The sequence below is a fragment of the Mobula birostris genome, chromosome 2, assembly GCF_030028105.1.
Source record: "Mobula birostris isolate sMobBir1 chromosome 2, sMobBir1.hap1, whole genome shotgun sequence".
NCBI classification, from domain to species: Eukaryota; Metazoa; Chordata; class Chondrichthyes; order Myliobatiformes; family Myliobatidae; genus Mobula; species Mobula birostris.
Genome location: NC_092371.1, coordinates 222,479,594 through 222,743,490, shown reverse-complemented (window position 1 = coordinate 222,743,490; position 263,897 = coordinate 222,479,594). Strand labels below are relative to the sequence as shown.

The following is a 263,897-nucleotide window of genomic DNA, read 5'->3' as shown; positions in this document are numbered from 1 at the left end:
TATATGTCACCAAATACTAATATTTTAGATTTAGATTAGATTATGAAAACACTCAGTCCTCCTTTACTTCATTTAGAAATGCATACATGCATTAAGAAATGATACAATGTTTCTCCGGAGTGAAATCACAGAAAACAAGACAGACCAAAGACTAACACTGGCAGAACCACATAATTATAACATATAGTTACAGCAGTGCAAAGCAATACCATAATTTGATAAAGAACAGACCATAGGCACAGTAAAAAAAAATCTCAAAGTCCTGAGTCGATCGACTCCCGAGTCCCCGATAGCAGGCGGCCAAAGGGAGAAACTCCCTGCCCTAAACCTTCAGGCACCGTCAACTTGCTGATACCTTGGAAGCAGCCGAACCCAGCCAACCCTAAGTCCATCCGTCCAAAAACTCCGAGCTTCCGAGCAGCCTCTCCGATACAGCCTCTCGAGCGCCATCCGCTGCCGAGCACCTTCGACCTCTCCCCTGCTGCTGAAACATGCAAAGCCGAGGATTTCGAGGCCTTCAGCTCTAGAGATTCCGGTTACCACACAGTAGCAGCGGTAGCAAAGCAAACATTTCAGAAGTTTTCCAGATGTTCCGCTGTGCTCTCACGTCTGTCTCCATAAAATCAGGATTGTGCACGCTCCCCTACTTGACAAATAACAGATATTCATCACCGAAGTGACCACGTGTGCTGTCGTCGCGCCGCCATCTTCTCCCCCCTCCGGGGAGGATTTCTTGCAGGCATTCACAGTGGAACAAAGAAGTACAATAGAATCAATGAAAATCTACACACAAAGACTCATGTGCAAAGGAAGACAAACTGTGCAAATATAAACAAACAAATAAATAAATAAAACTGAGAAGGTGAGTTGTAGAGTCCTTGAAAGTGAGTCCATAGGTTGAGTTCAGTGTTGTGGTGAGTGAAGTTATCCATGCCAATTCAGGAGCCTGATGGTTAAAAGTTAATAACTGTCCCTGAACCTGATGGTGTGGGACCTAAGGCTCTCATACCTTTTTCCCAATGGTAGCAGCGAGAAGAGAGCATGGCCAGGATCGTGGGGGTCCTTGATGATGCTGTCTCGTGGCAGTGCTTTTGCTGCCTTCTCATTGGTCAGTGTCCCAATCAATTGACTAAAAATCATTTTTGATACACATGAGCATATTGTGCTTTAGTAATGGATCGACAGGGTTGATCAACACCTCATATACCGTCTGGGTAGTCTCCAGCCCCTTGGTATGAACATTGAATCCTCCAACTTCCAGTAGTCCCCTCCCCCTCCCTTCCCCCATCTAAGTTTCACTCTGCCCCCTCCCCCAGCTGCCTCCCTCATGGTTCCGCCTCCTTCTACTACACATTGTGTTTTCCCCTATTCTTTCTTCACTTTTCCTGCCTATCACCTCCCTGCCTCCCCTCCCCCACCCCTTTATCTTTCCCCTTACTGGTTTTTCACCTGACACCTACCCGCCTTCTCTTTCCCACCCTCCCCCCACCTTCTTTACAGGGCCTCTGCCCCTTCCCTCTACACTCCTGACGAAGGGTTCCAGCCCAAAACGTCGACTGATCATTTTCACGGATGCTGTCCGACCTGCTGAGTTCCTCCAGCATGTTGTGAGTGTTGCTTTGACCCCAGCATCTGCAGAGTATTTTGTGTTGATGATGGTGTATATTATTAAACCAGGCATTTGACTAGAGAGGGAAAAATGTTTATTAACACACCTGGATAGTACTTTATAAAAGCAGTTTGCTGGGAGATGGTCACAGGAAAGATTACAATTTATTTATTTATTTATTTAGACAAAGCATAGAATAGTGCCTTCCGGCCCTTCGAGCTGTGCCATCCAGCAATCCCTCAATTTATTCCTAGCCTGATCGCAGAGCAACTTACAATGGTCAATTAACCTACCAACTTTGAACTGTGGGAGGAATTCAGAGCACCCAGAGGAAACCCACGCAATCATGGAGAGAACATACAAACTCCTTACAGTCAGCAGCAGGGATTGAACTTGTATTGCTTGTATTGTAAAGTGTTGTGCTAACCACTACGCTTCCGTACCACCCAAGTTATTGTAGTTAGTGATCCAAAACTGTAAAATCTAAGAATTAAAGCAACCTATTTAAAGACAATAATGCCAGACAGAGTTGCTACAATGACCTGGCTCTTTAAACCCATTGCATTTCCCCCACTTACAGCTGTTAATTTTTTATTACCTCTATACTTGATTTATTTTCAATTGTTTAGTTAACTCATTGCTTCTTTTCTAACGGAGCATTCTACCTTGGAATTTTTCCAAAAAACATTGTCTTTAAAGTGGTTAATTCCTTGACACTGTTGTTTAATGCCAGGGAGAATATTAACTTTGGTATAACTTGTGTATAAAACAAAAAAAAGTATTGTTTAGTAGCAAGCAATAAAAAGATATCTAGTAATTAAAATGATGCTGTGAACCTTATCACTGGAACTGAACTGGAAAAAATAATTTATTCCTTAATTTGCTACCTTATGATTTAATTTAAATCAATGTTTATATGTTCAGTATCATAACCACATTAAATCAATCACAATTTAACCCCTGAATATATTGCTTAATGTGACAGTCGACATACCTGTAAAGTTATGTCGACAGCAGAGACTCACGTGTCCAAGAGCAAACCACCAGAATGTCACAGAAGTCTGCCAAGTAAAGCAATTACAAGATTTACGCATGAACAAATACAAGCATGAACAACAAGCAGTACAGCTGAATTTATTGCATTTCATACTATCAGTTTAATCAGAGTCATCAGAAGCCTGGAATATTAAAGATACTGTTTACACTAACATTGGTGCACCTCTATGTCTTTATGCTAAATAGCTAACATGACACAGTTTCAGCTGTTTATTTAATAAATCAAAAATAGAAAAAAAGCAAGGAAAAAAGGAAAGGAATAGGAAATTAAATAGTCCAAGGAAAACAAATTTCCACACCAGGTGACTCATCCACATTTGCAAGTAGTGTGAGAACAATGCAACCGTGTGGTTTAAAATTATGTTAAAATTTTGTCTGCAATTGAATTACACAAGAATCTATGTATATGTGTTGGATTAGGTCTTAATGCCAGATAGAGAGAAGGTGTGTGAATGATGTGAGTGATTTTCTATCTTGGCTGGTTCACTAGTCAACACACACAAAGTGCTGGAGGAACTCAGCAGGCCAGGCAGCATCTATGGGAAAAAGTACAACCGCTGGCCCAAAACTTCGACTGTACTTCTTTCCACAGATGCTGCCTGGCCCGTTGAGTTCCTCCAGCATTTTGTGTGTGTTGCTTGGATCTCCAGCATCTGCAGATTTTCTCTTGCTTGGATCTTAGACTGCTTATTTTGCATTGAATCCAGTGGCATACCACAATGTTCTGGCTATGAGCCTCCTTTGCCACATTAGACATCAGTAGATTTCTTCCTCCTAAAGCTGGAGAGGCTTATTCATTCTCCAGCAGTTTATCAGGCAATGTTTCACTAAAGTGAAGCACAACTGGCCTTGAGCATTCTGACTACACAATAAAACCTCACCTTTCTTTGATCAATTTCCTCCGGGTTCTATCCTTTGATTGGTCCTTTAATTACTCTGAGATTTTGCCACCTGGAATTCCAACATAATTGCTGCTGCAGACTGGAAGTCAAACCCAGGCGTAGGACTATGATTAGATGATTGTGTTAAATGACACAAACCAATTCAGTAATGAGTTTTCCAGATTTCCCACCTAGAGTTGTAATCAGTATCCTGAATATGCTTCTCTGGAACAATATCAGTATAAAAGATCAAAATCAGTTAAAGATCTATAATTTAGTAAAACTATTTTACAAGCATAAAATGCTGGAAATCCAGAGCAACACACACAAAATGCTGAGGGAACTCAGCAGGTCAAGCAGCATCTATGGAAAGGAATAAACAGTCGATGTTTCGGGCCAAGACCATTCATCATTAACCACTTTACTGCAGATTATATAGAAATGTCATAGATAGCTGTTAATACAAGACAATGCAGAAACATCAGATTTGACGGTTCAACAACTGGGTCTCATCAGAATTTCTATCTTCCCTGATAAATTCTGAAAATACCACACTGTGATATTATAAAAGTAGGTTGATCCTGGGAATGATGATGGACATATCTGAGTTCATTTTAAATATCTACAATAGTTTAATTATCAAATTTGTTTCAGTATGAATTCTGGAATTTTAGTCAGAGTCACAAGAAATTGTGAAGAAGACTTTGAGAGGAGACGAAGAACACAAAAGGGGAGAGAGAATTGTCAGGAGCCATTAAATCTAAGGACATACAAGTTAATGCAGCAGATCCATTTAACAGTGGCAGAGCCAACTGGTAACATAAGGGAGCTTCAGGATAAATTATCAGAGGGAATCAATATGACTTAGACAGGAAGCTGACACAGAAGGATATGACATTGTCTTTGAAAATTGTGAATTCAACTTACTGTGTGATAATGAAGTTTTTTAAAACTTAAGAAAGTATGAACCCTTGGGTGGAGAGGAATGGAATATGCTACCTTGAATTCTATGTGCAGTTTGGTGTAGTACCAAAAATAACTATGGGCCACCTGCTACGGTTATGGCTCACCATACAGAATCACAACCCACAGTTAGCCCAGGCCAATTCTTACCAAATACAGATGTGGAAAATCTATGTTTCTGACCTGAAACAGCTCAGAAACTGATGTAGCCTGAGCAATGGCAGGGCCTGCTACACTGAGGACACCCTTACTGAACTTACCCCCCTCCCCACCCACCAACCTCCAACACCCCCAAATGAAAGCCTTGTCAAATCCATACCCCAGCCTAGATTTTAGATGTTTCTGAAAATCATAAATTTAATAGACTCTGCAGGTGCAGACGGCCTTGAGGAACACACATAGTACTGGAGAACTCAGCAGGTGAGGCAACATTATTGGAGAGGAATTACTGTCGGCATTTCGGCCCAAGACCTTTCATCACAACAGGAGAGGGGAAGAAGTACAATCGGACAGGTGATAGGTGAAACCAGGTGAGGTGGAAGGTGTAGATGGGAGAGGGGGTGATGAAGTAAATCTTTCTGAAATTCAGATGTGTGTGTAAGTTATTAACTGGTAATACTGTGAAGCATTTAAAAATTAACAAAAAAATAAGGCTAGCCAAAATCTCTGGACCAGCACATAAGTATCATCATAAAAAAGACAGCACAGTGCATCTACTTTCTTAGAAATTTGTGTAGATTCGGCATGTCACCAAAATCTTTGAGAAACGTCCACAGATGCACAGTGGAGAATACCCCAACTGGTTAAATCACAGCCTAGTGTGGAAACATAAGAACATATTCTTATGTTTTTCTGTTTTGTAGCCTTTTCTGTTCCTGGGAAACAGTGGCATTTTAGGTAATTCTGGTAAATGATCATAAGTATATTTTTTTCAGCATCCTGGGGTGCATCCCATCAGGACCAGAGTATTTGTCTACATTTACTGTCCAGTTCATCAAAGGCAAAGCCCTAGCCACAAGAAAGCAGAATTCATCATCGCAGACCCCCACCATCCAGCCATGCCCTCTTCTCTCTGCTGCCATCTGACAGGAGGTACTGAAGCCTTAGCTCCCATACCACCAGGTTCAGAAACAGTTATTACCCTACAGCCACTTGACAACCATGGATAATTTCATTCACCACTTCTCTGAACTGATTGTACCATCTCCAGACTCACTGTCAAAAGACTCATTACCAACTCACGCTCTCAATTTTATTCTTATTTGCAGTTTGTCTTCTTTTGCCCATTGGTTGTTTGTCAGTTTTTGTCTATGTATAGGTTTTCATTAAATTCTATTGTATTTCTTTTTTTTCTGTGAATCCCTGCAAAGAATGAATTCCACGATAATGTATATGTACTTCTATAATAAACTTACATTGAACTTTGAAACATTTGTGGTAATAAGAAGCTCTTAAATCAAACTGAAATAGTTTTTAAGAGGAACTTAGTTTATATTTTGTTTCAATTCGGTAGCCTTACAATCATCAATTAATTTGTTCTTTTAATGTAATATTTTTTACTGCGACACAGCACAGAATAGGCCCTTATGCCGCCCAGCAAACTCCCAATCTAAGGTATAGACTCTTTGCTATATGGGAAGATAATTCATAAATTGAAGGTGCAAAGGAATTTAGAAGCGCTCATTCAGAATTCTCTTTGGGTTCACTTGCGGGTTGAGTTGGCATAAGGAGGCCAAAAGTAATATTACATGCATTTCAAGAGAAGTAAAATGTGAAAGAAAAGATGTACTGCTGAGTCTTATAAGACATTGGTCAGGCTGTATATTGAATACTGTAAGCAAGTTTGGGTCCTGTATCTAACGAAAGATGTGCTGGTCCTGGAGAGGATCCAGGGAAGAATTCCACAAATGATCCTAGGAATGAAAGACTTAACAAATGAGGAGTGTTTGGTGGCTCTGGGGCTATACCTAGTGGAGTTCAGAAGGATGATAGGGGAATCTCACTGAAAATACCAAATACTGAAAGGTTTGCATGTGGAGAAGATGCTTCCATTAATAGAAGGGTTTAGGATCCAAGGGTACAGCATCAGAATAAAGGAGGTGTCCCTTTAGGACTGAGATGAAGAGGAGTATTTTCAGATAGAGGGTGGTAAGTCTGAGGAATTCATTGCTATGGAGGACTGTAGAGGCCAGGTGATTGGATGTATGGTATTTAAGGCAGGGATTGACAGGTTCTCGACTGGTAACTGGGTCAAGGGCTATGTGGAGAGGGTGAGAGAATGGGGATGAGAGGAAAAAAATCAGCCATGATTGAATATTGTAGCAGCCCTGGTTGACTGAATATCCAAATTCTGCTCCTATATGTTAAGGTTGCATGGTCTTACAAAGGCATTTACATCACGGTAGCATGATGCTTAGCATAACGCTTTACAGTATCAGTGATCAGGATTAATTTCTCTCTGCTGTCTGTAAGGAGTTTGTACATTCTCCCCGTGACCACGTGGGTTTCCTCTGGGTTCCCTGGTTTCCTCCCACATTCCAAAGATGTACCGGTTGGTAGGTTAATTTGTCGTTGTAAATTGTCCTGTGATTAGGCTAGAGTTAAATCGGGGATTGCTGGCCTGGAAGGGCCTATACCACACTGTATCTCAATAAATAAATGAAAATAAATAAATAAATTACTATCTACAAGTAGCCTTTGTGATTTTAATGAAGAATTAAATCTTATCCTTTTCATTGTAATATTTGATATTTACTTAATTATTGTACATTCATGTCTTTGTGCTCATGCATGTCTGTCAGATTAGCAGTTGACCTGCGTGGGCAATGTTTTTGTTTCTGTATGAAACAATTCTGTACTACAAATGACCTTTATACAATTTCTTGTAAGCCCTTAGGTGTATCAAAACTAGAGTTTTATCATCAATTAAAATATACAGTTTATAATGTTTTATGCAACATTGAATAGTATGGAACAGTGTGAAAGGGAAAGTAAGGTGATTTTTTTTCCTTAAAAACAACTTAAATTTAAAGGCTTAAAAAACTATAACAATAATTAAACCATATAATTTGTTTGAATACACCAAGACAAGATATCACCTGAGGAGCAATCAAAAGCCATTTGCATGTCTCTGCTTACTTACATAGTGCTTAAACTCTCGAGATTAAAAATATGCTCTGCTACACTGCTGAGTTCAGATACAGCACTGCGCTAACACAACATGAGTTCATATGACATTCAGCACAAGCACTACTGAGATCAGAGAACACACAGCACAATCATGTCAGATTTCAAGCAAGCTAAATACAAATACCCCCGAGGTTTTCAATACATAGCACTATCGCTCCAGAATGCAGAGAAGAACCCTGCCAGTACCGGTGAGTGCGATAAGGCATGGTATTAGCACTGACAAGTGCAGACAAATTACAACCTTGAATTTGATTTAACTATCCCAAAGGCTTGCAAAATTCTCAGCCTTGTTTTGTGTGCTTCATCATGGCGTTCCTCTGCAGCACAGATGGTCGTAAGATGTGACTCCAGTTATGATACTGATGTCTAGCAATTGTGTTAATGTGTTCTAGTGATGTCAAAACAATGTTGTGAGTAACCAATACACAATTTCTGGAAGTTCAATAAAAATTGCAATCTTCAATGACAAAATTCCCAGAAAAATGTTGTATATCTCTGTGCAACTCTGAGTTGTGTCCGTTTACAGAATTCAATTATCACAAAATTTCTAGTATCCTCCTATGCAGCTGAAATATCTGCATCAGCCTTTAACGGTGTACATGCACATAACAGGTAGCACTTCTCCATATACTGGGGATTGCTACAGCTTTGAAATGGAGTCTGTTTTATGCTGTATGATTCTGTATATATGGCTGTCTTTTTCCATTCTCTATGACCAATATGTTCCTGAGAGAATGAAAGATAAGGATGGCAAAATTTGGGAACCTTGGATAACAAAATTATTGTAAATTTAGTCAAAATCATAAAGGCTTAAGAGCTGAAGCTAGACTAGGCTCCTGAGCAAAATAAAGGAATCAGGTAATAATTAAGGAATTAAAAACGTTAAAAGGGATCATGAGATGTCCTTGGGAAGTAGGATTATGGAGAATCCCAAGTCGTTTTATAAATATTTTAGGAGTATGAGGGTAGCAAGGACAATCAAGAACATAGCTGGAGCCAGAGTAATGAGTGAGGTTGTTAATGAAGTATTCACCAAGGAGTAGCACATGGAAATGGAAAGAATAGAGAGAGAGAAGTTGAGATTCCAGGACAGGGGTGGCAGACTTATGGCACGCGTGCCCAAGATAGCTCACGCAAAAAAATTGCCAACACACGGCATGCAGTGCTGCCACCCAAAATAAGAGATACATAATGATTATCTTTACTGCAAATGAAGTGGCAAATGATTTTTACAAACTAAGAGCAGTGAGATGTCTTCACAGGAAACATCTTGTGGCAGCTTGGTATTAACCAGACGGTTGCAAGACGATACATTTTGAAATCCACACATAGCTAGTGTACGCATCAGTATTTAGATGGTCAACAGTTACAATAATAATACTAATAGAAATTAAGTTTGTTGTGTTCTTTATATGTACCGTGGGTACTAAGAACAAACCATATTCTAGAAGAACATAACTAGAACTTTTATTTACAATAGCAAACAGCAACCACGTCTAACATACAAGCTTCTCCATCATTCCGTCTGTTCTGCGCATGCTCCGAGCTCTGTCCAATCACATTCTTACACGTGACACGTGATATCACATCTTCCTTTCCTTAAAAAGAAAAACAATTAGCAACATTAATCAAAACAAATCTGCATCAGATAACCAAAACCCTGAAGTTGGCTCTTTCTTAAGGTCTTTGCGATTTCTTCTTAACACTGCTCCTTCTGTTTGGAGCATGTATGATCTGGGTTGTACCTCTTCAAGTACTGTAGCTTTCCTAATTCCTTCCACTTCCATTTGTAACGAAATACGAATCTTCGTTTCTTCATCTAATTCATCCATTAACTGTGTAATCTCTTTTTTATGCTGAGATTTCATCATTTCAATAAAACTTCTCAATTCCTTCACTTGTGCTTTAACTTCTTCAATTGGATCCTGATTCTTGTCACTCTTTGGCTTCAGATCAGTATTGTACTGTACCGGCAAGTTTGGTTTTGGTGGCAATGCTTTGTCAGATGCTGGTAACAAAGGGATGGGTCTGGGAGCTTTCTTTATGACTTCTTTTACTTTTGCAGCATTGGAATCAAATTCTGTTCTCTCTTGCTCTTACATCAAGTCACTGTATTCTGAGTCTGTGTCACTATCCAGGACTAATACTCTTTTCCCCAAATTCAGTCTCTCACAGGCAGATGAACCAAGTATTGACTGTACATTTTTTGACACCACCACAAATGAAATCGTGTGCACCATATTTTTGTGTGATACCCTTGCCACGCATGTTCCTTTAACTGGAATGTCTGCACCTGAATACCCAGTCACTTTTATATTTGTTTGATGTAACTTTGATCTTGGTTTTAATGCATTAAAGTCAGATTCTGCAAGAACATTCACTTGTGCTCCAGTATCCAATTTAAACAGAATATTGTTTTGGTTCACTTGCAATGGCATAGTCTCTTCATTCTTACTTTGTTTATTTTCACAAAGCACATCTACATAAAATTCCTCACGTTCATTTTCAAGCACTGCATTTACTCATTTTACTTTCTTTCTACTTCTGCAACAGCGTGAAAAATGATTACTCTTACCACAGTTGTTGCATAGTTTCCGATACGCTGCACACATTTTAGGTCGGTGCTGCCGCCCACAGTGATCACCAAGTTTTTTTCTTTCGAATGACGTCTTGCTCTCTGTCAGTTTCGTAGTCACTTCATTATTTTTTCTAACATGTTTGCAGTTATTCATAGTCATAGTCATACTTTATTGATCCCAGCGGAAATTAGTTTTCGTTGCAGTTGCACAATTAATAATTAAATAGTAATAAAACCATAAATAATTAAATAGTAATATGTAAATTATGCCAGGAAATAAGTCCAGGACCAGCCTATTGGCTCAGGGTGTCTGACCCTCCAAGGGAGGAGTTGTAAAGTTTGATGGCCACAGGCGGGAATGACTTCTTATGACACTCTGTGTTGCATCTTGGTGGAATGAGTCTCTGGCTGAATGTACTCCTGTACCCAACCAGTACATTATGTAGTGGATGGGAGACATTGTCCAAGATGGCACGCAACTTGGACAGCATCCTCTTTTCAGACACCACCGTCAGAAAGTCCAGTTCCATCCCCACAACATCACTGGCCTTACGAATGAGTTTGTTGATTCTGTTGGTGTCTGCTACCCTCAGCCTGCTGCCCCAGCACACAACAACAAACATGATTGCACTGGCCACCACAGACTCGTAAAACATCCTCAGCATCATCCAACAGATGTTAAAGGACCTCAGTCTCCTCAGGAAATAGAGATGGCTCTGACCCTTCTTGTAGACAGCCTCAGTGTTCTTTGACCGGTCCAGTTTATTGTCAATTTGTATCCCCAGGTATTTGTAATCCTCCACCATGTCCACACTGACCCCCTGGATGGAAACAGGGGTCACCAGTGCCTTAGCTCTCCTCAGGTCTACCACCATCTCCTTAGTCTTTTTCACATTAAGCTGCAGATAATTCTGCTCACACCATGTGACAAAGTTTCCTACCGTAGCCCAGTACTCCACCTCATCTCCCTTGCTGATGCATCCAACTATGGCAGAGTCATCAGAAAACTTCTGAAGATGACAAGACTCTGTGCAGTAGTTGAAGTCCGAGGTGTAAATGTTGAAGAGAAAGGGAGACAAGACAGTCCCCTGTGGAGCCCCAGTGCTGCTGATCACTCTGTCAGACACACAGTGTTGCAAGCACACGTACTGTGGTCTGCCAGTCAGGTAATCAAGAATCCATGACACCAGGAAAGCATCAACCTGCATCGCTGTCAGCTTCTCCCCCAGCAGAGTAGGGCGGATGGTGTTGAACGCACTGGAGAAATCAAAAAACATGACCCTCACAGTGCTCACTGGCTTGTCCAGGTGGGCGTAGACACGGTTCAGCAGGAAGATGATGGCATCCTCAACTCCTAGTCGGGGCTGGTAGGCGAACTGGAGGGGATCTAAGTGTGGCCTAACCATAGGCCGGAGCAGCTCCAGATCAAGTCTCTCCAGGGTCTTAATGATGTGGGAGGTGTGGCGTCTTCGGCACAAGGATGAGGCAGGATGTTTTCCGCAGCACAGGAACCCTCCAGAGCCTCAGGCTCAGGTTGAAGACATGGCGAAGTATTCCACATAGCTGACGGGCACAGGCTTTGAGCACAGTGTGCACACTGCAGTTCTCAATAAAAAGCTCTTTAGCCTGCGACTTTACGGTTTCCGAAGCTTTGCAGAGAATCAAAGCTTTTTTCCAAATTTACATCTGGTTCTCTTAAGAGTCTTTCTCTCAGAGCATTATCCAGAATGCCACAAACAATTCTGTCTTTAACGAGAGAGTCCGTCAGCTCTGCAAACTTGCACATTTTACTGTGGTTTCTCAATTCCGTAACAAATTGATCAATTGTTTGATCAGCTTTCTGCTTGCATGTAAAGAATTTATACCATTCATACATCACATTGCGCTTCGGTATACAAACTACTTCTAACTTGTCGATTATCACTTTTAGATTCAAATTATCTCCATTCTCAAAAGTAAAATGCTTATCTACCTCAATTGCGTCATCCTCAATCACGTGGAGTAGAATTGCCGCTTTTGTTTTTTTCCGTTTTATCGTCTGCTCCGATCGCCGATAAATAAATTTCAAATCCCTGTTTGAATTTTTTCCAGTTTTCAGCTACATTTCCAGTCAGCTGAAGCGACGATGGGAGTTGCAAACTTCCATTCTTAAAGCATTTAGTAAACAATGAAAAAGTTCGCACTCTTTTTTTTCCGATTATCTTCGCTTCTCCCGTGTTAGCAAAACGAATTATTCTTCCAGACCGACTTCTGACACCATGTCATGTTCTTTATATGTACTGTGGATTACTAAGAACAAACCATATTCTGGAAGAACACAACTAGAATTTTTATTTACAACAGCAAACAGCAACCACGTCTAACATACAAGCTTCTCGATCATTCCGTCCGTTCTGCACATGCTCCGAGCTCTGTTCAACCATGTTCTTACACGTGACACATGATATCACCACAAAGTTATTTTTGAATTATCTTTTTAAAAAATGAATATTAATATTTTTAAACAGGTTTTCTAAAATGCTTCATTCATTTCAGTCTGTCTCTTTTATTAATAGTAGAACAATGAATACACGCAAATAAGCAAAGGTCCATAATTATTGTAAATAATTTAATGATCAGTGATAAACTCTGCTCAAAACTAGCATGGCACATGAGAGTATTTTTAGAAGATTATCACCAATATGGGGACATGCTCTCAAAGAAGTCTGCCACCGCTGTCCTAGGACATTTCAATACTATATTGGTATACTAGTGGCATATTGCTATTGGTGATGGATTATTATTGTCACATGTAGAGCCAATGCAGCTTGGATATAGGCATTTCTGCCAATCAAATCAATGCCAACCAAGTGCACACCCAGTTAATCCCAATTTGCTCAGATCAGCCCATATCCCTTCAAGACCCACCCCTGCACATACGTATTTGTGCTGTACTATTCTGTGTTCTATTGTTCTATGAATCTATCATCTCACCCAGCTCCATGATTTACATATACTTGTTTTTTCAAGTGCAGTCTTCAACCCATGAAAACTTCCACTTATTATCACAGCTGATTCTAGTCCCTATAAGTTGTTTGGAAAGTTCTAAAAAACTCCAGTGTGTTCATCTTATTTTTGCATTTCTGAGATATCTCTGACATATTTGCTGAGGAATTTTGGGGGCAAATTCCTTACAAAGACGGTGGTCAAAATTTGCCTTCTTAGCTGCAAAAGTAAACACAGTTTACTTCCTAAAGCAACTTCAGTGTTTCAAAGGGAATTATGATGAAGAATGAGTTATTCTGAGTGGTTCATATGGAGAAAAATAACAGCACACAGTTGTTGGGGTAAATGGCCTGCTTCTTTCTCTCACTCTGTGCTGGAACATCGTGTGTGTTTTATTATTGTAATTTTGTGTTTTGGAGTCATGTGACAGCCATTCAGATTGTCCTTAATGGATAAGATCAAAGAGATTTATCCAGAAACTGTAAAGATGAGATGAATAAGTTGGAGGTTTTTTTTGGAACTTCCCAACCAATTTGTATGTCACTTTGGAACTAATAGTCAAAAAATCCTTTGTTCTTCTGACCTGAAATGTTCTCCAGAAATTATCCAGCAAATGGCTCAGACCCTTTCAAACACAAAACAACTGGCAGTAGGCCAATTTTAAAAGCTTTTTCAGAAAATTAATCAGGCAAGCAAATTGCAATACAATTCCTGGCCCTATAGAAGTAAGAAAAATCACTTAGGTAAGGGACAGAAACTGTTTTAAACTTTTACTTAGTTAACAGTATTTTCAGTAATATAAGACCATAAGACCAAGGAGCAGAAGTCGGCCATTCGGCCCATCAAGTCTGCTCTGCCATTTTATCATGAGCTGATCCATTTTCCCACTTAGTCCCATTCCCCTGCCTTCTCACCATAACCTTTGATGCCCTGGCTACTCAGGTACCTGTCAATCTCTGCCTTAAATACACCCAGTGACTTGGCCTCCACTGGTGCCCGTGGCAACAAATTCCATAGATTCACCACTCTCTGACTAAAAAAATTTCTTTGCATTTCTGTTCTGAATGGGCGCCCTTCAATCCTTAAGTCATGCCCTCTCGTACTAGACTCCCCCGTCATGGGAAACAACTTTGCCACAACCACTCTGTCCATGCCTTTCAACATTCGAAATGTTTCTATGAGGTCTCCCCTCGTTCTTCTAAACTCCAAGGAATACAGTCCAAGAGCAGACAAATGTTCCTCACATGTTAACCCTCTCATTCCCGGAATCATTCTAGTGAATCTTCTCTGTACCCTCTCCAACGTCAGCATGTCCTTTCTTAAATAAGGAGACCAAAACTGCTCACAGTACTCCAAGTGAGGTCTCACCAGTGCCTTATAGAGCCTCAACATCACATCCCTGCTCCTATACTCTATTCCTCTAGAAATGAATGCCAACATTGCATTCGCCTTCTTCACTACTGACTCAACCTGGAGGTTAACTTTAAGGGTATCCTGTACGAGGACTCCCAAGTCCCATTGCATCTCTGAACTTTGAATTCTTTCCTCATTTAAATAATAGTTTGCCCATTTATTTTTTCTGCCAAAGTGCATAACCATACACTTTCCAACATTGTACTTCATTTGCCACTTCTCTGCCCATTCTTCCAATCTATCTAAGTCTCTCTGCAGACTCTCCGTTTCCTCAGCACTACCGGCCCCTCCACCTATCTTTGTATCGTCAGCAAACTTAGTCACAAAGCCATCTATTCCATAATCCAAATCGTTGATGTACAATGTAAAAAGAAGCGGCCCCAATACGGACCCCTGTGGAACACCACTGGTAACCGCGGCAGCCAACCAGAATAGGATCCCTTTATTCCCACTCTCTGTTTCCTGCCAATCAGCCAATGCTCTATCCACGTATGTAACTTTCCCGTAATTCCATGGGCTCTTATCTTGTTAAGTAGCCTCATGTGTGGCACCTTGTCAAAGGCCTTCTGAAAATCTAAATATACAACATCCACTGCATCTCCCTTGTCTAGCCTACTGGTAATTTCCTCAAAAATATGATCTACTTAAACATTATTCATAACCTTCTAACCCTGTTTAACTGCTCTGAATCGTGTTGAAATCCATATTTAGTAACGGGGTATCACTATCTCTGATAAAATGTTAAAAGTAAATGACATGGATGAAATTGTAAAAATTCCAATCACAAGGGGTAAAGTATCAAAGGCAAAAGATCATGAGGCAAAAAGTGGACAAATCACAGAGCCCCAATGACTTGCACCATGTGGTTTTAAACAACATGGCTGCAGAGATAGTGGACACATTTTTAGAAAATTTTCAGAACTCTCTAAATTCAGGAATGGTAACAGAAGATTGCAAAACAGCCACTGTGACTCCCTTGTTCAGAAAAAAAAAGACAGAAGGCAGGGAGCTATAGGCGAGTTAGTTTAACATCTGTTGTTGACAAGATGCTCGAATTGATCATCAAAGAGGAATTAACTAAGCATTTAGAAATGCTTAATATAATCAGAATTAGTCAGTATAATTTCATGAAAGGGAATTTGATAGGGTGATTTTAAGGGAGATTATATTATTAAAATTTACAAAAGAAAGAGCTAATAGAGGGGAACTTCATGATACTGTATGGAGTATTTAGATTTCCAAAAGGGATTTGACAAGGTGTCAGATACAAGGTGGAGCATCAATTAAGAGCCCAAGGTACTGGAGGACGTGTTGGCATTGAATAAAAACATAGAAAACATGGAATAACTGCATCTTCTTTAAGCTGGAGGGGCCTAATTAGTGGAATATCCCAGAGATCAGTTCTTAGCCCTCAGTTGTTTACAATTTACATTAATGACCCTGAAGAGGGAACAAAATGTAAGGTTTCCAAGTTTGCTGTTGATACAAAAATTAGTGGAAGTGTGTGTTGTGATGAGGACATTGTGATTTTATATTCCTAGACAGGATATAGATAGAGTGATTGGCCGGGTGAAAACTTGGAAAACGGAGTTTTGATATGGAAAAGTATAATCCACCTTCTGATTGATCTTACTGAAGAAAATGACCTCTTCCTAAGGTCAACATACAGAAAGTGCTGGAGGAACTCAGCAGGCCAGGCAGCATCTGTGGAAGAGTACAGTTGACATTTCGGACCAAGACCCTTCATCAGGATTGGAGAAAAAATGATGAGGAGTGAGATTTCGAAGGTGGGGGAGGAAAGGAAGAAACACAAGGTGATAGGTGAAACAGGGGAGGGAGCAGTGAAGTAGAGAGCTGGGAAGTTACTTCAGTAAGAGGAATCAGAAGATGGATTATTATCAAAGCAGAGACAGGCCGCAAGTGAGTGAAGTTCAGGGGGATTTAGGTGTTGTGTATGAACCGCAACAAGTCCAGCAAGCAGTTAAGAAGGCAAATGGCATGTTGGCTTTTACTGCAGAGGGACTGGAGTTTCAGAATAGAGAGCTTTTGTTACAGTTATATATTTCACTGTTTTGTTTATTCCCCTCATCTAAAATGGGATATAGGAGCAATGGAAGCTGTCCAAAGGAGATTCCCTGGTGTAATTCCTGGGATAAGAGAGTTGTATTATTAAGATAAGCCATATAACTGAGTAGCCTAGAAGAATGAGGGGTGACCTTATTCAAAGAAATAAGATCCTAAGGAGTCTTGACAAGATAGATGTTAAACTGCTTCCAGTCATGGGAGAGTCATAACCAATTCAGAATAATGCAGGGGGGAGGTGGAGATCATTGAAAACTATCGAATATTGAAAGGCCTCAATCGAGTGGTTGTGGAGAGGATGTTTCCTGTGGTGGGGGAGACCAGAGAACCCAGCCTCAGAATAGAGGGCCCTCCACTTAGAACAGAGTTGAGGAGGAATTTCTTTAGCCAGAGGTGGTGGATCTGCGGAATATGTTGTGGAGGCCAAGTCACTGGGTATACTTAAGGCAGAGGTTGATAGATTCTTGATTAGTTAAGGCATGAGTGGATATGGGGAGAAAAAAGGAGATTTGGGCTGAGGGGGGAAATGAATCAGCCGTGATGAAATGGCAGAGCAGACTTGATGGGCCAAAGGGCCTAATTCTGCTCCTATATCTCAAGGTCTTATGATCTATAGTTGCAAAATAAGAACCTGTCATTTAAGTGCTGCAGAGTGATCAGCAGCACTGGGGCTCCACATGGGACTGTCTTGTCTCCCTTTCTCTTCACCATTTACACCTCGGACTTCAACTACTGCACAGAGTCTTGTCACCTTCAGAAGTTTTCTGATGACTCTGCCATAGTTGGATGCATCAGCAAGGGAGATGAGGCTGAGTACAGGGCCACGGTAGGAAACTTTGTCACATTGTGTGAGCAGAATTATCTGCAGCTTAATGTGAAAAAGACTAAGGAGCTGGTGGTAGACCTGAGGAGAGCTAAGGTACCGGTGACCCCTGTTTCCATCCAGGGGGTCAGTGTGGACATGGTGGAGGATTACAAATACCTGGGGATACGAATTGACAATAAACTGGACCGGTCAAAAAACACTGAGGCTGTCTACAAGAAGGGTCAGAGCCGTCTCTATTTCCTGAGGAGACTGAGGTCCTTTAACATCTGCCGGACGATGCTGAGGATGTTCTACAAGTCTGTGGTGGCCAGTGCTATCATGTTTGCTGTTGTGTGCTGGGGCAGCAGGCTGAGGGTAGCAGACACCAACAGGATCAACAAACTCATTCGTAAGGCCAGTGATGTTGTGGGGATGGAACTGGACTCTTTGACGGCGGTGTCTGAAAAGAGGATGCTGTCCAAGTTGCATGCCATCTTGGACAATGTCTCCCATCCACTACATAATGTACTGGGTGGGCACAGGAGTACATTCAGCCAGAGACTCATTCCACCGAGATGCAGCACAGAGCGTCATAGGAAGTCATTCCTGCCTGTGGCCATCAAACTTTACAACTCCTCCCTTGGAGGGTCAGACACCCTGAGCCAATAGGTTGGTCTTGGAATTATTTCCTGGCATAATTTACATATTAATATTTAAATATTTATGGTCCTATTAATATTTAATTATTTATGGTGCAACTGTAATGAAAACCAATTTCCCCCTGCCACCCCCCCGGATCAATAAAGTATGACTATGACTATGACTATGACTAAAACTGAGGGAAGTAGAAATGTCTTGTAGAAGGTAGTCTCTGGTATTCCCTGCTCCTGAGGATGGTGGAGGCCAGATCATTAGTCATAGGGTCTTAGAGCATGGAAACAGGCCCTTCAAACCAATTAGTCCATATCGCCCGCAGCATCCTCCCTGCTAATCCCAGTTACCTGCTTCAGCCCAGAACTCTCTGAGCACTTCCTCTCCATGTACCAATCCAAAGTTCAAGGTAAATTTATGATTAAAGAATATACGTCATCATATATAATTCTGAGATTCAATTTTTTACGGGCATACTCAGTAAATCTAAGATCCATGATAGAATCAATAAAAGACCGCAGCCAACAGGGTGGACAAACAGCCAATGTGCAAAAGATAGCAAACATGCATAAAAAGGGAAAATAAGTAATAAATAAATAAATAAATAAGCAAGCAAGCAATAAATATCAAGAACATGAGATGAAAAGTCCTTGAAAGTGAGTCCATAGCTTTTTAGAAACAGTTCAGTAACTGGCAAGTGAAGTGAAATGAGGTGAAGCTATCCCCAGCGGTTCAATAGCCTGATAGCTGATGTATAATAACTGCTCCTGAACCTGGTAGTGTGAGTCCTGAGGCTCCTGTACCTTCTTCCTGATGGCAGCAATGAAAAGAGAGCATGACCTGGGTGATAGGGGTCCCTGATGATGGATGCTGCTTTCCTGTGACAGCACTCTGTGTAGAAGTGCTAAATAGAGGGAGGGCTTTATCCCTGATAGTCTGGGCCTTATCCTACTTTCTGTAGGATTTTTAGTTCAAGGGCATTGATATTTCCATACCAGGCTGTGAGCAACCAGTCAATGTACAGTACTATAACAGTTTGTCAAAGTAGATGTAATGCTGACTCTTCACAAACTTCTAAGGAAATAGTGGCAGTGCCGTGCTTTCATTGTAATTGCACTTACATGCTGGACTTAGGACAGATTCACTGAAATGATACACTGAGGAACTTAAAGTTGATCACCCTCGCCAACTTTGATTTCCCCCAATGAGGACTGGCTCATGGTCCTCCGGTTTCCTCCTCCTGAAGTCAATAATCAGCTTCATGATCTTGCTGACATTGAGTGAGAGGCTGTTGTTGTGGCAACACTCAGTCAGATTTTCAAATTCTTTCTTATATGCTGATTTGTCACAACATTTGATTCAGCTAATGACAGTGGAGTCATCAGCAAACTTAAATATGGCATTGCAGCTGTGCTTAGTATAAAGTATAAAGTATAAAGTAATTTATAAAGTATAAAGTAATTTATAAAGTCACAAGTATAAAGCAATTAGAGCAAGGGGATAAGCCCCTTGTAGTGCACCAGTGCTGATGGAGATTTTGGAGAAGATGTTGTGGCCAATCCATACTGACTGGGGTCTGCAAGTGAGGGAATCAAGGATCCAATTGCACAAGGAGGTGTTGAGGCCAAAATCCTGAAGCTTGTTGATAAGTTTTGATGGAATGATGGTGCTGTGTATTTAATATATCAGTAATATTTGAGTAATATCGTAACTATATTGTTGGAGTAAGTATTCTTTGCTTGTTTAAAGAATTCATTATAGGTATATGTATGAAATATGTCATGATGCTACCATGTCATATGTGTGTGCCTAGCTTAAAGTGAAAATGAACGTACACAAGTTATCTCCTGGCTCTGTGTTTTTATTTCCATTAGTTTTATGTTTCAGAGTTACAAAGCACAACAGATTTTATTGACTGTCAAGCTGTAGTCAATAAAGAGCACCCTGATGTATGCATTCTTGCTCTCCAGATGTTCCAGGGGGTTGAGTGAAAAGCCAATGAAATGGCACCAGTAGTGGACCTGTTGTGCCGGTAGGCAAATTGGAGTGGATCCAAGTGACTTCTCAAGAAGGAGTTGATGTGTTTCATTACCAATCTCTCAAAACACTTCATCACAGTGGAAGTAAGTGGTACTGGATGACAGTCATTGTGGCAGGTTACCATATTCTTCTTAGGCACTGGTACGACTGAGGCATGCTTGAAGCAGGTGGGTGGCTCAGACTGCCAAAATGAGAGGTTAAAGATATCAATGAACTTCCTCTTAAATGTTTCAATTACACCTGCCTTGACCACTTTCTTTAGCAGCTCATTCCAGATAATCATTACCCTCTGTGTAAAAACGTTATCTCTTAGGTATCTTTTAAACTTCCCCTCTCTTGTTTTGTAGCTGTGCCTTTTGGACTTTCCAAACCAAGAAAAAAGGCAATGACACTTCATCCTATCCATAACCCTGTGTTTCTGTGATATCATACTGGAGGAACATTGTATCATTTCTTAATGCATGCATTTCTAAATGACAATAAACGAGGACTGAGTGTCCTCATAATCTAAAAAAAAACCCTCATGATTTTATAACGTTCTATAAGGTCACTCTCCTCAAAAGCTCTAAGGAAAAAGATCTGATGTGGCCAGCCTCTCCCTGTAACTCAGGCTCTCTAGTCTAGGCAGTTTCCTCACAAATCTCTTCTGCATCCTCTCCAGCTTGGCAATGTCTTTCCTATAAAATGGTGAGCAGATCTGTACACAATACTCCTGGTGCAGAATCACCAACAACTTATAAAACTACAACCTAATGTCCTTGCTCCTAAACTTGATGCACTGACTGATGGCCAGCACACTAAATACCTTCTTCACCACCATCTACATGCGAGGCCACTTTCAGTGAACTGTGCACTTTACTCGCATATCCCTTAGTTCTTCCTCATTCATCAGTGTTCTGCCATTCACTGTAAAGGTCCTACCATGGTTTGAATGTCCAAATTGCATCACTTCAGTCTAAGTTGAAATCCATTTAGTATTTTTCACCCCATCTCCCTACCTGATGGAGATCTCTTTGCAATTCATTATAACCTACTTCACTACTGAGAGGACCCCTGATTTAATCTCATCAAGAAACTTACTAATCGTGCCATTGATATTGACATCCAAATCAATTACATAAGTAATGAATAACAGACATACCAATAGTGACCCCTGGGGCATCCCACTCGTTACAGACCTCCTGTTGGAGAATCAACCGTCAACCATCACTCTCTGCTTTCTACCATTGATCCAATTGTGAATGCACCATGCTAGTTCCAGCTGGATTCCATGTAACCCAACTTTCCTGATCAACCTGCTATGAAGGACAATGGCCATTCAGAAACCATCCACTGTCTTACCTTCATCTATCCCTTCAGTTACCTCTTTGAAAAACTCCAAAAGATTCATCAGAAATTACCTCCCATGCACAAAATTATGCTATTACTGATTAAGCCATGCCTATCCAAGTCATAGTAGATCTTGTCCCTCAGAATTCCCTCGAGTAACTTCCCTACAAGTTAAGTCAGGCTCATTGGCCTGTAGCTCACGGACCTGTCCTTGCCACCCTTCATGAACAACGGAACATTAGCCACCTTTCAGTTTTCTGGAACTTCACCTGTGGCTAATGACAAAACAAATATCTCTAAAAGGGGCTCCATGATTTCTTCCCTAATCTTCCATGAGGTCGGGCGGTGCATGTGGTCAGGCCCTGGAGTTTTACCACCTTAGATACACTTGCTCAGATATATTAAGGTGGACATAGATAATTATTTAAAAGATCAAGGAATTATGGGTTATGAGGAACAGGCACAGAAGAGGAGTTGAGGGCAGTATAGATCAACCATGATCATATTGAATGGTGGGGCAGAGTGGCCTAATTCTACTTCTATTTTCTTGTGTCCTTGTGACTGTAAGGTTTGCGTATCTAGACAGCTAGGATGCAACATCCATGGTCAACCCTGACCAATGCAGGCCTCTGAACATATAATTATCAAGGATCTCTTAAAAGTATCACTTCCCAAGTATTCCATGTCGTTGCATGTTCCGCATTTTAATCATTCTCTGGAGAAGTTTACCTGAAATACTTACAGAATTGATTATCTTTATGCTTTCAGGTTGTGATGTTTACATATTAACCTATTAAATTGTTCATAATTTTAAATTCTTTTACTGGTTTGGCTTTACTCAGACTGTTCAGCCTTTTGCAATAGCTGCCACGTTTTAATTACAACGTGTCCCTATTAAAAAGGTGGACCAAATGTGCACCTCTTGTTCCATGATGAGGCCCATTTGAAGTAAGTAAAACCCACCTTAGATTCCTCCACAACTCAATTTGTTCCATATATCACTGTTGAACTGGTTCCAATATCTCTGATTAACAGAATGATTCCTTGCTGATGTACTTATAGATAAGGCAGTTTGGCCCTGCAAAAATTTTCAGATATAAATTTGTTGAGGAACTTATCATTCCTTTTCAAAAGTGATATTCCTTCATCATGGGGAACTCCGCCTGCTGCCTAATGCAGTGACACACATTTTGTGTGGCTGCGTTTAATTCTTCCTTTCCCCCAGTTTAAACTCTGAATTTTTAACTTTTATTTGTCGGACCTTAGAGGGGAATAGTTGTTATTATGTCACAATCTTTAAGAAGTGGAAAGCAGCTCTCTGAATCCAGCAATGGAAAGGGAAAAAACCTCGAAAGAAAAATCAGAGGATATGCCTGTTTGGGCTGAGCGTTTAGAACATGCATTGATGGCTCTCGACAAGAAAATAGATAACAACACTTCTGAGATGAAGTTGTTTCGACAGAGTTTTCAATTTGTAGAGCAAAGTATTATTTCCTTGAATTCTGAACTTAAACAGTCGAAGCGTCAGATGGCGGATATTTCAGCCCGCTTGGAACAGTCTCAACGCAAGATTATTGATCTGGAAGCAAGATCTTGTTGGAATAATATTCCAATTGTTGGACTGAAGGAAGGATATGAGAGTGAGGATTTATTGGACTATTTTGCTAATTTGTTTCAATCTCTGTTTCTGGATATTTTACCTCAGCCTCCCGATATTGAAAGAGCGCATAGAATTTTCACTTCGAAATCTCAAGATCCGATATTCCTTCATCATTATATTATCAAAACCCTAACACCAACAGGACTGGCCACATTACCACAAGGTTTGAACAAGGATGGAGAGATGCACCAGGAAGTTGGCTGTAATCATAACAAGATATTGGGTAGATTAGGTTTATTCCCACTGCAATGTAGGAGATCATGGGGTGACCTTTGTAGAGGTGTATGAGATTATAAGTAGTCAGAATTCTTTTTCCCAGGGCAGGGGAGTCTGGAAGTAGGAGACACCTTCTGAGGGGTAAGATTCTCACACAGAGAGCAAATATCTAGGCCAAGCTGCCATAGAAAATAGTGAACACAAAAATAATAATGACACTAAAAAGTAATTTAGACAGGTACTTACATAGGAAAAGCATTGAGGATTAGAGGTCTAACATAGGCAAATGGGATTACTCTAGTTTTCTCTACTTCAAGCACTTAAAGTGAGACAAAGACAAGATTACTATTGGTATTTTATATCTATTAGAATCATTGAAGTGAACCAAGGCCTTAATACTGTATTGTATATACCATAGAAGATCCCGATGTGAAGCTAACAGAGGGACATAGTTGAAATTCTTCGAGATTCTGTGCTGGGATAACTAATCTTAGCTAAGTTGGCCCAAATCTATAACATTTGCATTCAGCAAACTTCCCATTGGTTGATTCATATCATGAGTACTGCCCACAGACATATGATATGTCTTTAAGTATGGTTGGTAGCTGAGGATAAGATTACTGTATGCTCAAATGCTTCTAAGGTTCGTATATGGCCCAAGTGCAGAGTGAGAGAGACTGAAGTGAGTCGATAGTTCACAGACTTTAATGCAAACTGTGTTAAAGGGAAAAGAAAACAGTAAACGCTAGGCCAAACAGGGCTGTTAACTAAGATTCTCAAATGGAAAATGAAGCCTACACTGTGGCTGAAAATAACAACTAAATATTAAACGAATACCGCTAGTCTTCAGAGTCAGTTGTCTCAATAGTCTACTTTCCCAGACAAGGCCGAATGCAAACAGGAAGCGAAGCGTTGCTGTGCTGTATTCAAGTCTTGGCAAGCACTACGATGACAAGTATGGAGTTAAATACTATCACTATGAAATAATAATTAGCTGACGTGCATATTCACAAGCACAATTGCCATATCTATTGTGCTGCTGAATCCATGGTTGTGACAAAGGCTCACATTTTGAAAGACACAAAATGGCTGCCAGCCTCTATGTTAGAGGATCCCAACAGGTGCCAGTGTTTTCAGGAAAGAACATTAGACATGTATCATCCTTCATTTCCTTAGAAATCACCAAAGTATTTTACAGTCATGGAAGTATTCTTCAAAATACAATTTCTGTTGTAAAACAGACAGAGCCTTAAGTTTACATTTCCATCCTGGAAAACAGAATGTCTGACAGATGAGCATTCTCTCACTACTGCACTGGAGTTTCAATCAGGAGTTTTGTGCTTAAGTCACTGGTGTGCAATTCAAAATGTCAGCCTTTCAACTTAGTTTCAAGAGTTCATTCAAGTAATATAAAGCTGAAGCTAATACAAGGATTGCAACAGGAGAACAATATGGATCTATTTGTGTATGTGTGGGGTGAGGAAAAATTAGCAAGAGGAGCTGGACTGAAGTCAAATAATATTACACAATATAAGACCATAAAACCATAAGATAGAGGAGCAGAAGTAGGCCATTCGGCCCATTGAGTCTGCTCCGCCATTCAATCATGGGCTGATCCAATTCTTCCAGTCATCCCCACTCCCCTGCTTTCACCCCATACCCTTTGATGCCCTGGCTGATCAAGAACCTATCTATCTCTGCCTTAAATACACCCAATGACTTGGCCTCCACAGCCGCTCATGGCAACAAATTCCACAGATTTACCACCCTCTGACTAAAGTAATTTCTCTCCATCTCAATTCTAAAAGGATGTCCTTCAGTCCTGAAGTCATGCCCTCTTGTCCTAGAATCCCCTCCCATGGGAAATAACTTTGCCATTTCTAATCTGTTTAGGCCTTTTAACATTTGGAATGTTTCTATGAGGTCCCCCCTCATTCTCCTGAATTCCAGGGAATACAGACCCAAGAGCTGCCAGACATTCCTCATACGGTAACCCTTTCATTCCTGGAAAATGCTTCTTGCATTTACACCTCCACCCGCTAACTCCACCACTACTTTATTGTTTCCCTTCAGTCATCTTATATACAGCATAGTGTCACTTTATAGCCATACAATCAATCCATGGATATAAGTTATCTTATGTATTTACATTTATTGTGCATTTTTCAGTATTATTCTTGTGTTCTTTATCAGTTGCATTTTTCTTGTGCTGCATCATATTCGGAGTAATAATTATTTCATTCTCCTTATACTTGTTTACAGGAAATGACAAAGCGATTTTGAATCTTGAATCTTGCATTATCTTAGCCATTCTGACAAAATGCAATTGGTTCTGCAAAATACATTAACAAAAACATTTCTATTGACAGGAATATTCTGATTAATGACTGGAATAAGAGATATCATATAGATACCATAGTCATTTGTAATATTATTCACATTAGTCCTACAGAATTTATTTTGAACAGAATTTAAAATTGATAGGTATTTGATAACTGATGTTATCAAGTTGATAGATATTAAGTACGTGAAAATCTCAGTCATCATGTGAAATAGATGAAACTTAATGCTTAACTTATGAAATGATGCCACTTAACTCCATATGAATTAGCCCATTCATCTATGCATGATAATTACAAAGAACATAATTTAATAATACATATTTCATTTTGCAATTAATATTTGCATTTCATTCACTTTTCTTCCTGTTCCCCCTTCCTTATTCTCACTAAACTGAGATCTACATGATCTCAGAGAGGCTGGTTATTGTGTAATATAATTCACAACCACTGACATTGAATTGGGATTCACTTTAAGAGGCTGGTCTGATTTGAAGATGTAATAACATAAAATACTCTGCCCATGCTTTGTGTTCAGTTTTATGGAGTTCAATAAATGAGTTGTCATAGTTTTTTCTTCAACATAAAATGCCTCACATTGTTTTAATTGTGAAAACCTACATTGGTGACCCCAAGGCTCTAGAACGATTCCAGAGTTATTGAACATGTCAGTCCACGCAGTCACTTTGAAACTGCCAGAGTTTTGGGAACATAATGCCGTCTCTCAGATTGTACAAGCTGAGGCCCAATTTGGGCTGTGAGAAATCACCATAGACTATGCCTAATTTTATTATGTGGTAGCGAAACTTGGAAACTCCATGGCTGTGAGAGTGGTGAGTCTACTAGAACATAAACACGAGGAATTCTGCAGATGCTGGAAATTCAAGCAACACACATCAAAGTTGCTAGTCTACTAGAACAGCCACCTGAACATGATAAATACTGATTGCTGAAAACTCACCTTTTACAGAATTTTGGACTATCGGAGCCTGAGCACGCCAAAGAGTTGCTCTCCTTGCTCAGCCTCGGCGATGCTAAGCCTTCAGAGCTAATGGACCACATGCTGTTTTTCCTGGGAAATCACCATCCTTGTTTTATTTTTAAAGAAGTCTTCATGCAGCAAATACCTGATCAAGTTTGCATAGCCCTCGCTAATGCACCCATGAAGGACTATAGAGAGCTTGCTAAAATGGCTGATAGTCTGCACTCAGCCAGGCAGTGATGCATCATTCCTGCTCCTTTCTCTACCTCAATAAGCCAGGTCAGCAAGGCCTCCAACATAATGATGCCCACTCCTGCGAAGCAGATGACACCTGGCCTGTGCTTTTACCATGCTCACTTTGGTACAAACTCTAGGAAGTGCCGACCACCTTGCAGCTTCGACAGTGCCAGCGCCTCGGGACCTCAGAGGTCTGTGAACACCATGGATTGCAGCTGCCAGGGACATCTACTATTCATTACGGACACCTTTTCAGGGTGATGCTTCCTGTGTGACATGGGAGTAGACAGCATCACCCATTGATGAGAAGGTAAAGAGCGACAAAACCTCGCTGGAATCTGCCAGTGGCAGCAGGGTCCAGACTTAAGGGGACCCTGAGTGACACTCTGCTTTAGTGGGCAATGCTGCACATGGGATTTCATCCTGGCTTAAGTGGCTAGACCTCTGCTTGGTGCAGATTTCTTGTGGGCCCAAGCACTACTATTCAACCTCAAAAACTGCCGGCTTGTGGATGTCAAAGACTTTGGGTTGTTACCCTGATCCCCCAGTAAGTTCCCCACAATGACTCCATCAAGCACATGTACCAACGCATCTGTGTTCACTTGACTGCTGAGTGAATTCCCAAACCTCACCAAGCCCACACTCTCCACTATAGTCACAAAACGTGGGGTTGAGCACCACATTTCCACAGTGTAGACTGGACCCTGAAAAGCTGGCAACTGCAAAGGCTGAGTTTGACAACATGCAAAGACTTAGCATTGTATACCGGTCAAATAGCCCCTGGGCTTTGCCCTTCCATACTGTCCCTCAGTCCGATGGTGGTTGCCGCCCATGTGGTGATGACTGACATCTTGATGAAACCACCATCCCCAATCGTTACCCCGTCCCACACAGCCAAGACTTTGCGGCACGTTCAGTCAGAAAGTTAATTTTTTCCAAAGTCAATCTAGTTAGGGGCCTTTGTGCTTGAAGGACATTCCCAAAACGGCTGTGATAACCCCACTTGGCCTCTTTGAGTTCTGCACATGCCACTTGGTCTGAAAATGCAGCACAGGATTTCCAATGGCTGATGAACTCTTGTAGTAAAAGACTTAGATTTTCTTTTTGTTTACCTGGATGACATACTTGTCACCAGTGCATTCAAATCTGCACACATATCTCATCTCCACACACTTTTTGAGCACTTAAGCCAATACAGGTTGATTATTAACACTGCTAAACGCCTGTTTGGGTTGGCAACCATTGACTTTCTTGGCCATTGCATCGCCACAGAAGCTGCGAAACCCCTCCCATCACAAGGAGCTGCTATTATGGATTTCCCACTGCCCTGCACTACAAAAAAACTACAGGAGTTTTTAGGTATGGTAAACTTCTATCACAGCTTCATTCTGCAAGCTGCTTCTCCCCCTGTATTGTGTGCTTAAAGGCAATACCCATAAACACGGGCTTGACTGGTCAGCTGACATGACCAGGGCATTTGATGATAATAAACAAGCTCTTTCCAACGTGACCCTACTGATGTACCCACTCCCCAACACACCCATAACCATCATTACTAACACTTCAGACTGAGCTCTGGGTGCTAGGCATGCATGCTGCGATACCGTTTCCCGGGTGGTAGCAGCTGGAACAGTTTGTGGTTGGGGTGAATTGGGTCCCCAATAATTCTTCGGGCCCTTTTAACATACCTGTCTTTGTAAATGTCCTGAATAGTGGGAAGTTCACATCTACAGATGCACTTGGCTGAATGCACCACTCTCTGCAAAGTCCTGCGATTGAGGGAAGTACAGTTCCCATACCAGGCGTGATGCAGCCAGTCAGGATGCTCTCAATTTTGCCCCTATAGTAAATTCTTAGAATTTGGGGGCCCATACCAAACTTCTTCAACTGTCTGAAGTGAAAGAGGCACTGCTGTGCCTTTTTCACCACACAGCCAGTATGTACAGACCACCATCATTGGTGATGTTTATGTCAAGGAATTTAAAGCTGTTCACCTTCTCAAACCCAGATCCATTTATGTCAATAGGGGCTAGCCTGTCTCCATTCCTCCTCTAGTCCACAACCAGCTCCTTAGTTTTTATTATTTACTATTACCTTCGAGAAGGAGATACAGGAGCCCAAAGACCCACACTGCATGTTTTAAAAATGGCTTCTTATCCTCTACCATCAGCTTTCTGAACAGTCCATGAACCATGAACACTACCTTGTTATTCATCATTTGCACTATTTACCCCTAGTTATTTTGCAAATTTTATGTATTGCTCTGTACTGTTGCAACAAAACAACATATTTCATGGTACATGCCCGATTCTCATTCTGAGGTCCACCATCTCTCTGGCTCTACACCAATCTCTGGAGCATCTGGACAGTAAGCAGCAAATGTTAGAGTATTGTATATTTACTACAGCTCTGCCTTCAATACTGTAATTCCAATAAAACTCACTTACAATTTCTTAGACCATGAACTCAAAACCTCTATTTGCATCAAGACCCTTGACTTCCTGACTAACAGACCATTATCAATAAGGATAGGCAGCAATGCCTCCACCAGGATTATCCTCGACACCGGTGCCCCACAAGGTTGTATCCTCAGCTCCCTTCCCTATACATTATATCGGAGTGGCGAACCTTTTTGAGAGTTTTTGCTCAAGTTGGCAATTATGATTACGATTACCACAACATGCTGGGATCATAGGGATGCTATACCGATGAGCACTGCACCTCCATCTCTCATGGTTGATGGGTTACAGCAAAGCTTTCTCTGGTCCACTGTGCAATGTTGTCTATCCATTTCTTCCGCTGTCTGCCCCTTCTTCTTTTCCCTTGCACCGTTCCCTAAAGAATAGCCTTTGAGAAACACACATCAAAGTTGCTTGAATTTCCAGCATCTGCAGAATTCCTTGTGAATAGCCTCTGAGAGTCCACTTGATCTTGTTATATGGCCATACCATCTCAGTTGCCCCTTCTTTAATGTAGACAGTAGATCTTTGTAATGTCTCAAGTGCTGGGTGATTGTTCTCTGTACTTCATTGTTTGAGATAAGGTCTGCATAAGATATGCCAAGGAGCCTTCTGAAGCATCTCATTTCTACTGCCTGGATATTCTTTTGCAGTTCAGCTGGCAAAGTCCATGATTCGATGCATATAAGAAAAGAAAGAGTACAAGTACATGCAGGAGTTTCAACTTGGATCTGAGAGCGATGTGACTGTCTCTCCAGATTGGTTTTAGTTTAGCAAGCATTGCTGATGTTTGGGCTGTCCTTGCAAGGATTTCAGGGTTTGATCCTTCTTGGTTGATGATGGCGCCAAGATACTCGAACTCTTTGACAGTCTCTAGTTTTTGTCTACTGACTGTGATCTTTATTGTGACCGGCTCCTCACTGTTTCTCATCTGCTTCATTTTCTCTCTGCTGATCTCCATGCCATATCTGGTAGATGTATTGTCCAGACAGTTCACAAGGTAGGCCAGTTTATTCTCATTTCCTGCCAGCCCATCAATGTCATCAGTGAAACTTGAGATTGGTTATGATCTGACCTCCGATGCCGACTGTGCCGATATGGTCTTCCAGGGCATCTGTTATTATTTGCTCCAGGAAAATATTGAACAGTATGGGTGAAAGGGGGCAGCCTTGTCAGACTCCAACTGATGTGTGGAACCACTCTCTAACTGTGCCTTGAACAAGTACCGCACTGCTCGCTTTGATGTAGAGTTGCTTGATGGTTTGGGTTAGTTTCTGGCCCATGTTATCTCTCTTCATTGGCAATAACCTTCTCAAAAATTCTCTCGCATGCAATAGTAATTTTAAGCAGTAATTATCATTGAAAAGTAAATTAGTTACAATAATTATGGAACTTCTTATAGAAAAAAGGTGGGTCCCCTTGCTTAACTGTATTCATTATTTTATAACGAATAAAGTATAACAGAGACAAATTGAAATAAATGAAATAACAATATTTCTAAATGGTATTATTATTGTAAACATTTTACTATCTAAATATTTTGAGGACTGAAAGGATTTCAAAACATATCATCCAACATCACATGCTCTTGCAACCATCTAGCTGGCATCAATCCAGCATGAGACATTTCCTGTGTAAATAGCTCACTACTCTTAGTTTCAAAAAATTCATTTGTTGCTTCATTTTTTTTTATGGGTGGGGATTTAAGGAATCAAGGAGCAGCACTGCATGCTGCATGCCAACAAAAACGTGCCATAGGTTCGCCTCCTCTGCACCGTACAATCATGACTGCATGGCCAAATTCTGCTCTAACTCCCATCTGCAACTTTGCAGATAACATCACAGTAGTAGGCTAAATCACAGATCATGATGAATTGGAGTACAGGAAAGATATTGAGGGCTTAGTGTTATGGTGTCATAACAACAACCTTTCCAACAACAAATAAGGTTGTCATGGTGCTATGGTGGTGAGAGTTGAGAGTTTCAAGTTCCTGGGAGTGCACATTACCAACAGCTCTTCATGGTTCAACCATGTAGACAACATAGCTAAAAAAGCACACCAGCACATCTACTTCCTCAGGAGGCTAAAGAAAGTTGGCCTGTTTTCTTTGACACTGAACAGTTTTTATTGTTGAATCATAGAAAGCATCCTCTCTGGACACCCCACAGTTTGGTATGGCAATTGCTTTCTGAGACCATAAAAATCTACAGAGAGTTGTGGACACAGCTCAACACACTTGGAAACAGCTTCCCCACTATGGATTCTGTCTATATTGCTAGCTGCCTTAATAAAACAGCCAGCATAATCCAAAGTAACACACACAAAATGCCAGAGGAACTCAGCAGGTCAGGCAGCATCTTTGGAAATGAATAAACAGCCAATGTATCAGGCCAAGGCCTTTCTTCAGGACTGGAAAGGAAGGGGGAAGACACCAAAATAAAAAGGTGATGCGAGGGAAGGAGAATAGCTAGAATGTTAGAGGTGAAGACAGATGGGTAGGAGAGGTAAAGGAAGGAATCTGATGGGAGAGAGAGTGGGCCATAGGAGAAAGGGAAGGAGGAGGGGACCCAGAGGGAGGTGATAGGCAGCTAGGAAGAGGTAAGAGGCCAGAGTGGGGAATAGAAGAGAGGAGAGGTAGTTTAACTCTTAAGTTAAACAAAAATTAATGAATTCTCACATTTTTATTATTTATACTACAGCAGTTCAGATTGATCCCATCCCACCAAATTGAAATATTACCCTGTGCATTACACTAGATGCCAGCTTTATCAGAAAATTTTAAGCTTACAATTATACAACAGTATTTTTGAGAATTGAAAACCTGCTCCTTAACAAATTAACAAGCTAATTGGTCTTTATTTGGTTTGCCTTTCTTGGGGATTGTTGGTATTTCATTCGATTGTTGTCTATGAGAAACATCCTCCTTCCCATTCCCCGGCCCCCCCCCCCCCACGCCCACATTTTTATTCTGGCATCTTCCCCCTTCCTTTCCAGTCTTGGTGATGGGCCTCGGCCAGAAACGCTGATTTCCATAGATGCTGCCTGATTTCCTCCAGCGCATTGTATGTGTTTCTCTGGATTTCCAGCAACTGCAAAATCTTTTGTGTTTTTGTGTTCAATGATGTTCAAGTACACTGTACACCTATCCACCCTCTAAACGTGTTGCCAGTTATCGCTCCGGTTATTGATATTCCTAAATGTCCTGCCATTTTCTGTATACTTTCCTCTTACATTTGTCTTCCCAAAATGTAACACCTCATACCTGCCTGGACTGATATCCATCTGCTATTTCTTCACCCAAATTTCCAACTGATCTATATCCTATCGTAACTCTGTAAATGCTATTAATTATCTCTCCTGCAAGCTTTGTCTGAACTAATTTCTGAAATGTTTACCTGTATTTTCAGCTCTTTCTTGTCACTAAGCATTTGAACACAGGTTCTGCTGTATCACCTCCATGATTTGATTGATTATCTGATCATGAGTATCCAGCCAATCCCTTTACCTTCTTGATAGCTTACCAACCTCAAAAAAATGCTGTAGATCTGCAACATCCCTCAGGCTTTGCATTTTTCACCTCATGACTTTGGCTCGATCTTCTTCAGAGCACCTCTGATGATCAGATGATCTATGAAGAACAGTTTCTGCATTTTAAGCTTTTGCCCATTCATCTTTAGCTGCTTCTCCTTATGTCTTCTCATCAGAGAGTGTGGTTTTCAGTCATAGTCTAACTCTGTTGTTTCCACTGCTCCATCTTTTCCAGAGAGCAATAAGCCATCACTGAAAATGTTTGTTCCACTCAGGTCTTGGGCAACATCCCCTACTGTTTTCATGGGATAGTGGCTTATTTCCAGAGCTTCATAAAGATCTCTCGGGTCTGGACAGACTCTCAATACACATAAACTGTATCCTGGGGAATGAATATCTACTGAGATTATAACTACTGTCTCCAGTTTCAAGTTTTTCCTTCAAAGTCAATAGAATACACATTGCTTGTAGTATTACCAGCTCCTTCCACTCAAATGGAACCAGACAGTATTTGCATTCTAATTTCCCTGTTTTGTAAAGAACATCTGTATATTCAGTTTAGAGTTGTGCAATGCTTGGGATGAAGTAACTTTCATGGTCATGTTACTGTGCACCATTATCAGTTCCATCTGCTGTGCTGTAATACTCTAACAGAGAGGTGTGCCATCTTTGTTGGAATCTACATAATTTCTTTCTTGCTTCTCTGAATTTACCATTCTCAGGGACCATCTCTCAACCAGTGTGATATTTTTCATTAAGACAAGAGATTCTGCAGATGCTGGAATTCCAAAGCAACACATACAAATGCTGGAGAAACTCAGCAGGCCAGGTAGCATCCCACGGAGGCTGCTTGACCTGCTGAATTCCTCCAGCATTTTGTATGTTTTGATATTGTTCACTGATGGCACCTCATTGATTGAATAAATCTGGCGACTGATGGCTTGCTTTGGGAGGACACCATAGATACTTCTATTTAAGATGGAAAATTTCTGAATGAAAAGTAAAAAACTACAGATGCTGGAAATTTAAAACAAAAATGAAGAATGCTGGTAAAACTCAGTGACTTGCAATTTTAACTCCGCTTTTCTTTCAGTGGCTGCCTGGCCTGCTGAATATTTCCAGGATATTTTGCTCTCCTAGCTGCTTTTGCATCAAAATCTTGGCGTAGGTAAATCTAATGAACACTACTTCCACATAAGTGTCCTCATTTGGTAATGCGGCCATCGGTTTCAAAAGGTACTTAGAATCGGACCTGGTCTCTATCCCTGCACAGCTCATCCCATGTACCTCATAGATTTTCAATTTGTAAAAATAATCTTCTAATCTGCACCCAGGATACTCTTTCCTACAAGGCAGTAAGTCCAACTTGCCCGTAGCAACCTGGGTTCAATCCTAGTGCTGCCTGTACAGAGTTCTTCGTGTGATTTTGTGGGTTTTCTCCTATATTGCAATGGCATGTAGAATTTGTAAGTTAATTCAAAGTCAAAGTCTGTCCCGAGCCTTTGTGGCCCATCAGGCCGGTGCTTATGCCGGTTTCTGTGGCGTGAAGCGACTGAGAGTACGAGACTCCCCACCGCCCCCCCCCCCCCCCAGATAGGACGCCAGTCTATCGCGAGGTTAACCCCCAGCATTTGCCAGTACCCATTTTCAGTGCTCTGGGTGGACTGGAGCAGTGTGTGGTTAAGTGCCTTGTTCAAAGACGCAACACGCTGCCTTGGCTGAGACTCGAACCCACGACCTTCAGATTGTAAGCCCAACGCCCTAACCACTTGGCCACGCGTCACACTCGTAAGTTAACTGGCCACAGTAAATCATCTTCACTTTTATCTCTCACTTTATGGCGTATTGATGTATTTAAAAAAGTTGATTTGCTTTAATCAAATGCACTAAAATAGGTATGCTCATGGCCTGAAGTTGATGAACTGTGAACACCACAGCTGTATTCAATGTCCTTTTGCGATATCACACTGAAACAATACTTTGCACAAGCAGCACACATCAAAGTTGCTGGTGAACGCAGCAGGCCAGGCAGCATCTCTAGGAAGAGGTACAGTCGACGTTTCAGGCCGAGACCCTTTGTCAGGACAAAGGGTCTCAGCCTGAAACATCGACTGTACCTCTTCCTAGAGATGCTGCCTGGCCTGCTGCGTTCACCAGCAACCTTGATGTGTGTTGCTTGAATTTCCAGCATCTGCAGTATTCCTGTTGTTTGCACAAGCAGGTTCAGCAGCATTTTGTGAAGATGATATGGGCCACTGACTGACTACAAAGGGGTGGCCTAATGACAGTTGTGAAATTGTCTGATATCAATCCTAGTATCACAATCATTAATTTATAAATAGGCATATCTATCTGAGGAATAATATACACTCAGTGCACACTTTATTAGGTATACCTATACACATGCTCGTTAATGCAAATATGTGATCAGCTAATTATGTGGCAGCAATTCAATGCACAAAAGCATGCAGACATGATCAAGAAGTTCGGTTGTTGGTCAGACCGAACATCAGAATTGGGAGGAAATGTGATCTAAGTGATTTTGACTGTGGAATGATTGTTGGTGCCAGCTGCAGTGGTCTGAGAATCTCCGAAACTGCTGATCTCCTAGGATTTTCGCATACAACAGTATCGAGAGTTTACAGAATAGGGAAAATCTGTAGATGCTGGAAATCCAAGCAACACACATAAAATGCTGGAGGAACGCAGCAGGTCAGGCAACAACTATGGAAAAGAGTAAATAAACAATGCTGTCTGACCTGCTGAGTTCCTCCAGCATTTTGTGTGCGTTGTGAGAGTTTACAAAGAATGGTGCGAAAAACAAACAAAAAAACATCCAGTGAGCAGCAGCTCTGTGGGTGAAAATGCAGTATTAATGAGTGAGGTCAGAGGAGAATGACCAGCCTGGTTCAAACTGACAGGAAGGTGACACATTAACTCAAATTACCATGTATTACAACAGTAGTGTGCAAAAGAGCACCTCTGAATGCACAACACATTGAACTTTAAAGTGGATGGGCTACAACAGCAGAAGACCTTGAACATATATTCCGTGGCCACTTTATCAGTTACTGAAGGTACCTAATAAAGTGATCATTGTGTATATGTGCGACGATTCAGAAGTTAAATTTTATGTGCTCAGCACAAAACAAAATTTCACCATTGTTACTGCTAAGTAATCTGGAAATTATGTGCTCAGGGTAAGGAGGAACGCTACATATTATTGACAAGTATGTTGTAAACAGTAGTTAGAACTTTATTGTCATTGCTGAGGACAAGATTGCAGTGCCACTCAAATCAGAGCAAAACAGCCTACCGGCAATACAATTACTAAATCACAATGACTAAATTTAAAATAACATCTGAGTTATTTAGAGTGACATCTAAGTTACAACTGAATTAAAAACAAACAGCTCTAAAATAGGGCTTTGCTCAGTAGCATGACAGCCTTGCGGAAAAAAGCTGTTTTTCAGACTGAATGTCTGGGCAGAGAAGTTTCCGTATCTCTTGCCGGATGGTAGGAGAATGGTAGGGTATTTACTGTGATGCACTAATGTCCGTTGCTGCTGGTCTTCGGATGTGTAATTGTTGCATAACTTAGTCCATTTTACCTTACTAATTCCATGGCATTTACAGAAAGATCACATTTCAAACCATGCCCAAAGTACAGCAAGTGCGAGCTACCACTAAGATAGTAAAGAAATGGTCTCCAGCGACCATCGAGGCCTTGCAGAGCTGCTTTGAGGTTACTGACTGGAATGTGTTTTGTGAACCATATGGGAAAGACATTAACAGACATACTGATTGCATCAGTGGCTACATCAACTTCTGTGTGGACACTGTAATTCCATCAAGGACTGTTTGGTGCTTCCCTAACCACAAACTATGGGTCACCAGTGACATGAAGGCTCTTCTAAACACAAAAAGAGAGCCTTTTGATCAGGAGACAGGGAGGATTTGAATCATGTGCAGAGGAACTAAAGGAAAAGATCAAGGTGGCTAAAGAGAAACGCAGGAGAGAGCCGGAGAACAAGCTTGGGGAGAGTAGTACACAGGAGGTGTGGAGAGGCATGAAGAACATCACTGGCTTCAATCAGTCTAGCTGTAGAGCCTCGGAATGCAGCCGTAAATAGCTAATGAGTTAAACCAATTCTTCAATAAGTTTGACAATTGCCCTCCTGTTCAGTCTCTACATTCAAAAGAATGCCAAGCCACTACCAAACATATCTTCACCTTCTTCAGCATTCTGAAGAAACTGTTGACTCTGTGATTCTCTTGTTTAATTTTCCCTCCCTAAACTTTGACTCCCCTCATGGAATCTTCCTGTACTACTGTAGATTTAATGGTTACCATTTTCCTCCTCCCTTACCATACCTTTGGCCCCAAGGTTATACCCCGGCAGAAATTTACTTGTACTTTATCCATTTTGGAATAGTTCACGAAGTAGCCACTTTCATATCAGGAAAACTAAATGCAGATTGGTTGCAGAGTATCTCTGTTTGATTCCCGAAGGTGATTCTCAGCTTCCAGTTATCTACCACTTTAATTGATTCAACACCAAACTCTCTAACTTTGGCCTCTTACACTCTTACCAGATAGCTCAAAGTTCAAAGTACAGCATCTTATCTTCCAAATAGGTTATACCAAGCCTTTTTGATGAAACAATCAGTTCAATGATTTCAGATAATCAGCTATTCCAGCCTTGTGCCTCAAATTTCCAGTCTTTGCTTTCTCTCCCAGTTTCAGGCTATTTCAATTTTCGTTCATTTCCTCCAATATATACCTCCCGAGACATAACTTTTGCTTTTTATTCAGCATCATCTTTCAGCTGGCTCCATTTCACTTGAGATTCTCCTGTCCACCCTATTAACTTCTGTTATTTCAGTTCCTTTTACTGTAACATAAACATTTTAATCTCTGATTTTTCCTAGCTCTGATGAAGGGTCATCAGCCTAAAACATTACCCCTGTTTCTCTTTGCAAAATTTGTCTGACTTGTTGACCATCTCACTTGTAATTAAGAATTTTCATTTAAATACACAATGTTCTTTTTTAACTCGTTTAAAGCACGGTTCTCTGCAAGTTACATTTTCCCTCTGGAAAAATATGCAATTAAATATTCACAGATTGTTTCAAAAACCCTAAGAAAGCTGAACACCAGAGTGCCACAGAGAAAAGGAAATTGTTTTTTGGTGCCCACTGTAGATGCTCTTTGTTTTGAATTTGTATCTGAATTTATCCTTTCCAATTAAATAACATTGCAAATGTTTGTTTTTCGCACCATTCTCTGTAAACTCTCACAACACACACAAGATCAAAATGTTTTTAAAAGCACAGATATCAGGTAACAGGTTTTTTCTAATTAAAAGTTTATATCCATGAAACAAAGCAACTCGGATATAAAATTTAACAGCTTTCTCTCCTGGTGGGCTGGTAGCATTAAAATGGCAGTTACCTGTGATACTTGTTAAATTAGTCTGTTCATCCTCTATGTCACTGATTACCATGTTTCTCAACAGAAAGCAGCCCTCCTGCTTAAATATGGGATTTTTTTCCCAAAACTTTTCACAGTATCCCTAACCTATTATTTTTTCTGTTCAAAATAGAATACAAATGCTTTGATTATTAAAAATAAAATTAATCTCATATGTGCAGCTTTTGAATTTGAAGCCAAAATTCAAACAGATTTCCTTTCTAACAGGCCGATCGGTATATAGAATTATCTGCCAGATGAATTGTGGATACATCTAAGCTAAATGTATTGAAAAAGCGGCGGTACACGGCCAATATAGAAGGAAATAAGAAGTAGGAATTAGCAAAATTCATAGTTAAATCCAAGGATTAAGGAGTGGAAATTGAAGTAATTTCTGTTTGTCCTTGGGTTTAGCTGCACTTTGGAGTATATTCTGCTGAAAAAAGAAAGGGGGCTTGTAAGAACCTCTGTTAATTAACAAACACAAGAAAATCTGCAGATGCTGTAAATCCAAAGCAACACACTGGACCTAAGAAAAGTCTTGGCCCAAAATGTCAACTGTTTACTCTTTTCGATAGATGCTGCTTGACCTGCTGAGTTCCTCCAGCATTTTGTGTATGTTCCCTCTGTTAATTAAATCTGAAATGTCTCTGAAAACCATTGTGGAACATTTGATGAAGTACTGTAAAATTAATTTGATTGAGGCAAATCTTGCAATACTAAAGGAAGGACGAGATGAGGATAGGACTAATTGCTATGGTCAAGGAAGATGAGCAGAGACATTCATTAAATTAACACCTCTGGTGCAAAGACTTAGGGAAATGATTGAATAAACAAAATATATCTGTTTTGCTTGATCCTGTATGTACATCAGAAACATATAAATGGGGGAAACTGTGCTTGAGCAGAACAGAGTCAAGAGACTTTCTTGTTGTTCTCCTGATTGATCAGTATTGCACAATAAAACTTTTCTCTACTATTCCAGATTCTTGATTTTATTTCTCCTCTACAGAGTCAGGAGTAATGAACTTAGAAACGCCAGAAGGCATACGACATTCTTGACTTTCCTAATTCATTGATTAAAATGAATAACCAGAGTGATGCAGTAAAAGACTACATATTTAAAGAGCAGAAATTATTATATTTTCTAGTTTATAAATTAATCATCTTGAAAAATTTATTTTAACTGCAATTATGGACTTTTATTTTATGCTTCAAAAGGGATAAGGCTGCGTGTATGTGTGTGTGTGTGTGATGAAGGCCCGTCACCAACCATGGACAGCACATGGCGCACTCGGTAAAACACTCATCCCCAGCAGTAATGGTGACTGGGTCTGAACCGGAGCTGCTGCTGGAGCTGTCTCATACAGAGGCAGCAGCAACCTGCATAGGTGTGCTGATGGTGGAGGGTACCATCTTTAATTGGATAATTGAGGTAATTAGCTTTTGGTTGGTCTAGGGGGAGGGGCTTAGCATAAGCCTCGGGTTACGAAGGCTTTGGGGTTAGTTTTCTTTTGTGTTTAGTCTGAGGGTGGCTATATATATATATACATATATATATATAGTTTTTTTCCCCAGTTTTTGTCTTGTTTTGAGGTAAATAAAAGCACTTCAATTTATTTTTGCGACTCAAACCATCTGGTTATTTTTCTTAAACAATTGACCCACAGTTTTTTGAGACAGTGTGTCTGTACAACATTCAGGCAGAAGTAACAGGTCTCAGGGTACTCTTTTTGAAGATTGGGAAGGGTATTGATAATAGAAAAATCAATATTTAGTTGTTTGGTCAACTTCACATATCATCATAACATTGGTGACTGTGAGAGTTTGCTGTCCACTGATTGAATTCTGTATTCCCTATATTAAATGGCATTCTTTTTCTCTACTTAATGTTGATTTTTGTAGGATGTCTAGATCTAGGGATCACGGTCTTAAAGTAGGTTATTAATGATGCCAATGAGAAGAAATTTCTATTCTCAGAGGGCGGTTAATCTTTGACAATTTCCACTCAAAAGGGCTGAGCTGCTGAATACATTCAGCACAGAAATCAACAGCTATTCAAGCATTAAGTGAATCAAGATTTATGGTGGTTTATGCAAGAAAGTGTTGCTGGGTTAAAGATGAACCCTGGTCTTGTTGAATGGTGAAATTACATTGAGGTGCTGAAGAGCTCACTCCTACTTCTACTTCCAATGTGCTTAAGGACATAATAAGACTCTTGTCGACCTGTATTCACTTCCTCACATTCCAAAGTCATACAGTTAGGGTTGGTGAGTTGGTGCCGGAAGCATGCACTTGTGGGCTGCCCAGCTCAATCCTTGCTGATTTGATTTGACTTGACTGAAATAACACATTTCATTGTCTGTCTGTCTGTCCGTATCTTGTTTTACGGCGGTTGGCATCCAGCTTAATGGTGCATTACCGCCACCCTCTGCTCCGGAATGTGCACTAGACATACATTCTAAATTCCTTCACCCAATCGTGTGCGCGTGCGCGCGCACACACACACACACACACACACACACACACACACACACACACACACACACACATATATACAAACCTACACTTCACCCTCCCATCTTTGACCATCCTAGTATCCTATTCTATAAAAAACCCCTGTACCCCTTAAAAACGCTAAAAATACCCGGACGTGCTCTCTCACCCATGCCCAGCAACCTTTTTAATGTGAATTCCTGCATCCCCAACTCCCTTAATTTATTTCTCATCATCTCTCTCTGTATCACATTTCATTGTACATTATGTTTCATAGTCATACTTTATTGATCCCGGGGGAAATTCGTTTTTGTTACAGTTGCACGAAAACCAATTTCCCCCGGGATCAATAAAGTGACAAATAAAGCTAATCTTTCTTTCTTTAACACACTACTTTTGTTTCATAAAAATGCAGAATAGTACAGCACAGAATAAGCACTGCAAGCCTGAGAGAACAATTACAGTGATCCTAATTCAGCTCCACATTTTAGCCATATTCCAACAATGATATTTTTCCTTTACATATTTATCCCATTCGGTTTGAAGACTATTACTGATTCTGCATACACAGCTTTGCAAATTCTCATGTTAATATTTCCATCATGTTGTCTATGTTTCCTCTGCCAATCGCTTGAAACCTATGCCCTCTGATTATCACTTCTATCACCAAAAGCAGCTTTTCATCTCTCAATCCAAATATAGTCTTCCTAATTTTAAACCACGGGACTGTTCACTTACATTGCTCAGATGATTTTCACATGATCTTGTCTATATCTAGCTCCCAAGTCCACATCACTGTACTTTAAGTTTAACTGCCTTCTGAAGTAGTCTACCATTGCACTCCAACATTAAAGTGCAGTACGAATAATGGATATAGCAATTACTGTACCACTATTACAGCACCAGTGACCTGAGTTCAGTTCTGCTGCTGTCTGGAAGGAGTTTGTACATTCTCCCTGTGACCAGGTGTCCAGGTGTCCTGGTTTCCTCCCACAGTCCAAAGAATATACAGCTTAGTAGGTTAATTGGTCACATAGGCGTAACTGGGCGGTGCAAGCTTTTTGGGCCAGAACAGCCTGTTACTGTGCTGTATCTCTAAATAAACAAATACATAAACAGACACATCAGGACAAGTAGCCATTAGTGACTACCATTATGGATTCAGACACAAAAGCCATTAAGTATAAAGCGGCAATGTCTAAAATGGGAAAGCTGTCCTAGAGGTTCATCATACATCATGACTCAAAAAATTATACCTGTCAGCAAATATTGCGCAGTTAAAAGGTCTGCTTCACCAACAGGAAAAATCTAACAGAAGTGATGGTCCAGTTAATAAGCAAAGGACTGATTTTGTGTAAGTTGTTAACATTGACACTACATCTCAAAGTCTTGTGTCATCAGGTAGACTAGAACATTTTACACTGTTTTCTATCCGTTGTATCTGACTACACTGAGCTATATGGAAGCTGTAATCGGGAGTTAGAAATTATTTCATTCTCACAGTAGGTCTTCTGAGGAAAATCTCATTCACCTCTTCCAGACTTATACAAGTTCTTATACTTTTTGAACACAAAGACGACAATAAACAATGGTTATAATTACAGGCTTTGAACATTTGAATATAGACAGGTGTCATGGTGTACACTTGCAGGACTGGACTGAAGTGCAGAAGAATGGCAAACTCTCTCTGACATGGTGGTCACTGGCATAGCTCAACCCAGGAGCGGCAGACAGCAGGCTAATGACTCAATCCAGGAACAGGCAAGTCCTCATAAAGAGAGGGAAGCAAGAGGCTAGGCATTGGAATACCGACAGAGCCTTAGAGATACAACTGAGCAAGACAAATCATTCTCCATAACACTGTAGTCCTCCTCTAAAGAGCTAACCTTCAAATAATCTAGGGGTGGAAAGAATGCGGGAAACACATGCCAGTCATAATTAACTTGACAAGATTAAATCAAAAGCACAAGGGCTTAACGGCTCTAGTTAAGATAACAGTTAGTAAATACAAGTGTTCAAGAAACCTGGAAGATCAACATTCTACGGCAAGCCGCAGAGCCCACGGGGCTCATGACAGACAGGTAACTTTGCAGAATTACAGTACTGTGCAAAATGTCTTAGGCACATATATAGACCTAGGATGCTTAAGATTTTTGCACAGTACTGTACTAATTTTATGAATTGCGTTGAACTGTTTCTGCAAAAAGAAACAAATTTTATGACATATGTGAATGAAGATAAACCTGATTCTGATATGGGTCTCTATTGTGGACCGAGAGTGGGAAGTGGGCAGGGAGAGGGGAATCGTTGTTAGGAAAAGGGGAAGGGAGTGGAAAGCACCAGAGAGATGTAGGGATATTCTGTAATAGCCAATAAACCAATTGCTTGGAATCATGACCTTGCCTGGTGTCTCGGGGCTGGGTGAGTCTGCACCTCCACCACCCCCGCTGGCACTCCTGTGCTACCCCCCCCACACAGTGCTCCACCCTCGCCGTTCCCAACATCTTCTGATCCTGCCCGATTGACAAACTCACTCTCTGTTCTATGATGACAAATACAGTACTGTGCAAAAGTCTCAGGCATCCTAGCTATATGTATAAGTGCTTAAGACCAACTCAGTGTGATTTTATGCTGCTGTAGTCCATCCACTTCAAGGATTGATGTACTGTGTGTTCAGAAATGTTCTTTTTTTTTATACCACTGTTGTAATACATGGTAATTTGAGTTATGGTTATCTTCCTGTCATCTTGAACCAGTCTGGACATTGCTCCTGCCAGATTTACAAACTCATTCTCCGCTCCATGCTGACAAATACAGTACTGTGCAAAAGTCTTAGGCACCCTAGCTATACATATGTACCTAAGACTTTTTTGCACAGTACTATACATATTTAGAATGGTGGCACATCCCAACTAATGAAACCCCTTCAACCCCTTCAAGAGCTTCTCAGCATGGACTCCAGGCACCAAAAGATATCCCTCTTTGGTTACAGTGCTGAGGGAAATACATACAAGTAGCCAGAATATTGTGACCAAACGGACCTGTCCTGAACTGCATATTAAGTGACAGGGATACGCTTTCAACAATACAGGAGATGACTACTGAATGCCTTCCATGATCTCATCTTCAGGTTTTCAACAGCCACCAATCAACATGAACATTCATCTATTATCTTTCTCTGCGTAGCTTCAATGGTACAGAATCAGAATGTCCAACACCCAATGATAATAGCCTTCATGTATCAGTTGAAGTTAAATTGTGAACAGGTTTTATTTCCTTAAGACTGTTTCTCATTTTTATTAAATATCTGCTGTCCGTGATTTCTTAACTCCAGAATAATCCCTAGCACCACCTGCTGTCTGCCCTCAGCTGCATCACTGCCTGGTATGGGAACTGTACTTCCCTCAACAGCAGGACTCTGCAGAGAGTGGTGCAGACAGCCCAGCATATCTACAGATGTGAACTTCCCACTATTCAGGACATTTACAGACAGGTGTGCAAAAAGGGCCCGAAGGATCATTGGGGACCCGAGTTACTCCAACCACAAACTGTTCCAGCTGCTACCATCTGGGAAATGGTACCACAGCATAAAGGCCAGGACCAACAGGCTCCGGGACAGCTTCTTCCACCAGGCCATCAGACTGATGAATTCATGTTGATACAGTTGTATTTCTATGTTATATTGACTGCCCTGTTGTACATACTATTTATTATAAATGACTATAAATTGCACATTGCACATTTAGACGGAGACGTAATGTAAAGATTTTTACTCCTCGTGTATATGAAGGATGTAAGTGATAAAGTCAATTCAATTCATTTCTGGGAAGAGCATTAGGAGCACAGGATGAATCCAGGCAGGGGAATTTATTGTCCATCGCTAAGAGTTCCAGTTGCACTACCACTGAGCAGGTTGGCTGATTCCTGATGTCGTAACTCCTGGACTGATCTGTGGTGGGCACTATAGCATAAAGGTGAGGGGTAAACCTATTTAACCTTGCCATCATCGACTTACCTGCTGCAACCACATCTACATATGACAGCATTTGGAGATATGACTGCAAAACACATGGGAATCATACAAAGGCAAAACAAGGAACTGCAGTCAATTTCCTTTCCTTATATTAACAAGATTGATTTTATAAGTTGGTAGTTAGATAATCACCATTCCTAAGACTAGCAAATTTTAAACTCCCGATGATTTAGTAAGTTAATTTAAAATTCTTACCTATCCTGGTGCAATATTTATCTCCAAGACTTTAGTCTTACACTTTTCTCATTCATTTAATCATGCCTGGTTCCACACCTAACTATAGATTACTTCTTGTTTTCTCCTTGCACCATCTTTCCTAGTTGGATTACCATTTCAGATCATGTAACCAACATCAGAATCAAAAAATGGTTCTGATGTTAGTCGTGTGATCTGAAATTTTAATCCAATTACTCTCTGTAGATGCTGTTTGACTCACAAAGTGTTTCCAATAATTTTACTTTTACTTGTAGAGCTCCATTATTTATAGCAAGTACTTTTCTATTTCTGTGGAGATTTTTTTGTAATAAAGTAAAAGAGGTGAACTAAAGTTTTGTATCAAGCTAGGGAAGTATAAGCATATAATGTAAGCCAACATTACAATTTTGGGGGAATATCATACTACCACAAGTACTGACTTTCAGATGGGGTGTTAAACTTTGGCAATTTGTTCTACACTCAGTGGCTACTTTATTAGGTACAGGACTGGAACCTGGTGTGGTACTCTGCTACTGTATCATTTGCATTTCAAAGTTTGATGTGTGGTGCATTCAGAGATACTCTTTTACACAAGGAAGTTATAATGCTTGGTAATTTGATTTATTATCACCTTCCTGTCAGCTTGAACCAGTCTGGCCTTTCTCCTCTGACCTCTCTCACTAATAAGGCAGCTAATTCACAGAATTGCCTTTCATTGGGTGTGCCTTTGTTTTTTTGCACCATTTTCTGTAAATTCTAAAGATTGTTGAGTGTTAAATTCCCCAGAGATCAGCAGTTTCTGAGATACTCAAACGGCCCTGTCGAGCACCAAAAAAATCATCCCGCGCTCAAAGTCACTTAGATCACATTTCTTCCCCATTCTGATGTTTGGTCTGAACAACTGAACCTCTTGACCATGACTGCATGTTTTTATGCATTGAGTTGGTGCCACATGATTGGCCGATTAAATATCTATATTAATGAGCAGGTCTACAGGTGTACCTAATAAAGTGGTTATTGAGTGTATGCCCCTTCAACCTGTGTGTGGAAAAGTTGTTCCTCAGGTCCCTTTTAAGCTTTGCCTCTTTCACTTTAAATTTATGCCCTTTAGTTTTGAACTCCACAACCTGGGGAAAGACTGTGGCTATTTAACACACTTCCGCTCACCATGATTTTATAAACCTCCATAAGTTCATTCCTCAGCCTTCTATGTTCCAGACAAAATAATCCTAGCCTATGCAGCTACTCTATGTTTCAACCCACCCCTCCTACCACCATTCCAGTAAAATCTTCGTAAATCTTTTTCGTATCGTTTTGAAATGAATGACACCCTTTGTAAAGTAGGGTGATCAGAACCACAAATGTGGACTTACTGATGACTTGTCCAGCTGTAATTATAACATCCCACTCCTGCAGTCAAAACCCTGGCCAATGACGGCAAGCTTGCTAAATGCTGTTTTCACCACTCTGTCTAACCCTGTCACCACTTTCAAGGAACTTGCTATGTTTTGTAACTCCAACATAAAACTAATTGAAAGAAAAACATGGGGGAGTTGGGAGAACGTGTAAGCTTTGTTTTTACTTTAAGCGAGGCACATAATGACATATACCATTCATGTAATTTTACATATAACCTGCAATGAATTATGTGAACAGCAAAGAATGCTTAATCAAATATATCTACAATATTACTCAAATATTACTGAAATATTAAATACACAATACTCCTGCCTGCTTAGCTATAAACTTCAAGTCAATATAGAATGCATCTCAGCTACATACATAGTATACAACAACTATCTAGATACCCACAGCATAGTAAATTTTAAATTGCCCCATTCAGGCCTAATGTCTTTATCACTGTGGAGGATTTTTTACTCTTGTGGATATCCAAGACATCTTCAAGGAGTGGTGCTTTAGGAAGGTGGTATCATCATTAAGGACTTCACCACTCAGGACATGCCTACATGCCTTGTTCTCATTGTTACCATTAGGAAGGAGGTACTGAAGCCTGAAGGCACACACTCAGTGATTCAGGAACAGATTCTTCCCGTCTGTCAACCAATTTCTAAATGGACATTGAACCCATGAACACTACCTCACTACTTTTTTTCTTGCACTTCTTATTTTAACTTAACTATTTAATAGATTTTATATTTACTGTAATTCAGTTTTTTCCCTCTATATTTATCATATATTTCATTATACTGCTGCTGTCCGGGAAGGGAAGGAAAGAGCTCAGATAGTAGAGAGAACTCCTGTGGCCACCCCCCTCAGTAATTGTCATCTCATTTTGAATGCTGTTGAGGGGGGTGACCTGACAGAGGACGACCACAGTGATCAGGTCACTGGCACTGAGCCTGGTTCCATGGTGCAGAAGGAAGAGAAGAAGATGAGGAATTTGGTAGGCATAGGGGATTCCATAGGGAGGGGAACACACAGGAGGTTCTGTCCGCCTGATATAGATACCCGCATGGTGTGTTGCCTCCCAAGTGCCAGACTACGGGATGTCTCAGATCGGGTGCAGAGTATTCTGAAGGGAGAGGATGGACAGTCAGAAGTCTTGGTACATGTTGGTACCAATGATATAGGCAGAAAAAGGGAGGAGGTCCTGAAGAGAGAATTCAGAGAATTGGGCAGGAAGCTGAAAAGCAGGACCTCCAGGGTAGTAATCTCTGGAATGCTGTCTGGGCCAAGTACTAATGAGCGCAAGAATAGCATGATCAGGCATATTAATGCGTGGATGAGAGACTGGTGTAGGGGCCAGGGTTTTGGGTCCCTGGATCATTAGGGCATCTTCTGGGGGAGGTACAACCTGTACAAAAAGGACGGGTTACACCTGAACCCAAAGGCATCTAATATCCTAGCAGGCAGATTTAATAGAGCTATTAGGGAGGGTTTAAACTAGGACAAGCTGGCATGACTTCAGGATTGAAGGATGTCCATTTAGAACAGAGATACGGAGAAATTACTTTAGTCAGTGGGTGATAAATCTGTGGAATTTGTTGCCACAGCCGGCTGTGGAGGCCAAGTCATTGGGTGTATTTAAGGCAGAAATAGATCCTTCAGCCTCCATGTGATCTAGTTCAATGGCTACTTTACCACGGATGGTATAAGGAACTGGACAGGCTTTGTAAAACTTTGGTGTGGTATTTTCATTTAACACTTTATTACCCTTGATATGTTTGAGTTTTCCAAAGCCATCCTCGAACACAGCTGTGGCATCACCTAGTACCTTCCTTTGTTCGCCTTCAGTTGACTCTCTTGCAGGGGATGTGACATGATGGATCTCCAATCAAGTTGTAGATATCTCAACCAATCATATTGCCACAATGCTGGCCCTCCTGTTTTACCACTTGCAATCCCAAAGTGGCTTGTTGGTTGCTATATTTCACGGTTATGAATGTCATTTCCAGAAGTTATCTTTTTTCTAGTGTAAGTCCTTAGCTCGATAGCGACAGGCTTCAGCTCAGTATCTTTGAAATGCCATTCAAACTCGTTTTGTGGAGTGACTGAAACAGCTGAGCCAACATCCAATTCCATTTTAATTAATTTGCCATTTATTCAGGTGTAAGCCATACTCCTTGTCTATTGTTAGTTTTCACATTGTGAAACCCAATGTTACTCAGTCCTCTGCCACTCAAGATACAGATGACACAAATATTGGTAGAATTGTAGACAGTAAGGAAAGTTATTAAACAATGCAACAGAATATACTGTACAATTTACAGATATAGGCAGAAAAATGACATACAGAATTTTAATCTGAGCAAGTGTAAATGTCAAATGTAAAGGAAAAAGATGCATTTAATGGCAAGGCTATTAACAGCATTGATCCTGGGGTGAAAGAACATAGCTCCCTAAAAGTGGCTCCACAACTAGGTAAGGTGGTAAAGGCAGTGTGCAGTGTGCTTGCCTTCATTGATCAGGCAATGAGTATGACTAAGAAAGCCATGATGCAGTTAGGCTGCACTTGAAGCAGTGTGTGCAGTTCTGGTCACCCCATCATAGAAAGGCTGTGGAGAAAGCTTACAGGAAAGGTTTACCAAGATGCTGCCTGGATTAGACAGAACGAGCTTTTCACTCTACAAAAAAAAGTTATCTGGCCATTGTAACTTATGGGAAATTGGATCCATGAGCCAATACTCACTAGGGAACAGTGGTTAAGAGCTTTAAAATCCTTGGCATTAACAGTGAGCTACTGTACCCCTACCCATGCCTTACAAATATTTAAATAGACTATTTTAACTGGCTTTTGTGGAAGAGAAATCTAAAGACACATAACTGAAAAAAAATGCTTCATCTGTTTTCATCGATAGGCTGAATGGCCTACTTCTGCACCTATATCTTATGTTTTAAAGGATAATTCAATAATTTTCAGCAATGACTCCAATTTCTGAAGCATCCTCTCTACGTCCACTCTAAAGAATACTCAGGACTTTTTGTATTTCAAATCAAATCCTCCCTCCATCTTTCAGAATCAGAATGGAGTTTACTATCACTGACATTATGTTGGTAACTGTGTTGTTCTGTGGCAGCAATGCAACGCAATATACAAAATATGTAACAGGAAAATAAATAAATAAATAAACAAACAAACAAACAAACAGTGCAAAAAAAAAAGGAGCAAAATAGTGAGGTAGTGCTCATGGTTTCATGGACCACTCTGAAATATGATGGCAGAGGAGAAGAAGCTATTCCTAAAACATTGAGTGTGTACCTTCAGGCTTCTGTACCTCCTCCCTGATGGAAGTAATGAGAAGAGGGCCTGTTGTGGACGGAGCGGCTCCTTCGTGATGGATGCTATCTTTTGAAGATTTCCTTGACGGTGGGGAGTCTAGTGCCCCATGATGGGGTTGACTTAGTCTACAACTCCTGCAGCTTTTTCCAGAACTTTCTTGTAAATTCTTTTCCAACAATCTCCACAGACACAAACTTAGTATTTCCAACCTCTCCTTATGAGACAACCAGCACATTCGAGGTAGTGGTCTAGAAAACCTATAAACTTTCTTCAGCACATTGCAACATGGATGGACGACCACCTCAATAACTTTTCCCTGCTCTATCCCATATACCTTGATTTACTTGATATTCAGAAATCTATCGGTAGCCATTTTTAATGAAATCAAGTGACATAAGCAACTCTGTGGCCTACTGGGATAGAGAAATTCAAAATTAGTATCTTTGTGCAAGGAACAGAATGCAAAGGGGCTTCAAGAGTTTATTTACCACAATCAAGGAACTAATTGTGAACTTCAGGAAGGGGAAGTAGGGAGAATATTTATCAGCCGTCAGAATTTAAAATTATAAGAGATATTGGATAACAGATGTTATCATGCTGATAGAGCTCATTAAATACATCAAAAGCTCACTGAGTCTTTGTGTGAGACAGATGAAACTTAAAGCTTTAATTAAATTATTCCACTTAACTGCAAATGAATCAGCCATTCATCCACTGCATGATAATTACAAATAACAGTATTTAATAACATTAATTGCAAAATTAAATTAGTATTTGCATACAATTCGAATTTCCTTCTGTTCCCTCAACCTCATCCCCAGTAAACTGAGACTGTCATGGTGATGTGCTTCGAGAGGCTGGCTATGGCACACATCAACTTCAGCCTCGCAGACAACTCGACCCACTGCAATTCGTCTACCACAAAACAACAATCCTTCTCCTCCTCATTGAGGTCAGTCATGAAAAGATATACCAGCTGGTTGGGTGGTGACCTTGCACCCAATGTCAGTGAGATGAAAGAACTGACTGCGGACTTAACAAAGGGTAAGACAAGGAAACACAAACCGATCCTCGTAGAGGGATTAGAAATGGAGAGAGTAAGCAATTTCAAGTTCCTGGGTGTCAAGATCTTTGAGGACCTAACCTGGTCCCAACATATCGAAGTAGCTATATCAAGGCAAGAGAGCAGTTATATTTCATTAGGAGTTTAAAGAGATTTAGTTTGTCAACTAAAACACTAGAAGACTTTTATAGAAGTAGCGTGGAGAGCATTCTGACAGGCTGCATCACTGTTTGGTATGGGCAGGGGGGTGGGGGGGACTACTGCACAGGGCATGACTTCAGGATTGAAGGACGTCCATTTAGAACTGAGGTGCTCCAATATCTTATGGACTGAAAGAAGCTATAGAAAGTCATAAAATTAGTCAGCTGTATCTTGGGAAGTAGCCTCCATAGTACCCATGACATCTTCAAGGAGCAGTGCCTCAGAAAGGTGACTCCCATTATTAAGGACCCTCATCACCCAGGCATGCCCTCTTCTCATTGTTACCGTCAGGAAGGAGGTACAGGAGCCTGAAGGCACACACTCAGCGATTCAGGAGCAGCTCTTCCCCTCTGCCATACAATCCCTAAATGGACATTGAACCCAAGAACACTAACTCACATCTATCCAATATACAATTACAGTAATTTATTTACTTATTTTCTTTCTATATTATCATGTATTGCATTGAACTGCTGCTGCTAAATTAACAAATTTCACAACACATGCTGTTGATAATAAACCTGATTCTGAAAAGTGAGAACAGTTTCAAGTTGCTGGGCATCAACATCACAGAGGCGCTATCAAGTTCCTGGGTCCAGCACATTCATACAATCATGAGGAAGGCAGATCAGCAGCTATACTTTATTAGGAGTTTCAAGAGATTTGGTATGTTTCCAAAGACTCTAGCAAATTTCTATAGATGTACGTGAGAGTTTTCTGGCTAGTTGCATCACTGCCTGGCGTGGAGGCTCCAATGTACAGGGTCACAAGAGGCCGCAGAAGGTTGTCGACTCAGCCAATTCCATCACAAGCACAACCAATGAGAACATCTTTGAGAGCATCCATCAGGAAGGGCTCTCACCATCGGAGACGTGCCCTCCTGTCACTGCCATCAGGGAGGAGGTACAGGAGCCTGAAGACCAGCCTCTTCTCTGCTGTTCAATTTCTAAATGGTCCATGAACACGACCTTATTATTCCTTCTTTTTGTATTTATTTTGAAATTTATAGCATTTAAAAAAAATCTCTTTGCACTGTACCGTCACTGCTAAACAAAAATTTTCACACTGTATAATTCAGTGATAATAAACCTGTTAACCTAATAAAATTGTTGACGAGCTAGGTGAGTGGATAGAAAAAAATAAAGTGTGGGGAAAATACAGGTCGTCCACTGCTGCTATCATACAGTAGATAAAGCAGGGTCTCCTACATCTTAATACTGTATGCAATTACTCCTCGTGATGAGGAACCAGCATTAAGGATAGCATGGTGTCCCTCCGTGGGGTGCCCAATGCAAATGCAATGAACCATCTCCAAACTTCCCTCTTGTCCTCCCCGAAGCACCTCTTGTCCAGCGGAGGTACAGTCCGTCACCTCAGCAGGTATCGCGGCAATGGACTGAAAGCAAGCCCTGAAACATGAGGACGAGTCATTTGCCCCTTTCCTTACTTTGCAGCACGATCGCTCGGGGCGACACCACTGGCTCTGGCCCACTGAAACTGGAAACTGGAAAGTGGAGGAGGACAGCGGTACTCGAGCACAAAACGTTGCCCCCCACGACAGTCTTCTCACGTCAGATTGGAGCATGCGCCAATCCCTGCGAGCCACCGTACCCTCCCGCCGGCTGTGCCAGCGGGACCCCGAATGCAGGCCCACTGCTTGAGTTGGAGGTGCCAGGCCCGGAGAACTTAACCGGGATCGAGCCGCGCAACCCCGGAGGGGTAAACGAGGCCGCAGAACGTCCCTACCCCTCAATGCCCGCACGGTTCCACTTAACCCGGCTGTTTGCAAAATGCCAGAGGGAGGACCTGGACACCAGCAGAACATTGAGGCGCCTTTCCGATCTGTTGTCGCTACGGGAGACCGGGAGGAGGTGGCCGAGTTATACATGCTGCGTTGCCTTCGTAACTCACAGCCGCAGGAGTTTGCACCTGACTTTAGGGCGCGAGCGTTCCGCAATAAATTTGGCAGATTTACAAGGTGAAAGGTCAGCGCACTTGAAACCCTCAGCCTGGATACCTTGCAGTCTATTTGTGGGGCAACGGGGTTTCAAATGTTTTGGTGAAAGCTCAGATTCTCGTGTTGCATTATCGCAACCTGTCACAAGAAGAGACTCACTCAGTAAATGCAAATCCCGGAATCATTTGCAAAATATCTATATTTCTAATCATTTAAACTTTTTAAAACGCCATTCTGTTTTACTTCAAGAAGAGTTTGTAGCAACTGTGTTAAAACCGCGCGAAACAAACAGGAGTATTGCAGCAGAATCCGCTGGGAGCATGGAGACATCGAAAGGAAAGACTCTGGATGAAGATCATTGCAGCATGAGCATGGAGTGCGACCAGCAAAGTATTGAAGAAGTTCAGTCAGTGTTTACACCTGACTCTGACTTAGTCTCTGCAGAAGATTCGTCAGCGAACATACACCGGTTATTTTCGGATATAAATACCGCTGAACTTCTGGGAAATGGTGAGAATAGCACGAAGTATATTTCTTGAAATACCTATCCTTGGCTGTTACTGATTTGGAAGTTTTCTAATCTTAATCTTTTATAATCACGTGCATAAAGGCACTAAAATAGGATTGTAAAATAACTGGTGAGATTTTCTGCACTTTAAAGCACAGACTGTATGTTAGCCAACATTTAATATACTAAGTATCAGATTATTTTCTGAGCTTGTTGCATATGAGTCAGAGGTTGTACAAGGTAAAATAGATCTAATGTATGTCAAGAACAAATGACTCTAGATTTGAATCTGCAATTTCTGACTGAAATAGTGGTATTGTTCGTTTTAAATTATTTTGTAATTATTTTTATATTAAAAGTCGTATATAATGACGTAATTTCCTCCCTACAATTTTATTTCAGTTACTTTATCTGCAAATGTTTACTATTGAAAATTCCCATGTAAATATTTTGATAACTGTCTCCAGTGTGAAACATTTCACTCTTCCACAGTTGAAACCAGTCTATAATCCAACCTGCCTTCTGAAAAATGTCTGTGACTTCAATAACTTTTAAAATTATGGAATTAATATTTATAACATCAGTTACAATAAGATAAAATCTGTTGATTGTACCATTTTAATGTGTGCATTAAATTTTTGCTTAAAGATCTCAGGCTCATTGTTTTTGTCCAGAACAATGATGCCAAGTACCTGTAAACAATTGCTGCATGAGTATGGAGTGCTGCCAGTGAAGTATTGAAGAAGTTCAGTCAGTGTTAACATCTGATTCTGACTTAGTCTCTGCAGAAGTATGCAATAATTTAAAAATAACTGTAAAATAAAGAAAGGGGATGAGTTAATATCAGCAGAAAGAAACAGTTCAGCTTTCATCAACCTGAAATGGTAACTCCATCTCCATCAACATATGGTGCCTGAGTATTTCCATCATATTATTTTTGTTTCTGAGGTTGAGTGTGAAACAGGTGAAAATGCAGCAAATGTAGAAAGTTGTGAGATTTGCATCTCACTAGGAGTATTCTAATGTAGACTAAAGAGAAAAGTTGCAGAAATACACAGTTCCTTGGGCATAAATTGGAAATATTTAGTAGTGAAATGTAGCAAATGGCTAGGAAGGTAAAAAGCCTCTTGGCCTTTATTGGAAGAGGGTTGGAGTTTAGAGATAGATAAGCATTGCTACAATTTCATTAATTAAGTAATACTGAGTTAAAGAGACTGAGGTAATGCTTATTAAACAACAGAATCAGTGCACTATAAACAGGGCAACCGAGATCAAATTTTAGAAATTAGAAATACTGCATGGAATAGCCCCTTCCAGCCCTTTGAGCCATGCCACCCAGCAATCCCCGATTTAACCCTGGCCTAATCACAGGGCCATTTACAGTGACTACCAACTGGCACGTCCTTGAACTGTGACCGGAGGAAACCCAGCTGCCATGTGCAGTTAGGGGAAAATAAAATATACACAGTAGGGGTGGAACTGATGACTGGAAAGTAGACTAACTCTTTAGGGTTCCTGTCATTGTTAACATCACAGTGGCTGCCATCCTCTTGATTCAGTTTAGCACACACTTTCTTAGTATTTGCTTGCATGATGGACAGTGAAGGAGAGAGGGCCTAACAGCATCCTGACACGTGCCACAACCAGCTGCTCCTCTGACAAGTAATTCGAGCAGCCCAGCAAAGCGGAATCTGCTCTCCATTAAAAGCAACACATATCCTACCTTGCTCATCAGTACCCACTTTCCCAGAGCTCATTTTGGGTTCTACCAAACGGAATGGGGAAGAAGTTATTCTGTTAAGTTGATGATAGCTCGTGCGAAAGAAAGTGATTGTCACTGTTGGAGACAAATCATCTTAGTCATTGGACATCGATGCAGGAATTCTTCAAAGTATTTTAGTTGTTTTGTTAATACCCTTGCCAGCATTAACTCAGATTGGGGGAGTTCTCTAATAATTGGAGTGTAACAGCAAAACAACTTTAAGGAAGGTGTTGATAAATAGAGAATAGAGTTCATTTCACACAAGTTACCTTTTCATTATGAGAATATGTTTATTATAACTGTCTTATACAACATGAACTTTGTTGATTTGTGGCAGCAGTATAGTCCTTCCTTCCTTCCTTCCTTGCTCCCTTAACTCCTGGTGGAGTCGTTGGGGCACCGTCATGACAAGCTTTGCACCAGTCTCTTCCATCTGTTGCGGTTGTGTGCCAGAGCCTGGGTCACCGCAAATGTTTTCCCTGTCCATTCTTTAATGTTGTCCGTCCATCTTTTCCTCTGTCTACCTCTCCCAAGATGTTGCAATAGCACCTCATTTCAAAAGCCTGTATCTTCCTCTGTAGCTCTGCTGTGAGGGTCCATGTCTCACATGCGTACAGGAAGATGGAGACTACCAATGCACGCAGGAGTCTGATCTTGTACTTCATGGTGATGTTGCTGTCCCTCCATATTGTCTTGAGCTTGGATGGTGCAGTCATTATCTGTGCGGTTCTTGCCAGGACTTCTGGTCTTGATCCTTCATCATTGATGATTACCCCCAGGTATTTGAACTGCTGCACTGTCTTAAGTTTCTGACCATGGACTGAGATGTCTGTTGTGATGGTACCGTTGGCATTTGCCGTGAGCTTGGTTTACTTGGCACTTATTTCCATTCCAAACTTTGTGGAGGCTCTGTCAAGATGGCTGACCGGGTTAGCCAGTTTGTTCTCTTTTCCTGCAAGTCCATCAATGTCATCAGCACATCTTAGGTTTGTGATGTTCCTCCCTCCGATGCTGACTCTGCCCACATGATCTTCAAGGGCAACACTCATGATTCGTTCCAGAAAGACGTTGAAGAGAGTGGGGGAGAGGAGGCAGCCCTGACGGACTCCTACAGAGGTATGGAACCACTCCCCGATGGGGCCTTGAGCGAGTACTGTACTGGTTGCCTTGGCGTAAAGCTGATGGATTGTATGAATCAGCTTCTGCCCTATGTTGAATTTTTTCATGCCAGACTCTGTAAAATGCCTTCTTGAAGTCTATGAAGATGTGGTAGAACTCTCTCTGGTGCTGAAGGTGTTTCTCAGAGGCTGAAAATCTGCTCAGTGGTGCTTCTGCCCTTATGGAAGCCTGCTTGTTCCTTGGCAATGACGTCTTCTGCCTGAGGCCTCAGTCTGTTCAAGATGATTCTGAACATTACCTTGCTTACATGGCTGATGAAACTGATGGTACGGTAATTCTGGCAAAGTTGGAGATTGCCTTTCTTGGGAAGCACAGTGATCAGCGACTGAGGCCAAGGTGTCGGCCATTCACCTGTCTGCCAGATCTTATTGCAGATGGTGGTAAGCATGTCTATCGTGGCCTCTCCTCCATGCTTCAGCAGGGATGATGTCAACTCCTGCTGACTTCCCGCACTTCAGTGATTGTATTGCGGCTTCAACTTCTTCACGCGTGATTGGATAGTCATCCTCATTGGAAGATTCTTGCACAGTAGTATAGTGCAAAGACATAAAATTACTATAAGTTACTAAATAAATAGTGCAAAAAAAAGGAATAATGAGGTAGTGTTCATAGGTTCATTGTCCATTCAGAAATCTGATCGTAGAGAAGAAAAAACTGTTTCTGTATCATTGAGTGTGTGCCTTCAGGCTTCTGTACCTCCTTCTTGATAGTAACAATGAGAAGAGGGCATGTCCTGGGTGATAGGGCTCCTTAATGATGGATGCCACCTTTTTGAAGCATCGCTCCTTGAAGATGTCCTGGATACTACAGAGGCTAGTGCCCACGATAGAGCTGACTAAGTTTACAACTCTCTGCAGCTGATTTCGATCTTATGCAGTAGCCGTCCCATACCAGACAGTGATGCAACTAGTTAGAATGCTGTCCACCAGTAGGAATTAGAAAAGGACATTGCCTCATCTCATTAGTAAGCATATGTGAATTTTACCACTTCCAGGTTTCCCTGGCTTGGAAAATTAGCTTTATAAAGGTTAGCTTTATGTGTCACCTGTACTTTGAAACATACAATGTTTGCGTCAACAGCCAACACAGTCCAGGCATGTGCTGGGGACAGCCTGCAAGTGTCGCTATGCTTCTGACACCAACGTAGCATACCCACAATTTACCAACCAATAGGTCCTTGGAACGTGGGAGGAAACCAGAGCACCCTGAGGAAACTCATGGGGTCACGGGACAGCAGCGGGAATTGAACCTGGGTTGTTGGCAGTGCAAAGTGCTATGCTAACTGCTATTTCACTGTGCCATATCAGAAATTATTCTGATTTTGGGTCAAAACCTTGTACCTTGCTACCTAAAATATATAGTGGTGGATCTACAGTGGAATGCAAAAGTTTGGGCACCCCTGGTCAAAATTTCTGTTACTGTGAGTAGCTAAGCGAGTAAAAGTTGACCTGATTTCCAAAAGACATAAAGTTAAAGATGACACATTTCTTTAATATTTTAAGCAAGATTACTTTTTTATTTCCATGTTTTACAGTTTCAAAATAACAAAAAAGGAAAAGGGCCCAAAGCAAAAGTTTGGGCACCCTGCATGGTCAGTACTTAGTAACACCCCCTTTGGCAGGTATCACAGTTTGCGAATGCTTTCTGTAGCCAGCTAAGAGTCTTTCAATTCTTGTTTGGGGAATTTTCGCCCATTCTTCCTTGCAAAAGGCTTCTAATTCTGTGAGATTCTTGGGCATTCTTGCATGCACTGCTCTTTTGAGGTCTATCCACAGATTTTTGATGATGTTTAGGTCGGGGGACTGTGAGGGCCATGGCAAAACCTTCAGCTTGCGCCTCTTGAGGTAGTCCATTGTGGATTTTGAGGTGTGTTTAGGATCATTATCCTGTTGTAGAAGCCATCCTCTTTTCATCTTCAGCTTTTTTACAGATGGTGTGATGTTTGCTTCCAGAATTTGCTGGTATTTAATTGAATTCATTATTCCCTCTACCAGTGAAGTGTTCCCTGTGCTACTGGCTGCAACACAAGCCCAAAGCATGATCGATCCACCCCTATGCTTAACAGTTGGAGAGGTGTTCTTTTCATGAAGTTCTGCACGCTTTTTTCTCCAAACATACCTTTGCTCATTGCAACCAAAAAGTTCTATTTTAACTTCAACAGTCCACAGGACTTGTTTCCAAAATGCATCAGGCTTGTTTAGACATTCCTTTGCAAACTTCTGACGCTGAATTTTGTGGTGAGGACGCAGGAAAGGTTTCCTTTTGATGACTCTTCCATGGAGGTCATATTTGTGCAGGTGTCGCTGCACAATAGAACAATGCACCACCACTCCAATGTCTGCTAAATCTTCCTGAAGGTCTTTTGCAGTCAAACGGGGGTTTTGATTTGCCTTTTTAGCAATCCTACAAGCAGTTCTCTTGGAAAGTTTTCTTGGTCTTCCAGACCTGAACTTCACCTCCACCGTTCCTGTTAATGCCATTTCTTAATCACATTACGAACTGAGGAAACAGCTACCTGAAAACGCTTTGCTATCTTCTTATAGCCTTGTCCTGCTTTGTGGGCATCATTTATTTTAATTTTCAGAGTGCTAGGCAGCTGCTTAGAGGAGCCCATGGCTGCTGATTGTTGGGACAAGGTTTGAGGAGTCAGGGTATTTATAAAGCTTTGAAATTTGCATCACCTGGCCTTTCCTAACGATGTCTGTGAACAAGCCATAGCCCTAACAAGCTAATTAAGGTCGGAGACCTTGGTAAAAGTTAACTGAGAGCTCAAATCTCTTGGGGTGCCTAAACTTTTGCATGGTGCTCCTTTCCTTTTTTTCCACTCTAAAATTTTACAAAACAGGAATAATACACTAATCTTGCTTAAAATGTTGAAAAGAATGTTTAATCTTTAACTTTATGACTTTTGGAGATCAGTTCATCTTCTACTCACTTAACTATTCACAGTAACAGAAATTTTGACCAGGGTGCCCAAACTTTTGCATGCCACTGTACATACAGAGCTGCAAGTAAGTTCAAAGTATGCATGCCTTGAGATTCATCTTGCAGGCAGCCACAAAACAAACTTCATGAAAAACTCCACACCACAAAGACATCAAACATCCAGTGTAAGAAAAGAGAACAAATTGTGCAAACGATAAAAAAGTAAACAAATAATACACTGAACATGAACGGTAGAGTCCCTGAACATGAATTCACAGCCACGGAGCCTGTTCAATGCTGTAGCTGATCCAGGAACCCAATGGCTGCCAGCACCCCTCAACCACAGAGTCAGTTCTGAGCTGAAGTGAATGCCAATGGCTGCAGACTCAGTGCTGAGGTGAGTAATGTGTCACAGAGTGGTGAGCTGGACATCAGTTCATCCTTCACGTTTGGCCTCGATGCCTTAATCTTTTTAATTGGGCTAGGTGCTTAAACTGGCTAAATGTTGGTTTGCTTTTTGCTTTTGAGCCCACGCCCCACCGTGTTGATCCAGCCCGAAGTTTGAATTTGCCCCAGAGTCCGCTCCAGCAATGCCCGCTGTGGCCATACCTGCATTTTTGAGAGTCCAGTTTCGTACTGATGATTTGAAACACCAGGTTATACAAATGGTTCAAAGACACACCTCCCAAAGGGAAATTACAGGCTGTGGATTGCAGTGATGGTAATGGAGGAAAAGTATGTTTAGTAGAATTATTAGCAGTTTTGTTAACTATCTGCAAAATGTTGCTGTGACTAGCCAGCACCATCTTGGCTCGTTTATCAGCATTTTCACAGGGGGAATTAGGAATAGGCAATAAATGCTGGTATTGCCAGTGATGCTTCCTTTGGTACAACATTAAAACTGTGTTCATATATGAAGCTTCTCTCTCATATCTTCTTATGGCAGGGTAGGAGACCATTTGGCCTATACCTGCTCTCAGAGCACACACATTCCCCGTTTATCTTCTTGCAATCTAACCTCTCTCACGTTTGCAGATAGCATGTAATTAGGAGGTGTTATTGATAGTGAAGACTTGATTGGTTGTCTCTTGTATGCGATGATGACGGTTAGATTTGTGCAGTTCTGTTGAGTGTTGGTAGGTGGCTGATGAGTCCAACAAAGACGTCCGCAATAGGGACGTGAAAACTGCTGGATATGGAAATGGAGCCGCTATTATTGCTTTCCTTCTTTTTCCGGCAGTAATTCGTACTGCTTGGCGTCAGTCCACTGGGTTGTTGTGAGTGGTTCGAACCAAGGATCGGTCTTGTGCACTCCGCTCTAGCATTTTGAGGTGCCTTATATGTACAGTCCAGGTTTCGCAGCCATTCAGGAGACTGCTGAGGACAACAGCTTCGTACACCTTTAGTTTTGTGGACAGACAGATTTTGTGCTGGTTCAACACACACGATCACATTCGACCAAATCTCTGGCCGGCCTTGCAAATCCTGGCACTGATTTCTCCGTCTAGTGAGCCATCACTACAAATGACACCGCTGAGGTACTTAAATTCTTACATTGTTCTCAGTCTTGATCCCTCGATAGTGATAGAGGGGCTGGTAGCAGCTGGCCCAGGAGCAGGTTGAAATAGGACTTCGGCAAATTTGTTGACAATTAGCTGAAGGTCAGACTCACTGTTGTAGAGTCAGACCGTTGGCATGGAGGGCTTCTCGTTTAAGAGCAGACAGGAGATTTTGTGGACGTGAGAAGGACACCCACATGGTTTGTTGCCTCCCAGGTGTCAGGGTCTGGGATGTCTCTGACCAGGTGCATGACATCCTGGTACGAGAGGGAAAGCAACCAGAAGTCGTGATACATGTTGGCACCAACAACATAGGCAGGAAGAGGGATGAGGCCCTGAAGTGTGAGTTTCGGGAACTAGGCAGAAGGCTGAAGAACAGGACCTCAAGGGTGGCGTTCTCAGGATTGCTACCAGTGCTATGTGATAGTGATGGTAAGAATTGGAGGAGATGGCAATTGAATGCGTGGCTGAGGAGGTGGCGCAGGGGGCAGGGTTTCAGATTTTTGGATCATTGGGATCTCTTCTGGGAAAGATGGGACCTGTACAGATTGGATAGATTGCACCTGAACTCAAGGGGGAGCAATATCCTTGCAGGTAGGTTTGCTAGCATTGTTCGGGAGGGTTTAAACTAATTTGCAAGGGGGATGGGACTCGGAGTGATAGAGCAGTGGAAGAAGTGCATGGAGTAAAGCCAGATCTAACATATAGAGAGGCTTTGAGGAAAGAGAAGCAGAATAAAGAGTGTAAAGGTAGTAAGGTGGAAGGGCTAAAGTGCGTGTACTTCAATACAAGAAGCATCGGGATCTGAGAGCTTGGATACATACATGGAATTATGATGTAGTGGCCATTACAGAGACTTGGCTGGCACCAGGGCAGGAATGGTTTCTCAATATTCCTGGATTTTAGTGCTTTAAAAGGGATAGAGAGGGGGGAAAAGGGGAGGAGGGGTGGCATTATAGGTCAGGGATACTATTACAGCTACAGAAAGGGTGGGTAATGTAGCAGGATCCTCTTTTGAGTCAGTATGGGTGGAAGTTAGGAACAGGAAGGGAGCAGTCACTCTATTGGGAGTATTCTATAGGCCACCTGGTAGCAACAGAGATACCGAGGAGCAGATTGGGAGGCAGATTTTGGAAAGGTGCAAAAATAACAGGGTTGTTATCATGGGTGACTTTAACTTCCCTAATATTGATGGGCACCTGATTAGTTCCAACGGTTTAGACGGGGCAGAGTTTGTTAAGTGTGTCCAGGACGGATTCCTGTCACGGTTTGTTGACAGGCTGACTAGGGGGAATGCCATACTAGATCTAGTACTAGGCAATGAACCGGGTCAGGTCAGAGATCCCTCAGTGGGTGAGCATCTGGGGAACATTGACCACTACTCCTTGGCCTTTAGCATTATCATGGAATAGGATAGGACAGGAAAATTTTTAATTGGGGAAGGGCAAATTATGAGGCTATAAGGCTAGAAATTGCGAGTGTGAATTAGGATGATGTTTTTGCAGGGAAATGTACTATGAACATGCGGTCGATGTTTAGGAATCTCTTGCAGGGTGTTAGGGATAAATTTGTCCCAGTGAGGAAGATAAAGAATGGTAGGGTGAAGGAACCATGGGTGACAAGTGAGGTGGAAAATCTAGTCAGGTGGAAGAAGGCAGCATACATGAGGTTTAGGAAGCAAGGATCAGATGGGTCTATTGAGGAATATAGGGAAGCAAGAAAGGAGCTTAAGAAGGGGCTGAGGAGAGCAAGAAGGGGGCATGAGAAGGCCTTGGCGAGTAGGGAAAGGGGAAACCCCAAGGCATTCTTTAATTATGTGAAGAACAAAAGGATGACAGGAGTGAAGGTAGGACTGAGTAGAGATAAAGGTGGAAAGATGTGCCTGGAGGCTGTGGAAGTGAGCGAGGCCCTCAATGAATTCTTCTCTTCGGTATTCACCAATGAGAGGGAACTTGATGACGTTGAGGACAATATGAATGAGGTTGATGTTCTGGAGCATGTTGATATTAAGGGAGAGTAGGTGTTGGAGTTGTTAAAATACATTAGGACGGATAAGTCCCCAGGGCCTGACGGAATATTCCCCAGGCTGCTCCACGAGGTGAGCGGGATGAGATTGCTGAGCCTCTGGCTAGGATCTTATTGTCTTCATTGTCCACGGGAATGGTACCAGAGGATTGGAGGGAGGCGAATGTTGTCCCCTTGTTCAAAAAAGGTAGTAAGGATAGCCCGGGTAATTATAGACCAGTGAGCCTTACGACTGTGGTGGGAAAGCTGTTGGACAAGATTCTTAGTGACAGGATCAATGGGCATTTCGAGAATCATGGTCTGATCAGGGACCTTCAGCATGGCTTTGTGAAGGGCAGATCGTGTCTTAACAAGCCTGATAGAGTTCTTTGAGGGGGTGACCAGGCATATAGATGTGGGTAGTGCAGTGGATGTGATCTACATGGATTTTAATAAGGCATTTGACAAGGTTCCACATGGTAGGCTTATTCAGAAGGTCAGAAGGCATGGGATCCAGGGAAGTTTGGCCAGGTGGATTCAGAATTGGCTTGCCTGCAGAAAGCAAAGGGTCGTGGTGTAGGGAGTACATTTGGATTGGAGGGTTGTGACCAGTGGTGTCCCACAAAGATCTGTTCTGGGACCTCTACTTTTCGTGATTTTTATTAACGACCTGGATGTGGGGGCAGAAGGGTGGGTTGGCAAGTCTGCAAACGACACAAAGGTTGGTGGTGTTGTGGATAGTGTAGAGGATTGTCGAAGATTGCAAAGAGACATTGGTAAGGTGCAGAAGTGGGCTGAGAAGTGACAGATGGAGTTCAACCCGGAGAAGTGTGAGGTGGTACACTTTGGAAGGACAAACGCCAAGGCAGAGTACAAAGTAAATGGTAGGATACTTGGAAGTGTTTAGCACACACTTTCTTAGTATCTGCTTGCATGATGGACAGTGAATGAAAGAGGGCCTAACAGCATCCTGACACGTGCCACAACCAGCTGCTCCTCTGACAAGTAATTCGAGCAGCCCAGCAAAGCGGAATGTGCTCTCCATTAAAAGCAACACATATCCTACCTTGCTCATCAGTACCCCACTTTCCCAGAGCTCATTTTGGGTTCTACCAAACGGAATGGGGAAGAAGTTATTTTGTTAAGTTGATGATAGCTCGTGCGAAAGAAAGTGATTGTCACTGTTGGAGACAAATCATCTTAGTCACTGGACATCGTTGCAGGAATTGAGGGGTAATTTTTTCACACAGAGGGCGGTGAGTATATAAACGGGCTGCCAGAGTAATTGGTGGAGGCAGGTACAATAGTACCATTTAAGAAGCACTTGGATCGGTACATGGAGGTGCAAGTCTTGAAGAGATGAGGGTCGATCCTGGGATCTAACCATGTTAGTGCCATGATTGGCCTGACTGTGTCAATCAGTTATCTCCAGACTCGTGTACTATCCACCACCTCCAGGCTCAATTAATAGCCAACGAACCTATCAGTCTGCATGACATTGAGGTGTGGAAGGAAACTTATGCATTCACTGGGAGTCTCTACAAGGACAACACTTGAGGGCAGGATGAGGATCAAACCTGGGTCACTGGGACTGTGCAACAACAGTTCTCCCTCTGCACCACTGTGCTGCACCTGATGCAGTTTGTTGGAGAGAGAAAAACATGGGTGTATATTAAGCCTGGACATCCATTGCATCAGTCATTGGTTTTCAATGGTGAGGATAGTAGCATGCTATCTGAATTAAGGAAAGGGAGTGTGAATGGACAGGGGCAATGTCTCTTTAATCTAAATTGGGAAAAAAGTGTTGTATTTTCAGAGAGCCAAATTACATTGCAAAGCTGGCCAGTTATTTACAAGAGAACGATATAGACAAATGCATCAATAGTTATTTCTATTTATGTCCAAACTTTGACATACCAATTTTTTTCCAAGGTGCTTCAGAGGATTATTATCAAAAAGGTGACATGATACTATGTATGATTTCAGGGGAAGCTAATAAAAATATGTTAGAAGTTATGTCCTGAAAAAAAAATTGATCAAGGGGTTTTGGGAGAGAGTTCCAGAGGATAGGGCCCAGGTAGCTTAAGGAATGGAGTGACAATCCTCAAAATACCACAGCTGGGGAATACTGGATAGTGTTGACTATTATATTTGTGTCTGTGAGAGTTTACTGTAGACACATTAGTTGTGTTTTTTTGAACTTGGCTATAGGGCTGGAGCAGGTTATGTAGAGAGGGAAGTATGAAGTGGTGAATCCAAAACAGAAGATGCCAGAAGCATTCAGCAGACCTGGCAGTATCTGTGGAGAGAGAAACAGTTAACATTTAAGCCTTTGGATATCAGTCCTATAAGTTAACCACTGTGTTGCATTATCCTAATGAATTAAACCATCCGCATGAAAGTTACCACTGGTGCTCTGTATGACTGAGGTGTACGCCTGGCTCATTTTTTATGCATTTCACCAAAGACAGCGGCTATATTCCGTTAGGAATTTGAGGACATTTGGTATATCACCAAAGAGACTCTCAAATTTCTACAGATGTACCATGAGAACATTCTAACTGGCTGCATCACCGTCTGGTGGTGGTGGTGGTGGGGAGGGGCACGACGACTGGACAAGATCAACTTAAGCTGCAGAGACTTGTAATCTTAGTCAGCTCCATCATGGGCTCCAGCCTCCCTATTACCCAGGACGTTTTCAAGGAGAGATGCCTCAAAAAAGCGGCATGCAACATCACCCAGGACATGCCTTGTTCTCATTGCTACCTATCAGGGAGGAGGTATAGGAGCCTGAGGGCAGACCGTCAATGATCCTGGAATAGCTCCTTCCCCCCTGCCATCAGTTTTCTGAGTGGAGACTGAACCAATGAATGCTACCTCACTACTTCCTTTAAGTTTAAAATTTTGCACTAGTAGCTTAACTACTTAATATACATATACAATAGAAAAGTTTTTCTTCTCTATTATTATGTATTGCATTGTACTGCTGCCACAAAGACAACAAATTTCATGACATACGCCAGTGATATTAAACCTGATTTTGATTCTGAGTATTTCTGATTGTTCAGAGTGTTTCTATCTAACCTATTCCATTGTTATTGGAACATTTCCATCACTGGTGTCTGAGAAATTGAATTATTATACCAATATTTTCTTGGCTTGCCTTGATTAATATTAGCTCGTCCAAAGTTCTGCTGATTGTGTCTTATCCTGCTCATCCAGTAGCTCAGTACCCTACCAGAGAAAGCGTTTACAATTCTCATTAACAAGTGAAAAACAAAGGATTACATTGTTGGTACATTAATTAGGAATTGATTTAAACTCTGCAGATGCATTTGCTACAGCTAGCCAGTAATCAAGGGAGCTTGATAAATACAAGAAAAGCTGCTAGAAGGAATTAGCTCAGTGAGATTTTTTTTCTCACTGGAAGGCTCCTACTCTGCCATATGGCAAAAGCAAGACACGGGATGTGCCGGGAATATTTTTCTTCCTGGAGGGCTTCAGTGTGTTGCATGGAATGCTCAAACCCAAAGAGTGTGAATTTGGTCTTCTGCTGATTAGCATGTTGACCACAATAGAGGTTTACTGAGCTGAATGGTGTTAGGAAAGAGTATGTGCAAACGAAAATTGCCCGAAGTTTTGAGTACTGCAGCTATTGTGTTGTTTTGTAAGAAAGATTCTGAGCTGAAATAAAGATATTACACATACACAATTCAGCTGGAGCATCGTATGATATAGGAGCAGAATTTGGCCTTTTGGCCCATCGAGTCTGCTCCATCATTTCATTATGGCTGACCCATTTTCCCTCTCAGTCCCAATCTCCTGCCTTCTCCTCATATTGCTTCATGCACTAACCAATCAAGAATCTATCAACCTCTACCTTAAATATATATAAAGACTTGGCTTCCACAGCTGCCTGTGGCAAAGAGTTCCACAGATTGACCAGTCTCTGGGTAAAGAAATTTCTCCTCATTGCCGTTCTAAGAGGACACCCCTCTATTCTGAGGCTGTGTCTTCGGATCACAATAAGTAGGGAATCAAACAGAATATCTGCTATTAATAATATTGCTGTTTGTGGAGTTTCTGCATCACAAAAGTGACTGAAAAAGTGCTAAATTATTTTATTGAATGTAAGACACTTTGGAATTGAAATCATACATGTAAGTTCTTCATTTCTTTTTTTCTATTAGGCTGAGAGGATTAGCCAGTTTGTGGTAGAATCACTCTGAAGTATACAATCTTCTATGTCACATTTTGGCCTCCAGTCAGGTATAGCTGCTAGTCATGCATTGCACACAGGAGGCGAGTAATCGTTCGTTTCCTGGAAGAAATATGCTTCTCTGTATGAAGGTTTTTTCTTTAATCCTATATTTCCATTAAATTGTAGCAAACACAAACTACTGGTGTTCACACAATGTTTAATAGCTGTACATGACCTAGCAAATAAAAACACCGAGGGGATCCAAACAAATGCTCATGTAAATATAATCTGGTTAAATGATTATTAGTAAGCAGTCCCATCTGTACATCTGTCACATTTTATCAGTCAGGGTTTTATACCAAAACAAAGAGATGACTATATGAATCATTGTTAAAAAGGTTCATCCATTCAAGACAAAGGGAAATTTCAATCAGTATGCTCTATGCTTTTCGAAATGACCGATAGAGAGTTTAAAATAGTCCCTTGAGTAAGAGGCATTTGGCACAGGTCAAAATACCTTGGTTAGTAATGAAAGGACTCGTCTTGGTTCAGCACATACTAATGGGTGGAAGGGCCTGGTTCTGTACTGTAAAGTTAAAAATATGCTCTTTAAATACTATCATATTGCAATGATTTTCCACAGTTCAAATACATGCATAATAACTTTGTTTTTACCTTTGCTCCAGTACATTTCGCTAAATTTCAAAGAAAGAAGCACTGCAGTGCAGATTTGTGTAAACTCCATGCATTATTCAAGCACAATATTTAAAAGTTTTGACTCGTAGAGAAAAAAAATCACTTCTTCTCTAAGAAGAACACTCAAATTGCATTCCAGAAACCCAATTTGGGAGGCAGATTTTGGAAAGGTGCAAAAATAACAGGGTTGTTATCATGGGTGACTTCAACTTCCCTAATATTGATTGGCACCTGATTAGTTTCAAGGGTTTAGATGGGGCAGAATTTGTTAAGTGTGTCCAGGATGGACTCCTGTCACAGAATGTGGACAGGCCGACCAGGGGGAATGCCATACTAGATCTAGTACTAGGTAATGAACCGGGTCAGATCACAGATCTCTCAGTGGGTGAGCATCTGGGGGACAGTGACCACCGTTCCCTGGCCTTTAGCATTATCATGGAAAAGGATAGAATCGGAGAGGACAGGAAAATTTTTAATTCGGGAAGGGCAAATTATGAGGCTGTAAGGCTAGAACTTGCGGGTGTGAATTGGGATGGTGTTTTTGCAGGGAAATGTACTATGGACATGTGGTCGATGTTTAGAGATCTCTTGCAGGATGTAAGGGATAAATTTGTCCTGGTGAGGAAGATAAAGAATGGTAGGGTGAAGGAACCATGGGTGACAAGTGAGGTGGAAAATCTAGTCAGGTGGAAGAAGGCAGCATACATGAGGTTTAGGAAGCAAGGATCAGATGGGTCTATTGAGGAATGTAGGGAAGCAAGAAAGGAGCTTAAGAGGGGGCTGAGAAGAGCAAGAAGGGGCATGAGAAGGCCTTGGTGAGTAGAGTAAAGGAAAACTCCAAGGCATTCTTCAGTTATGTGAAGGAAAAAAGGATGACAAGAGTGAAGGTAGGACCGATTAGAGATAAAGGTGGAAAGATGTGCCTGGAGGCTGTGGAAGTGAGCGAGGTCCTCAATGAATACTTCTCTTCGGTATTCACCAATGAGAGGGAACTTGATGATGGTGAGGACAATATGAGTGAGGTTGATGTTCTGGAGCATGTTGATATTAAGGGAGAGGAGGTGTTGGAGTCGTTAAAATACATTAGGACAGATAAGTCCCCAGGGCATGACGGAATATTCCCCAGGCTGCTCCACGAGGTGAGAGAAGAGATTGCTGAGCCTCTGGCTAGGATCTTTATGTCCTCGTTGTCCACGGGAATGGTACTGGAGGATTGGAGGGAGGCGAATGTTGTTCCCTTGTTCAAAAAAGGTAGTAGGGGTAGTAGGGATAGTCCGGGTAATTATAGACCAGTGAGCCTTACATCTGTGGTGGGAAAGCTGTTGGAAAAGATTCTTAGAGATAAGATCTATAGGCATTTAGAGAATCATGGTCTGATCAGGGACAGTCAGCATGGCTTTGTGAAGGGCAGATCCTGTCTAACAAGCCTGATAGAGTTCTTTGAGGAGGTGACCAGGCATATAGATGAGGGTAGTGGAGTGGATATGATCTATATGGATTTTAGTAAGGCATTTGACAAGGTTCCACATGGTAGGCTTATTCAGAAAGTTAGAAGGCATGAGATCCAGGGAAGTTTGGCCAGGTGGATTCAGAATTGGCTTGCCTGCAGAAGGCAGAGGGTGGTGGTGGAGGGAGTACATTCAAATTGGAGGATTGTGACTAGTGGTTTCCCACAAGGATCTGTTCTGGGACCTCTACTTTTCGTGATTTTTATTAACGACCTGGATGTGGGGGTAGAAGGGTGGGTTGGCAAGTTTGCAGACGACACAAAGGTTGGTGGTGTTGTAGATAGTATAGAGGATTGTCAAAGATTGCAGAGAGATATTGATAGGATGCAGAAGTGGGCTGAGAAGTGGCAGATGGAGTTCAACCTGGAGAAGTGTGAGGTGGTACACTTTGGAAGGACGAACTCCAAGGCAGAGTACAAAATAAATGGCAGGATACTTGATAGTGTGGAGGAGCAGAGGGATCTCGGGGTACATGTCCACAAATCCCTGAAAATTGCCTCACAGGTGGATAGGGTAGTTAAGAAAGCTTATGGGGTGTTAGCTTTCATAAGTCGAGGGATAGAGTTTAAGAGTCGCGATGTAATGATGCAGCTCTATAAAACTCTGGTTAGGCCACACTTGGAGTACTGTGTCCAGTTCTGGTCACATCACTATAGGAAGGATGTGGAAGCATTGGAAAGGGTACAGAGGAGATTTACCAGGATGCTGCCTGGTTTAGAAAGTATGCGTTATGATCAGAAATTAAGGGAGCTAGGGCTTTACTCTTTGGAGAGAAGGAGAATGAGTGGAGACATGACAGAGGTATACAAGATAATAAGAGGAATAGATAGAGTGGATAGCCAGTGCCTCTTCCCCAGGGAACCACTGCTCAATACAAGAGGACATGGCTTTAAGGTAAGGGGTGGGAAGTTCAAGGGGAATATTAGAGGAAGGTTTTTCATTCAGAGAGTGGTTGGTGCGTGGAATGCACTGCCTGAGTCAGTGGTGGAGGCAGATACACTAGTTTAAGAGACTACTAGACAGGTATATGGAGGAATCTAAGGTGGGGGCTTATATGGGAGGCAGGGTTTGAGGGTCGGCACAACATTGTGGGCCGAAGGGTCTGTACTGTGCTGTAGTATTCTATGTTCTATGTTCAATTAGTAGCAACCATTGAGTTTATTATACGTAATGGTTTGGGTTGGCAGGATGCAATTTTATCATATAAACACTAATTTCAATTTCACTTCAAACACAACTTGCGGTGAGAAACTACTTCCAGTCTTGGTGAACAGAATTCATAATTAATCAATGATAAAATTAACACTTTTAAACAAAGCATATGGCTGAGGATGTTGTATCTGTACTTTAACATTTTGGTGTTTATGATAGTAATGCTGCTGCAAAATGAGCATAATGATTTAAGCCTATAGATTTATGCAAATTTGCTTTAATCTTCATGCAAAGCTTTAATTTTTTTTTACAAAATTGAAAACTTAAATTATTAAATATTTAGATGCCTAAACTAAACAGATTGATTTTAGCTGCAAAAATGATCAAAACATAAAACTTAAATTATGCTGAGCTGGAGATCATTTCTGGAAAATGATTTTTGTCATAGTTTTGTCAGTAGAATATACAAACGTATATGCTGCAAATCAGTCCAGATGGATTTTTAACACATTCACAAGATTTAGTTGTTTTTCTGGTTTAGTTTAGTTTTGTGCCAGCATTGGAGGAAGCAAATCTATTATATTTATGGTTTGGAGTGTGTAATTCTGTAACCAATAGGAACGTAGATAAAATGTGTCCATTTCCAATAAGCAATGAACTGTATTTTTATTGTGCCTCCTCAAATTTGGCAAGTCTCAAAGCATTCAACAGTGATATAATACTTTACTACAGGCAAACTTGGCTACCAGTTTATAGTTACTGATAAAACAGGAATAAGGCAGATAACTTTTTTTCAGTGATTTAGATTCAGGGATAAGTGCTGGTTTTGACATTGGGAAAACATACAGTTATCTTCTATTTCACAAGGCTTCGGTCACTGATGGTGTACCTGGCAGGGCACTGAAAACCTGTACTGACCAACTAGCGAGAGTGCTCAAGGACATCTTCAACCTGCTGATGTCAGAGGTTCCCACCTGCTTCAAAAGAGCATCAAATAGGTGCCCAGGAAGAGCAGGGTGATCTGCTTCAATGACTATGACCTGGTAGCACTCACATCTACTGTGATGAAGGTTCTGAGAGATTGATCATGATTAAAATCAACTCTTGCCTGAGCGAGGACCTGGACCCGCTGCAATATGTCTACCGCCACAACAAATCTACAGTGGACAGTCTCACTATTTCTCCAGGTAGCTTTGGAGCACCTGGACATAAGCAACATCTACAAAACAGCAGCTGTTTATTGATTCTACTCATCATTCAACACCATCTTACCTTCAGTATTTATCAACAAGCTTCAAAATCTGTGCCTCTGTACCTCTCTCCGCAACTGGATTCTTGGACTTCCTCATCAGGAGAAGATAATCGGTGAAGATTGGTAATAACATCACGTCACTGACAATCGTACCTCAGTGATGTGTGCTTAGCCCACAGCTCTACCGCCTCTACACTCACGACAGTGTGGCTAGGCACAGTTCAAATGTCATCATGTAAATTCAGCAGTGACACCGCTGTCATTGGCAGAATCTTGGATGGCAATGAGGAGGTGTACTGGAGCAAGAGAGATCACACAAAACGCTAGGAGAACTCAGCAGGTTAGGCAGTATCTTTAGAAAAGAGTAAATAGTTGAGGTTTCGAGAAGAGACCCTTCATTAGGACAGGGTCTCGGCCCAAAACATCAACTGTTTACTCTGTCCCATTGATGCTGCCTGACCTGCTGAGTTCCTCCAGCACTTTGTGTGTGTTGCTTTGGATTTTCAGCACCTGCAGATTGCAAGACAGATCAGTGGTTCAGGTGTTTGAATGGCATTTCAACTACAACCTTGCACTCAACATCAGCAAGACATTAAAGGAATTGATGATGGACTGCAGGAAGAGGAAGTCAGGAAAACATACACCAATCCTCACTGAGGGTTTAGCATTGGACAAGGTGTGCATTTTCAAGTTCCTGGGCACTAACATCTCAGAGAATCTATCCTGGGCCCACCATATTGATGCAATCATGAAGAAGGCATGCCTGTGGCTAAAATTCATTAGGAGTTTAAGGAGATTTGGTATGAATAACAACTTTCTACAGACGTACAGTGGAGAGCTTTCTGACTGTTTATAGCACTGTCTGGTTTGGAGGCTCCAATGGGTAAGATTGCAATAGGCGGCAGAGGTTGTAAACTCAGCCAGCTTCGTCATGGGCATAGGTATTCAAGGACATCTCAGATTTTGAGGATTTTGAGGAAATCTTTCTAAGATGGTGCCTCAAAACAGGGGCATCCCTCATTAAGGACACTCACAACCAGGACATGCCATCTTCTCATTACTGCCATCAGGGAGGAGGTATGGTAGCCCGAGCACTGACACTCCATGTTCTAGGAAGAGCTCCTTCCCCTCGGCCATCAAATTTCTGAACGGTCCATGAACAATATTCCTCTTTTGCACTATTTATTTGTTTAGTGCACGTTATACTAATTTTTTTTGACTTGCACTGTATTGTTGCCATAAAACAACAAATTTCTTTTTTTTTAAATTTTATTTTTATTTGGATAAGGAATTCACAAATATCATGTACTTTTTTCACACATATAACCTTTTCCATCTTTTTATATGTATAAAACTATAATTATTTATACATTCTTCAGTACACATTGAGATGATATAAAAGGACATTAGACACTTAAATAGATAATTATGTACAGTGGTAATTCTAATCTATTAGGCTAAGTAATGGTATTAGTTGTTAAGAAAAATAGTAATAATAGTTTCTACTGGTCCAAAATGTTGTATGTAAGCCTATGTAACAACCATTGTAGGTATTTATATCTTAATTTGTTCATGCTTGCTCCTGCCCCCAGACATAATTATCCAATCCCTATATACTTATTTACTTAATTTTATCATTTTTTATCCCTTTTCCAAATCTTTCCCTTTACTTGTGTTAATTCTCTATTTTCCAAAAGAAAACAAAAAAAAAGACATTTAGACTAGGGGTGCTTACGTTAGCAATATTACTGTGTTGATGAGAAGAGCAGTATAAATCATTAGGAGAGTCATCTAAAGTCTGCTCGCATTGGGGTTATATATTCAATCCATTTATTCCAGATTTGATAAAATTTTTCTTTTTGAATTCTCAGGGAGTAAGTCAACTTTTCCATTTTAAATATTTCCAAGATAATTTTGTGCCAATCTTCTAATGTAGGTGGTATTGGATTTAGCCACTTTCTAGTGATTGATTTCTTACTTGCCGCTAAGAGGGCCTGCAGCAACTTTATATCTTCCTTCTGTTCAAGAAACAATACATGCCCCAAATAGAGCGTCTCAAAGTTCAGAGGTATCTGGGACCTAAGTACCTTAACTAATGTTCTATGAATACCTTCCCAATATAGACTTAATTTAGGGCAATCCCAGAAAATATGAAAATGATTTGCCTCCTTGGAGCCGCACCTTCTCCAACATGTCATGTTTGTATCTTTATATTTTTCCTGATATGGGGTCTTGAAGTATCTTATAATGTTTTTCCAACAATGTTCTCTCCAAGTCAAAGAATTAGTCGAGGACCATTGAAAGCTGCAGATTTTCCCCCAAGCCTCCTCTGGAAGTACCAACCCCGCTTCTTTCTCCCACTTCTCTTTAATATACAGTGTGTTTACATTTTTAGCATGGGAGAGTGCATTATTTAATCGAGAAACTGATTTACTAGGTATTGAACTGCAAGCTGAATTCAGAATCTTGGAAAATTCTAATTCTACTGTTGATAGGTCTGTATATTTACAACTCTGGTTAACATAGTTTCGTACTTGAAGGTACCTAAAAAAAGTCATTGTGTTCTAGGCCATGTTTGTCCTGCAGGATTTGGAAACTTTGTAATACTCTTTTATCTATAAATGAGAGGTAGGTTGTAAGACCTTTCTTTATCCATAGCTCAAATCTTTTATCTCCTCTGTTGGGAAGGAATTCGGTATCATATGCACACCATCTGAAGAGTTTTAACATGTTATTAATTCCACATGAATTAACCACCTTCTGCCATACTTTTAATGTAAGATTTATCCAACTGTTTTTAAATTTTTCCAACTGGGCCATCAATCCTTTGTCAGCTATTGAGGCCTGTAGAAGAAAACTGTCAACTAATCCAAATTCTATTTCCTTCCATCTAGCCTTATATTCCCTATTACACCAATATAACAGAGGGGTTATCTGTGAGGCATAAAAATAATTTCTCAGGCAAGGAAGAACCATACCTCCTCCTTCCTTCCCTAACTGTAAGGTGTTATATCGAATTCTAGGTTTCTTTCCTTGCCAAATGAAGCGGGAAATCCATTTGTCCCATTCCCTGAATTGATTATCATCCACCTCCACCGGTAAAGTATGGAAAAGATACAATAACCGAGGAAGAATATTCATTTTTATAGTATTTATCCTTGAATTTAAACTTAAAAAGGGGATAAGATTCCATCTATGCATATCTGCTTTTATCTCTGAGATTAATGGAAAACAACAAATTTCATGGCATATGTTAGTGATAATAAATCTGATTCTGGTTCTCTTATTTCAATAATGTCATGACAACAGTGGGAGTTGGGCTTCAAAACAGAGACATTTTGCAATTGACTATTTCCTAAATGGAGAGAAATCTCAAAAGTCTGAAGTGTAAAACTAGTAGAGTGGATAGGGGAGAACCAGTGGATGTGGTATATTTGGATTTTCAAAAGGCTTTTGACAAGGTCCCACACAGGAGATTAGTGTGCAAACTTAAAGCACACGGTATTGGGAGTAAGGTATTGATGTGGATAGAGAATTGGTTAGCAGACAGGAAGCAAAGAGTGGGAATAAACGGGACCTTTTCAGAATGGCAGGCAGTGACTAGTGGGGTACCGCAAGGCTCAGTGCTGGGACCCCAGTTGTTTACAATATATATTAATGACTTGGATGAGGGAATTAAATGCAGCATCTCCAAGTTTGCGGATGACACGAAGCTGAGCGGCAGTGTTAGCTGTGAGGAGGATGCTAAGAGGATGCAGGGTGACTTGGATAGGTTGGGTGAGTGGGCAAATTCATGGCAGATGCAATTTAATGTGGATAAATGTGAAGTTATCCACTTTGGTGGCAAAAATAGGAAAACAGATTATTATCTGAATGGTGGCCGATTAGGAAAAGGGGAGGTGCAACGAGACCTGGGTGTCATTATACACCAGTCATTGAAAGTGGGCATGCAAGTACAGCAGGCGGTGAAAAAGGCGAATGGTATGCTGGCATTTATAGCGAGAGGATTCGAGTACAGGAGCAGGGAGGTACTACTGCAGTTGTACAAGGCCTTGTTGAGACCACACCTGGAGTATTGTGTGCAGTTTTGGTCCCCTAATCTGACGAAAGACATCCTTGCCATAGAGGGAGTACAAAGAAGGTTCACCAGATTGATTCCTGGGATGGCAGGACTTTCATATGAAGAAAGACTGGATGAACTAGGCTTGTACTCGTTGGAATTTAGAAGATTGAAGGGGGATCTGATTGAAACGTATAAAATCCTAAAGGGATTGGACAGGCTAGATGCAGGAAGATTGTTCCCAATGTTGGGGAAGTCCAGAACAAGGGGTCACGGTTTGAGGATAAAGGCGAAGCCTTTTAGGACTGAGATTAGGAAAAACTTCTTTACACAGAGAGTGGTGAATCTGTGGAATTCTCTGCCACAGGAAACAGTTGAGGCCAGTTCATTGGCTATATTTAAGAGGGAGTTAGATATGGCCCTTGTGGCTAGGGGGATCAGAGGGTATGGAGGGAAGACTGATGCAGGGTTCTGAGTTGGATGATCAGCCATGATCATAATAAATGGCGGTGCAGGCTCGAAGGGCCGAATGGCCTACTCCTGCACCTATTTTCTATGTTTCTATGTTTCTAAAAGGATTTGGGAGTCCTTGTGCAGAATTTCCTGAAGGTTAATTTGCAGGTTGAATTGGTGGTGAGGAAGGCAAATGCAATGTTAGTGGACTAGAATATAAAAGCAAGGATGTAATGTTGAGGCTTTTATAAGGCACTGGTAAAGCCTCACTTGGAGTATTGTAAGCAGTTTTGGGTCCCTTATCTTAGAAAGGATGTGCCGATATTGGAGAGGATTCAAAGGTGCTGAGAGGGAAATGGATCAGCCATGATGAAATGGTAGAGCAGACTCGATGTGCCAAATGGCCTAATTCTACATAAGACCATAAGATATGGGAGCAGAATTAGGCCATTTGGCCCATTGAGTCTGCTTCGCCATTTCATCATGGCTGATCCATTTTTCCTCTCTGCCTCAATCTCCTGCCTCCCCCTGTATCCCTTATGCTTTGACCAATCAAGAATCTATCAACCTCTGCTTTAAATATGCATAAAGACTTGGCCTCTACAGCTGTCTGTGGCAACAAATTCCCCAGATTCACCGCTTTCTGACTAAAGAAATTCCTCCATCTCTATTCTAAAAGGACGCCTCTCTATTCTGAAGCTGTGGCTTCTGGTGTTAGACTCTCCCACCACAGGAAACACCTTCTTCTATAAAGGCCTTTCACCATTTGATACATTTTACTAAGATCACCACTCATTCCTCTACATTACAGCGAAAACAGGCCCAGAGCCATCATACGCTGTTCATATGACAGGCCATTTAATTTTCATAAACCTCCTTTGAACCCTCTCCAGTTTCAGCACATCTTTTCTAAGATAAGGGGCCCAAAACTGCTCCCAATACACCAAGTAAGGCCTCACCAATGCTTTATAAAGTCTCAACATTGCATCCTTGCTTTTATATTCTAGTCCACAGGTATTTCTATTTTCTCTCCATTTAGAAAATAGTCAACCCTATCCTTTTTCCTACCGAAGTGCATGACCATACACTTCCCGACACTTCAATGATTCATGCTGTATACCAGCTGCCCGTTCTCCTAATCTGTCTAAAGTCCTTCTGTAGCCTTTCTACTTCCTTAAAACTACCTACCCCTCCACCTGTCTTCTTATCATCTGCAAACTTTGCAAACATGCCATCAATTCCATCATCCAAATCATTGACGTATAATGTAAGAAGAATTGGTTCCAACACAGACCCCTGTGGAACACCACTAGTCACTGGCAGCCAAACAGAAAAGGCTCCTGTTATTCCCACTCTTTGCCTCCTGCCAGTCAGCCACTGCTTTATCCATGCCAGAAATATCTTTTATGGTCTTATTGCCTATGACAATTGTACTGAAAACAGGAATGTAAGCAATGTAAAGCATGAATCATTGAAATACTCTTTACAAAATAAGCAGATGTTATCTGTGATGTGTGATCTGTAAAAAATACTCTTTTCAGAATTGGTACTTTTGAATTCACTTCAGCGTGACTAAGTAAATACACAATATAGAGCAGTTCCACCATTTTACTGTCCTCATTGAATTTACAACAATTATGACATAAATATTGATGTTAGAATGACAGCAAGATGATCCACATTTAAACTGACTGAAGAAAATGCTTTCAGTAATTCGCTGATCCTCCACAGAGTGCTTTATTTACCAGCCTTCTGCAGTTTAGTTCTTAGGATAGAATAACCCGACTAGAATTTCAGGTACTTGAACTTCTTGGAGGGGATAGTCTGATGAGGTGATAACTTAGGAATCAGGAAGAAGTGATAACTTTGCTGGGGTTACAGTATGGATCTCCCAATAGTTAGTAAGAATTAGAGGAATAGATATGTAAGTAAATCACAGAAAAGTATAATAGCAGTAAGTTAATGTCGAGAGGAATTTTAACTTTCCCAATATAGACTGGGATTGCTTTAATGTAAGAAACTTGGATGTCGAATTTGTTAAGTACAAGGGAGTTTTATGAGACAAAATATAGCGTCCTACTAGATTTAGTGCAATGTTCAGCCTTTTCTTAAGAACTGAAACTGAACAGCTGGTGGAAGTGGGGGAACACTACGGTGATAGTTTTAAGCTAGTTATGAAAAGGGGTAGGTTTAATCCTGAAGTCAAAGTCCTAAATTGTGTAAAGGTTGACTTCAATAGCTTAAGAGAGGGCCTGGTGAAAATTGACTGAGAGGAGATGTTTGTAAATAAAACAATATCTGATGTGGGAGACTTTTAAAAGAGAGAGTTTGTAGGAGTTTGGGGTCAGTATGTTCCAATAAGGATAAAAGGCAAAGATGTTATGATTACAGAACCTTTGATGACAAAAGATATTGAAGAAACAAAAAGGAAATTTAATACATGTATAGGCAACTGAATTGAATGAATCTCATAGAAGGTGTCGGAAAGAAATGAATTAGGAGGGCAAAAAGGGGCCATGAAATATCCTTGACAAGTAAGAATTAGAATTCCAGAACATTTCTGTAAATCCCAAACTGTCAGGCTGATCAACACCTCCACCCGTTAATCTACCCCATCACACCCCTAAACAGCACAACTTTGCCATGTCCTGTCAGAGTCACCTTTTATACTGTCACTTTATGTATATACAATACATAAGCTAACTTATGTATTTATGTATACTTATTGTGCTCTTTCTGCTTACGTGGCTTTTCTTATGCTCCTTCAGATCTGGAGTAACAATCATTTTGCTCTCCTTTACACTTGTATACTGAAGAATATCAATAAGCAGTCTTGAATCTTGAAATAGATCAGAAACAAAAAGGTAATCAAGGATAGAGCAGGTTCCCTTATGGACTAAAGGTATGGACTGAGAGCGCTAAGCGTAAAAGAGAGGGGGGCTTGCTGTTCTGGTTAACAACGGATGGTGCAATCCTGGTCATATTACGATCGAGGAACGTGGTTGTAGTCCAGATATTGAACTTTTTGCTGTTGGACTCCGGCCATATTCCACCAAAATACAACACTGGGTGTCATGGGAGGTTGTTCCTGCCTGTGGCCATCGAACTTTGCAGCTCCTCCCATGGAGGGTCAGACACCCTGAGTCAATAGGCTGGTCCTGGACTTATTTCCATTCGGCATAGTTTGCATATTGTTGTTTGATTGTTTGTGGTTTTTGTATTGCTATATTTATGCTCTATTCTTGGTTGGTGCAGCTGTAACGAAACCCAATTTCCCTCGGGATCAATAAAGTATATCTATCTATTTAGGTATGGAGATAGATGATGTGGGCGAGGTCCTACATGAATGGTTCTCATTTGTATTCACCAGGGATAATAACTTGGAAGATATTGAGCTCAGGGAGGGGTATGTCGATGACCTGGTGCATGTCACTATAATATGGAATAGGTGTTGGATATTATGGAATTCATAAAGATTGATAAATCTGTAGGAAAGATTGTATGTGTGTTTTTTTTCCCCCCTAGAGCAAAGGAAACTGAGGGATAATCTGAGAATGGTGTATAAAGAGGTGGGCCACTCCTAGTCTGGCCTCTACCCTTTGACCTGTTTGGCATGGGTGACCTTACAAGCCCCAACTCCATCCAACATAGCTCTCTGGGTCATGAGGTACACAAGGTTCCAAACCATGATAAGGTTGTAGGCTTCTTGAGGACACCTTTGTACAAAGGGTACCTCAATACCATGATAGGGGCTTATAAACAGAGGGCATAGGTTTAAGGTGATAAAAAGGATCATTGAACAGGATTTGAGGAAATTTTTTTTTTACAGAGATTGAATACATTTCTGAGACACTTAAGTAGGTAAATACAGAAGGTTACAGACAAATGGAATTAGAACAGATAGTCATAAAGGTTAGCATGGTAGGCAGAAGGGCCTGTTTCTGGATGAATCACCTCATCATATCACTTCACAACTACCTGGTTTATATATGAACCCAAGGACTCGCACAGCTACCTGGACTATATAAACCCACGGACTCTCACAGCTACTTGGATTATACCTCTTCCCACCCTGTTACTTGTAAAAATGCTATCCCTTCTCTCAATTTCTCCGTCTGCACTTCATCTGCTCTCAGGATGAGGCTTTTCATTTCAGAACGAAGGAGTTGTCCTCCTCCTTCAAAGAAAGGGGCTTCCCTTCCTCCACCATCAACGCTGCCCTCAACCACATTTCTTCCATTTCATACATGTGTGCTGTCACCCCATCCTCCCACCACCCTACCAGGGATAGGGTTCCTCTTGTCCTCACCTACCATCCCAGCAGCCTCCACGTCCAACGCATAATTCTCCACAACTTCTGCCATCTCCCATAGGATCCTGCCACCAAGCGCATCTTTCCCTCCTCCCCACTTTTGCTTTCTGCAGGGATCGCTCCCTACACGACTCCCTTATACATTTGTCCCTCCCCACTAATCTCCCTCCTTGCAAGCGGAACAAGTGCTACACCTGCCCCTACACCTCTTCCCTCACTACCATTCAGGGCCCCAAACAGACCTTCCACCTGTGAGTCTGTTGGGGTCATATATTGTGTCTGGTGCTCCCAGTGTGGCCGCCTGTATATCGGTGAGACCTGACATAGATTGGGAGACTGCTTTGCTGAGCACCTACGCTCTGTCCGCCAGAAGAAGTGGGATCTTCCAGTGGCCACCTATTTTAATTTCTCTTCCCATTTCCATTCCCATTGGGATATGTGTATCCATGTCCTCCTCTATTGTCGAGGCCTCACTCAGGTTGGAGGGACAACAACTTATATTCCGGCTGAGTAGCCTCCAAATTGATGGCATGGACTTCAATTTCTTGAACCTCTAGTAATGGCTACCCCCCTCCCTCACCATTCCCCATCCCCTTTTTCCTCCCTCACCTTATCTCTCTTTGCCTGCCCATTGTCTCCCTCTGGTGCACCTCCCTCCTTCTCTTTCTTCCATGGTGTTCTGTCCTCTCCTATTAGATTCCCCCTTCTCCAGCCCTATATCTCTTTCACCAATCAACATCCCAGCTCTTCACTTCACCATTCCCCCACCTGGTTTCACCTATCACCGTGTGTTTCTCCCTCTCCTTCTCCTTCTCCTCCCCCCCACCTTTTAACTCTACTCCTCATCTTTTGTTCTCCAGTCCTGCTGAAGGGTCTCGGCCCGAAACGTCATCTGTACTCTTTACCATCAATACTGCCTGGTCTGTCAAGTTCCTCCAGCATTTTCTGTGTGTTGCTTGGATTTCCAGCGTCTGCAAATTTTCTCTTATTCATTATAATCGATTAGCTTTCTGGGTGACAATATCTTTTCACTCTTTTCCAGCTACTCATTCAATCAGACTGATTACTGAAATAATCTCACTAAATAATATCTATCTCAAATTATTTTTATTGTTCTTTTTTTTGTACAGATGTCCCTGATGGGACACAAACAGCAGATGATAAAAGGAAGAGGCCAAAGGTAAAAAAGAGGAAGAAAAATAAATCGGCTGAAGAGAAAGAAGTCAACAGTCTTCTGGCTGAACTCCCATTTCCAAATGCAGAGATACGGGAAGAATATGGTTGTAAGTTTTGAGCTTAGTATTTATCTGTATTCTGCATTGAAGGGACACATTAGGGTAGACAGTTGAACTCAGTTGCTTGCATAATATGGTGGATACTCTACATTTGAAATTCAGTGCATCAATGTCTGTCTATATTTTCACAAATAGGTGGATACTCTACGTTTAAAATTCAGTGCATCAATGCACTTCTCACAAAATCCCCGCCTTTGTCTGTCTATATTTTCACAAATAGCTTGGAGAAAAATTATAGTTTTTCAGCAACAGTATGTCATTTATGTCTTTTTTATGTGTTATTAATTTATAATTGGTTGCTTTGAGGCAAACACGCAAGTTGATCTGAATTTGCATTAAGTAGGACATATGGCTGGAGCACATATCATTCAGCTTCTTCCTCATGTTTGTAGAGCTGCCTCTAAAATGCATTTATGCATTCTTGAAGAAATTGATGTGCATAGACATGAAATATTATTTAGAAGTCATTATCTAATCCAAAATGAGGTTACATATATTAAAAAAAACAGATAGAAGTTCTGGAAATAGACTTTAAGTACATCATCAATTAAAGTAAATTCTTACGCATTCAGTACTTTGGATCTGATCTCATTACTGCATGCCGCTCCAGTTAATTAGTTACACAAATGCTTGTTTTATATTCCAGAGCTGCTTCAAGTAATTGCACATTAAGCCAGCCTTTGAAGCTTCCATTATTCTGAATCTGGACCTTTTCCATTTGGGGTGGATTCAGCTCACTGGTGAGCAATGTGCCAAAATTAATTTGTACATATGTGATTGTTCAGAGTCACATGCACAACCTATGATTTCTAGTTGTGGACATTTTGACTGCAGAAGAAATCTAGACTGGCCACAGAAATAAAACTTCATTAATCCGTCTCTGGAAGCTCCATCCAATAATTGTAATGAAGGAATGGAATCCTTTTGTTTTGTACAGATCTCTACTGAATATGTTGCTTTTTGTTAGTGGAAGATCATGAATAGCGTTAAACAAATGCAAGTTATATTTTTATTAGCCCAGAGGACAGATAGCATAGAGGTGTAGCATTTAGTTCTAGGGTCTCAAGTTCAATCCTAACTTCAGGTGCAGTCAAAGTGGATTTTGCACATTATCCCTTTCAATGTGTTCATTCCTACTGACTGCTCTGGTTTTCTCCCACATTCCGAAACCAATTAATTGACCATCATAAATTGTCCCTTAGTGACAACTGCAAAATAATCAAAAGGGAGGAGGGGGTCGATGAGTGGGGAATAAAATGTAGGGCTGTAGAGAAATAAGAGGAGAATAATTGTGACTTATGGGATTGCTCACTTGGAAGGATTAACCTCAAGCTTTTGTAAATTATGCGATCTTAGACAAGTAAACAAGCACTCTGAATCACTTATGCCATTGTTTACACTAACTTCTAGTCATATTTTGTCAATGTGCTGAATAAAATGGGATAGAATGCAAATGTGAATCAAACTCTCAGGCGGAATTCTTCAATTACTTCTTTCACTTTTAGTCACATTAATCTGTTTTGGTACTGTTAGCTGAGTGAGGAATGTTGGTTTGGAAAACAGGAGTGTTGCTCTACTTATCAACGTTCATGTCAACCTGTGGGAAACTAATGTCTGTTTTGAAAAAATAGATTTGCTAATAATACCCATTTAGTTCTCTAGTGTTCAAAACATGTTCCTCTGTTGACATACAAGGTGTGTATACTCTCAGTGGACACTTTATTAGGTACACCTATTAATCTGTTCTTTCATGCATATATCTTATCAGCTAATCACATGGCAGCAGCTCAATGCATAAGAGCATGCAGACATGGTCAAGAGATTCAGTTTTATTATGACCAAACTTAAGAAGGCAGGAAAAATGTGGTTTACAGTTGCAAGAAAAAGTTTGTGAACCCTTTGCAATTATCTGATTTTCTGCATTTATTACTCATAAGATGTGACCCGCTACCACAGCCACGTCTCCTTCCTGGGAACGTGTCTCCACCGCCATCTGTTACCGCAGAGATTCCTGCTCCGGTTCCAGGCCTCCCAGTTCAGGCCCAGCGAGGATCCCAGGTACCTCCGCTTCATTGACCGCTGCTCCTGCCAGATTCTCCGCACCACGCTCGCTGCCATGCGGAGATACCTACGGGCCCTGTCTCTCTCTCTGCCACCACTCTGGGCCATGCTCTCCACCGTCTGCCATGGACCTCTCCTACACTTCATTCTCCGCCAGATTCACGCCTCCAACTGCCGTTTCTTCTCCTTCCTCGCGTCCAAGAAGAACCACAAACTCGCCCACCTGGAACCCATGACGGCGACCGGCTCCAGCCCGGACCCCGAACCCCTCGGACCTCGACTTCTCAGGCCTTCGGCAGGCTGAAGACCCATCCGCCTCTGACTCTGACCCCGACTGGAACCACCGCCTCCCGGGCATGGGCAGCAGCCCCCGGCGGGCCATGGACTCACTCGCCTCCGACTCCGACCTCAGTTCTGGGGCCCTGCAGGCTACAGGCTCCGCCACCCCCAGCTCTGGATCCAGCTCGGACTGAGGTCCCGACCCTCTCCAGACCAGGACCGCTCTTACTGCCGCTGGGTCCTACCGCCCGTCTGATTCTCCCACTACCCTCTTTCCTTCCTGCGACTCCCAACCTTCCCTCTACCCCTCATTGCCATTTCTCTGATCCCTTGTCCTCCCCTAACCCCACTCTCTCTGAATATCCCAACACCCCTGTCCCTCCTGAGACCTCCCACTCTTCACCCTCCTCTGACCCAAGCCCTAACCCTTGCCGTGTCTTCACCATCCCCTCTGACTTTCCCCTCTCTGAGGTAGAACGTTCTGTCTTTAGCAAGGGCCTCTCTTTTGTCCCCCTCCGTCCACACCTCAGTGAGTTCCGTGCCCGCCATGATGCTGAACTCTTCTTCTGTTGCCTACGTCGCCGAGCCTAATTCTTTGGCAAGGATTCCCCTCCTCCTACTGATGACCCCTTCTCCTGTCTTCAACCCTCCTCCTCCTCCTGGACACCCCGCCTGGACCTTCTACCTGCAGTCAATCTTTTCATCTCCAACTGTCGCCAAGACATCAACCATCTCAACTTCACCACTCCTCTCTCCTGTTCCAACCTCACACCCTCTGAACGCACTGCCCTCCACTCTCTCCGCACTAAACCCAACCTCACCATCAAACCCGCTGACAAAGGTGGTGCCGTAGTAGTCTGGCGGATGGACCTCTACCTCACTGAGGCCAAACGACAGCTCTCTGACACCTCCTCTTACTTACCCCTGGAACAGGACCCCACCAAAAAACATCAAACCATTGTCTCCTGTACCATCACCACCCTTATCAACTCCGGAGACCTTCCATCCTCAGCCGCTGAACTCATAATTCCCACACCCCGTACCGCTCGGTTTTACCTCCTCCCCAAGAGCCACAAGCCTGACTGTCCCGGTAGACCCATAGTTTCTGCCTGCTCCTGTCCCACCGAACTTGTATCTGCCTACTTGGACTCCATTTTGTCACCCATAGTTCAGTCCCTCCCCACCTACATCTGGGATACATCGCATGCCCTCCACCTCTTCTGATAAAGTTTAAGAGAATGGGGGAATTCTCAAGATTCCTGTAAACAATGGATTCAGTACTGACTATGCCTGTGACTGCAGTGTGTTTGAATAATGTCTTACTCCTGCTTTCTTTGGAGCAAGATAAGGATTAAAGTTCGCCCAGATCCACATTAGATGTCTCTGGGCATTTCATACCTTTTGATTTTGACAAAAAGCAGTACCTGATGGAAATTAGACAGAACATTCCTTTCTGAATTAAAGCACAAATTCGACAGATGTTCTTATCTTTGTCATTAAGTTGTGGCTCCAGCAAACCAGGTAGGACATTCCTTTCTTTAATTAAGGTGGCTGGAGTGTCTAACAAATTGATTGTACTTTTGCATCAATAGTCCATTGACTCGGCCGGAATAGTTATCAAACTGATTGTTCTCTGTGTCAATAGTCCATTGATTTGACCGGAATGGTTATCAAACTGATTATTCTTTTGTATCGGTGGCCACATAACTTCTGACAATTCTGACATTGGGCAGTGAACTTGTAGAACCGCTGGGGAGATGAGAAAGGGTCTCTCCCTGATGTCGGGTCCAAGTTCACTCGCCGGCTGAGCTCGAAGAAATAAATGGGTGAAAAGATAAGTAACGATCTTTTTGTGCTGTCGTTATTTGATCCAGCAAAGTTACGTTTACACTTCAATAACTTCCAGCTCCCCGGTCCCGACCGCTTCATTTTCACTATGGATGTCCAATCCTTATACACCTCCATTCCCCATCAAGAAGGTCTCAAAGCCCTCTGCTACTTTCTGGATAATAGACCTCACCAGTTCCCCACCACCACTACCCTCCTCCGGTTGGCGGAACTGGTACTCACACTTAATAACTTCTCCTTTGGCTCTTCCCACTTTCTTCAGACTAAGGGTGTAGCTATGGGCACTCGCATGGGCCCCAGCTATGCCTGCCTCTTCGTTGGTTATGTGGAACAGTCTGTACTCCAAACCTATTCTGGTACTGCTCCCCAACTTTTCCTTCGGTACATTGATGACTACATTGGTGCTGCTTCCTGCACCCATGCTGAGCTCGTCAATTTCATTGACTTTACTTCAAACTTCCACCCAGCCCTCAAATTCACTTGGTCTATCTCGGACACTTCTCTCCCCTTTCTCGATCTCTCGGTCTCCATCTCTGGAGACAGACTGTCCACTGACATCTTCTACAAGCCCACTGACTCTTCATAACTACCTCGACTATACCTCTTCCCACCCCACCACATGCCAAAATGCCATTCCATATTCCCAGCTCCTCCGTCTCTGCCGCATCTGCTCCGAGGATGAGGTTTTCCATTCCAGAACATCTCAAATGTCCTCTTTCTTTAAGGATTGTGGTTTCCCTTCTGCTGTCATCAATGATGCCCTCACCCGCATCTCCTCCATTTCCCACACTTCGGCCCTCACCCCATCCTCCCACCACCACAACAGAGTCAGAGTTCCCCTTGTCCTTACCTACCACCCCACCAGCCTCTGGATCCAGCACATTATCCTCTGCAACTTCCGCCACCTTCAACAGGACCCCACCACTAAACACATCTTGCCCTCTCCACCCCTCTCCGCTTTCCGCAGGGATCAGTCCCTCCGCGACTCCCTGGTTCACACGCCCCTCCCCACAGATCTCCCACCCGGCACTTATCCCTGTAAGCGTAAGTGCTACACCTGTCCCTACACCTCCTCTCTTGCCACCATTCAGGGCCCCAAACAGTCCTTCCAGTCCTTCACTTGTGAGTCTGTTGGGGTCATCTATTGTGGGCCATATCCACTACTTTTTGTAGGATTTTCTGTTCAAGGACATTCGTGTTTGAGACGTCATGCCGTATCTTTGCAAACTCCTAAGGAAGTAGAGGTGCTGTTGTGCTTTCTTCATAATTGCACTTAAGTGCTGGGCCCAGGACAGGTCCTCTGAAATGATAACACCAAGGAATTTAAGGTTGCTGACCGTCTGGTCCCACCACCTGAAGTCAATAATCAGATCCTTGGTCTTGCTGGCGTTGAGTGAGAGATTGTTGCTCTGACCACTTAGCCAGATTTGCAATCTCCCTTCTATACGCTGATTCGTCACTATCTTTAATTGGGCTTGTGACTGTGGTGTTATCAGCAAACATCAATATGGCATAAGACCACAAAGACATAGGAGCAGAATTAGGCTATTCAGCCCATCGATTCTGCTCTGCTATTCCATCATGACTGATCCCGGATCCCACTCAACCCCATACAGCTGCCTTCCCACCATATCCTTTGTTGCCCTGACCGATCAGGAAATGATTAACTTCCGCCTTAGATATACCCACGGACTTGGCCTCCACTGCAGTCTGTGGCAGAGCATTCCGCAGATTCACTACTCTCTGGCTAACAAAAGTTCCTCCTCTTACCTCTGTTCTAAAGGATCACCTCTCAATTTTGAGGCTGTGCCCTCTAGTTCTGGATATCCCCACCATAGGAAACATCCTCTCCACATTCGCCCTATCTAGTCCTTTCAACATTCGGTAGCTTTCAATGAAATCCCCACACATTCTTTTAAATTCAAGTAAGTACAGGCCCACTGCTGCCAAAAGCTACTCGTATGTTAACCCCTTCATTCTCGGAATCATCCTCATTGTATCTGGATTTCTTGTAACTTTCTTGGTCACCAGACTTCCATGCCTCTGATCTGGCCCCCAGAAGATTGCAGATCTCATAGTTCATCCATGGCTTCTGGTTGGGGAAGACTCAGAATGATTTTGTGGGGACACACTCCTCTATGACTTTATTTATAAAATCCGTGACAACCATTGTGTGATCATTCAGATCTGCAGATGTGTCCTTGAGTATGGCCCAGTCCACCGACTCGAAGCAATCCTTTAGCCGCTCCTCTGCATCTTGTGACCACATAAGCAGAAATGAAATGAATGATCAGAGCGTTAAGTAAATAGTCCAAAAAAACCCCAAAAATGCTGGTAGTACCCAGAAAGTCAAACAGCAGCTGCAAATAAAGTACTCCATTCCTCTCATTCCCCTTCTACCCAATCTTGCTTCGCTGTTTGACTCATTCATCTAAAATTGTGTAAAAGAGATGTTTCTATTACTGTACATTCTTAGATACACTCAGACCTCGTATTGATGTTACCCTGCATAGCACCGATTTATTGCAATGCGGTTATTCAATTCTTTATTGAAATTTTTCCAAATGACAAAAATTCATTCCAAACAACACTTAAAGCTTCTCCAGAGCAGCTGCCATTACAGTACACATTTAATCAGCCAATGAGAGTGCTTTACGTGCGCCCTGAGCAACTCATAGTCAGAAACGTATTAGCTCACACTCTTTCTCCCCCACGTGTGTAAATTTTCTTGCTCTCTCACCAATTTATTCCATTTCTTTCACCCATAATGTCTGGAAAACAGCCTGCAACTTCCAGTGGGGGTGGTACATCTAAGATGTCTAGAAAAAGCTTTAGCATGGATGTGAAATTAAGTGATATGGCGTTTGGAAGCTGGTGAGCGTCAAGTTGATGTTGGTGCCCCTTTGAAATTGGCTACATCAACAATCAAAGCAATTATAAAAAATGCAGACAAGATAAAGACTTCTGCAATGATAACCTCAAAATTATCACCTACGAAGTTGACTCGTTCAAGGAACCATTTGTTTGAAAAAATTGAAAATCGGATGAGCAAACACAAAGAAACATGCCTCTAAGCCAGCTGGTAATAATGGAAAAGACAAGAAGCATCTTCAATCAAGTTCAAGAAGAAGAAGATACGTCAGTAACATTCCCAGGCAGCAGAGGTTGGTTTGATAGATTTAAATAGCCCAGTAAACTCCATAGCATACATATCTCAGGTGAAGCGCCTACTGCAGACAGCAAGGCAGTCCTGTATTTTCCTACAACACTGAAGGCCATAATCGAAAAGGATGATTATCCTCCTGAGCTTGTCTTCAATGTGGATGAAACGGGCCTATTTTGGAAAAGAATGCCTTCTCGTACTTTCATCTCCTGAGAAGGGAAACGTGCATCTGGGTTCAATGCTGCAAAGGACTGGTTAACTCTCTTGGCAGAGGGCAATGCTAAAGGCGACTTTAAGTTAAAGCTGATGATTGTGTATCACTCTGAAATGCTACGAGCAGTGAAAGGCATTTTAAAGTCAAGTCTATTAGTGATTTGGAAATCAAACAAGAAAGCCTGGGTGACGATTGATGTTTTCCAAATTTGGTTTGTTTCACATTTTTGTCCAGTAGTGAAGCAGTAGCAGTATTGTGAGGAGCATGACCTTGAACCTAAAGCATTGTTGGTGCTGGATAATGCCCCAAGCCACCCTGAGAATCCTGACATGCTTTGGACCTGCATTCCTGTAGAAGTGGTTTACCTTGCACCCAATACCACTTCATTACTTCATCCAATGGATCACGGAGTATTATCACATTTTGAAGTCTACTGCCTTCATTGCATACTCAAGCAACTTGTAGAGAAAATGATAGGTCAAGACAAACAATCCATCAGGCAATTTTGGAAAAAACTACAATGTCATGAAAGCTGTAGACAATATTAGAGCAGCCTGGGATGAAGTAACTTCAAACTGCATGAATGGAGTGTGGAAAAAGCTATAGTCAGAAGCATGCAATGACATCTGAGGATTTCAGGCAGAACCAGTCATCCAAATCATGGATGAACTGGCCATTGAAGTGGGATTAGAGGATGTTAATGATGGTGATGTTGAAGAGTTATTGCATTCACATGGTGAGAGCCTAAATAATGAAGAGCTTTGAGAAATAGCACGGCAGCACATCCTGGGTGAATCTGAGGACATGGATGGAGAAGAGGAAACACCAGCAAGAAACCTCACCACAAATTTCCTCTGCACCACCGTCACCACAATCACACAAATCATGGGCCAGTTCGACCCTGACTGACATTGACGTTGAAGACAAGCTCAGGAGGAAGCAGTAAGGCAAAGAGACGTGTTTTTGACATGAGTTCTGCTACCAAGAGCTGCTTCATGAGAGGAAACTAGGAAAGGCAGCCAAATCTTGACGCCTACTTGAAGAAGAAGCGAAAGTTAGAGGAGGACCCACAGCCTTGTTCCCCCTCTAAGCTGTAACCACTGCTGTTGCGATATATTGCTGCTCCACTGATGTATGTGTTTGTTACTACACAAATTACTGAGTATACACAAAATAATAGATCATATATTGTAGTGTTATAATGACCCCGCATAGTGCTGATTTACATAGCGCCCCACCTCCAAGGAACCCTTTCTCAGTACTAAGCGGGATCTGTGTGTAGTTTTCAATTAACCGGTGATACTCAAGTTTAATTATACATCAGAGGATTCTGTTACATATTTTCTATGGAATAAATTGTAATACAGGGGTTCCTAACTTTCTTATGCCATGGACCCCTGTCGTTAACCAAGGAGTCTGTGGATACCAGGTTGGAAACCCCTGTTGTGGTAAATTATGGCTTAAATCCTTACAATTGATGTTGAAGCAAATACACTTTGAAAATGACTTTGTGTTTCCCTTTTGATTTTTGTTTTCAGTCACTAAAGCCCCTGTAAAGAATTCAAAGAAAAAGAGAAAGCGTACTTTAGGTGGTGAGACCGATGAAGACGCGGGTCAAATAAAGAAAAAAAAAGTTCATCCAAATTACTTTGTATCTATTCCAATAACCAACCCAAAGGTAATAATTTTATATCATAACTGATTTGTTTTACAAAAGATACGCAGGACATTTAAGATCACAAAGTCAGTAGTCTCGACTTTCCGCATGTTTCGTTGTATAGAGTTGAGAATGGATGTTTATTTGTTTTCCACCAGAGGGTTTAATTTTAAAGCAAATCCTTATCAAAAGGATTATAAAATTCACAAATACACTTATATTCACTTCAAAGAGAACAATACACAGTAACCACATCATGTGAATGATAAAAGTGAGGCACAGAACAAGACATGACATTTTCAAATTTTGGGATTGGTCAAATGATCAAGAATAGTCTGTTTTGGTTCCATGTAATCCTGTTATTTTAGGGATTTGTGTACAACTACTTCTGACATGCACATTTTTACTTATTACATCCTCTTTAATTAGTTCTGTTAGGATATATTTTGTTCTCTGGTGTTGTAGCGTGGATGAAATTACCGGAGAGACAGAGTCACTGGTAGATACAAAGCAGCTTCTTTATTCGACACAGCAAGGTACAGCAGGTATCTACATACCGAGACGCTTTCCGCAGAAAGGTCTGCTAGCTAAAATGTGGGCTCGATATTTATATGCTAAACACAAAGGCAATCGCTACTTAAAAAGTTACAGACAATGCTTCCTTTTGAAGTTACATACAAACATCACACCTTCAGATTTCATCCTTTCCTTCTGATGCCAGCATGTCTGTGTTGGTATCCACAGGCTTTAGTTCAATCCACAATACATTTATTTGGCATTTTACGTGCTAACATAGAAGACAATTAATATTTATAATGTATAGTCAAGACGGTCTTCGAAACTACAGCATCAGGCACCAGGAGCATCTGGTATTTACACCTTTTAGGAAGCCCATTGTGGTGGACTCAATCCACAGTCCTTTGTCAAATAGTTAAAATCCAAGTCTGGTGGCCAAAGTCATTTAAGTGTAAACAAATCATCTACCCAAAAAGAAATCCACTCTAACATCCGGGATAAGAATTTTAATAATCACGGTAAATGTACTGCTAATTTCAGGGTTTCAGAAGTTACTAATTTTAGTGCTTTTAATATCAAACTCTAATGGGAGATCTTTTTGACCAATTTCAAAGCTGTTTTAATATCATAAACGTGTACCAATTTAAAAAAAAGTTTTCCCAGCTTGTTAAACTCATTTTGGTGTAATGTTGGGCATCAAAATCAAATGGACAAATCAAAATCAAATGGACAAATTCTGTTTTCAATCATGTTTTGCATATTGCAGTAATTAAAAGCATGTTTTAAAATCAATACAGACAAGATAATGATTCATGCTATTAAAAATATTGGATTCCTGGCAAAGCATAGATTTCTACCTGTACCTCTCTTCCCATTTCAAAGATACACAGATGTCCTTAAGAAATCAGGAAGGCTAGAAGAAGGCATGAAGTTGCTCTAGCAGACAAGGTGAAGGAGAATTCTGAGGGATTCTACAGATATGCTATGACCAGAAGCAAAAGTTCTGTAATTATTTTGTCTTCCCCATTTATCCTCAGCCTGCAGATAGGATTCTTCTTCTTTTTGTATATCATCATACATTCTGTCTTTTTGCAATTGATAGATAGACCCATTTTTGCACTTTCTTCAACAATTATATCAATTAAGTTTTGTAGTTCTTCCTCCGTACTTGCAATTAACACGTTGTCATCTGCATATCTGAAATTATTGATGTTCTTACTGCCAACTTTGATTCCTAAGATGTCTCTTATTTTTTGTAATATTGTTTCACTGTACACATTAAATAAAACAAGGGAGAAAACACACCCTTGTCTAACGCCTCTCTTGATTTTCGTAAACTGCCTCACTTCTCCATCTATTCTTACAGCGGCAGTTTGTTCCCCGTACAGATTTCTGATTAGCGGAGGTCTTTCGAATCCAGATCTAGAGTTTCCTGTAATAGTTCAAATAACTTACTGTGTTTCACTTTATCAAATGCTTTTATGTAGTCGATAAAACAAACAAACAAATCTTTCTGCACTTGAATAGCTCGTTCTGATAGTATCCTTAACATCAGTAAGAAAGCTTATCATTCAAGATTCAAACTATTGACATTCTAACCGTACATCAGCTCTGCAGGGCAGAATGAGACAGTGTTTCTCAGGAGCAGTGCAATCATAACATAACAAACGCAACACTAAATAATAAACTTAACAATGGATAGTAAAACGCAACAGCCACATGTCAGTTAAAATCAAGTTATAAGTGTCCTGTGCAAGTTAAAAGTGTCCAAAGCAGAGTCAGGTAGAGCAGCTATTTAGCAGTCTGACGGCCTGTGGGAGGAAGCTGTTTAGTAGTCTTGTGGTTTTAGCTTTGATGCTCCTGTAATGTTTGCCTGATGGCAGAAGAACAAACAGTTCATGGAGAGGATGTGAGGGGTCTTTAATGATGTATCGTGTCCTCTGGAGGCATCGAAGCTCAAAGCTTATGGGTTTGGACGGGGCAGAGTTTGTTAAGTGTGTCCAGGACGGATTCCTGTCACGGTTTGTTGACAGGCCGACTAGGGGGAATCCCATACTAGATCCAGTATTAGGTAATGAACCGGGTCAGGTCACAGATCTCTCAGTGGGTGAGCATCTGGGGGACAGTGACCACCACTCCCTGGCCTTTAGCATTATCATGGAAAAGGATAGAATCAGAGAGGACAGGAAAATTTTTAATTGGGGAAGGGCAAATTATGAGGCTATAAGGCTGGAACTTGCGGGTGTGAATTGGGATGGTGTTTTTGCAGGGAAATGTACTATAGGCATGTGGTCGATGTTGAGGGATCTCTTGCAGGATGTTAGGGATAAATTTGTCCCGGTGAGGAAGATAAAGAATGGTAGGGTGAAGGAACCATGGGTGACAAGTGAGGCGGAAAATCTAGTCAGGTGGAAGAAGGCAGCATACATGAGGTTTAGGAAGCAAGGATCAGATGGGTCTATTGAGGAATATAGGGAAGCAAGAAAGGAGCTTAAGACGGGGCTGAGAAGAGCAAGAAGGGGGCATGGGAAGGCCTTGGCGAGTAGGGTAAAGGAAAACCCCAAGGCATTCTTCAATTATGTGAAGAAAAAGATGACAGGAGTGAAGCTAGGACCGATTAGAGATAAAGGTGGGAAGATGTGCCTGGAGGCTGTGGAAGTGAGCGAGGTCCTCAATGAATACTTCTCTTCGGTATTCACCAATGAGAGGGAATTTGATGATGGTGAGGACAATATGAGTAAGGTTGATGTTCTGGAGCATGTTGATATTAAGGGAAAGGAGGTGTTGGAGTTGTTAAAATACATTAGGATGGATAAGTCCCCGAAGCCTGACAGAATATTCCCCAGGCTGCTCCACGAGGCGAGGGAAGAGATTGCTATGCCTCTGGCTAGGATCCTTATGTCCTCATTGTCTACGGGAATGGTACAGGAGGATTGGAGGGAGGCGAATGTTGTCCCCTTGTTCAAAAAAGGTAGTAAGGATAGTCCGGGTAATTATAGACCAGTGAGCCTTACGTCTGTGGTGGGAAAGCTGTTGGAAAAGATTCTTAGAGATAGGATCTATCGGCATTTAGAGAGTCATGGTCTGATCAGGGACAGTCTTTGTGAAGGGCAGATCGTATCTAACAAGCCTGATAGAGTTCTTTGAGTGAATGACCAGGCATATAGATGTGGGTAGGCCAGTGATGTTGTGGGGATGGAACTGGACTCTCTCACGGTGGTGTCTGAAAAGAGGGTGCTGTCTAGGTTGCATGCCATCTTGGACAATGTCTCCCATCCACTACATAATGTACTGGGTGGGCACAGGAGTACATTCAGCCAGAGACTCATTCCACCGAGCTGCAACACAGAGCGTCATAGGAAATCATTCCTGCCTGTGGCCATCAAACTTTACAACTCCTCCCTTGGAGGGTCAGACACCCTGAGCCAATAGGCTGGTCCTGGACTTATTTCATAATTTACTGGCATAATTTACATATTACTATTAAACTATTTATGGTTTTATTACTGTTTATTATATATGATGCAACTGTAACGAAACCAATTTCCCCCGGGATCAATAAAGTATGACTATGACTATGACTATGTAGTGCAGTGGATGTGATCTACATGGATTTTAGCAAGGCATTTGACAAGGTTCCACACGGTAGGCTTATTCAGAAAGTCAGAAGGCATGGGATCCAGGGAAATTTGGCCAGGTGGATTCAGGAATGGCTTGCCTGCAGAAGGCAGAGGGTCGTGGTGGAGGGAGTACATGCAGATTGGAGGGTTGTGACTAGTGGTGTCCCACAAGGAACGGTTCTGGGACCTCAACTTTTCGTGATTTTTATTAACGACCTGGATATGGGGAGTAGAAGGGTGGGTTGGCAAGTTGGCAGATGACACAAGGGTTGGTGGTGTTGTAGATAGTGTAGAGGATTGTGGAAGATTGCAGAGAGACATTGATAGGATGCAGAAGTGGGCTGAGAAGTGGCAGATGGAGTTCAACCCAGAGAAGTGTGAGGTGGTACACTTTGGAAGGACAAACTCCAAGGCAGAGTACAAAATAAATGGCAGGATACTTGGTAGTGTGGAGGAGCAGAGGGATCTGGGGGTACATGTACACAGATCCCTGAAAGTTGCTTTACAGGTAGATAGGGTAGTTAAGAAAGCTTATGGGGTGTTAGCTTTGATAAGTCAAGGCATAGAGTTTAAGAGTCGCGAGGTAATGATACAGCTCTATGAAACTCTGGTTAGGCCACACTTGGAGTACTGTGTCCAGTTCTGGTCGCCTCACTATAGGAAGGATGTGGAAGCATTGGAAAGGGTACAGAGGAGATTTACCAGGATGCTGCCTGGTTTAGAGAGTATGCATTATGATCAGAGATTAAGGGAGCTAGGGCTTTACTCTTTGGAGAGAAGGAAGATGAGAGGAGACATGATAGAGGTATACAAGATATTAAGAGTAATAGATAGAGTGGATAGCCAGCGCCTCTTCCCCAGGGCACCACTGCTCAATACAAGAGGACGTGTCTTTAAGGTAAGGGGTGGGAAGTTCAAAGGGGATATTAGAGGAAGGTTTTTTACTCAGAGAGTGGTTGGTGCGTGGAATGCACTGCCTGAGTCAGTTGTGGAGGCAAATACACTAGTGAAGTTTAAGAGACTACTAGACAGGTATATGGAGGAATTTAAGGTGGGGGTTTATATGGGAAGCAGGGTTTGAGGGTCAGCACAACATTGTGGGCCGAAGGGCCTGTACTGTGCTGTACTATTCTATGTTCTATAATATTGCGTTTCTTGTACCTTTGTCTTTCATAAAACCACATTGTTCTTTACCTATTTTAGCTTGTATATTACTTTTAGCTCTTGTCATCAAAGTTCTTATAAGTATCTTGGTGATATGACTCATTAAACTTATGGTCTTATGTAATTCACATTCTATTGCTCCAGGTTTCTTAGGAAGAATGATAAATACTGATTTTTTTCATCTCTTATGGTATTATTCCAATTTCATAAATGTCATTGATTAAATCAGTAAGTTTTTCAATTCCATAATCTTCAAGGGCGATAATTGGTTCTGTTGCTAATTCATCAGTACCTGCTGCCTTTCTTTTCTGCATCTTATTTATTGCATTACGAACTTCAGATTTTAAAATACTGGGACCTTCAATGTTTTTCTTAATTTCTGTTTTTTTGCCTCGATTGTCTTCAAACAATTCCTGAATATATTCAGTCCATCTGTTCATAATCTCATCTTTTTCCATAATGCAAACATAGTACCGTGCTTTGCTTTCAAACATCCACCTGAAGAACAGAGGAGCTTTTTACCAGTGATATTCTTGATTTGTTGATGTACCCTTTTTGGATCAGTAATAGGGATTCTTTCTATTTGCTCACATTCCTGGTTTAACTATTCTTCTTTGGCTTTTTGACATAAGCTTTTAACGGTGGTTTGCTATTGCCTTCCATTGGGCGAACTAAAGAAATCGCCATTTCTCTTCCCAAATGTTCATCCACCTGTACTATAACCATTGACATTTGGGGTCCTAGCTCATCCACCTTCTCCGACATAAGTTCAGTTACTGAACCTGCCGGATCTGTAGTAATCCTGAGATCACAACCTTGGAGGTCCTGCCCGTTAACTTAGCACCTAACTCCCTGAACTCCCTTCCAGAACCTCCCTATGCAAAAAAAGTATTTATTTTAAATTTCAATGGCTTCTTTCTGTCATATTGATCTATTCAATATTTTAATCCTTTGTAAGGAAGTCTCATCAAACAAAGACTGAAGTAAGTTTCCAGTAACAATGATTGTAATTCAGAGAAATGCCCAAAGCAAATATGGGAAAGTGGTGCTGGAGTGCAGGCAGTAGAGATTAGTTAGCCATTTGCTTCCTAATTTAATTGGTGTTGCACAACATTGTGAGTCAGTAGGGGCTGTTCCTGTGCTGTACTGGTCTATGTCCCGTGTTCTAATGAAGTGAGACTCACTGTGAGGCCTCCCTGATAAGCTGTCTGCTTCCTCTTCCCACCAGTAACTCGCATCCACTCCATCTGCACTTCCCTGTTCCAATCAACACACCAAAACACAAGCTGACCGTCTTAGAATCAGAATCAGAATCTGCTTTATTATAACTGACATATATGGCAGGTTCAATGTTATCGTTTAAAGTTAAATTGGATAGATATATGGACCGGAAAGGAATGGAGGGTTATGGGCTGAGTGCAGGTCGGTGGGACTAGGTGAGAGTAGCGTTCGGCACGGACTAGAAGGGCGGAGATGGCCTGTTTCCATGCTGTAATGGTTATATGCTTACATCTGCCGTTGGCCTTCGCTCGAATCCTGAGCAGGAACCCTCACAGGTGCTACTGTTCTGGGTCAGAGTGGCCCTGGGAGCAATGAATGACTAAGGGGTAACTCCCCTTTCCCCAAAGCTCTGAAAGTCCGCAATCAGAGCCTCATCACTGGTTGCAGTTCAGAGTCATACCCAGGACTATGAAAGTATTTGTATTATGTATTCCTGAAAAAAATCTGATAATTGAGTGTTTGGCATCTTGATGAAAGGTGGGATGAGCAGCTTGTCTTGGCAATCGATGTGGTTTAAAGACAGAAATAGAAACAGGAACAAGGAAAAGGAAATAGAGTGAAGTATAATCAAATTTAATATGCACGGACAAATAAAGAGAGAACGTCATAGGAAGTCATTCCTGCCTGTGGCCATCAAACTTTACAACTCCTCCCTTGGAGGGTCAGATGCCCTGAGCCAATAGGCTGATCCTGGACTTATTTCCTGGCATAATTTACATATTACTATTTAATTATTTATGGTGCAACTGTAACAAAAACCAATTTCCCCAGGGATCAATAAAGTATGACTATGACTATGAGTGAAAGCCTAGCTAATCATCGCTGTCATAGTCTATCCTTGAAGATGTAAGCACACCATCACAGAAAACTAAGAACAGGAGATGAGAACAAGACAGCATATCAATAGGTAATGGGGACTGAAGCTCATAAACCTTTACCAAACACAAAATAATCTGCAGATGCTGGGGTCAAAGCAACACTCACAACACGCTGGAGGAACTCAGCAGGTCGGGCAGCATCCGTGGAAAAGATCAGTCAACGTTTCGGTCCTGACGAAGGGTTCTGGCCCGAAGCGTTGACTGATCTTTTCCACGGATGCTGCCCGTCCTGCTGAGTTCCTCCAACACGTTGTGAGTGTTGCATAAACCTTTACCAATCTGGTACAATGAGAAGATTCCAGAGAAATACCAACAATCATTATGAAGGGAGAAAAGTTGAGGTGCAAGTATATCTCAAAGAAAAAACAGGTAAAACAATCAATTGTTGAGAGAAGTGTGTCTTAATGCCTTAATGATGCCACACACTCCAACAAAAAGTTGACTGCTTTGAGAAGTGTTTTGCTCTTGAAGCTGAAATGAAGAAAGAAGGAAGGAAAGTCTTTGTTAGCAAACAATTGGTCTGAGGGAAAAAGATGCAGAGATGGTCTAGAAAACCTACAGCACAATACAGGCCCTTCAGCCCACAAAGCTGTGCTGAACATGTCCTTACCTTAGAACTTTCCTAGGGTTACACCATAGCCTTCTATTTTTCTGAGCTCCATGTACCCGTCCAGGAGCCCCTTAAGAGACCTTATTGTATCCACCTCCACCACCGTCGCTGGCAGCCCATTCCACGTACTCAGCACTATCTGTGTGAAAAAAAAACACACTTACCTCTGACATCTCCTCTGTGCCTACTTCCAAGCACCTTAAAACTGTGCCCTCTCATGTTAGCCATTTCAGCCCTGGGAAAAAGCCTCTCGCTATTCACACGATCAATGCCTCTCATCATCTTATACACCTCTGTCAGGTCACCTCTCATCCTCCGTCGCTCCAAGGAAAAAAGGCCGAGTTCACTCAACCTATTCTCATAAGGCACACTCCCCAATCCAGTCAACATCCTTGTAAATCTCCTCTGCACCCTATCTATGGTTTTCACATCCTTCCTGTAGTGAGGTGACCAGAGGGTGTGACTGCATGTGAGGCAGCTAGTGCTGGATGAGCCTCAGTCCTTGAGCTTGTCCAACAGGTCTGAGATTCTTGTTCCCTGTGTGAATGAGAGTGGGGGCTGTAGGAAGGATGAGCAACCTAACTGTGGCACTGTAGTTCAGGGATCCATTCAACAGGGGGGAAAGAAGAAAAATGTCATGGTAATTGGGGATAGTATAATCAGGGGAATGAATAGAGTTCTCTGTCGTGGGGATAAAGCATCCCAAAGGCTGTGTTGCCTGCCTGGTGCCTGGGTTCAGGACATCTTGTCTGACCAGCAGAGGAATTTGAAGTGGGAGGGGAAACATCCAGTTGTCGTGGTCCATGTGGGTACATAAAATATAGGTAGAATGAGGAAAGAGTCTACTGAGGGAATTTGAGCAGCTATGGACTAAATTAAAAAACAGAATCAAAAAGGTGATTATCTCTGGATTACTACCTGAGCCGCGTGTAAATTGGCATAGGGTCAAGAAGATTCGAGAGTAAAGTGTGGGCTCAAGGATTGGTGTGGGACAAGTGGGTTTGAATTCATGGGAAATTGGCACCATTATTGGGGAAGGTGGGAGCTGTACCAGTGGGATGGGCTCCACCTGAATTGTGATGGGACCTGGACCCTAGCAAATTGCATAACAAGGGCTTTAAACTAAATAGTAGGGGGATGGTTCAACAGATTGGACAAGTATGAATAAAGCAAAAAAATAAAGTGACAGTAATGACAAAGAAAAAGCGAAAAAAGAGAAAAGTAAAGATGGAGTGCAGAAAAGTCAAGTACAAAAGAGACAAAGATTACTAGATTTTAAAAGTACAATGAGTATAAGGGCACTGTATCTGAATACCTGTAGTATTTGAAACAGTGAACAGTGAACTTGTGGCACAAGTCAGTACAAAGGGGTATGATTTATTGGCCATTACAGAAACGTGGTTGCAGGGTGGAGAGGACTGGGAATTAAATATCCAAGGTTATCAGGAAATATGGGAATGATAGGTAGGAAGGTGAGGGAGGTTGGTTAGTATTCTTAATTAAAGATGAGATCAGGGCGATAGTGAGAGACGATATAAGATCGAAGGAGCAGACTGTTGAATCCATCTGGGTAGAGATTAGGAATAGTAAAGGGAAGAAATCACTGGTGGGAGTTATCTCTCAGTCACTGAATAATAACGTTACAGTGGCACAGGCAATAAACAGAGAAATATCTGAGGCATGTAAGAATGGAACAGAAGTTATTGTGGGGGACTTTAACTTGCACATAGATTGGGTGAATCAAGTTGGTCAGGGCAGTCTTGAGGAAGGTTTTCATAGAATGCATCCGTGATGGCTTTCTTGAACAGCATGTTTGTGGTTCTACAATCGGAATTTTCAGCTATTCCTGGACCAAAAGAAATTGTAATTGAGGAATCATTAGACCTGACAAGATTTGATTGCAATAGAAAAGACAGGAAGGCCGCTGAAGCTATTGAAACAGTTTACAAAAATGCAGTCAAGATTTACTAACCATGTAAATACTGGGTCACCTATATATTTAATCACTTTGTCACAAGGTGCAATGCCAAATCAAAGTTTTCCAGGGATATTACAATGGCTTAAAATTCCTGCTGTTATTAATATGCAAAAGAACAAAAGCAATCTGTGCCAAGAAATTCATAAACTGTAAGTTGAGAGTAATGACGTATCTCAATGTATTTTGAAGTAGCCCCACAAAAATGAAAGGTCGCCCTCAATTTCCTTTTGAATTTCAGAAAAATCAATGTATTGCACATAAATATGGTAATCACAAAAATGTTGGAGATGATATGTAACGCTAAAATTATCCTTTCAATATTAAGACCATAAAACATAGGAGCAGAATTATGCCATTCAGCCTATTGAGTCTGCTGTGCCATTCCATCATGACTGATTCCAGACCCCACTGCCTTCTCGCCATATCCTTTGATGCCCTGACTGATCAGGAAACAATCAACTTTGGCCTTAAATATGCCCACGGACTTGGCCTCCACCGCAGTCTGTGGCAGAGCATTCCACAGATTTACCACTGGCTTAAAAAGTTCCTCCTTACCCCTGTTGCAAAGGGTCGCCCTTCAACTTTGAGGCAGTGCCCTCTAGTTCTGGATACCCCCACCATAGGAAGCACCCTCTCCACATCCACCCTATCTTATCCTTTCACCATTCAGTAGGTTTCGATGAGATCCCCCCGCGTTCTTCTAAATCCCAGTGAGTACAGCCCCAAAGGCACCAAACGCTTCTCATATGTTAACCCCTTAATTCCCGGAATCATCCTCTTGAACCTCCTCTGGACTGTCCAATGATGACACATCCTTTGTGAGATATGGGGCCTAAAACTGTTGACAGTACTCTTAAGTACGGCCTGACTAGTGTAGTATAAAGGCTCAGCATTCTCTCAGCAACACATACAAAATGCTGGAGGAACTCAGCAGACCAGGCAGCATCTATGGGAAAAAAGTACAGTCGACGTTACGGGACGAGACCCTTCGACAGGACTGAAACATTGACTGTACTTTTTTCCATAGATGCCTGCTGAGTTTCTCCAGCATTTTGTGTGTGTTGCTTGGATTTCCAGCATCTGCAGATTTTCTCTTGTTTGTTTCAGCATTATCTCCTTGCTTTTATATTCTATTCCCCATGAAATAAATGCCAACATTGCATTTTCCTTCTTTACCACAGACTCAATCTGTAAATTAACCTTCTGTGAGTCTTGCACGAGGGCTCCTAAGCCCCTCTGCACCTCTAATGTTTGAACTTTCTCCTCATTTAGATAATAGTCCACACAAGAGATTAATTTAGCACTGTGACTAAATTAGTAAACAGGCCCTTTGTTCCAACATGTCTGTACAACTATGATGCCAATCCAATCAGATCTATTTGCAGTTGGTTTATATTTCCTTATCCCTGCATATTCATATGCCTGTCGAATGATAAACACAAGAGATTCTGAAGATGCTGGAAATCCGAGCAACATGCACTAAGTGCTGGAGGAACTCAGCAGGTCAGGCAGCATCAATGAAAAAAAGTACAGTTGATGTTTTGGGCCAAAACCCTTCAGCAGGACTGGAGAAAAAAGCTGATATGTAGATTTGAAGGGTGGGTGGAGGGGAGAGAGAAATACCAGGTAATAGGTGAAACGGAGGGAGAGAGATGAAGCAAAGAGCTAGGAAGTTGATTGGTGAAAGAGACAGCAGGCCATAGAAGAAAGAAGAAGGGGGGGGGTGGGAGGAGCACCAGAGGGAGGCGATGGGCTGGCAAGGAGATAACATGAGAGAGGGAAAGGGAATGGGAAATGGTAAGTGGGGGGGGGGAGGTGGGGTGGAGGCATTGTATATTGGTGAGACCCGACGTAGATTGGGAGACTACTTTGCCTAGCATCTACACTTCGTCCGCCAGAACAAGTGGGATCTCCAAGTGGCCACCCATTTTAATTCCACTTCCCATTCCCATTCCCATTCCGATATGTCCATCCACTGTCATGATAAGGACACACTTAGGTTGGAGAAGAACAACACCTTATATTCTGTTTGGGTAGCCTCCAACCTGATGGCATGAACATCGACTTCTCAAACTTCTAGTAATGCCTCCACCCCCCCCCTTCACCATTTCCCACCCACTTTCCCTCTCTTTTTATCTCCTTGCCTGCCCATTGCTTCCCTCTGGTGCTCCTTCCCCCCGCATCCCCCCTTCTTCTTTTTTCCATGGCCTTCTATCTCTTTCATCAATCAACTTCCTAGCTCATTGCTTCATCCCTCTCCCTCCAAACTTCACCTATCACCTGGCGTTACTCTCTCCCCTCCCCCCACCTTTCAAATCTCCTCGGCATTTTTTCTCCAGTCCTCCCGAAGGGTCTCGGCCGGAAACGTTGACTGTACTTTTTTCCATAGATGCTGCTTGGCCTGCTGAGTTCCTCCAGTGTTTTGTGTCTGTTGCTCAGGTATTAGGGTCATGGGTTTATGGTGGGAGTGTGAAAGTTTAAAGCAGAGTTGTCAGACAAGCTTTTTTACTGAGAGTAGAAGGTGCCTAGGAGCAGAAAGTGCTTCTACCTCTTTCTGCTGTTAGGTGATGTGACAGAAGCAGATATGTACTTGTAGGTCATTAGACAGACACATGAATATGCAGGCGATAAAGAAATACAAACCAAGTGCAAGTAGATCTGATTGGATTGGCATTGTAGTTAATAGAGACATGGTGGAACAAAAGGCCTGTTTACCAATTTAGTCTCTGCTAAGTTAATGTTACTCAGTCTCGAAAGCCTATTGTCTACCTTAACTCCACTGCAGTATTCTTGTTTCATATTCAGTAGTCCCACTCTAAAGATGTGTATAAAAAATTCCAAGCTGACTTTACAAATTTAGTGCCAAGGGAGGTTGAAAGTTCTGTCTTTGAGATGATAAGCAGAGTCTGCCACACCTGTCAAGTAGATACAAAATGTTCCCTATCACCCCTTTGAAAAAAAATCATCTAAATGTATCTCTAACGTTTAGATCATTATCTACTCCTCTAAAAACATAAATAGTCATAGTCATACTTTATTGATCCCGGGGGAAATTGGTTTTCGTTACAGTTGCACCATAAATAATAAATAGTAATAGAACCATAAAATAAAATACTATTCTGTCATTATTGCCTTGCAGGTTACTGTGTGCCTTTTAATTGCAGCATTGATATCTCCGAGGACCTAACCTGGTCCTAACATATTGATGCAGCTATAAAGAAGGCAAGACAGCAGCTATAATTCATTCGGAGTTTGAGAGGTTTTGTATGTCACCTAAAACACTTGAAAATTCCTGCAGCATTCTGACTAGCTGCATCACCGTCTAGTATGGGTGGGCGACTGCACAGGATCGAAGTAAGCTGCAGAGAGTTGCAAAATTAGCTTAATCATGGGTACTAGTCTCTAGGAGCGGTGCCTCAAAAAGGCAGCGTCCATCATGAAAGATTTCCATCACTCAGGACGTGTCCCCTTCTCATAGTTACCATCAGGATGGAGGTACAGAAGCTTGAAGGCACACACTCAACGATTCAGGAACAGCTTCTTCCCCTCTGCCAAACAATTCCTAAATGGACATTGAGCCCGTGAACACCACCTCTTAAAAATATATACTGTATATTATTTCTGTTTTTGCACTATTTTTAATCTATTTATACTGTATTAGATTTACTTATTTATACTGTATTAGATTTACTTATTTTTTCTATATTTTCATATTATGCATTGTACTGCTGCTGCTAAGTTAACAAATTTCACAACACATGCCGGTGACAATAAATCTAATTCTGATTCTGAGTTTCAGTGCTTGCTCAATTGGCAAATAATGTCCCATTGAATTTGGCAGAACAACATCTCATTCAGTCGAGGAAAGAATTATATAGCAACTAAGGGTTGAAACTTAAAGGAAGCTATGTCCTGAAAAGTAGGCAATGGCACGAAAAGACCAAGGAGATGGAGTTTTATGTTGATAAGCACTATCAAGCCCATAGCCAGACTGAAATTAAGGGAACTTTGGATATTCTTAAAAATGAACATCTGGAACAGCATTGGGACTTGATTTTAGGGGAATAACTACGGAACTAGAATTTGGGCATTCTTTAGGTATTCCATTTGCGTCTTACGGTTCTAGGATATAGGTTTCTATTTATGATTCCCTGAATGTAATGTTACTGAGGGAGATCCTGTGTGATAAACAGCCTTTGCTCATTTATCTTCTCTTGCAGTTTGCAAAGTGATAGGAGGTCTAGGAACAGATTGGCTGATCTCCAAGTTAGAACGGGGGTGTAAAGAATAGTAGATTACGGGAGAAAAGCACTTTATTTTGAAAAAGGTGTGCATGGGTGATAATTTATTTTTTTTTAAACTGACGACTTTTCATTAATTTGGTTGTTTCTTTTGTTTTTCTTTAGTTTCCATTTTATCTTACTCCCCTGCCAAAGGCATTATGCTGGTGGTGAAGTCCCCATTGAATTACTTAAGGGCTCATTTGTCATGAGTAGACCTAACTAAAGTACTTGTTACTAACAGAGTACAGTTTCAGCAAGGGTTGTTGAATAATAATTGAATGTTAAAGGGGAATTATGTAACATGCTGTTTGCTCTGCTAAACCACACTCAGTAACAGCCTCAATTGAAATAAACTGCCTTAATATAAGCAAAAGCCAGCAGTCCAAGTTTGATTTGAATAATTGCCATTTACACAATAAATACATTTGAGTTGTTTTAGAAGAAATTTGCCATCGTATTCAGGTCCTTACATCCTGTAATAATCCATGTAATGCTATGAAAAACTGAGAAACAGAATGTTGGTCTTGCAGGAAGTTATTTCTCAAGCCAATTGAGCCTTAAGCCATCTGATAGAACCTACAGCAAAGTCCAAAATTTTAATTGTATGCTGTGTTAATTTAGCAAACTTTTCAACTGGAAACATAATACATTTATTTTTTCTAATTGCCCTCAGACATGCTCAATGGGAGATAGAGCTACATCCAATATTTTGCAATTATTTATTTAATTTTTAAAGTGCAATAATTAATCCAATGAAATCACAGTGTGAAATTGCATGTCTGAATGCTTTACATTTGTTCCAGTTGAAAGATGCTTATTGTACTTAAGAGTCCTCATTCTGATCACATAGCAAGTGATTATTAGCTAGCATCTTCTAGAGGCCAGATTGTGTAGATATCAAACATAGTTTTGTTCTTATCATGAACACAAAAAGATGAGAAATACCATGGAAGGCTACATGGCCTCTCACTCCTGTTCCACCATTCAACAACAAGGCTAAACTGCTATATTCCCTACTCATTCCCAACACACCCTGGCCAGGGGACATTGTAATATCCCTTGATTTCCTCTTCCGGGCAAATAGAAAGAATTCCTTCATACTGACAGACTATTGAAAAGCTCAGTAGGTTTAAAAGATTAGTTACTTGCCCTCAGCTTGGCAGAGTCACTGAATATATTAAGAGTGAGGTAGGCTGATGTCTGGATTACAGGGCAGTCAGAAACTAGTGGGAACAGACTTGATGGTAAGCTATGATCCACTAGAATAATGAAGCAAGCTGGAGTTTTTTTTACGTGTCTGATCCAGCCAAGTTTCTGGTAAGTGGTGATGTTAGGATGTTGGTTATGTCATGTAGCTGAATGTCAACATTGGGTGGCCAGATACTCTGTCACACTGGCACATGCGATAGGCATTTTATTTCTCACTTAACAGCTGTAGGTGTGGACTGCTTTATTTGCTGTGGTGTTGAGAATAGAGTTGAACATTATACAATCAGCAATTCATTTCCCCATTCTGTGATGGAAAGAATGGCACAGATGACACAGCTGAAATGGTCAACCCGAGGATTCTATCCTGAAACAAAATCAGAAAAGCTGGGAGAAAGAGTACAGAGAAAATTTATAAGGATGTTGCCAGGACTGGAGGTCCTGAGCTATAAGGAATGATTGAACAGTCTAGAACTTTATTCACTAGAACTTAGAAGTTGAGGGGAGATTTAATAGAGGTATACAAAATTATGCAAGGTATAGATAGGCAAGCGGACTTTTTCCACCAAAGCTGGGTGAGAATAAAAGGCAAAACATTCAAGGGGAATGTGAGGGGAAAACTTCTTCACAGAGGGTGGAACGAGTTGCCAGTGCAAGTAGTGGATACGATTTTGATTTCAACGTTTAAGAGAAGTTTGAATCGGTACATGGATGGGAGGGCTATTGGGGGGCAACATGCACAAAATGCTGGAGGAACTCAGCAGGCCAGGCAGCATCTATGGAAAAGAGTACAGTCGATGTTCCAGGCCGAGTTCCTCCAGCATTTTGTGTGTGTTGCTTGGATTTCTGGCATCTGAAGATTTTCCCTTGTTTGGGCTATGGAGGGCTATGGTCCAAGTGTAGGTCAGTGGGATTAAGCTGTTTAAATGATACTGCATGGGCTAGATGGACTGCAGGGCTTGCTTCTGTGCTGTAGTTTTCTGTGACTCTATAAAATCAACCAGTCAAGCAGCACCTGTGGAGAAAGAAAACAATTAACATTTCGGGGCAGTGATTCTTCCTCGAAACTGGATGGTTTACATTTTTCAAAGCAGAGCTGGGGGGGTGGGGGGATGTGTGAGGTGAAACACAAAAGCTGACATGGGGAAACCATATATAGGATTGTTTAATCAACCTTGAGCAATTATTGCAGCTCTGTCCTTGGCTGAGATAATTGGTCTCCATCAACTCGGGTAGCTTCCTTTGGGCAAGTAGTATTGAATATTTCAAATCATTGGACCCTTCTCCTTTTGTTGATCAGTAATTTCAGGTTAGCCTGTGTTCTTTCATGTCATACTTTGTCTTTCTCCTGATATCAGGATCTGTTTCTTTCATGTCCTGACTGGATAAATAATGATCAACATCTTTAGTCTTTTCACTTAGAGCAGAGGTTCCCAACCTGGGGTCCATGGACCCCTTGGTAAATGGTAAGGGTTCATGACATAAAAAAGGTTGGGAGCCCCTGATCTAGCGGAAGCAGCCCCTCAATAGCTACTGTTAGGATTTTCAAGGCTATTCTACTCGAAGTGCAGTCCTCTCTTCCCAGGAATCAATCTGGTGAACTTCTCATATAAAATTTGCTCCAAATATGTACAAACATTGCAATATACATAGTAGTAGCTGCATATTGTAACTTCAGTTATAAATTTTAGCTACGTTTGAACCAAGGTTATTTTTCAATGTTTTTATAAGCTGTTTATGTAACTTTGGCTAAGATGTTGCATTATCGTCAGATAAATAAGTGGATTCTGATTTGGAATGGGAAAGGAAACATAGCTTTTCAAAGGAGTAGGAAGGCATTAGTAAGTGAATAATTACTGACTGTGGACGTTGGCATTGTGGAAGTTGAAAGTGAATAATTACAGACTATTATTTCAATTTTTGGAATGGCTAAGATGTCTTTTAACACTGATGTGAAGAAACCTTTTGTTCTTGCTTCAGCTTGAGTTTCCTTGCAGTTTTCTCTGCAGTACTTACTTGTATATTGAAGCTCAGAAGAGGCTGTTAAAAGCCTATCAGATCCACATCAGCTCTCACCAGAGCAAACCCATCAGTCCTGATCCCCTACAACATTTCTCCTGTAGCCTCACAGCTTATTCTATCTCATAAGCTTCTTTCTTTCCCCTCTGGTTCTATTGCCACTTACCTACACTTGGGTAATTAGTCTACCGGCACATACAGGTTTCCCCCGCCGTAGAGCATTCCTATGAAATGGTTCGTAAGCCGAAATGCCGTAAAGTGAAGAAGCCAAACTCACTTTTTCCTTACTTTGTTCACCACGATCGAAACGCTTAATTATGTCTAGTTTTACTGTAAGTGTAACACCCTTACGAGCTCTTTCAGGCTTTTCTGATACCATAGAACTCATCTTGCAAACGGCTGCTCACAGGCTCGTGTTGAAGCAATGCCGTTCCAAATCCGGGGGAGAGCCGCTGCTCGGGGTGCGCGCTGCCTTTTATCGCATGCTGCTTTTGTTTTCGTAACAGTGAAAACACCTTCTGAAAGCGAAAACAGAGTACTAATGTAGGTCTTTTGTAACAGTAAGGTTTCGTAAAGCGAACGTTCGAAAAGCGGGGGACACCTGTACATTCAGTGGCCACTGAGTGTATGTTCATGGTCTTCTGCTGTAGCACATCCACTTCAAGGTTCAACGTGTTGTGTGTTCAGAGATGCTCTTCTGCACACCGCTGTAGTAATGCGTGATTATTTGAGTTACTGTTGCCTTCCATTCAGTTTGAACCAGTCTGGCTTATGTCCTCTGGCTTCTTGTATTAACAAAGCATTTTCACCCACAGAACTGCCACCCACTAGATTTTGTTTTTTGTTTTTTGTGCCATTCTCTGTAAACTCTAAGAGACTGTTGTGTGTGAAAAGCCCAGGAGATCAGCAGTTTCTGAGATACTCAAACCACCCTGTCTGGCGTCGACAACCATTCCAAGGTCAAAGTTACTTAGATCACATTTCTTCCCCATTCTGATGTTTGGTCTGAACAACAACTGAACCTTTTGACCATGTCTGCGTGCCTTTATGCATTAGGTTGCAGTGCCACATGATTTGCTGAGTAGATACTTGCATTAACGAGTAGGTGTACTTAGTAAAGTGGCCACTGAGGGTATGTGAACTGCAGATGGAAGCAGGCTCTACAATGCCATAGAAGGAATAGGCAAACTCTGCACAGGCAGCTGTCTACATCAAGATCAACAGCTATGATACCATGCCTCCTATAACTGATGAAACCTGCATTGAAACTAAAGTTTCTGAGTGGGTAACTAGGTGCTAGATTTTCTATCTTAGATTGTTGTTGGAAAATTGTATTTGAAATGTATCCGGAATGCTTTTCTAATTTTTCTAATCATTTAAGATTGTAGGTGGCATCAAGGCAGTGCAAGACCTTGTAGTACAAGCAGATGAAAGACTTTCCAAGGCCGTGATACCAATTTCCTGTCTTCATATCACCATTCTTGTGACATATTTGGCAAGTGATGTCGAGGTGAACAAGTGAGTGTTTCTTTAAAAAAAAAGTTCCTTGCAATGAATACCAAACTGGCAACTATAGTTGTTTTTAAATTGTGATTGAGTCATTAACCTGCATTCTTTGCCCTGAATTATTCATAGCTCCAGACTTCTCAATATACATTTTATCTATTTTTTTCTTTGGAATGTATGTTACATTAGAATGTATGAATTATCAGCAGGAATAGACCAATTTGGCCCCGCAAGTTTACTCCACAGTTCAACAAATCATGGTCCATCTTCCACTTGAAGATCCTTTTCCTGTCTTACCCCATATCTTTTGATATTTCTAATATTTAAAAAAATTGATTGCTGATTTTCCATTTCTTATTTCCTTTTCCTACTTTAATGTTTATGATGGTTGCCTCTTGCAAACTTAAGCATAGTTTAGCATGCAGTTATATCCTTCCTGACCTATTAAATCAAAAAAAATTAACATCTACTAGGTGGTACTTAACCCTTTCCTTCTCTTTGAAGTTGCAAATTGATTGCTGATTTTCTATTTCTTATTTCCTTTTCCTACTTTAATTTTTATGATGGTTGCCTCTTGGAAACTTAAGCATAGTTTGGCATGCAGTTATATCCTTCCTGACCTATTAGATCAAAAAGATTTAACATCTAATAGGCGGTACTTAACCCTTTTCTTTGAAGTTGCAAATTGTTCTTCAGTAATGTTCAATATTTCAGACACTATTTAGATTACGAGAACACTCAGTCCTCTTTTATTGTCATTTAGAAATGCATACATGCATTAAGAAATGATACAATGTTTCTCCGGAGTGATATCACAGAAAACAGTACAGACCAAAGACTAACACCGACAGAACCACGTAATTATAACATATAGTTACAGCAGTGCAAAGCAATACCATAATTTGATAAAGAGCAGACCATGGGCTCAGTAAAAAAAAGCTCTCAAAGTCCCGAGTTGATCGACTCCTGAGTCCCTGATAGCAGGCGGCAAACGGGAGAAACTCCCTGCCATAAACCTGCAGGCGCCGTCAACTTGCCGATACCTTGGAAGCACCTGACCCTAGCTGACTGAGTCCATCCATCCAAAAACTTCGAGCTTCTGACCAGCCTCTCCGATACAGCCTCCCGAGCGCCATCCTCTGCCGAGCACCTTCGATCTCTCCCCGGCTGCTGAAACACGCAAAGCCGAGGATTTCGGGGCCTTCAGCTCTAGAGATTCCGGTTTCCACACAGTAGCAGCGGCAGCGAAGCGGGCGTTTCAGAAGTTTTCCAGATGTTCCGCTGTGCTCTCACATCTGTCTCCATTGAATCAGAATTGTGCACGGTCCCCTACTTGACAGATAATAGACATCATCACCGAACTGGCCGTGCGTGCTGCCGTTGCGCTGCCATCTTCTCCCCCCCTCCCAGGAGGATTTTCTTTGCCAACATTCAGAATTGTCCAATATATTTTGTAAGCATTTAAAGTAACAGGCATTTTTAATGCATAAAATATATTTTGCCAAAATGTGAGCTTTTACTTTGATTGAGCAGAGAAGTTAGAGCTCAAATCTGTTCCTTTATTTATGGGAGTTGTTTGATTTTCTTTCTGGCAGAGCAGTGAGTACAATTGAAGAATGCAAGGAGCCAGTGCAGGAAATTCTACTTGGAACACAGCTGGCCTTAGGATTTGATGGGATTGCAGATTTCAGAGGAGAAGTAGTATTTGCACAGTTAATTCAAAATGAACATCTGAGTACACTAGTCCAAATTACTGGTAAGTGGCTTGATTGGGATTTGTATCCACAAGTATTTTAGATCGTTATACCATATAAAAATATCAGAATTCTGCAAGTATTTGGGAATACATCTTGCCAAATGTCCTTAGAACTTGGGATGTTTTTAATAACTGTTTTCCAAATGAATTAATTTCTGAATGTTATTCCCACATTTATATGACTTTTTATGTAGTTTTTCAAGACAGACATTTCTTTCCACTCAGCATTTTGTACCTATCACCAGATGTTTAGGAATATATTCCCCATATTAAGGTTGAGAAACGATGAGATTTTAATATTTTCCCACAGAATGGGGGGGGGTTCATTACGATTTTTTAAGTGTTGCTTTTATTTGCTCAATGCCATTTCTTGTGAAACTGACCCTTACTCTTTGTGATTTTTATAAATGACTTGGGTGAGGAAGAGGAGGGATGGGTTAGTAAGTTTGCTGATGACACAAAGGTTGGAGGTGGTGTGGATAGTGTGGAGGGCTATCAGAGGTTACAGTGGGACATTGATAGGATGCAAAACTGGGCCGAGAAGTGGCAGATGGAGTTCAACCCAGATAAGTGTGAAGTGGTTTATTTCGGTAGGTCAAATATGATGGCAGAATATGGTATTAATGGTAAGACTCTTGGCGGTGCAGAGGATCAGAGGGATCTTGCGGTCCGAGTCCATAGGACGCCCAAGGCAGCTGTGCAGGTTGACTCTGGTTAAGAAGGCATACGGTGTATTGGCCTTCATCAATTGTGGAATTGAATTTAGGAGCTGAGAGGTAATGTTGCAGCTATATAGGACCCTGGTCAGACCCCACTTGGAGTACTGTGCTCAGTTCTGGTCGCCTCACTACAGGAAGGATATGGAAAGCATAGAAAGGGTGCAGAGGAGATTTACAAGGATGTTGCCTGGATTGGGGAGCATGCCTTATGAAAACAGGTTGAGTGAACTTGGCCTTTTCTCCTTGGAGCGACAGGGGATGAGAGGTGACCTGATAGAGGTGTATAAGATGATGAGAGGCATTGATGTCAGAGGCTATTTCCCAGGGCTGAAATGGTTGCCACAAGAGGACACAGGTTTAAGGTGCTGGGGAGAAGGTACAGAGGAGATGTCAGGCAGGATGTTGGAATGCTCCTCTTGCAGGATGTGGGAAGTCAGGGAGCCCTCTGGTGTCCCTGACAACGGCACCTGCTGGAAGTACATCCAGCTGCAGCTCCTGACAAACCACGTTAGGGAACTGGAGCAGGAGCTGGATGACCTGTGGATCATTCGGGAGAATGAGGAGATTATAGATAGTAGCTACAGGGAGGTAGTTACGCCAAAGGAGCAGAGGACAGGAAATTGGGTCACTGTCAGGCGAGGGAAGGGGAAAGGGCAGGCAGAGCAGGGTTCCCCTGTGGCCATTCCCCTCAACAACAAGTATACCGCATTGGATACTGTTGGGGGGGATGACTTACCTGGGACTAGCTGCAATAACTGGATCTCTGGCACTGGGTCTGGCTCCGCAGTGCAGAAGGGAGGGGGGAAAAGAGGAGAGCGGTAATGATAGGGAACTCGATAGTTAGAGGTGCAGACAGGAGGTTCTGTGGTTGTGACAGAGAATCCAGGATGGTTTGTTGCCTCCCAGGTGCCAGGGTCAAGGATGTCTCTGATCACTTGCATGACATTCTGAAGTGGGAGGGTGATCAGCCAGATGTCGTGGTGCACATCGGTACCAATGACATAGCAAGGAAGAGTGAGGAGGTCCTGGAGAGTGAGTATAGAGAGCTTGTAGGAAGTTGAAAAGCAGGACCTCGAGGGTGGTAATCTCAGGATTGCTACCTGTGCTACGTGCCAGTGAGGGTAGGAATAGGATGCTCTGGAGGATGAACAAGTGGCTGACGAACTGGTGTAGGGAGCAGGATTTCAGATTTCAGGATAATTGGGACCTCTTCTGGGGCAGGTGGGACCTGTACAGGAGAGACGGGTTACACTTGAACTACAGGGGGACCAATATCCTTTCAGGAGGTTTGTTAATGCTGTTGGGGGGCTTTAAACTAGATTTGCAGGGGGATGGGAACCACAGTACCACAGCTGACAGTGTGGCTGGGGTGAAAATAAATGATGTTGAAAGTTCAAGCAAATCCACTAATAGAAAGGTTGTGAGTGGTGGTAAAAATCTTCTGAGGTGTATATATTTCAATGCTAGGAGTATTGCGGGAAAGGCGGATGAGTTGAGGGCATGGATTGACACGTGGAATTATGACGTTGTAGCAATTAGTGAAACTTGGCTACAGGAGGGGCAGGACTGGCAGCTTAATATTCCAGGGTTCTGATGTTTCAGATGTGATCGAGGCAGAGGAATGAAAGGTGGGGGAGTGGCATTGCTTGTTAGGGAAAATATTACAGCAGTGCTCAGGCAGGACAGATTAGAGGGTTTGTCTACTGAGTCCTTTTGGGTGGAGCTGAGAAACAGGAAAGGTATGGCCACATTAGTGGGATTGTATTACAGACCACCCAATAGTCAAAGAGAATTGGAAGAGCAAATCTGCAGAGAGATAGCAGGCAACTGCAGGAAACATAAAGTTGTGGTGGTAGGGGATTTTAATTTTCCATATATTGATTGGGTCTCCCATACTGTTAGGGGTCTAGATGGTTTAGAGTTTGTAAAATGTGTTCAGGAAAGTTTTCTAAATCAATATATAGAGGGACCAACTAGAGGGGATGCAATATTGGATCTCCTGTTAGGAAACGAGTTAGGACAAGTGATGGAAGTCTGTGTAGGGGAGCACTTTGGTTCCAGTGATCATAACACCATTAGTTTCAACTTGATCATGGACAAGGATAGATCTGGTCCTAGGGTTGAGGTTCTTAACTGGAAGAAGGCCAAATTTGAAGAAATGAGAAAGGATCTAAAAATCGTGGATTGGGACAGGTTGTTCTCTGGCATGGATGTGATCGGTAGGTGGGAAGCCTTCAAAGCAGAAATTTTGAGAGTGCAGAATTTGTATGTTCCTGTCAGGATTAAAGGCAAATTGAATAGGAATAAGGAACCTTGGTTCTCAAGGGATATTGCAACTCTGATAAAGAAGAAGAGGGAGTTGTATGACGTGTATAGGAAGCAGGGAGTAAATAAGGTGCTTGAGGAGTATAAGAAGTGCAAGAAAATACTTAAGAAAGAAATCAGGAGGGCTAAAAGAAGACATGAGGTTGCCTTGGCAGTCAAAGTGAAGGATAATCCAAAGAACTTTTACAGGTATATTAAGAGCAAAAGGATTGTAAGGGATAAAATTGGTCCTCTTGAAGATCAGAGTGGTCGGCTATGTGCGGAACCAAAGGAAATGGGGGAGATCTTAAATAGGTTTTTTGCGTCTGTGTTTACTAAGGAAACTGGCATGAAGTCTATGGAATTAAGGGAAACAAGTAGTGAGATCATGGAAACTGTACAGATCGAAAAGGAGGAGGTCCTTGCTGCCTTGAGGAAAATTAAAGTGGATAAATCCCCGGGACCTGACAGGGTGTTCCCTCGGACCTTGAAGGAGACTAGTGTTGAAATTGCAGGGGCCCTGGCTGAAATATTTAAAATGTCGCTGTCTACAGGTGAGGTGCCGGAGGATTGGAGAGTGGCTCATGTTGTTCCGTTGTTTAAAAAAGGATCGAAAAGTAATCCGGGAAATTATAGGCCAGTAAGTTTAACGTTGGCAGTAGGTAAGTTATTGGAGGGAGTACTAAGAGACAGAATCTACAAGCATTTGGATAGACTGGGACTTATTAGGGAGAGTCAACATGGCTTTGTGCGTGGTAGGTCATGTTTGACCAATCTATTGGAGTTTTTCGAGGAGGTTACCAGGAAAATGGATGAAGGGAAGGCAGTGGATATTGTCTACAAGGACTTCAGTAAGGCCTTTGACAAGGTCCCGCATGGGAGGTTAGTTAGGAAAATTCAGTCGCTAGGTATACATGGAGAGGTGGTAAATTGGATTAGACATTGGCTCGATGGAAGAAGCCAGAGAGTGGTGGTTGAGAATTGCTTCTCTGAGTGGAGGCCTGTGACTAGTGGTATGCCACAGGGATCAGTGCTGGGTCCATTGTTATTTGTCATCTATATTAATGATCTGGATGATAATGTGGTAGATTGGATCAGCAAGTTTGCTGATGATACAAAGATTGGAAGTGTAGTAGACAGTGAGGAAGGTTTTCAGAGCCTGCAGAGGGACTTGGACCAGCTGGAAAAATGGGCTAAAAAATGGCAGATGGAGTTTAATACTGACAAGTGTGAGGTATTGCACGTTGGAAGGACAAACCAACGTAGAACATACAGGGTTAATGGTAAGGCACTGAGGAGTGCAGTGGAACAGAGGGATCTGGGAATACAGATACAAAATTCCCTAAAAGTGACGTCACAGGTAGATAGGGTCGTAAAGAGAGCTTTTGGTACATTGGCCTTTATTAATCAAAGTATTGAGTATAAGAGCTGGAATGTTATGATGAGGTTGTATAAGGCATTGGTGAGGCCGAATCTGGAGTATTGTGTTCAGTTTTGGTCACCAAATTACAGGAAGGATATAAATAAGGTTGAAAGAATGCAGAGAAGGTTTACAAGGATGTTGCCGGGACTTGAGAAACTCAGTTACAGAGAAAGGTTGAATAGGTTAGGACTTTATTCCCTGGAGCGTAGAAGAATGAGGGGAGATTTGATAGAGGTATATACAATTACGATGGGTATAGATAGAGTGAATGCAAGCAGGCTTTTTCCACTGAGGCAAGGGGAGAAAAAAACCAGAGGACATGGGTTTAGGGTGAGGGAGGAAAAGTTTAAAGGGAACATTAAGGGGGGGGCTTCTTCACACAGAGAGTGGTGGGAGTATGGAATGAGCTGCCAAACGAGGTGGTAAATGCGGGTTGTTTTTTAACATTTAAGAATAAATTGGACAGATACATGGATGGGAGGTGTATGGAGGGATATGGTCCGTGTGCAGGTCAGTGGGACTAGGCAGAAAATGGTTCGGCACAGCCAAGAAGGGCCAAAAGGCCTGTTTCTGTGCTGTAGTTTCTATGGTATGGTTTCTATGGTTAAGTTTTTTACTCAGAGAGTGGTGAGTGCGTGGAATGGGCTGCCGGCAACTGTGGTGGAGGCAGATACGATAGGCTCTTTTAAGAGACTTTTGGATAGGTACATGGAGCTTAGAAAAATAGAGGGCTATGGGGAAGTTTAGTAATTTCTAAGGTAGGGACATGTTCGGCACAACTTTGTGGGCCGAAGGGCCTGTGTTGTGCTGTAAGTTTTCTATGTTTCTATGTTTCAGTGAAGTGGATGAATTCTCAAACAGTTTATTGCAGTTTTGTAAAAGTTAACTCAGGATTAAACTAGACATGGAGTACTTACTGAGGCCAGACAGAGCCAGAGGTCAGATATGTAACCATTGCCCAGTGAAGATGGATCTTAATAGAAGCTGACACACACATGCTGATATTTCCTGACTGCCAGCTGAATATTTTAAACAAATGACTTATTTTGCTGATACTGAAAAAACTAAAATAATCATTTTTGAAAATTCCAGAATGCCTTTATAGACCTCCCAGGAATATTGATGTTGGAGATTGAGAGAGTGAGTAGTTTAGGCTATACGCATGGAGCAGATAACTAAAATATATCTTGGATCTTGGTTACATGTATCAAAACACTGAAGGTGATGATAAAATGAAGTGTAATTTTGGATGATATATTGTAGACCCTCAAAGTATAAAACGGTGTGGAACATTTCTAATGAATGCTAGAACAATAAATAATTAATAACGGGATTCCATCACTTAACACTAACTGGTGAAGTTAACTGATGTAGTATCAGTGTGAGTGGTAAAGGAGGTGCAGAATTCTTTGGTGAGTACATAGCAGCCCTATCAAGGAAGATGCTTAGTTTGGGGGAAGGAACTGAGAAGCTGAAGGGAAACTGAAACTAGTTTAGTGCATTTTCGTTAACAGTGATAATGTTTCAATCAGATTTAACGTATTTATTGAAAAGGGCGAAGAAAGACCAGGGTTCAGTTTCAGAAAGATTGTTTTTTTTTTTACCAGACCAAAATGTAATTTAGCCAAAGTAGATTTGAATTACTACTTAATGTCTGGAAAATAATGATTAGAGTTGACAGATATTTCAACGACTTGAAGTCTCAATACCGAGTCCTGTGCTTTTTGTGATGTATATTGAGAGTTTGATTAAAATGTAGGGGCCATGATTAAAATGTTTGCCTGAAAGAGATTTAGAGATTGAATCTATTTATTTCAATATCTGGATGAGCAACTTGATATGTTGTAAACAAGGAGATGATTTAAGAGCTGAGAAGAGGGATTTGGCTGCACAGTTCTTTCTTGGCCAACTAGGTAGGGTAAGGTAATTCATGATTAATTGCTATGATTCTCCAGAATGTAAGCGATTGTGGTTTGCTGAGTAAGAAACAAGAAACGGTGATCCTATTTCTCTACAAACTTTTAGATCCTATCTACTTATCGCAGCGCACACAAAATGCTGGAGGAACTCAGCAGGTTAGGTAGCATTTGTAGAAAACAGTTAACAGTTGATGTTCGAGCCGAGACCCTTCTCCAGGTCCTGAGGAAGGGTCTCAGCCTGAAATGTCAACTGTTTATTCATTTTCTGCTGAGTTCCTCCAGCATTTTGTGTGTGTTGCTTTAGATTTACAGCATCTGCAGACTTTTTCGTGTTTGTTATCTATTTGATAATAAATTTACTCTGAAAGATTGTGGATCATTTTGATATATGCTGCTTTGGTCCATATGAGTGGTGTCGCTGAGGGTGGAAGTGACAGAACAAACCCTGGTCACCAAAACACTTCAGCAGCTGGGTTAGTTCCATAGTACCTGGCTTTGTTGACTGTCAAAACATGAAAAATCTTTCAGAGACACTCAAAACATGATGCATGTTTAGAGGAAACATAAAATGAATTTAGAAATCCTAAAGCATCTTACAACTCTTAATTAAATTTAAATGCTTCTTATTAAATTTTTAAGATGCTTTTAACATTTTTCAATTCATTTATGTTTCCTCTTGTTAATCCTTATGATGAATTGATTGATATTTATTATATAATTTTAAGTTTGTTAGAGAACAATTTGTGATGCAAGGAAATGCAAGTCAAAGTGATGGACGTATTCACTAGTTTAGAATCTGGGCCATGCCTTTTGGGTATTTAGTTCTTCCACAAGACTTCGAGGTCACTCCAACCTTAACTGCTCAGCTATAGCTAAGTGTTTAGTACACTTTAAACATGACTTTAACAAACATTGTGGGTCAGACATTACTGGTATTACTAATAGAAGCAGGCAGGCTCTGGGCTATCAAAATAACATGGTAGAAAGGTGCATGTCCACCCAATACTGATCTAAAGTGGAAAGGGTTCCTATGTCGTTCATAGAATGCTGATTTGCTGAATTAATTCAAAGGTTCAAAGGTTCATTTATTATCAAAGTATACAACTCTGAAATTCTTCTTCTCCATATAACCACGAAACCAAGAAAGAAGAGAACAGCAGCGCGATTGTCAACCCCCAAATCCCTCCTCCCCTCACAAAATAATGAACAAAAATGGAACAGGCACATCGACCCCCAAATCCCCCTCCCCCATACACAAAAATATGAGAAAGGTCGGGTGAAAAGTGCAGAATATAAAAAACTTAGGTCTGAAAAAAGCACAAAGCCTGGGTAACACTTTCTGGGCACAGTGGCAGCCCTTTCCCTCTCCGTAGCAAAGCGATCCCCAAGCAATCAAAAGGCAGTCTGCCCTCTCAAGGTGCCACACATGAGGCTGTTTACCAAGTTAAGAGCCCATGGCATTACAGGAAAGTTACTGGCATGGTTAGAACATTGGCTGATTGGTAGGAGGCAGCGAATGGGAATAAAAGGATCCTTTTCTGGTTGGCTGGCAGTGACTTGCATTCCACAGGGGTCAGTGTTGGGACTGCTTCGTTTTATGCTGTGTATCAATGATTCAGATGATGGAATAGATGGCTTTGTTGCTAAGTTTGCAGATGACACAAAGATTTGGTGGAGGGGCAGGTAGTGTTGAGGAAACAAGTAGGCTGTAGAAGGACTTTGACAGATTAGGAGATTGGGCAAGAGAGTGACAAATGAAAGATAATGTTAGAAAATGCATAGCCATGCATTTTGGTAGTAGAAATAAATGTGCAGACTATTTTCTAAACAGGGAGAAAATCCAAAAATCTGAGATGCAAACTTGAGAGTGCCTTAAATGTTAACTTGCAGATAGAGTCAGTGGTGAGGAAGGCAAATTCAATGTTAGCATTCATTTCAAGAGGTCTAGAATACAAGAGCAAGGATGTGATGCTGAGGTTTTATAAGGCACTGGTGAGGCCTCACCTTGAGTATTGTGAACAGTTTTGGATACCTCATCTAAGAAAAGATGTGCTGGCATTGGAGAGAGTTCAGAGGAGGTTCACAAGGATGATTTGGAGAATGAAAGAGTTATCATATGAGGAATGTTTGATAGCTCTGGGTCTGTACCCGCTGGAATTTAGAATTATGAAGGGGGATCTCATTGAAACCTATCAAATATTGAAAGGCCTAGACAGAGTAGGATGTTTCCCATGGTGGGGGAGTCCATGACAAGAGGGCACAGCCCTATGGATAGAAGGGCATCCTTTTAAAACAAATGTGGAGATGTTTCTTCGGCCAGGTGGTGGTGAACTTGAGAAATTAATTATCGCAGGCAGCTGTGGAGGCTGGGTCGTTAGGTATATTTAAGGCAGAGCTTCATAGGTTCCTGACTGGACATGGCATCAAAGGTTATTGGGTGGATGCTGGGAAGTGGGGCTGAGGAGAGTTAAAAAGGATCAGCCATAATGGAAAGGTGGAGCCTATTCAATGGGCCAAATGGTCTAATTCTGCTCCTCTGTCTTATGGTCTTATAACAAAATATTAACAATATTACTCTTACAGATCCTAAGCCAGTGACTGGCAGATGTCATCATTTAGTATGATGGCAAGAAAGGAAAGCCATTTACTGTATCTCTTTTCCAGACAGAAATATATATTTTTTATTAATAATTATGGAATGTAACTGATATTTATTAGTTTGATATTGATATTTTAGCATTGACTTATTACCACATGAAGTTGTCTAATTTTAGTAGTTGGCATTTCTTTTTCAATTCTCCTTGTAAAGCTGGTTGTGACGCAATTTAACATGATCTCTTGCCGTTGTCTAAATTTAGTTCTGATATAATTGTAAGATGACCCATATCAATGCTGTTACTAGTTTGTCTGAATACGACTGGCTATAGAAAATCTTGTGGTAATATATAAAATAAAGTAATATTCATACAGATTAAAAATTACACTAACTGTCAGTTTTCAAGTAATAGTTTGACTTTAAACCACGGGTTTCAACTGTTTTTATGCTATTAGCCGAGGGATCCATCAATCCCAGGTTGCATTTACTCTAAATGCACAACTGAAATATAAATGCAAAAAATGATCTATTGGAGGAACCCAGCACATTAGGTAACATCAGCGGAGGGAAATAAATTTCAGGCTGAGAGAGATAAATCGTGGTTTCAAGGAAAGACATAAATTGTAAAATTCTGTAAAGAAGTTCAATCTGTTTTGCATTATTTTTGCATTTCTTGGGTGTAAACCAAGAGCTGAGAACATTATCTATTGTCCTCTTGTGTTTCTAGCACACTATACACAGTAGTCCTTTGCAGATATTGCATTTAAATTCACTTGGTCATTTGGAGTAAACGTTCATAAACAGACAAAACCTTTGATCAACAGACAGTAGATACCAAAACTTGAAAATTTTTTATCAGTCTATGTATATTTCTCCCTGTCATTTTTGTACAATACATTAAGCAGATTAAATTATCTGATTGTAAAGTAAAAATAATAATTTAATTCCAATAATGCTCCCGAGTTTCCAGCTCCAAAGAGCTTCTATTGTGATATTTTGCTTTCTCATCAACTTCTGTCAAATGTCAAACCTGTATTATACAGTGTGCTGTACACATATTCCCACTATGATGAATCTCATTTGATTTTCATCTCATTAACAAGGGGAATATTTAATCATTGTCTGAAAGATGAAATGGTTAGCCTGCTAATGAACTACTCCATTTCGTGTTTACTTGATGTAGCTGCTTAATGCATTGATTTATTTTTAAATCAAGCAGAGCTTGTGAACCTGAAAAATGTTAAGATGTCTAACTTGGTTAAGATGGTTACAGTTTCTCAAAAATGAGCTCTGTTTAAGAAAATCTTTTATATAAACGGAACATCCATTAAGTCAAATATTCATTTAATATTAATTTTAAATTTAAATTTAAATAACATCGATTTCCTGATCTTCTGGTAATGCCCCCACTTCTCCGTCACCATTCCCCATTCCCATTTTTTCATTTCTCACCTTAACTCCTTACCTGCCCATCACCTCCCTCTGGTGCTCCTCCCCCTTTTTCTTTCTTCCATGGCCTTCTCTCCTCTCCTGTCAGATTCCCGCTTCTCCAGCTATCTCTTCCACCTATCAACTTCCCAGCTCTTTACTTAACACCCCTCCCGATTTCACCTATCACCTTTTCTTTCTTCCTCCCCTCCTCCCCCACCTTCTTACTCTGATCCCTCATCTTTTTTTCTCCAGTCCTGATGAAGGGTCTCAGCCCAAAACATCGGTTGTACTCTTTTCCATTGATGCTGCCTGGCCTGCTGAGTTCCTCTGTTATTTTGTGTGTGTTATTTTAAATTTTCTGGTGATTAAAAAGTTTTGTGGTAAAAATCAGCCATTTTCTTATCAAAATACTTATGTGGATTACAAATTAGATTTTGTACTGAATGACTTTCTAAAAAGAATTCCAATAATTGAACATATAGAGGATAATATACATTTCAACTGAATGACATTCTTCTGTGTAATGGATATGATTCTCCCTGAAACTATTGACTGTTTCTTCATTCTGTAATGCTCCAGCTATATGCCACGTTTGGATATATATCAATTATCTATTTTTTCCAGAATGAACTAAATCTTATCCGTTTACTCCACAGAGACTATAAGGCAAAGATTCCAGGCAAATGGCATTTTGATTGCAGACAGCAGAGCTTTTAAACCTCACTTAACCTTTATGAAACTATCAAGGGCACCGAAGCTGCATCATCAGGTCAGATCGCGTTTCCATTGAATCATAAGCAAGTATATAAGTAAGCCAATATCATGAAAAATTATTTGGAGTTGCTGTGATGTTAATGCTGATGTTGCTGCACAGAAATTTCATGAGTGCTGCATTTAAGAGGTGTATTGGTTCGTAGTAATATTTTTCTTTGTCATGTTAGAAGGCTTGTTCTTTTACCCTTGTCTTTTGTGTTGTGTGAAATAGGAAGTACGAAGAGACAGGTAAGATAGTGGTCTTTGCTGAAGATGAGTCTTATGTTGCTGGATATATAGAAAATGACTTTAACAGTGCAGGAATTATTTCTTTTTCGTGTATCATTGTAATAGAGGTTAGTAATATGTATATTGCTTTATAACAATCGCAATTGTATCAAGAATAAGCAATCTAGTAAGTTGAATTAGGAGCAACGTTTCTTCTTGATGTGAGAGGAAAATCTAAGTAAATGAGAATTCGTACTAATGCACATACTGGGTTCTGGATACCTGCACATCTTTTTGTGACACCTACGTAATATATAATTAAGAAAGATTTTCATCATATCCTATCATAGAGCAAAAGGTAAACCGACATCTAACCTGCAACATTGGTGCATTATTTTGGAGTAGTAATTTTAACATACATTTGAATGAATGCTGGAACATGAATGTAACATTTCTCACTCAGGATACAAATCCAGAAAATGTCTGAGCTGGAAATGTTGGGAAAGTATTATCTAAATGAGAAACAAAGTAATTTTGGTACTACCATTGGAAAAAGTGGTGACATCTCAATTCTCATGCTCTATCCAAGCCATACCACTAGGAACCAAATGTGATTTTTTTTAATGTGGGAATCTGAATGTTACTGCTGTTAATGAGGCAACAGAGAGTAAACACGTATATAGTTTGTATGCAATTAAATGTTGATTATAATGTTATTAAAAAACGCATAAAGCCTCCTATTTGGTAATACACATCAGTGCTAAGATGCATTTTGAGTAGTAAACTGACTTTATTAATATTCATGTGAGTAGTGTATGGTCAATGTCCCAAGTTTAACTTGGGTGTGTCTTGCTCTTGTTGGTACTGTGATAATAAAATACTACTTCTTAATCTGCACTATGGCTTCCTGAACGTCGGCCAGGATAGTGTCATGTAAAATGTAAATAGCATCATGTAATTCTCTTTATATTCAATATCCAGTTTTGTAGAGCCATTCCTAGAATTGTATCTTAATAACTCGTAGGCACATTGTGAATTAATTGTGATCTTAATTATTAAGCTTAAGTACCTGTACGTGGACATAGCCATTTCACCCTTGATTTTGGAATTTTGATTTTACATTTTTCCACGAACATGGATATGCTAGATTGGAAAAAAAGAAGGTAAGGCTAAAACTTAGACAAGCTTAACTTTTGCTGTTGGTTGTAGAAGAAATAATAGTTTCATCTTTTCAGTGAAAGAACCTATTCAGATCAGACTGCTGTGGACTGTTCTCACTGGAATTTTTAAGAATGAAGGGTGACCTCATTGAAACCTATTGAATGTTGAAAGGCCTCGATAGAATGAATGTGGAGAAGATGTTTCCTATGGTGGAGGAATCTAGGACCAAGGGACAAAGCCCCAGAATAGATGGGCGTCCTTTTAGAACGGAGATGAGGAAGACCTTCTTCAGCCAGTGAGTGGTGAATCTGTGGAATTCATTCCCACAGCTGGCTGTGGAAGCCAAATCATTGGAAATATTTAAGGCAGAAGTTGATAGATTCTTGATTAGCCAGGTCATGATGGGATACGGGGAGAGTGCAGGAAATTGGGGCTGAGAGGTAAAATAGATTACACGTGATGAAATGGCAGAGCAGACTTGATGGGTCAAATGGCCTAATTCTGCTCCTGTCTCTTACTGTGTAATGCAGTGCTTATTCAACCTTAACTAGTTAATTTTCTGGCTTCCAAGATTTATAGAATGCCGTTGAGCAGAAACATTGCATGCTGGATGATATGCCTGACTGTGCATTACAAATATATATTATTATACCAATTAATATTCATAAATGAAGTTAGGACGGAAATATTTGACTGATATTCAGTATTACCTTATCCCTGTCAAGTTTCATTACCACAGCTAGGGTAAGAAATTGCAGAAACAATGCAATCTGATACATTCATTTCAACAGTGTAAAATCATTGAATCAAATTTAATAAAACGTGATGTTGTAGCTAGGACCTAGTTAAATTGCATCATGTCATAAAGTACAGCCCATGAAATATTTTAATAAATAATGTAAATGAGAAGGACCTGAAGTACTTGGGTGGAGGCAGCGTCACTGATACGCATGTCCTCTCCATTGTCTAATGAGTGAACATTAGGCATGTAAACCCATTTTTTCTATTAATTGTCAAAGTATAAGTTTGTTCTTTCAGCAATGAGTGACCCTTTGAAAAGCAGTTTAATGGAAGTATATTGACGTACCCTGGTAAATGATCCTATAATTATAGTGTCATTAGTAAGGGAAGAAGTGAATGTTGTGAAGGCTGAGCTCAAGTCTGAGTCAGATGCACCACCGATCTGCGGTATTTTACACCTAGAAGCGTCATTGTTCTGGTAATTAATATGTTGTATTTAATTTTTACTATGTTGTCTTTTTCTCATTAATGCAATTAAGCCATTGAAGTGTGCTGGGACATTCTTGTTAAATATCATTAAATTCATAGTGAAGACTATGCTGCATCAACGCTTTCTGTATTTGGAACAACATTCGCCCTTTTATTGAATAGAATTGGCTGCAGTTACTGGATTCCTTTCAACATACCTTCAGAGTTCATAAATAAAATACAAATCCCAGTGGTGAGCATTGTTAAAGATTTTGTATATGTTCTCATCCATTTAATAATACTAGTAATTCACAATCTCTGTGCTGTGATACCATCATCATTTAAGGGCAAGTTAAAGCATACAAGAAAATTATGCCTTTAACATTAACGAATGTCTCAGGAAGCTTCCAAGAGATGTAATTAGAGAAGGTTAAGGTCACAACTTTCTTTGTATTTAGTAAATTTATGTGACTGAAAAATTCAGAAAATTACTGCAATGCCAGTTTTAACATGTAGAACTTAATATTTATTTATTCAGTCCATAAACTTTTCTGCCAGAAACAATTACTGTATCGAAAATAACTAAAGAAGTGACAATTTTTGTTTCAGCTGTGAGAAACCTCAGTCCCTTCATTGACTTATGCAGTGATAAGGTCCTTTCGGCCCACTGACTCATTTACACTAATCCTGTATTAAGAACATAGAACATAGAATAGTACAGCACATTACAGGCCGTTCAGCCCACAAAGTTGTGCCGACCCTCAAACCCTGCCTACCATATAACCCCCCAACTTAAATTCTTCCATATACCTGTCTAGTAGTCTCTTAAACTTCACGAGCGTATCTACCTCCACCACTGACTCAGGCAGTGTATTCCACGCACCAACCACTCTCTGAGTAAAAAACCTTCCTCTAATATCCCCCTTGAACTTTCCACCCCCTACCTTAAAGCCATGTCCTCTTGTATTGAGCAGTGTGCCCTGGGGAAGAGGCGCTGGCTGTCCACTCTATCTATTCCTCTTAATATCTTGTATACCTCTATCATGTCTCCTCTCATCCTCCTTCTCTCCAAAGAGTAAAGCCCTAGCTCCGTTAATCTCTGATCATAATGCATACTCTCTAAACCAGGCAGCATCCTGGTAAATCTCCTCTGTACCCTTTCTAATGCTTCCACCTCCTTCCTATAGTGAGGCCACCAGAACTGGACACAGTACTCCAAGTGTGGCCTAACTAGAGTTTTATAGAGCTGCATCATTATATTGCGACTCTTAAACTCTATCCCTCGACTTATGAAAGCTAACACCCCATAAGCTTTCTTAACTACCCTATCAACCTGTAAGGCAACTTTCAGGGATCTGTGGGCATGTACCCCCAGATCCCTCTGCTCCTCCACACTACCAAGTATCCTGCCATTTACTTTGTACTCTGCCTTGGAGTTTGTCTTTCGAAAGTGTACCACCTCACATTTCTCCGGGTTGAACTCCATCTGCCACTTCTCAGCCCACTTCTGCATCCTATCAATGTCTCCCTGCAATCTTTGACAATCCTCTACACTATCTACAACACCACCAACCTTTGTGTCGTCTGCAAACTTGCCAGTGCACCCTTCTACCCCAACATCCAGGTCATTAATAAAAATCACGAAAAGTAGAGGTCCCAGAACAGATCCTTGTGGGACACCACTAGTCACAATCCTCCAATCCGAATGTACTCCCTCCACCACGACCCTCTGCCTTCTGCAGGCAAGCCAATTCTGAATCCACCTGGCCAAACTTACCTGTATCCAATGCCTTCTGACTTTCTGAATAAGCCTACCGTGTGGAACCTTGTCAAGTGCCTTACTAAAATCCATATAGACCACATCCACTGCCCTATCCTCATCTATATGCCTGGTCACCTCCTCAAAGAACTCTTATCAGGCTCGTTAGACACGATATGCCCTTCACAAAGCCATGCTGACTGTCCCTGAGCAGGCCATGATTCTCTAAATGCCCATAGGTCCTATCTCTAAGAATCTTTTCCAACAGCTTTCCCACCACAGACATAAGGCTCACTGGTCTATAATTACTCAGACTATCCCTACTACCTTTCTTGAACAAGGGGACAACATTCGCCTCCTTCCAATCCTCCTGTACCATTCCCGTGGACAACGAGGACATAAAAATCCTAGCCAGAGGCTCAGCAATCTCTTCCCTCGCTTCATGGAGCAGCCTGGGGAATATTCCAGCAGGCCCCAGGGACTTATCCGTCCTAATGTATTTTAACAACTCCAACACCTCCTCTCCCTTAATATCAATATGCTCCAGAACATCAACCTCACTCATATTGTCCTCACCATCATTAAGTTCCCTCTCATTGGTGAATTCCAAAGAGAAATACTCATTGAGGACCTCGCTCACTTCCACAGCCTCTAGGCACATCTTCCCACCTTTATCTCTAATCGGTCCTACCTTCACTCCTGTCATCCTTTTGTTCTTCACATAATTGAAGAATGCCTTGGGGTTTTCCTTTACCCTACTCGCCAAGGCCTTCTCATGCCCCCTTCTTGCTCTTCTCAGCCCCTTCTTAAGCTCCTTTCTTGCTTCCTTATAATCCTCAATAGACCCATCTGATCCTGGCTTCCTAAACCTCATGTATGCTGCCTTCTTCCACCTGACTAGATTTTCCACCTCACTTGTCACCCATGGTTCCTTCACCCTACCATTCTTTATCTTCCTCACCGGGACAAATTTATCCCTAACATCCTACAAGAGATCCCTAATCATCGACCACATGCCTATAGTACATTTCCCTGCAAAAAGTCATCGCAATTCACGCCTGCAATTTCTAGCCTTATAGCCTCATAATTTGCCCTTCCCCAATTAAAAATTTTCCTGTCCTCTCTGATTCTGTCCTTTTCCATGATAATGCTAAAGGCCAGGGAGCGGTGGTCACTGTCCCCCAGATGTTCACCCACTGAGAGATCTGTGACCTGACCCAGTTCATTACCTAGTACTAGATCTAGTATGGCATTCCCCCTAGTTGTTCTGTCCACATACTGTGACAGGAATCCGTCCTAGTCACACTTAACAAACTCTGCCCCATCTAAACCCTTGGAACTAATCAGGTGCCAATCAATATTAGGGAAGTTGAAGTCACCCATGATAACAACCCTGTTATTTTTGCACCTTTCCAAAATCTGCCCCCCAATTTGCTCTTCTGTATCTCTGCTGCTGCCAGGGGGCCTACAGAATAACCCCAACAGAGTTACTGCTCCCTTCCTGTTCTGACTTCCACCCATACTGACTCAAAAGAGGATCCTGCTACACTACCCACCCTTTCTGTAGCTGTAATAGTATCCATGACCAGTAATGCCACCCCTCCTCCCCTTTTTCCACCCTCTCTATCCCTTTTAAAGCAATGAAATCCAGGAATATTGAGAATCCATGCCTGCCCTGGTGCCAGCCAAGTCTCTGTAATGGCCACTACATCATAATTCCATGTATGTATCCAAGCTCTCAGTTCATCACCTTTGTTCCTGATGCTTCTTGCATTGAAGTACACACACTTTAACCCTTCTACCTTACTACCTTTACACCGTTCATTCTGCTTCTCTTTCCTCAACGCCTCTCTATATGTTAGGTCTGGCTTTACTCCATGCACTTCTTTCACTGCTCTATCATTCCGGGTCCCATTCCCCTTGCAAATTAGTTTAAACCCTCCCGAACCATGCTATCAAACCTACCGAACCATGCTAGCATACCTACCTGCAAGGATATTGCTCTCCCTCGGGTTCAGGTGCAACGCATCCAATCTGTACAGGTCCCACCTTCCCCAGAAGAGATCCCAATAATCCAAAAATCTAAAACCCTGCTCCCTGCACCAACTCCTCAGCCACGCATTCAACTGCCATCTCCTCCAATTCTTAACCATCACTGTCACGTAGCGCTGGCAGCAATCCTGAGAACGCCACCCTTGAGGTCCTCTTCTTCAGACTTCTGCCTAGTTCCCAAAACTCACACTTAAGGACTTCATCCCTCTTCCTGCCTATGTCGTTGGTACCAACATGTATCACGACCTCTGGTTGCTTTCCCTCTCATACCAGGATGTCGTGCACCCGGTCAGAGACATCCCGGAGTCTGGCACCCAGGAGGCAACAAACCATGCAGGTGTCCTTCTCACGTCCACAAAATCTCCTGCCTGCTCCCCTGACTATAGAGTCTCCAATAACGACAGCTCTTAATCCTGCTTTTTGCTATAATTCCCACATACTCATCAATGGACAAAGGGTGATATACACTGGTGGGTTAACCTACTGACCTGTATGTCTTTGGAATCTGGGAGTTGATTGGAGGAGACCTACAAGGAAGAATGTACAAACGCCACACAAACAACATCTGGTTTCTGATGCTGAGCAGCAGCATTCCAACTAGCTGCACTATTGTGTTGCCCAAGTTGGTTCATCTCTGACTTCCACACTGATGTGTTGAAAGGCATAGATAAGAGACCAGCTGGAGATCTGATGGCAGTGAGTGAGATCCCTGCTACTGGATTTGCCATGAAATGCAGCAGGGGCAAGCACATTAAGTACAAGGTTGTATTGTCCAGGTGATCTAAGGCCGTGTGAAGAGCCACTGAGATTGCGTCTGCCATACTGTAGACCTATTGTGGCGATTGGCAAATTGCAGTGGGTCCAGGTCCTTGCTGAGGTAGGAGTTCATTCTAGCTACGACCAACCTCTCAAAATAATTCATCACGGTAGATATGAGTGCTACTGGGCGATAGCAATTAAGGCAGCTCACACTACTCTTCTTAGGCACTGGGCTAATTGTTGCCTTTTTGAAGCAGGTGGTAACTTCCACCTGCAGCAGTGAGAGGTTGAAAATGCCCTTGAATACTCCCGCCAGTTGGTAGCACAAGTTTTCACAGCCTTACCAGGTACTCCATTGTGGCCTGCTGCCTTGCGAGGATTCACCCTCCTTAAGGACAGACTAACATCGGCCTCTAAAACAGAGATCACAGGCTCACCAGGTGCAGCAGGGATCTTCACAGCTGTAGTTATATCCTCCATTTTTAAATGGGCATAGAAGGCATTGAGCTTATCTAATCGTTAAGCATAGCTGGCATTCATGCTATTGGGCAAACTACAGGAATTCTGCAGATGCTGGAAATTCAAGCAACACACACCAAAGTTGCTGATGAACGCAGCAGGCCAGGCAGCATCTCTAGGAAGAGGTGCAGTCGACATTTCAGGCCGAGACCCTTCGTCAGAACTAACTGAAGGAAGAGTGAGTAAGGGGTTTGAAAGTGGGAGGGGGAGGGGGAGATCCAAAATGATAGGAGAAGACAGGAGGGGGAGGGATGGAGCCAAGAGCTGGACAGGTGATAGGCAAAGGGGATATGAGAGGCTCATGGGACAGGAGGCCCTGGGAGAAAGACGGGGGGGGGGGTGGAACCTAGAGGATGGGCAAGAATGTGTGTGTAAAAATAAATAATGGATGGGGTACGAGGGGGAGCGTAGGTGTTCAGCAAAGCGGTCTCCCAGTCTGCGTCGGGTCTCGCCAATATATAAAAGGCCACATCGGGAGCACCGGACGCAGTATATCACCCCAGTCTCACAGGTGAAGTGTCGCCTCACCTGGAAGGACTGTCTGGGGCCCTGAATGGTGGTAAGGGAGGAAGTGTAAGGGCATGTGTAGCACTTGTTCCGCTTACACGGATAAGTGCCAGGAGGGAGATCAGTGGGGAGGGATGGGGGGGATGAATGGACAAGGGAGTCGCGTATGGAGCGATCCCTGCGGAAAGCGGGGGGAGGGGGTGGGAAAGATGTGCTTAGTGGTGGGATCCCATTGGAGGTGGCGGAAGTTACGGAGAATAATATGTTGGACCCGGAGGCTGGTGAGGTGGTAGGTGAGGACCAGGGGAACCCTATTCCTAGTGGGGTGGCGGGAGGATGGAGTGAGAGCAGATGTGCGTAAAATGGGGGAGATGCGTTTGAGAGCAGAGTTGATGGTGGAGGAAGGGAAGCCCCTTTCTTTAAAAAAGGAGGACATCTCCCTCGTCCTGGAATGAAAAGCCTCATCCTGAGAGCAGATGCAGCGGAGACGGAGGAATTGCGAGAAGGGGATGGCATTTTTGCAAGAGACAGGGTGAGAAGAGGAATAGTCTTCGTTACATCGACAACTGCATTGGCGCTGCTTCCTGCACGCATGCTGAGCTCGTTGACTTTACTAACTTTGCCTCCAACTTTCACCCTGCCCGCAAGTTTACCTGGTCCATTTCCGACACCTCCCTCCCCTTTCTAGATCTTTCTGTCTCTATCTCTGGAGACAGCTTATCCAGGTGAGGCGACACTTCACCTGTGAGTCGGCTGGGGTGATATACTGTGTCCGGTGCTCCCGATGTGGCCTTTTATATATTGGCGAGACCCGACGCAGACTGGGAGACCGCTTTGCTAAACACTTACGCTCTGTCTGCCAGAGAAAGCAGGATCTCCCAGTGGCCACACATTTTAATTCCACATCCCATTCCCATTCTGACATGTCTATCCACGGCCTCCTCTACTGTAAAGATGAAGCCACACTCAGGTTGGAAGAACAACACCTTATATTCCGTCTGGGTAGCCTCTAACCTGATGGCATGAACATTGACTTCTCTAACTTCCGCTAATGCCCCACCTCCCCCTCGTACCCCATCCATTATTTATTTTTACGCACACATTCTTTCTGTCACTCTCCTTTTTCTCCCTCTGTCCCTCTGACTATACCCCTTGCCCATACTCTAGGTTTCTCCCCGGACCTCCTGTCCCATGATCCTATCATATCCCCTTTGCCAATCACCTGTCCAGCTCTTGGCTCCATCCCTCCCCCTCCTGTCTTCTCCTATCATTTTGGATCTCCCCCTCCCCCTCCCACTTTCATATCTCTTACTAACTCTTCCTTCAGTTAGTCCTGACGAAGGGTCTCGGCCTCAAACGTCGACTGCACCTCTTCCTACAGATGCTGCCTGGCCTGCTGTGTTCACCAGCAACTTTGATGTGTGTTGCATTCATGCTATTGGGTTTCGTTTTGTACGAAGTAATGTCCTTGCAAACCTTGCCAGAGATGATGTGCAGCCAATGTCACCTCCAACCTCACTAAAAATTGTTTCTTTGCTCTTGAAATAGCCCTCTGTAAGTCATACCTGGTTTTCTTGTACAGACCTGGGTCACTAGGCTTAAATGCCACAGATCTATCTCTCAGTACATGACGACTTTTGGTTTGGGAATGTACAGCAAGTTTTCGTAGACACACACTCATCCACACAGGTTTTAATGAAGTTGATTATAATTATGGCATACTCATCCAGATTTGAAAATGACTTCCTGAATTTAGGCCAGTCCACTGATTCAAAGCAGTCCTGTAAGCACTCCTGTGCTTCCCTTATCCATACCTTCCTGGTCCTCACTACAGGTGCTGCAGTATTCAGTCTCTGCCTATACTCAGGGAGTAGAAGTACAGCCTGGTGATCAGACTTTCCAAGGTGAGGGTGTAGACTTTATACTTACTTTGATAATAAAATACTTTTAACTTGATGCCCTCTAATGCAGGCAGAATTCTGGTAAATCTCTTCAGCGTCCTTTGTATAGCCACCACATCATTCCAATATTGGGGCAGCCAGAATTGAATGCAGTACCCTGATACGTCCAACTAGTTTTATAAAGCTGAAATGTAAATTCCTACTAAGGGCAAGTGTGCTATATGCCTGCAAACACGAGGAAATCTGCAGATGCTGGAATTTCAAGCAACACACATAAAAAATTGCTGGTGAATGCAGCAGGCCAGGCAGCATCTATAGGAAGAGGTACAGTCGACGTTTCGGGCCAAGACCCTTCGTCAGGACTAACTGAAAGAAGCGATAGTAAGAGATTTGGAAGTGGGAAAGGGAGGGGGAGATCCGAAATGATAGGAGAAGATAGGAGGGGGAGGGATGGAGCTAAGAGCTGGAAAGCTGATTGGCAAAAGGGATATGAGAGGATCATGGGACGGGAAGCCTGGGGAGGAACAAAGAGGGAGAGGGGAAGCCCAGAAGATGGGCAAGGAGTATAGTGAGAGGGACAGAGGGAGAAAAAAGGAGAGAGAGAGGGAAAAAATAATATATATAGTAATACTAAATAAATAAATAACGGATGGGGTATGAAGGGGAGGTGGGATATTAACGGAAGTTAGAGAAGTCAATGTTCATGCCATCATGCTATCTCTTCTTTCAGTTAGTCCTGACGAAGGGGCTCGGCCAGAAACGTCGACTGTACCTCTTCCTAGAGATGCTGCCTGGCCTGCTGCGTTCACCAGCAACTTTGATGTGTGTTGCCATGCTATATGCTGCCTGTATCGCTTTATCAGTTTGTGCGGTTAATCTCAGCCAGCTATGGACTTGGATCCCAAAATGCCTCTGCACTGTACACCAACGCACTAAGGATTCTGTCATTAGCTTTGTCTTCACCCTTTTTACATTTGATCTTCCTTAAGAGCAGCGGCTTACACTTGCCTAGAGTAAACAACATCTACCATTTCTCTCACTGGCACCCCCCACCCATATCTGCAACTGATCTCTATTCTGATGTATCCTTTTGGCAGTCTTCTACACTTGCCATAATACCACCAATCTTCATGCCATCTCCAAACGAACCAATCCACTCATTCAAATTTTCAACTAAATCATTTTTATATGTCACAAACAGCAAAGTTCCCAAAATAGATCCCTGCAGAACACCACTGGTCACAGACCTCCACAGCCAGAGTAAGACCCGTCAACCACAGATAATATCAGATTATCAGACAGTTTTAAAAATAGTCCTAATGCCAGTTTGGCAGCTTTGGGTGCAGCAGAGTAGGGGCTACAGGGTTGACTATAGCAGCCAGGTCTCGCAGTCCATTGATATCACAGAATTGTAAAGATAAATGTGCCCAATGGGGGAAAAACACAAAGGCCAATGACCCATTGCTGATAAAGGACTCTGGAAGCACAGAACCTGAGTGGAAGTCATCCTCAACACTGAGAAAGATAAACAACTACTCCATGACTGATAGAAAAATGAATCCCTGAAAAATATTTCATCAATTGAATACACTCAGGGCAGTTTTGTGCAGTATATGCCTATGGGACTGGTAAGCTGTTCCTTACAGTAAAAAAGAGCTCTGTATATTAAAATTATGGTCCTTGAGAAGATCAATGCCGTTATAGTGAAAATTCATGTATCAAGCCATTGTAAATCAAGAAATAGAGACACATACCTTGCTCTGTATACATTTGAAGTGAAATGGTGAGAAATAAATGTATGATATCAAATCTCAGTAGTTGCCTATCCATGAGTAGCTGAGTTAATATTGTCAGCTGGAACACTGATGTATTAATTTTATATGAATAGCACTGTGTGGTATTGAAATGTGTGGTGATGAACAAAGAACAGAACTTGTTAAACATTTTGCCAAGGGGTCTGCTTCTTATGCATGGGAGGATTGAACTATGGCATAAAATTGATCGCTAAATGTAGTTCGTATTGCAAGTTTGGCTGTCATGTCTTCCATGCTGGGAGCACATCTCTGCACAAAGCAGGCTTGACATATGCAGTGGTAACGTCAGCTGTGTGCTGTACCAGGCTTTTGCCAAGAGCACCAGAATACATTGTTTTAGCATATATCCTCAAGAGAGAATGGGATTCTGGTGCCCATGAAATGTTAAATATATCTGTTTGAAGTTGCTTTGGGCTGTTGTTGATGCTGTCCAAATCGCAGTCATTTTAAATAATTATGACAGTTGATTAGGCCTGAACTGTTACATTAGCATCTTCTGTCCAACTGAGGAAGCTGAAATCAGAGAATCATCTCACCCCTTTGATGGGGTCCTATTGCTCAGAAAGAAGAAAAGAAAAATTCCAGAAAAATTTTCAGTATTGATCCTGGAGCTAATGAGACAGTGATCCCAATATTGATTACTTTTGCTCTTGGAAACTTCAGTGAGTTTTTTGTCTTCTATCAGCAAACAGTTTTTTCTTGGGTCTATTAGTACTAATCTGAATGGAATTCCAGCAAAGCGAATATTTCCCCTTACACCTTTTAGGTTGGTCATGGACTTAACCAGAATGTGCTGAAGAACTGTTTAACCTCTCCTTACCATTCTAGCAAGCCATGCTCCACCCCTTTAATGCAATATGCCAAGGATGTTAGGGATAGAAATTTATATTAAATAGTTAAATAAGTTGTGCAAAAACGGAAGTAAAAAGGAATGAGGAGTGTTCATCAGTTCAATGTCCATTCACAAATTGGATGGCAGAGGGAAAGTTGCTGTTTCTGAATCGCTGAGTGTTTGTCTTTGGGTTTCTGTACCTTCCTCCTGATGGTAACAATGAGAAGAGGGCATGTCCTGGGTGATGGGGGTGCTTAATGATGGACGCCAACCTTTTGAGGCACCGCTCCTTGAAGATGTCTTGGGTACCATGGAGGCTAGAGCTGATTAATTTTACAACTCCCTGCAGCTTACCCTTTTCCTGTGCAGTAGCCCCCTCCCCTCCGCCAACCCCATACCAGATAGTGATGTATCTTGTTAGAATGCTCTCCACAGTACATCTGTAGAAAATTGCAAATGTTGTAGGTGACGTGCCAAATCTCCTCAAACTCTTAATAAAATGTAGCTGCTGTCTTGCCTTCTTTAGAGCTGCATCGATATGTTGGGTCCAGCTTAGGTCCTCAGAGATATTGACACGCGGAACTTGAAATTGAAGTTAATTCATTTGTTATTGGTAAATTTGTGACTCACAGAATCATTTAGTAGGTGGGGCCACCATTTAACCCTTCATATCCCTGTGCACACAGATCAAAAAGTTTTAGTCCCTTCATGATGTGTCACCATTTAACCCGACGTTAGTTTAACCTGTGTTGGTTTTGTGGAAGAACAGCCCAGTTAATCATGCTCCCTTACTCTTGTCCTCTCACCATGCAAATGTTTCCTTTTTATTCATTTTTCTTTTCTAACTTTCCTTTGAATCTGCTTTCACCACTCTGGCAGTTTAGGCACTCCCAACTTATAATATTCCACTACATTTAAAACAAAAATTCTGCTCTTATTGGGAAAAATGTATGGAATATATATGGTATATATTAAAAGTACGTGGAATATATTGGAAAAAAAATTGTAAGCATTCAACAGCTCTCAGTCTGTCATCTAAGTTTAGGTATTGCTCCTGGGTACAAGTAATTTAGCATGACATGTCTGGCCGTATGATGAATACATCAAAGATAAATTCTAAAATTGCAAGAAGTAGCATGTCACATTTTTTTCTAGTGTGACTGTGTTGAAAACAAATCATCGCATTTTATTGAGTTTGACATGGTGTTAATATGAATGGTATTTATAAATCCTTTGAATGCTCTTGGTAATGGAGAAGAATTGTGCTGCTTATTAGAGGTACCAACATCTGACATGCTTAAAAAAACTCGGTCTATTTTTATTAATAATGGCCTCATTTTCCTAGGTAATACCACCATTTTTCTGTTGGAAACCTGCTGGTCTTCTCTTCAGTTTCACAACAATATACACTCTGTGGCCACTCTATTAGGTACAACTGGCATTTGCTTGTTAATGCAAATATCTAATCAGGCCATGTATCAAAATAGGGAACAAATGTGATCTAAGTGACTTTGATCTCCTGGGATTTTCGTGCACAAAAGTCTCTAGAGTTCACGGAGAACAGTGCGAGAAACAAAAAGACATCCAGTGAACGGCAGTACCTTGTTAATGAGAGAGGTCAGAGGAGAATGGCCAGATTGGTTCAAGCTAATAGGAATGTGACAGTAGCTCATGTAACTATGCGTTACAACAATGGTGTGCAAAAGAGAATCTCTGAATGCACAGCACTTCCAATCTTGAAGTGGATGGACTACAACAACAGAATATCATGAACATACCTTTAGGAGGTACCTAATAAATTGTCTACTGAGTGTTTGTTTGATTTTATTGTACTACTGACTTTCTCTCACTTTGCTGTAAGTAAATAAATCAGTTTGAGGCTTGCCCGCTTGTTGTTAGGTCGAAAGAATGAAACCCACATCCGTAACATGCCCAAGATTGAAATGAAGTTTGTGAGGAGGGGATTTCTCTCAGGTCCACTGCCTGAGTCGAAAAAGGGAGCAACGGATTATGGCAGCGTAATAAAGCTTTGACCAGCAACCAATCCAAACATTGGAAGTTTAGGAGGAGGGAATTTCGCTCAGGTCCACTGCCTGAGGAGAAAAAGGCAGCAGCGGGTTGTGGCAGCGTAATAGAGCTTTGACCAGTGACCATATGGACATCAGAAGGTTCAGAGGAGGGAATTTCACTCAGGTTCACTGCCTGAGTAGAAAAAGGGAGCAACGTGTCACTGCACCTTAAAGAGCTTTGACCAGCGACCAATACATGTTTGGGATTGATTAGCAAGGGCAAATTAAAGGAATGTAGGGGCAAGTGCAGCCGACGCTGTCTGAGTGGACAGAGTCAGACTGGTGATCTGGAGACTTTAGCTCTTCGAGGCTTTAGCCAGAGAAAGCAAAGAAAAGAAAAGCTCTAGGTTAAAATTTTTTTCCCTTCCCTTCTTTATATCTGTTCAGCTGGGACAGTAGAGATGCCAGGTAGGATAGTGAAATATTTCTAGTGGGATGCGGGAAGGCAAGGAGACCTCCAGTGTCCCTGATGACTACATCTGCGAGAAGTGTATCCAGCTGCAGCTTCTAACAATCCATATTAAGGAGCTGGAGCTGGAACTGGATGAACTCCGGATAATTTGGGAGGCTGAGTGGGTGATAGATAGGATATATAGAGAGATAGATACACCCAAGGTGCAGGACACAGGAAACTAGGAGACAGTCAGGAAGGGGAATAGGGTTAAGGAACCAGGGCAGAGAATCCCTGGGGCTATCCCCCTCAACAACTCCACAACAGGTATATTATCTTGGATACTGTTGGGGGAGGAGGGGTTGACCTGAAAGAGGAAAGTTACAGTGGTGGATCTCTGGTACTGAATCTAGCTCTGTAACTCAGAAGGGAAGGGGGAAAGGAGGCATGCGGTGGTGATAGGGGATTCGTTAGTTGGGGAACAGACAGGAGGTTCTATAGGTGAGGACGAGATTCCCGGATGGTATATTGCCTCCTGGCTGCCAGGGCCTGGGATATCTCGAATTGAGTCCTCAACGTTCTTAAAAGGGATTGTGAACAGCCAGGGGTCATGGTCCATGTAGGTACCAATAACACAGGTCGGGCGAATGACAAGGTTCTGCATAGGGAGTTCAGGGAGTTGGGTGCTAAGTTAAAGGGCAGGACCGCCAGGGTTGTGATCTCAGGATTGCTACCCATACCACGTGCTAGTGAGGCCGGAACTAGGAAGGTTATACAGTTTAGTATGTGGCTAAGGAGTTGGTGTAAGAGGGACGGCCTAAGATTTTTGGATCGTTGGACTCTCTTCCAGAGAAGGTGGGACCTGTACAGAAGGGATGGTTTGCACCTGAACTGGAGGGAGACTAATATTGTAGCAGGAAGGTTTGTTAATGTTGCATGGTGGGGTTTAAACTAGAGTTGCAGGTGGATGGAATCCAGAGTACCAGACCAGCTAGTGGAGGGGTAGTGGAGGCAGATATTGGTAAGACCTCAGACAAAGTCAGGAATCAAAAGGTTGAGCACGGTGTGACTACTATCCCAAGCTGTGTATATTTCAATGCAAGAAGTATCGTAGGAAAGGTGGATGAGCTCAGGGCGTGGATCAACACCTGGAATTATGATGCTGTTGCCATTAGTGAGACTTGGTTACAGGAGGGGGCAGGACTGGCAGCTCAGTATTCTGGGTTCCATTGTTTCAGATGTGACAGAGCATGAGGGATTAATGGAGGAGGGGTAGCACAATGCTTTACAGTAACAGCACCCCGGGTTCAATTCCTGACGCTGTCTGTAAGGAGTTTGTATTTTCTCCTTGTAACCGCATGTGTTTCCTCCAGGTGAGCCAATTTCCTCCCACAGTCCAAAGACATACGGGTTGGTAGGTTAATTTGTCTTTGTAAATTGTTCTGTGATTAGGCTAGGGTTAAATCGGGTTGCTGGGACAGCGTGACTCGAAAGGCCAGAAGGGCCTACTCCATGCAGAATGTCAATAAATATAAATAAATAAATATTCATGGAAAATATCATGGCAGTGCTCCATCAGGACAGACTGGAGAACTCAGCTGGTGAGAGCAACTCTGTAATCTGTATACGGTCCATGACCTCACTGCTGCTTTGCCTTACTTCTATCGACTCTGTGTTCACCTCCTGAGTAGATACAGGTGCAAAAAAAATCCATTTAAGATCTCTCCCATTTTTTTTGGCTCCATCCATGAATGCCCAGTCTAATTTTGTTTCTTGCTATCCCTTTGCTCTTAATATTATCTGTAGAAGCCCTGGAGATTCTCCTTCACCTTGTCTGTTAGAGTAACCTTGTGTCTTCTTTAAGCCCTCCTGATTTCCTACTTAAGTGTTTTCTTGCATATCTTTTACTCCTCAAATACCTGATATGCTCCGTCCTTCCTAAACTTGCTATGCACCTCCTTCTTTTTTTTAAACAGGGCCTCAATATCTTGAAAACCAAGGTTACCTAAACCTGTTATCCTTGTCTAAAATTTTGACGGGAACATACAAGCGCTACTCTCAAAATTTCACTTTTGTAGGCTTCCCACTTATCGAGGACACCTTTGCCAGAAAACAACTTGTTGCAATCCACACATGACAGATCCTTTCTGATACCATCCGTGCATACATATACTTGTGCAAATGTCGAGCATCATTGAACCTTGGTTAGGACACTATTGTATGCAACCACTTTTTATATGAAAAAAAGGAGACACTGGAGAGGATACAGAGAATTTATGAATATTATACTAGAAATGTGAGGGTTTCTGTATTAACAAAGAAAATGAAAAGACTATGTTTCATTTCTTGAGTAAAGAAGTTTGAACCGTGACTTAATTGAGATCTTTAAAATGATAATTAAGAGAAAACCTACATACACTGGAAATCCAAGCAACACATACAAAATGCTGGAGGAACTCAGCAGGTCATAAGGTACTATTCATGTAAAAGAGTACAGTTGACGTTTTGGGCCGAGACCCTTCATCAGGACAGGAGGAAAAAAAAATGAGGAGTCAGAGTTAGAAGGTGGGGGGGGGGTGGAAGGGGAGAAAGAAACACTAGATGGTAGGTGAAATCTGGAAGCAGGGAGGGGTGAAGTAAAGACCTGGAAAGTTGATTGGTGAGAGAGATACAGGGCTGGAGATGGGGGAATCTAATAGGAGAGGACGGAAATCCATGGAAGGAAAAAAAGGGGGGGAGGAACACCAGAGGGAGGTGATGGGCAGGTAAGGAGAGGAGGTGAGAGGGAATGGGGAATGGTAATGGTAAAGTGGGAGGAGGGCATTACCAGAAGTTCAAGAAATTAATGTTTATGCCATCGGGTTGGAGGCTAACCAGACCGAATATAAGGTGTTGCTCCTCCAGTCTGAGTGTGGCCTCATCATGGTAGTAGAGGAGACCCAGACCATGTGTCAGAATGAGAATGGGAAGTGGAATTAAAATGGGTGGCCACTGGGGGATCCCTCTTTTTCTGGTGGACAGAGTGTAGGTGCTTGAAGAAGCAGTCACCCAGCCTGCGTTGGCTGTCCCCGATATACAGGAGGCCGCAACAGGAGCAACAGATACAATATATGACCCCAACAGACTCACAAGTGAAATGTTGCCTCACCTGGAAGGACTGTTTGGGGTCCTGAATGGTAGTGATGGAGGAGGTGTAGGGGCAGGTGTAGCACTTGTTCCGCTTGCAAGGATAAGTGCCAGGAGGGAGATCAATGGGGGTGGGGAGGGGGGAAGGAATGGACAAGGGAGTTGCTTAGGGAGGGATCCCTGCGGAAAGCAGAAAGCGGGGGGGGGAGGGAAAGATGTGTTTGGTGGGATCCCGTTGGAGATGGCTGAAGTTACATAAAATTATGTGCTAGATGCAGAGGCTGGTGGGGTGGTGGGTTGGGACAAGAAGAAACCTGGCCCAAGTGGGGTGACGGGAGGGTGCTGAAGGTTTTTGATAGAGAGTACGCAGGAAAGTATGTTTCCCTCAAAGGCCATGCAGATGCAATGAAGGCAGTGATGAATTTCGTCAATAATCACCTTTCAGAAGTGGTCCACCATTTCCAAGAGGTTGGTGATTGGAGGAAAGTATTAGAGGGGGGAGGGTGTAGGTTTTTTTTACATAGAGAGTAGAGTGTGGTGGTAGAGGTAGATACATCTGAGATGTTTAAGAGACTCTTACTTGGGCACAGGAATGAAGGAAAACTGGAGGGCTACATCGAAGAGAAGGGTTAGATTAATCTTGCAGTCAGTTAAAAGTTTGTACAACATCGTGCTGAAGGGTCTGCACAGTGTGCTCTGGTTTTCTATCTTCTGTATTCCAGGGCTTTGCTATGAATCTTTATTGTCAGAGAACAGTGTGCTGCAGTTGACACAAGTCCTTTATCTTGCAGATGGTGAGTATAAAGCTCATCCTTCTGTATGCTTTTCTGAACAAGTGTTTTGCAGCTCATCCTGTAAGTTTGAGCGATTGTAAGCATCGCCTGCTTACTGCATCTCAGTGACTGAAGATCGGCTGAAATCCGTACTGGAGTATAGTTGTCATACATTGAATAATCTCAAAAAATTTGAAGATTTAGCTCCTTTCCCATGAGGTGTTTACTGCAGGTAAGGTGCTGTGGCAAAAAAGATGGAAAAAACTACTGGAACAATAGTGCAGCCTTACTTGACATCAATCTTCACTGGGATTGGTGTTTTGTAAATGTGTTGGTTTGTGCCATACCTTACATGCTGTTGTGGAGCAAACACAGTGGAGATGAATTTCTGTGGTCTGTTGAATTTGAGGAGGGTCAAATCAGATCAATCAAATCAAACCAAATCAAGTTTAATTATCATTCGAACCATACGTAGATACAGCTGAACGAGACAGTGTTCCTCTGATGCCAAGGTGCAAAACATTCAAAAATAGCGAGTAACGTAGTGAAAAATATCGAGCAAAGAAGCATATTCACTCAAAAAAAAACATATATAGTCCAAGACCTTGAGCAACAATGTCTAGCAATCGATGATGCAGTCTCCCAGCAGTGTACAGACTGTCATTCTAACCTGCCAGTCCACTGCTCCAACATAGGAGGGCAGCACCAATGGGTGATGCCAGGCCCTAGCCAAGCTCAGCCACGCTGTAGTGCTTCCACACCTATCAACCTGATCTGTACCATTGAGAGCATACTCACCAACTGCATCTCAGTGTGGTATGGCAATTGTCCCGTATCAGACCACAAAGCACTCCAGTGTGTGGTGAAAACTGCCCAGCGGATTATCGGCACCCAATTGCCCACCATTGAGAACACCTACCATAAACGCTGCCTGGGCAGGGCGAAAGACATTATCAAGGAGGCATCTCACCCTAACCATGGACTTTTTACTCTCCTCCCATCCGGTAGGCGCTACAGGAGCCTCCGCTCCCGCACCAGCAGGCACGGGAAGAGCTTCTTCCCTGAGGCTGTGACCCTGCTGAACCTCACATCACAGCGCTAAGCAGTATTGCACCCATATTGTACTGTCTCAGTACTATATTTGTGTGCTGTAGCACTTACTTTTTATTCACAGTTATTTTGTAAATAACACTATCCTTTGCATTTCTGGTCAGATGCTAACTGCATTTCATTGGCTTTGTATCTGTACTCGGCACAATGACAATAAAGTTGAATCTAATCTGCAGCAGCAGGCAAGCCCGACACTTGAGGCCTAGTTCTCGCTACAACTGAGGCTACACAGCTTGCATGTTGACTGTTCCTCCACCAGACAAGGGTAGCAGGCCTGCAGCAACTTGCGTGATCACTGTCCAACAGACTCTTGCGATCGCAAGTGAAGTGTCCGAGACAATCTCCCATGGTTATACTGCACCAACTCCGATGCTTCCAAGTAGCGGGTGGCAACATGGTCTGCAGCCAGGTCAGCTCCTCTGAACCCAAGCAGGATCCTCTGACACATCGGCGGGCTCCTCCAGTATCCCGACCAGCTCCTCTGATATCTCGACCAGCTCTGTTGACACTTAGCCGACCCCTTTTGACATTTCGGCTGATAACTTTTTTTTAGATTATGAGGACACTCAGTCCTCATTTATTGTCATTTAGAAATGCATGCATGCATCACAAGAAGCACAGGACAAACCAAGACTGAAGTTGACAAAATCACATAATTATAACATATAGTTACAACAGTGCAAGCAATACTGTAATTTGATAAAGAGCAGACCATGGGCATGGTAAAAAAAAGTCTCAAGGTCCCGATAGCCTCATCATCTCACGCAGACGGTAGAAGGAAGAAACTCTCCGTGCCATGAACCTCCAAGCGCCGCAAACTTGCCGATGCAGCACCATTGGAAGCACCTAACCTCAGCGGACTCTGAGTCCGTCCGAAAACTTCGAGCCTCCGACCAGCTCTTCGACACCGAGCACCATCCTCTGCCGAGCGCTTCGACCCTGCCCCGGCCGTCGAGCATCAAGCAAAGACGAGGACTCGGGGCCTTCCCCTCCGGAGATTTTGGACCACACAGTAGCAGCAACAGCGAAGCAGGCATTTCAGAAGTTTCACCAGATGCTACTCCGTGCTCTCACGTCCGTCTCCATCAAACCAGGATTGTGCATGGCACCCTACTCGACAAATAACAGACATCACCACCGGAGTGGCTGCTGCGAGCTGTGTCGCGCTGCCATCTTCTCCTCTCCTCTCCTCTTTGACACTTTGCCGCCGACACCATTCCAGCTACTCCGATCACTGATGGAGTAGCCCGCAGTACTCGATGTTCTTGGAGTGAAATTGTCTTTGGATCGTAAAAAACAGATTTTACAAAGAGAAGTGCACCTTTGTTTGGCCCGTGAGAGGCTGCTGTGTTCACATGCGCTGCAACCTTACTGGTTTTCCTAGCGATGAAATCAAAAGCTTTAGTAAAGTTAAAAATGGATGGGAGGGAGGAGAAGATGGCGCGACGCAGCGCGCGTGGACGTTCCGATTGAATATCAATATGTGTAACTAGGGGTGCCGTGCACAATCTGGATTTGATGGGGACAGCCGTGAAGCGCAGAGGAACATCTGGAGAAACTTCTGAAATGCCTGCTTCGCTGCCACTGCTACTGTGCGATCAAGAATCTCTGGAGACGAAGGCCCTAAATCCTCGACTTTGCGTATCGCCTGTTGCCAGGGCCAGGGTCAAAGCGCTCGGCAGAGATGGTGCTCAGTGCTTGGTATCGGAGAGCTAGTTGGAGGCTCAGAGTTTTCGGACGGAGTCGGACTGTGGTCGGATGCTTCCAGGATGCTGCATCGGCAAGTTAGTGGCGCTGGAGGTTCACCGTCTGCGTGAGATGATGGGACTTTTGAGAGACTCTGAGACCTTTACTGTGCCATGGTCTATTCTTATCAAATTACGGTATTGCTTTGCACTGTTGTAACTATATGTTATAATTATGTGGTTTTTGTTAGTTTTTAAGTTGGTTTGTCATGTGTTTTTTGTGATGTCATTCTGGAAAAACATTTTTATCATAATGCGTGCATTACTAAATGACAATAAAAAGGGACTGCGTGTCCTCATAATCATCATCAAATGTCCATCTATCGTTGGTGGGTGCTTTTTCCCTACACTTTTGTTGGAGTTGCTTTGCGGAGAAGATCCCTAGATCCCAAGATTGACGGAATCCATACAGCTACCGAGAGGAGGCACTTTAAACAAGCCCGGGCAGTCACTCTCCCTGCAGCAGGGTCTTCACTATTTACAATGGTCAGAATTGTTCAAGGTTCCCAGTATCTGCAGAATTTCCTGTATCTATTGATCTCTGTTTTGAATGAACTTAATGATTGTGCTGCACATGAGTAGAAAATTCCCCAGGGTTTACTCCTGTCTGTGAAGAAATTTTGCTTTAGATTTTTATGTCCTACCACTTATTCTAAGACTGTACTTAATTGCAGCAGGACAAATTTATTCTTGCACTTAAAAATCCTCTTGTAATAAGAATCAACATGCCATTTATCTTCCTAATTACTTATTTTATTTATGTGAACTCATTCTAAAAGTATTTTATACCTTGCTAGTTTTGCTTCAGGTGACATGTTTATTTATGTAATAATGTTCTTTGTTACTTTATTATGCCTTAATGATTTTTGGTGGAAATAAGATTACTTATTTTCTAAGATAACCTGGAATGCAGTAATAGTAGGTCAATTATTAGCCATTTGGAACACGGCTTGTCTTGAATCCACGCATAGTTGGCCAAGCTTAAAATCTGAAATAAGCTGCAAATGAGATGGCTGCACACATGCACTATATCCCATCTTTCAGTTTATGCCAAGCGGGATCTGCAGTCATAGAGTCATAGAAGTGGACTCTTTGGTCCATCTAGTCCATGCCGAACCATTAATCTGCCTAGTTCCGTCACCCTGCTCCTGGACCATAACCCCTCCATACCTCTCCCATCCAAGTGCCTATCCATATTACTCTTAGATGTTGAAATCAAACCCGCATCCACCACTTGCCCTGGCAACTCATTCCACATTGTCACCTCCCTCTGAGTGAAGGTGTTCCCCTTAAACATTACACCTTTCACCCTTAACCCATGACCTCTAGTTGCAGTCTCACCCAATCTCAGTGGAAAAAGCCTGCTTGCATTTCCCCCTATCTATACTCCTCATTATTTTGTATACATCTATCAAATCTCCCCTCAATCTTCTGCACGCCTAGGCAATAAGATCCTAACCCACACAAACTTTCCCCATAACTAAGGTCCTCAAGTCCCAGCAACATCCTTGTAAATTTTCTCTGCACTCTTTCGATCATATTTACATCTTTCCTGTAGGAACACAGGTGACCAAACTGCACACTATACTCCAAATTAGGTCTCGTTTACAACTTCAACATAACATCCCAACTCCTGTACTCATTACATTGATTTATGAAGGCCAATGTGCCAAAAGCTTTCTTTACGACCCTATCTACTTGTGATGCCACGTTCAAGGAATTATGGATCTGTATTCGCAGATCCCATTGTTCAACTGTACTCCTTAATGCCCTACCGCTCACTGTGTAAGGCCTACCCTGGTTGATCCTCCCAGAGTGCAACACCTTGCACTTGTCTGCACTAAATCCTATCTGCCACTTTTCAGCCCAGTTTTCCAGCTGGTCCTGATCCTGCTGCAAGCTTTGATAGTCTTCCTTGCTGTCCACTACACCACCCATCTTGGTGTTGTCCACAAATTTGCTGAGCCTTTGGGGTACTTGGACATGGTGTTTTGTCATACACTTGTTACCCCCAGTTTGGAACATCTAATGATTAAGTGCGGACCTTTGTACTTATCAAGAGAGTTCTCTTCCGTGATCCTGACCGTAGTTTACATACCGTCAAAAGCCGATGTTAATCAGGCAGTCGAGATATTGAATGCTGCCATCACCAAACAAGAAACTTCAATCAGGCTTGTTTGAAGAAATCTCTGCCTAATTATCATCAGCATATAACCTGCAGCAGCAGGGGCCCCAACACACTCAACCACAGCTGTACTATAGTAAGGAATCTCATTTACTCTAAGTGTGTGATTAGGAAGAAAAGAATAATGAAAAGTATCTACCTATGGCCTACAACTCTCCTTGCTGAATCCTTGATGAGCCAAAGCCTCAGCTCCCCATCCCAACACTCATACATAGACCTAACTTCTTTTTATTGGCTCATGTCAAGTGCCTAATTATGCACAATCCAATTCTCCGTGCGAATTTGGCATGCAAAATGTTCCGACTGCCCCCGCTCGCTTCTTTTAAACTCTGTCTCCCTCTTTACAATCCAAATTCTGCTTGGGAACTATAGCACAACAGATGTTCCGGAGGAATTACTTTATTTCTGTGTAATTTATTATAAAGTTTTGAATATTACTTACTATTTTAGAGCACTTTTCATTTGCTGTTTCTATTTTTTCAAATAATATTTCGATGTATTTGAATTGTTTTTCTAAGCATCCTAAAGACTGGTGATCTACCAGGGCATTCAGAAGTGTGGTCTCAGCAAGGTGTCTGAGACTTTCTTGTTGATCGTTGCCCAGTCTTCCTCAAGGTTTGACAGTTAATGCAGAGAGCCAGCGTGGCAAAGTCAAAGTAGAATTTATTGTCATATGCACAAATAAATGTATGTATGCACAGGTGAAATGAAAAGTGCACTTGCAGCAGCATTGATTGATTGATACAGCACAGAACAGCTTCATCCAGCCCATCGAGCCACGCTGCATAGCAGTTCCTGATTTAACACTAGCCTAATCACAGGACAACTTACAATAGCCAGTTAGCCTACTAACGGTCTTTAGACCGTGGGAAGAAACTGGAGCTCCCAGAGGGAACCCACATGGTCACAGGGAGAACGTACAAACTCCTTACAGACAGCATCGGGAAATGAATCTGGGTCGCCTGTACTGTAAAGTGCTGTGCTAACCACTATACTACTGTACCATCTGAATCTTATACGATGCTATGTGCATCGAACCACATAATGTAGCATCATATGGGTGGCATTCACAAGAAAAACATTCATTAAACATAAATTATAAACAATTTTTCCAAGAAAATACAATTAGGACGAAAGGAGTCGACTGTAGTACAAAGTGGTCAAATTAACAGATTGTTGCTAAACTTCAGTAATCCGAGTTTTGCCCATTGGTCAGCTGTTTGCAGAAGGACAAGGAAAGTCCTCGTTAGTAGTCACCCTGAGCAAGGAGTCTAGGCTGTAGGTTGGGTCCAGCATAATGCAGCCCATGGAGAGTAAAGTTACTAAAAAATAAATCTTACAACAATGTCTGTTACACTTGCCGAATCAATAGTGGAGTTGCAGATATTGATGTCACGGATTTACTGAAGCTGCTGCCAGTGTTTCTCACTGTTAGACTGCACACTCAAACCATTGGTGCAATATGAATGTAATTTTTCCTATTGGTTTGATAGAAAACTGCCGGTCAGGTGCTGTTCATGGGCCAGCTGCTCTGACTGCGCGATGCGGCACAGAAGTTGGAGATGGTCTGGATGCCACACTCCTGTGTAACTGATCTGCTCTTCTGTCAGTGTACTCAGCAATAGGCTCAGGCGATGAGAGAAAATGGCTTCTGAGATGCCAGATGCACTTTGCAGGGCCCCATATGTTGGTATATTTAGGTGCAGATAACCTGTATGCATCATTTTTAAAATCGTAATGTTTTTAGCTCTGGGCAGATGGGGCTCATGAGCTGTGGTTAGCAGCTCATCTATGAGAAGGAAAACTCTGATTTCAAACCTTCACTGCCTTGTGGCTCTACCTACTCATGGGGAAGGCTTTGGGGGTAAATCCTGAGGAAATATCTGGATGAGTTCAACACTGACTGGCAACTCATGTGATGCTGCGGGTGCCAAACTGTATTAGTCTCTGCCGTTCCTTTGAATTCATCAGTTGTTTGAAGGGGGGAATGCCTGTTGCATGGGCAACAGCTTGCCCTCCATATCATACTGCCCTGGCTTATGTATCGACTGATAGCATGCACCAACAATGCAGCCAACTGGGACACAACATCCATGCTTGACCCCGACTAACAAATGTTGAAAATAATTTGCAACAGGTCTTTTTAATTTTTATTTTTTAACATTATTTATGTTTTGAACTGCTTTAGAACATGCTTGATAATCAAATACATTTAAAAAGCACGTCCAATGTCTTTGCAGCAGGAAATTGATGCAGGGGTGAAGAAGCCTCAGGAGCTGCCCTCGAGAGTCCAGGTGATGCAACCTCTGTGAGACAACTCAGCATCAACTGTGTCCATTACATACATGGAAGCAGCTTGGGAGACAATTGCAGGATATGAAGTTAGCCACCAAGCCGTTAGATGTTCGCTAAAGATTGGGCTGCACAGTAGTGTAGCATAAGAACATAAGAAATAGGAGCAGGAGTCGGCCATCTGACCCATTGAGCCTGCTCTGCCATTCAATAAGATCATGGCTGATCTGGCCATGGACTCATCTCCCTTAACCCTTAATTCCCCTACTATGCAAAAATCTTGTCTTAAAAATATTTACTGAGGTAGCCTGCACTGCTTCATTGGGCAGAGAATTCCATAGATTCACCACTCTCTGGGAAAAGCAGTTCCTCCTCATTTCCGTCCTAAATCCACTCCCCGGAATCTTGAGGCTATGTAATAGCAGTTAGTGTGATGCTGTTATAGCGCCTGGACCAGGTGTTCTATTCTATTGCTGTCTGTAAGGAGTTTGTACTTGTGATGCCATGAGTTTCCTCTGGTTGCAGTTCATCCCACTTCCAAAGATGTATGGGTTGATAGGTTAATTGGTCACATCGGTGTATTGGGCTGTGTGGGCTTGTTGCACTGGAAGGACCGGTTCCCATTCCCGTGCCATATCTCTCAAATCTAAGTCTAAAGATAACTCATGGTTAGGTTTATGAGTTCCAGCCTGATTTTTTTTCATGGTATAGAGGTAATGACCACTGAAAAATACATGTTAAAGTCCATATTCCTGATATTGCTGCAGTAATACTGCAGAATTTTAAAAAAGTAAAACCTTTTTTAGGATGCAATATTTGATTGTGTTATCTCTCTCACCCAATTCCATAGGCAATTCTTATTTATTTCACAGTATTTAGATGTAATTTGTATTTCCTGGTTTATTCTACCTGGTTGGAATCTGTGTCATTGTGATTTTTTTCTGACTAATTGAAGAGCTATTGCTTTCCCTGTTTACAGATGTTTCTCCCATTCTAGCATGCAATTTTCAACCCTTGCTGAAAAAACACAAAATTCACTTGTGGGCAGTTGTAAGCAAGGTGAATATTAAATGCTGTTGCTTTGTGACTGGCAGCAGAATTCAGGCTTGTATATTATCTGGTAACAAAAAAAAGATGCTTCTTATTTGTCTGCAGTAGAACTATTCTGCCCTTGCTGAAAACCTTCCATGTTTCCTTAGGCTAGGCAGATCGGTAGACTCCAGTCCTGCTGTAGTTTTAGCTTGAAGGCGGTTTTATTGATCACAATACGGTACGCAAGGAGCTGAGTAAAATGACAATGCTTCTTGTCGTCCTCATGAAAGATAGATTCAAATATTTGTTAAAATTCCTTCGACTCATAAAAATGCTTTTGATGAATGGATAAACATACAAGTGATTATAACAGCTAACCTGATGATGGTTAATTGCTTAACAACTTGATAATAAGTAATCAATGACAGCTGTGAACTTACTAGTAAGCAATGAGATCTAGTAGCTAGAAATAAATTAGCAAACCAAATCGGAGGGACAAAAGAAGAACAATTATAAACTATTTCTTACAGAGGGTCACCTTTTGATCATAGCAAATGAAGCTGGCTGTGAGTTTTTCTGCATGTTTAATAGAATGTCAATGATAATGATAAAGATTAGCTTTGTTTGTGACGTGTACACCAAAATGCACAGTGAAATGCTCTGCTTACATCAATGATCAATACAGTCCAAGGACATGCTGGCGGCAGCCCGCAAGTGGAGGATCAGAGGGATCTTGGGGTCTGAGTTCATAGGACACTCAAAGCTGCTGCGCAGGTTGACTCTGTGGTTAAGAAAGCATACAGTGCATTGGCCTTCATCATTCGTGGGATGGAGTTTAGGAGCTGAGAGGTAATGCTGCAGCTATATAGGACCCTGGTCAGACCCCACTTGGAGTATTGTGCTCAGTTCTGGTTGCCTCACTACAGGAAGGATGTAGAAACCATAGAAAAGGTGCAGAGGAGATTTGCAAGGATGTTGCGGATTGGGGAGCATGCCTTATGAGAATAGGTTGAGTGAACTCTGCCTTTTCTCCTTGGAGCGACGGAGGATGAGAGGTGACCTGATAGAGGTGAATAAGATGATGAGAGGCATTGATCATGTGGATAGTCAGAGGCTTTTTCCCGGGGCTGAAGTGGCTCGCACAAGAGGGCAGAGTTTTCAGGTGTTTGGAAGTAGGTACAGAGGAGATGTTGGGGTAAGGTTTTTACGCAGAGAGTGGTGAGTGCGTGGAATGGGCTGCCGGTGGTGGAGGCGGATACGATTGGGTCTTTTAAGAGACTCCTGGACAGGTAGATGGAGCTCAGAAAATAGACCACTATGGGTAACCCTAGGTAATTTCTAAGATAAGGACATGTTCGGCACAGCTTTGTGGGCCGAAGGGCCTGTATTGTGCTGTAGATTTTCTATATTTCGAAGTGTAGCCGTGCTTCCAGCACCAACACAGCAAGCTCACAACTTATTAACTGTAACTTGTGTCTCTCTGGTGATTTCATCCACGCTACAACAACCTGTACGTTAGAGAAGACCTGCGCAGACACGGGGAGAACGTACAAACGCCTTACAGATACAGTATTATCTGGTCTGAAGTTTGGTTGTAAACTCCCACAGTCAATATACTGTATATTATATACCTTCGATCTTGAATTAACAGTAGTGGATTACAATCTATTCATGTTAACAAAATATTGCATTTTTATTTGGAATTATATCAATTCAATTTTATTAACTTTCAGATAATAGAATATTGAAAGTAATGCTGTTACCCAAAATGATCAGAAATATAATAACAATAGTTTCTTTGTTTACTACCCGCAGGGAATTAAGAAAATTTCTCCAGAACTGTATAAAAATTTTAAAAATCATTATTTTGGTGATGAGATTGTGACTTGCCTACAACTTTGCTCCATGCTAAAGAAGAAGCAACCAAATGGATACTATCACTGCGAGACCACACTTGCTGTGGGTAAGTACATTTGATTGCATTTACTTAATGTGAAGTTATGACAGTATTTATTCTTTAATCCGGAATCTCCTGTGCTATTATACAAATTATAAAATCTAATCTTAAGGTGAACCATGCTTAAAAGCTGAAGGGTTGTGAGCCCAAATTCACGGTACTGTATTTGTCAAAATGGAGTGGAGTTTGTAAATCTGGCAGGAGCCAGCGATGTTGAAAAGGGTGAGGGTATACAGTACTGTGCGAATGTCGCGCATGTATATATAGCCAGAGTGCTCAAGACTTTTGCACTATACTGTCGTTGTCAACGTGGAGTGGAGAGCGAGTTTGTAAATCTGGCAGGAGCAAAGGATGTTGGGAATGGCAAGGGTGGAGCACCGTGGGAGTGTTGTGGGGCAGGTGGCAGAGAAGGCGTGCCAGGGGTGGGGGGAGTGGGGTGGCATGGGTGCCATGTGTGCGGCCAGCCCTGAGGAACAAGGCAAGATAATTTGATTCCAAGCAATTAGTTTATTGATCATTACAGAATGTCTCTCTGGTGCTTCCAGCTCCCTGTCCCTTTTCCCAACCATAATTCCCCTCACCCTGCCTCCTTCCCGCTCTCTGTCCACAACAGGTACATAAAGTGTAAAAGAGAGGTGACAGTGGATATCGGACCGCTGGAAAACAATGCTGGAAAGGTAGTAATAGGGGACAAGGAAATGGCAGATGAGCTGAATAAGTATTTTACATCAGTCTTCACTGTGGAAGACGTTAGCAGCACGGTGGAAGTTCCAGGTGTCAGGGTTCATGAAGTGTGTGAAATTACCATTACTGGAGCAGAGGTTCTTGGGAAACTGAAAGGTCTGAAGTTACATAAGTCACCTGGACCAGATGGACTACACCCCAGGGTTCTGAAAAAGGTTGCTAAGGAGATTGTGGAGACATGAGTAATGATCTTTCAAGAATCACTAGATTCTGCAATGGTTCCAGAAGACTGGAAAAATTACAAATGTCATTCCACTCTTCAAGAAGGGAGAGAGGCAGAAGAAAGGAAATTACAGGCCAGTTAGTCTGACCTCAGTGTTGGAAAGATGTTGGAGTCAATTGTTAAGGATGTGATTTCGGGGTACTTGGTGGTACACGATACAATAGGCCTTAGTCAGCATGGTTTCCTCAAGGAAAAATCTTGCCTGACAAATCTGTTGGAATTCTTTGAAGAAATAGCACACAGGATAGACAAGGGAGAATCACTTGATGTTGTGCACTTAGATTTTCAGAAGGCCTTTGATAAGGTGCCACACATGAGGCTGCTTAGCAAGCTATGAGCCCATGCTATTACAGGAAAGATTCTAGCATGGATAAAGCAGTGGCTGATTGGCAGGAGACAATGAGTGGGAATAAAGGGAGCCTTTTCTGATTGGCTGCTGGCGACTAGTGGTGTTAACAGGGTTTTGTGTTGGGACTGATTCTTCTTATGTTATATCTCACTGGTTTAGATGATGGAATAGATAGCTTTGTTGCAAAGTTTGCAAACGATAGGAAGATAGTTGTAGGGTGGATGTGGAGAGGATGTGTCCTGTGGTGGAGGTATCCAGAATTAGAGGGCACAGCCTCAAAATTGAAGGGCGACACTTCAGAACAGAGGTAAGGAGGAATTTTTTTAGCCAGAGAGTAGTAAATCTGTGGAATGCTCTGCCACAGACTGCGGTGGAAGCCAAATCCGTGGGTTTATTTAAGGCGGAAGTTAATAGTTTCCTGATCAGTCAGGGCATCAAAGGATATGGTGAAAAGGCAGGTGTATGGGGTTGAGTGGGATCTGGGATCAGCCATGATGGAATAGCAGAGCAGACTTGATGGGCTGAATGGCCTAATTCTGCTCCTATGTCTTATGTCTTATGTCTTCTTACAAGCCAGAGTCAAAAGACCGTAATGCAAAAAATGCTAATCAACATTGATTTCTTAACTATTGCTTAAAGCAGGTTACCTGGTCTCTTGATTTGATTGCTATTAATGGAGCTTTGTTGCGTGAATGGTGACTATCACCTTTTTCTATATTGAAATTACAACTTAAGTGGACTTCACTTAAAATTGTGTGCCTTTGGGACATCCCCAGATTATTTCCTGATCCAAATGTATTAATTCAGCCAGGGGGAAAAATCTTTACTTCAAGGCCAGTTGTTCAAATTAATTAGCAGTCTGTTAAGGTGTCTGAGAATTCTGATTAAATATCTCCTTGTCGTGCTGGTAGTTCATCACGCAAGTGTAACAAAGGAGTAATAGTTTCCAATGTGCATGCTTCGCAAACAAAAAAATCTTTTTTTTTAATCATAGGCAGATAAAATGTATTGGAAATAAAGTATTATGCATACATAATACAATTAATAATATATGTACACATTCTTAAGAATCTGGGCTGAAAGGGTGGCATTTGACTCACAAAATAATCTTATGCAAGTTCAACTATCTTATGAATCAAGCAGGAAGTTGCACTGTTGCTGGCAATGAGTTCACTTGGCAGCACACTGCTTCGTACCACTGCTGTGGTTTCTTTGTGCTACACAGTAGTCCCCTTGTGGAAAGATGGTGAGCAAAATTTGGCAAGCTGCTGTGATAAATTCATGACAGTGGTGTTGCAGAGGGGAAGTGAGCAGACAGGACTCGTTACTGTCTGACTAAAGCATTCTTAGTAGTCCAATTCGTGGACTAACCAAAGATTAACACAAAGGTAGCTTAAAATTATCTATGAAAAGATGTGCTGACATTGGAGAGGGTCCAGAGAAGGTTCACAAGAATGATTTCAGGAATGAAAGGGTTAACATATATGAAGTGTTTGATGGCTCTGGGCCTGAACTCACTAGAGTTTAGAAGAATAAGGCAGGATGTCATTGAAACCAATCGAAAATGAAAGGCCTAGACAGAGTGGATGTGGAGAGGTTGATTCTTATAGTGGAGAAACTTACGACCAGAAGGCACAGCCTCAATTGAGGGACGTCCATTTAGAACAGAGATGAGGAAACTTTTCTTCAGCCAGAGGGTGGTGAATCTGTGGAATTCATTGGCATGGATGGCTGTGCAGGCCAAATCATTGGGTATATTTAGGGTGGAGATTGATAGGTCCTTGATTAGTCAGGGCGTCATAGGTTACGAGGAGAAGGCAGGAGAATGGGGTTGAGTGGAATAATAAATCAGCCATGATGGAATGACAGAGCAGACTTGATTGGTCAAATGGCCTGATTCTGCTCCTGTGCATGGTGGTCTTATGGCCTAAAATCTAAGAATTATCTTAAGCCAAAGGTAAGTCTGAAGAGCGTTGTGAAGATTATGGAGTCTCTATAGCCTAAGTTACAGCTGCTGTTGGTAGGGTCAGAGAACAGAATGATGGAGCTAGGATCTTTGAATTAATTCTGGGTGATGTAATTAAACGTACTGCTGAAGAAGGTGTCATAATGAAAGGGAGGGTTAAGATGTATTAGAGATTCAGGCGTGAACACTTTAAATCTGAGGTATTAGAAAGCCAGAGAGAATAGATGTCTGCAAAAGTTGATAGCTTAGCCTAAATGAAGAGGGACAGAGATTTGGTGGAGAATGAGGGATATTACAAAAGCATTTGCTTAATTAGAATTAGAAATGGATGAGGATTTATACAGCAAGTAGGCTGGGACTGTCATTGTGATAGAATTAATTGCCCTTTATGACGGCAGTTATGTGAAGTAAAAATTAAGATTCAGTCACAAACTCACTGTGTACCTGCTATCATTACTCAGAATTGAAAGCCACTGCATATTTTTTCAAGTATTTCCTGCCGGAAACATTTAAAAGGCATTGCACAGTATTTGAATGAGCAGGGCATAGAGGGATATGGAACTGATGCAAGCAAGCACAATTAGTATAGATAGGCGCAATAGTTGCCATAGACACAAAGTGGGCCAAAGGGCCTATTTCTATGCTTTACGATTCTGTGAATCTATGACTAAAAACTAATGACAGTTGGCACTAAAAATGTTTAATTAAAATTTATGTAATGGGACTGATAAAGATCATTGGGAGGAAATATTTCTGCTGATTTGGAGTTTACAATGAGGGGCAGTAGTTTAAAAACTATAGTTTGACATCAGTAGAAATTTGGAATTCTCATTTACAAACAGCAATTGATGGAGTAGCTAATTTGAGATTTGTAATTGATAGATTTTGGTTATTCAAAGATATTAAGGTATATAGTGTAGAGATTGTGGTATGCAGTCAAGCCCACAAATTAGCTGATTTTGTTGAATGGTGAACTGACTTAAATTGGTTTCTTCGATAAAGAGTCTTGGCCTGAACTGTTTATTCCCCTCCATACATACTGTTTGACTGCTAAGTGCCTCCAGCATTTTCTGTGTGTGTGTTAGGCTGGATTTCCAGCATCTGCAGAATCTCTTATTCAGTGCCTGACTTTATTTGCCTTCAGAATTTTAACACTGTGGGTTTGAAGTCAAATGTGGATCAAGTGTTCCCTTGAGGTAAATCCTGTGTTCATTTTCTGGTGTTTTCCGTCACAGTTTAGATTTATTGCATTGAATTAAATTCAGATTTGAAATTGCAGCCTAATTTAGTATTCAAAATGGGTTGAAGGATCTCATTAATGCACTCCATTGCAACACGATTCTCTTTTAATGATATATGTATTGCTCTGGACCCTCCTGTGAATAATTTAGGGGAAAATCTGAGGTTATTTACTTCTCCCATTTTGCTCTGGCCATACTCATACCAAAGCGCTCAGATTATGCAGTGTGGTCTTAATAAAACCATGAAGTTCAGAATAGTCAGGGTAAAATTAGAATTGGAATGTTCTACAACCATTAGTGGATTGGTGAGAAGGTGTGACTGACAGCCGGAGATCCCCATTGCAATGTATTCCAGACTATGATTCAGGTGGAGAACCTGAGTTTACGAGTTTTTAAAACTTGAACTTAATGTTAGCTAGTTACATCACTTTTGAATTGCTTCACCTCCACTTCTTCACTTTTGCTTTATTCATCGAAATGAAAATTAAAATCGCATGTTGCTACTTTATTGGGAAGTTATAAATAGGTTGTGTGCGCCACCTACTGGCACAAAGCTATAGTACATCAATAGCAAGAAATTCAGTCTCCCAGTTCTGCAAGATAAACCTTCATACTGTTGCAACCTGGTATTGAATTATAATGCAGTTTTATTTGTATTACCAACATTTCTTAAGCTTCCTTATATATAAAACATCTAATATCCTAACCATTAGATGTTGTATTTAGTGGAACAAAATGTTGTATTTAGTGGAAAAAATGAGCGAGTCCACTTTGGAAAGAGAACCCAATTCGTATTTCAGGTCAGCTTACTATTTCCAGTACTTCTGTTTTTGTTCTGGATAACAGCATCTGCACGTTCATTTGTTTTCTGTTGTTTTTAATACACCTGCCAGAACCTTGCAAAACTAAATCATCTCAGTTCTCTAGTCCCTTAAAGGATGGTCCACTTTGTCACAGCAGTGGTGGAAGTATTGTGTGCTGCTGAGTTAATCATGGCCATGGTGGATGGAAGCTGTGGAGAGCAGAAAGCATTCCTCCTGTTTCACAGACGTTGAGGATGAATTGGAGAAGTGGACCTTTGCACCAAGGGATCAGTGGATGTAAGACCACAGTGAAGAGGAGTTGGCAGGAGCTGCAAAGTACCTTCCATAAGCTGAGTAGCTATATGAAGGTCAGAGCTCCAACAGTTTGAAATGCCTTCAGCTTCATCATATGCATTACTCAGACTACAACTCGGTATACTGAACGTCTACAGCTGACCCTTCCAGCAACTCAACATGCACACCTGTTGCCTGGTATTATTCCTACCTCCTCAGTGGGAGACCATTTGTGTGTATGCCAGTGACACCAGCGTGCATGCCTACCTTTATGTGTGAGTATTAATACACATATAGTGGAGTACGATCTCCAGAATTTTTGAATGAAGACCTTGGCTTGGGAAAGCCATGTGGTAGATGATGTGACCAACAATTTCTGCTCAATATTATGAAGTTTGAAACCTGGACAAGGATGATGGACAGTCCCAGCTTGACAGGTCTAAATCACAGCTTATGGCACTGATATTGCTGCACCTAGTGAGGCACAACATGGCCAGTTTACAGAGCAAGCAATGGGTACACCTTCTAGAGAGGAGAAGTGGAAGAGAAGCAAGTTGAACTACCCAACGACCAGCCTTTTCAGCTACCTTCTGCCCCATCTGTGGAAGAGTCTGCTGTTCCGACATTGGCTTCATCAGTCATCTTGGGACCCAGAAAGCCAGAGTGGAAGCATGTCATCCTCGATCCTGCGAGGTTGCCTCAAGGCACTCCTAAGACACGATGACAAGGATGAGTGGTTTTGTAGTGAAATTCATTAGGAATGTGATTAATTTTAGCATTTCCCACCATGATTGGTCTGCATTCACAGAATGTGAACCATGTGTGCACTTAAATAGATGGAAAACTTCAGCAAGGAAATTGGTGGGGGAGGGGGGGGAAGTGGAGCAGGTCACCTCTTGAAGCAGTTCTTATTTTTCCATTTTAATTGAAAATTCTCCAAAGAAAGAATTGAAAATGATACATTTGAGTTAGAAGAGATCACCGACTTTTCCTTTGGTCATTGGGAGCGAGCAGAGTGAGCATTAGCAAGTTCTTTACATTGCAGGCCCCCATAATGTATGTATTTATGAACTTCACTAATGTTGTATTACTCCTTAAAGATCTTCCTTGCCTTTTCCTCGCTAGAGCACCCAGCTTTAGCTGATGAGTAATTAATAACATATCCTGTACTTCCTCACCAATTTCCTTTAAAATTCGGAAGTGGGAACCATCAGATTCTGAAAAATGTTTACCCCAGCTCCTATTTTGTACTGAATCTACTTTTGGGTCTCCTACTAGTGATATACATCCTCCACTGTGAAAATAAACATTACTCATTTAACAAGCTTGCTGTTTCTTTGCTGGCCATTAATATCTTATCAGTGTATTTCTTCCAATACACTCTGCTGTTAGCTTTTATATTCCTTGCAAGTTGCTTAATTACACAAGGAAAATCTTTATCTGTTAGAGCTAAGTATTGGCTTTGTGTGGTGGAATGTTCCTTGTTTGAATACTTGCTCTGTCTATTAGTTTTCTCTTTAACACTTAAACTAGTTTACTGTATTTAAGTTCTGGTATGTAATTTTCTTTCTTCAAGATTACTTAGTCTTAATTTGCAAGGTGTGTGTTAAAGTGAGAAAGTGAATTGATTCAGATTTCTTAAGCATTATTAAATCCAGCATGGCTCTACTATCTTAACAATGTTAAAATATTGATTCAGTAAATATTCCTAGATGTTCATTGACTTTAATACTTGAGCTGTTTTGCTTCCCTGAATCTGAATTAGAATTAAAATTATTCATTGTAATCATACGAAAGCCCTAGTCTAGTCTAAGATGGTTCAACGGGGATTGTAACCCTTATCAGTTACCCTTTGTTTCTCAATAAATTCTAATAGCTCTTTGTATTTTAATATTTTTGACATATGTGAGTGATGATAAACCTGATTCTGATATGGGTCTCTATTGTGGACTGAGAGTGGAAAGGGAGCACGGAGAGGGGAATCATGGGTGGGAAAAGGGGAAGGGAGAGAGGGAGCAAAAAACACCAGAGAGACATTCTGTAATGATCAATAAACCAATTGTTTGGAATCGTATGACCTTGTCTGGTGTCTCAGGGCTGGGTGTGTATGCACCTTTGCCACCTCCCACCCCAGCACTCCTTCTCTGCTACCTGCCCCACAGCCCTCCCATGGTGCTGCACCCGTGTCATTTCCAGCATCCTTTGCTTCCACCAGATTTACAAACTCGCTCCCTGCTCCGCGTTGACAAATGCAGTACCTGCAAAAGGCCAAGTTATATATATGTGCCTTGGACTTCTGCACAGTACTGTAATTGGACTCAGAACACACATACTCTTACAGCTTAACCACACTTTATTTTACTTGTGCCCAACGAGAACAGCATGGCCCCTGTCACCACACTGTTCTGAAGCCATGACAGAAAATGACTATTTTTATGCAGAATTGGCTTACTAGTTATAGATATTGACTATGTAGTAAATTGTGTATTTTTGAATTCCTTACCTGCAAGATCAATCACCATTCACAATGGAAGTGTTAAAAGTCAATAGAAACAAGAAGCTGACAACCGATGCTACTTTGAAGTTAGTAAATCAATTGTGCATAAGTTGTTGGGTGTGTTTTCTATACTAATATTATTCCTATCTTATCTGCCTCTGGCACCCACAGCTACGTAAAGGGAAGCTATGTTCTTCAAAGATCTTTCTAGAAAAGGTCTCTCTTCAGAGTTCCCTCTCATTTGGTTGAAAACACATTGCAGCAGTCATCCTTGCCCATCTCATCTGTAATAAGCAGGGGTGGCTCCAGCAGTCTCACCTCAAAGGTCTTTCCTGTGTGAGTCGCCATAGTCATCCTTACCTGAATGTTGTCTTTAACTCTTGCCTTACCTCAACTCTCACATGAGAAGGTGATAGAAGAGTTGGTTGACTGGTGTTGAAACAACATTCTTGTACTCAGTGTCAGTGAGGCCAAGGAACTGATTGTGGACTTCCAGAAGGAGAAGTCGAGGGAACACACACCAGTCCTCATCGAGAGATCAGCAGTGGAAAGGGTGAGCAGTTTCAAACTCCTGGGTGTCAGCATCTTTGAAGTCCTATCCTGCACCCAACATATTGATGCAATTACAAAGAGGACATGACAGTCACTATATTTCATTATAAGTTTGAGGGGACTAGGCATGTCACCAAAGTCTCTTGCAAATTTCTACAAATCTACCGTGGACAGCATTCTAAATGGTTGTATCACTGTCTGGTATGACCAAGGTGCAACACTTCACATTCAGCCGGTTAAACTCTATCTACTATTCCTCTGCCATATCTGCAACTGATTTATATCCTATTTATATTTATATTCTATTCCAGTCTTCTACGCTATCCACAATACCACCAATCTTCGTATCATCTGCAAACTTACGAACCCACCCATCATGCAAAAGTCTTAGACACATGTACTGTATATATCTAGGGTGCCTATGACTCTAGCACAGCACTGTATATTATGGCTTTCCAGTTACCAATTAACACTTAATACTACTGAGCTAATACAAAACTAAGCACCTTTATTGCTGTTTCTCAACCACCTTCCTATTTTAACCAGTGTACCCACCTTACCATTCCCAACGTCTTTTGCTCCTGCCAGATTTACAAACTTGCTCTCCACGCCACATTGACAAATACAGTACTGTGCAAAAGTCCTAGGTACTGTACATACCAATAGGCCCCCTAAGACCTTTGCACAGTACTGCACATTTTCATCCAGGTCATTTATGTACATCACAAACAGCGGAAGTTCCAGTACAGATCCCTGTGGAACATCACTAATCAGAGACCCCCATCTAGAATAAGTCCCTTCAACAACTACCCTCTGTCTTATTTGGGCAAGCTAGTTCTGAATCCAAGCAACCAATTTACCAGGAATCCCATGTATCTTAATCTTCTGAATGAGTCCCCCATGAGGGACTTTGTTTCAGATGTCTTACTAAACTCCATGTAAACAACATCCACAGCGATACTTTCATCAATCAAAAAGCTCAAATTAGTAAGACTCAACCTGCCCTGTACAAGCCATGTTGGCTCTCCCTAATTAGGCCATAATTTTCCAGATGCTGATAAATCCTGTCTCTAAGAGTTCAGTGATGACTCTTAACACCGAATTGAAACTCAGCAATCTATAGTTTCCAGGATTATCCTTGGTTCTCTTTTTGAATAATGGAATAATATTAGCTACTCGCTAATTTCTGGGACCTTGCCTATGGGTAGAGAGGACATGAAGATATTGGCCAAGCCACCAGCAATCTCTCCACTTGCTTCTCTCAATAACCTGGGGTGTTAGCCCGTCAGGCCCTGGGAACTTATCTTAATTCTTTTTAAGAGACCCAACACTTCCTCCTCCTTTACCTCGAAATGCCCTGGCATATTAATGCTCTTGCCACTGGTCTCCTTATCCTCCATGCCCTTCTCCTTGGTAAACAGTTATGTAAAGTACTCATTAAAGACCTCACCCACATCTTTTGTATCGGTGTCTGACCCCTCCATTATGTCCCCTTTAAGTGCAGCTGTGATTTGTCCCTGATCACACTGAAACTGCATCACCTCTTTTACCTCCCTCTCTATCTTTTCTAACACATCAAAGCCCTGAGGCATTATGGACCAATTCCTGCCCGTCTCTCAACCAAGTCTTTGTAATGGCCACACCATCATAATTCCGTGTACTGATCCATGCTCTAAGTTCATTATCACATGTTTATGCTATATATCTGTATGTCTCTTTTGGAGAAACTGAAAATAATTGGTACTAGGACACTGAGTACATGCTGCTGTTGTGTGCTGGAGTTCAGATAATTAGTTGTCAGCAATTATAATCATCTTTCTTTGTGGTAGTTGTGAATCTGCAGAGTTACCCTTGATTTATTTTTAGCTAAGTTTTACCATAACTCATAGAAAACCTATACACAGTACAGGCCCTTCGGCCCACAATGCTGTGCTGAATACGTACTTAGTTTAGAAATCACCTAGGGTTAACCATAGCCCTTTATTTTTCTAAGCTTCATGTACCTATCCAGAAGTCTCTTAAAAGACCCTGTCATATCTGCCTCCACCCCCATCGCTGGCAGCCCATTCCATGCACTCACCACTCTCTACATAAAAGAAACCTATCCCTGACATCTCCTCTGTACCAACTTCCAAGCGCCTTAAAACTGTGCCCTCTCATGTTATCCACTTCAGCTCTGGAAAAAAGCCTCTGACTATCCACATGATCAATGCCTCTCATCATCTTATACACCTCTATCAGGTCACCTCTCATCCTCCGTCGCTCCAAGGAGAAAAGGCCAAGTTCACTCAACCTATTCTCATAAGGTATGTTCCCCAATCCAGGCAACATCCTTGTAGATCTCCTCTGCACCCTTTCTATGGTTTCTACATCCTTCCTGTGGTGAGGTGACCAGAACTGAGCAGAGTACTCCGTGGGGTCTGAGCAGGGTCCTCTATAGCTGTAAAATTACCTCTTGGCTCTTAAACTCAATCCCACAATTGATGAAGCCCAATACACCGTATGCCTTCTTAAGCACAGAGTCAACCTGCGTAGCAGCTTTGAGTGTCCTATGGACTTGAACCCCAAGATCCCTGTAAACCTCCACACTGCCAAGAGTCTTACCATTAATACTATATTCTGCCATCATATTTGACCTACCAAAATGAACCACCTCACACTTATCTGTGTTGAACTCTATCTACCACTTCTCAGCCCAGTTTTGCATCCTATCAATGTCCCGCTGTAGCCCTCCACACTGTCCACAACACCCCCAACCTTTGTGTCATCAGCAAATTTACTAACCCATCCCTCCACTTCCTTGTCCAGGTCATTTATAAAAGTTATGAAGAGAAGCGGTCCCAGAACAGATCCCTGAGGCACACCACTGGTCACCGACCTCCATGCAGGATATGACCCATCTACAACCACTCTTTGCCTTCTGTGGGCAAGCCAGTTCTGGATCCACAAAGCAATGTCCCTTTGGATCCCATGCCTCCTTACTTTCTCAATAAGCCTTGCATGGGGTACCTTATCAAATGTCTTGCCGAAATCTATATACACTACGTCTACTGCTCTACCTCCATCAGCATGTTCAGTACATCCTCAAAAAATTCAATCAGCCTTGTAAGGCACGACCTGCTTTTCACAAAGCCATTTGACAAAGACTCCTTGGTGGTCTTAATGTTAAGAGAATGGGGCTTCAGTTCACCACTGGGAAAAGTGATGAACTGCACTGGAAAAGGTTGAGGAAATCCTTTTGCATTGCTTTTATTAATTCAGTTTCATTAATTAAGTTTGAACTCGTCTTGGAGCAATTGTTCTGTTGAATTGGAAACTAGAGTGGCAGCTGGGGCCTTAACATAAAACATTTGACCCAGTATAAAGAATTGAATGGCTGCTTTCTTTGTTCTTTTATTCTGTGATCCCATGGCACTTACATAGTTCTTTCTCTTCATTTGTATCTGCAGTCAAGCTGTCTTTTATGGAAATAATTGCAATGGACCAAGATGCTTATCCAAATTGTAGTAAAGCAATATTTTAATTAAATATTATCTCATAACCAAGATATTTGAACATTTGTACTTATTTTGTTTATATTAAATATTAAAGTTTTTCCAGAAAAAACACTGTTTGAATGAGAGGATGATGAGTTGTTAACTGGGCCCTGGTACAAGTATAAATGTTTTAATCTTTCCTTGAAAGGTCGTGTGGAAAGTCAGGCTGTTGTCCTGTAATTTTCTACAGTAAGTTACTAATGACCTCCTCAATACATCGTCAATGTCTTTAATTAATACTGTAGAAAGCAGAAATTTTACAAGGCACAGAAGCCACTGCTACCAATTCTTTTCCATGTGTTCCTTTGAAAAGATCAATAACTTCTCATGTCCTGTAAGCCTTGATTCTGAAGTCTCTGATTCTTTTTTTTGCACTCTCCAGCCAGCTACTGGCTTGAATTAAGATGTCTGTTAAAATAACAGAATTGTCCATCCCCTGTCATCCCCCAGGCACTGTAAAATCCAACAAACCTTTCAAAACTACTGAAATATATGGCTGGATTGGTGGTCATTTGTAGTAAAGAAAGGAGCAGTACACTCTCCAATGAAGTACAAAATGCTTCTGTATTTGTTGGTTTTTTTTGTTTTTTTCTCCCTGCTTAATTTTTAGTTATTTACGTTGTAGCTTATTGATTTACAGAATGGCTGAAAGATCTATGATTGTATATTTCTGATTAATATGAGCATCAAGTTATATAACTAGGTTTTGATATTACAAACATGAGAAAATCTGCAGATAATACAAAGTAATACACACAAAATACTGGAGGATCTCAGCAGGTCAGGCAGCATACACGGAAAAGAGTAAACAGTCAACGTTTCAGGCAGAGACCCTTCATCAGGACCTGATGCTGCCTGGTCTGTTGTATTCCTCCAGCATTTTGTGTGTGTTGTTTAGGTGTTTAGGTTTTGATATCAACTAGTTCATACAATGACATAAAACTAAGACCAAATATACAATCAGGTCTTACAAAGTAAGGGGAAAATGTTGGCACAGCAAAGTTTTAAGTGACATTGTTCTGATAAGGCCAAACAGGTTAAGGGTGATCAGGTAAAACTTGTTAAGCTTGCTTGTGTTACACATTTCTTTCTGGTCTAGATTTTTCATTTGAATATCCTTAGCCAATGTAAATATGCAAATCATATAATATATTGCAATTGTTTGTAGTAAATAGCACCTGAATTCCTGTAATTTGTCTACTTATGAGGCATTGCTGCTATGGTTTAATGCACCCACATAAATGAGATATACCCAGGCTATGAGCTGGCCTGTTGAGAAGTGGTCTATTTGGAATTGCTCAATAATTGAATAGTTTTCAGATTTCTCAATCTTACAAGGCTTTATTTGTGATTTTAGTTTCCTTTGGGGAACCACTGAACTGAATGTCGAAATCACAAAGGAACTCTCTGATCACTGGCACATTTTAACTTTATCATTTTACTGAGTGGCACAGATCTCCTAATGGATATATTGATGGTAAAGGAAACACATACACTCAGTGTCCATTTCATTCTGTGCCTCCTGTACCTAATAAAGTGGGCACGGAGTCTATGTTCGTGGTCTTCTGCTGTAGCCCATCCACTTCAAGGTTTGATGTGTTGTGCATTTAGAGATGCTCTTCAGCAACCAACTGTTGTTTGAATTATATTTGTCTTCTTATCAGCATGAACTAGGCTGGTGATTCTCCTCTGACTTCTGTCATTAACAAGGTGTTTTTGCCACTCACTGGGTGTTTTTTTGGTTTTTACACTATACTCTTTAAGTATAGAGCCTGTTGTGTATGAAAATCCCAGGAGATCAGCAGTTTCTGTGATACTCAAACCACTCCAGCTGGCATCAACAATCATTCCACAGACAAAGTCACTGAGATCACATTTCTTCCCCATTCTGATGTTTGGTCTGAACAACAAATGAGCCTCTTGACCATGTCTGCATGCCTTTATGCATTGAGTTGCTGCCACGATTGGTTGATTGGGTATTTGCATTAACAAGTGGATACCTAATAAAGTGGCCACTGATTGTATATCTGGAAATGTACCAGAGTGGAGAATTGACTGTTCTCACACCATAGGTTGCAATGGTCAATATTTGGAGCATAATAAAAATGGAAATAGCAATTTATATTTGATATTTAGAATAATGGAAGGGTGATCAAGATGCCAAAGGAGTATCTGGAGAATGCTCGATATAATGGAATAACAGTGGTGCTTGAAGGCTGTGGGAGTAATGGTACAAGATCTACCACCATCGAAGAAAGGAACAAGGAATAGAATAGAGATCATGAGCTGCTGACTGATGCACAAAGATTGAGAAAGAAGAGAAAAGTCAATGGAAAGTGAAATGAAGCTGAGATACAGAAAGGCTTCAAGAATAAGTAGACGTCAATAAAAATGAAATAAACTAGAACTGGGTTAAGAGTTCAACACGATATAAAAACTCTGAGGAAATGAGCATGAAGGAAAATATTAGACAAGGAAGTGAGGAGTGGCACAGTACAAGCCTTAGCAACGTAGTATTGAGAAAAAAGTAAAACAACAAACTAAGATCACAAATATAAATGCAAGGTACCGGTGAATAAAGCAACAGAGGCTTCAATAAGACATGGTTTCACCTCAGAACATAGATGAGGTATGAACGCTATACAAAATTATGGGTGTGTGTGTAGAAATGTTTTTTTTCTGTAAATACATCATTACATAAAGAGAATATTGTTGAGAAGAGTTTGAGGAGATACCACCCCTCAGCTGGATAGTAGGTGTCCTCCCTCAAATACATAGAAGTTTGGTAATCAAAATATTTTTTGATCCAGTTGGGAAGGTGCACCTAGTGTTGGAGGCTAAGGATCATTTTGATCAAAATGTATAAAATCAAAGGTATAGATAGGTTTGATTGTCTTTTTCCAAGACTGGAAATGTTAAATAGTAGAATGCATAACTTTAAGATGTGAGGGGGAAAGTTTAAAGGAAGTCGAGGGGGTAAGTTTTTTTTTACATAAGAGTACATAGCCTGAAACTTGCTGCCGGGGGAAGAGGTGGAAATAGATACGATTGCATTATTTAAAAAGCATTTGGACACATGAAGAGGCAGGGGATGGAGGGATAAGGAGTATTTGAAGGTAGGGATGCAGTTTAAATTGGCATTGTTCTCTGCACAGACATTGTGGGCTGGAAGGCCTGTCTGTACACGGGACTGTTCCATGTTGTATTGGGCAAACTGCATTGCAGCTTTAACTGGAGCAGATCACTGTAAAAACTGCCAAAATTGAAACAATGTTGTGCATGTTTTTTTTTAAGCAAATGCTGTTCAAAACCTAATTGACAGGCACCTTGATGTTTACTGTGGTCTGCCAGGCATCTTCTAGTCAACATAATCCAATTTTTTGCTTCAGAGAAAAAACATAAATCACAAATGATGTGTCATTATGGCGTGGAATACAACATGTCATCAATTTAAAATGAAGGATTAAGAATTGAGCATCAGGTTTAATACCACCGGCATATGCTGTGAAATTTGTTAACTTTGCAGCAGCATTACAATGCAATATATGATAATAGAGAGGGGAAAAAAAACTGAGTTACGGTAAATATATACATCTCCTTGAAGTTGTCCTGGATACTACTGAGGCTAGTGCCCATGATGGAGCTGATGTAAACTAATTAGAAATTACTTAATAGATCTACACAGTTATATGACTGTCTAAAGCAAGGTTTCTCAACTGGGGTTCCATGAGAGGTCGCTAAGTGTTCTGCAAGAGATCGTGATTAAAAAAAATAAACATCATGTTTTGAAGTTGGTGCAATGCGCGATGCTAGAACTCGCAGGCGTGGGCAGTGACTGAGCAGCCCGTTATCAATCTCATCAGAGGTCTCCCAGTCAAGCATGGCAGTGTGCTGTAGGATTATGTTTATTTGGTTGAGTCCTTTCCCTTCCAAATTACTTCTCCCCCAACTTCCCCTTGTGGGCTGCCGACAGACTTATGGGAGTGAACAAACTCCAGACCATAAGATATAGGAGCAGAAGTAGGCCATTCAGCCCATCGAGTCTGCTCCACCATTCAATCATGGGCTGATCCAATTCCTCCAGTCATCCCCACTCCCCTGCCTTCTCCCCATAACCTTTGATGCCCTGGCTAATCAAGAACCTATCTATCTCTGCCTTAAATACACCCAATGACTTGTCCTCCACAGCCCCTCATGTCAACAAATTCCACAGGTTTACTGGTGGTGGCTGCAACCGTTAGTCTCGCGAGACCATGGATCTGCGCCTGGATTCTCTAGGGTGCAGGCCTGGGCAAGGTTGTATGGAAGACCAGCAGTTGGCCATGCAGCAGGTCTCCACTCTCCACGACACCGATGTTGTCCAAGGGAAGGGCAAGGGCCGATACAGCCTGACGCCAGTGTCGTCACAGGAGTTGCCAGAACAAGGTTGAAGGCAACGTCGGACTGCCTTAGGGACTCCAGCTCTGGATTTATCCTCAGGGTTTACTCCTGAAGCCTTTCCCATGAGTGGGTATGGCCACAAGGCAGCGGAGGTTTGAAATCAGAGTTTTCCCTCTCTTAGATGGACTGCCTTCCCAGGCTGATGAGCTCCATCTACCCGAAACACTGGTTTTAAGGCACCAGGACAGATCTACTACCCTCTGACTAAAGTAATTTCTCCGCATCTCTGTTCTAAATGGACGTCCTTCAATCCTGAAGTCGTGCCCTCTTGTCCGAGACTCCCCTACCATGGGAAATATCTTTGCCATGTCTGATCTGTTCAGGCCTTTTAACATTTGAAGTCTCTCGATGAGATCCCCCCTCATTCTGCTGAATTCCAGGGAATACTGCTCAAGAGCTGCCAGACGTTCCTCATACGGTAACCTTTTCAGTTCTGGAATCATTCTCGGGAATCTTCTCTGAACCTTCTCGAATATCAGTATATTCTTTCTAAAATAAGGAGCCCAAAACTGCACACAATACTCCAAGTGTGGTCTCACAAGTGCCTTATAGGGCCTCAACATCACATAGCTGCTGTTATATTCTATACCTTTAGAAATGAATGCCAACATTGCATTCACCTTCTTCACAACCAACTCAACCTGGAGTATCTTGCACAAGGACTCCCAAGTCCCGTTGCACCTCTGCATTTTGAGTTCTCTCCCCATCTAAATAATAGTCCGTCCATTTATTTCTTCCATCAAAGTGCATGACCATACACTTTCCAACATTATTTCATTTGCCACTTCTTTGCTCATTCCCCGAAACTATCTAAGTCTCTCTGCAGGCTCTCTATTTTCTCAACACTACTCATTCCTCCGCCTATCTTTGTATCATTGGCAAATTTAGCCACAAATCCATTAATCGCATGGTCCAAGTCATTGACATACATCATAAAATTCAGTGGTCCCAACACTGACCCTTGTGGAACTCCACAGAATAGGATCAGCCAGAATAGGATCCCTTTATTTCCACTCTCTGTTTCTGCCGATCAGCCAATGCTCCACCCATGCTAGTAACTTCCCTGTAATCCCATGGGGTCTTATCTTGCTAAGCAGCCTTATATGCAGCACCTTGTCAAAGGCCTTCTGAAGATCCAAGTACACCACAGCTACTGCACCTCCTTTGTCTACCCTGCTTGTAATTTCCTCAAAAGATCGCAGTAGGTTAGTCAGGCAGGATTTTCCTTTCAGGAAATTATGCTGGCTTTGGCTTATCTTGTCATGTGCCTCCTGGTACTCCGTAATCTCATCCCTAACAATCAATTCTGACAACTTCCCAACCACTGATGTCAAGCTAACAGGTCTATAGTTTCCTTTCTGCTGCCTCCCACCCTTCTTAAATAGCGGAGTAACATTTGCAATTTTCCAGTTATCCGGTACAATGCCAGAATCTATCAATTCTTGAAAGATTATTGTTAATGCCTCCACAATCTCTCCAGCTACTTCCTTCAGAACCCGATAGTGCGTTCCATCAGGTCCAGGAGATTTATCCATCCTCAGTCCATTAATCTTCCTGAGCACCTTCTCAGTCGTAATTTTCACGGCACATACTTCACTTCCCTGGCACTCTTGAATGTCCGGTATACTGCAGGTGTCTTTCACTGTGAAGGCTGATGCAAATATACATTCAGTTCCTCTGCCATCTCTGCGGCTCTTATTACAATATCTCCAGCGTCATTTTCTATTGGTCCTATATCTGCCCTCAACTCTCTTTTACCCTTTATATACTTCAAAAAACTTTTAGTATCTTCTTTGATATTAGTCGCCAGTTTCCTGTCATAATTCATCTTTTCCTTCCTAATGACCTTCGTAGTTTCCTTCTGCAAGTTTTTAAAAGCTTCCCAGTCTTCGATCTTCGTACTAGTTTTGGCTTCCTTGTATGCCTGCTCTTTTACTTGGCTCTGACTTCACTTGTCAGCCACATTATTGTCCTTCTTTCATTCAAAAGTTTCTTCTTATTTAGAATAAATGTGTCTTGCACTTCCCTCATTTTTCTCAGAAATTCCAGCCGTTGCTGCTCTGCTGTCCTTCCTGCTAGTGTCCCTTTCCAGTCAACCTTGGCCAGTTCCCCTTTCATGCCATTGTAATTTCCTTTATTCCACCGAATACTGACACATTGCATTTTAGTTTCTCCTTCTCAAACTTCAAAGTGAACTTGATCATATTGTGATCACTGTTCCCTGAGGGTTATAGAACATAGAACATCAGTTGTTGTTCGTCCATCGTTGATGTCGATGAGGACCTCGACAGACTAGCGCGTGATTTGGATTTAAGTGAGGGAGAGTTGCGCAGCGTCAGCCTCACTCTCTCTTCCCAATTCCCATCTGGATCCAGTGGCAAGACAGAGTCTAGACGGTTGGAGATGGGACTAGGCGCAGTGGATGACCAGGACATCTTCTGTGTCTTGTCCTGCTCTACACGTTCCACGATGCTTGCAGAGACCGTTGGACCTTGACCGTTGGACCTTCCATTGGTCTTGTCCGCTCAATCCGCTGGAGTCTGTCTTCACATTCTGGGATAGACATAGAACATAGAATAGTACAGCACAGTACAGGCCCTTCGGCCCACAATGTTGTGCCGACCCTCAAACCCTGCTTCCCATATAAGCCCCCACCTTAGATTCCTCCATATACCTGTCTAGTTGTCTCTTAAACTTCACTAGTGTATCTGCCTCCACCACTGACTCAGGCAGTGCATTCCACGTACCAACCACTCTCTGAGTAAAAAACCTTCCTCTAATATCCCCCTTGAACTTCCCACCCCTTACCTTAAATCCACGTTCTCTTGTATTGAGCAGTGGTGCCCTGGGGAAGAGGCGCTGGCTATCCACTCTATCTATTCCTCTTAATATCTTGTACACCTCTATCATGTCTCCTGTCATCCTCCTTCTCTCCAAAGAGTAAAGCCCTAGCTCCCTTAATCTCTGATCATAATGCATAATTTCTAAACCAGGCAGCATCCTGCTAAATCTCCTCTGTACCCTTTCCAATGCTTCCACATCCTTCCTATAGTGAGGTGACCAGAACTGGACACAGTACTCTAAGTGTGGGCTAACCAGAGTTTTATAGAGCTGCATCATTACATCGCGACTCTTAAACTCTATCCCTCGACTTATGAAAGCTAACATCCCATAAGCTTTCTTAACTACCCTATCCACCCGTGAGGCAACTTTCAGGGATCTGTGGACATGTACTCCGAGATCCCTCTGCTCCTCCACACTACCAAGTATCCTGCCATTTACTTTGTACTCTGCCTTGGAGTTTGTCCTTCCAAAGTGTACCACCTCACACTTCTCCGGGTTGAACTCCATCTGCCACTTCTCAGCCCACTTCTGCATCCTATCAATGTCTCTCTGCAATCCTTGACAATCCTCTACACTATCTACAACACCACCAACCTTTGTGTCGTCTGCAAACTTGCCAACCCACCCTTCTACCCCCACATCCAGGTCGTTAATAAAAATTACGAAAAGTAGAGGTCCCAGAACAGATTCTTGTGGGACACCACTAGTCACAATCCTCCAATCTGAATGTACTCCCTCCACCACCACCCTCTGCCTTCTGCAGGCAAGCCAATTCTGAATCCACCTGGCCAAACTTCCCTGGATCCCATGCCTTCTAACTTTCTGAATAAGCCTACCGTGTGGAACCGTGTCAAATGCCTTACTAAAATCCATATAGATCACATCCACTGCACTACCCTCATCTATATGCCTGGTCACCTCCTCAAAGAACTCTATCAGGCTTGTTAGACACGATCTGCTCTTCACAAAGCCATGCTGACTGTCCCTGATCAGACCATGATTCTGTAAATGCCTATAGATCCTATCTCTAAGAATCTTTTCCAACAGCTTTCCCACCACAGACGTAAGACTCACTGGTCTATAATTACCCGGACTATCCCTACTACCTTTTTTGAACAAGGGAACAACACTCACCTTCCTCCAATCCTCCTGTACCATTCCCGTGGACAACGAGGACATAAAGATCCTAGCCAGAGGCTCAGCAATCTCTTCTCTCACCTCGTGGAGCAGCCTGGGGAATATTCTGTCAGGCCCCAGGGACTTATCTGTCCTAATGTATTTTAACAACTCCAACACCTCCTCTCCCTTAATATCAACATGCTCCAGAACATCAACCTCACTCATATTGTCCTCACCATCATCAAGTTCCCTCTCATTGGTGAATACCGAAGAGAAGTATTCATTGAGGACCTCGCTCACTTCCACAGCCTCCAGGCAAATCTTCCCACCTTTATCTCTAATCGGTCCTACCTTCACTCCTGTCATCCTTTTTTTCTTCACATAATTGAAGAATGCCTTGGGGTTTTCCTTTACCCTACCTGCCAAGGCCTTCTCATGCCCCCTTCTTGCTCTTCTCAGCCCCTTCTTAAGCTCCTTTCTTGCTTCCCTATATTCCTCAATAGACCCATCTGATCCTTGCTTCCTAAACCTCATGTATGCTGCCTTCTTCCACCTGACTAGATTTTCCACCTCACTTGTCACCCATGGTTCCTTCACCCTACCATTCTTTATCTCCCTCACCGGGACAAATTTATCCCTAACATCCCACAAGAGATCTCTAAACATCAACCACATGTCCATAGTACATTTCCCTGTGAAAACATCATCCCAGTTCATACCCGCACGTTCTAGCCTTATAGCCTCATAATTTGCCTTTCCCCCATTAAAAATTTTCCTGTCCTCTTTGATTCTATCCTTTTCCATGATAATGCTAAAGGCCAGGGAGCGGTGGTCACTGTCCTCCAGATGCTCACCCACTGAGAGATCTGTGACCTGACCCGGTTCATTACCTAGTACTAGATCTAGTATGGCATTCCCTCTGGTCGGCCTGTCCACATACTGTGACAGGAATCCATCTTGGACACACTTAACAAACTCTGCTCCATCTAAACCCTTGGAACTAATCAGGTGCCAATCAATATTAGGGAAGTTAAAGTCACCCATGATAACAACCCTGTTATTTTTGCACCTTTCCAAAATCTGCCTCCCAATCTGCTCCTCTGTATCTCTGCTGCTACCAGGGGGCCTATAGAATACCCCTAGTAGAGTAACTGCTCCCTTCCTGTTCCTGACTTCCACCCATATTGACTCAAAAGAGGACCTGCTACATTACCCACCCTTTCTGTAGCTGTAATAGTATCCCTGACCAGTAATGCCACCCCTCCTCCCCTTTTTCTGCCCTCTCTATCCCTTTTAAAGTGCTGAAATCCAGGAATATTGAGAATCCATTCCTGCCCTGGTGCCAGCCACGTCTCTGTAATGGCCACTACATCATAATTCCATGTATGTATCCAAGCTCTCAGTTCATCACCTTTGTTCCTGATGCTTCTTGCAAAGCCTCTCTGTGTGTTAGATCTGGCTTTACTCCGTGTACTTCTTTCACTGCTCTATCGCTCTGGGTCCCATCCCCCTCGCAAATTAGTTTAAACCCTCCCGAACCATGCTAGCAAACCTACCTGCAAGGATATTGCTCCCCCTCGAGTTCAGGTGCAACCCATCCAATCTGTACAGGTTCCACCTTCTCCAGAAGAGACCCCATTGATCTAAATGTTCCTTAACCTTCAGCTCTCTTATCACCTCCGGATCATTGCACAACACCCGATCCAGCACAGCCGATTCCCTAGTGGGCTCCACAACAAGCTGTTCTAAAAAGCCATCCCTTAGACATTCTATAGATTCTCTCTCTTGAAGTCCAGTACTGGTCTGGTTTCTCAATCCACTTTCATGTTAAAGTCCCCAACGATTATCATGATATTGCCTTTCTGACATGCCTTTTCTATCTCCTGCTGCAATTTGTAATCCACATCCTGGCTGCTGTTTGGAGGCCTGTATACAACTGTCACTAGGGTCCTTTTACCCTTGCCATTTCTTAACTCAACCCATAGAGACTCTCCACTTTCCGATCCTATGTCATCCCTTTCTAATGATTTAATATTACTTCTTATACACAGGGCCACACTACCCCTTCTGCCTACTAACCTATTTTTCTAATATATTCAGTTCCCAGTGGCAGCCACCCTTTAGCCAAGTTTCAGAGATGGCCACAACGTCATACTTGCCAATCTGTCGCTGAATTTCAGGATCGTCCATTTTATTTCTTATGTTGCATGTATTCAAATATAACACCTTCAGTCCAGTATTTGTTGCTTTCTGGTTTAACTGCACCATGCCTCTATTGCCCTGTAACACATCCCGCTGTCTGTGATTATGCCTCATCTCCTGCCTGTCCTTTCTATCATCTCTGTTGCACGCCGTCTTTGATTTACTTCTGTTTTCCCCTTCCTCAGCCCTATCACTCCAGTTCCCATCACCCTGCAAAATTAATTTAAACCCTCCCTAACAGCTCTATTAAACCTGCCTGCTGGGATATTGGACCCCTTTGGGTTCAGGTGTTAACCTGTCCTTTTTGTACAGGTTGTACCTCCCCCAGAAGAGGCCTCAATGATCCAGTAATCTGAAGCCCTGCCCTGTACACCAATCTTTCAGCCACACTTTAATATGCCTGATCATGCTGTTCTTGCACTTGCTAGCATGTGGCACAGGCAGCAATCTTGAGATTGCTACCCTGGAGGTCCTGCTTTTCAGCTTCCTACCCAACTCTCTGAATTCTCTCTTCAGGACCTCTTCCCTTTTTCTGCCAATTGCTACCAACGCATACCAAGACTTCTGGCTGTTCACCCTCTCCCTTCAGAATACTCTGCATCCGATCCGAGACATCCCGTACCCTAGCACCTGGGAGGCAACACACAATGCGGGTACCTCTATCAGACTGACAGAACCTCCTGTCTGTTCCCCTTGCTATGGAATCCCCTGTGACTACCGCATTCCTCATCTTCCTCTTTACCTTCTGCACCACGGAACCAGGCTCAGTGCCAGAGACCCGATCACTGTGGTCGCCCTCTGTCAGGTCACCCCCTCAATAGCATCCAAAATAAGATAACAATTACTGAAGGGGATGGCCACAAGGGTTCTCTCTACTATCTGAGCTCTTCCTTTCCCTTCCCTGACCGTCACCCGCTTATCTAACAGCTGCAGCCTCAGGGTGACTAACTCCCTGTAGCTCCTATTTATCTCCTGATCACTTTCCCTAATAAGCTGTAGGTCAACAAGCCACAGCTCCAGATCCCTAACACGGTCTCTCAGGAGCTGCATCTCAGTGCACCTGGTGCAGATGTGGCCATCTGGGAGATTCCCAGGATTCCCACATCTGACACCCAGAGCAAAGTACTAACCCTACAAGCATGCTCTCTATTCTTCAAAAAATGCAAGGAAAAATTAAATCCACTTACCCACTTGCCGAAGCCCGAATGACCCTACCACTCTGACTCAGACCACTCCAACGATGACCGCTCCACTAGGCAATGTCTCCTTTTTATGCTGGAACCTTCCCTGCTCTCCAGCACACAACTTGTGCGCCTGTTATAGCTGAGTTCCCGTGAAGTTCGCCCTTTTAAACTTTACCTCCAGACCTGTGCGCTGCCTGCTGTGTTGTAGCTCTCCAACTCACAATTGCTGTGCCTGTTAACTCCACTAGTGAAGTTGAAAATTGGATGGAAATTTTCATTTTAAAGATGGTCCAATGTGGTGATTTTTGAAGAGGAGTTGTGAGATGGAAGAGGAGGATTCTCAGCCTATGCCTACAGACAATTCTGATAAGGTTATTGATGAAGAATTACAATCTTCTGAGTCATTTCACTGCACTAGTGCAACAACAGACACAAAAAAAGTCCATCATTACAATGAAAACTACTTATCGATGGGTTTTACATGGACTGGTTATCCGTGTTGTCCTATTCCATGGTGCCTAGTCTGTAGCAAACAACTTAAACGCAGCAATGGTTCCAGCAAAATTGAAAACTAAATACAAATCACAGCCATGTGACATGTAAAAGTGCTTATTATTTTAGTTGGCTGTTAGAATCTCAAAACAAACAGCAAAGCTTTTGTTAATAAAGTCACAGTCAGTAAAAGAGTTCAAGAAGCAAATTATGTAGCAGCAGATAACTTATAACCCACAAAAGAGAAAAGTCGCACAGTTGGTGAGAACCTAATAATGCCAGCATGTAAAATTATAGTGGGTAAATTGCTAGGACAAGATGCAGTATGAGAAATTGAAATTGTTTCACTCTCAAGCAGTATGATAAGTTGACGTATTGATGACATGTCACATGATGCTGAAGAGGTTTTGTGTGTTAAACTGAAAAACAACAGCTTCTCTATCCTAGTTGATGAGTGAACACATTTCACCAATAAATGTTCAGGTTGTAGCATTTGTAAGATTTGTAAATGATGGAGAAATTCAAGAAAACTTTTTCTGTTGCAAAGAGCTGCCTGAAATAAGCAAAGGCCAAGATGTAGTTAATGTTTTGTTTTCATATCTGGAAGCAAAAGGACCGTCTTGGAGGAACTGTGTTGACTTCTGCACTGATGGTGCCCCATCAATGGTTGGCTCCATGAGAGGTTTTGTTTCTCTTGTTAAAAAAGAAAGTCCTGACATTGTCACAACACACATCAAAGTTGCTGGTGAACTCAGCAGGCCAGGCAGCATCTCTAGGAAGAGGTACAGTCAACGTTTCAGGCCAAAAGCCTTCGTCAGGACAAAGGGTCTCGGCCTGAAATGTTGACTGTACCTCTTCCTAGAAGTGCTGCCTGGCCTATTGTGTTCACCAGCAACTTTGAGTGTTGCTTGAATTTCCAGCATCTGCAGAATTCCTCGTGTTTGCATTGTCACAACACACTGCTTTCCTCACAGAGAGGTGCTGATGTCAAAAACTCTTGCAGATGAAATGCAAAAAGTTCTGGATGATGCTACGAAAATGGTTAACTTTATTAAACAAAGACCAGTTCACTTGAGAATGTTTAGAAACTGTGTGAAAACCTGGACAAAGAGCAGACCAATCTCTTGCGACATACACCAATCTGGTGGCTTAGCAGAGGAAGAGTTCTCAGCAGGGTGTTTGAGCTGAAAGGGGAACTTTATTAAACAAAGACCTGTTCACTCGAGAATGTTTAAAAAACTGTGTGAAAACCTGTACAAAAAACACACCAATCTTCTGCGACATGCAGAAATCCGGTGGCTTAGCAGAGGAAGAGTTCTCAACAGGGTGTTTGAGCTGAAAGATGAATTGCAGGAGTACTTTCAAGAAAATGGTAGGCCAGATTTTGCTGAGTGCTTTGAAGATGATGAATGGCTGCTGAAACTAGCCTACTTGGCAGGCATTTTTCATCATATGAACCAGTTGAACGAGCAAGGCCCTGGAGAAAATGTTTTGATTTCAAGTGACAAGATTCTTGGATTTAAAAGGAAACTGAATCTTTGGAAAAATCATGTTGCAAAAGGAAATCTAATGTTTCCACTGCTGCTTGGGCTTGAGAGTGATGAATGATATCAGAAAGTCATGAGTCTTACTGAAAGCCACCTGGAAGAACTGTAGAACAAAAGCAAACAGTATTTACCTCCCTTTCAAAACAAGTGCATGACTGGGTGAGAGACCCCTTCTCTGAACCTTCTGCTCAGCCTGAGAACTTGACTTTGAGAGAAAAGGAAGAACTTAGTGAACTGCAGTCTGATCGTGCACTCAAGATGAGATTTACTGACCTGCCCCTGGGCAAGTTCTGGATTTCTGTGAAAGCAGAGTATCATGCAATTCACAGGAAAGCAACAAACACTTTGCTGCAGTTTTCAACTTCTTACAGGTGTGAGCAAGCTTTTTCTAGTTTAACAAGCATCAAGAGCAAGGATAGAAATTGTCTCATTTAGTTGAAGATGAAATCTGTGTGTGCTTATCTCAAGTTTGACCCAGAATTGAGTATTTGTGCAGCAAAAAACAAGCACAGGTTTCACATGGTAGGCCTATATTTGAGCCTGGTCGTGTCACTTAGAAAATAATTTTTCAAAGTCTTGTACAAAATTGTGCTTTAGGCTATATTTTTATTCATATTGCTTTGGCTTGTGGTTTTTAGTAACTTTACTATTCAACATCGTCAATAAATTTTCATGTTGTAAATAGCATTGATTAAAATCAATTTACAACCTTTATTTAAATTAAATCTACCAAGCCTACCTTTTGAAAAATTAATTCCCATTTTGGCTTAAGCCAGTTATTTAACAGAAATTTATTATGTTTTTTTTTAATTTATGGAAGAGAAACAAAGGGATTAATTTCAAAAGGGTAAACAAAGCTTAACTACCTTTTTTTTGCAAAAATGGTTGGCTAAGCATACACTCTCCACTCAAAAGAGCATTGACAACTATTTTTGGATTATTATATCTACAACTTTGCTGATCACGCTAATGCACCATGAGCTGTAGATATAATAATTTTTATGCAGGGGTTCCCTGAGACCTGAAAATTATTTCAAGGGTTCCTCCAGGGCGAAAAAGTTGAGAAAGGCTGGACTAAAGAAGTGGTTATTAGAGTACACTATTAAATGGTAAAATGAATTTACTTTACCATAGGTACATGGAAACAGCAGGGAGCTTATATCAAGATCTATCATTGCATCTATGACTATTGCAGATACAATTGGTGCAAGTTTAGTCTGAGCTATTTTGCAGTTAAGCCCTATCGTGATATGTCAGGTGAGCTGTCCTCATGGTTCCCGTGACCACGAGAGACATAGAAACATAGAAAACCTACAGCACAATACAGGCCCTTCGGCCCACAAAGTTGTGCCGAACATGTTCCTTCCTTAGAAATTACTAGACTTACCCATAGCCCTCTATTTTTTAAGCTCCATGTACCTATCCAAAAGTCTCTTAAAAGTCCCTATCATATCCGCCTGCACCACCATTGCCGGCAGCCCATTCCACGCACTCACCACTCTCTGAGTAAAAAACTTACCCCTGACATCTCCTCTGTACCTACTCCCCAGCACCTTAAACCTGTGTCCTCTTGTGGCAACCATTTCAGCCCTGGGAAAAAGCCTCTGACTATCCACACGATCAATGCCTCTCATCATCTTATACACCTCTATCAGGTCACCTCTCATCCTCCGTCGCTCCAAGGAGAAAAGGCCAAGTTCACTCAACCTGTTTTCATAATGCATGCTCCCCAATCCAGGTAACGTAAATCTCCTCGGCACCCTTTCTATGGTTTCCATATCCTTCCTGTAGTGAGGCGACCAGAACTGAGCACCGTACTCCAAGTGGGGTCTGCCCAGGGTCCTAAATAGCTGCAACATTACCTCTCGGCTCCTAAATTTAATCCCACGATTGATGAAGGCCAATACACCATATGCCTTCTTAACCACAGAGTCAACCTGCGCAGCTGCTTTGAGCGTCCTAGGGACTCAGACCCCAAGATCCCTCTGATCCTTCACACTGCCAAGAGCCTTACCATTAATGCTATATTCTGCCATCATATTTGACCTACCAAAATGAACTACTTCACACTTATCTGGGTTGAACTCCATCTGCCACTTCTCAGCCCAGTTTTGCATTCTATCAATGTCCAGCTGTAACCTCTGACAGCCCTCCACACTACCCACAACACCCCCAACCTTTGTGTCATCAGCAAACTTACTAACCCATCCCTCCACTTCCTCATCCAGGTCATTTATAAAAATCACGAAGAGTAAGGTCCTGAAACAGATCCCTGAGGCACACCACTGGTCATATAAGTAGTTCAGAAGCCTTTGGCAGCGGAAAGCTGTCAAAGGTTTTCAGATTGTCTTGGGGCTGAGACTGCAGGAGAAGGCACCTGCTTGCAGGCTTTGAAATCTGGAAAAGATAAATACAGGCAGGTACCTCAAGCAGAGAGTCCAAACATTAGATTGTTCCATCACAACCTGGCCCAGTGCAGTGTAGAAATATTGGCATCTGTTCACTCTTGTCAGCAACAGCCTACTGATCAGAAACAACGCTTTCAGAGGGAATATTTATTTATGTGCTTTTAGTTTTGCCTAGTTTTTTTTGCTTCTGTCAAGCCAAGGAATAAAATTCCAATGGTAAGTCGGCTTCTAACAATCAATGGAGAAAATTAAGGAAAGTAGTGGAAGCCTGTAATGAATTGATTAAAAATCATCTGTATTTAAAGCACTTGAAATTCGGAGAAGGAAGTCTGAGAATCGGAGCGGGAGTGCGGAGGAAGCCATTTTTGATTTTTTCGGTTTTTTTCCATTGGTGTTCAGAGAGGCGGGACTGCGCAGGCATGTGACGTTGGGCAGTGAAGCGCGGAAGATTTAAAAGGAACACAACCTCATACAGCGAGCAGCGGAGTTTGCGGGCGGCGGAGTGAGCCGGGAGCAGAGTGAAGGCTTAGGGGCTTCAGCTCAACGAGCTTAGGCGGAAACGAGCGAGGCGAAGAGAGTTTGGTATTCATTTTTTGTTGTTATTTGAGGAGAGGGGCAGTATGAGTGTAAGGGCAGTTTGCTGTTCTCGGTGCCGGGTGTGGGAGGTCCTGGAGTCTCACAGCCTCCCGGATGTCCACTTCTGCGCCAGGTGCGCCGAGATGTAGCTCCTAAGGGACCGCGTTAGGGAACTGGAGCTGCAGCTTGATGACCTTTGTCTGGTCAGGGAGAGTGAGGAGTTGATAGAGAGGAGTTACAGGCAGGTGGTCACACCGGGGCCACGGGAGGCAGACCAGTGGGTCACGGTTAGGAGGGAGAAGGGGAAGAGTCAGGTAACAGAGAGTACCCCGGTGGCTGTGCCCCTTGACAATAGGTACTCCTGTTTGAGTACTGTTGGGGGGGGACAGCTTACCTGGGGGAAGCGACAATGGCCACGCCTCCAGCACAGAGTCAGGCCCTGTAGCTCAGAAGGGTAGGGAAAGGAAGAGGAGGGCAGTTGTAATAGGGGACTTGATAGTAAGGGGGTCAGATAGGCGATTCTGTGGATGCAGTCCAGAGACCCGGATGGTAGTTTGCCTCCCTGGTGCCAGGGTCCGGGATATTTCTGATCGCGTCCAAGATATCCTGAAGTGGGAGGGTGAGGAGCCAGAGGTCGTGGTACATATAGGTACCAATAACATAGGTAGGAAAAGGGAAGAGGTCCTGAAAGGAGAATATAGGGAGTTAGGAAGGAAGTTGAGAAAAAGGACCGCAAAGGTAGAAATCTCGGGATCACTGCCTGTGCTACGCGACAGTGAGAGTAGGAATGCAATGAGGTGGAGGATAAATGCGTGGCTGAGGGATTGGAGCAGAGGGCAGGGATTCAAGTTTTTGGATCATTGGGACCTCCTTTGGCGCAGGTGTGACCTGTACAAAAAGGATGGGTTACACTTGAATCCTAGGGGGACCAATATCTTGGCGGGGAGATTTGCGAGGGCTACTGAGGTGACTTTATACTAGAGTGGTTGGGGGGTGGGAGTCAAATTAAAGAGACTAGGAGAGAGGAGGTTAGTTCACAACAGGGGGATGGGAACAATTGCAGAGAGACAGAGGGGTGTAAAGTGAGGGTAGAAGCAAAAAGTAGTAAGGTGAAAAGTAAAAATGGCAGGCCGGCAAATCCAGGGCAAAAATCAAACAGGGCCACTTTTCAACATAATTGTATAAGAGTGTTGTAAAAGCGAGCCTGAAGGCTTTGGGTGTCAATGCAAGGAGCATTCGTAATAAGGTGGATGAATTAAAAGTGCAGATTGTTATTAATGAATATGATATAGTTGGGAGCAGAGACATGGCTCCAGGGTGACCAAGGATGGGAACTCAACATTCAGGGATATTCAATATTCAGAAGGGATAGATATGAAAGAAAAGGAGGTGGGGTAGCATTGCTGGTTAGAGAGGAGATTAATGCAATAGAAAGGTAGGACATTAGCCGGGAGGATGTGGAATCGATATGGGTAGAGCTGCGTAACACTAAGGGGCAGAAAACGCTGGTGGGAGTTGTGTACAGGCCACCTAACAGTAGTAGTGAGGTTGGGGATGGCATTAAACAGGAAATTAGAAATGCGTGCAATAAAGGAATAGTAGTTATAATGGGTGATTTCAATCTACATGTAGATTGGGTGAACCAAATTGGTAACGGTGCTGAGGAAGAGGATTTCTTGGAATGTATGTGGGATGGTTTTTTGAACCAACATGTCGAGGAACCAACTAGACAGCAGGCTATTCTGGACTGGGTATTGAGCAATGAAGAAGGGTTAATTAGCAATCTTGTCGTGAGAGGCCCCTTGGGTAAGAGTGACCATCATATGGTGGAATTCTTCATTAAGATGGAGAGTGACATAGTTAATTCAGAAACAAAGGTTCTGAACTTAAAGAAGGGTAACTTTGAAGGTATGAGACGTGAATTAGCTAAGATAGACTGGCAAATGATACTTAAAGGGTTGACGGTGGATATGCAATGGCAAGCATTTAAAGATTGCATGGATGAACTACAACAATTGTTCATCCCAGTTTGGCAAAAGAATAAATCAGGAAAGGTAGTGCACCCGTGGCTGACAAGGGAAATTAGGGATAGTATCAATTCCAAAGAAGAAACATACAAATTAGCCAGAAAAAGTGGCTCACCTGAAAACTGGGAGAAATTCAGAGTCCAGTAGAGGAGGACAAAGGGCTTAATTAGGAAAGGGAAAAAAGATTATGAGAGAAAACTGGCAGGGAACATAAAAACTGACTGTAAAAGCTTTTATAGATATGTGAAAAGAAAAAGATTGGTTAAGACAAATGTAGGTCCCCTACAGACAGAAACAGGTGAATTGATTATGGGGAGCAAGGACATGGCAGACCAATTGAATAACTACTTTGTTTTGTCTTCACTAAGGAGGACATAAATAATCTTCCAGAAATAGTAGGGGACAGAGGGTCTAGCGAGATGGAGGAACTGAGGGAAATACATGTTAGTAGGGAAGTGGTGTTAGGTAAATTGAAGGGATTAAAGACAGATAAATCCCCAGGGCCAGATGGTCTGCATCCCAGAGTGCTTAAGGAAGTAGCCCAAGAAATAGTGGATGCATTAGTGATAATTTTTCAAAACTCTTTAGATTCTGGACTACTTCCTGAGGATTGGAGGGTGGCTAATGTAACCCCGCTTTTTAAAAAAGGTGGGAGAGAGACACCGGGGAATTATAGACCGGTTAGCCTAACATCGGTGGTGGGGAAAATGCTAGAGTCAGTTATCAAGGATGTGATAACAGCACGTTTGGAAAGTGGTGAAATCATCGGACAAAGTCAGCATGGATTTGTGAAAGGAAAATCATGTCTGACGAATCTCATAGAATTTTTTGAGGATGTAACTAGTAGAGTGGATAGGGGAGAACCAGTGGATGTGGTATATTTGGATTCTCAAAAGGCTTTTGACAAGGTCCCACACAGGAGATTAGTGTGCAAACTTAAAGCACACGGTATTGGGGGTAAGGTATTGATGTGGATAGAGAATTGGTTGGCAGACAGAAAGCAAAAGAGTGGGAATAAATGGGACCTTTTCAGAATGGCAGGCAGTGACTAGTGTGGTACCGCAAGGCTTAGTGCTGGGGCCCCAGTTGTTTACAATATATATTAATGACTTAGATGAGGGAATTAAATGCAGCATCTCTAAGTTTGCAGATGACACGAAGCTGGGCGGCAGTGTTAGCTGTGAGGAGGATGCAGAGTGACTTGGATAGGTTAGCTGAGTGGGCAAATTCATGGCAGATGCAATTTAATGTGGATAAATGTGTGGTTATCCACTTTGGTGACATAAACAGGAAAACAGATTATTATCTGAACGGTGGCCAATTAGGAAAAGGGGAGGTGCAACAAGACCTGGGTGTCATTATACACCAGTCATTGAAAGTGGGCATGCAGGTACAGCAGGCGGTGAAAAAGGCAAATGGTATGCTGGCATTCATAGCAAGAGGATTCGAGTACAGGAGCAGGGAGGTACTACTGCAGTTGTACAGGGCCTTGTTGAGACCACACCTGGAGTATTGTGTGCAGTTTTGGTCCCCTAATCTGAGGAAAGACATTCTTGCCATAGAGGGAGTACAAAGAAGGTTCACGAGATTGATTCCTGGGATGGCAGGACTTTAATATGATGAAAGACTGGATCGACTAGGCTCATACTCGTTGGAATTTAGAAGATTGAGGGGGGATCTTATTGAAACATATAAAATCCTAAAGGGATTGGACAGGCTAGAGGTAGGAAGATTGTTCCCAATGTTGGGGAAGTCCAGAACGAGGGGTCACAGTTTGAGGATAAAGGGACAACCTGTTAGGACCGAGATTAGGAAGAACTTCTTTACACAGAGAGTGGTGAATCTGTGGAATTCTCTGCCACAGGGAACAGTTGAGGCCAGTTCATTGGCTATATTTAAGGGGGAGTTAGATATGGCCCTTGTGGCTAAAGAGATCGGGGTATGGAGGTAAGGCAGGTACAGGGCTCTGAGTTGGATGATCAGCCATGATCATACTGAATGGCGGTGCAGGCTTGAAGGGCCAAATGGCCTACTCCTGCCCCTATTTTCTGTGTTTCTGTGAAACTGAGAGGAAATGCCCTTTTCTTCTCGTTAAATAAATAAAGAAACCAATAAGGAAATGAACGATGTCATGTTAAAAACATAAGGGAAACTAAAAGACTAACAATTTTTGACTCTCAAATTGTGGAATGTTTAATTTTGCTGTGATGTGAGGCTCTGTTGCTCTGGGTTTGGATCACTGGTTTAAGTCTGGTTGTGCAAATGAGTAATGTGAGTACAGGAACCAAGTTGGAAATGTCATAGTTTTTGCCAACAGGTAAACTAGTTAAATGTGAAGGCAGCAGATGCATCTTGATAAGTGTCATAAATTGGAGAGATGAGGGAGTTCAGTAATCTTATGCCTCATTTAGATTCTTCCCTTGAAGTTCCACTGGCTGGGTGACAGCTCAGCAGGAAGCGAACAAAGGTTTTGTCACCCATTTTGTCACTCATTCTGATCCAACAACACAAGTACAGACTTTTCATAACCTGTGGGGATTAATCTACAGGTTGATATATACATGGGGAGAGATGGGTAGGAGTGGCCACAAATATAGCAGGGCAATGGCCAGCCAAATGCCAGCTACCAAGAGGATAAAATCATATGTGAGTTCTGACACAGAAGAGACAGATGGTGCAGCCAACCTAATGAAAATGAACACAATGAAAATTGTGGTGAAATGTCAAAAAGCATTAGCATCTCCAATTTACACCTTGTGGACAGATCTATCTAAACTGGCAGTTTCAACTTCGCAAGTAACACACTCAAAATGCTGGATGAACTCAGCAGGTCAGGCAGCATTTGTGGAAATGAACAAACAGTCGACGTTTCAGGCCAAGACCCTTTTTCAGGATTGGAAAGGAAGGGAGAAGCCACCAGAATGAAAAGGTTGGTGGGGGGGAGGAAAGAGGAGGAAGGCTGGCTTGAGGGTGATAGGTGAAGCCAGGTGGGTGGGAAAGAAGGAATCTGATAGGATAGCAGACAATAGGAGAAAGGAGGAAGGGACCCAGGTAAGAGGAGGTGAAAGGCCAGAGTAGGGAATAGAGTAGAGAATGCACACATTTTAATTCCACATCCCATTCCATTTTGACATGTGTATCCACGGCCTCTTCTACTGTAAAGATGAAGCCACACTCAGGTTGGAGGAACAACACCTTATATTCTGTCTGGGTAGCCTCCAACCTGATGGCGTGAACATTGACTTCTCTAACTTCCGCTAATGCCCCACCTCCCCCTCGTACCCCATCCGTTATTTATTTTTATACACACATTCTTTCTCTCCCTCTCCTTTTTCTCCCTCTGTCCCTCTGACTATACCCCTTGCCCATCCTCTGGGTTCCCCCCCCCCCCTTTTCCTTCTTCCTGGGCCTCCTGTCCCATGATCCTCTCATGTCCCCAATAACCTGTCCGGCTCTTGGCTCCATCCCTCCCCCTCCTGTCTTCTCCTATCATTTTGGATCTCCCCCTCCCCCTCCCACTTTCAAATCTCTTACTAGCTCTTCCTTCAGTTAGTCCTGATGAAGGGTCTCGCCTGAAACACCGACTGTACCTCTTCCTGGAGATGCTGCCTGGCCTGCTGCGTTCACCAGCGACTTTGATGTGTGTTGACTAATTATTTGACTTGTGGTTGTCCTCCTCAAATGCTCCCTCAATTCCTCCTTTACATTCTTCTTCCTCCTCTCCCTACTGCATCTGCTGACAAGAAATAAGCTCGCATGATTGACAGGTTAAGTAAAAAACAACAGACTTTTGCAGATTTAGAGACCCATTCTGGTTTGTGGTGCAAGACACTTCTAGACGGTATCAGATAGCAGGAAGAGTTGTTTGTGTATTCATTGATCTGCTCTGTGAGTTAGCCAGTAGTGATGTGACTTTCATTTTGTTAGAATGATGTACCAGAGATGACTGGATATTCATAACAAATTTAAGAATATGTACCTATCCAGTAGTCAACAGCTCCTTTCACAGCCCTTATAATGTACAAGTCCTTACAATCACAGGCTGACAATGATGTAACCAGTGCTTCGATGGACCTTGTCTCTATCAAGCCTTATCTTGCTACTCTGTCTGAAAATAGCATTCAGAAGGAAAAACATTAAACATTCAGAAATATTGCCATGGAACCTGCAAGGTTTTTAAGATTTAATCTGCAAAATTGGCACCCTGCTCAAGACAGGAACAGGCAGGTCTTTGGAGAGAAGAGGGTATCTAGATGACCTTTCCCACCCATCTGGCTTCACCTATCACCTTCCAGCTGGCCTCTCCCCCCCCCCCCCCCACCATTTTTCATTCTGGCATCTTTGCCCTTACTTCTCAGTCCTGAAGAAGGGTCTCCGCCTGAAATTGTGTCTGTCTATTCATTTCCATAAATGCTACCTCAGTTCTTTCAGCATTTTGTGTGTGTTTCTTTGGATTTTCGGCATCTGCAGACTTTCTTATGTTTAGGTATATAATGTATTATTAATACCAGTCTGCAGCTATCTCACTTACCGCAGCAGAGCGAGTACTAAGACTAGGCCCTCGTTACTAAAGAGCTCATTTTTTACCCCAAAAGGAGCCAGGGAATTTGTGATTTACAGCCTTTGCTGCCTCCTACCATATGATCTTTGATCTTGTGTTCTTTATTGTTTTTATGGTTGTTTGGCTTCTGTTCCTCATTTTTAGCAAGAGTATTATTTATACAGTGCTTTGTTAAAAAAAAGAAAATCTTCTTGTTCCTGCTGGGAGCATTTGATTATATTACTTTTTTCTGAGAAGTGCAGTTGCAAATACTGTCTTCATGAGGATTTATTCCACCATCACCCTACACTTATATAAAGTTCAACCTTCATTGGCATGACTCACTATTTGTTGTCTGGGCTTGTGTCTCTGGCGTGCACTGTAAAACTAAAACAATCAATACAAGTGATTTATTGTAGGGTAAGCACTGAGACCATTAGCCAGACAGAAGTCCAGATCTCAGAGTCATAGAGGTACAGCACAGAAAAAGGTCCAAGTACACGCAAACCATTGACCACCTTACATTAGTTCCATTTTTATTGTCCCAACTTTCTCCTCAACTCCCCCTAGATTCTCGCATTCACCCACAGGATTTGGCTATTTACACTGGCCAACTAACCTGCCACAATTGTTTGCTGTGAACGGAAGCTGCCCAGCGTTTCTGATAGAGATCGAGTTTCAGGGGTTTTGACTTCAATTATAAGGTTGAATTTGTAATTATCAATCAATTTTATTACCTTTTCCCCTAAATAAAAGTCTATTGTAACTCCTAGTCTCCATTTATAGAGTATCTTTTGACATATTATACTGCCTCTGGTTGCTATTGTTTCTTTAAATGGAGTCCTTCCTGTCACATTTTTTGTTTTGTGGTGAGTAATATTACGAGAGTATTTCTTTGCTGCTGACAAGTTGGCAATATAGTTGACCTCCATCTTAGCAACAACCTGTGACCAGAAATGCTCACAAATGTTGTTCTACCATGAGAGGGCACTAGACGCACAACATTCTTTTTACTTTAATACAGTATATCAAAAAATACATTAATAATAAACCGTTTGTCAGTTAATGATTTTGCTCTTTTATTCTGAATTATACATTTCTCATTTTGAAATAGGCATAATAGAAGTGCAAATTATCCTGTTCCATTACTCTTTGGCATATAGGATATTATGCTAGGAACTTGTTTTTCCCAAATGGGCTCAGAAGATTAAATGGGTTGGTTGTTGAATTAGGGCTATTGAACTGGGCCACTGATAGAAGGCAACTAATGCTGTCTGAAAAAAAAATCAGTTCTTTTAAGTTACATATATGAAAAGGTCATGCTCACAAATATTATGTTTTGTAACCCGGAAACATTAAACTAATTCAAACAAATACAAGAGAGCTGAGAGATGCAAGTCTTAGTTTATTCTTTACTTTAAGTGAGGCGCACACTTATCACTTAGGAGCATCGTGATGTATGCAATTCATGTGTTTTGCATATAACTCATAGTGAATCATTTAATTGAACAAGAATTCTTAATCCAACAATATATTTACAATATTACTGGAATATTAAATGCACACCAACAAACAATGCAGCATCGCAGCAACTCAGCAACAATGAGGGTGGACCGTTGCCATATTGAAAAGTACGGAGAGAGGGAGAGGGAAAAGCTTAATATCTCCAGCAGCATATGTCATGAAATTTGTCCTGTTGCAGCAGTAGTACATTGCAGTATGTAGAAATAAAAACTATAAATTAAAATAGGATGTATATATTTAAAAAATAAATAAGTAGTTCGAAAATAGAGGGAAAAATAGTGAGGAAGTATTGTTGAGTTCATTGTCCATTCAGAAATCTGATGGCAGAGGGGAAGATGCTGCATTACCACCTGGAATGGGAACACCAAGGCCTTCGAGTGGAAAATCCTACAAAAGGTAGTGGATTCAGCCCAGTACATCACCGGTAAAGCCCTCTCAACCATTGAGCACATCTACATGAAACGTTGCCATAGGAAAGCAGCATCCGTCATAAAAGATCCTCACCACCAGGCCATGATCTTTGCTTGCTGCTGCCATCAGGTAGAAGGTACAAGAGCCTCATGACTCATACCATCAGGTTCAAGAGCAGTTACTACCCCTCAACCATCAAGCTCTTGAACAAAAGAGGATAACTACACCTATTTAAGGACACTTTTATCTTGTTAGTTCATGCTCATTATTTATTGCTATTTATTTATATCTGCATTTGCTCAGTTTATTGTCCATTGATCCTGTTTACAGTTACTATTCTATATATTTGCTGAGTATGCCTGCAGGAAAAGAATCTCAGGGTTGTATGTGGTGACATGTATGTACTCTGATAATAAATTTTTACTTTGACTTTGTTCCTGAAAGGTTGAGTGTGTGGCTTCAGGCTCTGTACCTTCTCCTTGATGGTAGCAAAGAGAAGAAAGCATGTCTTTTTCTCATGAGCAAATGAATTGAAACAGATAAGATTATTAAGGGATTGGACACGCTAGAGGCAGGAAACATGTTCCCGATGTTGGGGGAGTCCAGAACCAGAGGCCACAGTTTAAGAATAAGGGGTAGACAATTTAGAACAGAGTTGAGGAAAAACTTTTTCACACAGAGGGTTGTGGTTCTGTGGAATGCTCTGCCTCAGAAGGCAGTAGAGGCCAATTCTGTGGATTCTTTCAAGAAAGAGTTAGATAGAGCTCGTAAAGATAGCGGAGTGAAGGGATATGGGGAGAAGGCAGGAAAAGGGCACTGATTGTGGATGATCAGCCATGATCACAGTGAATGGTGGTGCTGGCTCGAAGGGCTGAATGGCCTACTCCTGCACCTATTGTCTATGTCTATTGTCAAATATCCGGGGTGAAGGTGGTCCTTAATGATGCCTTTTTGATGCATTGCCTTTGAAGATATTCTCAAAACCTGTGACGAACTGGCTAATTTTACAACTTTCTGCAGCTTTTTCCAAATCCTCTGCCGTGGCCTGTCCATACGAGAGGGCATTGCAAACAGTTTCAATGCTCTTCAGGGTACATCTGTAGAAATTTGAGTGAGGGAGGGAGAGAAAGATCACTGCAGAACTCAGGGGAAAATGCAATGTGTACATGTTGATACCTTGCGGGATATGTTTATGTAAAGCATATGGTGCCTCACAACATCTTATCTGATGTAGTTTTCAGCTCAACCAGCAGAAACTCCTTAGCAGTTTCTGGGGCGATGTTCTGGATTAGAGCCAAAGAAACACAAGGAGCAGATTTACATTTTCACATTTTTGTTCAACTTCCTCCACATATTTTGAATGTAAAGTGATATATCTGTCGAGGACATTTTTGCAATACATAATTTAACTGTAGTTTTACATTATATTAATATTTATAATTAAAGAATTCCACTAGAAGATAATTTGCATGTTTTATCGAAGATTTAATATTGGCTGTATTTTTACTGCTTTGGGAGTCTAGGTGAGATGTTTAAAAGCACATTTAAAAGCAGCGTTCAGTAAAGAATAATTCATTATGGCACCAGCAAATTTTGCCAGCAAGTTAACTCTGAGCTAAATATAAATTAGCCAGCTGTCTTGATTGTGAGCCGCATACTGATAATAGCAACAGTGAATCATTTCCCATACTCAGTGGCCTTCTATTTTCTTGATGGAGTGCAATTCTCAATAGCCGAGAAGTACATAATTTAACGTATCGAGTTTTCCTTACAGACATTTCATTAAAAAGATACAAGCTACTGTTTAAGGAATCCTTCACACCACAAGAAGGCTTTTGATAATCAAAGTAAACTTTCTTATCCTTCACTTCTGTCATGTGAAGCGACAACCATAACGATAATAGATGTTCATGCTCACTTTGAAGTTTTTATGCACATAGCAGCACATAATCTTAAACTCTAAAGGATAGAACAGGTCAGCTGGCTTAGTATGAGTATATCTTGGAATTGATATTTAATTTAGTTTGTAAATCCTTAGGCCAATTAACAGCTTTTGTGTAAAAGATAAAATGCATTACTGTGGTGCAATGTGGTTCGCTTTGGAGCTTTGTCTCCTGTAGTTACCAACCCTGCAGCTTAGATATTTCTTTTTGATTGGCATAATTCCTGCTTGATTGACTTCTCGCAAGTTAGACAAAGAGAAATCATTTAATTATAGCTGATATTCTTAAATTGAATTATTAGTGTTCCATTAATAAAAGAACAAGCGTGGGTGAGATAAATTATGTGAAAGCTAAATCTATAAGGATGGGGGGAATCTCAATTTGTTTGAAAGAGGTGGAGAACAAGGACGTTCCTTGACAGGGTAGGGTTTTTGGGTAGCCTTTAATGTGCTAAACAAGTGTGCACTGAATAGCATTCCTTTGTGGTCTCATTTGCTCCCTGTGCAACTTGAACAGGCTGGCACATACACAATATCTTACCTTCAGTAATGTGCGCAAATGTTCATGAATTTGGGGTCATGTTGTTGCATTTAATTTTTGCTTAGTAAAGAATTATAGATTTAGTTCTTGCATCAGCCTCAGGTAAATGGCATAAGGAATAAAACCTGAATCAGAACTGTTAGAAGTTTATGCTGTTTGACATTAACTAACCATTGCCATGACAGTATATCAGTATTAACGGTACAACATTGAGAGAACTTCTCTATGTGGGAATCCCTCACCAGTAGGACATAGTTTCACAATAAGGAGTTGCCCGTTTCAGAAAGGAATAATTGGGAGTTTCTTCTTTTAATGGTCACGAATCTTTGGTATTTTCTACCTCAGATCAGTACAGGCAACATCATTTATTTAAAGCATATATTTAAAGCTGAGATTTCTGAACTGTCTGTTTATGTGGAACAGGCAGGTAAGTTGGGATGAGGACAAGATGTGATCAACCTTGATCTAATTAAATGGTGAAACAGACTTCAGGGCAATTTGGTCCACTTCACTCTTATTTTCAAAGATTAGCTTTATTTGTCACATATACATTGAAATATCAAAGCATGCATTAAAGTTCACTGTTTGCATCAAATCAAATCAGCGAGGATTGATTATGCTTATATTTCTTATGCTTTTAACCTTAATGTATTTATTCTTTTCAGTATCTCTTTCTGCCGTTTTCAGGCTCTTTGTGGTTTTCTTTCAGATAGTTATCAAAAGAATATTTGTGGAAACAATAGGATTTTATATTTGATAAAGTACTTGAATATAAGTAGCAAGTTCAACTAAGTTAGCAAGAGTTTGATCCATCTGACAAGAATTTGAGTGCAATAAAATTTTTGAGATAATAAATTACCTTATATTTCACTTAATTACTTTTTTGGGGAAATGGAAGTATGCAAATCAGATATGATGTATGGAAATATAATTTTATATCCTTACTAATTAAAGTGAATCACTTGTACAAAGTGATTGAGGATTTTGCAGAACTCCTTCCACTCCTCCGCGTGCTGCAGAAATTCTTTCCTGCTGTGCATGGCAATGGTTAGCTGACATATGGAGGACTGTTTGCTTCAGAATAGAGGGGTGTCTTTTAGGAACAGAGATGAGGAGGTATTTCTTTAGCCAGAGAGTGGTGAATCTGTGGAATTCATTGCCACAGGCAGCTGGGGAGGCCCGGTCTGTATGTATATTTAAGGCACAGGTTGGTAGGTTCATAATTGGCCAGGGCATGAAGGGATATGGAGAGAAGGCGGGAGATTGGAGCTGAGAGAAAAAATGGATCAGCCATGATGAAGTGATAGAGTAGACTTGATGGGCCAAATGGCCTAATTCTGTTCCTATATTTTATGGTCTTATGACCTTATTGTTTTAGATTGAGAGCTTCTTGGGATAGGGGTCCTCTGGCTTATGTTTATCATCAGATCAGGAAAATGTTCTGAACCTCCTCGCAGATTTACCTTTTGAATACATGGTAAAATGCTTGACACAGATGAAGCAATGTGTCTGCTGAGTCAAACACATTGCAAACTAAAACTGTGCTCCTGGTTGTTGATCAGCTGTGTATCCCCACTTCTCATCTTCCATTTCAAGTGTATCAGGAAGTTAAAGCTCCAATCCCCAGATTGCGTTTAAATGCTAGTCGCACAGATCTTGCATGGTGATGTAAAAGATCAGCCCCCTTCTTGACACTCTAAGATTAGGTGTGTATTGAAGCACTCCTCCAGGGCAATCAAGGCGTCCAACATATATTTCAGGCATTCCAGTAGGTTCCTCCATAGCATCTTGATGGTCTGAAGCTTTGAGTTGTATTTTTCCTGGACAGCATCCTCCAGGCCTTTCAGCGAGAAACTATTTCCCTTCTAGCATCTGCTTGGACTTCTGAAAGCACAAGAAAAGAGTAGTGGTCCACAGGAAGAAGGAATCGTAGCTATGGTTTAGGTATCTTCCATCTATGTGTTAATGCAATAGAATATTTTCCAGCTGATGAAAAGTCCAGACTGGACTGAGGTGTTATCCATCACTCAGGCACTTCAGGGAATTGAATGATCTTCTTATTAAGGATGGTGTCACTTATCATCCATCCTAGCAGTCACCTATTCAATAGATTACCATCAGGGAGACAGAACAAGTCCATCACCACTTGGACTACACATTACCTCTGAAGCTTTTCAGTAGCTATCCAGCTTCTCGACAAAACTCACTCAGGTGTAATACCCTAACTGTCCCTGTCCCTGGTCTTTCCTGCTGTCCTTGCCTTGTTGATAATTACCTAGTATATTCATATGATTATACTTATTTAAGCTTGATTATTGACGTTTGCGCATGTGGTCGCTCTGCTAATTGTGGTTTGCTCATGGGTGTTTGCACTATTGTCACGTTCGCTTGTGTGGCCATTAGACGCTACACCATGCTTAGAGTGAACCGTTTTTAAATAGCATCAATTGTGTGTCTGTGTTCAAAAAGAAGTGCTTTTGTCACTGATAGTTGGCAAGAAATAAGCAGTAAGACAATTCAGAATTTGGCGGAGGTTGTACCCAGGTCAGTGGCGTTCGGACCCGGTCAGTGATCGCTCCCAATGGAGGCCACCGGGGAACGACAGTCAGCAGCTGGGTCGGTGACCTTCGGACCCGGTCAGCGATCGCTCCCAATGGAGGCCACTGGAGAATGACAGTCAGCAGCCGGGTCGGTGACCTTTGGACCCGGTCGGCGATCACTCCCAATGGAGGCCACTGGGGCAATAACGGTCAGCAGCCGGGTTGGTGACCTTCAGACCCGGTCAGCAATTGCTCCCAATGGAGGCCGCCGGGGAGCGACAGTCAGCAGCCGGGTCGGTGATGTTCAGACCCGGTCAGCAATCGCTCCCAATGGAGGCCTCCGGCGTAACAACAGTCAGCAGCCGGGTTGGTGACCTTCAGACCCGGTCAGCGATCACTCCCAATGGAGGCCACTGGGGCAACAACGGTCAGCAGCCGGGTTGGTGACCTTCGGACCCGGTCGGCGATCGCTGCCAATGGAGGCCAGCGGGGAACGACAGTCAGCAGCCAGGTCGGTGACCTTCAGACCCAGTCAGCGATCGCTCCCAATGGAGGCTACTGGGGCAACAACGGTCAGCAGCCAGGTCGGTGACGTTTGGACCCGGTCAACGATCGCTCCCAACAGAGGCCACTGGAGAATGACAGTCAGCAGCCTGGTCAGTGATGTTCGGACCCGGTCAGCGATCACTGCCAATGGAGGCCACCGGGGAACGACAGTCAGCAGCCTGGTCGGTGATCGCTCCCAATGGAGGCCTCCGGGGTAACGACGGTCAGCGGGCAGCTTGGTGGCATTCAGACCCAGTCAGCGATTGCTCTGAACGGAGGCAACCTGGGTAACAATGGTCAGCAGCCTGGTGGGCGGTGTTCAGATCTGGCGCTGTAGTCGTGCTCCTTGTATGCTGATGGAAAGATGTTTTCAATATTCTGGGATTTATATGATTATTGGACTGTACTTTATAGTGGTCTCCTTTAATTTTTTTGCCTTTTTCATGTGGCTGATTGGCAGGTGGGTGAACTGTTAGATTTTTGTGTGCGAGAGGGGGTTTTGATGTTATTGTTGCTGTCTTTTTTTGCGGGTGAGGGAGTTGGGGATTGTTATTGTCTCTGTTTCTTTTCTGCGGGGCAGTTGTTGGGGATTTGTTGCTATTGTGGCTGGTTTTTTTCTGCAGGGGAGGGGCTGTCAGATTTTGGGGTTTGTGAGTTTTGTTTCTTTTTCTTATTCGTGATGGGTGGGGGGGGGAGTTGATTACTTCTCTTTGAACAACACCCATGGTCTTTCTGTATTTCGTGGCTGTCTGGAGAAGACAAATATCAGAGTTGTATTCTACATTTATACTTTGACAATAAAATAAACCTTTGAACCTTTGAGAATTGTCTTGCTCACTCCACCTTTCAAGCATTCATGGTTGAAAATGCCAGAAACGACTGTGATTAAAAATAAAACAATTTTGTTACTTCAACAAGTTGGGAACTATGAAGATTTGACGGTATTAACAGTCATCTTGAATGTTACCTTTGATCCCCACTGGACATTCAGCTGTCACCTGTGGCTCCAAGAAACTGTATGCATGCAACAGTGGCCACACCCTGGTACACCCCTTATCCCTTCAACAGGCGGACTAAATCCAGGTGAGAGTAGCTGGCAGGTCTCATACCTCGGTGAGATTGGGACATGCCTGTACTCGTATGTGAAGTCAGCTCCGGCGGGCTGGGCGGATGAGATCTACGTTGAGATCCAACAGCCAGGAAAACAACTCTGCAACACCCTGTGGAGAGTGAAGGGCATTGACAAGGCTCAACAGAAGTCATGGTCATCCACTGCAACCAAGGAAGACCCCAGATGTGATGACTGCTTGTACCACTGGACCTTGACTTCTGAGGTCAAGAGAGTGGAACTGCCCCAGTGCAATAACTGAGCCACTTTAACAACTCTCCTGCACAGATTCCTGTCATTGTTGGATATGTTCTAATTTGGTAGTGTTCTAATTTGTTCTGTGTTTCATTTAAGTACTTAATTTTTTACTCAGTTAAGCAGTAGTTTGTCTTTTTTATGTGCCTTTTTAACTGTTTCCATGAATCATTGGCAAATTGGGGCAGCCACTTAATTGGTCCAGTCCCTAATTGGGCCAGAATGTAGAGGTCCTGATTTATCCCAATGTAACTGGAATCCACTGTATTACCAAACTCCTTATCTTAACAAGACTATCTTGTTGTTCAGATAGTCCACAGAGAAAAATTGCTGTACGAATCACTTCAGATAAAATCCATCTCCATGGAAACAACAGTATAACTGAAATGATTTTCTTTCGATTTATTTTATTTGAATTCTCAAGAACACCTCAGCTCATCTACTAAAAAATCAGGTTCAATGTGGTGCCTTGTGAATATTATAAGAATAAAACAGCATAAAACATAACAAATCAGTTATTTAAGCTTCATAGTTTTGCCACCCTAACTGTAAATAATGTAAAAGTCTTGATTCAGTTATGAGATTTTCCCTTTGGACCTCTGAGCTTGAAGGTTATGTGTTAAGCATCACTTCTGTCATCCTTGCATCTATATTTGTTAATTGTTGTCTTATCCAGAGTCATTAAGCCCTTGCACTTTCTGTTTAAACTTGTCAAGTTTATTTTGACTGGCACGGATTGTCAGTGTACTGTGATTATTTAAGCGGCCTCCCAATTAGTGCTGGTCCTTATGTGTGTTTCAAGAATGACTCGTCTCATTGTAGCGCTCGGTCAAGCCATCGAAGTTCAGTTGAATAAAATCTTGTTTCTATCTCAACATGGGAGGGTGTCGCTCCTCAGCACCTGCATTCAGTCATTTATCAGCGCACACCGTGATAACTTCAGAAGCTTAGTTGCTTTGAGTTAAAACTAGAGATGTGTTGTTGAGTATGAGCCAATGATAGCCAGGTACAAATATCCTAGTACTGTTGAAAATTGTCCAGTTCAATGTGAGTAGATAACAGAAGGGGTAACAGACTCGGAATGAATGTCTGCAGTTTTGGAAAGATAGTCTCACTTTTATTAGTTCTACTTTCAATAATGTTTGCTTACCAGTTTCTGCCAGTTAGTGTTGGAACTCCATGACTTGTAACACCGCTGGCATCTAGGGCAGCAGTGAAGGTCCTCCATCTCTGTCTCTCTTTGGTCACATACAGATACAGAAGGATTCTTCATTGCTTTTTCCATAACATTTATTTTGACCAGTCAGGTTGTTGGCCATGAGCTGAACCCCTGACCCTGGAGGACCAGTGGACCACTGTTAGTCTGGCCTCTATCCTACTTTGACTTAGGATTTGTAACACCATGAAGAAGAATAAAATTGGGTTTGGCCAAAAACATACAAAAGCTGGTATCAACCACCCACAAGCTAACAAAGCATTTTTTAAAAACATTTTATAATTTTCTATTGATCCCCCTCCACTACACCCTACTCTACTTGCCATATACGAAATAATTTGTTACTTCCAAAATTTTACCCAGTACAAAATGCCTTTCAATTAGAAAAGATTTCTGCTACTTTTCTTAATATATTGAAATCAGGTGCTAAAGTCACAGACTAGCCAACATGAACTGTACATGGTTAATTGTGCTCAGAGTTCAAGCTAACAGTGAGTAATTAAGAGTAAATGCAAAGGGCTTTAATATGCAAAATGCCACAAAGAAGAAGCAAAATAACTAACAATGCTGACTAGTCAGCACCTTCCAATAACATCTGATAATTGATTTGTTCCTTTATACTGACCAACAAAGATTTATCTGTCCAAATAATATCCAAAACAAGAAATCTTTCTTATTTGAATAGTGATTATTTCCAGTTTTTTGTTAAACTAGAAAGTTGTGTAACTTACTAACACCAAATATGCAGTAGTATGCAGACATCTTAGGCATGCGTGTGTGTGTATATATATATAAAAGACATTTGCACAGTACTGTAGTAATTTTATGTATTGCACTGTGCTACTGCTGCAAAACAAAACAAATTTCATGACATATGTGGGTGATGATAAACCTGATTCTGATGTGGATCTCTGTTGTGGCCTGAGAGTGTAAAGGGGGCATGGAGAGAGCATGGTTGAGAAAACAGAATGGGAGAGAGGAGGAAGCGGGAAGCATGAGAGAGACATTCTCTAATGATCAATAAGCCAATTGATTGGAATCAAATGACCTTGCCTGGTGTTTCAGAGTTGGGTGTGTCTGCACCCATGTCACCCTCCTCCCCATCCCAAAACTCCTTCTCTGCCAACTGTCCCACACCCCTCCCACAGCACTCCACCCTTGCCATTCCCAACATCCATTGCTCCTGCCAAATTTACAAACTTGCTCTCCGCTCCACATTGAAAAATACAGTACTGTGCAAGAGTCTTAGGCACCCTAACTATTTATCTGTCTATCTGTGTGTGTGTGTGTGTGTGTGTGTGTGTGTGTGTGTGTGTGTGTGTGTGTGTCTGATGTGGGTCTCTGTTATACATACACACACACACTGTAGTCTTCAAGACTCAACACTGAATCCAGCAAGTAACCTTTCTAGCTTATATTAGTTCCAGTGTAAAGTCATGTGAAGTCAGTGTTTCCCTACAACTTCCAGATGTTTCTTTTATTTCAGATCTCCATAACCATGGTGTTCTGTATCTCATGTCTTATCATTTTTTCCCTTTTTCTTCTGTTCTCTCTCTGTTTATACCCCTTTCACACAGATAAGCTTTCATTAAAGAACTTCCAACAAAGTGAGCCTAGGTTAGAAACACAGTTAGAAACGGACAAATACAATCACCATACTGGTTACCATTAAACAATTAACTAAACGTTAAATAAAGCTGCTGTGCAGATTAATAGGATGGTCAAAAAGGCGCATGGTGTGTTGGCCTTCATTAGTCAGGGGATTGAGTTCAAGGACTACGAAGTTATGTTGCTGCTCTATAAAATTGTGTTTAGACCACACACATAGTTTGCACAGATTGTTGTCTTTTGCATACTGGTTGAACACCCACGTTGGGTGGTCTTTCATTGATTCCATTATGGTTATTATTCTATAATTTACTGAGTATGTCTACAAGAAAATGAATCTCAGGGTTGTATTTGGTTACATATATGTACTTTGATAATAAATTTACTTTGAACTTTGAACTTACTTGGAGTATTGTATTCAGTTCTGATTGCCTTGTGGAAGCTTTAGAGAGGGTGCAGCAGAGATTTACCAGAACTCTGACTGAACTAGAGAGCATGTCATATGAGGATAGGTTGAGTGAGTTAGGATTTTCCTCTTTCGATCGAAGGAAGATGAAACGTGACTTGGTAGAGGATGACAGGCATTGATAGAGTACAGATAATTTTTTTCCCCAGAGCAAGAGGACATACATTTAAAGTGATTGAAGGAAAATTTAGGGGGATGTTAGAGGCAGGTTTTTAACACAGAGCAGTGAGTGCATGGAACACACTGCTGGGGCTGTGGCCAAAGTAGGTACATTAGGGACATTTAAGACACTCTTAAAAAGACACATGGATGAAAAAACAATGGAGGGCTCTGTGGGAGGGTAGGATTAGATTGATCTTGGACTAAATTAAAATGCAGGCACAATATCATGGGCTGAAGGGCCTGTACTGTGCTGTACTATTCTATGTTCTAATACTGAGTAGGCCAGTAATTTATCTTGTCATCCATTCCAAGGTTAGCTTATATTTTTAATTTCAGATGTCTTGATGAGCAGGAATTCAATAAATGCTGGGTAACAGAAACATTTTAATTCATCAAATAAAAGATCTGGAATTAATGGTAAAAATTAGCATTGATACTGGTGACACTGAAACTACAGAATTATAAAAAATACACTTGGTTTATTAGTGTCCTTCAGGGGAGTAAATCTGCCTTCCTTATCTGCGCTGACTTATATTTGACTCCAGATTGACTAATGTTCTTGACTCTTCCCTTGACAACTCAGAGATGGACTATAAATACCAATGTTAGTGGCATCAACATCCCATGAGTGAATAAATTAGGGCACAAAGACCTCATTAAGGTGCATATTGTTCTAGGACGAGGCTTATGACATCCAAGGACTCTCTTTGACCAAACAATTAGCAGAAAGAATCTACATCAATTCTTGCATCAACTATGCAGGGCATATAATACCACCTGATCAGGTAGTATTGCTTTATTGGCAGAAATCATCATCATAGCTTGTCGCACCAGACAGCCAGCCACTCTAGTGTTGTTTGTTTGATGCTGAGCAGGTCAGTGTCAGCTAAATCAGGTGAGAGTGGGCAGTTGCGCAGAACGTGGTCAATGTTCTGCACCCTTTCGCCACACTCTCAGAATTCGCTGGTCTTTAAACCCTACTTCACCATATTGTCTCCCGTCCTACAAACTCCCGCTCTCGCTCTGTTGAAAGTGCACCACTTCCGTCCGTCAAGCAGTGGCCCGTCTGGTAACATTTCTGTGGGTCTTGCACTGTATTGTTTGGTGGGTTTCTGGCTTCTGTTTGTTGCTGTTTGGGAGATATTCCGTACGGTAGTTCCTCCACTGTAGCAAAGCTTTTCCTTGATCTTAGGCGATTGGAAACTGGCACATGATGGTGCAGTGGGTGCCGTGGATCCGAGTTCTGTTTACCTTTTTCAATTTTTGTTGTAGTGTGTCTTCAGATCTCTAGGGGAGCAATGCCTGCAAGTCTGTAAGTGATGTTAGTAGGTGTGGGGCGCAGTGTGCTCGTGATTATTCGGCAGGCTTCATTAAGCAACGGGTCTATTTTCTTCGCATGGGCTGATCTGCCCCACACAGGTACGCAGTATTCTGCAGGTGCATAGCGGAGTGCTAGGGCAGTTGATCTAAGTGTGTGATCCCTGCGGAAAGCGGAGAGGGGCAGAGAGGGAAAGATGTGCTTAGTGGTGGGGTCCTGTTGAAGGTGGCAGAAGTTGCGGAGGATAATGTGCTGGATCCAGAGGCTGGTGGGGTGGTAGGTGAGGACAAGGGGAACTCTGACCCTGTTGTGGTGAGGGCCGAAGTGCGGGAAATGGAGGAGATGCGGGTGAGGGCATCATTGATGACGGCAGAAGAGAAACCCCCTCCTTTCCCCCATCCCAGTTTCACTCTGCCCCCTCCTCCAGCTGCCTATCACCTCCCTCATGGTTCCACCTCCTTCTGCTACCCATTGTGCTTTCCCCTATTCCATCTTCACCTTTCCTGCCTATCCCCTCCCTACTTCCCCTCCCCCACCCCTTGATCTTTCTCCTTACTGGTTTTTCACCTGGAATCTACCAGCCTTCTCCTTCCCACCCTCCCCCTGACCTTCTTCAGTCCTGATGAAGGGTCTCAGCCCAAAACGTTGACTGTTCGTTTCCACGGATGCTGCCCCACCTGCTGAGTTCCTCCAGCGTGTTGTGCGTGTCATCCTTAGGTTGTGTTAGTTGTTCATGCAAACAATGCATTTCATTGTATATTTTGATTACGTGTGATAATAAAATGAATATGAAGGCGAACTGATTTAATAAAGACAAAAGGTATTAAAACATGGGTGAGTTGAGTAAAATTTACAAGGATGTCGCTGGGTCTAGAGGACCTGAGTTATAAGGAAAAATTGAGTCAGTTTGGACTTTATTCCTTCGAATGTAGAAGATTGAGGGGAACTTTGATAGAGGGATACAAAATTATGAACGGTATTAATAGGGTAAATGCAAGCAGGCTTTTTCCACTGAGGTCAGGTGGGTCTACAGCCAGAGGTCATGGGTTAAGGATGAAAGCTGAAAAGTTTAAGGGGACCATGTAGGGAAACTTCTTCACTCAGAGGGTGGTAAAAGTGTGGAATGAGCTGTCAGCGCAAGTGGTGTATGCAAGCTTGATTTCAGCGTTTATGGGAAGTTTGGATAGGTAGGGATATGGAGCGCTATGGTCCCAGTAAAGGTCAATGTGAGTAGGCAGTTTATGTGCTTTGGCGTGAACTGGAAGGCCCATTTCTGTGCTGTACGTTTCTATGACTAAATGTTGGAGTTTGTTATAAAATAAGTCGAGTGCTTGGAGATTGATAGGATCAGACAAAGTCAATGTGGATCTGTGAAAGAGAGATCATGCTTCACAAGTATACTGGAACTTTTGATGATGTAATGAACACTGAATCCTGGGATGGCAGGAGTGATACGTAAATAAAAATTGGTTTAATTAGGCTTATATTCATTAGAGTTTAGATGAATGAGAGGGGATCCCATATACATCTACAGAATTCTCACAGGTCTAAAATGATTAGATACATGTTCGGCATGTTCCCCTGTGGCAGGAGAATCCAGGATCATGGGAAGACAAGGATAAGGAGGAAACCAGTTAGGACTTATTTAGAAACATAGGAACATAGAAAGCCTACAGCACAATACAGGCCCTTCGGCTCACAAAGTTGTGCCGAACATGTCCCTACCTTAGAAATTACTAGGCTTACCTATAGCCCTCTATTTTTCTAAGCTGCATGTACCTATCCAGAAGTCTCTTAAAAGACCCTATCGTATCTACCTCCACCACTGTTGCTGGCAACCCATTCAAGGAGAACATTATTCTCATGGAGAGAAATGAAAGTAATTGCAGTTGAAATCCTTAAGCAAGATCAAGATGATATCAGAAGTTGTTCTAAGGACTAGGATGTCAAGGGATATGGGGAGCATGCCGAACCAGGGTACTGAATTTAGAAGGTCAGCTGTGATCGTATTGAATCATGGAGCAGTCTTGAAGATCGAATGGCCTACTTCTGCTCCTATTTTCTCTATCTCTGATCCTAGGAATAATTTAAGTGCAATGGGGATGACCTTGGATCCTTGCTGTAACACGTAGCAAGATTGGCTGTTTTATACCTTGCTGAATTTTCTTTTCCCAGGATGCACTGGCAAGATGGCACTGGTGAACCATGGCGACGTGTTGCAGGCAGCTTACAAAACTTCGAAATATACTTCTTCTAAACTGCTCTCACTACAATCTGCAGCCTGTAATTTCTGCTTAAGTAACATACTTTTGAACCATCTTAATGAACTAGTGATTTCACAGTCTTCTGAAGGACTTGGCAGACTTAACTCTCCAGCATGTAAGTACAGCAGCTTTAAGCGGACAAAGGTACTTTATCATCAATATAAGAGAGGGAGGAAGGGAGGGCTCCAAGCTACACTGAAATGCAGGGGAATGAAAGTTCCTCTACCCAACATCTTGTTAATGAATGTAGTCACTGAAGAGCAAGATTGAGGACCCAAGGTCAAGAAGGGTATATCGGAGAGAAATGAGAAATTGCCGTGTTTTGTGTTTCATGGAGACATGGGTCACCCTGGACACACTAGATATGTCAGTAACATTGAGGGCTTCTCAGTACACAGGATGGATCAGACTGCTGATTCGGAGAAGGCAAAATGTGGGGATCTGTGATTCATGATAACTCTTTGTGGTGCTTGGATACAGCTGTCTTGTCACAATCTTGTTTCCCCGACCTGGAGCATCTAACCATTCTAGTTACCAAGAGAATTCTCCTCTGTGATCGTGACTACAGTTTACATACTGCCAAAGGCAGATGTTAAACAGACACGCAAAGAATTGAATGCTGCCACTGGCAAACAAGAAAATGCATACCTCGACACCTTTCAGATCATTGCTGGGGACTTTAAACAGGCCTCTTTGAAGCATTTTCTGTCCAATTATCATCAACGTATAATTTGCAGCACCAGGGGTCCCAGTACACTTGATAACTGCTATACTACAATTAGGAATGCCAGCCGTTCATCCCGAGACCACATTTTGGGAAATCTGATCATTTGGCTGTTCTCTTACCTGTATATGGGCAGTTTCCAGAGATAAATACGAGAGGACATGGCTTTAGGGGGAAAGGGGAAAGGTCTAGGGGGCACATTAGGGGGAACTTCTTCACTCAGAGAGTGGTGTGAGTGTGGAACGAGCTGCCATCTGACGTGGTAAATGCGGGCTCACTCTTAAGTTTTAAGAATAAATTGGATAGGTGCATGGATGGGAGAAGTCTGGAGGGTTATGGACTGGATGCAGGTCAATGGGATTAGCGGAATAATGTTTCGGCACAGACTAGAAGGGCCGAATGACATGTTTTCTGTGCTGTAGTGTTCTATGGTTCTAACAAAGAGGTGGTTAAGGAGTGCCTACGAGATTGCTTTGAGTTGGTGGACTGGGCCTTGTTCTAGGACTCATCAGAGGATTTGAATGAATACACCACACTTGTCATGAACATTATAAACTTAATTGTAGACAACCGTGTCCCCACAAAATCGTTCATGGTCTTCCCTCAACAGGAGCCCTGGATGAACCATGACATCTGCAACTTGCTGAGAGCCTGATCAATGGCAGTCAGGTCTAGCTAAGATACAGGTGGTCCAGGTATTATAGCTGAAAAGCCATTTCATGGGTGAAGTGGCAATTCCCGACTAAACTTGAATCACTGAAGGATGCTCGACAGTTGTGTCAGGGCTTGAATGCTATCTCCTCATACAAAGTGAAGTCAAGTGACATACGTGACAAAGGCTTCACTCACAAATGAGCTCAATGCCTTCTGTGCTCACTTTAACCATCAAACCATGGAGGAACTTTCACAAACTCCCACTGTGATTTTAATTTCTGAACCGGTGCCTAATAATGTACCAATCTCCCTCAATGACTATCGTCCAGTAGCGCCTGCACCCATTGTGATGAAATGCTTTGAGAGGTCAGTAATGAAACATATCAACCTCTGCCTGAGAAGTGACTTGGATCCACTCCAATAGGTCCATAGCAAATGACATTTCTTTGGCTCATCATTCGACCTTGGAACATCTGGACAGCGAAGATGCACACATCAGGATGCTCTTCATCAACTACCGCTCAGCATTCAATACTATCATTCCCTCAAAACTAATGGGTAAGCTTCAAGGCCTTGTCCTCAATACCTCCTTGTGCAATTGGATCTTTGGTTTCCTCATTTGAAGACCTCAGTCAGTTTGGATTGGCAAAAACGTCTCCGCAATCTCCATCAGCACAGCTGCACCACAAGACTGCAGGCTCTACTCACTTTATACTTGTGACTATGAGGCTAAGCACAGCTGCAATGCCATATTTAAGTTTGCTGATGACACCATTGTCATTGGTCAAATCAAAGGTGGTGATAAATCAGCATAAAGTGGCATGCAAAAGTTTGGGCACCCCGGTCAAAATTTCTGTTACTGTGAATAGTTAAGCGAGTAAAAGATGACTTGATTTCCAAAAGGCATGAAGTTAAAGATGACACATTTCTTTAATATCTTAAGCAAGATTATTTCCATCTTTCACAGTTTCAAAATAACAAAAAAGGAAAAGGGCCCGAAGCAAAGGTGTGGGCACCCTGCATGGTCAATACTTAGTAACACCCCCTTTGGCAAGTATCACAGTTTGTAAATGCTTTCTGTAGCCAGCTAGGAGTCTCTCAATTCTTGTTTGGGGGATTTTCGCCCATTCTTCCTTGCAAAAGGCTTCTAGTTCTGTGAGATTCTTGGGCCGTCTTACATGCACTGCTCTTTTGAGGTCTATCCACAGATTTTTGATGATGTTTAGGTCAGGGGACTGTGAGGGCCAGGGCAAAACCTTCAGCTTGCGCCTCTTGAGGTAGTCCATTGTGGATTTTGAGGTGTGTTTAGGATCATTATCCTGTTGTAGAAGCCATCCTCTTTTCAGTTTTTTTACAGACGGTGTGAAGTTTGCTTCCAGAATTTGCTGGTATTTATTTGAATTCATTCTTCCCTCTACCAGTGAAAAGTCCCCCGTGCCACTGGCTGCAACACAAGCCCAAAGCATGATCGATCCACCCCCGTGCTTTACAGTTGTAGAGGTGTTCTTTTCATGAAATTCTGCGCCCTTTTTTCTCCAAACATACCGTTGCTCATTGCAGCCAAAAAGTTCTATTTTAACTTCATCAGTCCACAGGACTTGTTTCCAGAATGCATCAGGCTTGTTTAGATGTTCCTTTGCAAACTTCTGACGCTGAATTATGTGGTGGGGACGCAGAAAAGGTTTTCTTCTGATGACTGTTCCATGAAGATCATATTTGTGCTGGTGTTGCTGCACAGTAGAACAGTGCACCACCACTCCAGAATCTGCTAAATCTTCCTGAAAGTCTTTTGCAGTCAAACAGGGGTTTTGATTTGCCTTTCTAGCAATCCTACGAGCAGTTCTTTCGGAAAGTTTTCTTGGTCTTCCAGACCTCAACTTGACCTCCACCGTTCCTGTTAACTGCCGTTTCTTAATTAGATTACGAACTGAGAAAACTGCTAGCTGAAAACGCTTTGCTATCTTCTTATAGCCTTCTCCTGCTTTGTGGGCATCATTTATTTTAATTTTCAGAGTGCTAGGCAGCTGCTTAGAGGAGCCCATGGCCGCTGATTGTTGGGACAAGGTTTGAGGAGTCAGGGTATTTATAAAGCTTCGAAATGTGCATCACTTGGCCTTTCCTAACGATGACTGTGAACAAGTCATAGCCCTAACAAGCTAATTAAGGTCAGAGACCTTGGTAAAAGTTACCTGAGAGCTCAAATCTCTTGGGGTGCCCAAACTTTTGCATGGTGCTCTTTTCCTTTTTTTCACTCTAAAATGTACAAAACAAAAATAATACACTAATCTTGCTTAAAATGTTGAAAAGAATGTTTCATCTTTAACTTTATGACTTTTGGAGATCAGTTCATCTTCTACTCACTTAACTATTCACAGTAACAGAAATTTTGACCGGGGTGCCCAAACTTTTGCATGCCACTGTATAGGGAGATTGAACATCTGGCTAAGTGGTGCTACAACAACAATCCATCATCCAGGCCACCCTTGCTTCTCACTGCTACAATCAGAAGGCAGGTACAGCATCCTCAGGATGCACAGCACCAAGGTGAGGAACAATTATTATCCCTCAACCATCAGGCTCTTGAACTAGTGGAATAACTTCACTCAACTTCATTCGTCCCATCACTGAACTATTCCCACAACCTATGGATTCACTTTCAAGGATTCTACGTTTCATGTTCTCGATATTTATTGCTTATTTATTTATTATTATTATTTCTTTGTATTTGCACAGATTGTTGTCTTTTGCACAATGGTTGTTCGTCCACCCTGTTGGGGGTGATCTTTTTTCATTCTGTTGTGCTGCTTGGATTTACTATGTATGCCCACTAGAAAATAAAGTCTCAGGACCGTATATGATGACATGTATGTACTTTGATAATACATTTACATGAACTTTAAACTAACGTTGTGCCAGTGCCCATAGCCAGTTTCACACGCGGAGCTCTAGAAGTCTGCAACACTGGAACTACACTACCTAGTGATACATTATTGTTTTTGGTAAACAGTTGGGGGAAATCTAGGTGTTTTGATTCTTTAAGGATACTGGAACTATGAAACACCTCTGAGAAAAAGTAATTTTCAATTTTGCTGAATCTGGGAAGCAAGATTTTAACCATATCAGCTTCCACTTAACAATGGGATATGTTTAATCCAGTTATCATTTTAGAACTCTTCAAGTAAAGCACCCATCCTCCTTCTCTCTTGCTGTCCTTATGTCTGACATCCTCTTTCCCACCTCCCCGCCAAATATGGTCTCCTTATTGATGATGTAATCCAGCATTAACTTTAAACCATGTTAAGCATAACCTAGGCACCCTTCTGCTAACGTACAACCCTTCTGATATGATCTGATGGACTAAATGTTTTCCTGGTTCGAGGTCTCTTCAGCCTGCCAACATTGGGAGTAGGGAAGAAATGTCAGCAAATGATTGTAAGTGCCAAGTACCAAGTAGCAGCCTTGCTGTTTTCATTTCTTTAAATAGAATCCCACTGCTCAGAAAGAAGCCAATCAGTCCATTCTGCCTGTGTGGAGGTAAGTCTGGTAGATGATGTCTCAAAGATAGTTCTGCACCATTTCTCTCAAGAGAAGAGATAAAAGCCAACGTTTTGTAAAACAAGGAATTGGCAGTGCATTGGTCGACAAATTTTACAATTAGTATACGCCTGTAGCCAGGGCAGTTGTTACTGTAAAATGTCAGAAGGTCTTCAGATCTGCTCTACTCCGTTTTATTTTGCTCCATGTTTCTCCTACACATAGAATCTATCTAGAACCATAGAACCATAGAAACTACAGCACAGAAACAGGCCCTTTGGCCCTTCTTGGCTGTGCCGAACCATTTTCTGCCTAGTCCCACTGACCTGCACATGGACCATATCCCTCCATACACCTCCCATCCATGTATCTGTCTAATTTATTCTTAAATGTTAAAAAACAACCCACATTTACCACCTCGTCTGGCAGCTCAGTCCATACTCCCACCACTCTCTGCGTGAAGAATCCCCCCCTAATGTTCCCTTTAAACTTTTCCCCCCTCACCCTTAACCCATGTCCTCTGGTTTTTTTCTCCCCTTGCCTCAGTGGAAAAAGCCTGCTTGCATTCACTCTATCTATACCCATCATAATTTTATATACCTCCATCAAATCTCCCCTCATTCTTCTACGCTCCAGGGAATAAAGTCCTAACCTATTCAACCTTTCTCTGTAACTGAGTTTCTCAAGTCCCGGCAACATCCTTGTAAACCTTCTCTACACTCTTTCAACCTTATTTATATCCTTCCTGTAATTTGGTGACCAAAACTGAACACAATACTCCAGATTCGGCCTCACCAATGCCTTATACAACCTCATCATAACATTCCAGCTCTTATACTCAATACTTCGATTGATAAAGGCCAATGTACCAAAAGCTCTCTTTACGACCCTATCTACCTGTGACGACACTTTTAGGGAATTTTGTATCTGTATTCCCAGATCCCTCTGTTCCACTGCACTCTTCAATGCCTTACCATTAACCCTGTATGTTCTACGTTGGTTTGTCCTTCCAACATGCAGTACCTCACACTTGTCAGTATTAAACTCCATCTGCCATTTTTCAGCCCATTTTTCCAGCTGGTCCAAGTCCCTCTGCAGGCTCTGAAAACCTTCCTCACTGTCTACTACACCTCCAATCTTTGTATCATCAGCAAACTTGCTGATCCAATTTACCCCATTATCATCCAGATCATTGATATAGATGACAAATAACAATGGACCCAGCACTGATCCCTGTGGCACACCACTAGTCACAGGCCTCCACTCAGAGAAGCAATTCTCTACCACCACTCTCTGGCTTCTTCCATCGAGCCAATGTCTAATCCAATTTACCACCTCTCCATGTATACCTAGCGACTGAATTTTCCTAACTAACCTCCCATGCGGGACCTTGTCAAAGGCCTTACTGAAGTCCACGTAGACAATATCCACTGCCTTCCCTTCATCCACTTTCCTGGTAACCTCCTCGAAAAACTCCAACAGATTGGTCAAACATGATCTACCACTCACAAAGCCATGTTGACTCTCCCTAATAAGCCCCTGTCTATCCAAATGCTTGTAGATTCTGTCTCTTAGTACTCCCTCCAATAACTTACCTACTACTGATGTTAAACTCACCGGCCTATAATTTCCTGGATTACTTTTCGATCCTTTTTTAAACAACGGAACAGCATGAGCCACTCTCCAATCCTCCGGCACTTCACCCGTAGACAGCGACATTTTAAATATTTCTGCCAGGGCCCCCGCAATTTCAACCCTAGTCTCCTTCAAGGTCCGAGGGAACACTCTGTCAGGTCCTGGGGATTTATCCACTTTAATTTTCCTCAAGACAGCAAGCACCTCCTCCTTTTCAATCTGTACAGTTTCCATTGTCTCACTACTTGATTCCCTCAATTCCATAGATTTCATGCCAGCTTCCTTAGTAAATACAGACGCAAAAAACCTATTTAAGATCTCCTCCATTTCCTTTGGTTCCGCACAAAGCCGACCACATCTGATCTTCAAGAGGACCAATTTTATCCCTTACAATCCTTTTGCTCTTAATATACTTGTAAAAGCTCTTTGGATTATCCTTCACTTTGACTGCCAAGGCAACCTCATGTCTTCTTTTAGCCCTCCTGATTTCTTTCTTAAGTATTTTCTTGCACTTCTTATACTCCTCAAGCACCTGATTTACCCCGTTTCCTATACATTTCATACAACTCCCTCTTCTTCTTTACCAGAGTTGCAATATCCCTTGAGAACCAAGGTTCCTTATTCCTATTCAATTTGCCTTTAATCCTGACAGGAACATACAAACTCTGCACTCTCAAAATTTCTCCTTTGTAGGCTTCCCACCTACCAATCACATCCATGCCAGAGAACAACCTGTCCCAATCCACGCCTTTTAGATCCTTTCTCATTTCTTCAAATTTGGCCTTCTTCCAGTTCAGAACCTCAACCCTAGGACCAGATCTATCCTTGTCCATGATCAAATTGAAACTAATGGTGTTATGATCACTGGAACCAAAGTGCTCCCCTACACAGACTTCTGTCACTTGCCCTAATTCGTTTCCTAACAGGAGATCCAATATTGCATCCCCTCTAGTTGGTCCCTCTATATCTGCCTTTGTTGTCATTCTGAATGCAAACCCACCAATGTCATCTGAGTAGATCCTTCTCACAATATTTGTATAGAATGGCTCTCCTGGTACCAGTATACCTGGTGAGAAACCATAGAGATACCTATGCAGAGCAAAGCACTGTAGAATAAAATAGAATAGAACATTATTGTCATTGCTTAGAACAAACAAGATTGCAGTGCTACTCCAGTCCGTGCAAACAACAAAGCAGAATTTCTTAGAGCTAGAATTTAGGAACCTGCTACCTTCAAGGAAAGAGTGTTAAGGTGAGAAAGCCCAGCAAAATACATCCATTATTCCCTCAGTTATTTATAGTGCATTAGATATTTGCTTACTTGCTATTTTGCAGAACTGTTACATTGAATGTTGAAAGGGAAGAGTTATTCCTGGCAAGTGAGGAGTTAACCTTCTTTCAATTTCAGTTGAAATACTAATCCTGGCAGCAAACTGTTTAATTTTCACTGTGTTAAAGAGAAACTTACTATGCATTTACTTACTGTGTGCCACAGTTTTGAATTAATTACTGAGAGATTGCATCATTAATAAGGAGACCATATTTGGCATGAAGGTGGGACTAGGGAGAGACAGAGAGCAAGTGGGAGAGGGAGGGAAGAGAGAGAGAGAGAGAGAGAGGAGGATGGCCAGTCTCCTGTCAATCGTAAAACCATTCCATGAGTGAGCTTGACAGGGTGGTGGAGCTCTTTGCAAGCCACTGCCTTGAGTTCCCCCCCACCCTGTGAAAACAGAGAAAAGCTTTTCTCCAAAGCTGTGCAGATCTTTGTTCAGTGGCTTGGAGTGCTGAGGGAACATCGTGAAAACTACAGGGTGCCATGGGCCAACTGTGCTGCTTTCGATTCTGTAAGGATAAGACTGGTAGGTGATGGTTCAGATGCAGTTCTTCATTGTATTATTATCGTTGGTTGAGTGAATGCACAGGGCAATGGGACAAATTCAGTTGTGAGTCCTGTGAATGCTGTAGCCTGGATGTCCTGGTATGTGTAATGATCGTATTTTTAAAAATGCACAGGTGAGGATATAGAAGACAACTGTTTTTCTCCCCCCACTCAGGTGCTGAGATGGACTAGTTGCCCACTACTATAATTAAATATTAGTGTCCAGCATAGGTACTGCTGTACCATATTTAGTGAACAGCAAAGGAAAACTGATGCAGCATTGAAGCATCGGTGCATTTCGTTTAGAGAGAGAGAGAGAGAGTTATTTTTAGTTCTATGGTGAAAACCTGCAGTACATTTATTTTTAAAGAAAGAAAGAATATCAGTACTATTTCATACCAGCCTAGGAAGTAAATGTGACTGATGCTGCTGTTTGATAAAATCCAAATATCTATGGTTGTAATTTTGTTCAGATATTCTTTATCTGGAAAATCAGACAGACGCTCAGGTTGCAATGGTTGTGGTGGAAATTAGTAGGAGATAAGTTCCTGAGTGAAGCTTGTAAAGGCAGTGAATGTGAGACCTCCCATTGCAAAATAAAACAAATTACAGGAATCTGGCAATGCTGTATGATCAGTTTCTTCTAACTGCTTATAGTATAATGCCTGTAACAGGTAATTTCTTATGCCACTGCACAACATTTAGAATGTGCCATTGGTAAAATACAAGTTTAACACCAAAAACAAAACCAGATGTGCACGTTCTGGCATGAATATCGAATAAAACAAATACGCATATAGATTGGCACCCCAGTTGTGGACTGGTATTAAGACTATCATTTGTTGCAAGGATGGATTTGAATCAGTATTTCTGTAAGAGAAGGGTGTTATAACCAATGAAGGATCCCTCAAATTTTCCTGGAACACTAAGTAATACTAAACTGTACTTATTCTTGAATCAACACACATCAAAGTTGCTGGTGAACGCAACAGACCAGGCAGCATCTCTAGGAAGAGGTGCAGTCGACGTTTCAGGCCGAGACCCTTCGTCAGGACTGAAGAGTCTCGGCCTGAAACGTCGACTGCACCTCTTCCTAGAGATGCTGCCTGGCCTGCTGCGTTCACCAGCAACTTTGATGTGTGTTGCTTGAATTTCCAGCATCTGCAGTATTCCTGTTGTTTGCTTATTCTTGAATGTTCTTTTCAAGTGCTACATACATCCGATTTTGAAGTTACCCACTGGATGTTCAACTAGTTGCTTTTTATAAAAGCTTCCTCATATAAGAGGTTCATTTCTTTCTCAACTTCATAGATTCATAGATTTCTACACCATAGAAACGAGCCTTTTGACCCAATTAATCCATGCCCAGACTAATCTCATTTTGCTGCATTTGTCCCATATCATTCCAAACCGTTCACTATCCAAATGACTTTTAATTGAGTCTGCCTCCATACCTCCTCTAGCAGCTCGTTTCATACACCATGTCCACTGATACACCTGCTCTGCAAATATCTAATCAGCCAATCATGTGGCAGCATCTCAGTGCGTAAAGCATGGAGTTATGGTCCATAGATCTGTTCAGACCAAACATTAGAACGGGAAAGAAATGTGATGGAAGTGACCGTGGAATGACTGTTGTTGCCAGGCAGGGTGGTTTGAGTATCTCAGAAACTGCTGATCTCCTGGGAATTTCATGCACAATAATGTCTAGAGTTTACAGAGAATGGTGCAAAAAAACCAAAAAACACATCCAGTGAGTAGCTGTTCTGTGGGCGAAAATGCTTTTAAATGAGAGAGGTCAGAGGAGAATGGTCAGACTGGTTCAAGCTGACAGAAGGCAACAGTAACTCAAATAACCATGCATTGCAGCAGTGGTGTGGAGAAGAGCTTTTCAATGTGTTGTGCGTTGAGCTTTGAAGTGGAGGGGCACGAGCATTCACTCAATGGCCACATGATTAGGTATAGGAAGAACATAATAAATTGACCACAGAGTGTATACCCATTACCTCTGAGTGAAAAACCTGCTTCTCAGATCCCCTTTAAATCTTTCCCCTCTCAGTTTACACCTATACATTATACATTTGACTGCAATAAACTGCAGAGAGTTGTGATAACAGCTCAATCCATCACACAAACCAGCCTCCCCTCCATGGGCTTTTGACTATATACTTCTTGCTACATTGGTAAAGCAGCCAACATATTCAAATATCTCACCCCCTTTCCACTGGGCAAACGTTACAAAAGCCTAAAAGCGCAGACAACCAGGTGCAAGTACAGCTTTTGCTCCACTGTTATAAGACTATTGAATGGTTCCTGGAATGATAAGATGGCCTCTTGATGTCACCATCTACCTTATTAGGACTTTGCACCTTATTGTCTACCTGCTGTGCACATTCTCTGTTACTGTAACACTTTATTCTGCACTCTTACTGTTTTATGTTGTACTACCTCAATGCACCTTTGCAATGAGTTAATTTGTATGGAGGGTACATAAGACAAGTTTTTCATTGTACCTTAGTGCATGTGACAATAATAAACCAATTCACAAGTTTACCATTTTAGATTCTTCTACCTTAGGAAAAGGATGAACTGTGTACCCAGTCTACGCCACTCATAATCATATAATAAACAGTAAGGTCGCTGCTCAACCTTATTGGGTTCAGAACAAACAATGAAACATTTTTTTAAAAAATTTTGACTCGATTTTTTCAATCCCAGAATTATTTTTGTGAACCTTCTTTGAACCTCTCCAAAGACAGCACATTCTTACTTAGATAAGGGGCCCAAAACTGCTCACAATACTCCAAGTGAGGCCTCACCAGTGCTTTGTAAAGCCTCCACATTCGATCCTTGTTTTTATATTCTAAGCTGTCAGATTATCTATCGGAGCTGTCTGTGGGAAGAGTCTCAGTTCCTGCCAACTATGGCTGACTGGCTGCCAGTGAATCTTGGTAACTTGCGAAAAGACCCATTGACAGTTAGGCTGACAGGTCATGTGAAAGAAGGCAGCTGTAGATGGCAAATGGGATTTGCAAGCCTGGTCTGACACCATTACTCCAGCCTATCTCCTTTTCTCAGCTCCAACAGTTATCTGATACAAAACTTCCTTTTCCTTTGTCTTTTTAAAAATTATTTCCTAAAAAACTGTTAAGTGAACATAGAATAGTACAGCACAGTACAGACCCTTCAGCCCACAATGTTGTGCCAACCCTCAAACCCTGCCTCCCATATAAGCCGCCACCTTAAATTCCTCCATATACCTGTCTAGTAGTCTCTTAAACTTCACTAGTGTATCTGCCTCCACCACTGACTCAGACAGTGCATTCCACGCACCAACCACTCTCTGAGTAAAAAACCTTCCTCTAATATCCCCCTTGAACTTCCCACCCCTTACCTTAAAGCCATGTCCTCTTGTATTGAGCAGTGGTACCCTGGCTATCCACTCTACCTATTCCTCTTATTATCTTGTACACCTCTATCATGTCTCCTCTCATCCTCCTTCTCTCCAAAGAGTAAAGCCCTAGCTCCCTTAATCTCTGATCATAATCCATACTCACTAAACCAGGCGGCATCCTGGTAAATCTCCTCTGTACCCTTTCCAATGCTTCCACATCCTTCCTATAGTGAGGTGACCAGAACTGGACATAGTACTCCAAATATGGCCTAACCAGAGTTTTATAGAGCTGCATCATTACATCGCGACTCTTAAACTCTGTCCTTTGACTTATGAAACTTAACACCCCATAAGCTTTCTTAACTACCCTATCCACCTGTGAGGCAACTTTCAGGGATCTGTGGTCATGTACCCCGAGATCCCTCTGCTTCTCCACACTACCAAGTATCCTGCCACTTACTTTATACTCTGCCTTGGAGTTTGTCCTTCCAAAGAGTACCACCTCACACTTCTCCGGGTTGAACTCCATCTACCACTTCTCAGTCCACTTCTGCATCCTATCAATGTCTCTCTGCAATCTTTGACAATCCTCTACACTATCCACAACACCACCAACCTTTGTGTCGTCTGCAAACTTGCCAACCAACCCCTCTACCCCCACATCCAGGTCGTTAATAAAAATCACGAAAAGTAGAGGTCCCAGAACAGTCATTGTGGGACACCACTAGTCACAATCCTCCAATCTGAATGTACTCCCTCCACCACGACCCTCTGCCTTCTGCAGGCAAGCCAATTCTGAATCCACCTGGCCAAACTTCCCTGGATCCCATGCCTTCCGACTTTCTGAATAAGCCTACCGTGTGGAACCTTGTCAAATGCCTTACTAAAATCCATACAGATCACATCCACTGCACTACCCTCATCTATATGCCTGGTCACCTCCTCAAAGAACTCTATCAGGCTTGTTAGACACGACCTGCCCTTCACAAAGCCATGCTGACTGTCCCTTATCAGACCATGATTCTGTAAATGCCCATAGATCCTATCTCTAAGAATCTTTTCCAACAGCTTTCCCACCACAGACGTAAGGCTCACTGGTCGATAATTACTCGGACTATCCCTACTACCTTTTTTGAACAAGGGGACAACATTCGTCTCCCTCCAATCCTCCGGTACCATTCCCGTGGACAACGAGGACATAAAGATCCTAGCCAGAGGCTCAGCAATCTCTTCCCTTGCCTCGTGGAGCAGCCTGGGGAATATTCCGTCAGGCCTCGGGGACTTACCCGTCCTAATGTATTTTAACAACTCCAACACCTCCTCTCCCTTAATATCAACATGCTCTAGAACATCAACCTCACTCATATTGTCCTCATCATCATCAAATTCCCTCTCATTGGTGAATACCGAAGAGAAGTATTCATTGAGGACCTTGCTCACTTCCACAGCCTCCAGGCACATCTTCCCACCTTTATCTCTAATTGGTCCTACCTTCACTCCTATCATCCTTTTTTTCTTCATATAATTGAAGAATGCCTTGGGGTTTTCCTTTACCCTCCTCACCAAGGCCTTCTCATGCCCCCTTCTTGCTCTTCTCAGCCCTTTCTTAAGCTCCTTTCTTGCTTCCCTATATTCCTCAAAAGACCCATCTGATCCTTGCTTCCTAAACCTCATGTATGCTGCCTTCTTCCACCTGACTAGATTTTCCACCTCACTTGTCACCCATGGTTCCTTCACCCTACCATTCTTTATCTTCCTCACCGGAACAAATTTATCCCTAACATTCCGCAAGAGATCTCTAAACATCGATCACATGTCCATAGTACATTTCTCTGCAAAATCATCATCCCAATTCACACCTTATAGCTTCATAATTTGCCTGTCCCCAATTAAAAATGTTCCTGGCCTCTCTGATTCTATCCTTTTCCATGATAATGCTAAAGGCCAGGGAGCAGTGGTCACTGTCCCCCAGATGCTCAACCACTGAGAGATCTGTGACCTGACCCCGTTCATTACCTAGTACTAGATCTAGTACGGCATTCCCCCTAGTCGGCCTGTCCACATACTGTGACAGGTATCCATCCTGGACACACTTAACAAACTCTGCCCCATCTAAACCCTTGGAACTAATCAGGTGCCAATCAATATTAGGGAAGTTAAAGTCACCCATGATAACAACCCTGTTATCTTTGCACCTTTCCAAAATCTTCCTCCCAGTCTGCTCCTCTGTATCTCTGCTGCTACCAGGGGGCCTACAGGATACCCCCAATAGAGTAACTGCTCCCTTCCTGTTCCTGACTTCCACCCATAATGACTCAAAGGAGGATCCTGCTCCATTACCCACCCTTTCTGTAGCTGTAATAGTATCCTTGACCAGTAATGCCACCCCTCCTCCCCTTTTTCCGCCCTCTCTATCCCTTTTAAAGCACTGAAATCCAGGAATATTGAGAATCCATTCCTGCCCTGGTGCCAGCCACGTCTCTGTAATGGCCACTACATCATAATTCCATGTATGTATCCAAACTCTCCGTTCATCACCTTTGTTCCTGATGCTTCTTACATTGAGGTACACACACTTCAGCCCTTCTTCCTTACTGTCTTTACACTGTTTATTCTGCTTCTCTTTCCTCAAAGCCGCTCTGTATGTTCGATCTGGCTAAATGAAGTGAGTAGCCTGAAAAGTAACTGCTGTCTCACCAGTGGGAAATTCAGCAGGGCATTCTGATAAAGTCTTCTATTTATACCTTTCTGCAATTCAGAATGTATAAATAATGTGGCCAATCCCAGGCTGTGTAAAATACAGTGGACGATCTGTAAATTCCAGGAAGGCTGTTTGCTGGGGGAGAGAGGTAGATGTTTGGTGGATTGAAAGTTTGGTTGCTAGTGAGGTTTGGAAGGGTAGAGGGGAAAATAAAGCTATTGGAGCTGTTGGCATGAAAGTGAACATCTAAACTGTGGAAGCAGGGCGCAGATTTGATAGTTGCGAAGCAGGAGGTTGTGGCTTAAGAAAGCAGGAAATTCTGGAAGTGTCATGTAATGGTTCTTTGGTGAATTGTTACAGCAGAGACTAAAGGATCCATAAGTAAGGACGAGCAATAGGCTCTCAATTTTCCTATACACTGAAATTGAATCCATCATGCACAAAAACATAAGCATAAGATATGGGAGCAGAAGTAGGCCATTCAGCCCATTGAATCTGCTCCACCAAACATGGGCTGATCCAATTCTTCGAGTCATCCCCACTCCCCTGCCTTCTCCCCATACCCTTCGATGCCCTGGCTAATCAAGAATCTATCTGTCTCTGCCTTAAGTGCACCCAATGACTTGGCCTCCACAGCCACTCGTGGCAACAAATTCCACAGATTTACTACCCTCTGACTAAAGTAATTTCTCCGCATCTCTGTTCTAAATGGATGTCCTTCAATACTGAAGTCGTGCCCTCTTGTCCTGGTCTCCCCTGCCATGGGAAATAACTTTGCCCTATCTAATCTGTTCACAGGCCTTTTAACATTCGGTATGTTTCTATGAGATTCCCCCTCATTCTCCTGAACTCCAGGGAATACAGCCCAACAATTGCCAGATATTCCTCATAGGGTAACCCTTTCATTCCTGGAATCATTCTCGTGAGTCTACTCTGAACCCTTTCCTATGTCAGTATATCCTTTCTAAAATAAGGAGCCCAAAACTGCGCACAATACTCCAAGTGTAGTCTTTAGAACATGGCACTGTTCTAAATTCTTTTCACAAAAAAATCATGTTTGTCTTTATTTGAAGGGTAGAATTATAAGAACTGGGGGCAATCTGACTTGAGTGGAGCACCAACACAGAGGCTGTGTACAAGAAGCGCCAGAGTTGCCACTACTTCCTGAGGAGACTGAGGTCCTTTGGAGTATGCAGACCTCTCCTTCATATGTCTGTTGTCACTGGTACAATCTTCTATGCGCTGGTGTGCTGGGACAATGGCATCAACACGGGTTGATGAACAGATTAGAAAGGGTGGCTCTGTTATAAGAGTCAAACTGGACTCACTGGAGGCTGTGGTAGAACAGAGACCCTACGGAAAATCCTGGCAATTCTGGACAATGTTTCTCATCCTCTGCATGCCACCTTGGCTGAACAGACGAGCACTTTTAATAATAGACTAAGACAACTGTGCTGCTCCAAAGAGCGCGATATGAGATCATTACCCTCGGCCATTAGGCTCTATAATGAGTCAACCTGTAGCTGGGGAAGTGATGACCCCCCACCCTCCTGTTAGACTGTTTGAAGTAACATCTTTTATTCTTTCTTACTTCTCTTCTAATATTTGTACATTTTGTATATCTGTGCACTTGAAATTATTATGAAATGTTACTTCCTTTGGGATCAATAAAGTATCTATCTATGCTTCATATTATAATTTAAAACATACGGACTTAAATATACTGGGGGAAAGGCTGTTTACAGCACCAGGCTACTTAGCAGAACAGGCTTTCTGTGCCAAATGCATCTTCCTGTTTTACAGTTTTGTTGCTTGGACTGCTCTGCCCATTTATAGAAAGGAATGTTTTAATAAGAGCACAGATAAAATAAAACAATGAATTAATTCTTGGGAACAGTCAAGGAGATGTGATTCTATTGTGCCTATAAAGAGGAAAAGCGGGAATATTGAACTTTGCAAACCAATAATCCATGTTGATTTAATGTAATCCACTAATGGAAGATGCTTTCAAATGTATGCCAATTTTTCCCCCCAAAAGGCTAAAGCTATAGTTTGAACTAGCAAAGCCTATTTTGTAAGGAACAATATTCTATGGAAATAAAGTTAACATTATTGTATGATAAGTTGGAAAATCTAAAAGGCAGTCATTAAAAGACTGCTTTATTATCTATTAAAGTAATGACTCAATGCTCTGTGCAATGTTCAGTCCCTATAAATAACAATGTTAGATCCCTTTAAAAGTATTTTCAAAGTAGATTTTCCAAGTTTTTACAGCTGGTGAGACCCTTCACTGATCACAAGTAGAAGATTAAGATCAGCAATTCTGTAGATTTCCAAGGTCAGTTTGGAAATGTCAGGTACCTCACATTATAGAAGGGTTCTCAATTCTATTTAAAATAGCTACACACCTTATTGTACTGATATAGATGAAATGTATTCACGCAAACTAATCTTGAAATAACCATTCTGCACTCAGTGTCTCAGAAACAACGATGAAATAAATGAGCAGCATTTCTTTGGTGGCTTTGGTTACAAATAATGTTGCTCAAGTTAACAGGAAAATTAGTAAGTCAGCTTATTAATGTCTTGTGCCAAGACATAGCGAAAAACTTGTCTTTTATACCATTCATACAGTTCAATCCATTACAACGGTGCATTGAGGTAGTACGAGGTAAAACAGTAACAGTGCAGAGGAGCGTTACAGTACATAGAAAGTGCACTGCATGTAGACAATAAGGAGCAAGGTCATACCAAAGTAGATTGTGAGGTCAACAGTTCTTATGGGGCTTATAACAGAAAGAAATTGTCTGTAGCGGTTACTCACAAACAAACCAAAACCCCTCAGAGACTAAGCGCGGGGGTTGACACTGTGTGATGCAATCCAAGAATAACGAAGTTCTAAGTTGGAGAAAGTACGTTCGATCCTTTATGAAGAAACCAGCAAAAATGAACAATCTTGTAACGAGAAAAAAACGAATGAAACAAAAACTAATGATATAATGAAGTGAGCAGTCTAAGCATACTTAAGTATATTTAAACGATCTTAGTGTAATAGAGAAATTAACACTTAGACAATAGAGGTCACCAAAAAAAAACAGTCCCCCAACTTACCCCCCTGCTCTAACCTAGACTAAACTGACCTAAGACAAAGCATGAGTATGTAACTATACTCTTCACTTCTACCACGCTCCAATCCACGTGACAAACTACCCATTATAAACATATAACACATAGACAGACAGAAAATAGCTCCTACACTGTCCTTGCGCCTGGTAGTCTGTGCTTTTAGATTTCTGTACCTTCTTCACAATAGCAGGGGCTGAGGGCAATGTTCAGTGTTGAAGGGGAGATTGAGTAACTTGGTTGCTTTACCAAGGCAGTAAGAAGTCCATCGAGGGAAGGCTTCATGACGTGCTGAACTGTGTCCATAAGTCACCGCAGTTTCTTGTGGTTGTGGGCAGAGTAATTGGAATACCAGGTTTTAATGTGTCTGGATAGGATTCTCCCTGTTATACATCAGTAAGAATTTGTGAGGCCTAGAGGGAACATGCCAAATTCCTTTAGCATTCTGAAGTAGCAGTGGCACTAGTGAGGTTTCTTAGCCATGGTGTTAATGTGTGTAGACCAGGACAGGCTATTGATAATGAAGTTCTCAATCCCCTCAGCATCAGCACTGCTGACATAAACAGGAGCATGTGCACTGTCTCCCTTTCTGAAATCAATGACCAGCTTGTTTGCTTTGCTGACATTGAGGGAAAGATTATAGTCATGATACCATGTCACTACGCTCTCTCTCCTTTGTAAGGCTTTTTGTTATTCTTGAAGCAACACAATAAGATCTTCAAACTCACATTAAACTGAGAACACACCACTTCAGTTTATCTTCTTATTCAAAGGTTAGAATTTCTGATCATGTAGCTGCCCTACAGTTCAACAATGGAATGATAAAACACTCAAACCTCGAACATCAATGTAATGCACCAATCCATCGGTATTTTTTGAAGTAATTGAGAAATCAATTATTTGCTAGACACACTGTGATATGATTCAAGGAACATTACACATTCGCTGTCTGCTGTTGTGGCTGTAGTGTCACAATCTTACAGTTTATCATTTCTTGTTCAGTCACTTCATCCCATTCCAATTGTATTCAATTTTTTTTATACATAAGACAGAAAGTAATAGAGTACTCAAAGTTAGCAAACACTAAAGCCATTTAACTTATGTTAAAACTTTTCTCGATATCATTGATTTTTCAAGTAACTTCATTGTGTGGTGAATAAACTCTTCTTGGGCTTAGAGCCGGACACAGGTATCGACTTTCACCAAGGTTTTCATGACAATCTCTGCCATCTTCATCAGGGATGATGCCTGGGCACACCTAGTCCAGTGGCATTTATACCTCAATCATCCATCCCTCCTGATTGATTAGTCCCTATTCAATCAGGTTTCTGCTGTCCCAATCAATCAATCAATCAAATTCCAGATCTTACTTAGAGCGAGACCTTCGTCTTTGTTGAAATTCTTCTCCTCTAGTTTTATTTCAATGGCTTCCTTCACCAGCCAGTCCCAAAAGCCATTGGCATGGCACAGTAGTTTTGTGCCATTGAAGTCAATCCTATGGCCATTGTGAATGTTCCCCATGATTATCCCTTACTGAATAATCAATAAAGCTTTATCTTTCTCAACCTGAGAGAGACTGCAGACACTGAAAATCTAGAGTAACACAGACCTGGAGGAACTCAGCAGGTCAGGCAGCATCCATGGAAAGAAATAAACAGACAACATTTCTAGCCAAAACCCTTCTTCAGGTCCTGAATTGTTGACTGTTTACTTCCAAAGATACTGCCTGACCTGCTGAGTTCCTCCAGCAATTTCTGTGTGTGTTACTCTTTAATACATAAATCAAGGTTTTGCACAACTGCCTATGACAGTGGAATCTAGTTTACCCATGTTCTGCAGGACAGCAAGTATTATTAACTGCTTGGAATAAGACCTGCAGCTGAAACACTTGCAATGAAGTGAGGGATATACTGCTTTACATGGAATTTGTCTCCGTTTTCTAATCATGGGGTTTGTCACTCCCCAAGGTTTGTGTAACCATTTTTTCTGAAGAGTGTTTGATGGCTCTAGGCCAGTACTTGCTGGAGTTTAGAAGAATGAGGAGGGATCTCTTTGAAACCTATCAAAATGTTGAAAGGCCTAGATAGAGTGGATGTGGAGTTTCTTATAGTGGGGGAGTCTAGGACCAGAGGATATTACCTCAGAATAGTCCATAAGACCATAAGATATAGGAGCATCAAGTCTGTTCCACCATTCAGTCATGGACTGATCCAATTTTTCCAGTCATCCCCACTCCCATGCTTTCACCCCATACCCTTTGATGCCCTGGCTAATCAAGAAACTATCTATTTCTGCCTTAAATACACCCAGTGACTTGGCCTCTACGGCCACTTGTGGCAACAAATTCCACAGATTTACCACCCTCTGACTAAAGTAATTTCTCCACATCTCAGTTCTAAAAGGACGTCCTTCAATCCTGAAGTCGTGCCCTCTTGTCCTTGAGTCCCCTACCATGGGAGATAACTTTGCCATATTTAATCTGTTCAGGCCTTTTAACACACGGAATGTTTCTATGGGAACCTCCCTCATTCTTCTGAGCACCAGGGAGTACAGCCCAAGAACTGCCAGACGTTCCTCATTTCTGGAATAATTCTCGTGAATCTTCTCTGAACCATTTCCAATGTCAGTATATCCTTTCTAAAACAAGGAGCCCAAAACTGTACACAATACTCCAAGTGTGGTCTCACAAGTGCCTTATAGAGCCTCAACATCACACCCCTGCTCTTCTATTCTATACCTCTAGAAATTAAAGCCAACATCGCATTCGCCTTCTTCGCAACCGACTCAACCTGGAGGTTAACCTTTAGGATATCTTTTACAAGGACTCCCAAGTCCCTTTGCACCTCTGCATTTTGAATTCTCTCCACATCTAAATAATAGTCTGTCCATTTATTTCTTCCACCAAAGTGCATGACCATACACTTCCCAACATTATTTCATTTGTCACTTCTTTGCCCATTCCCCTAAATATCTAAGTCTTTCTGCAGGCTCTCTGTTTCCTCAACACTACCCGCACCTCCACCTATCTTTGTTTCATTGGCAAATTTAGCCACAAATCCATTAATCCCATAGTCTAAATCATTGACATAGCAGCGGGCCCAAAACCCACCCCTGTGGAACCCCACTAGTAACCGGCATCTAGCCGGAATAGGATCCCTTTATTCCCACTGTCTGTTTTCTGCTGACCAGCCAATGCTCCACCCATGCTAGTAACTTCCCTGTAACTCCATGGACTCTTACCTTGCTAAGCAGCCTCATGTGCGGCACCTTGTCAAAGGCCTTCTGAAAATCCAAGGACACCACGTCTACTGCATCTCCTTTGTCTACCCTGCTTGTAATTTCCTCAAAGAATTGGATGTTGTCTATATGGACTTCAGTAAAGCGGTGGATGTTGTCTATATGGACTTCAGTAAGGCCTTTGACAAGGTTCCACACGGAAGGTTAGTTAGGAAGGTGCAATCGTTAGGCGTTAATATCGAAGTAGTAAAATGGATTCAGCAGTGGCTGGATGGGAGACGCCGGAGAGTAGTGGTGGATAACTGTGTGTCAGATTGGAGAACGGTGTGTAGCAGTGTGCCTCAGGGATCTTTACTGGGTCCAATGTTGTTTGTCATATATATTAATGATCTGGATGATGGGATGGTAAATTGGACTAGTAAGTATGCAGATGATACTAAGATAGGTGGCGTTGTGGATAATGAAGTAGGTTTTCAAAGCTTGCAGAGAGATTTAGGCCATTTAGAAGAGTGGGCTGAAAGATGGCAGATGGAGTTTAATGCTGATAAATATGAGGTGCTACATTTTGGTAGGACTAATCAAAATAGGACATACATGATAAATGGTAGGGCATTGAAGAATGCAGTAGGACAGAGTGATCTAGGAATAAAGGTGCATAGTTCCCTGAAGGTGGAATCTCATGTGAATAGGGTGGTGAAGAAAGCTTTTGGTATGCTGGCCTTTATTAATCAGAGCATTGAGTATAGGAGTTGGGATGTAATGTTGAAATTGTATTAAGGCATTGGTAAGGCCAAATTTGGAGTATTGTGTACAGTTCTGGTCACTGAGTTATAGGAAAGATGTCAATAAAATTGAGAGAGTACAGAGGAGAGTTACTAAAGTTTTACCTGGGTTTCATCTCGTAAGTTACAGAGAAAGGTTGAACAAGTTAGGTCTGTATTCTTTGGAGCGTAGAAGGTTGAGGGGGGACTTGATAGAGGTGTTCAAAATTATGAGAGAGATAGATAGAGTTGACGTGGATAGGCTTTTTCCATTGAGAATGGGGGAGATTCAAACAAGAGGACATGAGTTGAGAGTTAAGGGACAAAAGTTTAGGGGTAACATGAGGGGGAACTTCTTTACTCAGAGAGTGGTAGCTGTGTGGAACGAGCTTCCAGCAGAAGTGGTTGAGGCAGGTTTGATGTTGTCGTTCAAAGTTAAATTGGATAGATATATGGACAGGAAAGGGATGGAGGGTTATGGGCCGAGTGTTGGTGGGTGGGACTAGGTGAGAGTAAGAGTTCGGCATGGACTAGAGTGGCCGAGATGGCATGTTTCTGTGCTGTAATTGTTATATGGTTATATGTTATATGGTAACCTGGAATGCCATGGTAGGATTACAGTTAGCCAGACGCTATTACAGCTCAGAGTGTCAGAGTTCAGAGTTTAATTCTGGCGTCGTCAGTAAAGACTTTCTATGTCCTCCCCATTAATGTGTGGGTTTCCTCTCACAGTCCAAAGAAGTACAGGTTAGTAGATTGATTGGTCCTTCTAAATTGTCCTGCGATTAGGCTAGGTGTTAAACAGGTGTGTTGTTGAGCAGTGCAGTTCATTGGGCGAGACTGGTCTGTTCTGTACTTTATCTCTAAGTAAATGAATAAGTAAATAAATTACAAATTTATAGAAACATAGAAAACCTACAGCACAATACAGGCCATTTGGCCCACAAAGTTGTGCCAAACATGTCCCTACCTTAGAAATTACTAGGCTTACCCATAGCCCTCTATTTTTCTAAGCTCCATGTACCTATCCAAAAGTCTCTTAAAAGACCCGATCGTATCCGCCTCCACCACCATTGCCGGCAGCCCATTCCACACACTCACCACTCTCTGAGTAAAAAACTTACCCCTGACATCTCCTCTGTACCTACTCCCAAGCACCTTAAACCTGTGTCCTCTTGTGGCAACCATTTCAGCACTAGGAAAAAGCCTCTGACTATCCACACGATCAATGCCTCTCATCATTTATACACCTCTATCAGGTCACCTCTCATCCTCAGTTGCTCCAAGGAGAAAAGACCAAGTTCACTCAACCTGCTTTCATAAGGCATGCTCCCCAATCCAGGCAACATCCTTGTAAATCTCCTCTGCACCCTTTCTATGGTTTCTACATCCTTCCTATAGTGAGGCGACCAGAACTGAGCACAGTACTGCAAGTGGGGTCTGACCAGGGTCCTATATAGCTGCAACATTACCTCTCGGCTCCTTAACTCAATTCCATGATTGATGAAGGCCAATACACCGTACGCCTTCTTAACCACAGAGTCAACCTGTGCAGCTGCTTTGAGTGTCCTATGGACCCGGACCCCAAGATCCCTCTGAGCCTCCTCACTGCCAAGAGTCTTACCATTAATACTATATTCTGCCATCATATTTGACCAAAATTAACCACTTCACATTTAAAAGTTGCTGGTGAACGCAGCAGGCCAGGCAACATCTCTAGGAAGAGGTACAGTCGACGTTTCGGGCCGAGACCCTTCATCAGTACTAACTGAAGGAAGAACTAGTAAGAGATTTGAGAGGGGGAGGGGGAGATCCGAAATGATAGGAGAAGACAGGAGGGGGAGGGATGGAGCCAAGAGCGCCATTCGTCCCCCCCATCCCTCCCCACTGATCTCCCTCCTGGCACTTATCCTTGTAAGCGGAACAAGTGCTACACATGCCCTTACACTTCCTCCTTCACCACCATTCAGGGCCCCAAACAGTCCTTCCAGGTGAGGCGACACTTCACCTGTGAGTTGGCTGGGGTGATATACTGCATCCGGTGCTCCCGATGTGGCCTTCTATATGTTGACGAGACCCGACACAGACTGGGAGATCGTTTCACTGAACACCTATGCTCTGTCCGCCAGAGAAAGCAGGATCTCCCAGTGGCCACACCTTTTAATTCCACGTCCCATTCCCATTCTGATATGTCTATCCATGCCCTCCTCTACTATAAAGAAGAAGCCACACTCAGGTTGGAGGAACAACATCTTATATTCCGTCTGGGTAGCCTCCAACCTGATGGCATGAACATTGACTTCTCAAACTTCAGCTAATGCCCCACCTCCCCCTCGTACCCCATCCATTATTTATTTATATACACATTCTTTTTCTCTCTCTCCTTTTTCTCCCTCTGTCCCTCTGACTATACCCCTTGCCCATCCTCTGGGCTCTCCCCCCCCCCCTTTTCTTTCTCCCTGGGCCTCCTGTCCCATGATCCTCTCATATCCCTTTTGCCAATCAACTGTCCAGCTCTTGGCTCCATCCCTCCCCCTCTTGTCTTCTCCTATCATTTTGGATCCCTTCCTCCCCCTCCCACTTTCAAATCTCTTACTAGCTCTTCTTTCAGTTAGTCCCAACGAAGGGTCTCGGCCTGAAACGTCGACTGTACCTCTTCCTAGAGATGCTGCCTGGCCTGCTGCGTTCACTAGCAACTTTTATATGTGTTGCTTGAAATTCCAGCATCTGCAGATTTCCTCATGTTCGCACTTCACATTTATTTGGGTTGAACTCCATCTGCTACTCTCAGCCCAGTTTTGCATCCTATCAATGTCCTGCTGTAACCTCTGACAGGTCTCTACACTATCCACAACACCTCCAACATTTGTGTCATCTGCAGACTTACTAACCCATCCCTGTACTTCCTCATCCAGATCATTTATAAAAATCACAAAGAGGAGGGCTTCCAGAACAGATCCCTGAGGCACTCCACTGGTCACCGACCTCCATGCAGAATATGACCCATCTACAACCAGTCTTTGCCTTCTGTGGGCAAGCCAGTTCTGGATCCACAAAGCAATGTCGCCTTGGATCCCATGCCTCCTTACTTTCTCAATAAGCCTTATCAAAAACCTTATTATGCTCATGATTTGGAATTTTCATTCAGTAGTCAGTAGAGCTGCAGGTTTTACTTCCAGTGAATAAAAAATACTGCACTTGCTGCTAATTTCCTTGACTCAACTTCCGTGATGTACTCCAGGCTAGAAAGCACTCAGAATGGCACCTTTGCCATTGGGAGAATTATGCACTTGTGCTTCATGAACTCAGAATCAGAATCAGGTTTATTATCACTGGCATGTATCGTGAAACTTGTTAACAGCAGCAGCAGTTCAATGCAATACATAATATAGAACAATAATAAATAAATCAATTACACTATATCCATGTTGAATAGATTAAAAATTATGCAAAAACAGAAATAATATTTATTTAAAAAATGAGGTAGTGTTCACGGTTTCGATGTCCATTTAGGAATCGGATGGCAGCGGGGAAGAAGCTGTTCCTGAATCGCTGAGTGTGTGCCTTCAGGCTTCTGTATCTCCTACCTGATGGTAACAGTGAGAAAAGGGCATGCCCTGGGTGCTGGAGGTCCTTAATAATGGAAGCTGCCTTTCTGAGACACTGCTTCCTGAAGATGTCCTGGGTACTTTGTAGGCTAGTACCCAAGATGGAGCCAACTAAATTTACGACCCTCTGCAGCTTCTTTCGGTCCCGGGCAGTAACTCCCCCATACCAGACATTGATGCAGCCTGTCAGAATGCTCTCCACAGTCTATCTATAGAATTTTTTTTAAGTGTTTTTGTTTACATACCGAATCTCTTCAAACTCCTAATGTAGTCACTGTCTTGCCTTCTTTATAGTTGCATCAATATGTTGGGACCAGGTTAGGTCCTCAGAGATCTTGACACCCAGGAACTTGAAACTGCTCACATTCTCTACTTCTGATCCCTCTATGAGGATTGGTATGTGTTCCCTCATCTTACCCTTCCTGAAGTCCACAATCAGCTCTTTCGTCTTACCGTATCTCACTCCGGTACGCCCTCTCGTCTCCATCTGAGACTCTACCAGCAATGGTTGTATCACCAACAAATTTATAGATGGTATTTGAGCTGTGCCTAGCCACACAGTCATGGGTATAGAGAGAGTAGAGCAGTGGGTTAGGCACACACCCCTGAGGTGCACCAGTGTTGATCATCTGCGAGGAGGAGATATTATCACCAGTCCACACAGGTTGTGGTCTTCCGGTTAGGAAGTCGAGGATCCAGTTGCAGAGGATCTAATTGAACAGCATACTGACATAGGTGTTTGTGTTGTCCGGGTGGTCTAAGGCCATGTGAAGAGCCATTGAGATTGCGTCTGCCGTTAATCTATTGTGGCGATAGGCAAATTGCAATGGGTCCAGGTTCTTGCTGAGACAGGAGTTCAGTCTAGTTGTGACCAACTTCTCAAAGCATTTCATCACTGTAGATGTGAGTGCTACTGAATGATAGTCATTAAGGCAGCTCGTATTATTCTTCAGACAGTTGAGGAAGTTTGGTATAGGCCCCCATGTCCTAAGAACTTTCTACAGGGGCTCAATTGAGAGTAATCTGACTGGCTGCATCACTGCCTGGTATGGGAACTGTACTTCCCTTAATCGCAGAACTCTGCAGAGAGTGGTGTGGACAGCCCAGAGTATCTGTAGTTGTGAACTTCCCATGATTCAGGACATTTACAAGGACAGGTGTGTAAAAAGGACCCATAGGATCATTGGGGATCCAGGTCACCTCAACCACAATCTATTCCAGCTGCTGTCATCTGGGAAGCGGTACCAACGGGCAGAGGGAAGCTTCTTCCGCCAGGCCATCAGACTGATGAACCCATGCTGATTTGAAAGTACTCTATATTACACGGACTGTTCTATTTATTATAAATAATAAATTACTATGTTTGCATATTACACATTTAGATGGAGATGTAATGTAAAGATTTTTACTCATATATGTGAAGGATATGTAAGAGATAAAGTCAATTCAATTTACTTCAATTCTTAGGCACTAGTATAACTGTTGCCTTTTTGAAGCAAGTGGGAACTTCTGCCAGTAGCAGTGAGAGGTTGAAAATGCCCTTGAATATTCCCGCCAGTTGGTTGGCACAAGTTTTCAGAGCCTTTTTCGGGGTCTTCCGCCTTGTGAGGGTTGACTCTCTTTAAAGACAGCCTAACATTGGTTAGCCTAACATCCCTGAGACAGAGATCACAGGGTCACCGGGTGCAGCAGGGATCTTTGCAGCTGTAGTTGTGTTCTCCCTTTCAATGCGGATATAGAAGGTTTTGAGTTCATCTCGTAGCGAAGCGTCGCTGCCATTCATGCTATTGGGTTTGCTTTGTAGGAAGTAATGCCTTGCAAACCCCGCCAGAGTTGTCATGCATCTGAGGTCGCCTCCAACCTCATTCAGAATTGTCTCTTCGCCCTTGAAATAGCCCTCCACAAGTCATACCTGGTTTTCTGGTACAATCCTGGGTTGCCAGACTTGAATGTCACGGATCTAGGCTTCAGCAGACGACATATCTCCTGGTTCCTCCATGGCTTTTGATTTGGGAACGTACGGCAAATCTTTGGAGGCACACACTCATCCACACTGGTTTTACCGAAGTCGGCAACAACTGCAGCATACTCATCCAGGTTTGAAGCTGAATCCCTGAATACAGTCCAGACCACCAATTCAAACCAGTTCTGTAGGATGAACTTGAGTTCATCCCACTTGCGCTACCTCCTATCAGCCTCTCCTGTGTTCCCAATTACTTATTTTAACTTTCATCAGTCAACCTTCATCTTAATTTTAACATTTTCATCTTTGCTTTTAAAATCATCGATGGTTCTATCCACCCAGTTTCACCACATCTGTAATTTATAACCTTTTAGCCATCTGAGTTATTTGCCAAAGGTAATTTTTTACTTATCCTGTTTTTTTTTTTGTTCCCCTCTTTATGGACACCTGACTTCAATGATGAAATAGTTCCCTAAATCTCTCTACTTTCTGTTTCAATGCACTTAAAACCTACCTTTTTTCCTGAGTTTTCTTTCAGCCATTCTAATGTATGATTCAGAGTCACACTTTGTTTGATTGCATTTCTGTGAGGTGACTTGGATGATGTCTTTCGCTAAAGGTGCAAAATAAATATTGTAGTTCACCAGAAAATCCTTCTTGCCTGTAATGTGTTCTATTATGACAATCCCCCACCATTGTGACATGCTCTTGCTCACCAGTGTCTATATGGTCACATGCTTATTAACAGCACTGAAGGAGGCTATTTGGCACATTGAGATAATCCTCCCTCATCTAGACAGACTACTCCTCTCAGTTCATTCCTCTTTGTTTTATTCCCATGTAACCCTGCAGATATATTGTTACTCAGAGCAGTGCACTGAAAGAGGGCTGTCAGTAATGCTGCATTTGGATGAGACATGAATGTAAGGCACTGGCCCTCCTCTCAAATGCATGCAGGATGTCCTGTGGCTTTTATTTCAAGGGTGCTCTCTCAAAGTTCATTGCTCAAAAGATGTAACAAGTGTTGAATTTCTGATTATGTAACCAATTTTTCTGAAATTGTGCAGTCTATAGATTGAATGCAATGTTCGCTGTCACTTTACATTCACCAGGATGTTCCCTGGATTAGAGTGTATTAAATATTAGGAGAGTTGAGGATCTTAGATTGTTTTTTTTCCTGGAACATTGGAGACTGAGAGGCAACCCATGGGAGTATATAAAATTATGAGAGGAGTTGTCAGAATCAATTTCCCATCATGAAAGTGTCAACTACAAGAGGGCACAGATGGGGAAAGTATAATGGAGATTGCAGGGCAAGTTTATTATGCAGGATGGTAGAAGCCACAAATGTGCTAGTAGGTGCAGGCAGATACAATGGTAACATGTAAGAAGAATTAAGAAGGGCAGAGAATGGAGGGATATAGATCATGCGTGTGAGGATGAGATTAGTTTTATTGACATGGTTGGCTGTTCCGTTGCTGCACTGTACTGTTTAATGTTCTGTGTTCTAAATATCTGCTGTGGAGGTTTTCCTACTAATCTGTTGGCATGGTCCATGTTAACCAACTGTATCCTTGTTCCACTGTAATGCCATTTTATTTAAGTTAGGCACAGTCGTTTCAAACCCAAGTTTCTCTGTCTTAACGTGAACACTGCATAAAGGATCTGATGCCCTCATCACCAGATCCAAGAAAGTCTGTTCCTTGTTCTGTCAAAGGGTTTTGCTTCCCATAGATATAGCCTGACCTGCTGAATATTTCCAGCATTTTCTCTTTTTATTTTAGCCTGTTCTCCACTTGGCTCAATTTGGTCAGGGCCAAAACAGTACTTCCACATTAGACAACACTTCATCTGTCAATCTGTTGGAGTAATCTTTTGTACCTGGTGTTCCTCGTGTGGCCTTTTATACAGACCTGACACAGATTGGGGGACCATTTTGACGAGCACCTTCGCTCTGTCTGTCACAAAAGGTAGGACCTCCCAGTGTATAGAAAAGCTGAGCTATGTTCAAGAACTTATCAGAGGATCTGAATGAATATGCCACAGTGATCATGGACTTTATAAAGACAATTGTGGATCAGAATGTCTCCACAAAATCATTCAGAGTCTATCCTACCCAGAAATCCTGGATGAACCAAGAAATCTGCAGTCTGCTGAGGGCCAGTGGCGTTCAGGTCTGGTGACAGGAGGTCCAGGAATGACTACTGGAAAGCCAATTCACATAGGAAGTGGCAATTCTGGACTAAATTGAATCACAAAAGGGTGCTCGATGGCTGTGGCAGGACTTGAATGCTATCACCTCCTACAAAGTAAACTAAGCGACATACATGACAACAAGGTTTAGTTTCCAGATGAGCTCAATGCCTTTTATGCTCACTTTGACTGATAAAGTATGGAGGCACCTTCATGAAATCCAACAGCCCTGTTATTTCAGTCTCTGAGGGGTTGGCGTGAGAGCGTCCTTCAGGAGGTTGAAACCACGGCAAGCATCTGGCGCAGATGGAGTATCTGGCTGGATACTGAAGACCTGTGCTGAGAGCTGGCTGGAGTATTCTCTGATATCCTTAAGCTCTCACTTCAGCAGTATGTGGTCCCCAGCAGCTTCAAACAGGCTTCAATCATACCCAAGAAGAACATGGTTACTATCATCCAGTAACACCTATATCCACTGTGATGAAGTGTTTTGAGACTTTGTTGATGAAACATATCAACTACTGCTTAAGGAGTGGCTTGGGTCCACTCCATTTTGCCTACCGTCACAACAGGTCAACTGCAGATACCATTTCAATGCCTCTTCACTCAATCCTAGATCATCGGACAGTAAAGATGCATACATCAGGATGCTCATCATTGATTGCAGCTCAACTTTCAACACTGTCATCCCCTCAAAGCTAATCAATAAGCTCTAAAACCTAGGCCAAGATACCTCCTTGTGCAACTGGATCTTCAATTCCTCACTTGCAGACCCCAGTCAGTGTGGATTGACAACAACATCTCCTCCACAATCACCTTCAACACGTGCACCACAGTGCTGCATGCTTAGTCCCCTGCTCTACTCATTTTACACTTGTGACTGTGAAGCTAAGCACAGCTTCAATGCCATGTTTAAGTTTGCTGATGACACCACTGTCTTTGGCTGAATCAAAGATGGTGATGAATCAGCATATGAGAAGAGATTGAAAATCTGTTTGAGTGGTACCACAACAATCTCTCACTCAGTGTCAGCAAAACCAAAGAGCTGATTATTGACTACAGGAGAAGGAAACCAACCAGAGATCCATGAGCCAGTCCTTATCAGGGAATCAGAGGTGGACAGATTCAGCAACTTTAAATTCCTCGGTATTATCATTTCTGAGAATTCGTCCTGGGTCCCACATGTAAATGCAATTACAAATAAAGACGTACCAGAGCCTCTATATTCCTGTACATTTGCAAAGATTCGGCATGTCATCTAAAACTTTGACAGACTTCTATAGATGCACAGTGGAGAGTATACTGACTGGTTGCATCACTTCCTGGGATGGAAACCCTCATGGCCTGGAAAGGAAAAGCCGACAAAAAGTACTAGATACGGCCCAGTCCATCACGGTATAACCCTCCTTTCCATTGAAAACATCTACAAGGAGCTCTGTTGCAGGAAAGTAGCATCCATCATCAGGGACCCCCGCCATCCAGGCCTGTACTTTCCTCAACCACAGGACTCTGCAGAGAGTGGTGCAGACAGCCCAGCGCATCTGTAGATGTGAACTCCCCACTATTCAGGACATTTACAAAGACAGGTGAGTAAAAAGGGCCCGAAGGATCACTGGGGACCTGAGTCACCCCAACCACAAACTGTTCCAGCTGCTATCATTCCGGAAACGGTATCGCAGCATAAAAGTCAGGACCAACAGGCTCTGGGACAGCTTCTTCCACCAGGCTTTCAGACTGATTAACTCATGCTGACACAACTGTATTTCTATGTTACAAACGTGTGAATATTGACTATCCTGTTGTACATACTATTTATGTTTGTATAATAAATTACTATAAATTGTACATTGCACATTTAGATGGAGGCGCAACGTAAAGATTTGTACTCTCCATGTATATGAAGGATGTAAGTAATAAAGTCAATCCAATTCAATTCTTGAACCAGAGGTGATAACTTCACTCACCCCAACACTAAACTGGTATCTCACACTATGGACTTGCTTTCAAGGACTTGACAACTCATGTTCTCAATATTTATTAGTCACTTATTTATTATTACTTCTTGGTTTTTTTGTTTGCATTTGCAACATTTGTTCTCGTTTGCACATTGATTGTTTGTCCCTCTGTGTGTGTGCAGTTTTAATTGACTCTATTGTGTTTCTTTGTATTTACAGTAGATGTCCACAAAAATTAAGTCTCAGATTAGTATATGGTGATATATTTGTCCTTTGATAAGTTTACATTGAACTTTGACTTTTGAAGTACCCATTTTCATTTGGCTTCCCATTTCCATTCCAACATGTCTGCCTATGACTTCCTCTGCTGCCACAATGAGGCCAAGCTCACCAGAGTAGCATCCATCCTTATGGCATGAACATCAATTTCTCCAGCTTTTAGTAATTACTACCCTCCGCCTTTTCTATCCCCATTCTGGTTACCCTCTCACTCCTTCTCTTCTTCTGGCCATCACCTCTCTCTGGTTCTCCTCCTCCTTCCCTTTCTTCCATGGTCCACTGTCCTGTCCTGTTGGACTCCTCCTTCTTCAAACCTTTACCTCTTCCACATAGATCCTTATTTCAATCTCTTCTGTCACCTGGTTTCATCTATCACCTGTCAGCTTGTACTCCGTCTCTCCCCCGAGTTTCTTATTCAGGCTGCTGCTTTCCCCACCTTTCCAGTCATGATGAAGAGTCTCAGTCTGAAACGTCGACTCTTTATTCACCCCATAGATGCTACCAGACTTGCTGAGTTCCTCCAGCATTTTGTGTGTGTGTGTGTGTGTGTGTGTGTGTGTGTGTGTGTATGTCCAGCATCTAGAATCTCATATCTATGATGGCTCCATAGCATTAATTCATTCATTTAATTACCCTTTCCCAGCTGATAGACTTTCAAGCTTCTCACAATTATTGCACTGCTCTTTCCTACTCTGTGGCTAGTCTTAGGGAGTCTCTACACTCTTCCTAACAAATCAAGTCACTTTTTATTGTCATTTTGACCATAACTGCTGGTACAGTACACAGTAAAAATGAGACAGTGTTTTTCAGGACCATGGTTCTATATGAAACAATACAAAAACTACATTGAACTACGTAAAACAACACAAAAACTACACTAGACTACAGACCTACCCAGGACCGCATAAAGTGGACAAAACAGTGCAGGCATTACAATAAATAATAAACAAGACAATAGGCACAGTAGAGGGTAGTAGGTTGGTGTCAGTCCAGGCTCTGGGTATTGAGGAGTCTGATGGCTTGGGGGAAGAAACTGTTACATAGTCTGGTCGTGAGAACCCGAATGCTTCAGTGCCTTTTGCCAGATGGCAGGAGGGAGAAGAGTTTGTACGACGGGTGCGTGGGGTCCTTCATAATGCTGTTTGCTTTATGGATGCAGCATGTGGTGTAAATATCTGTAATGGCGAGAAGAGAGACCCCGATGATCTTCTCAGCTGACCTCACTATCCGCTGCAGGGTCTTGTGATCTGAGATGGTGCAATTTCCGAAGCAGGCAGTGGTGCAGCTGCTCAGGATGCTCTCAATACAACCTCTGTAGAATGTGGTGAGGATGGGGGTGGGAGATGGACTTTTCTCAGCCTTCGCTGCAAGTAGAGATGCTGCTGGGCTTTCTTTGCTATGGAGCTGGTGTTGATGGACCAGGTTACATTCTCCACCAGGTGAACAGCAAGAAATTTGGTGCTCTTAATGATCTCTATGGAGGAGTCGTAGATGTTGAGTGGTTGCTCCGTGTCCTCCTGAAGTCAACAACTATCTCTTTTGTTTTGTTGACATTCAGAGACAGGTTGTTGGCTCTGCACCAGTCCGTTAGCCGCTGCACCTGCTCTCTGTATGCTGAATCGTCGTTCTTGCTGATGAGACCCACCACGGTCGTGACATCGGCGAACTTGATGATGTGGTTCGAACTGTGTGTTGCGGCACAGTCGTGGGTCAGCAGAGTGAACAGCAGTGGACTGAGCACACAGCCCTGGGAGCCCCCGTGCTCAGTGTAATGGTGTTGGAGATGCTGCTTCCAATCTGGACTGACTGAGGTCTCCCAGTCAGGAAGTCTAGGATCCAGTTGCAGAGGGAGGTGTTCAGGCCCAGCAGGCTCAGCTTTCCAATCAGTTTCTGAGGAATGATTGTGTTGAATGCTGAACTGAAGACTATGAACAGTATTCGAACGTATGCATATGAGCAATGTCTTCTTCAACTTTATTCACCATATACATGTACAGTGCCTATAAAAAGTATTCATTCCCTCCCTCCCCTTGAAAGTTTTCATGACTTATTGCTTTACAACACTGAATCGCAGTGGATTTAATTTGGCTTTTTGACACTGATCAATAGAAAAAGGCTTCTTCGTGTCAAAGTGAAAACAGATCTCTACAAAGTGACTAAATTAATTACAAATATAAAACACAAAATAATTGATTGCATAAGTATTCACCCCCTTCTAGTCAGTATTTAGTAGATGTACTTTTGACAGCAATTATAGCCTTATGTCTGTGTGGGTAGGTCTCTATCAGCTTTGCACATCTGGTCACTGCGATTTTTCCCTATTCTTCTTCTCAAAACTGCTCAAACTCTGTCAGATTGTATGGGAATTGTAAGTGGACAGCCCTTTTCAAGTCTAGCTACAAAGTCTCAATTAGATTGAGGTGGACTCTGACTTGGCCACTCCAGGCCAATAACTTTATTGTTTTTAAGCCATTCCTGTATAGCTTTGGCTTGCGGTCATTGTCATGCTGGGAAACAAATCTTCTCCCAAGTCTCTTGCAGATTGCTTCAGGTTTGCCTCCAGGATTTCTCTGTATTTTGCTGCATTCATTTTACCCTCTACCTTCACAAGCCTTCCAGGGCCTGCTGCAGTGAAGCATCCCCACAGCATGATGCAGTCACCGCCATGCTTCATGGTAGGGATGTGTGCTTTTGGTAATGTGCGGTGTTTGGCTTACGCGAAACATAGCGTTTAGTCTGATGGCCAAAAAGCTCAGTTTTGGTTTATCAGACCATAGGACCTCCTTCTAGCTGCCTTCAGAGCATCCCACATGCCTTCTGGCAAACTCTAGCTGAGATTTCATGTGAGTCTTTTTTTTCCAATAGTGGCCTTCTCTTAGCCACTCTCCCATAAAGCCGTGACTGGTGAAGCAGCCAGGCAACAGTTATTGTATGTGTAGTCTCTCCCATCTCAGTCACTGAAGCTTGTAACTCCTCCAGAGTTGTCATAGGTCTCTTAGTGGCCTCTCTCATATTTTTACTACAATCGATTGATACAGCTCGACTGCACACAGGTGTCCATTTAATGAATTATGAGACTTCTAAAACCAATTGTCTGCACCACTGAAGATTTAGTGTGTCATATTAAAGGGGGTGAATACTTATGCAATCAATTAGTTTGTGTTTTATATTTATAATTAATTTAGGTCACTTTGTAGAGATCCATTTTCACTTTGACACAACAGTGTCTTTCTCTGTTGATCAGTGTCAAAAAGCTAACTTAAATCCCCTGTGATTCAATGTTGTAAAACAATAAAATGTGAAAACTTCCAAGGGGCGTGAATGCTTCTTATCGGCACTGTACATGCAAATTCCTAATACATATAATTGTACAATATATGGTGAATAAAGTTGATTCTGGATCCTTTTGACAATGTTATTCTTCTATCTCTACCTTCCAACCTCTCCTCCTCAAAAAGCAGAAATCCTTGAATATGATGTTCCCTGCCTCGATCCTCGATCCCCTTGCAGCTATGTCTCTGTAATTGTAACACTTCGTGCCTATTCGTCTCTAGGCAGATTTCCCAAACACGTTCTCTGAATTTGTTCTCGTAGCTTTGGTACCATTGGTAGATGTATCTTATTATGAATGCTTCATAGATTAAGGCACAAAGCCATCTTCCTTGATGTTGCATTTTGGCCATCTTTGGAATACTGATCACCATATTATAATGAGGACAGAGGAAATGGAGAACATTTATGTAGATTAAATCAAAAACGTGACTGAACATATCAGGAAATAATGAACGGATGGTTTTCTCTTGAGAAACGAATGCATAGGTCGACGAAATTATGCAAGGTTTTGTTGCAATGGATACAAAGTTTTTCCAGTCATAGGAAACTAGAGGTGGCTGGTACCGAGGAGAAACCCAAAGAGAACTCAGAAGAATTTTGTGGTATCTAAGCAGTGGTAAGAATATGGAATTTGCATCCTCAGTGAATAGTCGACACAAAAAGTTTTGATGTATTTATTGAGGCAAGCTACAGTGACATGCAAAGGTTTGGGTATCTGTTACTGTGAACAGTTAAGTGAGTAGAGGATGAACTGATCTCCAAAAGTCATAAAGTTAAAGGTGAAACACTCTTTTCAACATTTTAAGCAAGATTGGTGTATTATTTTTGTTTTGTACAATTTTAGAGTGAAAAAAAGGAAAAGAGCACCACGCAGAAGTTTGGGCACCCCTAGAGATTTGAGCTCTTAAATAACTTTTACCAAGGTTTCAGACCTTAATTAGCTTGTTAGGGCTATGGCTTGTTCATAGTCATCATTAGGAAAGGCCAGGTGATGCAAAATTCAAAGCTATAAGTACCCTGACTCCTTAAACCTTGTCCCAACAATTAGCAGCCATGGGCTCCTCTAAGCAGCTGCATAGCACTCTGAAAATTAAAATAAATGATGCCCACAAAGCAGGAGAAGGCTTTAAGAAGATAGCAAAGCGTTTTCAGATGGCCGTTTCCTCGGTTCGTAATGTAATTAAGAAATGGCAATTAGCAGGAATGGTGGAGGTCAAGTTGAGGTCTGGAAGACCAGGAAAACTTTCTGAGAGAACTGCTAGAAAGGCAAATCAAAATCCCCATTTGACTGCAAAACACCTTCAGGAAGATTTAGCAGACTCTGGAGTGGTGGTGCACTGTTCTACTGTGCAGCGACACCTGCACAAATATGACCTTTATGGAAGAGTCATCAGAAGAAAACCTTTCCTGCAACCTCACCACAAAATTCAGCGTCAGAAGTTCGCAAAGGAACATCTAAACAAGCCTGATGCATTTTGGAAACAAGTCCTGTGGACTGATGAAGTTAAAATAGAACTTTTTGGCTGCAATGAGAAAAGGTATGTTTGGAGAAAAAGGGTGCAGAATTTCATAAAAAGAATCCCTCTCCAACTGTTAAGCACGGGGGTGGATCGATCATGCTTTGGGCTTGTGTTGCAGCCAGTGGCATGGGGAACATTTCACTGGTAGAGGGAAGAATGAATTCAATTAAATACCAGCAAATTCTGGAAGCAAACATCACACCATCTGCAAAAAAGCTGAAGATGAAAAGAGGATGGCTTCTACAACAGGATAATGATCCTAAACACACCTCAAAATCCACAATGGACGACCTCAAGAGACGCAAGCTGAAGGTTTTGCCATGGCTGTCACAGTCCCCCGACCTAAACATCATCGAAAATCTGTGGATAGACCTCAAGAGAGCAGTGCATACAAGACAGCCCAAGAATCTCACAGAACTAGAAGCCTTTTGCAAGGAAGAATGGGCGAAAATCCCCCAAACAAGAATTGAAAGACTCTTAGCTGGCTACAGAAAGCGTTTACAAGCTGTGATACTTGCCAAGGGGGGTGTTATGAAGTACTGACCATGCAGGGTGCCCAAACTTTTGCTTCGGGCCCTTTTCCTTTTTTGTTATTTTGAAACTGTAGAAGATGGAAATTAAAAAAAGGTAGTCTAGCTTAAGATATTAAAGAAATGTGTCACCTTTAACTTTATGCCTTTTGGAAAACAGGTCATCTTTTACTAGCTTAGCTATTCACAATAACAGAAATTTTGGACCCAGGGTGCCCAAACTTTTGCATGCCACTGTATATGCAGAATATATTTACATATGGTTTATCCCTGTGTGATCCAACATTCTGTATATTGTACCTTAAATTCTGCACATTAATCAGGAGGCATATATTGGGATGTTTAATTACATTCAGCATCATGTTTTCCCAGAATGAAACGTGATAGTGACCAGACATTTCCTGTCAGTAGTCACTGTTTCAATCCAACTATGAGAGTCTTGAATAGGATGATTTCATTCAGGTTCAGATCCAAATCAGTTTACTATCATATTCACCAGAGTGCAATAATAATCCTTGCTTGTGTAATGTCACAGAGTAAACAGTATGCATGGTGATACTAAATACAACAATAAATACAGCAACAAGCACAACACTCTGGAATGGTGCAAAAAGAAATGCTTAAGTGACAACTATGAAGAGTTAGAACCAGGGATTTGAGAACTTGGCAGTGGAGAAGTCTGATAGCAGTGGAGAATTAAGTCACAACACCTGGGCTTTCGAGAAGAGAGAAAAGAGAATACCCATGGTGGCAGGCATCCTTGATGATACTACTCGCCTCCTCTACATTGGTGAGACCCTTTGTAGATTGGGGATCATTTTGTCAAGCACCTTAGCTTCATCCACACAAAGCGGAATTTCCCAGACACCAAACATTTCAATTCCCATCTCCTTTCGCGTTCCAACATGTTGGTCCATGACCACCTCTTCTAGCAGGATGAGGTGACTCTCAGGCTGGAGGAGCAACACTTCATACTCCATCTAGGTAGCCTCTACCTGAACATCGATTTCTCCAACTACTGGTAATTTTCCCCTCCCCCTTTCTCCTTCTTCTGTTCCCCACTCTGGCCTCTTACTTCTTCCATCACCTGCCTATTACCTCTCTCTGATGACCCTCCTTCTTCCCTTTTCCTATGATCCACTCTCCTCTCCTATCAGATTTCTTCTTCTCCAGCCCTTATCTCCTCACAGCCTAAATCATTCCCCCTCCCCCGCACACTGGGCTTCATCTATCGCCTTCTAGCTTGAACTCCTTCCCCTACCCCACCTTTTTATTGTGTCGTCGTCTCCTTCGTTTCCAGTCCTGAAGAAGGGTCTTGGCCCAACACGTCAACTGCTTATTCATTTCCATAGATGTTGCCAGACCTGCTGAGTCCCTCCAGCATTTTGTATATAATTCTACTCATCTTCCTGAAGTAACGCACTGCAAATATCGACTAAAAGGAGCAATGGGCCAAGCCTGTGATGGACTGGGTAGTGTTCACCACTCTCTGCAGGTTTAGATGGTCAACAGCAGATCTGGGGCTAAGGTGCAACCTGTCAGGCTACTTTCTATTGTGCATCTGTGAAAATTCGAGAAGATCCTCATGAACAAGCTAATCCTTCTCAGGCACGTAAAAAAAGTACATACACTGATGTGCTTTCTTGATTATCACAGCAGGAAAAGATGTTACTGGTGATATGGATTTATTTTCTGAGAACTATTTCCAATTACAGTGGAACTTGAATAATTTTATCCTGGGCACACAGTTTGTTAGGTACTTCTGGAATAACATGGCATTAAAACTGTAGCAATGATCTGGGAGATATGTAGAAAAAATAAATTGCATATCTACATTCTATGGGTTTGCCAATGCTGTTTCTAAAATGGTCCCACAAACATCCAAGCCATTCCAGTCAATTCATGCAATCTACCACTCCCCTCCCTTGACACTGCTTCCTGATCTCCCATTGGACCCCAGCTGTCTCCTCCCCAAGCAGTCAGGTGATCTCTCATCCTCCCTCCACCCTTCAGCCACTCTCAACATCTATACAATAAAGTTCAAAGTAAAATTTATTTTCAGAGTACATAAATACTCAGAGATTCGTTTTCCTGTGGGCGTACTCAGCAAATCTATAGAATAGTAACCATAAGCAGGATCAATGAAGGAGCAAGACCATAGATGACAACAAACAACAAATAAAAGGCAGCTAAGTTTCAATTTTACTGTCCTTTCCACTTTAAAGAAATATATTTGCTTTTAGTGTACTAACCTTTCATTTATTAAATTTCTTTGTAATTCTACGCTCCTAACTCAGCTAATTTTTCTTTACAAAGTTAGATATGTGGCTCCCCAGCCCAAACACAAATCCATTTGCAGTACCATTAGTCCCGTCCAGTCAATTTGAGTACATGAATTCTCTTTATCTCCTGCTGGTAATTGCATTACAAGCCAATGAGATTAATGCAGATGGACAAAAAGGTGGCGTGAATGTGGTGTGCTGTGCAAATCTATGACTGCTTTCAAATTATGCCGTTAGTCTTCCTTTAATTCCATGAGGTATTAACTGTGAAAAGCTTAAATATTTTTGGATAACCTTAACTGTGATATGTAATTCCTTGTCTTAACTCAAAAAATCAACACCAAGATCAGAAGCAACACACACAAAATGCTGGAGGAACTCAGCAGGCCAGGCAGCATCCATGGAAAAGAGTACAGTTGACGTTTCAGGCTAAAACCAGGGTCTTGGCCCGAAACGTCGACTGTACTCTTTTCCATAGGTGCTGCCTGGCCTACTGAGTTCCTCTAGCATTTTGTGTGTGTTGTTTATTATTTTTCTTTGTTCTGTACAGTTCCTATTAAAACCCAATTAACTGTTCATTCCATCTCTGTGTCTCTCCCTGTACACTTGGGCCATCACTGAACTCCTGTAGAAACTGCATTTCGTGTTGTAGTGTGTATTTCAGCACTGCATTGTAGTGAAGAATTGTGTACTTATCTGTCTGAAGCCATTACAGTACATTAAGAAAACGACTGCCTATTTGGTAATCTTGCTCTTAATGTCTGATCCACTTTAATTAAAGAGAAAGCTATTTGGTTTTCTAGACACGTTCTGGGAAGTAGCAATCCTGTTTTCATCTCCGGTTTAAAATTTGATGAAATTATTGTGGCGTAATTGTGGCAATTGATCTCTATAGTCATTTGTGTTCTGTTTCCCAAGTAACCAAAAAATAGAGGTTTTATTTTTGTGTTTGAATAATACGGTATTTGTAAATATGCAGAAAGTGACATCTGGACTACCTAGTATCAAGAATAACTTGTTTTATCTTTCATAAGGGGAAAGGATTTTGAAGTACGGATCATTCACCAGCTAACTCTTCATCGAGTTGCAACCAAGATCACAGAAAAAGTTGTGATTTTCTTCCCCCCCTCTCCCCCCGCCCCGTTCTCTCTTTTCAGGGTGCGAATGATGGTCCATTTAATCCTGTTAATTAAAATCAAAAGGGTCCAGCGTTTTAGTATACCTTTGGTGTAAACTCATATCATTGATCTCAGTCTCTTAAGTTGCTTCCCAATAAGTCTTTGTTTTCTATGTTAGTCAAATTGACTGGTATACGCTCATCGATAGAGAATGTTGAATCGAGCATGCTGATTGATATTGGTGAAAATTTTGAAGTGCACAATAAATTATGCAATGTCCTTTACCACCTGGAGCCGTGATTTAAATCATTCCAGATAAATTCATCTTTTCCATTGGTTGAAGAGTCAGTGTTTGTTAGTGGGTGGGTTGAGAAATATTATTCATGACCCTATTAACATTAGAGGTTGAAAAAATAAGAATTACATTCCTTATTACGGGTGTGTCTCAACACAACCATGGTGAGAATTAAGTTAGGTCCTTTTGGGGATTTTTGCTTTAAAAAGGAAAAACCTAAAAATCTGAGCAGACTCTCATGAAATATAGATCATGGAGAAAAATAAGCAAACTGTTCAACTGAAAGTTGACTATATAAATGGTTTCAGCATTATAGAATGATCTTAAACTTCCATGAAGCACTTTAGGTTGCTTCTCCACTTTAAAAGTGCTATATAAGAGCAAGTTGTTGACAACTGAATGTGGTAAAGATTTGGTGTGTTATATGAGAAGGTGACACCTGATCTGTTTTGTTTGTTGTGGTGTGTAGGAGAAAAGAATGAGAGTGAACCTGATGAGGAGGAACTGGTCAGTCTGAGTAAGCGTCTAGTGGAGACCGCTGTGATTAAGGCTGTACAACAGTATCTAGAGGAAACACAATCTAAAGCAAAACAGAACACAAATGGGCAGAACATCAGCTCAAAATGTGTTACGGACACTGACCCAAACAATGGCAACAAGAAGTGAAAATGTTACATTTTAAAATAAGTGTTTAACGTCAGCGGAGAGTATTTTTATGAATACACATGATCATTGTATCAAATGTTCAGTGCTCCAAGGATGAAAAAGCTAAGGAAGAAATAATAAATCAAAATGACGAACCATCAAGACCTTCACAATTTATTCATCCAGGGTTTTCCAACGCAACAACCGAAGGAAAGAATGGTCTTCTGTTCAATGCTTGTGTCTGGATGTCAAATGTGATAAAAGGGCCTCAAGTATCTATAAATGTTGATTTGATTTTTCTTCAAGGCACCATTTTCATTGATTTAATTTTACAATTATTTTTATTATTGATGTAACAGAAACAGTAAAACACAATAAAATAGAATATATCTAAACTGATTGCAAATAAAACTGATTGAATTATTGGAATAAGCTATGTAGATTTTAAAATTGTTACATGTAAGCTGAACCTTCTAGGACACGGGCATATTACATATTTATTTATAATTATGGTTGTGCAGTTGAAAAACTCTACACTTTGTTTATTTTTTAGTTTGAATAAATTTTAGAATTAAATCAGCTTTTGTTAAATGAAACACATTTCTATCTTTTCTTCTTCAGGAAAAAAACACGATTCAGACGTAATTAGGAATGCTCTGCAGAAAGAGACCATTGCAGTACAGTGCAAACTTAATCAGATAAAAGAAGTATTGTCGCATCCAGGGACACAAATGAGAATACGGAGTGAAATAGCTGTAAAAAACAATGCAATGAAGCGGTGATAAGCAGGAGGATAGAACAGTCAATATTGATTCTTATGACTTGTAAAATGGAAAAAAGTACAGTAATAAATCCTCAGAGGAAATTGAGGATCGAGTTCACCTAATATTAAACACGTTTCTTATAATCATTACTTTGAACATCAACTACTTCAATTAGAAGGTATAAAGTTAAGTATTGCTTTATTGAAAATTCAGTCAGGATGTAATATTATGGTTCGGAATCAATTTTGATTTCCTTTATATCATATATAGATAGATGACATGTATATCTATCTACATATAAACTGCTTTTACTTTTTTTCTAAACATTATTAAATTGAATGCTTCAATTTCTATCTCTGGCCAGGCATTGATTAGTTTACTGTTGTCAGTAAGAAATCAACTGAGAAAAACAGCTTTTAGTTGGTTTGACCTAAATAAATTACACCTACATAGATATTTGGAAAGGGTTGTTCTGAAGAATATTTATTTAATTTGCATTTGCTTCAGACTAATTTGCATCGCTAATTTGGGACTAATCAATAGGTCTGATGCTTTTACTCGGATAATATGACTTAAATATAATCTGCCTGATTTTACTGGTCCATGGTCGATTAAATTAAATTCCCAGCAATGAATCACAGATGATTTTTACCACTCAAGACTATATGAAACATTTGCCTCCCGTGTATTTGTGCGGTTGGCATTTCCTCAATTGCGTAGTGGTTAGCACAGCGCTTTACAGTACCAGTGACCCAGTTTCAATTCCTGCCACTGCCTGTAATGAGTTTGTAGGTTCTCCCTGTGACCATGTGACTTTCCTCCGGTGCCCCAGTTTTCTCCCATGGCCCAAATACCCACTAGTTGTTAGGTTGGTTGGTCATTGTAAGTTGTCCAGTGACTGGGCTAGGTCTAAATCAGGGGAATACTGGCAGCGTGGCTCAAGGGGCTGGAAGGGGCTATTCCGTGCTGTATTTCAATAAAAGATAAATATGGTAAACATGGCGGCCTAGCAGTTAGCATAACGCTATTACAGCACCAGTGACCCAGATACAGTCCTGCCACTGTCTGTCAGGAGTTTGTACATTTTCTCTATTACCCTGTGGGTTTCTTCTGCTTGCTCCAGTTTCCTCCCACGTTCCAAAGATGTACGTGTTCGTAGGTTAATTGGTCATTCGGGTGTAACTGGGCACCGTGCTGTATCGCTAAATAAAATAAAAGCAAAGAATTCAAAACTGAAGCAGAACAGCCCTTTCAAGACTATGCAATTACCAAATACAAAACTGATATCTGCCTTCTGTGACTCAACTAGAATCTTAGATTTTTATCCATTACGGGGCAATATTTAAATTATTTCATTAACAAACATAATTCATTTTCACTGAATCATCTTTTATCCTATCTTAACATCCATTTTACAATTATTCAAAGTTCATTTTATTGTCACAATATGCATGTACAATACAATACTGATATTCATCTTCTTCAGATAGCCATGAAATATAGAAAGACCATGGGAGTTGTTCAAAGAAAACACACCAACTCACACCCCACCCCGGCATGAAAAAGGAAAACAAAGCTCGCAAACCCCAATATGCCCCAACTTCTCCCCTGCAGGAAAAAAGCAACAATAGCAACAAATCCCCAACCCCCACAGAAAAAAACAGTGACAATAACAATCCCTGATCCGCTCACTTGCAGAAAAGAACAGCAACAGTAGCATCAAAGCTCTCAACACACACACAGAATTAACAAACCACCCACCTGCCAACTGGCCACGAGAAAGAAAACACCAAAAACCTGAAGGAGACCGATTTAACAGATATGGTTTCCTACTATATGATCAGTTACAAACATTTGTGGTTCACTGATCCATTTATGAAAGAAGATCTGACACCTATATGCAATCTTACCTTCATGTGACTTCAGGTCCAGTATATACTATATTTCACATGTGGATTTTAAGCAATTATAAATGTTGACTAACATTAAAATTGTCATTAGCCTAAATCACTCTGCTGCTAACTAACAAGAAAATAGGATTAAACTACTGTCTGAATTTAAGCAAGGATGTATTCCAATGGGCCTTTGAATGTCATTTTCACTTCTAAGGAGCAGCAGTGCATGAGTTTATGTTTCCCAGTCAGCAGTCAGAAAGGCTTTTACAAGTAATTTCTGGTATTATTTTGAGTGTATAAGTAATTCAGATACTAGATTTGGCAAGTTGTTTAAAGCAATGTGATACATATTCATTTATTTTCACTAAGTTCTTTTCTACAAGCACTGTAAAGTTAATATACTTAAGCCAAAGAAATAATGGCGTAAAGAACCTGAGAAAAATGCATAAATCTGCTGGTCTTTTTTAGATTTCTTGATATTTGGGAATGACACTGGTTAAAGTAAGCCAGCTGAACATTTCAGGGTGCAGAGAGGCACAATAGACATCTGTTTGAATAAAATGCACATGGCAGATTTTAATAGATGTGAAGAGAATTCTTGTATTAACAAAATAATTATTCAAAGATGTTCTCATATATTTTTCACTCTTTTTATAGTTTTTTCATTGTTGAATTCATAGCATATGTTTTCAGATTATATCACTAAATTTAAAGACTTTTTTGTGTTGTATATGAAGTGATTCGAATTAGTACCAAGAAAGAACACATTAGTGGTTAAATTCTTACAGCTACAGTGAGATAAAGGTTACTGTATGGTTTGTGATGTGCTTATTGATATCAGTTATAATTTTTTTTATCAAGTATGATTACAAATTGATTTAAAATTGGTTTTATTTATGATTTGGTTTTCAAGTAATTTGCTCAATTTTCACAAAATGTGCCTGAATAATTTTTAAGCAAAATACGTAACATAATTTACTTGTTTTAAAATATGAGAAGATATTTACCATTTGATTTGTTATTTCATGTAAAATGTTTCAATGTACATACAGAATTGATTCTACTCCAGCATTTGATATTGAGATGGTAATTTTGGTGTCTTGTTTAACGGTGCATTATTTAGTTCTAGTTTTTCACAGTCTGCTCTCACCAACCCGATGTGACTAATCTACTGTATTCACTTTGCCTTTATATTGTTCCCTTTGCGATACGTATAAGTGTTATGTTCCAAACTTCATTGTTTAAAATTAAATGTGCATATTTAAATGACAGAATCAGAAATCAACAATTTGTTTGTTCAAATAAATACTGGATTTCTATTGAAAGTGTTGGGAAATGATTTGTACGACTCATTCAGCCCGCTGGTAGAGTAACTCTACAGATAAGCAACATAATATCTTTAACAAAGCAAAGCATCCCCATTTGGTTTTCATGGAAAGAAAGGATATGAAATGAGAATTAGGAAAATTTATTAGAGGAATGATCATACTGTTAGGTATTGAAATGGCTTTTGTGACAGAACTGAGAAGGGGCAAACCAGAAGGTCAAATGAGTAAAATTAATTCAGATTTAGATTTATTTATCACGGGTACATTGAAACATACAGTGAAATTTGTCATTTACATTAACAACCAACAATGTATATGCTGGGGGCAGCTGCAAGTGTTGCCAAACAACCAGGTGCCAACATTACGTAAACAAGAGAAATTCTGCAAATGCTGGAAATCCAAAGCAACACACAAAAAAATGTTTGTGGAACTCAGCAGGCCAGGCACCATCTGTGAAAAGGAATAAACAATCAACGTTTCAGGACGAGCCCCTTCATCACAACTGCAGAGGAAGGGGGAAGACTACAGAATAAAAAGGTTAGGGAAAGGGAGAGAGCTAGCAAGTCATAGGTGAAGCCAGGTGGGTATGAAAGTTAAAGGGCTGGAGAGGAAGGAATCGGATGGGAGAAGAGAATGGACGACAGGTGAAAGGGAAGGAGGAGAGGGTCCGGAGGGCTTTTGGCAGATGGAGCGAAGATGCTCAATGATGCAGTCCCATAATTTACGATGGGTCTCACCAATGTAGAGAAGGCCACATCAGGAGCACTGGACACAATAGATGAACCCAGCAGCTTTACAGGTGAAGTGTTGCCTCACCTGGAAGGACTGTTTGGGGCCCTGAATGGAGGTGAATGTGTAGGTGCAACACTTTGGCTGCTTGCAGGGAGAAGTGTCAAGAGGGAGAGTAGTGGGGAGAGACAAATGGACAAGGGAATCACAGAGAGAGCAATCCCTGTTGAAAGCAGAGAGGGAGGGAGGTAAAAGTATGTTGGGTGGTAGGATCCCTTTGGAGATGACAGAAGTTGTGAAGGATGATGTGTTGGCTGTGGAGGCTCATAGGTGGTAGGTAAGGACAAGATAAACTCTATCACTGTTAAGGTGGTGGGAAGATGGGATGAGCATAGACATTCAGGAAGTGAGGAGATGCGGGTGAGGGAAGCATCAATGGTGGATGAAGGGAAACACTGTTCTTTGAAAAGGAAGGATATCTCTGATGTCCTGGAAAGGAAAGCCACATCCTGGGTACAGATGTGATGGAGACAAAGGAACTGAGAAAATGGAATAGCATTTTTACAGGAGATCAAGTGGAAAGAGGAATGGTCACGATAACTCTAAGAATCTGTAGATTTTCAAAGGATGTTGGTTGACAATTTGTCTCCAGGGATGGAGATAATTGAGCAAGCAGAGGGAGGTGTCAGAAATGGACCAAGTGAACTTAAGGGCAGGGTGGAAGTTAGAGACAAAGTTAATTAAATTGACGAGCTCAGCATGGGTGCATGAAGCAGCACCAATGTAGTTGTCAATGTAGCGGAGGAAGAGCTGGGAGCATTTCCGGGGAAGGCTTGGAACATGGACTGCTCTACGTAGCCAATGAAAAGGCAGGCATAGCTGTGGACCATGCAGGTGCCCATGGCTGCCCTTGAGTCTGGAGAAAGTGGGGGGAGCCAAAGGAAAAATCGTTGAGGGTGAGGTCCAGGTCTGCAAGACGGAGGAGGGTGGTGGTGTAGGGGAACTGGTTGGTCCTTCAATTGAGAAAGAAGCAGAATGCTTTAAGGCCTTCTTGATAGGGGATAGAAGAGTATAGGGCATGAACATCCATGGTAGTAATTAGGTGGTCAGGGCCAGGGAAATGAAAGTGAGGAGATAGAGTGCATGAGAAGTGTCGAGAGTATAGGTGGGAAAGGACTGAGCCAAGGGGGATAGAATGGAGTCGAGTTCAGTGGGGCAGGAACAGGCAGACACAGTGGGACAGTCAGGCTCTTGGATCTTGGGTAGGAGCTAGAGGTGGGCAGTGCAGGGTATGGGAACTATGAGTTTGGTGGCAGTGGATGGGAGTTCTCCAGAATTAATGAGATCAGTGCTGATGTCAGAGGCAGTTTTCTGATTATCCAGAGTGGGGTCCTCTTCAAGGAATAGGTTTGAGGAGGTATCAGGGAGTTGTTGCCTGCCCTCAGCAAGGTAGAGGGCATTGCATGCCCACAGTGTTTAGCAGAACAAAACAAGCAGCAATGACAACAACAAAATTGCAGGACAATAGCAGGGAAACGAGTCCCTTTCCCACACACCCACCCACTCACACTCATTCACCCTTCAGCCCCAGGTCACCAGGTCAGGCGGCCTCCAGTCCTTAACCACAATCTCGTAGACCTTGGCCCGGACTCATAGACATCGAGCCTCTGACCTCCAGATAAGCTGACCCAGGTGCTTCAACGTTGAGGCCTCTACCTCCAGACTTGCTGGCTGCAGTCTTCAGTCTTTGGGCTTCTACCTCTGGATTTGCTGACTTCTGGAATTAAAATGTACAGTGCTGTGAACACACTGTCATCAATGGGGGAGCAAAGAGGTGAATTCATAGCATTGTAAATTGGGGAGAAAGGCTAGAAAAGATTGTGGAGGCAGAGAATCAGATGACCATATTGGGAAGACAGAGCATTGTAATTGTAGTTCCCAGAAAAACAGAAGTATAATTCTTAGTGTGGCATAGGGCATGAGGAAACGAATTTTAGATAAGATAGAGTTCATATTGAGTTAAGTTTCAAAAGAAGCAAGGTTAGTAAAACAGTCATTTGTTACTAGTGTAACAATTTAGGAAATTGGGACTCATTCCAGGGAATCTTTTGAAATCCCACAGAGGAGCTGGGGGATCTGCATTTAGTTAATGAAATAATCTAAAATAAGGAGATTGTTTCAGTAGGAAATCTCTGTGGTTCAATAATGCATATAGAGAAGGAGATCTGGCACATACATGCAAATGAGCCTTTATTATGTGACTTCAGGTCCAAGCCCAAGTGATTGGTCTTCTGTCTTTGAAATGGTAAACAAGTATAATTATACCAGTATTAGTACAACTAAATATAAAAGATGAAGCCAGCCAGGCCATTTTACATCCACTTCCCAGCATTGGATTTGGACAAAGGGCATTTGATTCTACAAAATTCTCATGAATATCTAAAATTAGAATTATCCATGAGCGCATCAAGTAACTGCCTGACAAATGAATTCTCACAGAGTCTTAATTTTTCCTGCACACAGGAAATGGTGGCTGTGTGATATGCAGTCAGAAAGTTGTAGATAAATGTTAGAAACCCTGTCAAACATAGGAAAGGAAACCACTTTCTAATTGTGACGTACTAACCTGTCTACACTGATCATCATTACATCCTTGCTTTTATATTCTAGTCGTCTGGAAATGAATGGTAACAATGCATTTGCCTTCCTTACTACCACCTCAACTTGCAAGTTAACCTTTAAGAAATACTGCACTAGGACTCCCAAGTGCCTTTGCAACTCTGGTTTTTGAATTTGCTCCACATTTCGAAAATAGTCTATGACTTTACCCCTTCCAAAGTGCATGAGCATACACTTCTCTTCACTATATTCCACCTGGCACTTCTTTGCCCATTTTCCTAATCTGTACAAGTCCTTCTGCAGACTCCCTGCTTCCTCAACACTGCTGTCCGTCCACCTATCTTTGTATCATCTGCAAACTTGGCCACTCAACTATCAATTCTTTTACATCATGTGAAAAGTCATAGACCAAACACCAACCCTTGCAGAACATTGGCAGTCATGACAGTCTAATTTATTCCCACTCTTTTGGTTTCTGCAGTCAGCCAGTCTTCTGTCCATCCTAGTACATATAGTACATCCATGAAATATCATGAGCTCTAGTTTAGCAGCTTCATGTGTGGCACCTTATCAAAGGCCTTTTGAAACTCCAAATAAACAACATCCAACTCTCCTTTGTCTATCCTGCCGGTCCTTTCCTCAAAGAATTCCAACAGATGTGTCAGGCAAGATTTCCCTTTTAGGAAATCATGCTGACTTTGACCTATTTTATCATGTGGCTTCAAGTACCTCTAAACCTCAATCTTAATAATGGACTCAAAACTGAAAGGGTTGCAGCTATCTTTAGCCAGAATTGGATTATCCATCTTGGGCTCCCATTGCTACAGAATCTAGACTATAGCCAGTCTGGTCCTCTGCACATGATATCTTAAAATGATTGAGAATACTGGGTGCCACAGTGGCAGCCAAGAATACCCCATCTGCAGTATTGAAGTTGTGCTCTGGCACTAGCAGTAATGCTTTTCAAGTTTTCCAGTACAGCTACAAGAACTATATTTGCTGTAGCGTGGATGAAATCACGGGAGAGACAGAGTCACTGGTAGATACAAAACAGCTTCTTTATTCACCACAACAAGCAGGCCTCATACGGACGGAGACGGTTTCAGGAGAAAGGTCTGCTAGCCGAATGTGGGCTCGATATTTATATGCTAAACACAAAGGCAATCACTACTTAAAAAGTTACAGACAATGCATAGACAATGCTTCCTATTGAAGCTACACATAAAATCTCACACCATCCTTTCCTCCTGACGCCAACATGTCTGGGTTTGTATCCACAGCCTTTAGGAATGTAAGTTAAGTCTACAATACATTTATTTGGCATTTCCCATGTTAACATAGAAGACAATTGATATTTATAATGTATAGATAATACTGTCTTCAAAACTACAGCATTAGGTCAAACTATGGCGCCAGAAGCATCTGGTATTCACACCCTTTCAGGAAGCGCATTGTTGTGGACTCAATCCACAGTACTTTGTCAAATAGAAGTCTGGTGGCCAAAGTCACTTAAGTGTAAACAAATCATCTACCCAAAGAAATTCACTCTAACAATATTTAGCTGGCAATGTGGAAAATTGTCCACATTCCTGCCCACAGGAAGTAAGACACATCAAAACTGCCTAATTACTACTCAAGTGGTCTTCTCTTGATTATCAGGACGGATGGTTTTCTGAACAGTGCTATGTGGCAGTGTATACTCACTGATAACCGATACCAGCTTCAGGCTGTGACAAGACCTCTTGCCTCAAGACCTGATCACAGCTCTGTTGTAAACATTAGCAAATGGGCGGAATTCCAGAGTTGAGGTGAGAATGATTGCCCTGTGGCATTAAGGCAGTTCTTGACCAACTGTGATATCAAGTACCATAGAACCATACAGCACTACAGCACAGAAAACAGGCCATTCGGCCCTTCTAGTCTGCCGAAACTTTATTCCGCTAGTCCCATTGACCTACACCCAGTCCATAAACCTCCAGACTTCTCCCATCCATGTACCTACCCAATGTATTCTTAAAAAACTTAGGAGTGAGCCCGCATTTACCACATCAGATGGCAGCTCGTTCCACACTCCCACCACTCTCTGAGTGAAGTTCCCCCTAATGTTCCCCCTAAACCTTTCCCCTTTCACCCTAAAGCCATGTCCTTTCCTATTTATCTCTCCTAATCTAAGTGGAAGGAGCCCACTTGCATTTGCTCTGTCTATACCCATCATAATTTTGTAAACCTCTATCAAATCTCCCCTCATTCTTCTACACTCCAAGGAATAAAGTCCTAACCTGTTCAATCTTTCCCTCTAACTCAACTCCTGAAGACCCGGCAACATCCTAGTAAATCTTCTCGGCACTCTTTCAATCTTACTGATATCCTTCCTATAGTTAGGTGACCAGAACTGCACATAATACTGCAAGTTTGGCCTCACCAATGTCTTATACAACCTCCCCATAACATCCCAGCTCCTATACTCAATACTTTGATTTATGAATGCCAGGATGCCAAAAGCCTTCTCTACAACCCTGTCCACCTGTGACGCCACTTTCAGGAAATTATGTATCTGAACTCCCAGATCCCTTTGTTCCTCTGCATTCCTCAGTGCCCTACCATTTACTGTGTATGCCCTACCTTGATTTGTCCTTCCAAAAAGCAACACCTCACACTTGTCTGCATTAAATTCCAACTGCCATTTTCTGTCCCATTTTTCCAGTTAGTCCAGATCCCTCTGCAAGCTTTGAAAGCCTTCCTTGCTGTCCACAACGCCTCCAATCTTAGTGTCATCAGCAAACTTGCTGATCCAATTTACCACATTATCATCTAGATCATTGATATAGACAACAAGCAACAATGGTCCCAGCACAGATCCTTGAGGCACACCACTAGTCACAGGCCTCCAGTCTGAGAAGCAATCATCCACTACCACTCTCTGTCTTCTCCCACACAGCCAATTTCGAATCCAGTTTACACCCTCTCCATGGATACCTAGTGTCTGAACCTTCTGAACTAATCTTCCATGTGGGACCTTGTCAAAAGCTTTACTAAAGTCCATGTAGACAACATCCACAGCCTTTCCTTCAACTTTTTTGTTAACCTCCTCAAAACACTCTACAAGATTCATTAAACATGATCTACCACACACAAAGCCATGCTGACTATCCTTAATCAGCCCTTGACTGTCCAAATACTTGTATATCCGATCTCTCAGAACACCTTCCAATAATTTACCTACTACTGATGTCAGGCTCACCGGCCTGTAATTACCTGGTTTACCTTTGGAGCCTTTTTTAAACAACGGAACTACATGAGCTACCCTTCAATCCTCCGGCACCACACCCATGGCTAAGGATATTTTAAATATTTCTGCCAGTGCCCCTGCAATACACTAGTCTCTCTCAAGGTCCGAGGAAATATCATGTCAGGCCCGGGGGATTTATCCACCTTTATTCGCTGTAAGGCAGCAAGCACCTCCTCCTCTTTAATCTCTGTATGTTCCATGACACTGCTGCTTGTTTCCCTTCCTTCCATATACGCTATGCCAGTTTCCTGAGTAAATACTGATGCAAAAAAACTTTTAAGATCTCCCCCATCTCGTAAGACTCCACACATAGACGACCACTCTGATCTTCTAGGGGACCAATTTTGTCCCCTACTATCCTTTTACTCTTAATATACTTGGAAAAACCTTTCGGGTTTACCTTCACCTGGTAAAACTGAAGTCAATAAGCATCAAGTAAAAAAAAAATACACTGCAATATCTGGAGTCCGATGCCACGTGAGAAGGGTGGCTATTGCTGCGTAAGCCCAAACATCTCAGCCTTTTTTGATCAATGTAGCATGCTTATGCTCAGTTATCTTCAACTGTGTCATCAGTGACCTTCTGTAATTAGAAGAGGAGTATAGATGTTTGCTAATAATTTCATGATGTTATATCCCCAGTGAAACAGGACATTCTTACGTGAAGTGGGACCTAGATGCCATTTGGGCATTGTCTACTTTGTCACACAGTTGCGTGTCACAAAGCTGGCAAGCAGTGACTATCCTAACTGTTGCATCTCAGCTTGGTATGGAAACAACAGTTGCCCAGGAAAGGAAAAGGCTCTGGAAAGTGATGGATACAGCCCAGTCCGTCACAGGCCTAAAGTCCTCCCTACCATTGAGTACATGGAGCTCTGCCGTATGAAAGCAGCATCTGTCATCAATGACAGCCACCATCCAGGTCATGCCCTCTCTCGCTAGTATCATTGTGCATGCGGTACAGAAGGCTTAGGTCGATATTACAAGGTACAGGGGGCTTGGGTCAATATTACTTGGGGTACGGAAGGCTTAGGTCACAACCAAGTTCAGCAACAGTTGCTATCCTGTAACGATCAGGCTCCCGAACTGATGAGGATAACTTCAGTTACCACCATTCTGATCTGATTCTGTGACTTGAAGACTTACTTTCAAGGACCCTTTACAATTCATGTTCTCAGTGCTATTATAGTTTTGTTATTTCCACACTTTGTCTTCTTTTGCACATTGATTGTTTGACAGTCATTGTCTGGTAATGTACATCTCTCTAAATTCATAGTCATAGTCATACCGAGGGAAATTGGGTTTCGTTACAGTTGCACCAACCAAGAATAGAGTATAAATATAGCAATACAAAACCATAAATAATTAAATAATAATATGTAAATTATGCCAGATGGAAATAAGTCCAGGACCAGCCTATCGGCTCAGGGTGTCTGACCCTCCAAGGGAGGAGTTGTAAAGTTTGATGGCCACAGGCAGGAATGACTTCCTATGATGCTCTGTGTTGTATCTCGGTGGAATGAGTCTCTGGCTGAATGTACTCCTGTGCCCAACCAGTCCATTATGTAGTGGATGGAAGACATTCTATTGTACTTCTTTCTTTTTCCAGTAAATGCCTGCAAGAAAGTGAATTTCAAGGTAGTATATGGTAACATATATGTACTTCGATAATAAATTAATCATATAAAACCTTCCCTTGACATACACTATCAGTACCATGCCTCAGCAGCAGTTTGCCAGGGGTCACAAATGACCTGAAATTCAGTTGGACAAATCAGAAGCAATAGGTTTACAAATAGAGGTTAGGCAGTGGACTTCTTTACCTCTTGTCCCTCCACACCCGTTGTAAGAGCCTACCCTACAAAGCATTACAGAAACACAATGGAATAACTTTCCACATCTCTCTGATGGAGGGCAGCTCCAGCAAAGCTCCAGTGATGTTTGACGTCAGTGGGAAAAAGCAACCCACTTAATTGGCATCCTTTTCCACCTTTGTAAACATTCATTCCCTCCACCATAGTGCACCATCTACAATATCCAGCTTCCGATTCCCAAACTCCCAATCCAATGCGCACACCTAGGAATATCTTCTAATGTCTGAAGTAAAATGGGAGTCTCATTCTGAGTGGAGGGAGTTATAGCTGTAAATAGATATGGTCTGAGAGTGGGAAATCAAGATGTCTCAGTACTTGACAGCATTGATTCCCTCAGCATTAACGTTAATTAACTGAAGCCCTGCATATCAGTGAAAAATTTTGGGAGGATGGAGGTTCACTTTACAAAAACCTGATTTCTAAGTTTGCATTTTAAAAAAGACCATCTTTAACACTCCATTTTCCTTATTGGAAGAAATTAGATCATGAGAAGACTCTGACATGTATCAATCTTAAATAGCTTACTGATCTGCATTTTACGTAAAAGGTTGTTTTGGTTTGACAATAAATATATTCATGTAACTGGCCTGAAATCCTTGAAGTTATTAGTGGATGTGGTCACATGATCTGACAGATCAAGGCATCAAAAGGTCTTTCTTAGGCTGCAAGTTAGAAAAGCAATTTTCAGCCTGGTTTTGAGCTACACTTATAAAAGACCATTGTAGATTAAATCCATCTCCATCCAGTTACATCTGCAACTAGTGAACAGCTCTACCACTGACTCTTTTATCTTGCCCTCTGATAGTCTAACGAGAAACACGGTAAGTTAAGCTTTGCTTGAGCAAACCAAGGTCAATGCAGAGTGGGCTTAATTGAGATAAGTTTCCATTTAAAACGTAACACCTTTTAGAAAATATATATAAAATGAGATAACTTGGAAATGTTTCCTCATTGTGATGTTAGAGTGTATCTGCAGATTTTACTGTTTCTTTTGCCCATTGAAATCGTGGCCTCTTTGCCCGTTTTCCATTGTACCCCTTTGCTTCCTCAGCTTCAGAAGTAAGTTAGATTTTAAAAACTGAAGCCTTTAAATCAGTGTTGGTACTTGAAAGAATATCAAGGTCCAAAATCATCCAGATTGCCTTCATAGTCATCAGAAAAATATGTGTATTTATTTTAAAACAAATGTGAAACATAGAATTGCATATTATCCTCCAGCTGTTAAAAGAATTGCTGCAAGAAATCCTTCACCAATGCTTTTATTCATTTTGAATTTTCCTATTTCTGTGAAACGTGGCTTTTTGCTTTTGTGCTCAGTGTGTCAGACCTCAGGTGTTGCTTAATTTGTCATTCTTCCTTGTGCTCTCAGAATGAAATTAACTTGTAGAAAAGATGGAACAAAAATGTATTTGAAAAGTTATTTGAAATCCGCTTCAAATCAGCAGCCAGAATGATGATGAAACTGGGCTTCATAATATTCATTGTTTGACCATTTAAAATGTTTATTAATGTTTCTTGTATGAATCAAAAAAAAATGGAGCAGACTCGATGGGCCAAGTAGCCTAATTCTGCTTCTTTATCTTATGGTCGTATGGTCTTATGGAATCACATATGCATATTTTCATCATAAGTACGGACTGCAAATTGAGATAGGAGGACATAAAATTGTCTCTCACACATTGATACTGTGCCTAACAGGAAATCCATAACATTATTCCTCATGCAACAATGATTTAACACTAGCACCGCCAAGCTGGTCTTGAGCTACCCATGTGTTAAGCATGCTGGAGAGTCTGGTGTTAAACAGCAGAAAGAAGCTTTGCAAAAGAGTCACCATTTCCCTCCTTCTCCAATATGCCATATTATAGATTTTTGAAATCACTCAGCTCTTGCCTAAATCATTCTGATAGAACTACAGTAAGTACCTCCACAATCTGCAGGAAACTTCACTTTTGGAAGAAGGAATGAAAGCCAGTAAAGCAAGACAATAGAGGCAAAAGCAAACTGTGTGTAAATACAAATACACCTGGTTATACTTGTACATAAATGGTTGGAGGTAGCCAGAGCTGCTAAAGAACATCTGGGCTTCATTGCTGTTACAATAGTGAGGATATTTGAACACCAGTTGGAATACAACTGAAGGACTTCACCCACAATTGGTCACCACACTTTAAGTAGGACATATTGGTTCTTGAATCTGCAGATGTTGACTGAAACGGTTTCAGGCATGAAGGACTTCATCTTCAAATATTGAAATTAGTACAAGGTTTTTCTAAAGAGAATTAGATGACTACTTAAGGGAAAATAACTTCCAGTGCTATGGGAAAGAGGACAGAAATGATTGTTGTTCACAGAACCAGCATGAATGGCCCATTTCTGTGGCATAACAATTCTGTGATATTATGCCAGTGTTTTCAGCTCTTCAGACTTTCTTTCCACCTGTCAGCACCTTTTTTTGCTCCATGTCTACAAAACGTCTGCAAAATTTTCAGCAGAAAATACCATATCATCAGCTAGCTATTGACTTTGTTTTTATCCTCGACTTTTGGTGATGTACTCATGGCCACAGCTCTCTGTATTTTTATTACCCTCATGAATTTTCAGCATTGCATCGCTTCTCCCAATTCTATTCCGCGGACTCCAACCTGTTAAGCTGCTCCAACACCTTTCATTTTTCAGCTCTGTCAAACAGTTTTCTCCAAAATACAATGTTTGTATTTCCATCTATTCTCAGATGCCAATTGACTGGGTTGTTGGCTTCCGGCTGTATGGTTTCTTAGAATGAACTGGCATTTATGTTACAAATATTATGCTCTCAATGCTGTATATACTGTTGAACATTATTATTATTGAAAATTCAGTGTAGAGCTATCTAGAAAATGTAAGTCTAGAAACATCTGTGAACTCAGGTTGGAGGAGCAACACCTCATATACCGTCCTGGTAGTCTCCAGCCCCTTGGTATGAACACTGAATTCTCCAACTTCTGGTAATTCCGTCTCCCTCCCTTCCCCTGTCCCTATTTCACTCTGCCCCCTCCCCCAGCTGCCTATCACCTCCCTCATGGTTCCGCCTCCTTCTACTACCCATTGTGTTTTCCCCTATTCCTTCTTCACCTTTCCTGCCTACCACCTCCCTGCTTCCCCTCCCCACCCCTTGGTCTTTCCCTTTACTGGTTTTTCACCTGGAAATTACCAGCCTTCTCCTTCCCACCCTCCCCCCACCTTCTTTACAGGGCCTCTGCCCCTTTCCCCTACAGTCCTGACGAAGGGTTCCGGCCCAAAACGTTCACTGATCATTTCCACGGATGCAGCCTGACTTGCTGAGTTCCTCCAGCGTGTTGTGAGTATTGCTTTGACCCCAGCATCTGCAGAGTATTTTGTGTTAACATTTGTAAAATATTCTCATAGTTTGTAACAAAATTAATCACATTATTATGAGACAAATTAAACACAATTAATCATATTATTTGAAGAAGGATTAAGCACATACAATAATAATTAACAAACAAACGTTCAATAACCTTCAGAATTTAGCTTATCCAAAGTATTATTTTCTAAGCTTCAGTTTTAAAATGGATTTCAAGTGAAACTCCGTATTACTGGGTGTCTCTGGAAATGCAGCTGTCTAGCCCCTAGCTAACAGCCACTGCAGCGAGGAAACCATTTTTCTCAGCTCCTTAATTCGAAGGTGTATACAACTTTGGTCCCACCAAACCCATGTGTTTGGGATGTCTCGCCCACCCAAACCCTGGTTTGTGTGACTGTTGTGTGATATACTGCCCCCCGCCCCCGTAATTGCCCGTTGGCAAGAAATAACAGACAGTACACTGCATACAATTATAAAGAAAGTAAATTTATGAACGTTAACTTTTCCAAAGAGTTATTAAAGGAAAAAAACAAAAAAGGCCCATTATAATTAAACAGTCAAATGTGCACATAAGTTGGAGCTCATCTTGAAGTTGTCAGTAGCTCACTCACTGGACCCTCGGTAGTCATGAAAGCACACAACACCTTCTGAGTGTTGCTCAAAATCCATCTCCAACAATTGGGCTCTCCCAGGGGAGCAACACACATCAAAGTTGCTGGTGAACACAGCAGGCCAGGCAGCATCTCTAGGAAGAGGTTCAGTCGAAGTTTCGGGCCGAGACCCTTCGTTAGGACTAACTGAAAGAAGAGTGAGTAAGAGATTTGAAAGTGGGAGCATCGGTCTCCCAGGGGAGTATCGGTCCTTCCTCCTTGAAGCTATTCATCTGCACAAAGTACCTTGTGAAACAGGGATGACACCCTCAGCCATCTTCCCTCCCGTGTTCCCCCGGCTCTCGCCAAAAAAGACCTTGTCCCACCCAGTATTCTCTAGAACCTTCTCCCAATTCCACCATCCTGATTAGCTGACACCACATTCCTAAGATGAACAACAGAGCCTCTTATCTCAGCTCAAACTCAAACAGGCTGAAAGCAGACCAGACTGCTCTTACAGAACTGCTAAAATGAAATACCTACTATATAACAGTAAAAATCTTAATCAGGATATTACTCAAGATTTATTTATACAATTTTTTTTGGGTTCAGTCTACTGAAAACATCAATTTTGAGTTGAAGTAAGCCTTAAGTTAAAAAAATTAGAAACTGGCTAATGGAAAATAATTACCACTTGGGAAGAAAATTCTGTGACCACTAGCCAAATGAAGTTGAGTTTATATACACTATTCTTCAATAATTTTTCAAATGCAAAAGAGAAAATTGAATGTCAGACTGCATTTCTTTCTGTGGATTTGTTTACAATATTATTAAAACAGAAGCAAGGATCTGTGTGGGTGGACTATTTTGTCCTGTGTTACTATCATTTTCTTCAATTGAACTTGTTGAATCTGACTGTTTAATTCTTAGATTAGACTGTTCAATTGTCATTTTCTTTGTAATTTAACAACTAATTATCTCCATGTATTTTAAGTAGTTCTTATATATAAACTGTTTAATAAGCCTCTAGTGGTTATACAAAGTATAATTCTGAAAAGCTCTGGTAGCTTATTTGTTCTGCGTTATTTGAATAAGTGCTTTCTCATTGGTTGATTCTTAGCTACATATTTGAATGGAGTTTTTGTTATCTCTGTAATATAAAAATAGCTGTTCCACGCTGGATGCTATCTTAACATCTTTGTCTATTTTTGTCTTTAAGCCTTCTGCTACTAACTTCTGTTCCTGGTTCCTTGGTTCTATCACCGCTTAATAAAATGATTGTGAAGAAACCGTCTTGTGCCTCTTTCCTGACTTTTGAAAGAACCTAGGATTAACATCAGAATCCAACACTGACTTACATTGAACACATGGTACTGTTCTGAACGTTACCAAATCCAAGTAACTTATTGCCTCCTCTACAGTTAATACCATTGCTATAAACCACTGCTGACAGATTTCAGTCGTTGGTACTACTCAGGAAATGATGAAACAACATTCACTTTACGAGAATATGATCTCTATGGAAACCCTGAATCTGTATAAACAAGTTATGCAGTAAAACACATTGAATGACTGAGTATTATATGTTCATGTTCTGTTTATCAAATTACCTTTAATATAAATCTACTTGATTCTACACCGTGATATATTTAAATATTCAATGAATAAAATATATTCTTTGATAAAATTGAAAATAAATGATGATTTCATTCAAATTACCTCAGTTGCATTTTGTTAGAATACATTAGATCAAAGAAATTGATTTTAATTTTCCTATTAAATTCAAAATATCACAGTTTAATAAAGCAAAGTAGAAGAAGGTTTAGTTAGTAAAAGCATTATAAGTGAACTGAAATGTGAATTTCCAAGTCGAGAATTTCAGGACAAGGAGGAGTGGGGTTTCCAGATGGACCATCATCTAGTTGACAGAATTCAATGAGAAATGGTCTGGACCTTCACTGGG

At 41.9% G+C, this 263,897-nt stretch overlaps 1 protein-coding gene across 1 annotated transcript; it reads left to right on the top strand.

The window, feature by feature from the left end:
- The first annotated feature begins 52,620 nt into the window (after positions 1–52,620).
- On the top strand, positions 52,621–246,055 carry LOC140211156 (uncharacterized). Its single transcript, XM_072280681.1, has 8 exons — positions 52,621–53,671; positions 81,863–82,015; positions 91,131–91,270; positions 110,186–110,322; positions 111,906–112,066; positions 123,115–123,227; positions 152,491–152,638; positions 245,305–246,055. Exons 1-8 carry the CDS (start codon positions 52,621–52,623, stop codon positions 245,499–245,501), a joined length of 2,100 nt encoding a protein of 699 aa, XP_072136782.1. The 3' UTR covers positions 245,502–246,055.
- Positions 246,056–263,897: the final 17,842 nt, after the last annotated feature.

What these genes read in the sequence shown, in the direction of transcription:
- LOC140211156 (XM_072280681.1), top strand. Translation starts at nt 52,621, where the DNA reads ATGAGGACGAGTCATTTGCCCCTTTCCTTACTTTGCAGCACGATCGCT. An exon ending in GATACGGGAAGAATATGGTT is followed by an intron (nt 82,016 to 91,130) that starts GTAAGTTTTGAG and finishes TTTTGTTTTCAG; the next exon opens with TCACTAAAGCCCCTGTAAAG. An exon ending in AGTGATGTCGAGGTGAACAA is followed by an intron (nt 110,323 to 111,905) that starts GTGAGTGTTTCT and finishes TCTTTCTGGCAG; the next exon opens with AGCAGTGAGTACAATTGAAG.